At 40.7% G+C, this 248,089-nt stretch overlaps 9 protein-coding genes and 3 long non-coding RNA genes across 49 annotated transcripts; 6 read left to right on the top strand and 6 right to left on the bottom strand.

Annotated features, from left to right (window-relative positions):
* The first annotated feature begins 2,902 nt into the window (after positions 1–2,902).
* Positions 2,903–6,641, top strand: LOC310881233. 2 transcript variants are annotated; one of them, XR_014572255.1, is made up of 4 exons: positions 2,903–3,257; positions 3,518–3,771; positions 3,839–3,951; positions 4,776–6,641. It is a non-coding gene; the product is annotated as an uncharacterized lncRNA (long non-coding RNA). The 2 variants fall into 2 exon arrangements; XR_014572256.1 differs by having other exon boundaries at positions 4,726–6,641.
* An 11,673-nt stretch (positions 6,642–18,314) lies between these two features.
* ADRA1B (adrenoceptor alpha 1B) lies at positions 18,315–37,221 on the top strand. The gene is made up of 2 exons (XM_083799008.1): positions 18,315–19,762; positions 36,088–37,221. Exons 1-2 carry the CDS (start codon positions 18,790–18,792, stop codon positions 36,648–36,650), a joined length of 1,536 nt encoding a protein of 511 aa, XP_083655134.1. The 5' UTR covers positions 18,315–18,789; the 3' UTR covers positions 36,651–37,221.
* LOC310881565 lies at positions 37,104–41,200 on the bottom strand. Its single transcript, XR_014572450.1, has 2 exons — positions 40,093–41,200; positions 37,104–39,488 (listed from the first exon to the last, which is right to left on the bottom strand). It is a non-coding gene; the product is annotated as an uncharacterized lncRNA (long non-coding RNA).
* Positions 41,201–50,906: 9,706 nt separating this feature from the next.
* On the top strand, positions 50,907–84,921 carry TTC1 (tetratricopeptide repeat domain 1). Of its 2 annotated transcripts, none has more exons than XM_083798130.1 (8): positions 50,907–51,055; positions 51,496–51,846; positions 63,366–63,426; positions 65,266–65,378; positions 67,729–67,765; positions 69,486–69,634; positions 75,680–75,734; positions 83,430–84,921. In XM_083798130.1, the coding sequence occupies exons 2-8, from the start codon at positions 51,505–51,507 to the stop codon at positions 83,561–83,563; spliced, it is 891 nt and encodes a 296-aa protein (XP_083654256.1). In that variant the 5' UTR covers positions 50,907–51,055; positions 51,496–51,504; the 3' UTR covers positions 83,564–84,921. The 2 variants fall into 2 exon arrangements, with proteins under 2 accessions (XP_083654256.1, XP_083654255.1); XM_083798129.1 differs by having other exon boundaries at positions 50,951–51,094.
* LOC310881196 (uncharacterized protein) lies at positions 75,747–88,153 on the bottom strand. The gene is made up of 4 exons (XM_083798158.1): positions 86,808–88,153; positions 86,042–86,152; positions 83,410–83,473; positions 75,747–83,195 (listed from the first exon to the last, which is right to left on the bottom strand). The coding sequence occupies exons 1-4, from the start codon at positions 87,032–87,034 to the stop codon at positions 83,181–83,183; spliced, it is 417 nt and encodes a 138-aa protein (XP_083654284.1). The 5' UTR covers positions 87,035–88,153; the 3' UTR covers positions 75,747–83,180.
* A 112-nt stretch (positions 88,154–88,265) lies between these two features.
* LOC310881197 lies at positions 88,266–95,405 on the top strand. Its single transcript, XR_014572197.1, has 2 exons — positions 88,266–91,681; positions 92,847–95,405. It is a non-coding gene; the product is annotated as an uncharacterized lncRNA (long non-coding RNA).
* Positions 93,709–124,300, bottom strand: PWWP2A (PWWP domain containing 2A). 6 transcript variants are annotated; one of them, XR_014572195.1, is made up of 5 exons: positions 123,386–124,300; positions 110,316–111,283; positions 99,314–99,394; positions 96,858–97,028; positions 93,709–96,426 (listed from the first exon to the last, which is right to left on the bottom strand). XR_014572195.1 is itself a non-coding variant. In XM_083798117.1 (3 exons), exons 1-2 carry the CDS (start codon positions 124,081–124,083, stop codon positions 109,606–109,608), a joined length of 2,376 nt encoding a protein of 791 aa, XP_083654243.1. In that variant the 5' UTR covers positions 124,084–124,300; the 3' UTR covers positions 93,709–96,426; positions 109,592–109,605. The 6 variants fall into 6 exon arrangements, 3 of the variants coding, with proteins under 3 accessions (XP_083654243.1, XP_083654244.1, XP_083654242.1); XR_014572193.1 differs by having other exon boundaries at positions 96,858–99,394; positions 109,592–111,283; XR_014572194.1 differs by having other exon boundaries at positions 96,858–99,394.
* Positions 124,301–124,365: 65 nt separating this feature from the next.
* Positions 124,366–205,277, top strand: FABP6 (fatty acid binding protein 6). Of its 23 annotated transcripts, none has more exons than XM_083798143.1 (11): positions 124,461–124,505; positions 125,804–125,891; positions 136,214–136,273; positions 144,240–144,327; positions 149,978–150,114; positions 157,657–157,816; positions 160,319–160,423; positions 161,294–161,469; positions 163,719–163,808; positions 166,766–166,890; positions 168,505–170,274. In XM_083798143.1, exons 6-11 carry the CDS (start codon positions 157,789–157,791, stop codon positions 168,521–168,523), a joined length of 543 nt encoding a protein of 180 aa, XP_083654269.1. In that variant the 5' UTR covers positions 124,461–124,505; positions 125,804–125,891; positions 136,214–136,273; positions 144,240–144,327; positions 149,978–150,114; positions 157,657–157,788; the 3' UTR covers positions 168,524–170,274. The 23 variants fall into 23 exon arrangements, 22 of the variants coding, with proteins under 22 accessions (XP_083654279.1, XP_083654275.1, XP_083654269.1 ...); XM_083798142.1 differs by lacking the exon at positions 124,461–124,505 and adding an exon at positions 124,664–124,716; XM_083798136.1 differs by lacking the exon at positions 124,461–124,505 and adding an exon at positions 124,723–125,084.
* Positions 168,997–197,315, bottom strand: CCNJL (cyclin J like). 6 transcript variants are annotated; one of them, XM_083798126.1, is made up of 5 exons: positions 196,924–197,315; positions 184,354–184,564; positions 173,342–173,479; positions 172,401–172,578; positions 168,997–171,305 (listed from the first exon to the last, which is right to left on the bottom strand). In XM_083798126.1, the coding sequence occupies exons 1-5, from the start codon at positions 196,999–197,001 to the stop codon at positions 170,867–170,869; spliced, it is 1,044 nt and encodes a 347-aa protein (XP_083654252.1). In that variant the 5' UTR covers positions 197,002–197,315; the 3' UTR covers positions 168,997–170,866. The 6 variants fall into 6 exon arrangements, with proteins under 6 accessions (XP_083654252.1, XP_083654247.1, XP_083654250.1 ...); XM_083798121.1 differs by having other exon boundaries at positions 173,342–173,641; positions 196,924–197,281; XM_083798124.1 differs by having other exon boundaries at positions 172,401–172,518; positions 173,342–173,641; positions 196,924–197,277.
* On the bottom strand, positions 204,736–212,750 carry C1QTNF2 (C1q and TNF related 2). Of its 2 annotated transcripts, none has more exons than XM_083798132.1 (3): positions 212,308–212,750; positions 207,599–207,847; positions 204,736–206,399 (listed from the first exon to the last, which is right to left on the bottom strand). In XM_083798132.1, exons 2-3 carry the CDS (start codon positions 207,837–207,839, stop codon positions 205,786–205,788), a joined length of 855 nt encoding a protein of 284 aa, XP_083654258.1. In that variant the 5' UTR covers positions 207,840–207,847; positions 212,308–212,750; the 3' UTR covers positions 204,736–205,785. The 2 variants fall into 2 exon arrangements, with proteins under 2 accessions (XP_083654258.1, XP_083654257.1); XM_083798131.1 differs by having other exon boundaries at positions 212,312–212,731.
* A 6,804-nt stretch (positions 212,751–219,554) lies between these two features.
* SLU7 (SLU7 homolog, splicing factor) lies at positions 219,555–231,772 on the bottom strand. 2 transcript variants are annotated; one of them, XM_083798119.1, is made up of 15 exons: positions 231,331–231,772; positions 230,521–230,674; positions 230,159–230,239; positions 229,390–229,554; positions 228,340–228,405; positions 226,807–226,854; positions 226,242–226,373; positions 225,857–225,954; positions 224,398–224,465; positions 224,053–224,192; positions 223,244–223,405; positions 222,676–222,780; positions 222,454–222,528; positions 222,073–222,177; positions 219,555–221,048 (listed from the first exon to the last, which is right to left on the bottom strand). In XM_083798119.1, exons 1-15 carry the CDS (start codon positions 231,492–231,494, stop codon positions 220,869–220,871), a joined length of 1,743 nt encoding a protein of 580 aa, XP_083654245.1. In that variant the 5' UTR covers positions 231,495–231,772; the 3' UTR covers positions 219,555–220,868. The 2 variants fall into 2 exon arrangements, with proteins under 2 accessions (XP_083654245.1, XP_083654246.1); XM_083798120.1 differs by lacking the exon at positions 226,807–226,854.
* A 112-nt stretch (positions 231,773–231,884) lies between these two features.
* On the top strand, positions 231,885–235,178 carry PTTG1 (PTTG1 regulator of sister chromatid separation, securin). 2 transcript variants are annotated; one of them, XM_083798156.1, is made up of 6 exons: positions 231,885–232,023; positions 232,597–232,699; positions 232,982–233,160; positions 233,583–233,676; positions 234,505–234,654; positions 235,025–235,178. In XM_083798156.1, the coding sequence occupies exons 2-6, from the start codon at positions 232,618–232,620 to the stop codon at positions 235,096–235,098; spliced, it is 579 nt and encodes a 192-aa protein (XP_083654282.1). In that variant the 5' UTR covers positions 231,885–232,023; positions 232,597–232,617; the 3' UTR covers positions 235,099–235,178. The 2 variants fall into 2 exon arrangements, with proteins under 2 accessions (XP_083654282.1, XP_083654283.1); XM_083798157.1 differs by lacking the exon at positions 231,885–232,023 and adding an exon at positions 232,399–232,479.
* Positions 235,179–248,089: the final 12,911 nt, after the last annotated feature.

Genomic DNA, 248,089 nt, shown 5'->3' with positions numbered 1-248,089 from the left:
AGCAGCAGTCTTCTCATCAAATGTAAATCACCGCTGTGTTAAACCAACTTGATGTAGCCATGATTTGACTGAAATAATAGGACAGGAAACAGTAGTCATTACAGCACAGAATGGGTAAAACACACAAATGAAACAATGTCTGGAGAAGTTCAACCTCAGGGGGGTAATAAACTTGAACTAATTTCATTTAAAAGAGTTAGAAGCTTTCGGAAAGGAAGCAAGACACAGTTTATAAGTACAAGAACAGAGGGTTGAAATGACATGGTCATTTTTTTTTATTTTTTTTTTCTGGCACCACTTCTTAAATAAGCTCAGTTTCTGCCATCCTTTCCACATGAGCTCAGAAAGCTGTCATTGCCTCACAGCCCCATATTCTGACAGCAGCGCTCCTAGTTCTCCCAGTTCTGTGATGTGCCGAGCCTCTCGGATGATTTCATTCAAAGTGCTTCTGATTTTGTTGGCTGCCCCTACGTCAGTGTGCCCACAGGCTTGGGCTGAGAGACCCAGGACTCAGGTTTTTCCTCAGCACCTGTAGAATTTCGCACACCCTGATCTGGCCTAGACAGATGCAGGCAGGTCGCAGGAATGGGGGTTACACAAAATGAGACAAAGGTAACACTTTCAGAGGATTGTGGCCTTCGGGGCACTGACTTACGCAGATAACAAGCTCTTCTCTGTCCAGATTGTCTGTATCAGAAGTGCTACATTTATATCCTAGAAGCCTGTGTCTCAGAAAGCCGAACGCTTTTGCAGGGCATCTCCTCCCAGCAACGTTGGCAAAGCTCTTGAAAATATTTCTCGTTTTTGGCTGGCCTTTCTCAGCAGCTCCATGGGTCAATCAGCCAAAATCCCCAACTGGGTTCAAGTAGCATGCTTAGCAAAAACCTCTGAAATGTGGGAAGGTTCATAAACTGTTAAAACAAGCAAAAAAATATCCTGCATCATATCTTTTGGATGAACACAAATGAAACAGACCATTTTGGAGATATCCAGTCTAGTATAAATTCTGTTTCTGTCAAATCAAGTAGGTCAACAGCATGCCTACAGATGACACAGCATGTTGTCCTTGCTTAAACCTCTATAAAACATGGGACAGCTGGCATAAGGTTTAACAAAAATAAATATTATGACATGAAACGCTAATGTTGCTCCTTATCTAAGAACATTAATAATGGTTTGCACATATTCATCCAAGTCTAGGAGTCAGGAAATACGTGTGTATGTCTCTTAGAGGATGAAAGGTTAAACTGAGTAACAAAAACGTAGCAGGGATGATGGAATAGAGCGACAGGACAGGGAATGAACTTTCAGTGTTCATTAAGTACTGCACTACAAAATTAAATTGATTTTTGGAAAGCACCCTGAGATACAGAAAAAAAGCTACTATATATATGGTGCAGTGTTAATGTTACATCTGAACGTTTCTTGCAATTCTTTACGCTTATTATCATATCTATTTTAACAGAGTAATGCCATTTCCTTGATGTCCATAATAATAGGAGCACTGAGGAGCAATGATGTTTTATTTATACAGATGCTTTTTTTTTTTCTTGTATCCTAATTAAGCAGTATTTCAAAGCCTTATTGAACTCATCAAATACAAAAGAAACACTACATCTGCTTACAGATGGGCCCAAAGAGATGAACAACCCAGGTAACAAAGCCATTCTCTGATTAAGGATGCTTCCTATTTACGAAGCTTTAAAAAAGATGACTCTAGTCAGAACACGAGGTTTGTGCATAATAAAAATTAGACCATTGTGTTCTTTAGTTTTTTGGTTTTGTTTTTGTTTTGAGGTTTTTATTGGTAAGACCTTTACCTGCAATATTTAATAAACACTATTCCAGCTAGCCCACAGCACTCCCATATGTGGCAAAACAGAATGAAGGAAAAAATCAGGCTTCAGTATGATACGAATAATAATTGTAAGTAAATAGCATTGTTACTTACTACCAGTTGATCAAAGACTCTGTCTTTTCAGATTATTAATTTTGTGAGGCTTACCATCATTCTACTATCTGAACTTGTTTTTTCTAGATAAGGCAATAAGAAAAGCAGCTAACATAACAACCACACCTTTCTCCTTAAAATGCATTTTACCTGAATCAGTTATAGTAATGTATTTTTAGTGTGTGGAGAGATAACATAAGTGGAACAGTAACAAATGCAGGTCAATTATTTATTTGAAGGTAATGTGCTCAACTCATTACATATATACAGGAGTGAAAACATTATTTTCAATAAATAGGCAAAATGCATTTACTGTAGAAAGCTATTTTCTTTCTGTGATACAAGTATACTAATAAGATCCGTTTTTTCCTACAAAGGCCTTTTCAGCTAACACACAAAAGATCAAAGATCTGTAAGAAGGTTTTGTGTCTTCTGAAATGAAGGTTGAGGTTTGATTTGTGGAAAATGTGGCTATATAAAAAAACAAATCCTCAAATAGGCATAATGACAACATCACAGCAAAAATGAAAATAGCTGGTAAAAAATGTTGTGCAGTGAAACATCTTATTTCTTCTTTACTTATTACTTCTTTTTGCTCAGTATATTAAGCCATTAATTAATTTTCTGTTTACTTACAGCACCAACGTGCTACCCAGAAAATTGGAGTTAGATTATGCAGTTAGAAAAGTCCTAAGGAAGACAAAGAATATATTTTATGATGAGAGCCCAAAACCCCAGGATTAAGGAACAGGCAGTCTCTGGCATAAATTACTCTAAATACAGCTATATCTCAAAGCAAAATGAACACTAGGGAATCATACTCCTGTTTGTCAGAATGCCAGCAACTGAAGCCCCCTTTTGTCATTTTCAGAAGATCACTTCAGGTCAGACTGCTCTAAATCACCATCACCACAGCTGTGGATCTCCATATCCACGCCAGCAGCAGCTAAACCAACAGCTGCAGCCTTTCAGCAAAACGCTCACTCGTTCACCAGCCAGGGAAGAGCAGCAACTTGTAACTAGCTGAGAACTCCAGCACTCAGCAGTCTCATCAGTCCAACTCTGAATAAATGCCAGCAAGGAGAATTTTACTGTAGTATTGTTAGCTTTTAGTCTATGTTCAGACATGGACCTGCCAAAAGAATAAAAGTTTCTGCTTTCTGCCCCTCATGCTTTCCCTCCATGCTTTCTGCCGTCCGGGACCTTGCCTCACTTGCAGCCAGTGTTTCTTTTCTGGAAGGGACCATCTCATGATGGAGCTTTATCTCTCTGATACTGAGCAGAACTTCCACCCTGCTGCTTAATAGTAAGTAAAGTTTTAGGAAAATCTGTATGTTCCCATGGGAAGTTTGGATTACAAAGAATTACAAGGAATTTGTAATGATTTCAAAGAATTTCTAGTGGAAATCTCTTTCCTTGGAAAATTCTGATCGGCATCTCTGTAAAATGTTTGCTTACCAGAGACACAGTTTTAGGCATATGGAAACTTCTTGTGGTACAGCTCAGCAATAACAGTGAAAAAACAGCTATTATTGCCTATTTGTGAGTTACCTGCATTTCTTTTAGTGGCAGTTTGCATTCACCACACAGCTGCTGTGAGCGAGACTTGCAGTTGGAGATGCATCATATATTCAGCAGCGCTGAGATCACAGTGACGTGCAAAACAAGGCGAGAGAATCACCCCTTCATCCATTCCAAAAATACTCCTCTTACAGCCAGCGAGAGCACGCGCTGCAGCCGATCCACCTTCCACCACAAAGACCCAAGTTACATTTCCAACTGCTCCATTTTTCCAAGACTGGAGGACGTCACAGAGACAGGTACCTCACTAAAGTTCTCAGTTGCTCGTTTATTTTTAAATGTTTATGTTATTTCTCTCTGTAATAGCCTCAGAGTCACACGAGAGACAAACAGGCACTCACCCTGTTAGTATGCGTAAAAGGCTCCACAGGCTTTGTGAAAGATTCACTCTAGCAGAAGCAGACACAGGAATCATGATTGTAAGTATAAACAGAAGGGAATCACACTTGCACTAAAGTGGGTCTGGGTATATATGTATGTGCATGTGCGAAGGGGGGAAAGCCTGGGTGTTCACTGAATTCTATTTCTCCCCCCGCTAGTAATAGTATCCTACTGTTGTATTGCTTTTAGCCAAAGATCTAAATGTATTTTACATAAAAGACAGGCAGCATCATTTTCTTGTGAAAGGATGAGAAACTGAGGCACTGGAAGAGAGCATGGCTTGTCTTTTATCCAGCTGTGGGCTCCCCGGTAAAAAAAGGGACAGGGATCTCCTGGAAAGAGTCCAGCAGAGGGCCACAAAGATGATACGGGGCCTGGAGCATCTTCCCTATGAGGAAAGGCTGAGAGACCTGGGTCTGTTCAGCCTGGAGAAAAGAAGACTGAGAGGGGATCTCATCAATGTTTGTAAATACCTGAGGTGTGGGAGACAGAGGGATTTAGCCAACCTCTTTTCGGTGGTTTGTGGGGACAGGACAAGGGGTAATGGCCACAAGATGGAGCCCAGGAAGTTCCGCACCAACATGCAAAAGAACTTCTTCACTCACAGTGAAGGTGACGGAGCACTGGAACAGGCTGCCCAGGGAGGTTGTGGAGTCTCCTTCTCTGGAGATATTCAAGGCCCGTCTGGATGCCTACCTGGGCAACCTGCTCTAGGGAACCTGCTTTGGCAGTGGGGTTGGACCTGATGATCTCTTGAGGTCCCTTCCAACCCCTACAATTCTGTCATTCTGTGATTCTGTAAACTCATTCAGCAATCCATTAGAAGAGCACAAACTACAACTGCTGTCTCCTCACACTCCAGCCAGTGCCCTACCCAGCAGCAACGCTACTTCTCTGCGCCAGACCCCAGAGGCGGGGTGTTGCAGAAATTGGTGTGGTGAGAAGAGACCGCAGCCCGAAAGCTGAGAACTGTGATGCGAAATCTGTGACATTCTTCATGTCCATGACACTTCTGCCAGCTTGGTAGGGCCTTGCCCTTGCATATATACACAGGCAAACATAACACAGACAAAAATAACACACGTGACAGGAACTTTTTTCTCCTGCGTCAGCTCTGGAGAAGTCCAAGATCTAACTCTGACTGCAGTTACTTCATACTCACAGTCCAGAGTGAAAGATGTTGCATCGAGGCAATCTGATTTCAGCCTTGTAAATACATCTGTCCCTGAATATATTTCAATACATTTGTAGTAGTATCAACACTCTGAGGCGGTAGGACTGGAGAAAAGATAGGCACAAGGATGGGATGCAGACTGCAGTATTATTCTGAATATTCAGAATGAAGGTAAAAGCAACAAGTGAAATGCAACCTTTCATCCAATGTATATTCCAATAACTCTTGCAGGGCTCCACAGAATTAACCTTGTCTCAGCTCTTTAGCAGTTTCACTGCCATAGTGTGCTTGTTTAGTTTGTGATGGAAATAATGTCTTTCAGTTATCATTATTCATTACTTTAGCTTCTCCTACAGTTTTATTTGTCCTCCTAAAACTCTCCATTGAGTTTGGTCGGGATATAAATAAAGATCTCTTGGGATTCTGGATCTTGCTTTCTGAACAAAAATTTCAGTGACTCATTCTCATACATATTTTCTTCCATTATCTTCATCACGGGCGAATGTTCATTCTCATTCCAAAAGGTCAGAAGGAAAGAAGCTGCGACCAGCTCCTGTCAGAACTAGGTCAGAACACTCTTTCCTTAGATGTCCTTAAACAAAGGTGAGTTATTTTGTAACCAGAGACTCTTGGAGTAGTTTCTGGTTAAAACTAAATCTCCTGAAGCCGTGGAGTTGTGGGGAGATTCCTGTCCAAAAAAAGGCAAGTTGCTAATCAGAAGAGTGGTGCCAAACTGACTGACAAGTCTAATGACTTCATTTGGCATCTCTAACTTGTAAGCTAGTCGACGCCTTATTGTTTTTTGTAACGGATATGTATGGCTCTGGCGTCAAGAACTGTCATTCCTGATCACTACAAATATTAGTCTGAGTAATAGACTTGGAAAAGGACAAAGTCTGCAGAAGCACTGCCTGGTGGGGACACAAATTATCTGACATACACCCTGTATATCAGTTCATCAACAGATTATTTCTAAAGGATAATTTCCTATCTACTTGAAACAGGCATTTAGTATAACTATAAAAATCCAGGGCCGGACATCACTGGCAAAATCTCAAAACATGAATTTCTGAGGATGCTATCAAGTCCCTAGTCCTTTTTCATACATTTCAATGTACAGTAGACATTGGTGCATTCAGCTTTTCTAAAATATTCCCATTATATGTCCCTTCACATACTTCTGACAGATTCATTCAGTTTCATTCACAAAGCTCTCAGATACTTCTCCAATCTTTCCCCAAACACAAAGTCAGCCATATCTCTCCTCCATCACTTAGTTCTTTACACCAAACACTGGCAAGATAATCAGAAGTCTGGTGGTTGTGACTGGCTGTAGATCATGCACTGCCCAGTGCTGGTGGGGGACAACGTGTAGGATAATCTTGAGAAAACTCTCTGAAAGTGAAACTTTTCCTGATGGGTCAAAACTGTTGCCCTCAGCTCACTTTTCTTTCTGACTCAGTGACTTCAGACAACTTCATAAATATCACTTGCAATGTGTCTAAAAATGCAAATTTAATCAAAACCCAACTTTTTATCTCAGTTGAGCAATAGTTTGAAGCCACTGCATTTTGCAGAATCACACTGCTTTGCTTTTGGTAAATCAATCCAAGAGTAGATATTCGTGCGGTTATAGTCCTTTTCTGGAAAAGGGCTTTATCTCGTATGCCTGGTGTTACAGCTCTCATTGTTTATGTAACAAAATGACAAATCAATAGTTGTGTTTACATTTAATAAATTATTGATAGCTCTCTGAGGAATCTAAGGCAGAGTGGTACTGAACTATGCAATCTCTTCTCTGTACCAGCTCTACACTGCTGCCAGGAAACTTCAGGTTGCAGTCAAGGTGCTAGTTACAGACTGTAAAGTTCTTAATGGCTTGAATTCCATCAGCTTTCCTTCCCTGTCTTGCAGCATTTAGCACTGCAATAATTCAGCAAGCTTTCCCAATGCTGAAACTTCAGAGGGTCTGGTAGTTAGGGTCAGGCTGTCCCCAGAAACAAGCCTTCCTGCCTGGTGGCATTAGCAGGAGTTGGCCATTGGAGCATTGTTCGTGCTTCTCGATCAGATTTTATCTCCTGTTGGAGGGTATTTCTTGTTCTTGGCTTATGCTAGTTACAGATGTTAAAAAAGATTATAAAGCGTAAAGTCCGTGTAATGGTGAACTCTTCTAACTCCAGATTGTGTTACCAGGTTAGAGCAGTGCATCAGTGGGCACAACATACCTGTGCAATCTGTAACAAACAGTCAGACTCCTTAGGCATTGCAAAAGTATTTAAACAACCAAAGGGATACCTGAAAAGGAGCCTTGTACTTTTTTTTCTACCTCGTCTTTGCAATATAGAGAGGGGTGAGGTGATTTCCTTGGCTTGAACCCATCTCCACAACGATTCCCAAACCATCTGCCCTCTCCTGCGTTGCGTTGCCATAGGACACATGTGGATAAGCAGCAGCCAGATGTGGCGTGTCCCTCTGTGAAACCACAGGAATATGAAAGCAACAGAGATCATTTTAGTTCTCCGAAATAAAGCTGTTCTCATTGTTCTCTGACACTACTGTCAACAATGAGACAACACACACTGCAGTTCACTGTTGTATTTAATGCACGCTTAATTAGAATTAAATAGCATTAGGTCTTTCACATTGGCTTTAATAGTAGACATAATTCTTCCAAATCTTGACAGGAAAAAGACTAAGAAAATATGTTTCCTTTCACCTAATTTTTCTCTGGAGAATTGAAGAGTTGTTACAGATTTTTAAGGCCTCTCACAAGAACAAAATGTGGAAAAAGCAACAGGTCCATGAATATTTAACATTTATTCAAAAAAGAGCCCATTGTTCATTTTAGCCAAAAATACCAGCTAAACCCTGTCTAATTCTTTTCTTTGAAGTTCTCACAGTCCCATGTATGTGTTCTAGCTCCCAAGTACTTGACAGTCACTGATGCACTGGCTAATACTGATAAATGCATTTATAACTCCTCTTATATCAAAGGATGGAGTAGCACGTTCTTCTTTTATATACTGAGTTGGGTGAAAACACTACTGCTTATTTATAACTATTATGAGATGTTTATATGCATTCAAAATATTATCATGAAGGAAGAAGAGAATCTGTAACACTTGAATACCTGGCTATCATGCTGAGCCTTAGTGAAGTACTATGGAAGAGGGAATATCTCGATTCACTAATTAAATAGGATTTTCTAATTGTCCTTACAAAAAGGGAGACAAAAGAGACAGTCCTTCCTGGCAAGTTCCAGATTTTACACCAGGATAGTGCAAAACTTTCTTTAGACTAACAGACGAGTTAAGAGCAGCACATTTGCAGATGCAATAGAAGTCACTGTACCAATTCTGTTTACTAATACAGCAAATATACTTTTCTTTCTCTTTCTTTCATTCCCTCCTTGTATAGCAAGGATCCTCTTTGTCCTTACTACCTTCATGTTTTCAACGCTGCACCAAAGAAGCTGTCTATCTGGTTTCAATCTTTCTCTGAGCAATTCTGCCATTTCTTATTATCATTTCTACAGCAATGAGTTCAGCAAAGGAAAGGGTGGATAATTACTGAGATACGGAGGAGAAATACAAGTTTCTAGCTTCCCTAGGATTTCTAGTTGGAGTAGGGAACCAATAAGACAAGAAGTCTAGAATTGCTTCCTTTTCTCAGATATCTACATTTTAACAAAACTGTAAGTCAAAAATGCTTCCACAAGAATAAACAAATGGCTTGATTCCAATAAAGACACCCTGGAGTACACCTAATTACAGATTTCTGAAAAACAATACATGAAATTAGATGATAAATTGGTATCAGTTTATTTGAATGTAGATCTAGGGGCCATATTTTAAGACCTGTATTACTGCGCACATAAAACTCAGTCACTGCCCTTCCTAGGCATTTCTATCAAGGCAAAACGTCCGAGTGGGTTGGTATATCACCACAGCAGGATGAATTTCAGACTTTATCGGCAGTAGGTCCACATCCACTTACTGGCAATAAGATATTTATGATGCAATTGCAAATTCTCAATGCCATAAAGATGTTATGAAGTACTGTGTATACCATGACCAGAACTTAATGAAATGGAGATGAGAAATAAGATTATTTTTTTTAAAAACAAAAGGAAATAACTGACCTTTCACAAAAATCTCCCAAGCTGTAAAATTCAAGTTTAGATTTCAAATGCCCCAGTACTTTGGGACCCAAATTGCTACGACCTGCTAGAAGCAGAATAAACCATCTGGATATTTAAAAACAAAGGAAGGGCTATCAGCAGGTTCAGAAGTAGTCCCGGCTCTCATGCACAGTCCCAGAGGGAGGTTTTCAGAAGTTCCTAAGGGCCAATAAGGTGTTCTGGTGATAAAAAGCAAAGATTGAAAATACCAGGCCAGCACAAATTCCCACTCAGTGCAACTGCATCGTTGAGCCAGCAAAGTATTTTTGAATAATCTCTTTCTCTGTGACATTTCTGCTCTGCTAAAGAAGTTACTAAACACTCATCACCTAATTTTTAGAATGAATAAATGTTTCAGAGCAAGGCACAGAAACGAGACTAATTACTTATGACATAATCTGCCAGTGCGAGATGATTCTAGCCAGCCTGAATTTACCTTCAAGTTTATTTCTTGAGGCATGGAGATTTATAACTTGGCTGTCATCTTAGTTAGTTTATCAGTGATTGTTTCATTAGCCACATGAATGTCTAATCTGCTTCTAATCTTGCACAGCTGTTGGCACAGTTATTTTAAGAGAGTAACGCGAGTTATGTGTTGTGTTAAAAATGTTTTCCTGTTTTTCAGCATTTAATTTTTGTCCTTTTAATGTCACATTAAATATTTTAGATGAAGACTGGTTTATTTATTGTAAGTGAATATATCCAGCAATGTTCCTTTTGTTTAAAAAAAAAAAAAAAAAGACTGCAGTCTTTATTAATTTTAATTTTTACAATATAGAACAGACTATAATATGGAGACGGAAACCAAACGTTCATTTCATTGTAATTCTATTCTAAAAGATTCAAATAATGAAATTGCTTAAATGTACAGGAAAGGAAAGGATTCCTTTGGGAAAGCCTGGCATTCTCCTTCAGCCTCACTAGCACAATTCAACCACTTTACCTTGGCAGTGCAGGCCAGCATCCAAAGAGATGGGTGTGTAATTTTGCAATTTTTGCATATAGCCACTCGTAATTCATAATGAAACATTATTTATCTCTGTAACTCGGTCATTCTTGCTGAGGTTGGCAGCAAGATGTGGAAGAAGACTGGTTGCTAAGGGTGACCCCCAGGCAGGCATGGACAACCCGGCCTCACTGCACTCATATACCTCGGCCACACGTTGGCCAGCTCTGGTCAGCGAGCCACAGAGCTGTCTGCCAGAGGCCAGGTTAAAAAGACTTTCTGGGAGAAATAGAGACTGAGTGCAGCTCGGTCAGCCCCTGCAGAACATGGAGAAACTCACAGAAGCACAGAATCACTGAAAGGATTGGGTTGGAAGGGACCTTAAAGACAATCTAGTTCCACCCCCCTGTCATGGCAGGGACACCGCCCACCACACCAGGTTGCCCCAAACCCCATCCAACCTGGCCTTGAGCACTTCCAGGGATGGGACAGCCACAGCTTCTCTGGGCAGCCTGGGCCAGGGCCTTACCATCCTCTGAGGGAAGAATGTCTTCCATATATCTGAGCTAAATCCACCCTTTTTTAGTTTAAAGCCATTAATTGGATTAAAGTTCTCAAAGATTGCACATGTCAAATTTCACTAAGGCTTAGGACTCATCTCTAGCTGGGGTCAGGAAGAAATCCTCTTTCCTTGGGGCTGTTTGGAACAGCACCACAAGGGATTTATCTTTTGTTTCGGACAGCCTCTGTGCAGGTTATCATTGCAGAAGGGATACAAGCCAGCCGAGACCAACCACCACACTTTCACTACAGGTCTATCTTCTTACACCCTACAAAGGCAGACTCATTCGCTTTGTAATAACTTTGTAATTCTGCTGTGTTTCATTTCAAGTGTGAGTCCTTCAAACGGCCCGAGCTGTTCAGCTCCTTGGATGCCAGGTGATTCCTGGCAGGAGCTGTCAATTGACCAAGAGTCAGGGCTTCTTGCAGGCAACTGAGCCTTGCCAAACTGTAGTATATAATGTTCAGGCTGCTGGAGCTTAAATCAATTCTCAGCTAACAAATCGATAGGGTTATAAAATAATCTAAACAGTTTAAAAGGTCATAGCCAGGACTGAGGGAAAATCTGACCATTAAGAAAGGATGAAAGATGAGAAGAGAAGAAAATTAAATAGGACTTCTGATCAGCCAAAGCATCAATCATTATTAGAAATTCTTTACAGGCAGCACTTTAACCTGCATTGCCAGTTACCCAGGATTCGCCACTACAAGTCCATGGCCTTAAACAAAGCTGTTTAGTTTCTGTAAAGTTTGATCCTTGTGAAAACAGCTCCTAATGATGATGCTAACGCCCAACATCCACTGACCGGCTAAAATACCTAGATTATCTCAATAGTAAGATAAGGGGAATAAGCTGCTAAATAGTGGAGTCTCATGGAATTAGAGATGAATTCCTGAACCCAACACACATTTTCCTTCCATCACTTTTAATTTCAAGGTATAGTTAACAAGGGCTATCAACTATATTTCGGGGTGCAGATTGGTTTCCCTGCAAGGCCTACATATTGCAAGCACCAATTAAGGGAACACAAGAGTACTGTCTGAAAAATTGCCGCTTCTCCTCCTGCATTTATGGATTTAATTCATGTTGTTCTGGTCAGACACACTGCAGTGTGATAGCAATTAAGTGATCAAATTTTTAGATAGAGAAGAAAAGAAACCAAACAAGACACTGTACAATCAGACTAGCAGCACCTATGCTGCAGGGGCAGTTCCATCTTGTCAGCTCACTGAGCACAAGACATTTTTGCAAGCACCTCTGCATTGATATTCTATGACATATTTTCACTATTTTGCATTTAAAAAAAAAGGGGAGGTACAACACCATAGTCCTGCACACATCAAACACAGCTTCATTGCTTTTTCTTATTCTAGTAAGGATATCCTACACTTTATATCAGTAAGTTAGTAAGGTTTGATTTTTATTTGGTTGGTTCTTTTTACTGCATTACAGTTTGTCAATTAATACTATCTTCCAATAGCTCTGTGATCTCCCCATAGTTTACAATAGATCCTAGCCAGCAGGACTTCCTGGAAAAAGTCAAAAGAGACTCAATAAAATGAAATTCTCTTTCACCACAAAAATTGCTTTTGATGCTCCCAGAAATGTGCTGTTGCTCAATTCTACTCAATGTCAGTAGGTGGAAATACTTAAGAAAATACCTGCAATTTATAGAAGAACAAAATGAGTGATCGTTCCTGTAGAAATATTTTGATTTTTGTGTGTGTGTGTGTGAAAATAGAGGCAGTTATAGGACAGAACCATGTGTTTTGTTTCACTGATGGTCCCACTGCAACCACAAGCAGAAAAGAAGTTGTCTGCACAAATTGATAAGAGGGTCATAAATAAGGAAATTCTATTCTCTGTGCCAGCTTCCCAGCAGACCATGAAGAAAAGTCCAGACTTCACAAGTTCTCACTTTCTTCTTCATACTCGGGTGATATTTCTCTGTAGTCACTTTTCCAGCAGTTTCAGTCCTCTCCTGGGAAGATGCTTTCAATATTACCTCAGAGCAGGGCAAAGCAGTGCGGGTGTTTTTGAAGGTCAGCAACCCCTACGACCTAGTTCAAACAGCTGGAAGGAGCCTGTTTATGGTGCTACTGGCCAAGTGCTTCTTTGTTTTTGTAGCAGGAGAGGGGAGGCCACAGCTGCTACTGGAGCAGCAGGAAGAAGATAGATACTCTCTTCCGAGTACTGCCCTCTTCCGAGCTCTGCCCTCTCCTTTCTCCCCAGCTCTAGGGAACAGAAGGCAGGTGCTAAAAGAAAGCAAGTGGTCAAGAAAGCATGTGACCAAAACATGGAGATAAACTGAAAAAAATGCATAGTTTAGATACATCATGATTTAGATACATCATGAAAGAAAAGGCAGAAGAGACTCAGCTGTAGCACCTCATTACTCTTGTTTCCTCTTGTTTTGGGAAGGATGAAACAGCTTGCAGACATCTGTGCTGACTGGATGCTATGGTGATATTATGTTGGGATACACAGAGAAAGAAAAAGGGATCCTGGAGCTTGCTGAGATTAACAGATCTCCCTGACTTTGCTCTTTGTGGGCCTACTTAGCACAGTGCTTGGTTTTAACCTGAAAGGCAGGTAAGACAGAGCAGAAGACACAAATCAGTATCTGTCTGTCTAAAGCTACTCCCTGCAGTGCACATGCGGGCTGCACAGGAGCGGAACCTGGGCACCAAACTGGCCCTACAATTTCTGATAAAGTACAGTTTGCATTGAAAGAGCAGCATCATCCAAACTGTCTCAGAGATGACCTGTAACACTTGGTTTGTCTTCAGAGAGGATGCAATTTGCAGTACTGTGAATTCCCCATTGGCATGTCTTTGTTGAGATTTTTGAAATTCTATTGCTCTGTGACATTTTTGTAAAGACTGACAGCATTAAGTGGGCCAATCAACTTCTCAAGCATTTTTAAGCTGAAAACTACACAGCAACAAGCATTTATTCCTCCTGTTGCTGGAGAGAGAGGCTGTGTTTATTTCTCTCTCTTGAAGACAGGGACATATTTTTTTCCAGGCTTCCAAATACTCATTTTTAACCAGACCTAAAGACATAGTCCCTTACCCTCTGCCCACAAAGGTTCAATTGGCATCATCCTCATGAAGCTTGTTTCTGACATAGGGCCTATATCCATAATTGGTAATGTTGGTGGTCTTCAGCACAGCTGTAGCAGCAATGCACAACTGAAGGAATGTGAGAGAAAATAAGCTTTAATGTGGGAAATGTGTCCACAAAACCTAAAACTGGAAGAGGAATTAAGAGCCACTGAAAACATAAAAAGTATAGTATTTTAGTTAACTGACTACATTTTAATTAGAAAATACTCTTTAGGGTTTTTTACATAAAAATGACAAGCATTGAATCATAGCAGGGAAAAAAAAAGATCATTTAAAATTGCAAATGTTGGCAATTTCCTTTTAGTGAGCTCAAGTTAATAAACTTAGCTTTTAATAAAATCCTATGATACATTTTTCTGACTCTGCAAATGCAAAGGACCAGAAGTTTTTAAGTAACATTACTGGACAACTGAAAAGTTAACATTTTAAATGCACGATTTTCTCCTTTTATCGTGGAAATTGATCCTTTCCTGAGGTTTGGGGTGTGTGCACATACAAATGAAACTAGCTTCTGTTTAGCCATGAAATGCAAGGAACTATATAATCTTGTGCATTTACAATGCCAGTGGAAATTTTGCACTACTCTGATTAAGCCAAAGAGCCTTATGATGGACAAAGATCTGCTAATCCACAGTAATAGAAAGGAAAGAAAGAAATCTTGTGGATCTCACTGTCTGTGGATTTTAAGGGTAGTCCAGGGGTCCTGACAGAAAGATAGAAGACTTCAGAAGGAGCACTTGTGCCAAAAGACTAGTAACATTTTGCAACACCTGCAATTAATACAGCAAGGAAACAAGTAAGTGGATCTATGTAACTAACAGTGGAGTTATTTAATGAAAACAGTCAAGAGGTTCACATTTCTATCAGTATATTTTTAATGACCAACATCATCTACAAAAACGCTGTACTATGTAGCAAATAATCTAGTGCCAATCAGCCAGACCAAATGCATCTGACACAAGTCTACATGCACACCCAAAATGAAAAAAAACAAAAACACAAAAAACTTCCCCCAAACCCACCATGCCCTCACTCCACTCCTCAGGAATTGTTTAATATCAGAGACAGTGGCAAGGAAGTGTGATATTTCTACAGCTGCATACAACACCCTCCTCACTGCTTCTTGTTTGTCATACCTCTTTGACGGGTGGAAGGTATTCTGGTTTGCGCTGGTATGGCAAGAACATTTGTATCAAATATGATAGCATATTCATGATACTACTCAAGTCAGAGTGAAAATATTTTTGACACTATAGCCTTGTTTTCTTCAATCACAGGTTTCTAATTAAATCAAAGAACTAAGGTAAATTATATGAAACTCTATGTAGATACACTCTTAAATTCTCTTTTGGCTCATATGGCTGGTTCCCAAGCACAATTAAGAGCAGGCTGCATTGTTATTCACTGCTGTTGCAAAGTGTTCTGGAAGTACTTCAGCTGTGTTTTTGAACTCAGATCAAAATGCCAATACACACTTTTAACAACACTTTATAAAGAAGAATAAAAAGAACATAGCTTATCAGAAAACTGAGCTATGACAATAGTATCATTTTAATGACACAACAAACTACATTTTAGAAGTTAAGCATATTTCAGATTTTGAACTAGCCTGAGAACATATGAAGATGTTCTCCATGTTTCTTCAAATATGTTCTGTATCCAGCTTTTTGCTGCTTCAGCAAGCTTTCAGCAGAAGTACATTAAACAGCTAAAGGGCATTCTGTCTTGGTGACATTATTGAAATAATATTGAGTAGAATCTCCAGGTTATTGAATTTACTTTTTCATTGAAAATTATGAATCATCTGAATGAAAGCAACTCTGCAATGAATATAATCTACGTTTTTCTGATCGGATGTTTTTGAACACGCTAGCTTGAAATGCTACCTTGAACCTGGCAGAAAAAGTAGACTATTCTTCATGGTACCTTTTCTGTTATCCATCCAAAGACAGCTAACTGGTTAATGTTCACGTCTGGGTTTCGGTACATGATGTTGTGTTATAGCACCTGTCACTAAAGATCTCAAAGCAATTTGCAAACGTTAATCAGCTGAGCCTCATGACTATTCAGCCAGTATGTTATTACACACGCTGGTAAACAGAGACGTGAAAGCATGGCAGACTTCTCACTAGCGTCATAAGAGATAAGCAGTATCTTTGTCTTCCACTTTGTCTCCTAGAAAAAGAATTTGTTGTTGTTGTTGATTCATCTAGGGAAGCACAGAAAGCTGCACTAGTAAGGGAAGCGAACTGGCCCCAGTACTCCTGCCAGCAAAAGACACAGCACAAAGAAATGTGCGTGATAGTCCAGGCACTACCAGTCAGAATCCCCATTCCCTTCTGTCTCCCTTTCCTGCCACAGCCATTGGCATGGTGTCCCAGTCGTTGCCAGCAAGCTGGAACCAGCTGGCTCCTGTAAGGCACTGCTGAAAGACCACTGAAATACCTGGCTCCCTGGGGCTACAAAATCCCAACATGGTGTGGCCAAAGCCAGGGAGGAGCTACAGGCCACTTCCTTATGCTTGGTAGGCTAGGTATTTCTCATGCTACCAGCTAAAAATCTGGAGTAAACCCATGTACTCCCTTGCTGATCTTTTCTTCTCCAACCCCCTCATTTTGCAGCCATAGCATCTTCTTACATGCCAAAGGCTGAAACATTGCTATGCCTGGAGAAATCAAAACGCTTCCTTTCAAACACACTGCTTACACACTTGGCCTGCACCTAATCTGTATTCAGAGGTAGCGTTAGTACCTGTGCAGACTGAATGAAACCAGCTTTAACCAAGTCCATAGAAGTATCACGAGCGGGAAGGTGCAGGCTGGGCGACCCCAGGGAGATGCTGAGGCTGCTGCTGCCCGAGAACGGTGCCACCAGCTGCGTCCCCACCTTCCCAAGGGAGTGAGCCCTAGACTGAGGAATTCACGCTTTGAACAGACAAGGCAGAGCAGCAAAATCAGCAATCACAAACAAAACTGAGAGAGGTTAGGTGGAGTCCAGAGAGAATGGGTAAGTGCGAATGATACATGTCCCAAATCAAGGGCTGCTAACTGCATTCATTAGCAGTGAAAGCTCTGTCTTGGAGAGAGCAGAGACAGAAAGCTGAGGCTAAGCTCATAAATCGAGTGTTTGTTCCTTTTCCCTTCAGTGACTCCGTGACATGTCATTCTTGTAAATGTTTCAAAGAAAATTTTTTGAGTGATGGTGCTTTGCTATAGTCACTGCTATTGGGAAGGGCTATACAAACATCTGCCACACACTCCTCAAATAAAATTCAGCCAGAGCTTTTGTTTACATGGTTTGTCCTTTAAAACCGGCACTCAGCTGCAACTTTCAGCCATAGCTGCCTTGTTAAGAATGAACTTTTTATTTTAAACACAGTACATTTTGTAACAGGAAAATCAATATACAGTAACCCAGAGCACTTCAGACAACAGCTGTAGGATATAACCTGATGTCAGAAAGTTGAGAACAGCATTTTGGCAGATGTGTGTTCAGTTAACCTTCCACTTTTTGTTTTCAGTAGTACCAGGCTATAAAGATCTGATATTTCTCCTTACCTGGTGACCAAATGCTACACAAAATGGAGAAACCACCAGTGCTACAAGATAAATCACTTGTTAGTGATCATTTTCTTTATAGGGTACTGTAGGTATTTCCAGAGCTGCAACAGCTTAACAACAGGCCCTGTCTCTGCAACCTCATAGCCCTTGCAAAGATATAAGACCCATTAGCGTATTGAGTACATTGAAAAACTCCTAAACACTTTTCACTACCTTCTCTTTAGCTGTGGGTAAGGATGCTCAGCTCTTTTCAGGGCTGGGATTCACAATCCACCTATGCTTGCAAAAGTTATCGAGCTGGAAAAGAGGAGATGAAGCCACAGATGTGGCTGGTATACACAAATATAGAACAAACATAAAGACCTTACTACAGATTTGGGTTCTGATCATCCATTAATGGAAAGCTTACCACTAGAAACAAACTACTCCATGTACCTTTCTATGTCATTGTTAAATACTGAATCTAGGAATAAAATAGGGATTTTTGGAACCTACATGTTTCTCCCTAGAAAGTGGGAGATGATTAGTCACGCCATCTCTAACATGGCATGCAATTCACTTTGATTACAAGATAAACCCAAAGACATTTAGTTGGTGAGTGAAAGGCAAAGGGTGCTAGATCATTTCGTACCGAAATTGCTTTTTTCACCATAACCCTCTGAGTGTATTTTCCTCAGATAATGAAACTTTTTTTAAAAAAAAAAAAAAAAAAAAAGGCTTCCAATCCAGATTTCTGTGTAGCAAACGCTTTAATTGGGGTTGATATATTCCATTTGTTTAGCTTTCAGATCTGGAAGTTTTAACTTGAACTGCATTGCCCTCTAGCGCTGCGCCGGGGCTGGCCCCGGTGATGTCAGCGGCAGAGGCAGCGAGAGCGCAGGCAGCCGGCTCATGCAGAGCTGCCTAAGTGCTGACAAACCCTTCCTGGAGACGCATGTCACAGCAGCTAGACAGGGGCATCCTTCCAGCAGGACCACGGATGAGCAAGGGAGAACAGTAATACCTGTCTTTTATTTCAGGGACGTCATGATCAAAGCAGCTACTTTGGAGCTCCAGCCAAGCCTTCTGCCTGCTAATTTCTGTTTCAACGAGTTGAGAGGAGAAATTAAGCAAGTTTGAACAGCCTATTATTTCTGACAGGCTTCAGAGGACTTCACACTGGGCAAGTTTTACGTGCTCAAAGCTGACAGCTTGCTGGAGAGATGAGTTCTCAATCCAAAGCTGGCCGGGGCATTGCAGTAACTTCTTGGGTAGAGAGATAACTTCCCACTGAACTCAACCATCTGTGTGTTGTGCACGGGACCCAACTATACCTTGCTATGGAGGATGATTTTAAAGATGAATACCTACTTTGATGAGAAATCCAATTCATCAATACCTGGCTACTTGAAAGTTTCTGCATCAAATAGCGGCAACCTTTCTGCGAACAACTCCGATGAGACAACCAGCAACCTGGATTCACCCACCCTGGATATCAGTAGGGCGATAATTGTGGGGCTTATCCTAGGTGCCTTTATACTCTTTGCTATTATAGGTAATATTTTGGTAATTCTTTCTGTTGCTTGCAATAGACATTTAAGAATCCCGACAAACTATTTCATAATTAACCTTGCAATAGCAGATTTGTTGCTGAGTTTTACTGTCCTTCCATTCTCTGCTACATTGGAAATCCTCGGCTACTGGGTTTTGGGGAGGATATTTTGTGATATCTGGGCAGCAGTTGATGTGCTGTGCTGTACAGCTTCTATTTTAAGTCTATGTGCAATTTCCATAGATAGATATATAGGAGTACGTTATTCTCTCCAGTATCCAACTTTGGTAACAAGAAGAAGAGCAATTCTAGCTCTCCTAGGTGTCTGGGTCCTTTCCATGGTAATTTCTATTGGGCCTCTTTTGGGCTGGAAAGAACCAGCACCCAAGGACGATAAGGAGTGCCGCATCACTGAAGAACCGTTCTACGCTTTGTTCTCTTCCTTGGGGTCCTTTTACATTCCCTTAATTGTCATTCTTGTGATGTACTGCCGGGTCTACATAGTGGCCAAAAGGACTACTAAAAACCTGGAAGCTGGGGTTATGAAAGAGATGTCCAACTCCAAGGAGCTGACTTTACGGATCCATTACAGGAACATTCATGAGGATACATTAAACAGCACCAAATCCAAGGGTCACAATCCCAGGAACTCCTTAGCTTTCAAACTTTTTAAATTCTCTAGAGAAAAGAAGGCAGCCAAGACGCTGGGAATTGTGGTCGGCATGTTTATCTTGTGTTGGCTACCTTTCTTCATTGTTCTGCCGCTAGGTAAGTCGGTATTCACAGGACTGTGGGGAGGGGGAGGAAGAAGGTTAGTTGTTTACTACAAAAATGTCACAGAGAAAAATCAGATGAATGATAAGTAGATATCATTTTGAGAACTGCAGTGAACAGATGAAAGGGAGGGAAGTGAAAGTAATTTAATGCTGATGTTGGCTTTTTTAAAGAAGCTGAAACCTTGCAACATGTGCAGCCTGCAGAAAGCCTGCTCATCTGTTAGCCCTCCTCATGGATGGAGCAGATGACATCAGGGGACGATACCTTCAAAGTTTATGTATTAAAACCCCCCTTATGGATTGAATTAGCTCTCATAAATATCTTTACAGGATGCTTTAACAAAAATTCTGGATAGGTTTGCAAAAAGTTTCAGCATTGGAGTGTTCTTGTTTTAGTTCACTGTTAGATGGTCCAAATGTACTACAGAAAGTCTTCTGGCATCATTAGGTGTTTTAGGTGAAAATGGGCCTGACCTAATGATGAGATGCAAAACTCCCCCGAGCTTTGGGAAGCTGAAAGAGCTCTAGTTCTCAGTTCAAACTTCACTGATCAAATTCCAAAAGCAAGTATGTGAAGCCCACTGATTCTCACAGAAAGGTTCCCTTTGGTTTCAGTAGGTCTTAGTTCAGGCATTTCAGGAGACTATCACGTGCGTTGTGGCAGCCACTCTGTTCACTTCAGCTTCAAAATATTATTAAAGCATTCAATGTAGCCTTAACAGTGCTCTGTGTTCTCAAGTCCTTGGGAAATTTGCTTGTATCATCTTTAATACAAGCGTCAGCTCTGAAATGGAACATTTCAAGACCCATTAATACTGAATTACTAGCTCTCAAAAATATCTGTCCAAAATTCACTTCTCTGAGACACAGACAATCTGGCAGCCTAAATATGGAAAGAGGTGGGGGGAAAAAAGGGAGAAGAAGCCCTTATTAATGTTCGGTATTCGTGTTTACTTAGTTACCCCACCAAAACATTTCTAATTGAGTGGTAAGTGAATACTTTTAGAGACTTGTAGAAAACTAAACTGAGTTCAACTGCATGGTCCTGGTGAAGTGTTTTAGAATTACAATTTCAGTAAATATGTAATGTCATCTAGACGAGAATCTCTGTTACAAGACAACTACTGAAGCTACTCCAGAGCAACTTTATCATCTCTAGCTTAGTGTAGCTAAAGCTGAAAAATCTTAGTAATTCAAGATCTGCAAAAAGTTAATGCTGAGAATGTGACAAATTCCAAGCAGAAGGAAAACTGTGAGCAAAGTTCTCTTTGGCTCCTGAAGTTTAAGTCCTTGCACTGCCTCTTAAAGAAAGTTTATGACAGAGAACAAGTTTCCAACTATTGCAAAAATACACACCTAAATGAACAGAAACATGTTTTCACCACATATGCTAGCAGCACAACCAGTGGTAGCAGCAGGTATGTATCGAGTAGATCATGATCTCCCAATAAAGTAGGTTAGCATCTCCTCCTTGATTTTGAATTATTGAGGGAACTCAGGAAAAAAAAAAAGAAAAAAAAAAGTCAGCATGAATGCAATGGAACCTATCCTTAGCTAGCAGAAACCAGTACTGTTCCTGGTGCTATTCAGCAAACACAGATGCAGACCAGTCCATTAAAAACATTTTGCACACAGGACAGAACCAACATGAGAAACAATTAAGTTTCTTGAAAGAGAGTCAGTTTCCCCTTAGAGGGAGAAAGTCCTGGGCTTTCCCAGGAGGTTTAATGGGTCACTGCTTAATACACACGAATGGAGAAGTTATTGCTTGTCAATTTGATTTTCTCTCTCATCTCACTTGTGTCCAAGGCTCCAGTGAGGTGACAGGATGCGAGCCTCCACTACAGCAGGCTGCACGCTGGCAGCAGTGCCTGGCAGGCTGAAGGGCTAACAGGCTGCTGTGGGCTCTGACCTGGCACTGCCTGCATGTCTGCAACCCCTAGCATGCTCACGCCAGAGCTGGGAACTCCTGGTGCCTCACCGAGCTGTGGTTCAGAAAGAGTAGCTATTGTTAGTTAGTATTAGAAGAGTGAAAAAATCAGCATCTCAGTACGGCAGTGTAAACTGCTGGCTCTCCTGTTCTCTGTTTAGAAATCATTTCAGGGGTCCAACTCTTTACTGACAGCCTTTTTTCTAAGAAAGGGAGGAAATGAAGGTATGCACAGTATCCAACATAACATCCACATGTATTTAAATAGCAGGTACATCCTCTTTGTTTTGCTGACTTGAAATAAGGCTGGTTTTGTTCTTTGTGACTGATTTCTTCTTCTAAACTCTCCAGAACCTTGTACTTTTTGTGTCTGTGTACCAGTGCAAAGCTCATTAATGGTGTTAGGGATGACTAAAGCACTACACACTAATGCAGTTGGAGAAAATACCTTTTCCCGACATGCATAATTCAGCTATTCTTAACTGGAGGACTGGGTCAATCAGTGGAGGAGGACTTTTTAAAGAGCTTAATACAGCTGTGTGCTGTATTTTTCATACCAGAAATCTTCTGCTGTGTGTCCTGAAGACAAAACCTTAATCAAGAAGCTATTAAGAACCCTTACGAAAAGCCCACAGTAGTATGGAATCACTTTCAGTGACAGGCAAACTGCAGAATCCAAAACATATCAACGATTTATGAAACTCTCCGTAGGCGCCCTGGGCTACTCTAATCACAGTCTTCCCACTTGTCAGTGCAGGACTGCGAACTACAATACCTTTTCTGCTTCTGAATCCAGACTATATATTTACCGTCACTGTACTGGAAGGCTTCTTCCTCAGTCTGTATTTTTCACACCTAATATCTGCAACTTTAACTTAAATCATACCATCATATCCACATCCTTACAACTTGTGCTCCTTGTTTCACTCAGTAATTCAATGATTCTGCACAGTGGTGTTAGCAGAGCAGCTCTGGACTTCTGAGGATTTAACCACAAAACATTTGACAAGTCAGTAATCCTTGTTTCTGCAGCACCCCAAAACCATGTCTTAATAAATCTGATTATATGTAGTTTTTTTCATGTCAAAAGTGTTCTCAGCTGTTCTAGTTTGCCAGCCAAAATTATAATTCTTCAGTTGTGACACTTTAATATACTCCACAGCTACTCATTTTGATATCCCAGACAAAGGATCACTGCATCAGGTGGCAGATATATACTGCGAACCGACGTGGTGTTGAAAGCAGGGATATTGCTTGAATAAATATTCCACAACAAAGGAAAAGAAATAATATTAGCACTGACAGTGGTTTTCAAGCAGAAATCAAAAGGCTCTGTGAGGAAAGCTCTCTGACAAAGTTCTGTATACAGCTACAGGGAGGAATTAGAGCACTGACACTATGATGTGTTGAGCATCATGAAACTATCAGAGCAAAGAATGACCCACGATCTCTTTTTGTCCAGAGTTGGATGACTGAACCACGCTTCCTTTAGTGTTAAGTACCTGATAATGCAGCAAAACTGGTATCAAAGAGAATTTGTTTTTATTCCAGTAGCTAACAGATATCATTTCCAGATAGAAATAGAGCTATGGAATGCCCTTGTTGTGCACATTCATAAATGCTCCATAGCTTTGTAAACTGTCATCTTGCCACCCAAAATTATTTGTGGTACAGCATAAAAAATAAAATGAAGACATATGTGTCTTCAAGACAACTGCTTGTGCCATAAATTCAGTGACTCAGCTTTGAAGAGTAAATATCTTCCTTCTTTAAAATAAATGTTTCTTTTCTTTCCCCTCATACAAATTTGGTTTTGGCTATCAGGGCTATATTAAATATGCATTGCTGAAAAATGGTAAGAAAAATTAAGGATTTTTATCCAAAGACTAGAGCTCATCAGATATAAGGTATCATTCAGTAAAACTTCCTCCTTTAAACAAAGATGCAATTTATGCCAATAACTTTATTTAAAAAATTAATCAAAAATGAAGGATCATATGTTTCCCCCTGGCTACTCGGTAAAAGTTTACTCTCATTCCTGTTAAATGAGGCATCAGACAGAGCTTGCCAGCTCCCAGCTGTAGACCTCACACAACACACAAATGAAAACACACAAAACCCACCACCTCCACTACTTTCACCAAAGCATATGAACATCCCCAGCCCATTGCTTAACTCTAGTGGAGATCAGCAGTACTACTCGCTTCCATGCTCAGAACCTAACTGCCCCTGCTCCCAGAAAACCTTTCAACTTCTCCACTAAAGTCAGAAATAAAATTGTCATATCTTAACTGGCAGTAGGATAAAGTCCCAAGAGCCTCATAATGAAGATACAACTGTTTTGACTATCCTTATATATTAAGTTTTTGAAACCTCTCTACAAAATAATAAAAAAGAACATAAAAATATTCTGCATGCTACAGGTCAGCCAATACAAAATGATTCTTAAAATAAAATGTTGTTCGAGTACAGTATGTAGATTTATGTTACACCAGGCCAACCTCTGCATCTCTGCACCAAGAATACCAAATTAGGCTGCTCAGTTTCCCATGGGAAACACTTCCAGGCATTAGGTCCACTGCTATCACTGCTTCTCCTTTCTGCAAGGCTTCAAGCCTGCTTTGTCTTCCACCTCACTTTTGTCTTGCCTCGCCTTCACCTCACAAAGTAGCCTAACTCTCTAGATTTCTTGTAATGGTCACACAGGACTGGGAGGACTTAATGATACGCGTTGCAATCTGACCCTCTGCCCTCTTGTAGGTCCATCTGGTACAAAGTCCAATCGCACAGGTGAGAGCAGGAACCTGCTCCTCCTATTTTCTAGCCAGAAGCCTAAATATGAGCACTTCTTGACCAGTACAGCATGTTTTGCCACAGGGAGAACTAGCTTATTTCAAGGTGATTCATTTTACTACTAAAATAAACTCCCTTAAGCCTTGGTTTGAGCCTTCTGTCCAAAAGTAAATCGCATTCCTGGGATCCCAGTTACCAATTACATACAAAGCTCTACTTTTTAGAACAAATATGTTTCATCAAAGCAGGTGAAACTCCACAAATTCCGAAGGCTTGGGCACTTCTTATGCAAACTTTCATTTGCAGGTCAGAGGATCAAAGGGAAATCTGAAAGCGTACAGCCTTAGGAAAGTAAATTTGCAAAGCAGTACAGAGAAACGTGAATACAGAGAAATCCACTTGTGATGACTGCTCAACGGCAGGGCTGGGAGCATCTTCCTATCTCAGGTGTGAAAGATGGGATTCTCAAGAACATGACTGCAAGATGACCATAACATAGGAGCATGAACCACACCAGCAGTGGTAATGAAGGAACAAAGCCCTGCTACTACTTTCATTAAACCATGTTTGCCCCTAGAAAAAAATGTTGTGGTTAAACACCAGGGACTCTTAGTGGAGATAGCAGAAAAAGATACTGCAGTTTCCAGGCCCACAAAGCAGACCCAATAGTGTTCTTTATTGAATCAGAAAGCTCCAAGGCAAAAAAAAAGTCAGGACAGAGCCACTGGACAGCAATATCTCAAAAGTATTGAAATCAAAGACAGGAGAGAAGTGATAATTTGAGAGGGAACACTGCTTTGAGCATCCAGCAAGGCAGTGGACACAAGGTTCTTGTGCCATGGGCTTTTGCAAACACATGCCATTGCTCAGGTTAGTAGTCATGAGAGTAAATAAATACATGTGCATACAGCGCTAAAGCATCAAGGCCATACCACAGGATATCAGCTGTATGCTCTTTAGTGCACCTATCTGTGAAATACAGACATGAACAAAAAAATTCATCTTTTTTTAGTAGCTTCACTAAAGCCCTGCTCCATCATCCACTGCAAGATTTAGAGCTATTTTGATGGGCTTTCAAGTGATACCTAGAAACTGAAAAGCAGTAACAATCAGTCTCTAAGTTACAAAGGAGAAAATATAATGGAAGTTCATACAGTATCTTTGTAGCAGTGTTATTCAATTCCCTGCTAGAGTCCTATTGTTTACCAGTGATGTCCAAGACAGATTGCCTCAGCTGTGTCAGAACTGAGAAGGGGAGAAAAAGACACCGAAGCATGCCCAGTAATTGAAGATATTTAAGTATAATAAATGAAATGTCAGCAGACTTAGATTAGTTTTTCTAGACTCCTTTAATCAGCTAATCCTTTGCAAAACAAGCATAAGCTCAGCCCATATTCTTTCTAGTTAGCAAGCCGCTGAAGTCTGTAACTCTTCAGGACAAAATAGTAAAAATATTCTATTTCTGTCCCTACCTACTGTCAGTTTTGGAGTGCTGAACAAGATTCTTCCTAAACTTGTTCTTGATTTTACCATACTTTTGTAATGGCAACACGGTTTACAGAAGTAAATTCTCTCTATGGTGTACACCATCATAGGCATTCTGGACAGAGAGGCGGTAGCTATACCTATATGCAAGGATGTACGGAGTTTGTGTCAAAACTCTAAGCACCTGATGGATTTTTCCATATCTCATTTATTTTCCATATCTCACTCATATCTCTGTATTTTGTTATTGAAGACACACTCAGAATTTTTGTTAACATAACAGCTAGAGATAGGGCATGAAACACCTCAGCTCTGTTGCTTTTTTATTTGATTTTTTCTTTTTTGAACTACAGCTTTCCTCTTTCTTTTTCTTTCTGGGCTGAGGAAAGAAAGCTCCTATTTTTCTTTTCTATTCCTCTAATACATACCAACCTGCAAATAGTCTGTTGTACTGTAAGTTTTTAAAAATCATTTTCAACTCTCAATACTTTAAGCATCAACAGCACCTTTTGAATGAGACTGTAGAAAGGAGAGTTGTGGACTTCAGGCCTGAAAAGGATCTCTGGACATCATCTTGTAAAATCTCCCAACCCAAGGCAATTTTGGCATGCCAACATCAGTAGCTCTGCGGTTAGGTATGTAGGCACTGCTGTTTCAAAAATGCAAATATAGCTACCCCGCTTTGCAACTGCTTATACAATAGGTGGAGCAACTTTAGGTTTTAGTAAAAAGATCTGATCCCTATCTGTACTACAGTTGCAATCAGCAAAGCTTCCAGGGATGTGAAGTCCTGGTTTGATTTTGGCCATTCTAACTAAATCTCTATTTTTGGAGCCTTTAAAAGCATCTCAATTTTGAGCTATTGTGAACAAGTTCATGCGGGTCTCATAGAAATGGTTTATTCATTTGAAATAAGAGGCAGCTTTTATCAGAGATAGATAGTGCAGATGGTAAGAAACCGTGGATTTTAATTAGGATAAGAAAACAAACTGTAACCTTTCCCAGTCTATAAAAAAGCAAGGAAAATGTTTTTCTGGGGCTTGTCTCTTATTTGTGAACTTATCTATACGGGAAGGTACTTTTTCTGATCATATTTTACATTAGTGCATTTCTGCTACTTTAATTTACCTGCTTAGGAACTCATCTACAAAGGATCAGGCCTTAGGTGGGCAGAAGTGAATGAATTTAGTTAATACGCATCCCAAGGCAATCCACAGACACACCAATGTACTCCAAAGCCACATACAAATTGCTCACCATCATAACTGGTTTGCAGTAGCTATAACTTAACTATCTTCTTTCTTTCATTTTCTTTATTGAATTTTATTCTATTGATTTTGGATGCACTTCCTAGTTCTCAAGATCTTTTTTTCAGTGTTACCCTGACCCTCTCCTCCAGAAGGCCTGCGGTCCCATTGGCTCTTAATTTTATAACCATTCCCTCTACTTCGTCCTCTGATGTTTGTAAACTGTGGGGTTTCTTTCCTATATCCAGTGGAATGTAAACAAACACTGAATGCTGGAAGGAAAGAAATCAGGAGCTTGAGAAATCCAATTAGCTTTAAAACCTTGGCATGCCGACTTGGCCAAGCATGTGGTAAAAAGGACCGCAGAAAGCTTAAATAAAAGACTAACATCGTTTCCGCATTCTATAAACTCATAACAAGCCTGGTCAGAGGCAGCTTACTAGTTTTATAGAGAGAGTTTTACTAGCTATATACATGTAGCACTCAAAGCTTCCCTGTTCATTAGGCAGCCATAACTCAGCTGCTACCAGCAGGTACGGCTACAGCAGGAATCACAGCAGGAGCTGCAGGGCAGAGGTGGAGGTTCCTGGCCAGGCCATCAGCAGCCATCTACTGCCTAGCACCAAGAAAAGGCTCTTTTCAGAGCAATGATGATTTCCAGCATAAAACAAATTTCTTGCATTTCATTTTTTGCAAAATGTTGTCTTCTTGAGAACAAGCTGAGAGACGGGGTTTGGTATCGCTGATGCTCCCTGCTTTCATGTTTCAGGACTCACTTGCTATCATTTTGCATTTTGCAATGCTTTCAACACTACAGAAATTTTTAAAACATTGGAATTTTCTCCTGTGGAGAACATTGAAAAGGTCAGATTTAACTCTGGTTGGAAAGTCTCCATGCTGTAATAAAATGTAATAGTCATCTCAGCTGAATGAAGGAGGATTATGTTTGTCTTCCCGGGATACCTTAACCATTTACATTTGACCAGATTCTACAAGAAAACTTCCAAATACTTATTAACAAATTCTCTGCCTACTTCTCCTTTATGGTACTCAGACAAGACGGTGGTGTTCTCTCCAGAATACCTCTATTCAGCATTGCAAGTTTTAGATTTTCTACTTGTTATGAATAGGGGCAAGTAGTTTCAAATTTTATGTCTTGTTTTAGAGATTAAGACAATGCTGAAAACCTGTGCAGTGAAGCTCTCTTTCGACACGGTTATTGTTTCACAACATATTTTATTGTAGCTGGTTTGCTATTACTGGAATATCAAGTGACACACAGCACAGCACTGAACTCCAGACCATTCTGTTTCAGTAAAAACAAATGCTGTATTTGTTCCAGTAAACAACAACATACACTCACCCTAGGCTGTCTCGCAGCTAAGCGGAACCAGATTTAAAGTTTTTGAAATATAAATTTTTGTAAGTGGTAGAAAACACAGCATGTGACAACCCAAAACTTATTCATAGAGATTTCTTCTCTTTAAATCTAGGAAATTCACGGTGGTACTCCTCCTCAAATGTTCAACCATTATCTAATCTAATTATCAAATACTTCATTCTGAATACAACTGATAATTCTGAGTAATTTATAGACTTAATTGCTATCAAATACACAACTTATATTAAAAATGGATGTTTAATTAATAGAAAGGCAATTATCACAATAGAAAGTGATTTGAAAATAGATGAGCAGTTGGAGTTAAGAACTGAACAAGACATGAGAGGAGCAGGAATTATTTAAAAGAGGAAGAAAGGAATAACTGGGAAGTGAACACACCAAGGTGGGAAAAGAAAAAACAGAGGTATTAAAGAGAAGGCAGACAGTAAAGAAGAATGTGCTTAATTTTGGACTAATTAACCATCAATAGTGTAAAATGTTGCTCCCACTAGGTGCAGATAATAAATACATGGCACTCTTGAAAATCCTCACTCAGAGAATACCCTCTCCCATGAAGATGACTCAGATGAACGTAACAAAGGACGTAAAATTATTCAGATGTCCCTATCAGATGCAAGCTGGCAGCATGTTGGGCTGTATCAGCAGGAACAGAGCCAGGAGATGGAGGGAGGTGATTGTGCCCTTTTAATTCAACACTCATCAGAGCATGTCTGCAACAGGGCATCCATGCGGAAAGCTGTATTACAGGGAAGACAATGATAACCTGAAGTGAGTCCAGTGGAGGTGACAAGGATGTTGGAGCCTGGATCACATTGTGTGAGGAGAGGCTGAAGGGACAGGGCTTCTTTGGCCTGGAGCAGGGAGGGCTTCAGGGGACCTAAGGCAGCATCAACTTCTTGATTTTCAGTCCCAAGTGTAAATATATGTATATATATTCCTTGCATGAAGGATGAAGGGAGGAGATATAACCACAACAGAACCCAGGGGTATTTCACAGATGACCGCCTGGTGTCACAAACAACTGTTGGTCATTTATCCACACTTATTTCTTCTGCGTGGCTGGAAATAGCTCACAGGGCACAATGATACAGAAAGATCAAAGGCAACTGCAAAAGTTTTGTTTAGCTCATAAACATTATCTTATATCTTACTTTTAAGGCTTAAACTCCAGCTAATTACTGTAATATGTGGTCACCTTGCACACAACTGGAGCACGTTTTGTCCCTTCTCCTGGAAGGAAGTGGAGGGGTGGGAGTGCCTGGTGGGTTGGTTGCATTGGCTGGCCTAATTTTGATGCTAAGCTCTTTCTTCCATAAAGTGGAAGTGGAAACTCAAACATGTCCTGTGTACTACTCTTTCATCAAGAACCTCGCCAACTATTACATTAAGGATCCTTAAATAGAAGGTCTTAACTTTCCCACCCTCCTTTCTGTACGAATATAGCGGTCAGCGGAGAGAGGTAGCAATGAAGCAGATATTTAGATAGAAGAAAAGTAACAGAGCAGGAAAAAATATGAGAGAGCAGTGTGTGTGGGTATTTATTTACATATGTGTATGTCTGTTTCATCTCTGTAGAGGGCAACATCAAAACTTCCTTCAGTGACGAGTTTTCCTTAATTAAGAGGATTGGGATTAAAGCAGTCCAGAAGATTTTCCTGCTGCTCACCCTGCTACTTTAGGGATTGTTCCAAAGTCCACTGAAGCCCTTACGAGCCTTTACAAAGGCTTTCAAGTACTCCCACTGACTCCAGTGGACTCTGAATGTTAATAGCTCAGTGATGTTCTGGCCAGTAACTCTGCAGAATGTGCGAATACCACTGACATGCCAAATTGTTTCCCACGACGTCCCCTAATCTCATTGAGGGTGCTTTACTTACCTTCAGCATAATAAAGCATTCATTATAAAAAACAGTCAGACCCTAAATGAAATTACCTTTTACTAAATGAAATATTTCTTAATTCCTTTTCGTGATACTTGCTGTTGCTCAGTGTGTTTCCAAACCAAATAGCTCTGTCAAGTATGGTGAGCACAGCCTGTTAAATTAACGGTCAAAATACAATAAAACCTGATCAAGTTGATTGAGTTTCTGAAATATTTCCTGTTCCGCAATTTTGCGCGACACAGGCTTTGCAAAAACTTCAGTGGTGTAAAAGGTGCAGTCAGAGGTTAGTTTGTGGTGCTATGTTTAATTTATCACAGGGTTTCGCTCAGCAAAATAAGAGGACAGAGAACACACATTCCTTTTGAGTGAAGCCGTTAAACATGAAGCATCAGGAAAGAGATCATTTTGAGCAAGGGAGTCACTCTGGCTACTCCCCTCACAAATAAATCACCCAGGAGATAATAATAGGCAACATTTTCCAGCCATTTTGAAAAGCAATCTAAATCAGTACAGGGAAATATTTAATCTGTTTATCAGGCTGTGATGGGAAAATAGTTGGAGATTAGGGGAGGAAATATTAGTTTGATGTTTCGAGAGTGTGTGTGGTAGGCTTAGCTTTATCATTTTATCAAGGTACCAAAATAGCCCCCAGTTGTTTGCTCCTGACAGGTGAATTATGAGGTAAAGCCAGGGTGTGCAGTTAAATAAAAGGTATTGTTGTTAATTCCAAGAACAACGTAGGGAAAAGGGTAACATTAAAAATATACAAGCTAATCAAAATATTTGTCATATCTTTATATGGTGAAAGGCAGTGGTGCTTTGTATAATAGTCACCAAATTAACCCATATTTAGAAGCACGTGGCATGTATAGTGACTTCCAACTAAACCACCTTCTGGATAATTCAGAACATCTTTTCTTCTCTCTCTGTAGAGAATTCAGGCTGGGATTCCAACCAGTAAGGAAGGACTGAATACAAAAAACTCAGAAACTTTCCGAAGCCTTGAAGAAAATAAGTGCCCAAATAAGTATTGGTCTTGGACATTCCATTTTTCTAACAGTTAATCCTCAACCTAAATAGTGGTTATATTTACCAACGGGATCTAAGACTACAGTGTCAGTGGGATTCCAGTACTGCAGATGTAAAACTCTGCTGGGTTGCCAAAACTTAAGCCATAAAGTTTTCTTGATGAACAAAGTTACAGCCTACAGAGCTAATCAGAGAAAGCAGGACTAGAAGGGATCTGAAGAGGTCATGCAGGGCATCCTCCAACCCAAAGGCTGGATCAGCCATACATAAATCAGGAGATGTGTGTCTGCTCTGTTTTTAAGAGCCTCCAGGGTTGGATTTTTACACCCTTCTAAGGCAGTATGTTCCAGAACTTTCCTGTCTTGGTAGACTGAAAGTGTTTCCCAAGCTGTACTCTTGATTTGCCTTGCTGCAATTTGAATCACTGTGCTCACTATATTAGCCACTGTGGACATGGAAAAAAAAATTCATTTAATTCCTCTTTGTATATAAGTTTTATGCTGTTACATACTAATTGTTGAGTCTCTTCTCAGCTCTTTTTATTCACCATGATGTATCACAAAACTATATTTCATAGCATTTGTAGGTTTCACTGGTGGTCCTCTTTGTTAGCCATGGATCCTTTCATAGGTGGGGCTTTACTAAGGTCATGTAGCAATTCCATACAGCCCCTGTACAGCCAGAGATGGGGATTAACTAGTTTCTGTTGATCTCAGGAAATGCTCCTGAATTCTGCGTTTTCTTTGGGTGGTGGCAAAGGTAGCAGGAGTCACCAACACACTGTTTGAATGCACTGTACTGCCAACTGTGTGTTCTAGCAGTTACGAGTTGTGCCAGACCCCATGGCTTCATTCCTGGTAAAACAAAAACTTTCTTCCTGGTGAAAATTATTTAGTACACGACCTTCAGCTGATTGCTTTTACCTTCCTCCAGCTCTTATTTCCCACTGGTAAAATCAGGAGGATGGTATAAAGGCAGGATGATTGACAGATGAAAAGTGTTACCTGACAGCAAGTGAGGCATGCTCCCATATGTGAACTTGTTCTCACTTGTATTACAGTGACCTTGCTTATTGCTACAGCCTTCTTGGAGTAATTGCCTACCACCTGGTTTTTGAAAACCTAGGAAGTAAAAGTGCATTATATGGTAGACAAAATTCATAGATGCAATTCATCTCCCTTCAGGGCAGTGTATATATATATATATATATATATATATATATACACATATACAAGGAAGGGTGGAAGAATTATGTAGAATTCTGCCAAGTTTTAATGTATCAGCCTGAAATACGAGAAATTAACAGAACAGTATATAAAACAACAGCTTTTTAATCAAATTAATATTCCTTGTTCAGAAAAGCATATTTCTTCCTTGCCTTCTTGTGAAAACAACGCAATAGCTTCCGTGTAATTTAAACAAGCAGCATTTACATTGTGCTGTTTGCAGAACCATGAAAAAAGCGGAGGACGAAGTAGTCATTAATGATCATTAACTCCTTGAAATTTTTTCCCAAATTTCTTAGTTTCAGAACTTTTCTATTATTGTAACTAAACTCTGATACATATTTTTAAATTATACCACCACACAACTTTCCTAACTAACGTATTTCCAAATTTTCTTGTTAATGACTCATCTAGGGTCATGATAGCTTTCAAACAATCAATCAAGGCTCAGTAATTTTTCTAGAATCAGGACAGAACACAAGGTGCCTCTGTCACTCAGGGTCATTATGAGGAAGTTCTCTACACTTTTGTGTTGCTGCCCTTTAATATAAAAGAGCTTTGTAAATTCTTGCTGCAGGTGCTGAAAATAGCCTGCTGTCATTTTTTTCAAATGACATTTGAAAAACGGATTATTGTAAAAGACAGACATAAGCTCCTTACTTTTTTTTATTAAGGAACACATATTTCTTCCAGCAGTTTACAAAGATTAAGCTTTTTACAGCACTCAGCTTTTTACATTTTTCCCTACTTGGTCTCTTAGTTTTTACAGTATGTGGTTTATATTTGGTTCATGTGAGATACTGATTACACAAGTATAACCCAGTTGTCTGCATTGGTTCCCAGTTTTCCTCTCTAACTTAGCTTATTTTATTTGCCCTTTAGGGAATTTCACAAAATTTTTCAGTAAATTTTCTTAAAAATATTTAATTTTATTGAAAGCTATACAACAGCATTTACTATGTCCATATTTAACCTGCCTAAAAAATACTTAAATCTGGTAGAGGAATGTCCCATAGATTTTCAATTATTATAGTATAAGAGAAAGGCAAACCAACTGACCTGGAAAAAGTCACCGCTGTCCATTCAAAATTTACACATAAGAAAAAATGGGAGCTCTTCAGCCACTTCATGAAGTTTACTGGGTTTTAAGAGTTAAAAAACATTTACATTTTAAGGGAGTTCCAGAAAACAATTTAAGAAATTTATCAGGATGAGCTCCATTAAGTTCCTTGGTGTACATAATTATATTTACTTGTTTTGTACAGTCACTAAGCTTTTTCCTAAATCGAAGATAAAACGTTAATAATTATTATTTACAAAATGAATCCTGAAAAAGTTTGCAACTGTGCATGTGGGAAATTTTGGAAGATCTTCCTTATCTTGGCCGCAGTTTTTAACTTGGATCAACTTTTTCTAAAGCTTTATAAGAATCTGATATTAATTTATTGGCTTATTCAGTGGAATCACATGAATTGTTTCTGGATCTTTCATCAAATAGTATTTAACACTAACAATACACAGTTTAAGTGCATGCAACACTTTGATTCATTGACTGGAAATTTATCAGCCACAACTCATAGTTTCTCCCGTATTTTTTATGTTCTACTTGTTACTTTCTGCAGTATCAATCAGAGCAGACATAGGATCTCAAACAAATGGAGAGAAAACGCACGTCAAACCTTGCAAATCATTAGCAGTAACAAAGCAAGAAGGGACGTGAATTTAACTTACAAAAATCTTGCACGTGATATAAAAATCAAGCATAGGAGTTATGAAAGAAGTACTACAAACCTTGCAATTTAAAACTTCCATTTTAACCTTAAGGGATGACATGATGCTTAGCTCCAAGGTAATAGCCAGAGATAGTGCTAAGCAGTAGCATCCCTGTACACAACCAGGGGAAAAAACTATTATTCTGGATCCACAGGATATCTCCTGGATCCTGTTACCCAAGGTGGGGGGAGAGAAACAGACTCTCCAGAGAATCAATGCCATTTTAGTACCTTATTTTCTGAGCCAGCTCAGGAACTACTTGACACACTGAGGTCAGTGGATGTGTGAGGAACAACGTGTACTTACCTGGCTTCCTTGTGAGCAGAGGAGACTCAGACCCCTACAGTCAGGACCTGGCCAGAATTGTCCTCTAGATAAACAGCAGTATCTGCAGTGACATGTAAGCGCTATTTACCCGAGTAGCTGGGAAATGCTTTTGCATAGTTTTCAGGCACAAGCCATGGCCTCTACATTGCTATGAGACATGGGAAACATGCCTAGAATCACACCCCTCCCCACTAAGGCATCCTGACAGTCACAACTGACTCAGCTGCTTTCACAGCCCAGGGAATCTGAAACTACTCCAGTGTACGTGTTGCACTTCTCAGAGATGTGACACTCGGGTTTGAGCATCACCTTCCACTTGAAAAACCTCTACAAATCAAATTCTACTTCTTGAAAGGAGGCTTCTCTCCTGCACCCCTGCTCTGTGATTTCTTTACCAGACACAAATGTATTTTCCCAGCTGGGTAACTGTTGAATGTCTGCTCTGCTTTAAAAAATCCGGACATTCTTTTATAGAGCTCCATTTGCTAAATTTAGTTGATCAATTACATGTTTTTAATGCTAGAAGTACATGAAATGGATTTCCCAGTATGAGTTTTTCATTTGGGCAGCTTCTGTAGCTAAGCTATTTGGTCGTGAACAGAAGAGGAAATAAAGTCATCTGTTTGTTTGGGTTACATCATTTTTATGATTGGCTGAGATATATGACCTACCACAATTAACTTCTGGTTTCAAGAGGTTTGTACCCCTCTAATAATCTAGATAAATGTGGTGATGTTTATGAGCTGCACAAGAATGTATAAGAATTGGTAAGTGTGTCTGTGCACAAATATTCCCAGAAGCCTGGGAATATTTAGATCTTTTTCTTCAAAAGGTGATAGTTAATAGCTCTTTGCAGAAGGCATGACCTTGTTCCATGTGTGCATCATAGAGCAGCTTGAACAATGAACATTTTGTCTTTCACTGGTATCCATACATGTTAGTGCAACAGCTATACATATAATGACAAAGAATGCTCTTTATTTTAATTCTACATTAAATACGTGCTCCTTTATATTTTGGATGGTGGATAAAGCAGTTCCTTGTTAGCTTTTAAAATAACACAAATAGCATGTAATTACTAAAAGACCAAAAATGAAAGCTGCATGCATTAAAGATGTTTAATAAATAGATTCTGAGAATGATCCGATGGGACATTTACCTTTCTTAAGAACAGACAAACCATTTATCTCACGTATTGTCTCTGCTTGTTTCTTCTGAACAGGATCTCTGTTTTCGGCTCTGAAGCCCCCTGAAACAGTCTTCAAGGTGATTTTTTGGCTTGGCTACTTTAACAGCTGCTTGAATCCAATCATCTACCCTTGCTCAAGCAAAGAGTTCAAGAGGGCTTTCATACAGATCCTAAAATGCCAGTGCCACCGTCGAAAGCAGTTGGGGTGGTGGGCCTACAGCTACAGAAACTGGAATCGGTGCTCCTTTGAACACCCTAGGAAGGACTCTCTGGAAGACAGTGGGAGTTTCCTAAGTGGCAGTCAAAGGACATTATCTTCAGCATCTCCCAGCCCTGGCTACCTGAGCAAAATCACTCACCCACATATGGAAATGTGCACATTCCAGGAATGGAAAAACTCCAGCTCTTACCTGAGCCCCTTACAAGAAAGCAGCAGGCAAAAGGACCCATACCAGTTCTTCACCTTCAATCTCTTACCAGAGCACAACGGACACATTGCTGCTAGCAGCCAAGCTTCCAGCAACAGGGACCCTGAGGCCATCTGTGACACACTGAATGGTAAAACTGACTGCAGAGCAAACAGGATGCTGGACTGATCAGATTCTAAACAGTCTGTGCAGTCTCAGGTCTCTTCATATGCTACCTGTTTGACATTTAGCCCAGGTGAAGAAAGAGACCTTTGCACAATTTTTCAGCATGGTATTAGAAGGAAGCCAGCAAGGAACAGGCAGATTAATGTCACGAGAGTGGCAAAGTCTAGGGGCTAACTGTATTCCCAGTTAATTGCCAAAGAGGCTACTGAAGCAAGCGCAGAATGCATGGAAGGGGCTGGATAAACCCAGGGAAGTGCACAGGCAATTATTTAGCTATTGTGGAAGTGCTGTAGAACAGCCGAACACACATGTATATAGAAAAAAAAACGTATAAATATGGGGTTGGGCAGGGGATATGTGTATGAAAGTGTGCGTGTATACATGTGCTAGCCGCATGTTTGGATGCCTGAGAGTGGAAGTGAGCAACGCAGCTGTGTAGTGTTGGTTGTACCTCTCCAGGGTACTAGTTGCCACTGATTTTGCCTGTAAAAATCTTGTTGTACTTCACTGTACATTTGCACTTTAGAAATGGAAGACAATGTCTTAATTAACGATTAAAGTAATTTCGCAACAATTTAAGCACTTGCACATATCACTACAGAACTGGAATTTGGCCAAGTTCCCTCACCACAATACTAAATCCAAAATAAAAGACTCGTGGCAGTTAAATTTGCCATTGTAACTCCTAGGATGTTCTTGAATCTCTCTACAGTTGCTTCCCTGCCATTCCCTTATATCAACAGTTGAGAACTCCTCTATCCTTCACCGTGTTCTTTTTTGAAAGTTTGAAAATACCACCAATGATAAGAGCCCAGAATCTACAGTTCAGCAGATCAGTAAGTGTCCTGAAAAACATACAGGCTACCAGATCTGATTTCTAAAAGCAACACTCGTAAATCCCTCCCTCGTAAACAGTGCGGTGAACTCAGCACAAGAGAGCACTGACCGCTGGAGGCCCAAAACCTGACTTCAAAACAGATGTGCTGAGCCCTTGGTTCTTTCAGCACACTTGGAAAATAGCACTGCACTCTTAGAGGCTTTTAATTTGCCACTTAGGTAAGAAGAGAAGGTATAAAAACAATGCAGTATTGTAAGAGTTTCACTGCCATTAACAGTTTTGTGCCCAATCATACAATACTGTAACATACTTCCCAAGAATATCGTCTATGACATTTTAGGTCATATGTGGAATTTATTTTTGTCTCTTGCAACTAAGTGTCAATCACGAACCTAATGACTGATTGTTTTTTTACTCGAAGTGGTATAAACCATGAAAATTGGCATTTACTCCTTCCTCCAACTGAGGCTTTCCTCCTTTGGAATTTTAGTGACATTTTTATTAAAGCCTGAAACAGAGAATGAACCATAAACAGATGTACTAAAAACACCCAGGGACAGTTTAACAATGCTAGGTCCCAAGGGAGAGCCATTTCCTTTTGTTTCCTTAAATGTGTATTCTCAAATTAAGTTGACAGGAATGGATGTGGCTTGTGGTTAGATGAAATATCTCCCAGTTCACTGAGCAAAGATAGGAAAGTCATGTTCCAAGGTCTTCCCATGGTCATATGTTATAGTGAGAACCATGTAAGTACATTTGGAGTCTTACCCTGATCCCATTGTAGTTATGGCAAATCTCCTATTTAAATAATGACATTTTGATTGTAGGGAAGGCTGTAATTTCTTCTTACGAAGATAATGCTTATAAAATTTTAAAGTATTATAAGACAGATAAACAGACTCTTGTTGCTCACATATGGAGGTTGCCACAAAGGATATTTTATCTACCTATGATATACTAGTATGGAGTTACCATCTTTGAGCCTCTAAATGGGAGAGAACTATATTTTTAACATCTGCTATAATTTTTGGAGGGAACCTACAGAAGTCCTTAAAAATTACTGTTAATTGAAAATAAATTTGTGTAACCACCTGACAGCACAATTCAGCTAAATTTATGTATCATCCCTGCACATTTTTACATATAATATTACAAAACCTACAAGGAAAGTTCCCATACTGTTTTTTTTTAATGTACAAAAAGCAAATCTCAGTTATTTTACTACTGGAAAAACAGCTTTCCCTGAATACTGCAACTGATCAGGAAGAAAAGATATGCATCAACATCATGCTTGTCCACACCATTTACAATAGCCAGTGCCCCTAACCCTATGAATCATAGGCCAAAACCCTCAGAGTGCAAAAAACCCCAAGACACATGTCCTATAAGACTTAGAGAGTGGAGGAGAGAAGGTGTTCACAGGCAGACCGCAGTATTTTTCCCAAAAGATCTACCGTTCTTCTGAAGGTTTGGGCTGGGAAGGCTACTGGGCTCTGCCGGGACAGCAATATGGACTCATCTATCCCTGCTACTATGCCTTTTCTCACAGTCAGCCACAGTACCACCGATCTTCACATCATAATGTTTTAGTTAGCATGGGAGGCATATTTGAACTGCATGCAAAATGAATGAGGCTCAAGAGCCAGAAGACCTCTCCCCTGCAGTGCTTCCCTTTCTCAAGCCCGAGCCCAGCAAGTATATTAAGGGCTTCCTTCCTGGGAACATGAGGAAGTTATGCTGCTTTGACAAGAAACAGGAAACTAAGGGAAGCTCTGCTTTGGGATCTCTAATACTAGGGAAAACAAGAAAGTGAAAAAAGTTTATTGAAGTTGGAAATAATCACAGGCAATCAAAACAAATATATTCTGTCATCTCTAAGACAGATATTTCCATCAGACTCACTTTTCTTAGCGTATTCATTAGGCCACATCCTAAGATGATCTTAAGGGATCATCTGATATCCCTGGCATCAGACAGATGAAGGAATGACGGACTGTAGGCTCCTGCACAGCAAACAGTGATAATAGAAGGAAGTGAGAATGAGTTCAGGCAACACACAATACATACTTCAGATACCATTTTAACAAACTGTCTTATTCTTCATCACTGCCCAATTAAATTTTAAGATTAGAGAGCCCACAACATATAACTGTAACAAATATAAGATGGATGGATTCCTAACATATCTCCAAAACACATTTCTGCAATATTTTTTCCAGATCATGAACATATCTTGCCATGCCAGGCTCTTCACAGCCATGCATAACATTACATGATATTTCCATAACAAATAGACCACTGCTCGTCTTCTAAGTTCTTTACCTTTTGTCTCATCAATTCCTATTTTTGTAAGGTTTCATACAGCCTGTTCTTTTACTAAGCAACACTACACCAGTGGGAACCAACCCATGCAAGTTTGCTAAAAGCACGTAAGACTTCAAAAGTGTCGTGTCACATCTGCTCATATACAGAGCTTACTTCATCTCCAGCCACAGCTTCAATGAAGTTACAGGCAACCATAGTGATTGTTAACACAGAAAAAAAGCAATACATGCATCTGGAGGTAGGACCACGAGGCTTACAGAAGAGAAAGTCTGCCATACTCACCTTAAAATATGAAACTCTTGCAAGGCCACCTGATTTCTCTAGAATTAATCCATTCTAAATGCCTTTATTTTTGCTACTGGAATCTTCTGTGACTGCCAAGCCAAATGAGACCGTACAAATTACCATCATCCATTAGTCCTTCACCTGTAGCAATGTTTGCCTTTAAAGGAAAAACTATTTGGGTCAGGGCATCATCATCAAACTGTGTGGGCCAAGCCCATATTAGCCCGATTTTTTAGTACAGCCAAAATTCACTTGACAATCAGAACATCCACAATCTAGTGAAATGGCAATTGGAACACCATGGCAGTCTATCAGATGCAACTACAGTCCATCATGCATGTTTTTTTCTGCATAATAACAGACCTGCTCACGAACCCATTTTGTGGGCAAATAGCTTTGCCTCCAAAGAGGAGTTGCTGCCATTTAGCACAGAAGTTGCTCGTAAAACACTGTGAATTTCTCCAGGTTAAGCTACTGTGTGGAGCTTAATCGCTAACTAGAGGTTTGTACAAAGCCATTCAGTTGAGAGGCACAGCTGTAATGGCTCACAGAGTATTGTTACAGCCCAGCTGCACATAAATTAAACCCATTAGGCTTCAATGCACTCAGCTATCATGAAAATGCTTATTTTTGAAAAGAGTTATGGTAAAATCAATCCAACTGAATGAGACTGAAACTCTAGAGCATTCTACACTCTTTAGTCTTTGGAAATGCAGTTTTCTATTATCTTTCCAAATGCGATAGGAAGAGAAGAGGGGACATTAATATTATAAAGTGCAGTTCTAGCCTGGAAAATGTAAAAATAGTAACTTTCTGTTGAGCAGATGTGCTCCTTGTTCTCAGTCAGTGCGCTTGACTGTCACCTGACACAAATGAGCATGAAAATGCACATCACAAGAGATGATTATCCACAGCAGATATGGTATGAAGGTATTGGTATACTAACAACTGCTTATTTCTGTCAGTGACCACAAACTAGCCAGCTCATTCCCAAGAGAATAAACTGGACTCTGTTTTGATACACTCTACAGCAGATACACTTACCTTTTTTCCAAATCAGGCTTGCAGTGCTATGGCTCACACACTTCATCAAGCAGAAGATGGTACTGTGGGGATGATGCATCATACAAAGAAATGTCATTTTCATCCTGAAGTAGTGAAAAGGAAATATTTCAGCTACAGCTAACATGAAGTCACATCGTGATAGTTTTAGTCACTTTAATGTAACCAAAAAACGTTTCTGCCCACCAGGACTTTTTTGGGTCTTGAAGGAGTACTAGTTACCTTCTATGTGAAGCATATTATAATGCAAAAGGTAAATCATGATTCCCAAGACCAGGAAAAACACCTGATTCAGTAACATAGTGGTCAGCATTTAGGAAAATTGCAGCCTCTGCTTTTTTTTTTTTAATGTTTCATCTGCAGGGTGTATAATATAGTCTGCACAGACACTGCACAGAGCAAAGAACAGTACTCCTCCCTTTCAGACATCTGTGCACAGCACTAATGACATATCCTCCTCTGGCACAATGCATCTTGAGGTCCCAGCTATACATGCTACAGAAGCATGGCTTCCACAGGAAACATCCACCAAAACTTTTTCTCTAGGGTTTAAGGCACTCTCCAGAGTGATGAGAAAATTGAAGCCAAGGGTCTCTCTTACAGAATGACTGCTATGCTAACTGCCATTCTGTTCCAGTTTGTTCTCTTCCGTTTTTTTAAAAAGGTTGAGCTTTACTCTCCCCTACAAAGAACAGTTGAAAGTGCTTACCCTCAGCAAAAGTATCTAGACTGTGGATCCTAAGCATTTGCAGATACCAAGGTCCTTGGACAAGGCAGGGTTTCGGGATGCCCCATCTCCTTCCAGCATGTCCTAGTGCATGCCAGCAGACATCTTTCAGCTTAGCGCATGTTTCAGGGAGCGTGTGTTAGATCCCACTGTCAAACAACTAACTCTCTCCATGCATTGCATAGGACCCATAGACAATAGTATTTTGTTCTCTTTTGTTAGCATCCTAGATAACCTTTATTTATGCATGGATATTTTTTATTAACAAATATTTTTCCATACACTTGTCCTGCAAAAGTATAATACTTTCTAGAAGACCTATGCATAGCATTCAGCAAATATATTAAGTATGAAGGAAAACCTTCAAAGGCTCACAGAAGAAAGGGGAGAAGCTATTTTACATATAAGTGCCTCACTGGAGCCATCTGCTCACTAACATTACAAACAGACAGAAATGATTTATTTTCTTAAGCTCTCTCTATCCATTACTTACTATTTTAGGTTTGTATACATATATATACAAACAACTCTAAATTCCTTCATGATTCTCTTGGGAAGTGTAATTATTGGTTTGTCTATGAAATGAGAGAGAAATTTCTCTCTGAATGCATAGTAATCAAAGCATCATTAACCATGCTATCTGTGGTTAAAGTGTACAGAAATCTTTTACTCTGTTCTCCTGTCTGTTTAGAAATATTTGTGCCAGCCAGCTGAGAACAAGCATGATGTTTGAAAGGCACCAACAAATTTCATATACATTGAACAGTATATAACATTTTCTGAGAAACACAGAATGAAATCTAGATATAAAAACAGATGTGGTTTAGCCCATTCATAGAAAATTCTGGATTCAGGAAGATGGTCCTTATTCCGATATCTTATGCAAAGCTGTTTTCACCTTGGTTATAGATGAAAACATGGATACATATATAAGTTTGCGAATAACATATGGCTCATTAACTTGCATGAAGCTTTGCCCTGGCATTTTAAAGAACTGAGGCTTACACAGTCACGTTGTCTGTCCATCCATCTGTCAGCTTCTTTTCCCATCCTCTTCTCATTAGCCTTTGAACCTCTTCATTGATTTCTACCAAATTGAACCAGAAAATAAAATAAGAAAGATAATCAATTCCATATTATGAAAATTGGTGGCAGAGTAGAAAGGACCCAAACTAGTGTCTCCTCTCAGATGAAGACCTTTCTAAGTCTGTCCCTTGATCACTTTCAAAGCCTGCTGGCTACTTAAGCTTGTACACGCTGACTAGCTAGTCAGCACATATACAGCCCTGAAGCAGCTAAGCCACATGCTCCCATTTGCCTGATAAAACAGGGCAACGTGCAAGAGGGCATGTTGACAACATGGAAGACAAATGAGGGTGCTGAAAACACTACGTGAAACAGAGAATAGCCCTTTTTCATCTTAGTGGTCACAGGACAACTTGTTATAACATGTTTATCTGACTGGTTTATAATTAAAATGAGCATAGTGTTCCTGTAGAGAAAAGCAAGACTATTATGTCCATTTTATGTCACTACAATGTTAACTAATGCATCAGCATTCCTCTGCTCTCTCATCTTAGTTGTAAAAGCATAAAGTTAGGTTCAATTTATACTCAGTTGCAATCTATGGTTTGGCTTTTTCCTCAAATATCCATAATTTTAGGAATATCATATTCAAAATTGAATGCACAGTTCTAAAAAGGTATGTATCAGAAACATTTTTTCCTACTTCTTTAATCATTCACAATGACATAGAATCATAGAATCATAGAATATCCTGAGTTGGAAGGGACCCTTAAGGATCATCAAGTCCAACTCTTGACACCGCACAGGTCTACCCAAAAGTTCAGACCATGTGACTAAGTGCACAGTCCAATCTCTTCTTAAATTCAGACAGGCTCGGTGCAGTGACCACTTCCCTGGGGAGCCTGTTCCAGTGTGCAACCACCCTCTCTGTGAAGAACCCCCTCCTGATGTCGAGCCTAAATTTCCCCTGCCTCAGCTTAACCCCGTTCCCGCGTGCTTATCACTGCTTTTAATCAAGCACTGGGATAATGGTAAAGCTGTATTTTTTATTTATTCCTGTAACCAGTGGACTCCATAGACATTACAAACATGTCTCAGTAACTTCATTTTTCCGTTAGCATCACTGAGGGTGTAAGTCTGAAACCAAGTGAAAAAGCAGCATGTCCCAAAGGAAAGTCATTATCTGCAAGATGAAATTATTTATCTGAAAACTATAAAACTTACTGTGGCATATCTTACCTGAGGGAAATATTTTATTACCATATGTTAATAATTAAAAATATAGACACATTTACAACTGTTCATAATCTTTGCAACAGGCAACCTAAAATAACAAGATTAGTCAGATTTCATGTATCAGGATAAAAAGGCTATCTGCTGGGCCTAGTAAAATTTTTCTCCCAATGTGGAACACTGAAATTCCACCTATGCTAGAAATCACTAATCCAAAATTTTCATATTGCAAAGAATATTTGCAAAGAGAGAATGGAGTGATGACTACAGCCATACATCATTCTGCCATCTTTTCTTTCAGGAAGGATCACGTAACATGCTTTTTGCAACTGTTTACATGGATAATCAATAGGAAAACATGCTCTGTTTTATCTGTTCTTAATGTAGTAAGCCTTTGAGATAGCCAGTCACATTGAGTACTTCTGCTTCTTCTCACTTCCACTCGCTTTTCTTTTAGGAGTGGTACTTGCCCAGCTAAATCTGCTGACCAGCTGTGAGAGCCACAGATTACAGTTTGGGAATTCCTGAATTAAATGTCCTCAGGGGATTGTTTATAGTAGTCTGAACCCCTCCATTTTTTAGTGTTTAGTATTGTCATTGTTGGCCATGCAATTCCACTAGATGAATCAGTGACTTCACTCACAATGGTAAATCCTGTTTTAGACACTCTAATGATGTGAATTGGCATAGTTTTGAGCTCTAATGAGACAAATTCATTAACACTGGCTGAATAACAAGCATCTTGCTCTACAAATCATGTAAACAATGATAAAGACAAAGAATAGTCTTAATTAACAGGCTGGGATTTTATTTTATACCCACTGAATTTGAGTCAAAATGAAAACAATAGGTATTGGCATAAGGTCTTTCAGGTAACTGGAAGATGACAGGGAAAGGAAATCTAGTGCTGTTACTGGAAATTTCTGATGTTAAAATATATTAGCTGGACCAGCGAAGAACAATATGCCTATTTATTGACTTCCATCCATTTTATAGGACTTCAGCCAAGGCATGGATAAAAAGAGAATGGACAGTCTAAATGAGTAAGCATCCTTCACGGTTTCTTGAATAAGTCAAACTAAAAAGCAGATGTAGTAGAACTTTAACTTATAGCAGATTAAAAACCCTTTAATTGCCTGTTTCAAAATTTCCTTTAAAATGTCCTATGGGAAGCACAATAATTTGATTCTACTGAGACTTGTGTGCAAATGTTTAATTCTAGCATAGAACCTGAACTCTATATGACCTCCAGAAAATGGTAATTATTTTTCCTTTGCTTGATTTGTTAAGGTTTGGTTTCTTCACTGTGAAGATCAAAAAAACTGTCCTCAAAACTAAATTTAGAATATGCTCTCCAGCCTGAGGTAATTATTACAGCTTATCCCCATTCTTTTAGTTAGCTTAGCGTCCAACCCTGAACTATTTTAATAAATGGGATCTTCAGCCTTGATTTCCATGAGAACTGCATCAGGTTTACAAAGAACAGGGAACCTCAGCATTGCAAATCCAACATCGCCACCTACTGGATTTCTATTCCAGTTGGGGTTCACAAATACTGTACAGCTCAGAATTTGCTGGAGTTTACACACTACTAATTCAGCCTCTTTAACAGTGAATCAGGAAGATCTTTTCTTAAGGCAGCAAGAGTGTCACCCAGAAGTGATGAGTTCACAAAGCTCAGCTGGTTTTGTCTAAGAAAAATGTTTCTTTTCCACAGTAAAATCCATGAATTAAAGCTAAGATTTGCAAGATTACAGATAAAATAGTCAGCTAGTTGAACTCTGCAAGTACCTTTAAAAAAACCCTCCTTAAAATTTAAGCACCTAAAGCCACAATTTGGTTTCCATAGAAATTCACATCTTAAATTTTTATTCTGTGTTTTTTTTTGGTTTTGTTTTGTTTTGTTTTGTTTTGTTTTAAACAGAAAATGCTGTACAGGCAACTCAGGACTAGAACCTATTAAAAAAAGTATGGCTGCTTCCAGAGATAACATGCATTCTTTTAGTAGAAACTCTCTTACTTAGCCTTCATTTCTAAAATAATTTGCTTCCTGTGTAAAATATACAGGTTTATTACCATTCTGAAAAAAAGAAAGAGAAGCTACGGTCCCAAATGATGAATTTCAGCAGCACATACTGTACTTTACTTCCACACATGCCCACCGGCCTACCTGCAGCCAAGCAGCGCCTCAGGCGGTCCGGTGCCAGCGCTGCTGCCACATGACTTGAAGCTCCTCAAGGCCTCGACACCCACACGATAAACTCTTGTACGCCCGTTCATTTATGTTATTCCTGTTTTAAGAAGCACCAATTTGATTTTTTTCCTCAAGTAATGCATGCTTTTAACATACATCAGGAATTACCACCAGCAGATATACTTTATAAAATTGGCTGTAAATTTGGCCATTTTCACCCAACAGTAAATGTTCCTGCTTTCATGACTGAGACCAGACCAGGATCCTACTGCAACACTTAAACTGAGAGGAGCTGCATGAGCAAGATGGGCAAAAGAACAAGCCTGGGTCAGGTTGCTGGGAAAAGGCCTTTTCAATAGGCAGAACTCAGAACCCCAAAATGCTCTGGTCCTGCAGAGCTCCTCCTGTAAAGCTCACACATTCTGTGACAAACAAGAGATACCAAGATGCATACACAGCACCCACTTTGTGGGCCTCACGCTGCCCCTACCCTGTGAATCTTCTGCTTTAAATGTTAGTATTTGAGAAAGTTTGAAGCCTGCAACATTCAAATGCATACCCTCATAGTCTCTGGCTGCTTGGGCCCAAAGGTTTGGTTCTGTCTACTGGAAAAATTCAAAGCTTCGTGCAGGCCCAGAGTTGAAATTCCTGAAGACCTTTTATAATTTATGAAACAAACAAGTTCAGGATCACCCCAAACTTACATGAGAAAATCCACATATTCCTGAGCTATATGAATATGAATTGTTCATCAGATAAGGGAGCTCAGAACTTGAATAAGTAACAGTTCATGGAAACTTTTAGAAAAACAACGTGGCTTTCTGGAATTAAATATTAGAAAATCGTCATCCGCAAAGAGAAATGTGTAATAGATTGGTATCAAGTCTGCAGGAGGGAGTGCAAGATTTAACAAGCAAAAAGCTGCTTTTATTTACCACAAAACAAACAAAATGCTTTAAGGATGATTTTTCAAAATGCAGGGATATCTGTTTTTTACGGTCAGCTTTCTTCCTTTCTCATATAAACCAGACAAATAAACAAATGAATTTCATCACTAAAGTGTCACCCAGTGGGTCCCTCAGATCACCGTAGTTGTTCATACAGATTAGATGCCTAGTTATGTACAGAGCTCTCTTGAAAATCTGGCCATAAATACTGGAGCTACAATCTCCCAATGTGAGATTTAGTGTCAGGTACTATTCTCAGGAGTTTGTTCAGCAGAAAATCATCTGGCCTTCAGTACTTAAAGCTATTTTATGTCTACTAATAGATTTTAGGAACATTTTACCCGTGGAAATAAACGAAATTCTGACCATCTTTGGTCTTGTTAGAAGATGTTTGAGTCAACTCAAGGGTATTGGGCCATGAATTTCCATAACTTTACTGAAAGAGCGGAGCCATTTCACCAAATGCCAACTAGGCATTGCTGCAAAATAGAGAGTAACTACTATCAACTGTAAAAATGGGATTTTTAACAATCTGAATAAAATGCTCTACACTTCCCTGCTGCCCTCTTGTCTTCTGTAATAGCATTGACAGTTGTAAAAGATAGGCAAAATTTAAGGTTATCTTGAAAGGAGTAAAGAGTAAAAAAATATATATATATACACAATCTAGTAGAAAACTTTCATGTTAGAAACAAAAGAATATAAATCTTACATATTCGTCCTCCCTTTTTTTCTTTCAGCACTACTGAGAAAGTTAAAGCCAACTCAACATTCTTCACTTCCTTCAGCTTGTCTTTTCACACACTACATTGCACTTGAGTCAGTTTATCATGCCAGATAACATCACCCTCCTCAGGCTGTGGGTTTGGGAAGAAACAGAGAAAGTTTGGAAAGACAAAGAAGGTCTTGGTGGAAGAAAGTATTGAGATATAAACTCTTTCTCTGACTTTTGTCTCTTCAGCTTATGTCTGGCTCAAGAAAAGTGTTGTAATATTAAAATGTTCCACCTGAGGTACTTAGTGACCCTGGATTTTGCTGCATGCTTACCCTGGGGAGGTAAGCCCATTTAAAACAGGGAATGAACCTCAACAATACAAGTTAAGGCTTCCATAGCTCAACTCTTATCCAAACACATCTACTTATGCAGGATTACATGTTCTTGATTTTTTCAACAGGTATTCACTTAAATAAACATCACTGCTCTGAAAAATCCCCTAGCACCAAGAAGATTAAATAAATGATACTCAGATTTCATTTTTTGTATATGTACAAGCTTCAGCTATTCATACACTTCTACTTAAAGCAATGAATTACAGATTCTAAAAGGTGGATTAAGGCAGTAACATGTTCTGTTTGAACAAATAATAGTTAGCAGCAAAAGCCGACAACTGCCCTATAACCTCCAGGGTAAGTGTTTCTTACTAAAATGTGTATATTTGAAGATACTGCAAGAGAATTTATTTCTTCGTTTTCCAAGCATAAAGCAACCTATGAAGACAACTCTTCTCTAAAGTTTCAAGTGCAGTGAAGAGAAAGTGAGACATACAGTTGTCAGCACTCAGGAACCTTAAGGACAAAAGTCACACACACTGACTACGTTGGTACGTCATGAGGAGTTGGAGTCTTTCTGCTCATTTGCCAGCTGGAGGACTGGCCCCCTGCAGAAGGCAGAGAGCCCCTCAGGTTCTTCTGGTGGCTTCATGCCCTGGACACCAGTGAACTCTCTGGACTTCTACTCCACAGTGGCATTGAGGGACACTTCTAGAGAAGGGATATTTGAAGACTTTCACAGAGCTGCATGTGCTCAGGGCTAACATCAACAATCATAAACTGCAGTCCTTTCTGCTAAAAAGGACTCCTGGGGACACCCCCATCTTTAATGTACTAGGACCCTGGGAAAGCTTGCCCTTCTTGCTAGATTTAGAGTAAAGATTCATGAGAGAATGAATTCGTGAGAAACCCTTGATGCCCAGTATTATTCTCACCAGTACAATTCTTTTGGGGGATGGAACCCTGTGTCTTTTTTCCCAAACCCCTGTGCTCTTTGCACAGCCAGGGGAGTTTTAAATAGCATTTTATCCAATTTAAAACTGCACAGCTTGATTTTGTACCACAACTGTAATTTCCTTCTCCCTTTTCAAATGAAACAATATTTAACAGGACAGTGTAAAGGTTCAGAAATATTTTCTGTAAACCAGAATAAATTACAGTGCTAGCAGAACAGCAAAAAGGCACATTTTTGTGGGTTAAATCACTGCAGCTGGGATGTTGCAGAATGCTGAATCTACTTTTTTATCCAGAGAGAGAGGGAAAAAAATCAGCCAAAGACATCCTGTTTGCTTTCACTGTAACTAGCCATGTTCTTGCCAACTTACTGCAAAGGACTTCAATATAATTTAATGCCCACATCCATTACTGATACCAACACACTCAGTTACTAGAAATGTTCATCTAGAAACCCAAATCAAACCAATTAAGACCAAAGATGAATCTAGCATCTAGATCTTCAATTTTTACTTTAACTTTGAAATGCTGAACAACCCACAGGCCCTTCAGACTTGCATCAAAGTATGGTGATATCATTTAGAAGTCTGGAGGACAGGACAGGTCTCAAAATATTTTTAAGGACCCATCTCCTCCCCAGGACGTTCACATGTGCTACATATGCTTCAGTCCACCAGTGGAGATCTGGAGATTTAATAATTTCTTGGTGTTTTTAACAACTGTGTGTGGTAACATAAAGAGCTGGCACAGCTTTAATAGTCTCAGCTTATTTTGCTGTGATATAAAGGCAAAGAAGAAAGGGAATCCCCTTCCTCATAAAAGACCAATTACTCTGTTTTTAAGAACCCATATTCACTGAGGATCATCCTCAATCACATCCTGCTGATCAGGACAAATTCTACCCAACATGAATCTGGAACATATCTCTCTATGTTGCAGAGATCTTTTAGTTGTTGAAAAGCTTGCTGAAAAACTGTTTAGAGCAATGAAAGCCTCATAAGAATACGTACTGACTGCCCCATGGCTTGGCACAGTGATTTTCCATAAAAAGACGCTGCCTCGCATACTTTCCACTAGGTCAAAACTTGTGGAAAATTCAGTTTTGTTTCTAAGTTCGAGGTGCAACATTTGTGTGGTATGGAATGACCGGATGCAAAGCAAAGTGACAGGTGACAGGGGGCTTTATTCCAGTACTTAAGTTACACAGAATTTGGTTTTCACATGCTACTGGAATACAAGATATATAAACCTGAAGTTCGTCACACAGCCAACCAGTTCAGGGTGCCCTGTAAGCGGTACAGCCGTGACAAGCCATATAGCTGTTGTCACTAAAGGAACAGGCAATAGGACCAGTATCCTTGGGTCCAGTACCCGGGCCCTCTTCCTGCTCACCCACCCGGCCATCCCTATTTCCCTCACCCTTATTTTTCAGGGGAGGGCGTCTCGACCCAACGTGCCTCCTCCAGCCCTCCCCCAGGCCTTATTTGTGGCCTCGCCACAGCCGGGGCCCTGATGGGGCTCCGACTCAGGCTCTACACGGCTCTGCCCTCAGGGCTATAACGCCCCCCCCTCCCCTCTCCCCTCCCCTCCGCTCCCGCAGGCGGGCCCGCGGGCCGGCACCGCCCTCTACGTCCCGAGAACTACAAATCCCAGCAACCGTCAGAAGCCGAAACCCCGGCAACGCGTAGCGACTACAAACCCCAGCAAGCCCCGCGCGCAACGCCCCCTTTCTATTGGCTGGCCCGGAGGCAAGAAGCGACCCGCGAGGTGAGGCGGGCGTGGAGGAAGGCGGAAGAGAAGGCGCAGGTCGGGGCCTGGGGGTGGCCGGGCCCGGTGGAGGCCGTACTGGGGGGGGCGGCGGGGGGTCCGCTGCACGCAGCTTGGGGGGGCCCGCGGGGACGGCAGGGCCCCCGGGCTGCAGGTGGACGCGGTGGGGCCCCGCTGCAGGACGGTCGGGGCCTGGGGGGGGCCTGGGCTTGACGGGGGCGTGGCGGCAGCGCGGTGCCCCCCTCAGCTGTGTGGCGGCTGGGAGGGGTGTCTGCTGGTGCCTTCCTCCCCTGGAGGGGCTATGGGTTCCTTCGGGTGATGTCATCTATTAATAGCTCGGTTATTTAGGTGTATCTATAAGCATTTTAGATACTTGTTTGCTGTATTGGGCTTATTTAGGGTGATTTCTTTCTCGTTTCTAAAAATCTAACCTTTCCAAGGACTCCAACATGGAAGAGTTTAAAGATGGAAGCCCACCTGAAGAATTACTTGGTCACTTAAAGCTTTCTGATCAGAAGGCATCGCAGAGCACCAGCTCGTTGGCTTCTGGCCCTAAAGATATCCACAATCCCCAAAATATGGGAAGTGGCTGTGCAGCATCTTCAGCCAAAGATCCCACGATAGCAGATGAGTGTTTCCATGACTGTCATGACTCCTTTGAGGTGAAAGAACCTATACTGGATGATGAAAGGAATATACAGAATGATGAGAATAGCACAAGGAAGCAGACAGAACTAGATGAAGAATACTTACTGGAACTAGAAAAAGATATGCCAGAGGAAGAAAAACAGGTAATTCAAAGTACCCACTTTCAGTGTCACTTCTCTGAATGGTTTGTGACCAGCATGAAAATGGACCTTTAAAACTCTTTTATGTGACTAATGTTACTGTTCCCAATTTCTTTTTGGTACCTGGTATTTTGTTAGTTTTGCTTACTGTTGCTAATCATCACACTCTGTCGCAGGTTTTTATCTGCTTTCTGCAGTGTGTAAGGTTGCTGTGACTTAAGACAGATTGTAAGAAACAAAATTTTCCCTGTTTCACGTTGCTGAGTTTGTGTGCATTATTTGTTTTCCCCAGATTATCTGCAGAATGCTTTCCAAACACTCGGGGGGGGGGGGTATTCAGGATACTTTTGATATCTGAAAGGCTAGCTGATGTATTAGTGTTTTGGGATTAACGTTGAAATTTATCCCTATAGATTACTGAGGCTTTAAACAAAATGCTTTAATGTTTGGTTTTTGTTTGTTTTCAATGTTGGGCAAAACGTTTGGGTAACAAGCTGTGTGAGCTTGTGAGGAATAATGAAATAGGCCTGAGGGTTTGTTCAGCAGCCTCTAAAAGTGTCTACGCCACAGTAAGTCTGTGTGAACCAGTTGTTGTGACACTTAGTCAGTGGTGTCACTTGACAGACATTAGCTTTCAAGGTTCTAGGGTATTATGGTCATCATATAATTTAAAAAAAAAAAAACTTTTTGCAACTTGAATTTGTGAACGGTGGGGAAGTAAAAATACTAAATCAAAACCTATGTGCTAACATACAAGTCCTGTAGAACACTTGTATATTGTGTTTCTCCCAGTTCTTGAGCACTCTACTGCTGATAAATTAGGAGGAACCAGGTTTTTATAGCTTGGCCTTTAGAACAAATAACGTTTCAAAGAGCTGATCCAGCCTCTTAAAACCTGATTGCATTACCCTGATGAGCAGTTAATTATACTAAAAACTGAAATATTGATGAATAATACTAGTATATTTATTGGCAATTGGGGAAAAGGTGGAGTTTTGACCTATCATAATTTCAGAGGGGAAGACTTCAGCAAACTTCATTTTATAGTCCTGTAGGCGTGAATGTTAACTCTCTAGGGAGAGAGTACCTAAAGGGGGCCTACAGGAAAGCTGGAGAGGAACTTTATCAGAGAACATAGGGATAGAACAAGGGGTAAAGGCTTAGAACTAAAAGAGGGTAGGTTTAGGCTAGACATGAGGAAGAAATTCTTTTCTGCGAGGGTGCTGAGGTCCTGATCCAGGCTGCCCAGAGAACCTGTGGCTGCCCCATTCCTGGCAGTGCTCTAGGCCAGGCTGGATGGGGCCTTGGGGCAACCTGGTGTGGTGGGAGGTGTCCCTGCCATGGCAGGGGGGTTGGAACTTGGTGCTCTTCAAGGTCACTTCCACCCCAAACTGTTCTGTGATCTTATCCCTATAAGGGGGATAGAGTCCTTACTGGAAGTAGGTGCACAGCTTGGATTGTAGGTAGCATTGCATAAGTGATTATAATGAGGGACAGAGAGAGTTGAGCAAGGAATGACAGCTGGTAATAGAAGGTGGGCTCCATCTCCAGAAAGCATTACTTCACAGGGGAAGATATCGTACTGAAGGGCTTATTTCAGAAACTCCTAAATCATCATTACCGATGGTAATGGACATGGGCTATCAAAATGAGGAAAAGAAGAAATGAAGTGTCATAACTCTGTTAAGTGCATAAAATATGAATGTGTCAGTGAATGCATAGGGGCTTGGTACTTTTTTTTTGTATAGGAAGGCTGGTCCTTTCTTATTCAACTCACTTGATAAAGCTGTGCCACTCTCTTAACTGTTGACTAGCCCTGTCTATGTTGTGTAAGTAAATAACAGATGTCTGTACGTTGCCCCAAAAAAGCTTGGAAAGAGGGAGGGGCTAGGCAGTAACTTGACTATACCATGGTCTTACTGTCAGCTAGTGTAAACAGAGAATGGTGAGCAGAAATATGCAGAGCTAAGATCACACAGGCAACCGAAAACTAAATTCTTTTTTACAAGCAAGTATAGAGAAACTTAATCGAGCTGTGGCTCAGATAGCTCCCTTGCTGATAGGGTGGGCTTTCTGACCCAAATACATTGGTGAAGATAAAAGGTAAGTTTTCATCGGTGGCACGGTTAGTAATGTCAATGTAAACATTCTGTGGGGTGGGAAAACTATGGAACTCGTGGAGGAGAGGAACATAGAACGCAATCTTTTTGAAATAAGAATGAAACTGAGAATAATACATGTCTTCTGGTTGACCTTGTGGAAATTACTTCATCTCTCTATGTCTCTCCCTCTGTTTTGACATCTGTAAAATGGGCATAATGATGCTCGCTGGGTGTAACACTTTGAGATTTAATAATGAAGAATTGAAAAAAATCTCAAGAAGTTTTCTGGTACATACTTTGCCTCAAAAGGGCCTGTGAAGATTATCTAGTGGAAACCCCTGCTGAAAGTTGGATCAGCCCGATCAGGCTGCCCGGAACTGTGCTGACATCTCCCAGCCTGGAGATTGCACAGGCTCTACAGGCCTCTGTTCCAGTGTTTAACAGCCCTCATGATGGTGGTTTTTTTCTTCTTTGTATCTAATTAGAATTTCCTTTTTTTGCAGCTTGTGACCCCTGGACGTGTTTTTTTCTGCATGCCTTCAGGAGGAGTCTGTCCCCATTTTCTCTAGTAGCCAGGTCTCCCTGCGACACCTTTTCCTAAGCCTGGATGGACTCAATTCTTATAGGCAGGCTGCTTTGGTCATGTCTCCAGTGTCCTGACTGTCCTGGGGGCCTTCTACTGGACTCCATCCAGGAAGTCAATGTCTTTTTTCTTGTATGGAGGATCAGGAAGGGAGAACACCATCAACAGACACTCTCCAGATGCAGTCTATCATGTTGCCCTTGCATCTCTTCCGGTTTAGATTAAAAAGTCCCTTTTTCATACCTGTATTTACTGCTGGTGCGGCAAGGGTTATTGTGAGTGTGAGTAACGATGAGGCTTGAAGGCAGTTTGAGAGATTCACAGACAAAATGCTAAACTTTCAGGGTGAAAATTATGTCTGAGTTTTAAGCACCAGAAAGAGAAACAGGCCTGGAAATGTGGTGTCATAGCTTTTGTGCTTCGCTTGTTTTTGTTGTATTGTTAGGTAGTCATTTAATTTCTCACAATAATTTTTGCCATCTGTAACATAAGCAAAAGAATGTTGGATACTTACATTCTGCTTTGTTACATTCTCCATTGAAAGATGCTGTGCAGGTACAAAATAATAATCGTTTAAAGCTGGAGAGATTTTCTTAGAGAAAGATATCTGCAGCTGCCAATTCTTTCTGCAAGATGAGATCTTTCTAATTTTTATTTTCAGTGGCATTGAGAGGTTATGCCCTTCAACTTGGTTTACAATTACACTTAATGAATTAGAATTCATCTTGTAGCATCACCACAGCTATTAGATTAGCAATGTTTGTAGTGTGAACATTAGGTTCCTTAGAGAGCTTTCTGAGTTAAGTATGTAAGCAGTCTTTAAAATACATCTTTTTTTTCTGCAACAATATATTGTTGGTATCTGTTACAAGTACAGCTTGAGAAATCCAGAAATGAGAGAGAAATTAGAAGCTTGCAGCAGGAGTTACAACTAATGAAGTAATCTCTTAGCACACTCTTACTTGACATCACTGTATATTTTCTGTTTAGAAAAAACATGGGGATGGATTATTTCCTGAATTTCCACTCTTAGTTTTCTTTATAATACTTAGAACTGTTGCTTAAATTTATTTTAGAAAGTGAAACCTTGTATATTTTCATTATAAGGAAAATCTGTTAAATGATGCCGGTTCTAAGAAAAAAATACTTCTGTTATGGTCTGCAGGCAGCTGCTGCACATCCATTTATTCAATTTTTTAAAATATTTTTAACCACAAGTTACTCAAAAGGATTTTCTTGAGGAGAAGGGCAATATGATTTTCTTGCAGCTGAAGAAAATGAGGCAGAAATATTCAGAACTTGTTTATTTGGTAGTATTACTAGGTCATGACTATACGCTGAGCAGCAGTTCTGTTTGCTGCTTCGGCAGTCCTTGATCAGTTATTCTGAACCCCTGCTGCCTCCCTCACTGTGCCAGCACACCTCTCTCTGTGAATGTGCAGTGAACCAGTTACGGGGACTGATTCAGATGGGGGGGGGGGGGGAAAAAGGCTGTATTTTTAGATCACAGGCAACGCTGCTGAGAGTAGGCATCAAACTGAAGTCTCATGATGGCATTTACGTACAGAGTAGATGGATTTTCTTTGATTAGACTACTTGCCCATCCAAGAGGAAGTTGTGTTAACTGTGGTTGCAACACCAACCATAAATTATATGCTCAAAATACTTGTAACAACAAGAGCTGGATGTTAGCCCTGCTCAAATCAAATTATGGAGTATATAAACCTTTGTAGTTTCTTAACTAAATACACTGTTTTTGAGTGGTTTTAATAAATTGGTACTTCTGAGCAATGTTGTCTTATAACTAGGCTGTAGAAAAAGACTAATTTATTCTGGAGATGCGGGAAGAGATTTTTAGTCCTTGCGCTGTGTTTATGCACATCTTTGTGTAGCACAGTAGCAGCTCTGAGTAAAAATTCTCACCTATGCAGAAGCTGCTGAGGAGATCAAAGGGAAGGAGCAAGTGGCTGTGTATTTTCTCTGAATTATGTTTCAGGAGCCCTTTATAGTGAGAATTCTGATTTTAAGTAATAAGAATTATTTCCAGGGAAGCAGTAGGATGACATAAGAAGTTTCTTCTGCACAATGAAGTAAAATAAAAACAGGAAGGAAAGAGTTTATTAAGACATGAACCTGCAAGAAAAATTCTTAAAAAGCAGAAATAGCTTAGAACAGAGTCGGGTTACTTGCTTGGACTTGGAAGTCTGAGCTTTTTAAGAATTATATAGCCTGAAACGAAATTCTGTTTTATAAGGTATTTTTTTAAGTATGCTTATTGCTATCTCAGCAGAGGCACTGAGCAGTAAATTGCTTTTGATGCATTACAGACAGATTTTCTGGTTAGTTGCCATTGACATTGATGGCTTTGACGTTGGTCTAGTCTGCAGAATTAATCAGAGGACACCCAGCAGCTGTTACTTGGTAATTTTTTCAGTCTGACCTGGTCCTCTTCTGGAGAGACACCCATTAATTATGAGTTTATCCAGCAGCAGCGTTCTAAATCCCTCACGCTCTTCCGTCATGACAGATGTTGCTTGTTCTTCGGGCCTTGTCTGGCAAAGACTTGAGCACCTGGCCTAGGAAGCTCTCATGGATATAGAACACTCCTTTCTAGCTGCTGTAAGGCCTGCAATAAATATGTAATATTCCTCAAAAGCACTTGCCTTCTTTGGGCTGTTGCGTGTGCATTAGAGCTACAGCTGTCTGTTACCATGCTCATCTGCTATTCAGGAAAAAGTCAGCAAGATGAGGAGCACAGCTCTAGTAGAGGAGTTTCTTCATTAATTTTGTTAGCAACTCTGTAAGAGTTAAGTAAAACTGACCTTTGAGAAATATTTTTTTGAGTTATACATGAGATATATTCAGTTCTGGTCTAAACAGTAAAACTTTTTTTTTCCCCAGAAATTCTAGGATGTGTTAGAGAAGATCTCTGTCCTCATCAAGAAATTTCCTTTAAACTGCTCACCTATTCACCCTTTCCTTCCCCATGCCTCAGGTTGATCCCATTGTTCTTCCATAAGTTATAGCTTCTGTATAGAATTTGCTTTTTCAGGGGCTGAAGAACTGATGTGGGATTTCTTCTGAGATAGCTTCTCGAGTAAAGTCATTCGTTTCAGTATTTGATGTTTTCCTAGTTCCAGGTATCTGCCCAATATGGAGTAGTAACCTTGGCTGTGAAAGTTTAGCTGTTTTCATCTGCAATAGTTACAAAATATAAGGTAAGGTACAAAGTGGAAGAGAAGATGCAAAGAAGTACGTCAAAATTTGGAGCAGACCTCAGGTGTTGGTCACTTAGAGGTGGTCTTAGAACTTTTCAGGAAGAATGAGCTGGTTGGACCAAAGCCAGATAATTAATACGAGACAATGCAACTGACTGTACAGCACTTCTAATCAGCATTCAAAATTATTTTGCACAGCAATAAAACTTGCAAGACAATTGGGTTTTGAAGGGGTCACAATGCAATTGTATGGAAATATAATATATAATATATTATAATATATAATTTAAAGGTGATTCCCCTATTAAAATGACCTACTTTAGTAATCTGAATCCTGTATGCAGTACAGCAGTAACACTAGATATGTTGTTGCTTTGGTCAAATCAGAGTAAAAGACAGATTGCTGGATTAAAACAGCCCTGTCTGATGGTTTTAAAAATAGAACAAAACATCCTGTTTTATTTTCTGAGTTAAAGCACATCTGAAAAGTCTATCTGTATCTGCTAGAGTAGCTAATTCCAAGTGCTGGTGAGAAGAACCTGGGTAAAGTCTGCAGTTATAGTCTCCCTATGAGATTCAGAGTTTCAGTTGCATTTATAAACTTTTTTAAAAAAGTCTTTGGCAATTTAATAGAGTGAAAAATTATACCTTTGGTTTTCTTGCAGTGCTGCTGTTTTTATGCTTATATTCCATTTTGCATTTCTCTGGAAGTTGCTGATCCTGTCGAATCGAGACCTTCAGTTTAGAAAACTGAGAGGCTTGTGCATGATTGAAGGTTTTCACTCGTGGTGATGGATTAAGTGGTCAGCTTCACTTTTCTGCTGGAGGCTGTTGCCTCCGGAGCAGGAATGACAGGCTGGCACTCAGGAATAGGCACAGGTTTCAGTCTGGCACACTGTGGATGTGCCCTATTGTTTCTGTAAGTGGATGTGCCCTATTGGTGGATGTGCCCTATTGTTTCTGTAAGTGCTGCTTACAGTTTTAGGAGAAGGTAGTGATTGGCAACAGAAAGACTAAATCCATCTTTACCGTGAAGTTACAATGAGCAGGAGTTGGGCGGTCTAGCAATACCAATTACTCTACCTCTTCAGCAGAGAGGACAGATTTGGCACAGTTTTCAAGTGACAACTCTAACCAGTTTTGAGAGATTTTGAGTGACTACAACCTTAAATTGAAGTTCCTTAAATGAACGTGATACAGCAATAACTTCACAAAACTGCAGGGGGAAGCAGATGACTGCTAGTAGGTGGCTTACAACTAGAAGTGGTATTTGAAGGTGTAAAATATATTCCTTATCTGTTTAAATTGCTTGCTTCCACAGACCCTTTGAACCCCAGTAATTTTAAATGACTGCTGCTGGATGCCGATATGTAAGGGTTTACGAGATGCAGATATGCATTGTCACCCTGTATAAATATCATGGGAGAGGAGAAAGTATGCTTGCTGCTCTTCATGAAACTGGAGCCAGGAACAGTTCCATTGCAAAGTTAAATCAATTAATCAAATAAAATTCATAGGAACAGCCAGAGGAAGCGTGCTAGAAAGCATTACAAACTGTGGGTATTCAACCTCCAGCTCTCACCAGCTATATTTAGGGATTTCATTGCCAGCACTGTTATTATATTGGTTCCTTCTGAAGTAAACAGCAAAAATGTGTAGGTTGCTCTCTCCCTAATACTTGAATAATGCTTTAATTTATTTAACTGAGCTTTTTGGCAGAGAAGCTGAAGCTAAAGGACTGTATTTGATGATGGTCTGTTCTTTTTTGTTCTTTTTTTTTTGAGTTGTTGTACTTTATTGTCAGAAGACCAAGCTGTCTTCTCTCTTTACTTCAGATCAGGCCTTAATTCTCTGCACCTCTTGCTTGCCAGGCAGGTTTAGGTTACGATCCTAATTTCTTCAGAATACGGATGATCGTAATTCAGCATCCAAATCTGTGAACCTTTATAATCAGATCATTTAAGAACTATGTTTTTAGTTAAATACAGTTATTTTTCCTTGTGGTTAAAAAAGAAAATGTACATCAAAAATTAATGCCTGCACTTGGAATTTGTCATCTTAGAATTTTCAAAAAGCAATACCAAAGGTTTCACATCTTTTGAATTGCAGAGCATCTTAAGGGAGTGTAAGTTGGGGAAGTTGTGACTGATGCCGTCATCATATGTGAGCAGCCTATGGGAATGTAGTGGGTCAAGATCTTTGTTCCTGAAGCAGAGCATTCAAGGAGTTCAGTCTGACCGACTTCCCTCACCAAGGAACGGGTAGCCTGCCCTGCAGCTATTTAAATCTTTTGCTGAAAAATGAGTGGGTCGGGACACGGAAATGACATCATGCAAAATTTGTCCCAAGGACAAGTCACTTGCAATCTGTTCCTCTCTGGGCTGATATGATCACAGTAAACTGATGACCAGTCCATCAAAGCTGGAAATGCAGCATACTGAGTGAAGAGGTTATATTTTCTAAAGGTGCTTTATTTCTTTAATTCTGGATTTGAATAGAAGATTCCAACAGCATTAATTTGAGCAGCACACACTCCAAGAATCCATTCAAATTAAATGTAAATTAATCCAGAATAGTTATCTTTCTGCTGCTTTTGTATTGTGACTTTCTGTTAAAGAAATGCATACATATGCAGGAACACATTATGTATTTCTCTCACAAATACATTGTGTGCTTTAGAGGCTAGTGCATTTAGGCTGTGACTTCTAATATGTATGCTTTGACATCCTGTGCATTTGCTTTTAGGGGATGATAGTCAGCTACTACGTCTCGCCAATGGGTCACGCTCCCAGTGCAAATACAGAACGATGCATGAGGTACTCTGCAGACTTCACCTTTTTTGAAAACACAGTGAAAACTTGTACAGTCTGGAAGCTAAGTAACAGCCTGAAACATGTAATACAGGAATATGAAGATGTTGGTGAAGCTGCAGCAGAAATGCTGGTTTTGAAGCAGGACTGCATTGCTTGCATAGCTGCTTTCCAGGGAGCTGAGTAAGCTGCAAAGCCAAATAAGGTTTTCTTGCCAGAGCTGCTGAGACACGCTTAGACAACACCTTTTCTGGGCAAATAGTCAAAGTGACTGCGAGACACTTGCTGACATTTGTATGGCTGTAACAGTTCTGTGGCTAATGGTCCCCTGCCCTTCCAGTTTGTGAAGCTGGATTTGCGAGCAAGAGGAGATATCAAAGAAGAGGCTTTCAGGCAAGGAGAGTTGAATGAATCTGCTTCCCAGTGTGACAGCCCTTAAACTCCTCAATTGCTCAGGACTTCTGTTTGCCTGTGTTTCCCCAGCAAATGTGGCCATACCTTGGTCGTCTGTGCTGTTGAGACTCCAGTTCACAATCTTCTTGACTGTCTGAGAAGGAATCCCATGATTCAAAACTTTTTTTTTAATTCCTATTTTTTAAGCTTAGTCTCTTGAAGCCTCCTTGCTTCAAAGCAGTTCTTAGAATTGAATACTTGACTGGGATAAACATAAACTTTTTTGTAGTATTTTTAATAAAATGAAAGAAAGTCATAGAATCATAGAATATTCCAAGTTGGAAGGGACCCGTAAGGATCATCTAGTCCAACTGATAATTATCTAAGTGATAATGCAGGTAAAGCTTTTCATCCAGTATCCCTTGATTTTTAGGGTTTCTGCATCAGGAGTACCACAACCATGCTGTAGTTCTCATAGGAAAAATTCTTCTGTTACATTGCATGCAACCCGACCTTATGCAACAGTGAATCAGTTAATAGCACTTAAAGGCCAGTTCTAAATAGGTCATGAGCAATGAAGTCAGTAGGGCTGGTGTTTCAAGCGTTTCTTATCTTGGGTGAGGATTGTCTTTGTAGATCTCTCAGCTTTTCCAGTAAGATCATCATCTCCAAACCTGCTCTGTGCTGTTCACTGGTGTGAAAATGACCTCTGTTGTGCAAATTTCCACTCAATGTGCATTCAGGATGTTTTAAAAATGTGTTTCTGTGGAGAGACAAATGAGTGCGTAGCAGTGACCTTGCTGGAGTGGTTCTGTCGAGCATTTCCCAAGTTTGGGTGCAGATTTCAAATGTAGCTGTGTATTCCCTGTGCTGAGCAGCCAAGTCCCACATATATACGAAGAACGTGCGCTTTTAATGCAGTTGGTGCTGTAAGTGCTCAGATTCGTTCCTATGCTCATAGTCAGAAAGCACTGACTGGCTCGGGTGTGCTGGTGCAAGTGACGTTGTGGAAGGACCAGCGTAGGTCTGGCATTGCACCCGGGAGGAAAGCAGATTGCTAAGTAGTGATGTGTGTTTTGTCCACTAGTGTTGTGCGAGGAGCAATGAGTATTAGAGAATGTTTTAATAGGAGATGGGGGAAAAAAATTACTGATCTAATCACGTATCAAAAGGGTCAGATGAGATTTTAGTGTGTAGTTGTGCTTGTGACCACCGAGTGCCACTTCTCTCAAGCCTAGCTTTCGGAGCACTGTGATCTGTTATTACAAAGATGGTAACAGTGGTCAAGTGAATTACTTTCCAAAAGCAATAAAAGTAAGAGGAGAGAACCTCTGATTTTGTATTGTTTGTCAGTTACTTGGCATAGCTGTGAGATGGTGCAGTGCTCCATGGTGCTATATTTAGCTGTTTCCAAGGAGATGTTCTGTGCGATATTGATAATTGCATTAATCCTTGATTTACAGAATCTGCAGGAAAGGAAACTGTTCCTTTTCCTAGTGTTGGCTTTTTAATTGCTCAGTGATCTGTGATTTATAGCCACCTTCATTTAAGTCCTTTGTGCATGCATGTTTTGGGGGCAAAGTCAGCGGTCAAATTAGTTTTTTTAACCGTAGAAATGACTCATGAACGTGAGCATTGCTGCTTGTTGATATTGTCTGTCTTACAGTGCTTTGTTTTTACTTCTGTGAGGTACGTCTGCATGTCGAAGGCTTCCTTTGTAAGAGATAGCTTATGACATCCTGTATTTTCAGTGTCAGAGGCTAAGAGCATTCATGTCAACTTTGCTTGTGCCAAGAGTACGGTTAAGATATTCATGGATGAGAACACAACTCTGCTTAGTGTGTGCAATTTTCACTGTGTAGCAGAACAATCTTCCTGTCTCAGGCTCTGATGGCTTATTCACTTTGCATAAGAAATCTTTCAGGGCACTATTATCCATGGACCTGCTTCTGATTCAGTAAGCTCAACATGCTTTGTACATCTCTGGAGGTAACTGAATTTCTGAGGTAGAATTACTTCAAACAAAAGTTTTTTTTTGAGACTTTACATCTAAAATGCATGCTACATAGTTGAGCTACACTGAATTCAGTTGAATTGGAAAGGAATTAAGAAGCAAGCAAACAGCTAAAAAGCTAGCATACTAGTTTAAACCATATAATTCACTATGAATGCTCTTTGTGCATAGTGTTGTTAATGAACTAGAGCTTTTTAACTGCCTCATTGGTATACTCCAGTATTTTATGGATCTATAAAGCATATCATGCCACAGTAAATGCAAGCAAGTGATCTTGGTACTAGTTAAAATTCTTCAGGTTATATTCTATTCTGATTTCCATTCATAGCTTATCTGGAACTACAGCTGACCTACTTGTTCATTTCAATTAAATATTTTGAGACATTGTCTCTTCTTTTGTAGAAAAGAAGAAAGGAGAGCACAACCCTGAAGGAGAAAGGAAATGAGCAGTTCAAGAAAGGAGGTGTGTTGATAATCTTTTAATATCATGTGCAAGTTAGAGAATCTCGAATTAATACTTCACCATTATGGTGATATTGCAGAAAACCTGTAGGAAGATCTCGCACCTATCATTGTTCAAAGTTATCATCTATATCATTTTTTCACCCAGCTCTAGGGAACAGAAAGAGAGAGACTTCCTTAAGAGTTAAGTTTAAATCACAAAAACTTGGATTGCTAAAGCAGGTTTCTCATGAAAGCTGTGTTTAAATCCAAGAACATGATACAGAATTGATTGCCTTCCAAGTGCCAGGGTTTTTTCTCCTAATCAAAAAAGGCTTCCACCAGATTGAGTTCTGCTAATGCAATTGCTTAGAATTGATGGAGGCTCAGTGGCTCAATAACTCATAGCTTTGTACCTTTGTATGTTTCTTTGTATCCACTGGCCCTTTTCTTTCTTTGTACATTGTGTACATCTCTATATATACACTATATATGGTGTGTGTATATATACATGCAAGCATCTCTATGCATATATGTGTATATCTTTATATATGTAGAGATATACACATATATCCATATATATGCATAGATATATAGATACATATTTTTAAAAAATCTAGAGGTGTGCAAACTTCTAGCTTACACTGGAACTCGATATGTTGTAAACATAGTTAATCTGTAACAATAGGTCTGCAGTAAATAACAATACCAATGATTTTAGTTAAAGCACATGAAGGGAGAAGGGATGTTGACCCCTACCATTCATGTAATGTTCCGATGGTTAGAGGATTTTCAAAGAAACAAGGAAATGTACATTAATGCTTCCCTCAGTCAACAGGGTTACACAAATGAGTAACTTCTGCTTCCCAGAAGCATATCCTGATAACCAGACAGTGGTCTTCCTGCTGGAGGTCTCTAAGAGAGCGAGATTGCTGGGGAATGGTTTACCAATTCAGGCAAGTGTCAGAGCAGGCAGGAAGGAGCTGCTGGGGCTGTGGAAGTAGCAAGCCTGTAATATTGGCTCAGTCGTCGTTTGAGATCTTATCCATAGCCTTTTCCTGAAAAATTCTTTGGCAGATGTGTTCAGTGTGCCTGTGCTGCTGATGCCTGTCAAACTGATCAGGAATGAACGACCTTTTAAGCACCTGTATGGTCGCTGGCTAACATGCAAAAAGAATTGCTCTGCTTTGAGGAGAATGCATTTGTCAGCTGGCAGGGCATTGTTCAGGGTCACTATAGGGCCTTTTTGTTCTTTGACTCTACCATTATTGGAAAACAACTTAATAATCTCATGTGCTTTATCACTGGTCTGTGCTTTAGATCAGACATGAAGATGGACGACCTTCAGGTGCCAATTGATAGGTTTGTGGTGACTGACCTTTAAGTCAATCGTTGAGGATACTCTGACAAATGAGATATTTCCCTAGCTGCTGTGAGCAGGTATTGGTGCAATAACATGTCCCAGCACGTGTTTCCTTTCAGATCAAGGATACATTTCAGCTGAAAAGATTCAACCCCTAAGGCTGGTGGTACCCTCTGAACAAAAAGGATGAAACAGATTCGGGTGTGAGAATTATATGCACTACATGCTGCAGTAGTTACGCTGAGCACAGGAACACTTTTCTGCTTCTGTGAGGGTGCTGATTTTAAAAAATAATTGGTTGTCATTGATACAAGTAGTAGTCAGTAGTGTACTTTGTCAGAAAGCAGCTACTGATTCTGACCACTGCTTTAAATACCGCACCATATATTGAGAAAGGTTTCCAAAGAAATTCTAGCCATATGATTCATTGACCATACTGGCATTTGAAATAAATGATCTGTGGTTTTTTGTTGTTTCTTTTCCCTATTGCATCTGCAGACTATGGAGAGGCAGAAGACTCATATACGAAGGCTTTGCGGATTTGTCCAGCCTGCTTCCAGAAAGATAGGGCTGTTTTGTTTTCAAACAGAGCTGCTGCAAAAATGAAGCAGGTGAATATCTTTGTTTTATGAAATGACGATTATTGTTTATATGTCAAATGAAATTATGAAGTCATTAGGGATGCATAAAGGAGGGGAAAGGAATTAAACTGTTTGCAGGCTTTGTTGCTTGTACATTCTCTCGTGCTCCCAGTAGAAATGCTGGTACACTTGATTTTACTGAGGATTAATTCAAAACTGAAAGTTGCAATTGGAGCAGCTGTTCAAAGTTGCTTAGCTGTATTATATTTAAAACAGATTGTTTTTTCATTTTCTTTCAAATAAATTCAAAGTTCATGTGGAACAGGTATGTTCAAGTGTGTTTAATGTATACAGACCCATGTATTAGATTGTCTAGAAGTGTAACTAGGTAGTATTTGTTTTTAAATCAGGTTTTTTATCCAGGTTTTTAAAACCTGGATAGTCAGACTTGTCTTCATATAATTGGTTCAGATGCTTTCAGGCATAAGTAGGGCTTCCTATGACTTAATTAATACAGTTAGCGTGCTTCCTTCACAGTTATTATATAGCAGCATGGACCCTATGTAATAGGGCACTGTCCCGAGAGAATGGCTACAGCTGTCTCTTATTTATTTTCTATTCTGTGTCCAGGGACAGATGCCCACATGCTTCCAGAATCTGAAATGTACTGTAAGCACAATGGAAAGCCAACAATTTAACTTATAAGCTAATAATTGATTTTAAAGAATTGAGGATCTCATCTTTACATATAAGTTGCCGGACTGCCATGTAACAGGAGGAGTGAGAGGAGAACCTTTATGCGTGTTTGATCTCATACAGTTGTATTAGTATACAGCTAGTATGTGTATTTCATACAGCTCACACATTCTACTAGTTGACCACAACAGGAGCTAGGAGGACCTATCAACAAGCATTCAGTAATATTTCTCTGGCTCACAGGCATTGTGTGTCTAAATTTAGTTGTCTGAGACACTTTTATGGCTTTTCTATCATGCTTATTATCATACTTTCAAAACTGTCTCTTCAGGCTATAAGCTATAAACATGGTGCTAAATTACCTCTTCTTTCTAAATAAGTGAAAATAAGAATTGAAGAGAAATTACTCCCTTATTTGTGCTTTGGTTTTTATATTATTATGGAAAAATAGCATAGTAGCTCCTATCCTTATTTTATCCTCCTGCAAAGTGAACTTCCTTGTGGTTTTCCTCCAGTATTGATGCAGATGCAGCTCTGTCTGTAAGTGTACTGTGCAGCCATATTTAGGTGTAAATAAATTCTTGCTCAGCTAGAATTCACTCTTGGGATACTGAATTGAACAGGCAAGGAAAAAATGAAATTCTGTAATAGCAGATGTTGGAACCTTCCAAATATGAAAGCTGAAACCTGAAAAAGCTCCTCATAATCCAGATGTTAGCTAGGAAACTAATCCAATATTTCCCAAATGAGCACAGGATAATAAAAACTGTGCACAAACTACTGTATCACCTGTATAGATAGTAGAACCTCACAGACCCAAACCTTACACTGAAAATAGATTCACATTATTAATAACTTCCCCCATTAAGTATTTTTTCTTTTAAACTTGCATCACCCATTTGCTTCGCACTACCATAAAAGCTTGTCAGGCATTCTTCTGTGAGGCAGCTTCCGTTTAATGGAGAAGAAAATAGTTCCTGGGGTATAGAAATGCAGGAACTACCCTTATGAAAACTACTGTGTCAATCAACAATACAGGCACAGAACAGCCAGCCTTTTTCTTGGTGTTTTTTTTTTTCTTGAAGCCTTTTTAGTTTAGATGAAAACAGGATCTCTGTCTCGGCATTCTTGCCTTTTTTTTTGTATCATTATAAGCAGATTGCCTGACTCATCCTCTAACTGTGGTTGTCTGGGCACACTAAAATCTTGTCACTACCACTCCTGGCAGTCTCAGCTTCCTCTGCAAGGGACAATGCCTATATTAGTGCTAAAGGCAGTATCTGCTTTCCAAATGTCTTTGCTCTTACAGACAGGAATTTATCTGGGAGTCCTGGGAACTGTCTATTCCAACCCCTTAATTAATTGACAAATGTAGGAAAGCTGTAGCTCGGTTAAGCCAAGGCCTGCAGATGTGACTCAGCCTTTTGATGGTCGCTTGCTGCCGGCTGTTCAGTGCAGACTGATTAGTGGGGCAGCCGTGCAATCTGAACACTGGCAGCCTTCAGAGAGAGGAAGCTAATCGCTGGTAAAGGGCTTTAAATCAGAAGCAATGGTATGAAAAGCCTTGATTACATGAATGTACCCATTCCTTGGAATGCCAGACAAACCTTTTTGCTTGCAATTGTAAGCAAGCTGTTTCCCAAGAAATATAATGTACATATAACAATGTTGTTCTCTGTTCTAGGACAAGACAGAAGCTGCCCTAAGTGACTGCAGCAAAGGTATGACTTTTGTTTCCTGTGCATCACTCTTGTGCCAGATCTTTCATGGATAAATTAAGCCAGTTAGTGCTTTACCACAGAGCTGTAATTTTGGGCATTTTTATATAAAGAATTTATAGAAAGGTTATAGTGAAAGACACCTGAATCTAAAACTATTTATTTTGTAAAATGTCTGTCTGAACTTACTGCCTGTAATAATTTACTTTCTGTTCTCCTGTGGCAATAAGACTGCTGTTGGTACTTTTTCCAAAAAAAAAGGAAGTATTTTAAGGAAGCTGTTTCCTTATACCTACTATTTCAAACGTAACTGCTATTCCCACCAAATCTTGGTTTAATTTGAGATTCCAAAGAAGTGTGGGGCCTCACAGAATTAAAAGCACTATCAAGTCCCTTTTATGCAAGGCTCTTGCTTGGTCACAAGGGATTATGCTCTCTTGTTTTTGTCCTGCATAGTTTTATCTTTGCAACTTCTTGTAAAATCATTTCAGCTGTGTATTGCTTTATTGCTTCTACCCACTCACCCATGCTCAAATACTTTTTAAACTCCCCATGACAGCTGGGGAAAAGTGTCCAAATTACCAACCAAAAAACTAATCCAATGGATGAATGCCAGTGGCACTTGTACAGTAAATTTCAGTTTGTATGTTCTAAAAGGAATCTTGAAGGTAACAAAATCTAGCTGACCTCTGTTACTGTTGGGTTTTGCCTTGTTTTGGTGGTGGTGCATTTTGAAAAATACTTCTGATAATTTCTTGGTGGCTAAAAGGGAGCAGGTCTGTTTTGCTGCAGTGAGATTTAAACTAACCATTGCTTGATGCTGCCCAGGGATTTTTTTTTTACAAACTGCAACGGAACACTTAGCACACAGCCGAGCAATTCACATTAACCTGCAACTTGCTGATTGTAGTGTTGTCTTTGTCCTTCCAGAATAAATAAACTAGAATATTTACCTAATCTGGGGTTTAGTTGTCCTGAGAACAATTTTAATGGGTTAGCAATTAAAAAATGGGCAGGTTTTTGTACTTCCTTTTCCTATGATGAAAAATGGATGAAGAAATCCTTGAGAAATTACCATGCACAGGCTATTGTTAAGTTCAGTATTCAGTCCTAACTGAACCAGTAAACATGCTCACAACTGCCAAGGGAATAAGGAGAAGAAAAGATTTAATTCAGTGTGAATGCCTCAGTGGTGACTTGTAGAGCTGGTATAACCTTTTGTGGCTTCCCAACACAATTTTAACTGTTTGATTTTTAGAGATATTCAGAAGAACACCAGTAGTTGTTCTGGAGTTTGTCTCAACTTGCACTGAGATAAGCAAGGAAATGCTTGGTCTCCCTACTACATATACCTTTAGGTACATTAACTTTAGGTGTAATCTAATAATATAGACTTATTTTTCAGTTTTTGCATATATAATGTTATGGATTCTTCATGTTTCTGAAGTGCCACATGATTTCTAATGCACAAATAGAGCTTGCTTCTATATAGTGATACTTCATTTAATGTCTGTGATCTACGGTCAATTGCATTAGACCTTTATAGGTGGGTGTAAAGGGTGCCTCTCTAAATTATGATTTATCTCTTAAACCATGACTCTGATTCTAAGCTGCATTATAAAACATCTATTAACATTAAGACTTTAATACAGGCTTAAGAATTCATTTGAGGGGGTATAGAAATGTTTGAAGTAAAATACTGTGTTTTGTTCTTGTTTTCCAGCAGTGGAATTAGATCCTAACTATATTAGAGCTTTGCTGAGGAGAGCAGAACTATATGAAAAAACAGAAAAACTAGATGAAGCTCTGGAGGATTATAAAGCAATCCTAGAAAAAGACCCATCAGTTCATCAGGCCAGAGAAGCTTGCATGGTAAGCCTTTTTAGTGTACTTTGGCACGACTTTAAAACAAGGTCTTTCTTTTCCTAGTCTAAATATTCAATGCTGTTTATGCAAGCTGCTTCATACACAGTGGTGATAACTTTGAGTCTAAAAGCGTACTGTTTCTTTCCTCTGTCTATACATAAGAAAGATTACACGAAATGCCATGACTTCAATGACAAGGCTCAGGTCCCTGAAGCATGGTCCTCTTTTAACCTTTATAAAATGAGTGGAAGTAAATATATGTTCTGTAAGCATATAACTACATCTTTACCTGTTGAATAACCTACCCCATGTCCCCCACAATACATGTGTGCATGCGCGGTCACCTCCCACACAATTTATCAATGAATATATTACGATTCTTCTAGTTTGATTCTCTACCAGGAATATCTTGGAACTGTTTAAATGCATTAACTTTTTTCAAACGAAGTTATTTTAATACATGCATTTTCAAATACAGCATTCTGATAAATTTCTACTAAACATTGAAATTTTGCTTGATTTTTAATTGTACTTATACATGCACTAGAAAAGGTTGTTTAGGTCAGAACCTGTACAGTGCTGACTGTGTTAGTGAGCCACTGCTGCATTTTAGTAGCCATCACTTCAGTAAGGATCAGCAATTTGGAAATCAGAATACAAGTACCCCATAATACAGTTCTTGCTAGGTATTTAATTAGTGGGAGTCAATTTTTCTTTTTGTAGAATTACTTTTCTGATTAGTGAATTTGTAGTTGAATAAAATAGATACTTTTTGATGACTTGATTAAGAGAATGATGGAGACAAGATCTGTCTGAATTATGTGACTGAAGTCTGCTATTAATTTTCAAGAACTTAGTCTTTCATGTGAAGAAGGTGGCACTTCGTAGTTGCAAACAGCACTCTTTTCTGATTAAATTACTTTTTTGTTCCCAAATACATGAGTTCTGCAGCTTAGTACTGTGCTCCAGTGTCCGTTTTCAATCGACATTACAAATACTTCTGTATTAAAGGCTTCTTGAAGAAACATTGTCATATTTCTAGAAGTATATTTTAAAAAATAAAGTTACCTTGGACTTTAGGATATGGCAGCTTGGATGAAAAAAGGTAAATCTCTAGAACATCTTGAAATTCTAGTCTATCATGTAAATAATCCTTACTCAGTGGGGATTTAAAGTTATTGCTGCAGCCTGCTCATTTGAGGTTTCAAATAATTTTGTGTAAAATACAAGCAGGAAGGGATTTTTCTAGTGATACTTAGTATGTTAATGCTTGCTCTGGAAAACAGCTGTGAATTTGACAAGTTCAAAGGGTCTTTCTGCAAGAGTTGGTATAGCAAGAAGGGCAATTTGTTTTTGTGTGCAAAGCTCTCTGTATATACTGCTTGCCATTCTTAATTTTGAAAAGAGGTACGAAGGCTGTGTTGAAATGTGGTAGGTATGCAGCTAGACAGCATGTGGTTCTGGAGGAACATCCTAATGGAAGGTAGCTGCTATCAAACGTACAGTAGCGGTCATTTTATGTCAAAGTGGGAGCCTCAGGTCACCGTGGGTGAATAGCTTGCAAGCACCAGAGAGCCTGGAAAGAGCTGACCATCTTCCGCAGTAAAAACAACTGAACTATCTTTTACTTCCCTTTTAAGATAAATAGATGCAATTTTAAAACATAATGCACAATTGAGCGCTCAAATCCATATGACAGTACTTGACTTCTTCTAATAGCTTGTTAAATTTTCAGAGGGCATCATTATTTTAAGTTCAGCTTCATGTCAGTGAACATGCAACCTATTCTGCCGCCTAAAATTAAAATAAAGTTTAAAAAAAAAAATACAAAATTATCTCTAAAACCACTTTGTGGTGTTAATGCAGAAATATATTTGCAAGGTTTGTTTAATTATTTTAATTTCCATGTGGGTAAATTATTAGTAGTGATTTCTGTTTTATTTTTTAATTTCTCTCCCCCTTGTCCCCCCCCTCATATGGTGTTGTACTGACATAATAGAAACTGCTTTAATAGCATATTAGACAAGAAGGCTTGCCTGAAATTACTTCCTTTGGGACTGGATCAATTGCACTTATGGCAGAAAAATATTCTGCTTAACCGTGTAACTCTTGTTAGTGTCAAGGGTAAGAACAGATAAACCCATGAACTGCCAGCTGCTTTAAAAGCTGTCCAGTCGCTTTCCTTGTGTTAGCGCTGATACAAGTTCATGATGGACCCTACATGGATGGCTGGTTATTTTTCTACATATAATATGCCAGAAGGAAAACCATCTATCTACAAGGAAAGAAAAGCCAGCAACCAATAACCCCCAGAGTGAATAGGTTTATATCGCCATGGCTTTCTGCTATCAGATGCAGACTCAGATCTACTGCAATTACTAGTGAGAAGGAAAGAAGATGTGGTCAAGGCAGTGCAGGAATTGGGGCCATCACTTTTGGCAGCACCCAGTGACAAGGTCAGTTTACCGTACTGTGAAACAACCCCCTGATGCTTGTTGCATGCACGGCAATGGTTTAATAAATGACGAGCTTGTCAAACATCATTACTGCATGGACAGTGAATGCGATGCATCCATCATAGTCTAGAAAAGATTATTTGTGTTGGCCTCATTTATAGTCTCCTAGCTGAGACTGTGGCTTATTTGATCCAGGAATTCAGCCAAGGAGTCTGCTGACATTTGTAAAGGAAACGATGGGATTTAGTTTTTGTAGCTTGTAGCCTTTTAGCATTAGCCTAGATCCAAAAAGAGGCCTAGCATAATCTAGTCAGTTATTTGGTAAAGTAGCCTTTGGTGCATTTCAGCAGCACGCTCACAAAGAGTGACTGTGAAGATTAGACAACTTGTTATGAACCACCAGTCAGGACTCCACAGATTAAGACTTGGGAACACTGTCAGTAGTTGGTTCGAAGTGTGAAGAATTTTAAATACTTATATTTTGGCTGATCGGAACCCCCTAAAAGTATAGGTACCGTCTCTTATGTCTCTTGCAAAACCACAATCTTCCTTAAGTGAGTTTGCCTCTAATAATCTCATAAAAGTGCCAGCGCTCAGTTACCACTGGAGATTTGTTCGAGGAAAGGATCATAAAAAATGCTGCTGTTCTTTCTGGCCATCTTTCAGGAATGTTTTAGAATGATCAGTAATTCTTAATTTTTGTAGCTAGGAAGTACAAGCGTTGACTGTTACACATGCCTTTTGCTCCTTGACCTCCTTTTACTAGGCAGAGACTTTAGGCTCACATGTGGTGCAGAACACTTTGTACAAAACGCCCTCAATTTACGCTGCAGTGGGATGTAGGGCATTCTGCTCTGAGTTGATTCCATTCTTTGTCAAGTTTCAGAGCAGAAGCAGTCTTATGAGATTGAGGCTTAAATCTCACCTCTTGAAAATTTTTTAATGAAATACTGACAAAGTTAGTCCTACACTTCTAAAAAATATCCATAATATCTAAATTTTATAACAAAAAACAATTCCAGACTCCACGTATGTAGTTAGCATATCTGTAATACGCAGGGGGACTAAGAGGCTCTGCTTTGTTGTAATGTAAAGTGCAGTGCTCTTTGCAGAAATAGTGCAGCACTTCTGTGCCCCCACTGGTAATGAAAACGATGCATCAAGAGAATCTGCAAATTAGCCTCATTCAGTGTTAGAGCCGATCTTTCTTCTCCCCATGTGTAGAAAATATTTCACATGCTGCTTTAGGGAATGTCATAATCTTATTAAATGATCTTTACTGTGTATTTAGTTCTTTTTTTATAGTTCTTTGATTCCTGATTTGTTAGCTGCTCTAAAATTTCAGTACTGTTTGTATTTCAGGAGTACAGCGCTAGTGTTTTGATTTTAAAGCCCCCTGTTACACACTTCAGTTACTTTTGACATCCTCAATGTCAAATTAAACAGTTGGAAAATATAGTGTTTTGTGGTCAAATAATCCCTATTGATCCTTTCCTGGAAAGTGTTTAATTATGTGGTATCAATCTTCAGGTTTTGTTTTAGCAGGTGCATAACAGTGTTGGGTGAATTTTAGCTTCAGCACAGTTTCTGAGGGACTGGCAGACCAGATAAACTTATTTACCAAAAGAAGCTGTACTTTGAGATAAGTATCGTAGACACCAGATAAAATAGCTGTTTATGGATACCTTTCTATAGATAGATAGCCTTGCAGGTATGTTTCTGGCGTGAGAAATGCTGAGTCAGTGGACTAAGACTATTCAGACCGACAAAACATGGAACATGTATTCCATATCAAGTTATTTGTGTCTTTATTTCCTGCTAAAGCACGATCTCCAAATGTGAGAGAGACTCTATGTATATCAAAGTGATCCAAGACTTAGCAAATGTCACAGCCACAGTGCAACCGAATTTGGAGCCTGGGGATATTCACACATGTCTTAATGCAGGCAGCTTGGGTCCTGATCTGCACCCAACTTAACTCCCTCTGGGTCAGCAGGAGTCAGATGAGGTCTGACTGGGCTAATTAGATCTGGTGATACTGGGCCTGGTCTGGTTTCAGACTTATCCATCTGTGTGTATGTGCATTGTACTCCTTAGTGTTCATTTTTCAGTTTTTATGGGGTATACCACCTCTCTTCCCCATCAGTGTAGAAAATGAATGTATTTACCTGTGTTCATCAGTGTATATACTGCTTTGAACAAGAATAGTCAGATAGTCTTGGCAGCACATGTTATTTTTGTTTTTTTTTTCCTTCCAGAGGAGAACACCTTATTTCTCTGTAGCAGTGATATCAGAATGACAAACCTGTGATGCTCTGTGAGGACTGGAGCTATAAAATACAGGAAGGAACAAGATTAGGAAATTAAATTCTTTAACTATGTTCAGAAGCCAATTATCACAAGCAAGATGTATAAGGAGTGAATTGCACACCTGTTACCATGGTTTGCGACAGTAATTAATTTACTGATAGCACCATTAGAGCAAGTCTGTCTTATCTGCAGTGACCTCCACGAGAAGAGACAGCATAGTTATGCATGTAACTGCATTCTGACCTGCCAGGATTGTATAGTAATAAGTATGGTATAAAAAGTTGAAATAGTTGCTTCTGAAAATATGAAAAAGAGGTATAAAAAGTAACGCTCATTCACAATATATTTTGTTTTAATATAATATTTAACTTATGAACAGTAAATACATGTATTTACTTAATTGTAGTAAATATAAAATTATAATTCTAAATGGTGATTACAATCATTGAGTAAAACACTGGTACTGTATAAAATGGAAGATGAGTCACAGTTGGTTTAGGTGTAAATGGGGATCTCAAATCATTGGAATACATAGAATACGGTGCAGTTATGTAATGCTCATTAGAAACATGAGAAGCTTTTATCTATGATGGTGCACAGATCTTAACTTCGTCAGTTTTGAGGAGAGGAAAAAAAAAAACACAAAATCAATGAACTGTTCCTTGGACTAGTACCTTGCTCAGGATGAACTTGTTGGGAGTTCCCTACCCATTTGTAATACTCTCTCCTCATTAGAAGTATGCCAACATTGCATAACAAAGTGCTGCTTATTAAACTACATCCTGAAATTCAGTGATCTTCTGATAAAATATTTGTATGTAGATCTTCATGTTTTTGTTATGGATTCACCTGAAGCGGCGTGCCAGTGAGAGCAGACATCATAGATGTTATTCTGTGTTTGATTAATTCCTCTGACCTCTCTTAAACATATTTAATGCATGCAGCAGAGGAAATAGGGCTAAAATGTATATTAATTATAAATCTCTTAAATTCAGTAACTTTTCAGTTAAAATACCAGGCAAACAGATCAGATTTGTTTTTCAGTAGTAAAAATTCATGCCTGTATGAAACTTGCACTTGCAAGTTATGACTTGCTGCTTATATGAATTGATGTCACAGAATGAATGACAGGTTTCCAAAATAAGATAAGTGTTGGTTTGACATAAGGATTTTTTTAAAGCTGTAAACTGTATATCCTTGGTATGTGTATGAAAATTACATAAGCTTAAACTACAGTATTATTGAAAGCGTGGATCTGATTCCAGTTTTTTCTTCCTCTCCACAGCGATTACCTAGACAAATTGAAGAACGGAATGAAAAATTAAAGAAAGAAATGTTAGGTAAGTAGCATATACATGTAACTTGCATAATAATCATTGTAGTCTACTAGGAAAATAAAAATTTGTGACTAGAATCTCTAATATAAAATTTAAAGAAGGTAAGTTTTAAAGGAAATACTTGTGTTAAACAAAATTCACGATTTCTTTCTAGTTCTCCATTGCTTAGTTCTACTAACAGTAAGTTCTAGCCAAATAATTTTCCCCTACAGAAAAGGCTATTAGTTAAATTTAAAAACAAAAATATTCAAGACCTTCTAAAACAACATGTAAAAGCAGGGGGAAATGGTTTGAAACAGACCAATTGCACTGTCCTTTCTTTCTGCAAGTAAACATTTAAAGGAGGCATTCCCATGAATGGGTTAAAACAGGTTTTTCACTAAACTGTACATAAAAAAAGTCAACCAGCTGTAATAACTGAGCATGTTTGATCTTGTGTCTGAAGAAATAAATTTGGTTCTTTTTGTAGCACTTTCCACCTATAGACCTCCAAGTCTTCATGTTTATCCTGGTTTATATACCGTGTTTCAGCTTTGTTTGTGTTAAGGCTGGATTAGGCCTACCCTAGTGTTACAGACAGGCCTCTGGCCTTGCTGAGATAAAAGTGGATTTCCTAACTACATAGCTCATTATATTTTGACTTTTACAATTTATACTAAACGATACTGTTGACTGAACTTCTTTGTGGAAAAGAGAATGTGATTTAATATAAGCCATTTGAATGTGTGGGCCTCCAGCGTTGTGTTGTGTGGTATCGCTATCGCTTGGATAGCACGGTAACTGGACTGCTCTATTTCAGAAGAGTAACTACTTCAGTAAAATCACCCAAGCATGATTGGTTTTCCTGTGTAATACTAATTTGCATAAAGCACTTCCTAGCATAACTCAGAGTTATAATTAAACTAATAATTTTAGGGTGACCCCCTTTCCCTCCCCCCCCCCCCCCCAAAAAAAAAGACTGCTGCCAACACTGTCTATTGCCTCCTAGTTAGAAGGATGTGTTAAGTTCTTATAGGTTCAAAACAGTGCAGAAGCTACTCTGACAGTCTGTTGCTTTTTAAAATGAGTTTCTATTTTTATCTTTTCATTTGTGCTGTTTAGAAAATCCACACAAAAGAGCAAGGACAAATGACAGTGTAAGATAAAAAAGAGAAACTGTCTGTACCTGACCTGTTTCAGAAATGGCTGTCAACGGTTACGTGTTTACTCATTCTAGGTGTGACAAGTAGATGAAATGCATTTTTTAAGATGAGTAGGCTTTGTGAGTTTGGGATAGTGTTTTGTTATTCTGTGGAGAATCAGGTTAAACAAACTCAGTTTGTCTTGCATACAATAGCATTAATTCCTAAAATACTTGGGAAGAAGAGACTCTTTCAAGAGCTTCTGTTGTAGTTGATATTTTCCTTTAATATTTGCTTCTTGCTGTGCAGGGAGTCTGGTTTGCTCTTGTTTTGTATCTGTCTTGACCTATTAAATTTAAATAAAGCTGCAGTAAGGCTTTCTAGAGCTGCTGTGCATCACATTTTGTTTCTATCATTGTGCTTAGGTGAAGTTATAAATAAATAAGGTTAAGTGTGGTAGTGGTATAAATGAGTGAAAAATGCAGAAAACCTTCAGAAGGATTATGACTATTTGTAGGGCGGGGATGGTTTTCAACAGAGTAGTAAGAAAACAGCTTCTGAAGAATTCTCCCTTTGTAACATCCTTAATGCTTGAAGGGCCTAACGAATCAGAAGGGCCTGCACTGACACAGTAAATCCAGCATTACAAACTGTCATTACAAACCTAATTCTATATTGGTAATTTTTGTCTAGATTTCAGACTAGATGTGAAATTACTTAAGTGTTAATCCAGTAGCAGTTAGGATTTGGGAACTGGACTGGCCTTTTGGGAACCAGTTCAGGCTGTGTATATTGGGATTCCCGAGATGGCAATCCCTTCTTGGTGATGTTAAATATGCGAAAGGGGATGTTCTGATGTTTACTGGTGGAAACAGCCAGGAAAAGCCACACTAAGAGTGGGTTTGTATAGCATATAACCCTATTTTCACTGACAAACTCTGTGTGACAGGATTCACATAAATCGTCACATTTGTTATAATTACATGGTGTAATTTGGGCATTTATTCTTGGCACTGGTCGTGATCACTAGTGTGTCATAAATTGGGGATATTTTTCTGTAATACATTCTCTTAACAGAAAACTTGAAATTAAATTTTGAATATGGGCAAGAACGAGACTCTTTTTTTGTTATTAAATGCCCTATATCTTGTATTTAACAGAGGCAGCAGTGATGTCATGGATCTACTGATGCAGGCCTGGGAAGGAGATACTTCTCAGGGTTTTTAAAATGCTGCTGCTCTATGTGAGGTTAAATAAAAACCCGACAACTGAAAAGGGGTTGGGGGGGCGAAGTGGGAGGTCTAGGAATATAAGATGACAAACTTGATGCAGCATGGTCGTTAAGGCATTTCTTTGGATTCTTCTTGTTGCATTTGTTTTAAGGTGCTTCAACTATTTTTCAAGAACTTCATTAATGCTCTTTGCCCATTGAATACTGTCAGAACAGACAATTGCTTGCTGTAATCCATTAGGGGATTATTGGTTAAACAGTAGCAGGTGCACAAGGATTCATTCAGCTGCTTGCTCACAGGAGAGCCAGCTGTGGTGTCTAGGTTTTACCCCAGATTTTGTGATTTCCAGGAGCAAGTCAGATCATCCAAATAGTTCCAGGGTCGGCCTGGTCCAGGAGCACTAGCACTAAAGTTAAATTAATGATTGACAACATATTCTAGAAAGGATGTCACACTTCATCATGCTTTGGCTCCTTTTGAAGTTTGGATATTGCCTTGAATTCCTGTTTTAGTCAGTGAATCAGTCAGTAACATTGTTTTTTCTAGGTCTTTATTCTTTCAACTGAAAGGAAGCGCTTGTACACCTACCCAGCTGAGTAATGCCATGAAAACTGGAGCTGTGTATAAACTAAAATACACACATACATATATGTATGTATACTAAAAAAAAAAGTGGAGTGTATCTTCCTCCTTCCCCAAGAGTTTCCTGTTTTCCAGTGCTATGGCTCATTACCACGTAGTTTGTCAGAAGCTGAAACCACTTCACAAGTGATTATATGTAAATAAATCAGGGTACACATCCTTGGCTGGATCTTCTTTTCCAGTCTAGCTAGCTATGAATTCTTGCGTGTAAATGGTAGCACATGTGATTAATGAAATTCTTGTTGTTAGAAAAAGCATGGTTTACTGTCTAGTTCAGTAGGTAAAGCAAAAGCTGCTTGCACAAGCAAAGCAAGGAATCCGTTCACCACTTCCAGTCAGCAGGCAGGTGCTCAGCCACTGCCAGGAAAGCAGGGCTCAGCATGCGTAATCTTTTTTTGGGAAGACAAATGCCATCACTCCCAATGTCTCCCCTTCCTCCGTCTTTATTCCAGCTTTTATTGCTGAGCATGATGTCCTGTGGTGTGGAATATCCCTCTGGGCAGCCTGGGCCAGCTGTCCTGGTCCTGTCCCCTCCCAGCTTCCTTGCGCACCCCCACCCTCCTTGCTGGCGCACGAGGAGCTGAAAAGCCCTTGGCTCTGTGTAACATGGCTCTGCAACAACTAAAACATTGGTGTGTTATCAGTATTTCCATCAAAAATCTAAAACAGCGTCGTGTGAGCCTCTACAAGAAAAATTAACTATTCCAGCCAAAACCTAGACTAGATGCTCTCTAAAGGTCCCTACCAACCCAAGCCGTTCTGCAGTTCTTTCCCTTTATGCTTTCATAACATGAGCATCCTCTGTTTCAGTCACTACCCAGGATTAGAACACATACTAACCATTTCCTGTGTTGTTTTTTTAGTTTCTCTTCAGATTTTAAAACAAAAGATCTCTAGCTGTTTGTGCAACGAGCTAGTCTTGTTTAGACTGAAATTATTGTGATAACTAGGACCAGCAGCTGTGGGGAGAGGGTGTGAGGTGAGAGGAGGCTTGGACCTGTTTCAGCAAAGTTTAACAGCTTGTGATCTGTGGTGGTGATGCAATTTTCTGCATAGCCGTAGGAAAGCCAGGTATATTGGATATAAAAAAAATTGGGATGGAACATGCCAATCTGTGTAACCCATTTTATACAAATAATGCATCAAACCTGATCAGCTTTCAGCTTAAGTTATAAAATGAGTGAGTTCCAGACAATAATGTACCTGTGATTAATGGAAAGGCCTATCAGAGCACATTACCTGGACTTTTTGATCAATAAGCTTTTTCCAACTACTTAAGGTTAGTGAAAATGTTTATTAGGCTTAATGCCTGAAGAATGAGTTTCTTCTTTGATACTGAAGGGTATAGTGTATTTGACAGTAAGCTGCTGAAGCCCAGTACTGTGTGTAGGGAGAACATGAGGTCACTTAAATAATTCAAACCAGAACTGATACGCAATTACTGTGGGTTCAGTCCTTCCCTTATTAGTTAGGGAAGGGAAGATGACTTGTCCTGATTATTTCAATTACTTCATAAATGTTGGTAATGCAAAAAGTTATACAAAGATGAGACCTTCCCACAGAACTTATTTAAAACAAAATATATATGGCTTTTCAGCTTCCAAACAACACATTTAACACTAGGAACTATATTCAAAGAATTGCCAGGAAGACTCAACAGCAGTCAATTCTGGCTGTTACATCAGGAATAAATAGTGAGAAATCTTTTTGTGCATCTGCCTTTTGCAGTAGGACATTAAATTTCAGTTTAGGTGAATCACAGACTTCTGAGCCCTAAATTGACTTTTACTAGTTAGTTTTCCTGTAATCTCTGAATATTGTTTTGCTGAATAAATTTGACATGCTGGAGTTCCAGGTGAGAAGTAGACATACGCTCTTTAAAACACAAAGAACAAGGTCTATGGAAATAGTGTCTCAGGAGAGAGTGACCCTGCTCCAGGACAAGTGAGTGTTCAACTGCTGAGAACTCTTTGCAGCTGAGTCACAGCTCCACAGGCTTTTTTGTCTCCTGCAAGCACAGTCTCTCTTTTAAGAGAACTTGTCTTTGGGGGAAAGGGGAGGTTGGACTTAACTACAGATCTAAATTTTGGGATGAAAGGAGAGTGGGGGAGGAGGAAATGGTGCTTTCCTACAATGATGGGTTTATGTGCTTCAAGCAGCAGGAACAGTGCTTGGGGCTTGAGTTCCCGGAAAAGGCAAGGCTTTCTTCTACTTTATTAACAATTCAATAAATGTGTCTGCACCAAAAGGCATTGCAGTATGTGGGTTTAAGTGATAGGCTGGTGACCTCTAACTGTATTGTTTAATACTCAGTCACAGCTTGCGTGAGACAAAGAATAAAGGATTAAATATATCATATAATCTTTAGCTTCTCCCAAAGAACTGGCCTGGCTACAAGTAAGAATGCCAAGGCGGTTGTTCTGTGTTTATTGGCTCTGGTATGACCGGAAAAGAGCCATCATACTCACTCCAATTAGAAAAGGCCTTTCAGTGTTTCCTGAAACAGGCAAACTTGTCTGCCTGCTCCTGAGCCAGCTGCAGTGCTGGGATAACTTGTAAACTGTTTACAACTGGCTGTAGGAATGCCAGACTATGCCAAATTCTTCCATCAGTAGACAAAGACACATCTCACCCCAAAACGTGGAGCTAAGTAATGACCAAGTGTTTGTCTAAAAGTACAATAGCAACTATTCATCCCCATCCTAGAGATGCTATGAACATCTGTAGAGCTTTATAACCAAAGTGCTTTTAGGATGCAGTGTAGAATTATGAACTTGACTTAGAAATTTATACCAAACAGTATAGCAATAAATAAATAAACAGTAGAAGGAAGCTAATCCTAGCTGAGATGCCCACTGGAGTAACCTTGGCCAGATCACTGTCACCTCATCTGTTAGGCCAAACAGGAGAAAAAAATCAAATTGAAGAAATTGTCCCACCAACTAGCTGCTTTTGTAGACAAAGATTGCCTTTTTTTTTTCCACTGTATAGGGCCACAGAATTTCCATTTTGACTCACAGACCAATCTTGCTTTAAAATAGTTACACAAATATCCGAAAGATACCCAGTTGTGAACCAGCACTTTGATGCAAAAGCTTAATGACATTGGCATGCTTGGGAGTACTGTAGTAACAACTGTTAAGTTTCTTTATGCAGGATTGAGTTGTTCCTTAAATTAAGATGTTTACGTTTTCCCCTGGCTTCTTTTTGTATTTTCTGTGAATGTACTTAGAAAAAGTTCCCCCTGCCCCCTGTTCAGTTTTGCAGATGTTGTTAAAAAACAGTCTATTTTGGTTTATTGGGGTGGTGATTAACCTGACTTGAACAGTTGCCAAATAGCTGCCCCTTATCTCTTACATCCACTGGGTAAGTTGAGACTGATAGAGTTTCAGTTTTGAGCAGTTACAGGGCTGCAGCATCATGCTAAGGCAAATAACTTGATCCATTTGTACCACGTAAATGCTGTTTGTCTCTTTGCAAAGGACTTGTGTAGGGCTTGGCTTCTTACATTCCTGTATTTGTTCATCATTCCTACAAGAGTGGAAGGCTTTTTAAAAGGTGGTGTGTAGCCTGTGGATGCAAACCTAGGGTAGGCTTCAGCTTGTCAAAACTTCTGATTGGTTTTTGGGAAGTTAGTCTACTATTGTGCATTGAAGCCAAGAGGAAAATAATGTTCTTAGTTGGGAACCAACCGTCTTTCTCCTTTGTCGTCTTATGCCAGGGATCAGCTAGCTTGTGTTTAGCCAACATAAAGTTGCTACCTCTGCTTTTTGTTTGATTTTATGCATTTTATCTATTTGATTTATTTATTCTACAATCGATATAATTATTATTTTTTAATGGTGTCCTTTGGTTGTCCTTCTTTTACAGGTGGTAGTAAGACTCATTTTCTAGAGTCAGAAACCTTGTGTAGTATATGTTAATCGAAGCCCTTAGATTTTATTAACTATCATGCTGTCTATATATTTATCAGTGCTAATTAAATAATGGGTACTTAGAACTCCTTCCAGTGATAAGTTAGCTACAGAGAGCTGTAGTTGTGAAGGTGAGTTCATGATAATACATCAGATGACACCCTGCCAAGTTTTTGCAAGCAAAATAGTTATAAAGTTGTATGCTTCAAAGGGAACTGCTTAGTTTGCAGGTACAGGCACATTTGTATGGATTGATTTATTTTAATGTTCTTCATATCAATGTACACATCTAGAAAGGGATCCGTAGCAATTACACGTGAGCAGAGTTTGAGCTTTGGTTTTCTCTGTTTCTTCTGGTAGTCTAGGAAACTGGGCAGATATAACATACTTGAATGTTTATAGAACTGTAGCTGCACCAAAAGTGGCACGAACTGAAAAACTTGTGTCAGAAAACTGAGCATTGGCAGCTATCAAAATTATATCCAAGTGTAAGTACAGGGGAGACCGGTCTTCTTCTGTGAGCTGTTCAACTCTCCTTAGTTAGGACCTTACGACCTGAGGAAATAAAGAACTTCTGGATAGCTGTAACCCCCAAAACTGACATCATAACTGCCCCCCCCTTTTTTTTTTAGTTTATGTAAGAGCCTAATATTCAACTAACTAGAGAGATTTCCACAGCATTTACCTTAAGTTAGTAGATAAACTAATAGAGCTGGACTGTGTATTTGGGCATAATTCAGTGGGAGTTTTCCCTCTGCTTACTACTCACATATTTCTTTTTCATTGTAGGCAAACTGAAAGATCTTGGGAATTTGGTTCTCCGCCCCTTTGGCCTGTCAACAGAAAATTTCCAGATAAAACAAGATTCATCAACTGGTTCATATTCCATCAATTTTGTTCAAAATCCAAACAACAATAGATAACGTGAATTCATTCTAGTTCTGCTGGCTTTCAGGCTTTGTGACCGTGCTTGCACGTACCACTAAAAGGAATCAGCAGACATTCTTCACGCTATCCAAGTGAAGATAGACTCAAGCATTTTCATTTCTCTGCTTGTAAAATTATTTACAACGTGGATGTACAGAAAGTAATTTGACTTCTTAGTGCTAACTATGTCCAGTGTGTGATTTTTCACTTGCAGTTTTTGGCATGTCCAACAGTCAGGTTCATTATTTTGGCCCATTCAATGCTGGCAACAACATTCTAGCAAGTAATTCAGTTGAATCAAAATGCCCGTGCACCTGTGGCTAAGAACAAAGCCTAACAGCGTCTTGGGGGATTAATGCAGCTAGCAGAAGCACTTCTCCACACTCAGCAGGTGGATATGACTGACAGCATGCATAGAACCAAGCTGACCTCTTCTGTGGAATATTTTTTCTTTGTAATAAAGGCTTGGTATTTCTGTTGGTTTGCATTGTGAAGTTCTTGCTTTGTATGATTCCTTCCCATGGGGGTAGTATTGATAAAAATGCTTATAAATAGCATATTTGCAAGACATTACTTTGAGCCATTTGAGTTTTTTCTCTTGCTTATAGCAGCATCAGAGACTACCCTTACCTCAGAGTTTGTTTACTTTTTATTTTGAAGATGACATGGACATTACATGCCAATATATATACACTTTGTAACAGTACCCTAAAGTTAGTGAAATTTGCTTGTCTGAGATACATTACAGCTATCCATAGTGGCCAACAAGTGATATTACAGTTGATTGCAAAAGATTCTTGTAGACTTTGAGAACTTTGAAGCATCTATAGATAGATGCATAAGAAGAAATACATGTATGTGGTTTTTCAAGGGTTTTCAGGTTTTGAAGGGGTGTCTTCTATTTACTACTTACTGGTTTTTATATCAATGCTGAAATGTTCACATTGCAGGCATTTTTCAGTTGTCTCCATGCAGCTTTCAGTACATGATTTAAATAATTAGTGGTAGCTGTCTGATAGCTATTAGTCATCATCTTACATTTCAAGAAATGGTTTTTTGGGTCCTTAAGGACTGAAATTGTAATAGTTGCATGTCTTGAGCTCCAGTCTTTACACTGATAAGCCTGAAAGGAATAGTGTCTCAAGCTAAGGTTTCTTGGTGCTTTTCTTCCATTTTGACAGTGCATGCTTAATGGTGTGGGGTGGTGGTGTGTTTTTTTTTTTTATTGTTGTTTAACTATATCCTGATGCATTTTTAGTTTTGACTTTAACTGTTTATAAACCATTTCATGTCTGCAAGGAGTATGTATTACATCTATGGGAAATAAAATGTCATCATTGTCAAAAGAAGAAAAGACCTAATTCACAGTGAGGCCTATGCTGCCTTTAACAACATCTGCATAATTAAAATGTCACTTAACTAAACAAAAAGAGCCTCTAGGATTTCCATGTGCTTAAACTGTAACTATGTCTTGTTTTACTGGAGTACTATTCCAATCATGCAAGGCTCAGTTGTCTTTGCTAAAACTGGGCAGACTGGTAGGTGTGTAAAGGGGAAGTTTTAAAGAAAGATTTTGCTCCTGGGAGCAGCCACAAGGTAGCAGGAGCTGGAGAGGTGGTTGCTAGCCAGATGCTGGGTGTGTTGGGCTCTGGTATCAAGGGAGAGGGGCTGAGCTTACCTGGGCTATGAGGGAATGTGCTGGGAGAGAAGTGTTCTCACACCTGGAGTGTCTGCAGGTCCAGAGTGGCTCATTAGCTGGCTTATTGCTGGCAGCTGTAAAACCATGCTGCTTTCAGAACTGAGCTCTTCAGGCTCAGGGAAGGTTTATTAGCTTGGACAGAATGTTGGGACTAGTGTAAGTCTTGCTAATTTTTCCTGAAACCTGGAGTACCATGGAGCAGAGGTGTCCAAGCTCCAAAGGAGCCCTGGGCAGAGGCAGTGCTGGGCTGGCTGGAACTCGTAAGCTTGGCCTGAGCCCAAACTGAGGAGGCACTGGGGAATGTGAATTGTGCTTCACCGGAGCTCCCAGTTGAGCACACATCAGGTAGAGATGCCAGTAGTTGCTGTTACAGGCTCCATATTGAAAAAGCAGCTGGCCCTGGAAGCAGTACAGTGTGGCCGGAGCTGGAGCAAGGCTCCACTGCCGAGCTTCACTAGGTGACGCCTGAAGGGTGGGGAAAGGAGCGCATCTAGGGTTTTGTCTGGTTTAGCAACATCAGCAGTAGTCCTGCATCACTGCATGAGGCAGCTTAGGTCTGCACTGTGGGTTTCACTCACCTGCAATATATGTGCTCTTAGACCACGCATAAATGGAACCATGTAGAAGCTACCGTGGATACTGTACATTTGTATCCTTTACTACCAATTAATGGCTACCTTTACTCAGCCTGTGTGTGTTTACCTATTATTTACCAGTATATGGCTATTGTGCAAAGTTACAGGCAGTGACTTAGCAAGCTGCTGCTTTGTCTTACAAAGGAGTTTGGTGACAAATATTCTTCCTTCCATTCTGGTCTGGCTTCACATCTTTGAAGGCCTGGAGGGCTGCAAATATACCTTCTTGGGGGGAGGCTGTTTCAATTATTCTGGAAAATAAAAGCACAACAAAACTTTTGATATTTCTACCTGCTGCACAAGCACCTAAAAAAGGTGTGCAACTTCCCTGCTGAATGCCTGATGTGTACCTCTAGTTTCCAACTGAAAGGAAGAACAAATGAAGCTGAAGGATTGCAGTTGATTTGCTTTTCACACTTGTGTTTGTAATTTAATTGCACTGTGTGAAAGAGGCAGCTTAATGTCACTGGAAATTGCACCCACCATTACAGAGGACTCAAATCTATAGGTCATATGTACTCAAAGTGCCACTCTAGGGCTAGAATAGAAACCTCTGGACTGTATTATCTGACATTACAGCAAGTTTTCCTCTAGGTAAAACTCCAATTAATTGCCTAATGGAAGCCCTTTTGCATTGTCCAAATCCTAAACAGCTGCTTTTTTTTTTTTTGGCTTTTTATTTTTAAAGGGATTTTTTTTATGTCTAAATTGGTCATCACAGCTGCCAAGAGAAAGGTAATTGGTACTTCCTCCTGTTGTAATTGGCCACAAATCCACTGCATTGCCAGGGTGTTTTGAGGCACATGCATTGGGTTTACAACCTCTAATAGGAAAAAATGTTTTATGAAACAATCTTTTAAACATAAATGCTCTAAACCAACAACTTCCCTTGCTTCCAATACTCACCTTGTGTTTCCAACAAACATTCCTTTTTTCCACTTGGTGTTGTCTGTCCTCGGCTCCCAGCCTTTGTTCCTTCTTATTCCTCTGCAAAAATAAATGCTTTTAGTACCTGGCATTTTCTCCCTGCGCATGTTTGCATAGTAATGAGGGGGCCTGCTGGTCTTCTCTGTGAGCTGAAGAGACAGGGCTTCAAGTCTCTCCCTACAAAGAACTTTCTCCAGGCTTTCCATAATGTTTGTGTCTCAGACCTTCATCTTTTTTGACATTGAAGAAAGGACATCAGAACCAATGCTGCGATTTGTCTCCCTTCTGCTCTATATGTTCTTGCTCACTTCTTCCTTGTTTAAGTGCTCAAACACTGTGGGTCCTTTTGGCAACAGCTGTGCCAAGTTTTAGACTTCTCCTAAGCCTTTTCTGAGCTAACTGGTTCCTGAGACACAGACCCCCCTTTCCTGCAGCTGCAGTGTTACTGCAGCTAAACACCGAATTAAGTCATGTTTTCTTTGGTAGGCCCGGCTTACTGAAAAATACAAGTTGTTTTGTATGATTTCCTACCACACTGTTGCTTACCACCATTTTCAGGAGTGACTTTTGGTTTGCCTCTCAGTCACAGACAAAAGAGTTGACTAGTAGAAGGCCTAGCAGGATCTCATGGGAAGCATCCCAAGTTGAAGGACAGTGGAAATTTTTTTGAGATTAAGATCCTTAATCTAAGTGTGCATCATTTATTTAATATTGTGGATGTTTATCTATGAATATTACATATATTGTTGAGTGCAATGCCAGGTAGAGCATCTCTATAATTAAATTTACTAAGCCTGGTTCAATGACAAGATCTACTTTTGATGAACTAACGCTATACTGTAGCCACCAACTTCCAGGACACGGATTTTTGTCTCTAGACATCATAATATGGTCCAAAGTAACATATCCAGGATGTCATGCTTCAGAAAATAACTTCAGAAAACTGAGTGTCCAGTCTGTCTCCATCACTTTAGCTTTTCATTACAAGGGCACTCAAAAAGTAGCTCATCCATTTTGTGGTGGGGCCGTTAGCACCATTTCCTGAGCTTTACAAGCACATCCAGTGATATGTGCTCAGTAGCCTCTTTTGTCCATGGTATCTAAAGGTGCCACTGCTTCTTCATTTCTATCCTTTCAGGATAGGTAATACCAAGTAATTGCCAGTTTAATCATTACAGTACATTACCATATGCTACAGCTTGTATCTTTTTTTGTCTTCATTTGTGAGACTGTGCCAACTTTCTTATTGTACAGGAAATATAAGGAGTAAGTGCTCTCTGATAATTCAATGCAGGTTATTTACATTAAATTTAGGATTATATCACTTCTGTTACCTCTACTTTTTCGTGTGTGATGGGAGTGGGATACCCAAGAGAGCTGTCTTCACCCTCTTTTTCTCTACCACCACTCAGTCCAGCTCCTGCATCAGACCTGGACACAGAGAAAGTTAACAGGGTGGGTGTTTGGGTTAGCACAAATTAAAACCTAAGTTACTTAAAATCCAGACAGTCCAGGCCACAAGCAGGTAAGCTGCCCCAGCAGAGCTTGCATGCTACGCTCAGCCCACTCAAGCTGACCTTCCCTCTGAGGGAGCTCTCTGTGTCCTAAATCCAAGACGTGCAGTGACATATGGCTGTTTCCAAAACCTGTCTTCACTTACTCAATCATTGAGGTTTTACAGCTTCACAGGATGTCTCAGAAGCTGTTCTCCCTCCGGTGTTCAGCACCAGCAGCAGACACTTGCTGGGTCTCTGTAACCCCCTGCCTTGTAGCTGTAGCTGGCATTTCGACGCTTGCACCAAGGCACACTGCAGGCACAAGTGGTGGCAGACATGCAAGGCTTCCAGAATCAGTGGTTCAGAAAGCTCTAGGCTGTACATTACAGGTTCCTGAGAAAGCAAAGGCTCTTACTTACTCCCCAGAAGAAGCCTTGTCTAACAGTCTCCTCAGCAAAGGGCAGCCAGCCAAACAGCCACCAAGGAGGTCTCCACAAACCTTGTGAAAATCCTGTTTTTAAAGCCCTTTGCCGTGGCTTACCGCAGCGGTGCGTGGGGCACCCCCAAGTTCTCATCCTGCCACCTCTTGTCACGTACCCTGGTGAGCAAACCCAAGGGAAGGCACCGCTGCCAAGCCACCCGAGAAACAAAACCGCTGCTCGCGTGTCCCTGGGCCGCCCACGCTCAGGGCTCAAACCCCGCTGGGCTCCCTCACTGAGGCCACTCAGGGCGCCCACAGAGGCTGACCCCAGAGCCTCTCCGGCAGCGTGCCACATCCATGCCTCGCTCCTCCTCCGGCTCCCAGGCCCACCGGCTGTGTCATTGCCCTTGTGGCAGAGTTGCTCACTGTGACCGTGCTGCTCAAAGCAGGGGAGTCCGGCCAGCTGCAAGTTGGAAGTGCCCAGCAAAGCCGCCTCCACCGTTTCCCCCCGGTAAAAGGATAAAAGCAGGGCCACGAGCTCAGCTCAGCTTGCACAGCACCCTCAGGGGGCATAAAGCCTCGGTACCCTGCCCAGAAGCTCAGCCGGAGCTGTGGGGGTGCAGTGCTTCTGGGAGAGGCTGCTTGGCCCAAAGCATGTTTTTTCCAGCTGATTTTGGGTTCTGACCATGAGAGGTGTATGTGCTAGGGGTGTCTTCTAGCAGCAGAGGCTCTGGGTAGCCTGATTGTCAGAGACACAGCCCGCACAGGAAATTGTCAGGCTCTCAGCTGCTGTGGCATTCAGCCAGAGCCATCACAGCCTACCCTGACAGACAGAGCGAAGTCCTTTATAGCTGCAATGCCCTAAAACAGCCGAAAGCCATTAACCATGTTTTTCTGACCCTGCATGTTCAGTGGTTAATCCTCCCAGTTGGGGCCTTCACTGTTTGCAGCTCCGGCTCCAGCCTGGAGGCAGGCAGGATTCCCCGTACCTGCCCGCTTCCCAGCGGCTGGCCCTCAAGAAGGCCTTTTCCAAAGCCACCTTCCCGACACGGACACGGCAGAAAGAAAAGAGGTTTGCCTTCCCTAACTCAAGCCAGACACACACTGTGGGGCAGGTGGATTTCTGTTCTGTTTCTCACTCCTGAATGTGAACCCAGCCCATCCCCCAGGCACAGCCCCGGGCGCAGTGGTGCGGGAGGCGTTGCTGAACAACAGCCCCGCTGCCGGCTGACGTCTTGGTGAGGTGAGATGTTAGCGAGAGGGGAAATGGTATTATCCAGCCTGGTCGGTGGATTTGAGCCTGGCTGCTGGAATAGCTTCCTGAACATATTCCTGGAGCAGTGATGGCAAGTACCAAGTGATAAAATAGGCCCCTGGGGAGGCAGCAGAGCTCTGCTGGGCTATTTGCATCCACGCACCGCTCCCAACAATTGCATCTTTCTTTATCTCGGTGAGACTGACACATTTCCATTAGCTCATTTGGCTGCAGCATTCCATCTTGGGGCATTTTTCTATCTGAGAAAGGAGCTGAGAATTGTAACATCTGGGAACCTGCGGAAAGAGGAGGCCGGGAGCGTGGGCACTTCGCTGCGTTCAGCCAAGGGCCTGCCCCTGCCCTTTAGGCAACAGCTCTCTGACCCAAGGTACCTGTGTCCCCCACATCAAACGCAGCAGAAGCAATGATACTTGCAGCCAGCAGCAAGTTTACTAAGCCAAGACGCAACCGAAAGCTCTGATATAATTTCACTGTATGAATGGAAACACGATGTACGTACATTAGTCCCTGTCCTCCCGGCTTTGAAAAGGCAAACAGAGCAAACAGTGACTCACGAGAAGGTTAGTCTTCTCTGTCTGTACAGAGGAAGTACTTCTGGGACCTCATCTTTAGCACAGTCCAATATTCCTCCTTTTGCACTCCGGAGCCCCAACCCCTTTCTCCGATGGCTCGGAGTACTTCAGTATTCGAGTGAGTCCTCAAGCAGGCACAGCCTTGGTTTAATATTTAATGACCAAGGTGACCACGTTTGGAAATTCCAGTCCCTAAGCTTTTAAGACTTGGAGCTCTTAGATGAAAATCTGGATTTCAAAGTTAGAACTACCTCTCCTTGGCTTTGAATACTTGCCCAAAATTCAGAACAGCCCAAAAGCTGATACACTGGTCACAGCCTGCCCAGCCCTGAGCGCCCAGCAAGTGAATAGAAACAAAGACCACACAAACACCCAAGGGAAAAACCTGAGCAGGACCATAAAAATAAACTGCAGGATGCAAACAAAAACAGCCAGCACTGTATGAACCAGGAAATAACCTGAGCTTTTTTCTAATGCCATCCAGTAGGTGCTGAGCCTTGCCACGCTCTGCCTTTCCCAGGCAGTGCCTCCACGCAGCCTTTCCTGCACAAAGAGGGAGAACGACACATCCACTTCCAACGACTTGAGCAAGGACAAGAGAACAAGAGAAAAATGGTGACAGCGAGGGGCAGTTGATACCAAAGCCACGTTCAGGCAGGCTGGTTCCCAGCCCTGCAGTTGCTCAGAGGGTCGCGCAACGCTGCTGCATCATCCTGCTGAGGCTCCTGGCACGCTCGTTAGCATTTGGCAGCTGGAGCATCACTGCGCCATCAACTGAGCCACGGGACGAGCACCCTTACAGCACGGTTCGCATCTCTACTGCGCTGCGAGCGCTCCATGCAAGACACTACCACACCGACCTCGTGCAGCAGAGAAGCATTCCAAGCTTCTTGCACTCCCAACTTTCTAGGAATTGCAAAAGCAGCAAAATGACTTTACCATGCAAATCTCACCAGCCCCTTACACTCTTAATAGCCTTGGAGGATGCTGTCCATCAGGGAAATGAGCCCAGCCCATCACCGGGGAGCACAAAGGTAACGCAGGAGAAGCCCCGTGTGTGATTTCCTTAACTACAGATGAGGCTTCGGGTAGGTAACTGGCTTCCCTCTCGCTGGGCTCCTCACCACATAATGCTTAAAAATAACGAGTATGTGATGGTGTCTGAGTTGACTACATCATCTCTCTGTTAGTGATTTATCTGATTTCCTAAAGAAGTCTTCCCATTGGTCTCACCCTAAAAGAAATCTAATTTCTGTGTGTCAATCCCCCACGTTTCAGCTGGCAAGTCATCGCCAACCCTCCTGCACCAGAAGCTGCATTAAGCAGCTGCTACCTGCACTTTTGCCCCCATTAAGTATCACCCTTTTGATGCTTCAGGGAAGCAGTAAACATTATTACTGAGTGGGATTGTGTGGGACTGGCTTCGCTGCTGAAGGTTGGATTACTTTTATACTTTCATCACCAAACCGCTGGAGTGAAGATTAATCAATGGGGTAATTGCAGAACTCTGAAAGCTGTGTGGCTAACCTCTCCTGTGGGTTTCACAGTCTTGCAGCAAATCCAGCAGGCTCCCACAGCGAGACGCTACCAACACAATGTCACAAAGGAAAAGCCATTAGTGAGCAATTACATTTCAGCAGGATTTCCCCTCTCCACCGAGCCCTAATGAGGATAACCAATTCAAGAGGAACTGCTGCAAGAATGAATGAATAATGAGAGAAAGAGGATGGGAGTTCCTGTAGTCCGGACAGAATAAGAAATCACCCTGTGCAGGCAAAGAAAAACGTATGCTGGAGCTCTGTTCCAAGCGACAGACAGACGTGGAGACTCGCTCACAGTTACAGGAGGAACCAACTGATTTCAAAAGCATCACAGAGGTCCTGGGCCAAGGTCTGAGTTGCTACAGACAGCATACGTGCATGTGCTCACTCCACTCCAAAGCTGAATCAATTCTGGGAAAGACTTTACTGCTGACAACAGCTCACTGCAATGAAATGCCTGACTTACAGGAGGGTTAATACCTCTGTCTTGCCCTCTAGTTCCAGGCATACTGTGCATCAAAAGAAAAGTAATACTACCTTGAAATAAGAACTTCCTTGAAATCAAATTTACCTGAGCAACTTTTTTTTTTTTTTTGCTTTTACCTAGGTGCTCAATTACAACTAGGATATCTTTTCTTCACAGTAATAAAAATACAAGTGGGAAAAAATCTATATACGTGCTATCTTATACATACATCATAATCTCCTACAGATTCTGCCACCTGAAGAAGCGTCTTCCAACCTGCCCTCCTCTGACCGCAGTGCCTGAGACGCAGAGCCCCGTTTCACAAGGCAGCTGGTACAGCACAACCTGCTCCCCTCCTTTAGGGCACCACGATGAGACAATGCAACTCAGCACAAAGCATTTCCTCCCCAAACGGAGAAACACCCTATTACACTTACCTGCGATGGACAACTTGTCTGAAACTGTTAGCGCTCGAGTGAAAAATGGTCAAAGGAGAGGTGAGCAGGCGGGGCGCAGGTATTCAGAGGCCAAGCACGTCCTGTGCTCCTGCTGCGTTGTGCCTCGCTGCAGCTGTGATGGCACGGCCCTCGTGTGCTTCTGGGGAGATTAGCTCTGCACAGCGGGGCCAGGGAAGCCCTGAGCTCACCCCCAGGTCTGCAGCTCGCTCGGCACTCACTGACTGCGCTGGAAGCACGGCCGAAGGGGCAGCAGCCTCTGAGCAGGACCTCCACCTTCCTCCTTCAACCGGGCTGGGTGCGTCTCAGTCGCAGCCATGAAATGGGGCCATCGGGATTTCTTTGTATCTGTGTCTACAAAGTATGGGTAATCTTGTCTCATTAATGACACAGCAAGAAAAAGAAGAGCTTTTCCCCGTTTCTTGTGGAAAGCATCCGGCTGGTTGAGCGTGACTTGGCATCTTTTAGCCACTGTGGTGAAATGTAACCTTGGATAGAGATTTGTCCAGGTGATTCACTTCCAGCAGTGGACTAGTAACCTCAGTTTAATCTTTGTTTAATTCAGGGAAAAAGAAGGAAAAAAAAAAATCAAAGGCTTTTGGGTCAAGGACTAATAAAACAAGGAAGCTAAGACATCAAAACATTATTCAACATTATTTCCCTTTAAAAGAGCACTGAAAAAAATCAAGGCTTTATTTGAATAAATGTTACACAACATTCTTTATCATTTACTTCTCAGCAAATCTTAAAGGATGAATCATATTCTCCTCATTCAAGTCTACAAAATGAAAGAGGCATAGTGACCATTCAATATACAGACAAGAAGGTAGCACGGAGCAAAGCTTAAATATTAAGCAACTAAAGCAAAAAAGTGAAAAGCAATACATTACTGTAATTCTCTATCATTAGAATATCCCTGACAATTTCATTTCAAAATGAAAATCTGGTTTCAAACAAAATGGCTGCAATACTTTCTGTGAAAACAAACGCAAGTACAATTAGCTACCTTGTCTATTTTTATGCTATTTGCTTATATACCCATATTATCCAATGCAGAGACCTGCATCACTCTTGAATGTTTTTGTTTTTCTCTGTATTTCAGCTGCTGTGCACAAGTGCTCATGATGATGAGGAAATAAGAGCACTGGTTAAGAGTCAGATGTCACACAGGCAGGCACTACTGGCTTCTACTTACAACATCAATCAGTTTTCAATCCAATGTGCAATAACCCTGCTATTACAGTCCTGGGCCTTTTTCCTGAGCAGAAACTGTTTTGTGCCATGTTGTTTGGTGGCTTCTCTTTTGTTCGGTTGTGGGTTTTTTTTTGTGTGTTTGTGTGTGTGTGTGTGTGTGTGTGTGTGTATTAAAATGTTATTTAATAGGCCAAGACCCTTGTACATTATGAATACAATTGGGATCTAGCGACTAGAGGGTGAAAGGCTAGCACATACTCTATACCAAACTGCTTCCCCTTTCACCAAATCAGACATCTTCATTTTTCTAAATTCTAGTTAAATCTCAGGCCACAAACAGGACCAAAGCACTGATCCTCTGACCGGTGAAAAGGAAGAGCACTGTAAAATATTAATCTAAAATTTTAAAAAGTCATATTTTATTATGAAAAACGGTACAATTTGAACCTACTGCATAGCATTATACAGCTATTTGTTAACAAGCAGGCAGTAAGTATTCAATTTCCAGCTTTATAAATAAATTACCTCTTAAAAAAAGGAATTGAGCAAACACTAAGCATGACCTGGCTCAGTGTGTGTGCATCATTGATACGCCTTTCCTGGATCTGGATGACTGTCCTCACCTCTCACTTCCCTCTTCCCCGACTGCTTAACAAGTTTAAACCCATTGCCAACACCAAAGCCAAGCAATGGAGTTGTCCTCACTTCGAATTCAGTGTTACTTAATTCAGGCGCCATACTTGAAGGCTGTGAAACTGTCTTTGTGCTGATACAGATGCCTCTCGGAAAGGTATCTCTCTTTTTAAATGATCTGGATAAAGACACTATTTTCTCCAATTGAATCAGGATGCTAAGGAAGAAGAGTTTAATACAAGTCTTTTCAGTTCTCTAGAAACAAAAATTTGTCTTTGAGTAGATTATGTGCACATTTTCACTTCTTCAAAACAAATATTTTCGCAGGTTATATAATAAATCCCCAGTTAAGAACATTGTAATAAATGACACTGCTGAGAAAGTGTGCACACAATGTCAAATAGTGACAAATAAATTAATATTTAATAACTCAGTATTTCAGCAGCGTGTCCAGCATTCACAAGCTCCACTGAAGTAAGTCTTAGCAAACACCTTTTTGGGGAGGGGAATAAAATGGATAAAACCCACTGGGTTTAGTTTTGTTTGTTTGTTTTTGATTTACAGCTATTCAAACAAGTCAATGTAACTGAGATCAACAACCATCAGAAACACTAATAAAACCTTTGCTCTACTGGTTACCTATCTGAAAAATATCTTTGTCAAAAGGAAAAATTAACCCATGATTAGAAATAGAAATGCCATTCAATTTAATCTCTCTCCATTCACGACTCCCATCTTCTTATAGTATCATAAGCAAAACGCTACTCTCTGTTGTAGCCCTTCTTAACATTTTTTGCAATCCTCAATTCCCTAAGTGTTACAATAGCATAAATAAAATGCAACCATATTCACACAGAAGGAGCTTTCCCATAATACAGAGATACATGGAGTTTGTGGTCACTGTCCTTTCCATCACCTCTACGGGAAACATTGGTCTCATATAGCAGGACTGTTCATATTTTACAATACAATTGGTTTTGGACATGCTTTTGATCACAGGTCACAGCTCTGCTAACACCTGCACTAAATACTAACTAAGCCTCATAGAATGGAAAATTGCAATGCTAAAGTTAAGAATTAAAATAAAAGTTCAAAAGTTACAGTCAACTTCCCAGGCAATTGGCTCCATCACTGGCACCTATCAAAACATACAAACGCGACTGTCACATTACAAAAAAAAACAGTTATTTGCAGTGATTCTTCATACTAATAATTCAAGTGGTTCCTTGCATGTAAGTGTCTTATAGTCTTCAATAATTTCATGCGTCATTTATTGCAAAAAAGTTTTATAAAATATTTCCTAACATCTTTTTAAATTTTAAAGAAAATGTACATTAGGTACAGGTGCCCTAACTGGGTGCAAGGGGGTGCTTTAACATATTTACCCGCCTTTCCCCTTCAAAAAATGTTTACTACTTGGTGAAGATTTCAGAGGAAAAATAGGACAATTCAGTCTCAGATTTCTTTCAGTCCTGATGAGCTGGTGCTCTTCGTGGCAGTGTAGTGAGGTTCCATAAAAACAGCAGTTGACTAGTGTCTCTGAGCTGAAAAGGGGAGAGAAAGGGAAAACAGTTAAAAGCCTTCCAGAATATATTGCAAAAGTAGGTAAATAAAATCTGAGGTGGCCAGAGAAGTTACCGGTTCGCCTGCTCAGTTTTGTGCCTTGTGTGCAGAAGACAAAAAAATATATTTACGTTATCATAAGACATACACAAGTGAACAAACTCCTCAGTTGACCGGAGTTTTAAGAGAAGCTACCGTACCAGTCTATTACGTCTCACCCCATTTCAGCATCAAGAGAGAACTTGTATTTTTAAAGACATTTCGAGGTTGTTAACAAGGGAAGGAAATTAATACACAAAAGCTATACAACGATGTATAGTTGACAGAATAAAACTAAAACTGACGCTGTAATGGCAGTCTGAATGTGAGACCTCAGGAATGCATGGGAGCACGAAAGAATAAAGCTGCTCACCGTGTTGCTTATGTTCTCCCACTTGCTCCACAGAACTCAAACGAAGTGATAAGGCAGGAGAAACAGTCCAAGTAACAGCTTCTGCATGAGACCACCGACTGTTCAGGGCAGTAGAGAATTAATACAGTCTGCACTGACTTGCCACTTTTGTAGTGTGGAGAAAACACATCTCTAAAATAATAATATTGAAGTTGAAAGAGGCCTCTTAGAGGTATTCTGGTCCAACCCCTTTGTTCAAAAAACCCACAGGAGAACAAAAGAGGTTCCAACAGGACCCAGCCCGCCGTGTTGGCTCCTTTTACCACTATGTTGAGCTTCAGACTGCTGGAGCTATTTTAGATGTATATGCACATTTTGCAGTACTGGCAATGGCATTCTGAATAATCCAGCTGAGACTCATACCATGGATGAGAAAATTCTAAGGTTCTTTCTGAATAAACAACTCTCCCAAATAATATCCAAAAGAAATACATATAAAATGAGAAGCAAAAGAGAAGAATTCATGAAAACAGACCTTACTCTAGAGGAGGCAGGGAAAATACAGGAGATAAATGTGGAATTTGTCAACTGCTCAGTTACTCCTTATGCCACAAAGGGACAACAGAGAACACATTGTATACAATGAGATAGAACTCAAATAGGAATAAAATTTTGGGAAAGCTGATACAGAAAAAACAAGGACTAATTACAAAATGTAACTGGGCCAGGCAAAGATGCACCTAGGTGCTATACTTTGACAGCAAACATGTAGGCATTCATTTTAATACCCAATAGATCCTCATTTGGGTATGATACTCAGAACTGATACAGAATTAAACCTATTTTAAGTGTGTTCCACTCCGAGATGCATGAAATAAACCTGCAGAGCCATTCTGTAAAGAGAAGGATGCCAGACAAAGTCCCCCCATATTCAACAGGACTTCTGCTGGTGCAGAGAACTAAACACCGCAGTGTCCCAGGCTGCAAAACAACCAATACTGAGCCTTAAAGCATACAGCCAATACGAAATTCTCCAAAATAAGATTAACGTTAAATTAGTACCATGTATCCATGAAGTCTTGAAAAAGAAGCTTTTACAGTATGTCAGAGAACCAAATGCTACTGAGAAATATCAAAAATCCTACAAAAAGTTGGATGACAGTCCAGCCAGTATGCCCAAGCGCCTGTGCTCCCCAGCTCCAGCCTAAGGGACGTAACTCCTAGCCCACAAATGTCTGTGATCTATGAAGGGACAAGGCAAGACAGGAATCTGGTTATCTGAGCGAGCATACAACTACAGCTACGTCTAAGGAAACAAACAGCTAACTTTACAGCGGTCTTTCCTCCTTCTGAGGACAGACAGTTTTGGTTTTGACACTTCATCTACCAACCTAGCGATCAATGTGGTTGCAATGCTTTTCAGATCCACACGTGACAAAGCCTCCTGTGTACTACCACCAAATCTCAGCTTACAGAAACCAAAATCATTGCATATCCACTATCTAATCCCAGATTAGATAGGTGCAATCCTAGATTGCACCTTTTTACATTACTATATTAAAGTAAAAATCATGACTTCTTCATGTAAACCGAGCTCTGTTTACAGCAACTGTAGATTCTCCTCACTGCCCCATTTTCTCTCCGTCTCAAGAGATACAAGGCACATGCACACGGCCACATCAAATCCAAGCAGTAAGTACATACTTGGACTAGAAGTCCCAACATTGTTGAGTATTTGCTTGGCTTTAAACACATGCTTTGTATTTCCTAATGGACTTAGGCACGCACTTCAAGTTAAGCATGCATGTTAAGTGTTTCCCTAAATACAGGTTCTCCCTCAGATCTGGGGTTGGAAAGAACAAGGGAAAAAAAGATAAAAGAAAACAGGCTTCATTTTCCTAGAACAGTGGCTCGCTAACTACAGTCCATATGTCAACCAAGTTTTCCACCAAGGTCTTCCTGCTCATGTTTTCAATTCTTTTCCTTGATTTAGCTATTAAACTTCCTTTTAAAGAGACTAAAAAGTTACTAACTTCTTTCCTAATATTACTTTTACACATCAGCAGTGCCTATAATCATAGACAGCAGATGAACTGCCACAAGGTAGTTCTTACTAAGATGTGATCCACATAACAACAGTGTTTGAGGATGGCTGGTTTTAGACAAAATCTTATTTTTTAATTAGTCTTTTTTACCTTTACATTATGCCTGCCGCATTATTTGATCTGATCACTTAATGCAAGTCTTAAGAGAAACAGCGTGGTTGTTTTCAAGAACATGCACGTACATCCTGACATCAGGGCAGGTCAGGGGGAACAGCTATATCAGAAGTGTTCAGATAGAAGAGGGAAATAAAATAACCAGCAGCTCACCACCTCTGGCCCAGCCAGTACCTCCTGGCAAACGTGCCCTTCCCTTAAGGAAGGGGAGGGAGCAGACAGCCCTGCCCCGGCCACCGACAGCTCCCAAGCCCCCACCTGAATCCACAGCAGGCTGTCAGACACCGCAAGGGAGCAGCAGGACTCAGGCTGATGTAAAACGCTGTCAGTCGTTGAGATCTATGGTAGACAAAATCTGGTCAATGGAAGTAGAGAATTTCTGATGTTTTAAAGAGGAAAAAATAAAGTAACCTCCTTGTCCGTCTGAATTCTTACTGAGTAGACTACTTTTGCTCTCCAGAAAACACCATACCATGAAAAGATGCTAAAAAAAATCTGATACTAACTTTATGTGCTTAAGCTAGACCTTACCAGCAGAGTTTACACCTTCACAGGAAATAACACATCATTTTGCAAACAAACTAGCAGACAGCAAAACAAAGTGTCAACACCAGCAATGTACGTGTGCAAACACTGTACTGCACATGGAGGACTTTGGTGCTCAAAGCTGGAGCAATACTCCGAAATTGTGCTGCACGAAGTAACTCCCTAAAGTTAAAATTGAAGCAATTGGTTATAGTTCATGGTGACTGTGACCTTTTCTATATTTTGGAGTTAAAAAAAAAAAAAAAAGCAAACTTAGGGCACTGTCTACTCAAAATCAATGGCATTTTACACCCAGTTTGTAATGAAGCCTGTGAAAAACCAGATTTACTGAAAAACTAAAAAACCACATTTACTGAAAACCACATTTACTGAAAAAGGAAAGCAAACGTGACAGCTAGGCAGACGACTTGCCATTGCAGCCATACAGCTGGTAGTCAAAGCCAATTAATAACCACTCTCTTCCATGTCTTAGATTTGTCTTGATTTCTAAAACGGGAAAAACAGCAGCTATTCCTCTCCCTTTTAGAACATGAAGCAGATGAGACACCAGTTTTCCTTTCCAGGTAAAAACCATAAAGATGAAATTGCATCTTCCTTTGGCTTTGTGTCTTCACGTAAAACTGTGCACAGTTGTGTACACCTCATTAGCAATGGTCAAACTACCCAGCATTTCTTTACTATAGTAATTAAAGTCACTTAACAGAAAAGCAGATGACTCTCAGTTGTAGAGTATATTGGAGTCTCTCTGTATGCTGCTTCACTTTATTATAAGTATTCTAACAACTATCCCCATTTGGCTCCTCACAGCCTATAAACTGAAATTCAGAGCCTTTCTGGCAGTAGCAATACAATCTTTGTGGAAAAGATTATAGTATGGAGGAAACCTGAGACAACAAAAGGTGAAAGAGCAATGGACCAGCTGCTCACAAGCCTATTATGATTAGGAACCAAAGATCCAGGGAAAAAAAGTTGATGAAATACTCTCTTGAAATCAATAAACCTAACTATTGCAGTCTGCTATTCTAATACATACTAAACATACACTTGTTACCTGCATGTTTAGGAAAATTCATGAATACAGAATATTTTGAGATGGAGCCTTTGTCTTGTTGCCGTTATGCGGGTGCTAAGAGTACTGCGTGTGGATTTCGCAGACCAGCGAGGAATAACTGTGGCTGGGATTGCTGTAAGGTACATAAACTGACTAGGGGATGTCTGGTCAAAGGGGCTGTCCAGTCAAAGCTACTTTTATCTGGATCAATAGCAGTGTTTTGTATACAAAAGGTTTCGGGCAGGAATGAATTAAATAAGTCTCCTTGGATTTAGTGACTGAAAAATGACCCCCCACACTTGCAGTTTCTTCTCTTAGTACCCCACCAGCTATATTGTAGAGGAACCTCTCTCGTCCTCAGGGTTTCCCTGTGGCACACCGTGCATGTGCTGGCAATGCAGGGAGCAAAGGTACAAAGAGCCAAGGTGCCACAGAGCACCAAGCAGCCCCAGCTCCTCAGAGCGAGCTGCCATGCAGGCCGCCTGCCGCAGCGTTCCCCGGCCCTGGTGGGTGCAGCAAGCCGCCCGTCCCATCAACCGCTCGGTCCCTGTGTTCATTCACTTCCCTGTATCAGCTGTGGCCTGTAGATCAGCAACAGAGTAACCCCATCCCCCCCGTGACAGGCGGCATGCCCAGCAGTCCGGCCTGAAGTCGCTTCATCCAGCTGCTGGAGTCTGCGGAGCCACCACGAAAACCACCGGCAGTGAGAAATGTGTGTCAGGACAAGCACGGGCACAGCTGGTGGCCTCGTGCTGCTGATGTTGCCCAAGTCTGCCCTGCTGCACCCCGTTTTACACAGTCGCTTTCCTGGGAGTTATGGCTGAAATACGGACTTTTAATATGAAATTTTTCACAAGGCCGATGCATTCACTAATGGCCAGAGAGCAGCACTGCTTTTGAAAGTGTTTGTTTTGCTCTTCAAAGGAAAAGCAGAGAAACAATAGGCCAGCCAGCAAGGAGAAAAGGCAGCCGGGAAGGACAAGGAGAATAAAAATAGCAGCATCTCCCATCAAAAACTTCAAAGGAAAAGATACTTAGTTCTTTAAGCAGATCGATCCAAATTTTAAATAGTTACAGTAACATAAACAAGTTCATCGGCTTGCTAGCACTGTCTACACACAAAACTCTGTAACAGAAGAAAGGGCAAAAGTTATTTAACTGCAACAAATTCAAACTTCGACTTACAAAGTCAAAGTTATGAAGGCATGAAGAGTAAAAATAGGCTTCTCTTCCAGGTAATGGATTACTAAAAGAAAGCAGAACTGTCATACTCCCATACGGGCTAAGATGATTTTCAGCAACTGGGCCTTAACTATAAGGCAAACCAAGAGCAACAACCCATTCTTCAGTTTATGTGCCTAATTCTCTGAAATAGCACAGTACCAAGAATTTCTAAAAACCTGCCAAAGCCAGCTTTTGTATGTAAACCGATCAGAAGAGATTAGGTCCCTAAAGCCCTCAACGCCTGAAAAATCTCAAGGTAAGTGTTGTTTTTTCCTTACAATAATCAAATATTGCTAATGCAATACTACAACCAAGAATATTCAATGCTCAAAACCTTCAGCTATGATTTTAACAGCAACATATACAGGAAAAAGCAAAACAAAAGAACAAAAAACTTCCCTTTTTCTCATAGAGAAATATAGGTAAACAGTTTGTGTGGGTGGAAAAGGTTATGGGAGGCAAAGGTCAGGGGGAGTGATTTTTCTTTTATACTTGCACCATGTGTTTTAAAATTCTGAACCACTGCAGCAGTGCAATTAAATATTAGTGTTTCTAAAGCCAAACAAAAAAATCCTAAATGATACTAAATAAATAAATAAAGGATGCAAAACTAGTATTTAAGTAAAAATTTGCCTGGAATTGTACCTGCTTGCTTTACTGACAAAGCAGGTACCTTCTTCCTCTTTGCGCACCTGCTAAAACACAGACAGGCAAGGCCATCAGGGCAGAGCCTGCCACCAGAATTATGCTACGTTTCCATCACTGAGTCTCTTGCTGATGGTAACAAGCTGGTGGGAACACAGCCTGCCTTCTAAATCTCAAAAGCATAGTACATGGCTGGCACATGTAAGAATATTTTTTATTCATATTGTATACCTGACATCAGAACCATTAGTAAGCAAACATGAAAGCTGACCTAGATGTTAAAAAAAAAAAAAACAACTCATTTAAGGTTGGCATATGATATAAATAATGTCATCCAAACACGATTTTGCATAGTAGAGTCCCCTTGGCAGCAATAGAGTGCAGTTCAGGAGCTTATACCAAGTGAGAGTCCTGCACAACTGAGAACAGGACACACAGGGCAGATAATTCCCTTATCCGCGTGTTTCTGCAAAGATTCTCTTTCTTAAATCCGAGTTGTTAATTACAAAACTACAGAAAACAAAGCTATGACAGGGCCACGATAGGTCATCGATTCTATCCCATACCCAAACACAGGATTAATTTAACTAACCCACTCCTGACAGAGGTTAGCCTAACCTATTGTTTCTAAAAGCTTGTAATAATGGAAGCTATGCAACTCTCCTGACAACATCCAGGATTTCACTGCCGTAACTGGAACAAATATTCTAGTGTCTAATCTTAACTCCCTGTCTTGTGATTTTAACTACTAGTTATTGTCCTAGTTGCAATTAAACAGAAATGTATTTCCCTTTTGTCTCTGCACCTGTCCATCAGGTATTCACAGACTTCCAATATCCTCAGTTCCATCAGCCCTTTATTCCTTCTCTGCCAAAATCGTTGGCATAGAAACTGCATTATGGTTGTTCAAAATGTGCATGGTCCTGGTTTTGAAAATAACTTCCCAAATGTAGCCCAGACAAATTCCATAGAGCCATTTGTCTTCATACAGTGGAAGAGCAGAGCCTGAATTTAAATTTGGAACAGGGGATCCTGATTTGTTCCCTGCTCCAACATACACCTGCAGCCTGTTTTGTCAATATTATTATCCCTTTGGACCACGGGTAGGTAGGTAAGAAGTTTTTAGCACTGTGCATATGAAAACTACCTGAGAGGGTGATGTAGAAGACCCTGTATTATCAATTACATTATTTTCCATGCTGCTGCTTACCCTACTCCACACCAAGAACACACTGATGCTTTTTCTTGAAAAAATACATACGTACATGGAGCCATGGATCCGAGTTCCCTTCCACAAGCAGTAACTGGCAGTGAGCCAGCCAGCGCTGCAGGTCCAACCCTGAGAGTTATCCCCAGCTGCTGGATCTGATGCCAACAAAACTGTGCAGGGAAAAAGCACAACACCATGGACAGCAAAGCGGTGTCTCCACAGCCAAGCCTGGGAATTGCTGTTTTTCCTTGCATTCACAGAAGGGCAAGTGTGTCACAATTTGATTTTATATAAATATACACGCATATATATATATATAATATTCAGATAAATATATATAAAGCTAACATATATATATAATGCTTATATATATATATAAAGCTAAATTACAGTATGGATCAGTATACATATATGAGGTATTACTGAAGAAAACCTGAAACATAAGAGTAACTCACAGGATAACTACGAGCTACCACTAGGATCTAACAACTAAAAAACGATCTCCAGAGAGATTTCTGATTTAGAGTATGGCAGTCACTCTTCCCTAAGAGTTTTGCAAAACCCCATCTAAATCACTATAAACAGTTCTTACCACCGATGTCAAAGAAAGATGAGTTCGAACAAGAACAGGTGCAAAAAAATGCTGGTAAAGATGAGCAGGGAACAAAAAAAACATCCTACAAGCGGATCTTATTTTGTCCAGTGACATGGCCACATTCTATAAATACACTTACAGCATAACACCACACTAAGGGAACTATTTAAACTAAAATACCAAGTTGTCACAGAGAACAGCAACTGAGGTATTATACCCATTGAGTAGGAACTTGGCATTCCGACTGTCAAGGCCATGAAGCAGAGGTTCTTCCCACTACAGATTAATAATTTGAAGCTGAATACTTGGATCCATATCTCACAAGCCTGGATCTAATGCCTTAGACACCTTGACAGCTACTACAAAAGCTGTGATACTGCAGGCCTCTACCCACCCTGCTGCTAAATGTGGCTGATCCCTCATCACCACAGCCATGACAGAAGCCTTAAGGCATTTATGCAAGTAGGCCTCTGTTGGTATTGATAGCTTACTTTTATCTATAGGGATAATTGTACCATATTATTGCCAAGTATAACCTGTGTATATCTCCAAAAGGTATCCTACTAGATCCTCTTTGAAAAAAAAAAAAATCCCCTCAGTAAACCAACTTCACATAAGCATAGCCTCACCTGACAAAATCTGGTAACAAGCCAATCCATTTCCCCAAGCTTTAATTAAATTCTAGATGAGGTTAAGTCTGAACAGTTGGCCAGTTGGCCATGGGGCAAGGACACACATCACTATTTTTTTTTTCCTGTAACTTCTCTCAAATGAGAACTATTCCCTCCTACTGCTCTTGCAGAGTAACATACTAGTCTCAATGCTATTCTCCTAGTTCTCCTTACAGTATCACATCTAACTCAATCTACCAAGTTCCTCTCTTTTCCTTCAGCTTCCCTATGACCTTTCTATTTATAGACTTAAAAAGTAAACTGAAAATAAGAACGGAAAGACAAATCATCTAAGCCTTTAACCGCTGTAAGTTCTGTGCTGTAAGACCCCTTTCAAGTTTGTTTCTGAATAATACACCAACACTTCTACCAAATGGCTTATGGCAAAAAATAGTCAACTACCCTTTTAGTCATAAAGCTCAGTGTACTTTTCTTCCAGTTCACACTCTTCACACATCTACAAATTAGCGTACAGTGATCCCATTGTACTGGCTGAATTTGCTTGTTTTTGTAGGAATTTATTAGAATACAATTACAAGAAAGAGAAGAACTGAAGCGGCCATCATCGATTGTTGGCTTCTTTCTTTGAGGAGCTCTTCAGCCAAGACGACTGCTCTGTTTGTGTACTTCACAGAACGTGCCTGAGGACAGATGATACTGCTACTGAGGACAAGCTACTTGGATTTAACTTTCAAAAACCATGTTTGCATTATACACTAACAACTTCAGCAAACACTTATAGATGACAGGAACTGCCATTAGCTTCAAGACTTGGGAAAGTTAACCAGTTAACTTCAGAAGAGTTAACGAGAAACAAGTCCAGAAGTGAAAAAAGCAACTCATCACTTCCATTGATAGTTTTTCAACCTAATCACACTTTGAAGCTTCTCTCTCACTCTCAAAAAAATATTTTACAACATGCTGAGAAAAAAAGTCTTCTCAACTTTGCACATTTGACTTAAATTAAACCCACCCTCAATGTCCCTGCTAGTGAGGTAGATGTCAGTTCTGTAGGTTTCAAACTAAAGATAACACTAAGAGGAAAAAAGTGGTATAATCAGAGATAATTATCTAATTTAAGTGTCAACATAAAATTACAACTCTGATTAGAAAAATAACAAATATTTGTTCAATTTCCTGTTGAACTCCAGAGAAACAAGCATTTCACATTTGCTCCCAGCTTTACTCTTGAAACGATCAAACTTCCAAACACCCCAAAGAAATCTTTGTGTTTTGACATAACTACTCTCTCGCAAAACATTTTATCTGAAACTAAAGATTTTCAAAGGAATAGTAGGCTTCTGTTAAAGACTCGTTACTACCTATCACATTTTTTCTCCAAATTGAAATACCATGCATATACAACAACTGTGCTGAGGATTTTCCTTAATTCTAAAAGGCATCATCTGCAATTCATTATATTAAGCTTATATAAAACTAACAGTCAGCCTTTATACGGCCGTTTGTGTTCGTAATGCACAGCCTGCTTGCAACAGTTGCACGGCTTAATTACACAGATGCACTATGCTGGCACCATACAGGCATGCTCCTGTCATTAGTTATTTGATAAGTCATTTAAACTGTCAAGCTAATTCAGAGATAGTAGAAAGAACAGCAGTCCACACTCAGATTGCAGGCATTGCTGGGATCAGGTAGGCATGTAAGAAAGCAGCTTTTTGCAGTTTAAAGCTAAGACAAAGCCTAGTGCTGTGTAAATCTTCAAAGCTAATCTATACGCAGCATACATGCTGCTATAATCAAGGTGACACTGTCAGAACCAGACTTTGCATTAAGCCCAACATTTTCTCCATTATTAACTATTATGTCTAGAGTTTTGGCTACTTCAGAGAGAAAAGAAAGATCATGGACCCATAAATAGGATATTTTCAACGTAAGGTAGCATGGTGTTGTGAAGAAAAAAATACTCTGGTGGTTTTGAAACCTGTTAAGTCTGAGGCAATGATGTACTGCACATTTAGTATACACTATAAAACTTAGGAAAGACTTCTTAAAAAGACTGACCGCCTACAAAACTCAAACTCATTAAACGCCTTTCATAAAGTTCATTTGAACATAAAGCAATCAAAAGAAACCCCCTCAAACTTCATGCTCTTCAATCTTAGCAGTGAACACCTGATCAAACTTCAACTACGTATGCTCTAGTACTACGCTAACTTTAAATCTAAGAATACAAAGCTTGCATACAAAGCTTCCAAGTATTTAAAAAAATACAGTGTAAATATTGATTTTACCACTACTTAACTCAGAACAACTCTAACTTATAACCAGTTTGCTTGAGATTCTAAACCTCAAGAAACCAGCATAGACATTTAAACCATGCTGTATGGGTTCTTGGCTTCAAAAAGCAGTCTGCTTTAGTAACAAAGTACGACTTATTTACTTAAATATTTGAGTAACTGTTTCTGTTTGCAGGAAAGAATACATAGAAGTGAAACAGGATTTTTTTTTCCGCATTATGAAATTTGTGTGTTTATCACATTCAAAAAGCATTGACCAGTTGGTTGATTTTTTTTTTTTTTTGTAACTGTTAGAATGCCAAGGAAAAGCTGATATATTTGGAAGCTGAACTAGCACCTAGTAGAGTTCACCAGAAGCTTCGGAGGAAATTTGAATGGCCATGTATTCAACACTTTGGACTTCAAGTAGTTCTGTGGGCACAACGGAATAATTTTAAAAGGTTAAAAGAAACCAAATGCTTTGGAAAGACCAGACAGTATCATGGATATATGAAATTTATCTCAAGTTTAAAAGATTTTTAAGGGTTTGATGATTAAATCCTTACCCCATTTTCATGTCTGTTTAAAATCTCAATTTTCAGTCTAAGCTTAAGTTTTTACATCTGTCATGATTGCCTACTTGGGCAATTATGGAAAAAACAGGATGAAAATTGCTTTGGGATGAACGTTGACAGATTCTTCACGAGACATTGCAAGACTCAAACAGGAGTGGGTTAAAGAAGAGAGAGCAATTCTTATGGTCAGATAAGGACCAAAACTAGAGCAAAAAACATACAATTGATTGCATGAAAATGCTCTGCATTGAGCAACAGACATGCAAGAAAAGCTGAAGTAACAGTGGAGAGTGGGTCTGCTTAGTTTTTGGTAGATGGAGAAAACTGAAAACATTTCCCCACTGTACAAGTGACAGTCTTTATTTGAATATATAGAACAATCTAATTACGGGGGGAAAAAAAGATAAACTTTACAGAAAGCCCTCTACAGAGCTAATTCTGAAACAAAAAGGGCGAGATAATTGCTTAATCTCAAAACTAAGACTGAAGTACAACAATAGTACTTTACATCAAGCAGTTATCTTTAAAAATGAGTGAAAAAGGACAATTTACTTTTTAAAAAAGGTGTCCTCTAAATACGGCATACATATACTCTAACATCCTAGACTTTTTCAAAGCTTTTTGAGAAACACACACAAATAATTCAGATTTAGTCAATTTTATTTACAGTTTGTTTTTTTTTACATTTCAGAGCATTACACAATTACATATTCTCATTTTCTGACCTGCAAACAGATACCTTAAACGGAAATATTAAAAAAAATGAAGTTAGATACATCCAAAATGAAACAATTACACATCTGACAATTCACAAAGTGTAATTAACTAGGACGTATCCTAAGAATTTAGGAACAACCAGTCAGGAGAAAATCTGACCAATTTCAGCAATCAATTATTTACACATTCAAAACAAAGCCTCTCTTAATCTAAAACTCCAGGCAAATGGCCTGAAAGACTTCTTCAGGAAGAAAGACCAGAAGTTATGATTCACACCTATGCAGCATTAACAGCCCTTGATCCCAAATACTGAGCAACTTCTCAGCTTTGTCTTAGAGCTACAGGCATCCCTCTCAGCTTCTGAGACCCTGAAGTGTCAATATTTGTGCCCCCACGCGCATAGAAAGGCTGAGTGTTTAAGAAGTGGTCACTAAGATTAAACCCCATTTAATCTGGTCTTTAGTTACGTGAATTTTTCTTCCTTAAAAATTTCAGCAAGTCTCCCAATGGCATTTAAACTGGCCTGTGTGGATTGGCATGTGCCTCTGAAATGTTTACGTATGCATCAAACCAATTTGCACTGGCCAGACTAAACACATTAGAGAGTATTTGAAATAATGTTTAAAGACCATTTAGACAAGGCTTACATTTCTACACTTCCCTGATGGGCCACCTAAAGAAAAAAATAAAATATCACAGCTACTACTTTCATCCCTTGTGTTAACCCTTTGCCACACAGCAACTAGGTACGTACTGGGTAGAAACTACTAAAAAATTCCCTGCAAATAAGCTGCCTTTCAGCTGAGGCTATGGCTCCTATGCATTGGGTGTTTGAGGAGTTTTTTCTTTAAAAAAAATCTCACTTGAAAAATACTGGAATTCTCACTTTCGGCTAATTTTGATTGCATGTTCAATTTGTTTAACTTTCAAGAAACTGCTACAAATGGAACAACTTCAGTATAAAAAGAGCATTCAACCGAGTGCAACTTCTGACTTGGCAAGTCCTTCATGGTAGTTCTCTAACTAGGCTATGAATTTTGTGGAGCCTCCGGATTTCTTGCCTACCTTACTCTCCATGTTCACGTTTCAAACTGTGTCAGCAGGGCCCGAACTTCGGGAGTCAGCTGCTTAGCAGCCTTAGCTGCCTCTGTGACGGCCTTGCGGTAAAGACCCTTTCTCTTCTTATTAAAGCGCGACTGGAAGTTTTCTAAAAAGGGGGATAGTTGTGAAAGAGCAAGAATAGATGTTGTTGGGGACCCAAACCATGATATACAAGCCTCCTGTCGAACTAAAAGGCCATTATCTTTCCGGCTCACAGTTATGGTCAGAATACGGGCTGGCCACCAAGGGAAGCCATAAATCTTGGCCCAAACAATGTCCCCTACACATATGGTCCTGCCATCTGGTGTAACACACTTAGAGACTTTTTTGGAAAAGACTTTCATTTTCAAGGAATTACTGAGCTTTTTCTCTTCCTTTGAAGAGGAGGAGGAGGAAGGTGCATGCATGCTGCCTGGAGGAAAATCAAAGCTTTCAGTAGAGCTACACTCAGAGTTGGTAGATTTCAAATCATCTGTGCTATCACTACTACAAACTGATGCACTGGAAGAGTCAGATTTCTTTTGATTAAGGGTCATGTAAACCGTTATATTGCTTTTGCTGCCTCTCTTGCCCAATGTCTGGTGTTCATCCTGATCAACAGTTACATGCACTTCACTTGTGTCCTGAACCTCACTGCTGGCCTCTTCAGGGCCTTTTGAGGGGCTCTGATTTTCTGAAGGGGCCTCACCTGCTGAGCGGGTGGAGGAGCAGCGAGACTGGGGCTTAGTTGCCATCTTGCCACTCCGTATTTTCTCAAGTCCTGTCTTGAGAGAAGAGTCATTTTCTTCATTCCGATATCTTTGTGGCTTTAAACGCAATCGAGGTGGGAGGGAACCTGAGCTGGTGTTCTGAAGACGCCGTGTGAAGTGGACCTTTGAGTGTGCATTTTTGGAAGAGGAGGTTGCACTCTGCTTCTTTTGTGCCTTTTCTTTGGCCATTTTCAAGACTTCCCGAGCTTTTGCATGATCCATGTTTTTGCTCTGGAGAACTTTTTTTGTATTTAACTGCGCTTTTGAAGTATTTGCTTGTGCAGAAACTTTAACTACTCTGCTTCTGCTGTGGGCAATATTTGAAACCTTGACCACAGCATTCCTTTTCTGGCTTTCATTTTGGCTTTTTCCATCCACCTTGTGGTCAGTCTTAAGTTTTTTATTCACAGTAGTCACACTCTCATTTCTTCGTTTTTTATTATCCTCATATTTTGAAGAGTCACTTGCATTGCCACCTTTTTTTATTTCCTTTTTTTCTGCAACAACACTGTTTTTGCACTTGTCACATAAGACCTGCCGGGGTCGTAGTTTGATAGCATTCATGATAGAAGTGGGTTCCTCCCTGTACATTTTACGCTTGGGCCGCTTAATTTTCCGGGGTGGAGGCTGAGGTATTGACTGGTTATATGTGTCCCTGATAAACAAAGGAGGAGGATATGGCGCTCCCTCATGAAAGAGAGGAGGTGGTTTAGAAGTCCATAGGCTTTTAGCTAAGCTTGGTTCTGATGGCTGCGTGAGAGAAGAGTCATCAGGGACTGCAGCATTAGATTCACACTTCACCTGTGCCTCGTCTTGGAATGGTTTACTTTGGAGCTGCATGGCTTCGGGTTTATCCTTGTATTCCCTTTTAGGAAATATGGTCACAGGGATTCCGTGGGGTCCAAACCTTGAAGAGAAAAAAAGAATATTAAAGGTTTTGAGAGATCTTTTGCTGCATTTACTAAAAAGCATTTGAAAGCCTGTCCACGTTACCTAACCACCATTTGAAATACATGAATTCTGGGCAAAAACTGAAGCATTACACCAAGCCTGATGGTAAATTTTGAAAAGGCAGAATACCAAAATGAAGTCAGCAGAGAACATGAAATATGTAACTTCACTTATATGCTTGTTTTATTTTCAGGGATTGTTGTTAATAAAAAGTATTACCTAGAAGATTAAATTAAAAAACCTAGAAGGTTGAATTAAAAAATTTAACCTTATATTTCTAGAAAACACAAGCATGCAAACACTCAGTAAGTCATCCCATCAACTCTAGATCTATACAAGATTAATTTCCATACTAAGTCAACTTATGTGAGGAAGGCATCTTCAGTAACTTTTACAGAGTTCTTCAATTTGTGGCACAGCACAAAAGGCTAAACTTATTCCAGATTTAAGCTGAACACACAATGCGTAAGTATTGGCATTTAAGAGAATGCTATCATTCTTTAGGTACAATAAATACCCACAGAAGATTAGTACTTGACCATCTGATGCACGACAGCCTAAAGCTTGCTAGCCCAGTAGATTGAGTTTCTTTCAGCAAAGCTACCCTCATAATTTCAGTACTGTATAAATCCTTTCCCTCTGTTCTGCACGCAAACAATATTTTAAGATATTGCCTACCTTTCTGCAGACAGCTCTAGGTATTCTATGATCTCTGCTGCCCTATTTGACAGACACATAGGACTTCTCACTGATTAAGACAATAGAAAAATCCCAGCAAGTCTTAGGCATTTCAACTTTCAAAAAGTTCAAAGTTCAACTTTCCTGTACTAACAGATATGGCCTGTTCAACAGGTAACCAGTACCTTCTGCAAAAGGTTATGCTAAAGGAAACATTTCATCAGCTTACAAAGCATTATATTCGCCTTCTCCAGAGAGAAAAGCCAACTGATAAATACGTTCATATTTCAACGTGTCTTTCAAATCCTAGAATGGGGAGAAAGGAATTAAAAAAAGCCTGTTCAACATTTCTTGTATCTTACACTAGGATCTGCCATCTGAAGTATCAACCTTAGCAGAGCTCTCACGAGGCTGTTCAGCACCCAAGCTCTGCCTGACTCCAGCTCCAATACACACAGAAGTGTTTGGCTTACATGAGGTTATATTTTAATGGTCTAGCTTGATGCAGTACGAACATGACAGATGAGGCTGCAATTTAAACATTAAATCATCCATTCCAAATCACCAAACAAACACCATTCACGTTTATCCCACCTCATATCCCACAAGACATGCGAATTAAGCCATTATCCAGGATTTGTCCTCAGATAAATGCTAGTTCACAGTGCTCTTCGGCTCTTTAACTGCAGCGGCATCTTAACTGATTGAACTGAAATTTATTTGCAATCTATGGTTGCCTCTCAACTGAAAATAAATACTGAATACTGCTCTAGTTTCCTGCAATAAACACGCAGGTTATACAAATGCCTACTTGCTCTCTTTTTCAAAACAAGTTTTGAAGAAATGTGTCATCTAGTGTTAGAAGATCTTTACACTGTCACCAGCAAGAGTCTTCACTTACCTGCCCTTCTGCATATCTGATAAGCTACTTTTCACGCTTAAAATTATTATTGAAGCAAGCAATCCATCCAAGATTAAGTTACCCATCCAGCTTGCGCTCCATTATACCTAATCAAAGGGCAATTCAACCATTTTCTTAATCACAAAAAGAGCAGCAGTTGTACCCATGACAATTTTCAGCTAACAAGTATCAGCACCAGTGCTATTGTTCCACTACCACTAGACGCTGTTCCTCTGCTACCTTTGAACTCTAGAGCCAGAGGCAAGAGCCAGGCTAGCCGTCCGAGCACTGTTCTGTCCTTATGCAGTTGCCCATGAGTGCTCTTTGCCACAAAATATCCTCCCGCCCCATAAAAGTTCATTTCTCAGGGGTGTGCCCCCTCCAGACGTCCCTCCTGACAGGACTGCTACAATTAAATGCAGTCTACTGCCACTGAGGGCTACAAAGAGTTACAAACATTTAGCAGCAGATACAGGCATTTCTCCAGCCTACAGTAAGCATTAATCCATCAAGGACTCACTCATAACTAAGTTTTAAGTTCCCTAAAGTCCCAAAGTCCACCAAGCATGAACAAGTTGCTTTGCCACAAACACTTTTCCTTCCACTAAGGATTACAAATAGGTTATTGAGCTCCAAGTGGGATTTAAAGCAACAAAAAAAAAAAATCAAACATACACCTGATCAGCTGATAATTAAATTAGCAACATTTTCAGTGTTACTTGCATCAAGAACTTCAGCTTCTTTTACAGCAAAAGGATCTCAATCCCATCTTTCGCCACCTGATAAAGATTACAGGAGTTGGGAAAACTGTTAACTTACTGTACGAACTGAGAACGAGAACTCCTAGAGGGAGAGAACTCTGCTGTGAAAATTTCAATCCCAGATGAACACCAGGAAAGTAGAACTAGATAGGACTGTGATATTTAAAGGGCAAACTCCATAAAGAAGTATACCACTTCTTTTTCTCTAAGGAACTGTATTTCCTAGTTGCTTACAAGACACATCCATAGGCCAATACACAAGCCTTTCTTCTAGAGGACAATTATACCGACTTGATGTTAGGACGTGAAGCATTATTAGCAAGGATCTGAGAAGAAATAGACAGAAGACTGCAAAAAGGTTCTTCAGAAGCATCCCATTCAAGTACTTCATCTCTTCTAGATTTTCCTTCTAGTGCCTCACAATCAAAGTCAGCATGATCAGCACTCAAAACACATAAAGGAGCCTAATGGAAAGTTCCACACATGACTGACACAATGAAGTCATTTAAGATCATTAATGTACCTCAGACTATCTTCTCCATCTAGAATCTCTAATATAGACCTTTTCCTTCAATGACTTCTGTAATATACAAGTGAAAAAGCTGAGGAACAGGACAGCTGAAGGGGAATTTTTGTATAAGACACAAACCTGCTTTAGTAAGACAAAACCAATCCATACCAAATCTTTGAGGCTATGGCCTGTCTCACAAAAGGTACTATTTTAATGAATGAGCTAGAATCTGCTGACCCTGTCTACCTAAAAAAGAAGTAAGACCTGCAAGATTACCAAATATTCACAACTACTGTCTGGTACCAGTTATGTAAGAGTAAAGGAAGACAATTTGTGTAAGTTGTACATCAATATGTAAAGACTTGATTAGCAAAGACATAGTTCATTTGAAACAAGACAAATTGGGCATGCCTAGAGACTGAATATTACTTCCAACAGCTGACTGCATCTTTGCTTTGGCCCCATCCAATAGCAGGTTACACCCCTAAACGTTCAGTTTTTACATGACTGTTGATTCCTCCTTGGTAAATTTCTCCAGCCATGCAACTTGGAAGAATTAAATGAAAATTAAAAAAAGAGAACAAAGGCAGAAAGACTTAGAGAAAAGAGAAAATGACACAGAATGGTGTACAGAGACAGAAAGAAGGAGGTAGTAAGCATGACAGAGAAAACAGACAATGGCTTATTTTCTTACCAGAAGAAGCAGAATGAATACGTGACCAAAACGAACATATTCAAGACAAGACATGACAGAGCACCTAATTAGTCTAATAATGAAGTTGAGTATTTATTGAATATACTATATGTAACGTGAATTTCAAGCCCTATTTTCATACCTCTGGACCTTGAAGACAAGTGCTTTCTATACAGTCACAATAATGATTTCTGTTACACCAGCTACACATTGGAAACATCCGTGAGTACCACACGTACATAGGTCAGACATAAAAGTTGCAAGAGCTAGCATTTGGGTCATCTACTAACAGAGACAAAGATGAACTAAACAACTACCATTTAAAAAAAGTTTAAAAAAATCAAAGCAGCATAATTCAGGTATATCACAACACAAATAACACATCGATCCACACATCAGTCGGTGCTGACTAGGGAGTAGTAGATCACCTCTTAAAAGAGATTGTTATAGTTATGCTACATCAGTGAGATTCTTATGTCATATGCTTGAATACTACAAGGAATTGCCTTGTCTTTGTTCTAACAAGTGAACATTTTTTGGAATATCACCTGTTCTTACTACACCATTATTTTTGTCCAGAAAAGATCGTTCTTGGAAAGACGTGCTACACTTACTATTTGCTTAAATCAATTTGTGCATATGCACCAGTCGCTCATTGTACAGGCAGATATTATATTTATAGCTCTACTTTAGAATATCACTTGATAGAATAAAGGGATTCTTTGATGGGGGCTCTGAAACTGAACTGTTAGGAAAAAAGAGTAAGAAACAGGTATTAAAACCAAAATTAAGACATTTCTAGAAAGCACTGCACTGCTGCTTCATACCTATTCAAAATTAGAAACAGTTTTCCATGGTGCCAAGCATCCTCCCTCATAAAACTGTCCTGGTTCTTTTTGCTCTGAAAAGGTACCTCTAGAAGAAAATACACATAGAGCCCATTGTAAGAAGAATACCTCCAAGGAGGTTTAAAAGTAACCAGAGTAATCAGTAGGATCTAATCACATTCCTACTATATATATACACACACACATATATATGCATTAAAGACATAATAAATAGCGACAGGAGAAGCAGGGACCATATTTAAATAATAAAAGTAATGGGGTAAAAAAGAGACCTCTTCTAACAGCCTGGGGATCTTTACACCAAGAAGAGCTATCAATTGGCTAGGATACGCAGAGATAGAAATATGGTTTTAAAAGTCAGGTTTTATTTCCAGAGTTTGTCAACTGCAGGTTAATTAATACGTAGCCATGGCATCTTTTGTAATTATTTAAAAGATGGTTTTGATATCAAACCTAGAAGTCTGTTACTTACAGCCATATAGATTTGGATGCTAGATATATAAATCTGAGTACTTAAGCAAGGTAAGAACACTTCTTTCATACCTAAATCCTACAGCAGAATTACTACAATATTACTACACAATTTGTATGCAAAGCAGAGGACTGTTGAAAAGCATTTTTAAATAAGCCTGAGATAAGGAACAAATCCCAGCTAAACTGACAACTACACATACATAAACATCTAATCAATACATCTTGAGGCAAAGAGTGTCTACTTCACTAAGTAAAGTCTTATGCTCTGATCTTTAATCTCCAATGAGTAAATTTCACTTCTCCGAAAGAAAAAGGAAAGAATTGTAAAAGCACATTGTTCTGCCAAGAAGAGCCACAGAAGGGGTTCAGAAGTATTTCACATTCGTCTGCAAGCACTGAGTCAATGTCAACAAAACACAGTAGCTTCCTGTGTTAAGTCAAGTCTGTTCGAAATGATAATGGTGAAGATGAGAGTTTTCATAAAGCCAGACTATGGTAATCTCTGTTTACCTTTTAATGTATTGCTCTTGTTTGCTCAGTATCATCCTTACAGAAAAAAATCGATTCAATTGTTTCTTATATCTCACGGATAAAGGCTCAAAGACTGAATGCTGGCAATATAATACTGTGCTCAAGTAAGGATAGGGCTAAGTATATTTGTTTCATGCGTATATCCAAACTGAGGGTTTAAATTATAATATCCAGTGTAATAAACAATTAGATCGTAGTTATTTCAACACGAAGTATTTCCTAACTCCTGAAAATAATCTTTATCCAAGATGCAGATTATGCAGTTACATATTTGTAATATAGGATTTAGTTGGTGTGATACAGCATGTTACAGAACACGTTGGTTTTAGTGGCAGGCACCTTATCGAAAAAAGCATACACGTAAGCCAAGTTATCAGCTGAAAGGCTTACTCACCTCCGAAGCAATATAAGACTAGGATAAAGACACTAGGAAATGCCAATTTCATTTAGAGCACTACAAGCATGGCAAAGAACCGCAGTGTAAACGACTCTCTTGGAAATAGCATGTCATCAAGAAAAGCTGTTGCCTCACCATCACAAAGTCTCAGCACCAAGAAAAAAATGGTTAAAGATATGACAGGTCAAACTAAGAAACCATACGTGTCAATCCATATCTAAGCAAACCCATAGGAAGCTTACGCGATGAAAAGACTTCACTGATCAATATTAAGCTTAGGGTTTTTCAAGCAGGAACACTTGTCTGACATCCAAGCTCTTGTTTTGGGCACTTTCAAAGCAGAGCAAGAGAGAAAAGCAGGGTATGCATAGAAATGCGTTTGAAAGAGCATCTCGAGATAGCCAGTTAGAAGTATTCAAGGTAGCAATGACTTAAATCAGATGCTAACTACTATCATCCTACTGCAATCACTACTAAAATGGAAACCAACTAATGATTACATACAATATGCAAATATACCAAAGGCTATATTAACTTACAGCACACCTCCCCATAAAGTTACAAGTCCTTTCAAAGACTTCAACTTCCATGAAACTGGATCACAGAAGTCCATGTAGTCCGGATGCTGATGCAGACTTTGAAGCACTAGCCTCTGTAGAGACAGAACAATCTCTAAGTTGACAAGCCCGAAGGGTATTCAAGTGGTTCTTAATTACTCCTTCCCTCCCCCCAGAAGTGGAAAGGCACCTTTCACTTTTTCACTGGAAAGAATCTACGTGTGAATTCTCAGAATTTCCTTAATTTTTCTGTAACTTCAAGAGTTCTATCAAGGATGCAAACGTAAACTTATTTTAAAGATAAAATGTGTTTTAAGTTTAGGCTTCCTACTAACTACTGCAATTGTACTGACATGATTGTAAGGCTGAAGGTCCACTGAAACTCAAGTTATCTTTTAATTTTTACATCTGTTGTCACTGTTAGTTACACACATGGTTTCCATTTTAAAGTGGATGCTTTACTGATATATTTGGATGTGTTACAAAATGACAAAGCTTTATGATAAGGTATCTTTAATATACACTTCCAGATTGCCCATATAACAGTCAAACCCAAGAAACTTGGGTGTATAATTTATTAATGACAGAACTTTAAATCAATTCAGTGTCAAGATGTACAAGTTTCATCAGTCCCACAGAAACATAAAGAAAATAAGTCATTTAAAGCATATTGACAACTTCACTGGCTCTCAATACTTTGAGCTCTCAAAATCCTCTGGCTCTCAATACTTCAAGCTAAGTCAAACTGCCCCCAGAAAACAATGTAACGCAGGCAGAAATACAGAATTTCAATACAGAAAAGCATATCCTGAGAAGAAATGACAGTTCAGCTTTTATCCAGTGCATCGGAGTCCAATAAAGACCAGTCATAGACTACAGCTACTTTAAGGAACGGAAGTTGGAGACACGATCCACAGACACTCTGCATACCAGGGAGAGTAGGGCTCACTGCTTTGAGAAGGGGCAGGGGACAGAAGAAGTCACACTTTTGTACTCACTCAAAGCCAGAAGGGGTTTGGAAAGTCTGTCTGTTCAGTTTAAGCAGCACTTGTAACATGTTTTATATCCATACTAACAACCCCCTAAAAGCTGGTCCAGTTCTGTCAGCCATTTTTACTTTCTACGTGGAAACCTGGAACGGGTAAGCCTTTCAAAAAGCATTTGAGAAGTGACCACAAATAAGACTCAGTAAAGTTTTGGATGTAGATAGAGATGCAAGAGAAGCTATATTCATATACAAAAGTTGAAGCATTACAGAATCATAGAAGAATTCAGGTTGGAAGGAATATTACAAGGTCCTCTGATCCAACCCTGTGTTCTGAGGCTAAATTTGACACTATACTATTCAACATAACCTGTCAATCAGAAAGTACGTGTAATTTATGCTCTTAACCACACACACTCACATCAGACCTCTGCTTCCAGTGTTCTAGGGACTAAGCAAATACCCGAGAAATGTTACGGCCATTCCTTAAATGCTCGCATTCCACTAAGCCCACTCACACCTCCAAGAAACAACAAAGGAGAATAGGGGATGATTTTTAGGAACATCTTGCAAACTGGGTATAAATTTACCAGGAAAAAAAAAGTAAAACCCACAACCCCAAGTAACACAGACATTTCTTCACTGCTGAGAATACCAGTACTTCCATAGAGCTCAAACTTTCCCTAGCCAAGAAAGAACAACAGTCCCTATTAATTAAGTTAGCAGGGAAAGAGAACTTAAAGCACAGAGAAACACACCACATCTTTTTCCAGGTAACACTTCTGCTACTTCTTCCTCACATCACATCCCGAATCTTTCACAACTCGGAGTACCTTTTTTCCCCCTCCACTTCTCTTGGCACATAGAGTTACAATACACTAGACTCACCCTGCAGAGTTAATGTCAACAAAGCGTCAGCATATGTAGACTGCAAGTTTCAAGAAGTATTAAATGTGATTTAAAAATATAACAGATGTTTTGCAGAGTGAGACAACACAAAGTAGGGAATGTATGCAACAGTTCACTTAACCTTATTATTTTGCAGTAGAAAGTCAAATGAATAAATTGGAAGAAGCACAGGATTTGAGACTCTCCAAGAAAGATTGCTATAAATGAAAAATACTACTAAGATCATCAGAATTTGAGCCTATCTATAACAGTTCATTTTCATCTTAGATTTCACGCATGCCTTGCTGCAAGAAGTCTTTCTTTCCCACAATCAAACCCCAATTAAGATGTAATTTTAAACACCTGTCTTCTAGCAATAAACTGAGCATCTTTTGGCTATCTACAGCTTTTAGGTCACAAAACAACCCTTTGCTCTTCTCCCACTGCCTCCTCCCCCAGGAGCTGCAACATTCACACACAAGTCAGAGGGAAAATAGCTTAGAGAAAAAGACAGTGGTTTGCATTTTTGGTAGACCTGTGTGGTGCCAGGAGTTGGACTCGATGATCCTTACGGGCCCCTTCCAACTTGGGATATTTTATGATTCTAGAAGTGTCAATCACAAGTATAGGATGAGAAGCAAACTTTTAATCAAATGATAAAGCCATATGAAGCCCAACTCCTGGCTGATGACTACAGAACAGAATAGAAATTTAATTCTCCTCACCTGTCCCCCAGCACTTAGTTTTTAGAAAGGCAAGAGGGGAACAGTGCAGAATTAGTTATCCTCTCTCCAGGAGAGCAAACTAAAACCAGGACTTTTTAATCCTGCGCTTTCAGATTTACAGATGCTGTTCACATTGGTTATTTCCTTCTGTGCATTTCCTCCAGGTGCAGAGCAAGATTTACAGTAATTCTAAGCCAGCAGGTGGCATTAACATCTCGTATACCCTAAGCAAACAGAGTTAGTCAAAGGCTGGATACAGCAAGCTTAAAAGCCCTATCTATACCTAACAAGTACTTTTCAATGAAAATTTGAACAATGGCATAGAAAATTAACCATGTTCTTGCACGAAGCCTTCCAGTATTTGCTTTGACAAACCAACTCGACTGCCTTCCCCTGCCTGATGGCTGGCTGCACTTCCTGCCTCTTGTATCAGCACAGCTCCATTGCATACCCACCACGGAACCCACATCAGAGCCTTATCCTAGAAGGCAATAAGGCACTTACATGTTATTGCTGCTGCTGTCATCTCTTAACAGTAGGATCACACTTTTAACTTGTACTGTAAGCCTTCAGAGTAAAAAAGGGAGATATGTCCCTACTGAAAGGATGATTTACTGTATAAGATATTGATTTAGGATTGACAGGCGTGGCTTCCTACTTTCAAAACTTCCAGTGCAGCAGCTGACAGGTTGATCTTCAGTACATCACACTGCCATCAGTAAAGGCGGAGAGAATACTTCCTTACCTCAAATAAAGGTGAGAAGAAAGTCCACTGAACACTGAGGTACCTGTATCCTTGTGTTACAGACTCCTAAATGAACATGCTATTCATGGTGGGCAGGGGGTAAAGGGGAACAGAAGGAAATCAAACCTTTAATACATACACCATTAACTTCACATCAAGGTCCACAATATTAAAATGCGAAGTCAAAACATCGTTTTAACAACAGAAACAGAATTGGGAAAAAAAAATTAAATGAACAACTTTAGAACCACAATTATATGGGGATAGTTTTGCTTTTCCTTCCCTCCAAAATTTAAGTAATTTAGAACATGCCTTGAGAAGGCAAAAGAATTCAGTAGACAGTATTTTTCTAAATATTCATTAAAAAGGTACTCTTCATGGTGCTGTATAGAACAAGCACCTTCATTGCCCTGAAGAAAAAAGCAGAAATTAAGATCCAAAAAGGACCAGGAATTATTTTCTTCTGAAAATATACCAAAAACAGTATTAGCTTGTGTAGTGAACACATCAGCCACTTTATGAAGTTATTAAATGAGTGTATTTCAATACTAAATTTCACTTTTACTCAACAAGAGCTCTCCTACAAAGGCCTTCCGATATTGCTCTACAGGAAACAGAATTTGCATTAGGAAAGTTTATAAGATGCACTTGGATGACCTAGGGGAGACATCTTTCCCTAACCACCCCTCTTGTATGCTAGAAATCCCACCGTTTTCATGTAAATTTATGCTGAAATTGAGGTGGTTTTGATTTAACCCCTAATTTCACCTTCTGGGTTCCCATATAACAAGTGCCCTTGAAGGAAGTCCAGGATCATACAGATAAAGAGGAAGAAATAAAAGAGTTTAACTGCATAAGAGTATCTGGGAGAAATAGCACAAGCCTTCACCTGCCACTTTTCCCAGTCCTTATGATGAAGGCTTTCCCCAGGGCCTGCACTTCAAAACAGCGGAAATTGAGAGCATGCTTCCACCAAAGCCCCAATGCAGAAGAAGCAGGGCGTTTGCCTGCCACAGGTGACCTTTAACGCACAGTGCTGCATTTGATCTGCTGCATGAGAAAAGGATCGTCAGTGCACAACAAAACCTCAGGCAAGGGATGTTTGTGGTCAATACATGTATAAAAAGATATAATCTCTTTTAGGAGTAAAGGAGCAGACATCTCATTTTGCTTCTTCACAAGCACGGATCCCTAGAAGTACAGAAGCACGTGCTCAATCACCTTCCTAACCAAGGTAATAATGTGATTTTGCTGTGTACCAGACCTTCAGACCTACAAAAGAACAGATGTTAACGAGCATTATAACCTAACTCCTCCTGGCCTTCTTTGGGGCATTCAGTATTTCACACTGCAAAAGAATACAGACTGCAGATCATATTTTAGTAATTGGCTTTGAAAAGACAAATTGTGATTTGAAATGCAAAGTTACCTACAACTTACACGTTTAAAACTTACTTCCATGATAGTATCCAGTACTTAGGTTTCAGAAAACACCTTCTGTTTCAAAAAGCAATCAAGATGCTAGGCCCAGGACAAAAGTGGTGGTCACTAATACCTTTCTTTTAGAAGACACTGTCAGTACTGTTATTACAGAAATTATTAAACAGATGATGGTAATAAGACACACACGTGCAGTCTAAATTTTGACAAAATCTAGATTTTCCACATTGCAATTCTTTTTAAAAATAACCCTGGTCAAAATTCACTTTTCTCCCATGTAGTTGCATAGCACTTATATGTTTATAAAACAAAATAGGAACAGAGATTTTCACCTGTAAATAGCAGTTAGAGTGTTTATAAATATAGACTCACAACGATGACTTGCAGCATCCCAAGAGCCCCCTGCTACAGGAAGGCAATACAAAACCAAAATGCAGACCTTGCAATGTGACGTTACTTTGTGAGAACACCAATTCCCAAATTGAAATAAAATAAAAATCCTAGTACTTAATAACCGCTAAACTTCACCCCATTCTCCGCACACAAGGAGCGATTAACATTAATACCCACACTTCAGGACCGTAACAGCCTGGCTTGGAAACCACCATTCTGGGAAATAGCAGGTAGTGCAATTAAGGTTACCTAGGCAATGGGAGACACGAGCCAAGGAGGGGAAGCACCGCGGATCTCCAGGTCTGGCACCCGGCGCGGACGCACGCCCACCTCCGCGGCTCAGGGCTTTCCCCCCCGGGCAGGAGCATGCCCCAGCGCTCGCCCCCCTCCCAGAGCCCCGGTGCCCAGCTCCCACCAGGGGACGGGGCCGAGGGCCCCTGCAGGGGGACTCCGCGTGGCTCCGGCCTCCCGGGGAGGAGGAGGAAGAGGATGAAGAGGCGGCTCGGGACGGCTCCCCCGGGAGATCTCACCTTTTCGAGAGGTCCATGAGGACCCCGGAGAAGAGCTTCTCCCCCAGCCGGAACGAGACCACCAGGGCGTCCTCGATGATGTGATCCAGGGTGACCCGCACCTCCGAGCCGGGCAGCAGCGGAGCCTCCGCCTCCCCTCCGCCGGGAGCCCCGGCCACCGGCGACTCGGGCCCGGCAGCGGCGGCAGCAGCAGCAGCAGCATCCGGCTCCTCCTCCTCCGGCCGGGACGGCTCCTCCCCGGGCTCCGGCTTCGCGGAGCCCCCAGTAGCCGGCGGGCAGGGCTGCGGCTCCTCCTTGGGAAGTTCGGGCTGCCCAGCAGGCGGCGGGCAGGGCTCGGGCTCGGGGCCGGGCGCTCCCCGCAGCTCGGCCCGGGCCGAAGCAGCCGCCACCAGCACCGCCTCCGGGGCGGCGGGCGGAGGAGGCGGCGGCTTCTCCGGCCTCTGCGCGTCCGCCTCCCGCCTCCCGGCCGGGCTCCGAGCGGGCTGCGGCTCCTCGGCCTCGCCGCGAGCAACCTTGCCGCCGCCGTCGGCCTCCTCCCCGTCGGGCGCCGCCGACTCCACGGCCTCGGTGACGGCGGGCAGAGGGTCCACTCCGGCCTCGCTGCCCGGGATGGGCTCCAGCTCGGGCTCCGCATCGCCGGCCCCACCATCGCCCGGCACCGCCGCAGTCGCCGCCGCCTCCGCAGCCGTGGCCGCCATTTTGTGTGCTGCCTCCCCGCCGCCTCCCTCCAGCAGCGGGATCGATAGCCGCGGCCTTCCCCCGCCCGCTTGGGAGGGAGGGCCCGCCCCCTAGGCTCGCATCCGGCGGCCTATTGGTGGGCGAGCCGCGGCTCCCCGCTCCTAATGGAGAGCGGAGCCGTCCGTCAAGCCCGCCGGGAACTTGCCGTTGGCCGGCGGGGACTTCATTCAATGGAAGGCCGGGAAGAGGAAGAAGGGGCGGGGCCAGGAGCTTCACAGGCCGCTACGGCCCGGAGGGGCTGGGCCGCTGGGGCCGTCCCGCCGCCCCATTGGCGGAGGGAGGAGCCGCTCCCGCGAGAGGCCGCTGATTGGCGGGGGCTGACATCCATCAGGGGGGCGCGAGGCTGGAGCCGCGCGGCGCTCGGCATGCGCCCTAACGGCGGGTGGGGAGGGGGGGAGAAAATGGCGGGGGCAGGGGGCGGCCGGGGGGGGGCGCGCGCGCTCTCTAGGGCTCCTTGAGGGGGCCCCCTGCTGCGGGGTCGAGCAGGGCCCTCGTCGGGTGAGGGGTTGTGGGGAAAACGCACAGGAAAAGAGAGAACGTGAGGGAAATGGGGGGCTTGGTGCCTGCCGTGAGGGAAATCTGGGCTTTAAAAGGTGAACAAGGGTGTGTTGGCGAAGGCGGAGAGCGGGGTGGCGAAAGGGGGAGGGAGAGCAGCGAGCGTTTGCCTACCTGGCGTGCTGGGCCTGGGGTTGTCTGCCTGTGGGGTCAGGAGTTGGTATCGGTGGGCGTTTTTTCCCCCCAGGTAGGAAATCTTGTATTTCCTGAAGAAAAGTTAGTTGTTTCATGTGTCGCTTTACATTTGGGGAAGCTGATAGCTTTTAGAAAGGAGGGAATCGTTAAAGAGGGAGGAATGAGGGAAAAAAAAAAAGAGACAAAAGGGTTTTATTTCTCCTGATGTTAGGGTGAGGGATACATTGCTCAGCAACAAATGGAACTTCCTGAAAAGTAACAAGTAAAACCTGTAAGATTCTCTTTAAAAATAAAATATTCCTATTCATTCAAGTTAGTGGCTTCTATTTTCAGGTTTTGAAGTTGCTACCAAGCACATACTTATGCTAGAAATAGAGTTACACCCCACTTTTTTCTATAGAAGCTTATAGGTAATGGATGCCAAGAACCAATGAAACTTTTGCAAGAGATGCAAGGAGAAATCCTTGGCCCAGTGTAAGGCCTGGTAGTATACTTGCCTTTTTTTCCACTGTAGGAAGACAAAATTATGTGCTGTTGAAGGATTACAGTAACAAAAGCAATTTTTAAAATAAATGAGGTCTTGGGGTATTCTTTAAAAGCAAAAAGCTATGTTTAACTGCTAGTAAAACGTGATCGTGCAAGCTACAGGATTTTAGTAGATAATATAACGTACTCTGTTGACCTGAACGTTGTGGTTTGACTTACATACATAAAGGCTCTGCCTGTTGTGTCTCGTAATGCTTTTCTTTGCATGGTGCTGTAACGTGTATAAGAAACATACAGGAACATCAGGAAGAACAGGCAGGCGTATTTCTGGAGACATAGATTAGAACTAGACTTAAATTTGCTAAAAATAAAACTGCTTAATACCTTTTTATGTCTTACCACTGTATTTATTAAATCAATGGTTTGGTAGTGTGAGTGGGTAGAATAGAATGTGTTTATTGGGGGAATGAGTAGTAGATACTGATTTTATTTTTTTTTTCCCAGCCTTGCTTGCAGCTTTGTCGATCTGTATCACAGGGAAACAGCAGATGGATTCAGCGTATGATCTGTGGTTTGAAAGAAATCAGATGTGGTAAGCTTTCCCCAAACTGCCTACCATTAATATTACTGCCTAAATCATTTTGAAACATTTTTGTTTGACCAAATTTGCAAAAGACCTGTTTTCTGTATCCTCAGGCTGTAACACTTCAAAAGATGGCAACTGTCCAAGAGCCCCTAAGGGGCTCTTTCTCAGAATTATGTTCTTTCTCAGATTTCCAGAGAATAGTGAGAAAGTTTGCGTTGCCACTGAATTACCTTAATTTCAGAGCTAGCCCTCAGCAAGGTTTTTGGTTTTAGCTCAGATCTGAGATTTTGTTTTTTTTTTTTTTTTCTGTTTATTCTGCCAAGGAGAATGCAACAGTGGCGCTGGAAGGTTTGCAGAAGCTGCAAATGATGCAGAAAGAATTCTTATCTTGAAGGAGCGTGTGATATCAAAGAAGTGATCTGCTGGTTCTTTCCTCTCATTATTTTGTTCTGTGTGATTGTGACAACAAGTGATACACAGGAGGAACTTTTTACCTTATTCAGCTGAGTCCTAGAGCAGATTAAAAAGCCATTAGTGAAGATAGCTCATATGTAATACCAGAACTGTTTTTATATTACTTTCCTACGCAGAGAACCTGACTGTGCTTGGAGGTACTCCAACTGTATTTCAACAGTAGACCAAACCATACTCTGCATACACAGGATCGTTCTGCTTGTCAGAGCTATGCTCAGCTGTTCTAAGGCTGGTTTCCCTACACTGTCTCACACTCACAGTAATCTATTTGTTCAACCCAAGTCTGACATTGTGAGGAAAAGGCATCGGGTTAGTTAGTAGGATTGGCAGGGTGCAGGGATGCTTATTGTAATGTGTTCTATCTTTTGCTCAGCTGTCCCTTACTCAAGAGAGGTAGCACTGTATTTCAAAAACTTCTGGTTATCAGGAGGCTCAGAGAAGTTTGCAAAAGCAAAGCTGCCAGACAGCTTTCATGAAGGAGAATCCAGAACTGGTGTGGTCCTTACTATAAAACAGCATGGCTTGTGTAGGCGCCTCATGTGGTTGGTGAATTTAATTGTGCTCTCTGGTCAGTTCAGTTAGCCACAGTTCATTTCTCTAGTGCTGCTCTGCTGTAGCAAAGAAGAACAGCAGTAAATTCTGAGCCTACAAGAAATTACCAACTAATATGAAAAGACTACTTAGTCCTTGAGCTAATGGGACATAGCTCTGCCCAGCAAGCTTTTTGTTGTGTTAAATTCAACTTCTGTAAAGGATGGACATAAAACGGAACATTTCCTCTTCCAAAACTTCAGGGAGATTAATGCTTACTGAAAGCCACTCTGCTTTTCATCAGGTGTAGCTTATGGCAGACAGTCACCATTAAAATGCTAAAACTAATCTTTTACTTCTACTGGAGTCCCCAGCAGTCCTTATGCAAAGCAGAGGAAACAAACTTGGGTGTATGGTTTTGTTAACACTGCTTGAATTGTTTCATTGTAATAACAAACAGGAGATAATGTGCCTGGCCCAGCAAGAGGGTCTTAAAAATGCTATGTAAACAGCTCTTTGGCAATATTATTTACATGTTCAAAGGTGCTATACGTGCTTTTAAAAAGAGGTAAATAAGGACATTTGTATGCCACTCTAATCTAGTGGCCAACAGAAATATGATACCATGGGTAGCCCTTAGATGGGAGTGTGCTAACAGTAGGCATGTAGATGCAGGATGAAACTTGTCCACTGAACAAAAAAGCGTTTGCTTTTTAACTTTTCTCCATCCCAAACTTCTTTGATCACCACTTAATTTCTGTTTATTTTAAATCTAGCCTTTAGTCTCTTGAGGATAGGGTTTGCCTTCCTGTGGCTGGTTTGCATAGTGATTAGCATAGCTGGGGCCTTGTTTCTATCCTGCAGCCTTTACAAACTGCCAAAATCATATGAATGAAGTTAATGAAACAAATTGTACTCGTGCACACTTGCTGTAGATTAAAATGAGTCTGTGTTTAGCAATTGGCAGACAGGCCATAAGTAAAAGAAACTATGAATTTAAGAGAGGAAGGAGCTCATAAAATTGGAGTAAATATCATGAATTTGAAAGCAGGAAAAATGCAAAGCTTTATGAAGATGTGCTAACTGCATTTTGGCAGACTGGGGGTGGCAGGAGAAGCTGTAGTAAGCTTGAGCTGAGTGACTGAACGGATGTGATGTGGTTGTGTGGTGCCTGTAAGAAGCAGATATGGTTGTATCTATATGTATGGGTATACAGCGCTGGAAGAATTGTTTGTGTGAGTAAGCTGGGAAGTGATAAGGATCAGCTCTGGCAGACTTGACTGTTTAAAGGCTTGTGCTGCCAGATACTAATTAATGATACTGATTTGTTCTGTCCTGACCAGAATTGGTCAGTATTGTTGCACTGAAGTAAATATGAATAGGAAATTTTGAAGTATGTGAACAGTCACAGCATGTATGTGTTTCAGCTGTGTGTGTTGTGGTGGTACGTATAGTTTTAAGATGTTGTGTAGTGGTAACGATGTCATTCTGTCTGCACCAAGTTCCATAAAATGCACTACCAGGAAGGGGACAACACAACGGGTAATCACATCTATGCTGCAAGGTTGCAACGGAACAATGTACATAAATGGAGTATAATTAGGATTACAGCGAAGCCAAAATGGATTTTTGCAGCATATGCAGAAATACTGGGCATCCTGTAAGTTGATTTAGCCACTGTTACCAGTGAAGCTGTGGTAGCAGACTCAAGAATGGGCTGCACCCTGGTAATTGCTTGGTAGCCAGAATTTGCGTTGTTACTGGTATCCAGGCTGGCTGGGTACACGTATGTTTTCTGTGTCCATTCACGCTGCGATTGCTCTGTCTTAATGTAGGCATATAAAAGACTGAAGTGGATATATGGCTTTATATATTTTATGGATTATTTATAGGGAGTGTTTATAGTGTCTTGGTTGGATAGCAGATTTTTTTTTTCTAGTATCTAGACTGTTACATAAGATGTTTAGGTTAGAGACTTAGACTTTGAAGCAGTAACAAACTTGCTGAGATTCTGTGGCTCCACACCTCAAGGGATTGTGCGTTGTGTACAACCAATAGCTCCAGTCTTTGCTGGTCCTTCAGCAGCAACACTGAGACATAGCATAGTGTGGGAAACACAAGGTTTCTCCCTTGGTCAGTTTGGATCATAGTGGCAACAGATTCCTGTGGCTGTCATAGCAGCAACAATTTCCCGTGACCCTGAGCAAGGTCTGAGGGTCTCAAAAACCTTCTGCAAGTCAGGGTTTAGGTACTACAGTTTCATACTGTGCTATTAAATCCATTGTAACATTATTCAGTGCTTCCAAGTCATGGTCCGCTATTGTGAAATATTCAAGGCTTTCGTATTTAAAAGAAAAAGTGTAAGCAATGAAAGCCCATGTATCTAAGCAAGGCAGAGGAGTGTAAGCAAGTAACAAAGTAAAAGTTGGGTCTCCATCATATGCTGCAGTCTTGGTGCGTCTATAACAAGTTGGGAAAGTACCGCTCTTAAGACAGTTATTTTCTGTACGTTTAAACTGTTTTCGAACTTCTTTATTGATTGTGGAGGAAAAAAAAAAGTCCCTCATTCCAATTATGTTTGGTAACTGATTTTAGTGGCTATATGAATGTTGAGCTATTTTTATGAGGTTTACGAATGGTTTTAAAGAATTCATAAAATCTCACTGTATGCATGCATGAAGTACCCCAGAAGTCTACCCTGGAACTTGAAAAGTTAATTACATTGCTACATTTCTTTGGGTTGCTTAAAAAAAATAGCAAATGTAAGTGAGCCCTTGGGACAAAGCACTAGCATTAGCTCGCTGCTGACATGTCTTGCACTTCTCTTATAATTTTAAAGAAGTGTGGGTCTGAAACTACTTCCTGCTTTATCTTGTAATCTGATTTCTGCCATCCTCTGAAATTTGTGCCTCTGTAGGTACTTGTGATATCTACGCTGTATCTCTGCATGTTCCATTCAAATAAAATAAAACAAATCTGAAGATGTAAAGTCGCTAATACTAATGTTTCATATTTCAGGATCAAAAGCCTTATGTCTAGTTTCTAAGGGTACATACATTATAACTGTCTTTTAACAAAAAAAAAAATCTTTCAGTAGTGTAAGCTAAAGAAAAAACCTACACTTAACATGTGCTAAAAGCAGGGTATGTACTGTCTCAAACCCTGATCAGTATTATTCAATGATTAACTTATTGATTATAACTTATTCTTAACAGATCAAGTGCCAGTTCTCTTCTCACACATATACGCTAGTCCTTTTCCACAGGTGCTTATTATCAGTATTAAAAGTTGTGGTGTGGAATGAATGAATTCATTTATGATTCAATTTTCTAGAGACCTGCTAGAGTGATCAATTTCACTGAGACTTGGAGAGTCAGGAAAGCAAAATTGTCTAAGGTGTAATCAAAAAATTGAAGAGCAGAGTTCACAGAGTTTCATAAGTCTTCTCAGGATGTGAGCCTTTGCGGTACTGTGGCCATGAGATGGATCAGTGTACCTAGAAGAAGCTGTTGGGCTAGGATGTCACTCTGCCAGCACATGAACTGCCTTGTGCCTGAGGTCGGTATGAAATACTCCAGTTCCTTCTTGCTGGAGGTGCAAACCTCATGGTGCCCTGGCAGCCCATCCGACTACTTGTTCATCGAGCCGGTCAGGCAGGAAAGTACTTCTGTTCTGCTGCTCTGATACACGGGGTAGCTTTGGTCTGGAATATGCTAATTGGTAAACATGGACCTAAATGACTAAGAAAGTTCATTTTTCAAGAGCAGCTTAGCCAAAATGGGAGGTATTTACATGACCTAGTTTTAGGTGCCTAAATTAAATGGCCATTTTAGGAGCTCTGTGTAGGTAGTGGAGAAACACTCTCAGGAGAGTGATTCAAAAAGGTACTCTAAGCTAGCTTTGAAATGATTTCCTCGGATGAACATCTGTCCTTCTGACTATCTAGGTACGCTCATTTCTCAATTTAAACATTAAAATTGTGATTATCGTGAGCACTGCTGTATTTGGAATAGATAAGGAAGGGTCTGCAAACATTAACGAGTGTCTGGTAGGGCAATTAGTGACCAATGGGGTGAGGCATCTAGCTGCGTTTGGTCTCAGTTTGAGCACTAAGGCCAAGTATTCTTGAAAGCATAAAGGCTTTCAGCTCTCTTATTGATTTTGTAACTAAATCAGTACTTAATGCAATTTCCAATTCTTTATTCAGAAATAAACTTTTTTTTTTAAATCTAAGTTCTTTAAACAGATTTAAGTATTACAGAATTGTTCTTCCTCGACAATTGTTTTTTTTTAATTTTCACCAGTGATTTTAGGAAAGCTTAGTTTTCCTGTTCTAAAACAATGCTGTGTGTTTTGTGTTCTCCATGTTTTGCAAATTGTAACCGGTATATTCTCTGGGTGACTGCGTTAGTGCCAAGAGCAACATGCTTGGGGACTGTTACTGAATTTAAGATTTAGGGAAATCAAGAACTTGTTTCTTTTAGATGTTAAATTCTTTTTTTCTTGCTTAAAGTCTTCCTTGTGTGATGAACACAATAGAATAAATTATTACTCAAGTTTTAGATGATCTTTTAGCATGAATTTCAATGTTTTAGCATAAATAAAAGGTGGTACTGAAAAAAAATCTAATACAAAGGGAAACATTTTGCTTCAAGTATTCTAAAACAGTGCTCTTCTCTCCTGTGGGAATGCAAACCTTTATATATTCTGCATTGGATATGGTCTTCTGTTCTAAGTTTGTGACTCAACTGTAATGTACACATAATTATTTTAAATGTTCTTAGCGTGAATACCTGTATATGCTCCTTTTTACCATGTCTAGCTGCTGCTTTTGTACCCTGATCACATGTCCATTCACATTTATAGGTTTTTACAAGTGAGAACTTACATCTCAGTTCCAAGATGATAAATTTATGGGAAAATCAAAGGAATGTTTTCAAACTCTGAAATATTTCTAATCAAACTTCCTAGGTTTGATGGGGAATGAAAGAGCTACTGTGTCTTGCCAAGAACATTGTGTAGACACTTAATTGTGAAATTCTCCTGTAGTTCTTCAGTGTCCTTTAACTGTAGTTATAATTAACTCTATAACTCTAAAACAGTTGTGGCTTTAAGAGTCCATAGGTTTGCAGGAAGCTTATTTTAGCAGAATGCTTGTTTAGGTTTGGCTCCTGTGTTTATTTAAGGATTTACCATGGTGATCTTTTCAGGATCTTCCCTTTGGTTGTTAGATTCTAGCTCCTTTCTTCTTTCTTGATGCCTGATGATACCATCTCCCTTGACATTCTACCAGTAATTAGTTGATAGATAACTACTCTGTATTCTCTGGAGTTTTACCCCTTCGATTTTTAAATTGGAGAGAAAACTTTGAGTGAAAACTAATCATTCCTTATTTTTTTTTTTTTTTCTTTTTCAGTGAGGTTTATGCCACAGTGTGTGTCAGTTACTCACTGAAATACGGCCCTGACATGGCAAACAGGTCTGGGCCTTACCTGGATTTGAGTAGCAGATCCCTACAGAACACTCAAATGATTTACTAAATGACTCAGTCTTTCCCTGAATCAGTGCTACATCAGCATCCTACCACTGAGTAATGGCTCATGCAGCAGAAGAGTTTGCTCATGGAAAGTATTACAGAACAATTCTTTTTATGGATGCTCTGTTCTGATGGAATAAGGCTCTCCAAAGTGAGGCCTTGCCATGCAGCTTTTATTTCTCATAGTGAGATTTTAACTGAAGCAATTGTTTGCAAGGTACCCTTGCAAGGGTTAGGTTCTAGCCCATCTGGGAGGGAGGTTTAGAAGCTTCCCTGTGGCTTTATCTCCCTGCCATCGTGTCCTCTTTCATCATAGGTACTGCATCAAGCCATGATTATGATGTTTTTTGAATCACCCAGAGATTTATTTGTATAAGTAGCAGTGTTCTGCCAGATATAGAACAGATATATATATTCTGCCAGAATATAGAACAGATTCTTAGATCTGTTTCCTCCTTCCTTGGCTCTGAAGTTCTAGTCAAGAATGTCTAATTTAATAAATTCTGTGCATTGTGCATGGCTATTAAGATATTTTTTACTATGACAGGAGCTGCTTGTAACTAAGGCTGTGTAAGTATTTACATTCTAAGCTCTAGTTCTTTGAGGCACCTATGGAAGAGAAAACTTCAAGTTTCGTTTGAAAAGTGTAAAGTGATTAAATGGAAATGAAAGGTTAATTTATCAAAAGCCAAGCACTCTGGCTCTAAGCCTCAACCATTCCAGTCAGCAAAACAAAATCGCATCACGATTAAATGATCACAAATTATATTTCATTCAATGCAATAGATCTTGTGATATTATATATGCAAGTTAGTTTCAGGATGTTTTCTCAGAAATAGACCAATCTGTGCGACTAAAGGTTTGAAAAATGAATGATACAATACTGAGAAGTGCAACCAGTTATTTAAAGGCTATCTAAACAAATATGTATCAGGGGACAAAAGATGTGTGCAATCTCACTTTTGGCATTGCCTGACTCTTCTGTTCTTACCCATGCAAATTCTCTCTTTTCTTGACTTGTTCTTTTTTCTAATTAGGGTGTAAATACAATTATTTCCTCTATGCATACATCATCTTACTCCATTAATTTTTGTTCTGTTTTGTTTTTTCCTTCAATCTCCCTTAATTATTTAAGAATGCAATTTGTGAGAAAGCTCCTTGGAATGTTTGATGCAAATAATCAAAGCAATAAGTATTTATTGAAGATTTTCTGGCCACATATTTCGCATGAGTTAAAGAATCTTAGAACTATGAAAGATGAAGGGATATTTATATATCCCTTATCCATGTGTTATCCATATAAAGATAACAGCAAGAGAAAATATTGTACAAATATTTGCTGTAAATCTGCAAGTATACCAAATCTTTCAAATTCCTTTGAGCCCATTAGCAGTTTTGTAACAGCTCGCGGGTTTCATTGTGTCTATCAGATCACATCCAACTAGATTTTCTAACAGGTTGAGCACAGCAACTTTCATTCTTTGTACCAGAAAAAGGGAGCTGCAAGAATTTGCATAGCATTTCTGAAAAAAATATGTTCGCTATTTACTGATGGCCACCTCTTTTTTGGCAAAAGAAATTTTATTGTATGTCAGGGTAACTGAAAATGCAATAATCAAATAATGGTGGGTATTTGGCTGAAACATTAGACTCTCAATTACAAGTACTTAATCGTATTACCTAACAGAGGATTCTGCACATTACTGTGTTACTCGTATTTTAAAATACCTGACATGAAATCTGTTGTTTAGGATTCTTTTAGTATTTTGGCTTAATATTAGTTATTTGCAGAGTGTTGCTTAGATGTTAAATAATTCTTTTCATTCTTGCTGAAGAATTCCTTGTTGCTGCAGGTAAAATACATACATACGTACATATGTGTGTGTGAGTGTGTATATATATATATATATATATATATGAGATGTACTGTCCTGAAATCTGAAATAGAGTGCACCTATATTCAAGTTTATGTTTAGTGAAGTGATAAAGAGGCAAAGATAGGGACAAAAACTTTCATATCTGAATAGGGTGGCCACAACTACTACTTACAAATTGGATTATGCTTGTTTTGTTTTGTTTCTACAAAAATAGGCAGTCAATTACTTTGTTTTGCATATGTGCTGGAAGGCGGGTTACTCATGGAAGTGGAAAGAATGTTTTCAGAAGGATATTGGCATCCCTCTGTTTTTCTTAGAAAATGTCAGCACTTAGTGTTACATCCAATTTTGTCTGACTGGACTGAGGGGGTAAAAAGCTTGATAAGCCATTTTAAAGGTAGATTGAGTATTTGACTTGCACATTTTGGTGTTCATGTCTTTCTTTTACTAAGCCCATATACTGCCTAACTCAACTGGGACTTGTAAACAAACTTGTAAATGATACGGGTGTGTAACTAAGGGATGCAAATTTAACACATGGCCCCGTGTAATCCAAGTTGCTCTAACAGCCTGTATGAATCCACTCCAACTACCCTGTAGACCTCACTAGTTTTAAACATTATTTCTCTTCTAGAAGAGAAAGCTCTTCTACAGGTCCTCACCAGGGGTATATTTTACTACTCTGTAAACTAGTGTTATTCATTTCACAACAAAAAAGAGAGAAAATGAGATCCACTGTCTCATACTGCGTCTCAGCCAACTAGCTGCAATCTGTTAAACTGCTGCAAGTTGTGTTTGATCATAACCACTTTAAAATGTTTTTGTTTGGAGTGGACCAAATTGCTCTAAGTGAAAGTACTCTTCAGATGTTTCTCTGCTATTCCTACACCTTCTTCCCCCAAAGTTATTATGAACACCTGCATTGCTATCTATATAGTATTATGTTGTTAGAGTAAAATATATGAATATTTACCTTTTAATATATATCTATTGAACAAGATCATCTTTTTCTAAATGAAAACAATTTGATGAAGGTGTCTCAAGTATATCTAGTTCTTTTGTGTAATTCCCAAGCTATTTATTCACACTTCCTTTTAAACAAATCCTTTTAATTTTTAGTGCTGTTAGTAATTATCTTTCCTCTTTTAAATATTGTGTTGAGCTGGCATTTAAAATGCTTGTTATGATCTCTGGTTCTTAAATTGTTTTGCAGAACTGACTTACATAGCCTATGTTCTTTGAAAGAGAAAAAAAGAAGGAAGAGAAGGATGATTCTCTTAAATGAGTACTTGTTATATAGTCTGTCACAGAGACCTGCCCGCTGGCCTACAGCGAAGAGCTAAGACCAAAGCAAAATGATGTAACTGCAGGATTAGTGGGCAGCTGCAGTAACATCAGTGTGGAAATATGTCTTACGATGGATCTAGAAACAGAGCTTTCTAAATTAGATGAGACATTTGACTGTAAACTGTACACTGCTCAGTGACGTTGTATGAGTGGTTTTAAAACGTTTTGAAGGAGAAATAGACCTGGCTGGAAGAATGGGTGAATTACACCTTTGGATAATAGAACTCATTCGTAGAATTCAACCTAGAACAGTTTATCAGCCACCAAAATCATGAGCATTATGTTGTTACATAAATTGAATTTAGATTGCCATCCGTTTCCTTTCAGATAACTGTCTGCATCTGAAAGATGCCTCTTCTTTATGACACGAGGCCAGTCAGGAGCTAACTTGACAGCATGTGTATGTGGACGTGTTCAGATGGTGTCAGGTTAGCTTAACCTATGAAGCTATGTGAATTAAGGGCCTTGCAGGGGAACAGGTCTCTTCCTGCTAAGGCAATTGTATACTTACGTGTTTAAAAGGCTGTGGATTAACAATGGTTTTATGTCTCACCTTTGTCCAGTTCGGGAAAGTAGAACAAACGTGCAGCTGCACCCACCTCAACATGTGGACAGCCCCACAGGTAAAAAAATCTTCTGGCAGGGGTGGAACATACTAGTGCTGTAAGGAGAGTCATTTTGTGGGCCTACAGATGATTTGCTGTACAGAACTTAGAATATTTTGTCAGATGTTATATGCACAAAAGATAACATTATAGATATGTCTGTGCTCTTTAGAATCAGATATCTGTTGCTATGAGTTGACTTACCAGAGCAGAGTTCGGTCTAAATAGATAACTGGATTTTCGTACTGTAAAGTTATTCTCAACAGTATTATGTCCTCAAGCCTGTTTGTTGTTCTGGAATTATTCTGCTGAATTGATAAAGGAATCTGGTTGCTGCAGCATCTTTGTCTGGAACAACTTCTGGGTAGTGCTTCAAAAGTCAAAAAGACAAAAAAAAAAAAAAAAAAGTGCCAGTCTTGCCTCAGGCCTTGAAGTAAAAAAGACTGTTGGGGCTTCTAAGTACTTCCTTTTTTTTTTTTTTATGACCCGTTCTCTTTTCCCCTTGTTTCCAGGAACACGCAAGCTTGTTAATACTACCACTCTTTGAATGAGAAGAAACTTAAGCACTGGTCTTCATTTTACCTGTAAAGTTGTTCCTGAGTCTTGTCTGGTCTTTCTCTGCAGCATTTCCTAAGTCCATGTGTATGAATTCCATGAGCCGTATTAGCTCTTCTACCTATATGTAACAAGTAACTATATGAACTGAGAGATTATGCAGCTTTTCCTGCAGTACCTGAAAGACTATTTGTATCACACATAAGTGTTGCATTTTTATCCTTGAATAGTAAGCCCAGATCCGACCTGAAATGTTGTTCCTCTCCTGATCTGTCCTTCTGTGTGAAAATACCTATTTCAAATTAATGGCTGCTCTGTTCAAGAATTAGTTGGTTTGACATACCTTGTGGGTTGAAATGCATCTGCTACTGACATCCAGACATGTAATGCATTATTGACATGGTGTGCACAAACTTAACTCATTTGTCATTGTTTGGCTATGTTATCCTAGCTCTAGTGATAAATAGGGGGCCTAACCTTAGCGATAGGTGAGTTAGCATGGCAATTAATTTAGTACTTCCTACACAGTTCTTCTGTATGGGACATGAAATTACAAAAGTCTGTTTTGCATTCAATAAAAATATATCAAAGCAATTCCTTGTTCTTTGGTTATGGAAATGCAGTAGTGTTTCTGAGGCTGTGCTCTATATCTACAGGTTCTGTTGATTCCAAGATTAACAGTACCTTCAGCTGTTGAGGTGTGGCTTTTCCTTAACTCTGGTCCCTGGAGATAAACTTCATGTCAAATATCAATAACAGGGATGGCAACGGACCTCAATTATGTATAGTAATATGAATCCTACATAGTCTATTGTCATTTAGGATTTTATGCTGGCACAGTGTAAGGAGACAGGACAGTAAAGGAAATAGCATTGAGTAGTAATCATTTGGAACCATTCTACTTCCCTAGCTGAAGCAGAGCTGAGCTGCCAACATGTATCTGACGCTGTGTCCTTTTTATCAGTTATTTGTAGCTTCAGGGTTGCTAACTGTGAAATACAGACAATAACTTTTCATTCACAGAGATATGATGTGGTTTAATTACAATGAATGTTTAAAAACAACTTGAGGATGAAAAGTGGTGTGTAACTGCTATTACCCTTGATGAAGACACAGTAACAAGATGATTAGTCTTTCAGATGTCTCTAGTTATTCCCTGAATTCCAAATTAATTTCTGTCCTTAAGAGTTATTGACACAATCAGATTTCTTCCTAATTGGTTTAGATGACCAATTGGATGCATTTCAATAAAACTGACAGTGAAGGTAAATGTGTTTTCTGGCTAGATGTTGCTTTATATGCAACAATTGCATATGAATTGGCTACAAGTCAGAGAGCTAAGCACCACAGTAACATCAAAAAAAAAAAGTATTGTGATTTTTCCAGATACTTTTCAAAAGTGCACGTATACTTGTCCCTCTTGAAGTCACACTTTACCCAAGTAAGAATGAATAACTTTTGTCTGACAGTCTTGTCTTATTGACTGCATGCCATTCATAACTGGTACCTTTTGTAATTGTATCTTTATTTACAAATTATTTTTAATGTTTTGAAAGTTGTAAAATGGAGACACTGTGGAGCCTAGGATTCCATGCTAACTTGATTCTTGCTTCCTCTTGTGATAAAGGTTTGGAAACTGTTGAAAGGGCAGAAGATTGTGGCATAAATGACAATGTATCCAAGATTTTCAGGCTTTTCCTCTTCACCTAGAAAGGCCAAACCAGTAATGAAAGCTGTAGAATACTGCTTAGCAATGTCATCCAGTTAAGCGCTCTGTTTTTTTTAAAAGAGGGAAAGGAAAAAAAAAAAAAAGGCAGCTGGTATTGAGGTCTGCAGTTCTCATGTGACAGAAACACCACGCTGAGCTGGAGTCTTCCCATACCATATAATCACATCAATACAAAGATATTCAGGGTAATATTCATTTCTGATGTAATTTCACTGACTTTTTAATCCGATTACACCAAGGATGAATTTGTCCCTCATGGTGTCTGCAAGCGTGCAAGCACACAAAGCACTGACAACAGTTGGAGGGGTCATGGCCCATTTGTGTATGCTAATGTCTGTGGCTGATGCACACATTCCATCCCTTTATCAGATGCTCGGTTCTTTGACCAAAATCAGAATAAAAACTTGCAGTTAACAATTTTTTATGCCAGATTTTTTTTTCCTGGATTTTTTTTGGTGATGATTTACTAGAGGATTGGTTCTCATTCTGCCTTTGTCTGTCTATCTTTTCTTTCTGTCCTTCCACAGAATTTCCTTTTATCTACCCTCTTACTTCCTCAGGCCTCATGTGACGTGCATGGTTTACCAAGCCAAGAAATGCTGTTGTCATAGACAAGTGTTTTCAGCTCTTCTGATGCTGAAGACATACCTCAGACTGTGCATGTCTCTGGCTACTCTGTGTATTTTTGTATTCTTGATTAAAAAATAAATAAATGAATGGACCCTATTGTTTAATAGAAACTTCAAGTTTATTATGGACTGTGAAATAGCACAGATATTGAGGGGAGAATATATAAGGAAATAATCTACAGAGATTGATCTTGATCAAGGTTTTTAGAGAGGGAGATTGTAGCAGGAAGAGAGGATCATTGTGTCCTTATGTCCTCACTTTCTTTGGATGATCATACAAATCCTTAGCTTTTCAAATTAAGGTCCTTCTCCCCCTTTCATTTCCTCCCACAAAATTAGGACTAGTTGAGGAGGTTGTTGTCTTGTCGGTTGCCTAAGGGGACGCATATAGTGTCAGCAGCTGAAGCTAAGTGCTGTCATCCCACCTCATCTTTAACAATGACGTTAATCTTGCAAAATCTCTTCATTTCTCTGCCATGTGCTGAGCAGTTTTTCATTTGAATTGAGGAATTGTGTGTTTCCTAGTTTCAGGTAGGAAATACCTTCCTTCCCTTAATAAAAAGGAGAGCTATGCTGTAATGCTTTGTTGTCACGTGCAGTAATTCCATCAGCAATTTTGTATTTGTGCCCCCTAATGAGGTTTAGGACCCTTACTAAATTTGTAGAGACCTTGCTTTGCTAAAACCCTGTGATCATTAAATATGCAAAGGAGAAAATGCTGTCCTGCTTTCAAATCACAAACAGTCCCTGCACATTGGCAGCACAATATGGTTGGTGTGCAGTGACTTTCAGTGTCCCCTGAAATAAGAGCACTTAAGATGCAGTCTGGCCACAAGTCTGCAGAGTTCAGTCATTAGCGCAATGAAGTAACCACACAGAAGTGGTGTCCTATATTTCTTGCCATCTGAACTTCTGAAAATGTTAATTCTTTTCTAGATCTTAAACCATTTTGCTTTTTGCAGTATACCACATTGTGTTCTCTTACAGATATTTATTCTCATCAACAAATCGTGTTGTGGTCTATTGTGGATGTGAAGTCGTAGAACCTTTTGTGCTAAGTGTATTTCAAGGAAAAGTCCCCCACCAGTATTACACATTTGATTTGCATGTTTTCTTACCTGATACCTAATCTAATTTCAGGTGGGATCAATTTATGGAGAATTCAAGCTCAGCCTGCCTTCCTGACAGTTCATCAGGATGGCCCATGGCAATCCACTTCCTTTGATGAAGTCAGGTCACCTTAATTGCTTTTACTGGATCATCTGTTGATAACATGTAACTCTGAAAAAAAGCTATTTGGAAATGTTTTGCAAATCAAGAGAGTGAATCCCTCAAGCCAAGGGATGCTCTGTTACCTTTTAAAGGTGTGCTTAGATGGCAATGGTTGGGAAATTGTTGTGTTGCTTTCATTCAGAGCGTCCCTTTAACTCAAGCCTTCAGCTATAGAAAAAAACATACAATTGTTCCCAAAATAAAGTAGGTTTTGATTCTGATACCATGGTCAGTAAGCCACAGGGGTTTGCTAGGCCAGGGTAAGTGCTTGGCAGCCGGTCCACAAAATCATGTCAGAGATTATTAATGTAATAGGCTTGATCTTTCACTGATGAGGACACATGGTGATTCCTGGTCAGGGAAGACTGAGGTTGGACTAGATGATCTTGGAGGTCTCTTCCAACCTAGACGATTCTGTGATTCAGTGGAAAAATTTGCGAGATAATAAATGCTGTCTGCTCAAAGGTTTGGGGAATGTGGAGTTAGTTTTCACTTTGACTGCATCACTCCAAGAAGGCCTTTTCCTTGCTCCTGTCACAGACTAGTCCATGAAATTACAAACACCAAGGCATAACATCACCTCTGTCGGTGTCATTCAGCATGTGGTTAGCCATGGCTTCTGCATATCTATCTGTTGCCAACTCTAAAGGCACACGATTAACGTAGCTGAAACTGATCTTGACAATTTAAAAATCATGGTGTGTGTTCCTTTTAACTGAAGTTCATAAGATATGAGTGGCTGGATCTCGTATTTCAGCTCCAGCGTTTGTTGTTATGATTATTGTCTGTGTTCTCTTTGACAGCTGAAGTCAGTGGAAGTTTTGCCAAAGTATAATGTGCAAAACTGGATTCTAGTTTGTATTCAGAGAGGGTTGTTTTGTTAGCAGGAATCGTGAAGAGTTTTGACAGGCTATTTTAGGACATTGAACAGAGTTTCAGAACACTTCAATGAAATTTGAACTGTTGCATTTTAGAGGTGGTCATTACCAGGACATGAGCAGGAAGATTGCACTGTCTCATGGGGTGCTTTCACTCATGTCAGGCTGTTCTCCAGAGCTGTGCAGGGCCTGTGGAGCCTGGCGGTAAGGGTGAAGTCAGGACTTTGTAAGTGTGTCTCTGTCAGAAAGCTGGAATGAGGTAGTTCAGATTTTTGCCATTCTTCCATTGGCCAAGTGACTTCTAAAGCTGCAGAAGCCCCATTTTTTCTATTGCAGAGATTATCAGAAACACTTGAATTTTTATTGTGTACTAATTAATGTCCTGTCCTTTCTGGCTGATCAAAGCAACTCTCAGTGTAGAGTTTACTGAGACTGTATAGTATTTTTTACAATGTATCTGTATGCCAGGAGTTTCAATGCTGTAATTGAAGCACATACCATTGTATTTTTCTAGGCATATTCTCAATTTCACCACTATTTTTTTTTTTTACTGCTTTTTTTAAATACTAGAAAATAAGTTGTGAAGTACTATGTCTGCCTTAGGGAAGGAACCTCGAATAGTGGTGCTCGGTAGGTACTGCAGATTCTTAAATGGTAGTAGAATGTATGAAAATAGTGCAGAATGTTTAAACGTTATTTCACTGGGGCAATAGCAGTATTATCTGATCTTGAATTACCTATAGAGGACAATGCAATATTAGCATCTTTTATAATACAAATTCTCTTGTTTCCAAAGTTGTCCAACTGAAACTCTCCCTTCACATGTACCCAACCGATAATAGAAAGAAAAATCCAAGTCTTCAACAATTGTTTCACTCTCTTTGTGTGTTGGTATAGCTATGCTGCATTTCTCTCTAGTTATGCTAATCTAATTCCCCATGTGGAAGCTTATCACAAAATAGGGGCCAAGTGTGCGGTACCTAGGATATGCTGATGTAGCTGTATATCTCAGTTTATTTTAACAGATGGAATTCCTTCCCACTATGGTTAAAACCACCATACCCAGTAACACATATTCTTCTAGGAAACAATACCTTTGCCAGCCTAAATTTATTTCTGTTCACTGGAACAGTTGGTTAGAAGTGTTTTTGTTTTATGCCATGCTTCTAATAGGCATAGGTAGGCTGCAAAACCAGAACTGGTTTAAAAATGCATTTTTCCCAGAATAGTTTATACTAATTTCAAAAATGTAAAAATTAAACAGCAAGAGTGATGCTTCGTTCTGAAAAGGAAGGGCATGTGCCTGCTTTTTTGCAAGATTATAGGGTTCCTTTATTTATGTTCAACCTAAACAAAAAGAGAGGGAAACTGTTAATAAATATAAAAAAATAAAATGTACCATGTCATTCTATTTATTATGGGGAAAAGATTGAGAACAATTTAAAACTGTAACTCTGCTTCCAAGCAATCTGCATTGCATACGAGGTTCATTCTTTGTGCTTTTTAGATCTGCAGTCTAGATAATTAATGTTTGGAGCACTACTGCAATTTTGGTATTACTTTCACCACCCCCCTGTCACTGAATACTGTGTCGGTTCAATGTTATGTTTACTGAATGTTCTGTCACCAGTCCCCCTTGTTCTTCAGTCTGGTGTACGTCTGGGTGATCTGTTTGTTCTGCTTTGGCATCCATTGGAATGACAAAAATGTTCTGAAATGCAGCTTCGCTTTCATGATGAGTCCTGTCAAGTGATACATTTCTGCAGCAAAAAGGGTATAGTGAATCATAAACACAGTGTAAGCATATGTCTGTGTCCCAAAACAATTAACAAAATGTCGGATGGAATGGAACTAGTCAGGGAGAAAAAAAGACTTATTTTTCCTATTTAAGCCTAGAGATTGTGCAAGTCTCACTAAATGCATAATCATAAGGATGTTAGATTTTAATATTGTAGCATTTTTGTACTTTTAATTAACCGTTTTATAACAAGCATTTGTTTGTTTACTTGTTTTTGAGTATTAAGTTCCTTGAGGTCTCTGGCCAGGCAAAACTCCCATAGATTTTGACTGGAGCTTGACAGACAAATAACTGAACAAGTACACAGTAAAAAGTAGTATTTTATAGTTCAAAATGCTGATGGCTATTTTAATACCTTGTAATTGGGGAAATTTGATGCTATTTCTCTGTGTTTTCATCGTGGATTCAAACTCCAAAGTACGTATGCATGAATGAATTTCTTAAATTTCATATCTCTGTGGTATAGTGATGTTTATGCAATTGTAAGTTTTTTCTTTCTCCATGGCATAATTGAGTATAAAAGAGCTTTATGATACTCGTTATGTTTTTCCCTTGGAATAAAACCAAAGTGGCTAATTGATGCAGGCTTGGACCAGTGGTAGACCAGGTAAACACTGGTTATATGTTCAGACTGGAGGCCAGGAATTCTTTGTCACATTAGTAAAGATGAAATTACATCTTTACTGTAGTTGCAATTTGACTATAGTTTTAGTTTTTCTACACTAATCTGAATTTGATTCTCATTTCTGAGGTCACCCAGGGTGAGTCAGATCTGGTCAAGCCAAAATAAGCTCTTGAATTGTTCCTAAAATGATGGAAAATATGAGTCAATTCAGAGAGTTGTTAAGCACGTAGAAGCAGTCATAGGCATAAAACAACCACAAAGCTGCAGACGGTGCAGTGGGAGAGAAGGTCCACCCAATGAGTCAAAGTTGAATGTAACTGGATTTCAGGGCTTGTCTTTTAGCAGAGCTGGTGGATAGCTAAAAGAGAGGTATGAGAGCCATGAACAGGGAGGAGAAATGGACAGATGTTTATGTTGTGTGATTGCTTTTGGATTAATGTAAAGTGAAACACCCAGAAGGGAATAGATTTGATCTGTGACTTGGACTTTCTTTTGCAGGAAGACTGAGATAATTAACAATATGGAAATAGGCAGGGGACTTCAAAACTCTGAAAGCAGGTGATGAGACCCTGACATATCTTACACGGTAAGAACACAATTTGGTACGCTCATTACCATTGTTGCCAATTGTATCAGCCTGGGTACACATATTGCAATTAATAACTCTGCTTTCTCAGTGGTTCTGGGAAAATCTGTGCTACTGTCATACATCACAGCGCGGTTACTATTTTGCACAAGCTGCTGTTGGCTGTGGGAAAATTTCCCATGCAGACTTAGAAAACATGAGGCCTTAATATAAGAAAGTAACCCACCAAACATCATGTTTCAATATACTTTGTTTTTTGATGGTAGTGGTTCACTGTTCATGATCACAGGCAAAATACAGCGCAGGTGCTGAGTCAAGAAGCGTTACTATATAATATAGAGCTGGCTCTGTCAGTGCGGTTACAAAATTTGGTGAAAATTTCTTATTAAAAATAGGACCTCAATGATCATTTTAATTTTTAGTTATGAACATGTGAAGACAAAATCCTTTTCTTTTAGATCTTTTCTCCTCGTTATAGCCTATTGCTGCTGCTTCATTGCTGCAGCGTTCTTTGCTAGTGCAGTAAATCTGGAGACCTAATGGTGCACAAGCCCCTTTGAGGACAGCACTGACTTTTAAAATATTCATTTCTATGCGGATCAGGGATATCCCAGTCTGGCTGTAATCAGAGGAAGAAGGAAGGAGACAAATAATCACTGAACATGACTGTTTAGGGAGCAATTTCTGTCAAAAAAACAATCAGCAGCAGAGGTGGTTATGAGCTGGCCTTGCACCCCCAAGCACAAGTAAGAGTGATGTGGGCTTGTTTGATACTCGTAATAGTATAATTGCTTCTTTCTATTCCTTCATCCTCTAGCCAGCTGCTTCTCCCCTACTATGCTGAAATGCCTGTTGTTTCTCTAACTGCTGAGTAACGTAGGGCTGGTGAAAGGTGCCAGACTGACAGCAGTGGGCTCTGCACTGCTTTGTTTAGATCCAGCCAGCAGGTAAAGCTCAAGCCCTGACAGTGCCCCTCGCTGCAGGACTGAGGTTCAACCCTGACCTGCAGGGACAAGTCGCAAGGCAGAGGCTCCTGCAGGGCAGCTCAGTTCTTGGTTATTTTTGTTTGTCAAAATGATGCCAGCTGTGGGAGTGAATTGCACGTTCTGGAAAAGCAGGATGGCTCTCTGTTTCCAGCCAGCAATCCAGACAGAGATCAGTTCAAAGCCTGAGTTATTCCAAATGGAATAGACCTTTGCGCTATGAAATCAGTTTGCAGCAAGTTTCCTGCCACTGGGAGTTCAACTGACTACCAAATTTATCTCACCCAGGCTTAATGAACAGTCATCAGGTAGTAATGATCCTACCAATCTTGATTTAAATAGCGGGGGTTGGATTCCGTATCCCTAGAGTAATTTTTTGTGCCATTCAAACCTCATCAAAGTGTCTCGGTGAAAATGATTTAGGTTAGCAGGTTGTACTGCATGTTGGCCAGCAGCTCAGGGAAGGTGCCTATCAGTTACTGGTGCTCAGTGGCAACGTGGGAGCTCACAGTAACTTCTTGTCTGCCTCAGTCCTGTTTTTTTGCAGAGGGATGCCTAACTCTGGGCTTTTTCTTTTAATACTTCAGGATAGCAACAGCAGCAAGGGTGTGTCCATCAATGACACCGCTAGCTAGTGTCTAAACCCTGTATTTCTTTGAGAGAGATTTGAATGTTCATTTTCACTGTGAAGAAAACAGAATATTATAAAAAATCATATCTGACCTTGTGTGAGAAAACAGAACAGAGGCCTCAGCAACTCCAGGGCTGGCTCAGCCAAGTGATGTCACATAAAAAATTAAAGAGAAAGAGGGCTTTATTTGTATCGTGTCTGTATGTAGGTCACAAGGACTTAAGAGAAGGCACCAACCAGACAAAAACCTTCCAAAAAAAAATACCATTATTGTAGGAGAAGGATTCTTTCTCAATCAGACAACTGAAAATCAGTACTGAAAGAATTTCAGTGTTCGATGCTATCAGTTAGTTGGGTTTCCAGTTCCCAGAGGCTGAGCAGAGGAGGACCTGCACTGTTTGTGTCCTCAGCCTGCCTGGCTCCTGCTTGCAAGCTTACCCAGTACACAGCAGCGAGACGCTAGGAAGCTGATTCAAGCCATTTTTCTTCCTGACTTTCTGTGCTGTGATGACCCCACATAAATCAAATCTAGCTTGATCATCCTTCCTGAGGAATAAAGGGATGTGAGTCAGCTTCACCTACCTCTGACTGCAGCTCCCCATACCAGTCTGTGTTTCTGGTTTCCCTCAGTCCCTAATTACAGGATCTGGACAAAAACCTCTCCTGCTGCTCCCATGCTTGTGAGCATCACTCAGGGTCAATAGCCGCTGTAGTGATTCTGTGCTGCTCTGCGAGAATGACTTCTTTCTGCAGGGATCTACACAGTCCATACATCTTTTCTGAGCAAACTACTTCTGAGCTTTGAGTAGCCTGAAGAGGGAAGGAAAGCAGATCTTCTGCCCAGCCCTGTGGTCAGCCTTTGTGCAAGTGCCAGAATACCGACATGGACCAGTAATCTAATAAGCATTTCTTTTAGGAGAGGAAGCTGGAAGCGGCGATGCAGCTGTTAAGAATCAGGGCACAGAAGGTCTAAATGCCTCCGGCTGCAGAGCTCTTAGTGACACGTGGGTTATAAATGGTAATGCAGTGTGGGAAAAAATAAAGGGATAAGCTGGGCCTAAAAGTACAAATTGCTTGTAGAAAAGCTGCGTTAGAAGTGCAGGTTTTTGTTTTTGAAATCAGCAAGGAAAATAATTTTTCCTTGGCTTTAAAATCCACTTAGGTTCCCAGATTCTGTATCACAGTCCATGCATGTTTGATTAGCAAAATTTATTTTTTTTTCTAAGACAGTATCTGGAGATAGCAATAACTTTAAGCCGGTGTTCAGCAGTGGAGGTATATCTTTATAGTGAATCATCTTTTCAAAAAAAATTAGGACTTTTGAGACAAATACTGTCTCAGAGGATGATGTTCCTTCTCAGAAAAACTTATTTTAAATGGGAAAGGTCTTTTTGGTATTTTTTTTATGACTTCATATATATATATGAAGTCATAAATATATATATATTATATATATATATGACTATATATATGACTCTATATATATATTTATGACTTCATATATATATATAATATATATCATATATATATAATATATATATCATATATATATATGAAGTCATAAATATATATATATGTAATATATATAATAATATATATATTATTATTTTTTCAGTGAAAGTTTGTGTTGATTTTGCCATACCAAATCACTGTTATAAAGCCATTATGTAATTGCTATATTTTCTGGTAAACCAAGAGTTTTGATAAATATTGTATTGCAAGGCAGACCTTTGGCAGAAGCCCTTATGTGTTCAGTGAGTAAACGAGAGCAAAGATATAGTGACTTGATTACAGAATCTCATCAGGTGCTTCCAGAAAAAGAAAAAAGAGCTATGTGTGCAGAAGACTTGCGATTTAACATGGGTAGTGCAGCATCTTCAATCTATATATTTAATAATTTGTCTGAATCTTGGTTTTGTAAGTAGTGTAAAAATCCCAATATTGTGCAAGAAGGGTTTAAATCTTGTAGTTCTTTGTCTCCTGTCTCTCAGGACACAAGCTGCATCTAACCTTGTAAGCCAGAGGTTTTTGTACAGAAATCCATCTGTAGCATAGTTGATTCAGCTGAGGAGCAGAATGAAGGCATTATCACTAGATGGCAGCATGGTTTATGACTCAGACTTCTCTACCTGATTGTCAGAGGCTGCTCTGAAAGGCCATGCCTTCCTTCTCTGGGGAAAAAAATCACAGAAATTCAGAGGTGGTGGATTTAGAACCACTTCGTCATGCTCACCAAGGGAGTCATCAGGATAATCTTGGGTGGTAGAATCCTGCCTTATTGGTACATGCAAGTGGTTTGTAAACTTCACCCAAATTTTGTCAGTTTCTGTCTGAGGAAGCAGAATATTGGCAAGCTGACACCTTCTCCAGTCACTGAACTAAGTGTCCAGATTTTTAAGCATCCTGAGAATAGTAGCTGATCTGTATGTGTTACCAAACTGAGCCGTTCAAAAATGCATATTTAGGTTGAAAATGAGGTTTTAAAAAATAAACAGTTGTCTTTCTATGTTCCCTGATGTTTTCTCGTCATTTAGGAGGAAAATGGGTTTTGTTTATAAGCTGTTGTATGGTATTATGAGATGAAGTTCAGATTTTCAATTCTTGTCCAGATTTTTCTCTTGATTCCAGAAGGAAACTTTAAGAGAAATATCTCTTATTCCAGGATTTAATATAAAATCACAGTTGTTAACAACATGGTCTCATTTTCTCAGTATTACATCAGCATTGTTTGAGTAATACCAGCATACTTCCTGCTGACCAAGAATAAATAAAACCAGGATAAAACCATTGGAAGAGGCACACCACAGGCTAGATGTAATATAAGCATCTAACAGAAAAAGCAGATGTAAAGAACTGCCTTCTTTGGAGATGGTGAAGAAGTAGCATGAGATATGTTCTCTGATACAAAAGCATATTTATTTCTTCTGTTAAACGTATCTAAACAAATATAAACAGTTTTAACTTTTTGTAAAATATTCAGTGCCATATTATGGTGTATCAGACACATCAAAGCAAAACTGAAGCCCAAAAAAGTACTTACAGGCAAAGAAAAATAGTTTTTTTGTTTGTTTGTTTGTTTTTGTATTTCTAGAAGAGAGATGTATCCTTCTCTGCATCACTTTTTCAAAATGTTCTGTTCTTGCACAGTTAACTTGCATCAGTTTTTTCATTGTGGCACACCCTAAGCACTATGCTAGCACAAGAAAAATATATCAAATATTGGTTTCCCTTGTCTGGCTTTGAGATTCTTTATTTTAAAACAAAATCCTTTTTTGCCTGGTTTATAGGGAAGTAACTTATCACCAGATAGCTGTCTGTGCCATCTAACTCATCTCTTCAGATGAGCCACAGGAATTCGGAATAGAGGAAAAGCTTGAGAGAGTGAAGGAGATGGGAGGGGACAAGTAAACATGGTTTTAAAATATAAGGAACATGAACTGCAAAGCAGATAAGTGCAATATGTGGAGGTTAATACATTTCAGGAAAATCAGTGGAGATACAGGGCAATGTGCTGGAGAACCCATTATACCTAAAAGATGGAGGGATGCCTAGTGTTTTAACAGACAGCAGAGAATCAGGATTTCTGGCTATTAATCCCATCTCATATGACCTGGGGCAAACTACATAATCTGTATTTAAAATATAGTACTATTGCTTTAATAATGAAGGGCTGAGGAACAGCAGTCTGGAAAGCAGGATGCTTAATAAAGTATGCTGTGTTTATTCCATGCATACTGAACTCTGAGTAACCCTTACAGTATGGAAGTTCCTCTGGCAGGCCAAGTGGGGAATTTGGCCTTTCTTTAGTTCAGCTGCTTTGTGTATTTGCTTCAGTAACCATTAGTGATCCAGATACAGAAATGCTAAAGTTACTGAAGTAGAGATGCACAAAAATAAGGAAGCTGTGAAACTGCAAAATCATAAGGAAGAAAAAAATAATCTTTTCCATGTCAGAAATATGAAAACATGTTGGTATTTTCCAAAGAAACACCGTGTTTCAAAGTCAAAAGATTTTTCTTTTCATTTATTTCCTCAGGACTTGCTCAGGACTCATTGATAGCCTGCATTTTTCACCATGCATATCATGAAACAAACTCTGCTATGTATGAAAGAAAATGCTCTGGATGTCCCAAGCTAGAGGAAGAAGATGAAGGGAGTGGGACTATTATCAAGGTACAATTATTAAAATGGCACTTGTATATAAATCACTAATGGATTTGAAATCAGACATTTCACACCTTTTCAAAATGGATTTGTTTTAAAGCAAAGACAAAATAAATGTTTTTTTTCCCAATATTAACTGTGATATTATATACATATAAATATTTTTCAGAAATTGCTTTGCTTGTAAAAAATAATTCCAACAAAAAACCTTCCAGCTTTATATAAGCTTTTACATACGTGATTTGTAGAAGTGTGCGTGAAATAATGCGGTTGAGCATCTACGCTTTGTTACAGGTATTTTCTAAGGCAGCAGCTTTAGCTGTGTGGTGTAAAACTAGGATGGCCAGGGATATGGCAGCAATTTACACTAGACAGCGCTGGTGTTATTTGAGACCCTTTCATGTCTCTCCGGATTGCTGTCACTCTCTCTCAACACATTGATCCTTTAAAATAGGGGAAAGACAAGGAAAAGACAGAAGCTCTTAGTGTCTTTGTTCTTCCTTGAAACACTACTTAAAATTAATGAGTGTTTCTATAAATGGTATAAAGTCAAAACAGATACAAATGGAAAAATCAAATGTACTTGTGCTTCAAAATACGGTCTTTTTTAAAACATCTCCTTACCAATGCAAATAAACATTTTGTATTAAGTAAATATGACATGAAGTGAAGCTAATAGAGACAAGGTTCTGCAAAATCCTGAGCATCTCCAGTTCTTGTCAGATTCTCAATTCACACAAGGAAATACCTTGTCTTGCAAGGCCAACTAGTAGTGTCCTTACATTAATTACATAACGTTTGTTGTTAAAAGTCCATCATTTACTTCCTTATTAGCCATAGCTGCATGCTAGTAGCCTATGGCTAATAAGCCAATAATGTGAGTACAATTGAGAAAGGCCAAATCATCATAATTTTCATTTTTTAAGAATTTTCAGTTCTTAGTGTTCATATATTATATTTTTAGATTTTGAAAATCAGTCCTCTATACAGCAGCTAGCATTTAAAAACTGATTCATTGTTTTATGATGTCTGTGAAGAACCAGAGAAGCTCTTAGCAGATTTCCTGTGGAAAGAAGAAATTAAAACATGCTGTTACATAGTGTTTTTTATTGATTTCAGTAAACTTGAGAAATGCTGCACAGAGCTTGCCTTCAAGAAAACCTAAACCAACGTCATATAGACTAAATCATCAGTTGCTTGGTTTCTTAGGTGGAGCATGCTTCCTACTGTAGGGAGCTGCAGAAGGGATGTGAGAGAAGGAATGACAGTAAAATAAGCAAATCGGTGCAGTGCCCTTGAAAATGAAGAAGTTCTAGGACTGATTTCAGAAAGTTGTCCAGCTATCATGAGAAACCCGCTGCCAACAGAGTCCAGGCAGAACTCCAGTGTATACTCTAGAAGCAGGGTAAATTTGTGAAACATCCGGGTCGTGGTTTCATCCCACATTTATCCCACTGCCTCCTAAGCCTCATTTGACAAAACTTGTACAATCACATTAGAAGTTCATTAGGTAACTGTAAGTCCAGAGAGGGATTCCAGGGCATTACTGATGCCTTTGAAACACGTTGTGACTAAGGAAGAAGTTATTTTGGGTGGTGTTGTATGGTGGTGACAGCCTATTTCAGAAACCTGCATCCAGATACCCTCCTGCCAGCAGTTCCTGCTAACGTTAACTGCAGGTACAGCGCGCCTTCGTTTTACAGGGGGATACAGCCGTTTTTTCCCCTTTTTGATGCTGACTGAGGATTGCTTAGAAGACCACAGCCATGTGACAAGTCTCCAAATTAGACTAGATTACCTTGAAGATAAGTTCCAATTTGAAGTTACGTTGTTCTGATATGTCAGCAAGTATTATCATATAGATACTATCAAGTAATAAAATCTTTACAACGCATCATATGAACTATGTAGATAAAGGGGATATGACTATTATTTTTTGGTCAGAAAAGTCAGAAGGGGTAGTTACAATGATTCCTGTCTTTAGGGATGTCAGATACTAATTTATTAGAACAATGCTTGCAGTCTGTTAGGGACTTTCAATATAAGTATGTCAAACAAATATATGGAGGTAGTATCTTTTAGCTCAGTTTGCTTTTATCAGAAGACTGCAGATAAGGCTGAATTATAATCTTGTTTTAGCAATTTTTAAAAACTTCTCTGTATTAGACCAAAACTGTTGAGGTACAAAATGTTCCATAGTGGCTTTTAGTCCAAAGGTGATATTTCAAAGAAAGCTTAACAGGTTTGTGTGACCCAACTTGATGGGAGCCAGTCATTTTTCTACTGTGCACTTCCAAATTTTATATGTCAAAAGTGGCATAACAAAAATCTTCAAGTCTTCTGTTGAAGTCTTTACTAAAACTTTAAAAAAAAAAAAAGATACCTTCCTGTTTCTGCTGTCAGTCCCCATTACCATTGTTTTGGATACAATTGATTAAATAAATGTAAGATAACTAATTAAAGGAAAGAATCCTGAAGAAAGAAAAGAACAATTAGATTCAAAAGAAGTCGCTAGTATCAGTCTTACTGTACGTTATGTAAGTTATGTTAGTATATCCATTAATGGCCTTTTATTAAAAGGTGAGTAGTGTACTAACGAAACTTGTTGAGCTGGAAAACATTTGAGATCCTAGTAAAACTGGGGTAAGCGGAGTACTAGGATGATAAGAATAAGTCTGTCACTTCAGAATTGTCTTAACAGAGTTTGGCGTGGCTTAGCCTGATTGCTTTAGTCTAACAAAAACAACAAAAAATGGTGCCCTCTAAAGAAATTTGGGATAAACTCAGAGAAAGAAAGGGCAGTTCTGGCGCAAGTACAAACAGATTTAGAACAACAATTCATTAATTTAAACTATAAATTAAAAGAAAATTTTTACATACCAGGGAGTAAACTGCCTGCCAAAATAACAAAGACAAGCACTTCATAGAGTGCTATCAGTTCTAAAAATCTGAAATGGTAACAGAGATATCCCTCCCAGTTCTTTGTTTGGGTGCTTTTGAGTTTAGGAGTGCAGATTTAATTTGCTTAGGTGTTGGATTCTGAAAAGCCAATGTGTAATACAAAGTACAGAGAATTTATAATTTATATAATATATATATTATATATATATATAATATTATATATATATAATTTTATAATTTATAATATATTTATACAGAGCCTTAAGCTTGCAGAAAAAATGTTCAGTTCACCCAAACCAGACACGTACCACTAGCTCAGTTAGCATGGCCTTCATTTTTCTCCTAATAGGCATAACGAAGTGTAACTCAGATCACAATTGCAATGAACATTTTTCGGTGGCTATATCCACATTGTGTGGATACTCCCCCAGCAGCTTGTTTCCTTCTCCATGCCAATACTTCCACTGTGCCATCACAGGTATTGGTGTGATCATCTGAGTAACTGGATCACAGCACTGATCCAGCTGAAAAATAGCTTTATATTTTGGGGTATTTTTAATTCAGATCAGGCCCTTGCTCTGGTTGCTGTGTTACTGCATAAACACTTGTGCCACCACAAAGCAAGAGGTGACTCTTGAACAATTTAAACAGTGCCTTCATATCCTCAGGCTGCTCTCAGTCACTGCATAGTTTGCAGAAACCTCTAGGCCAATGAAAGGGCTAAATGTTGTTGATTGTGCTGGTGCCATTGGTCTTCCCCTCCTCTCATACCTCCTGCTCTACTGGCAGGCTATGACCACCTACTGAGACAGTTCAGGGAACAAAATCAGCTGAAAAATGGTGAAACCACCTGAAAACTAATCAGTTCATTTTTTCTTACTTTTTTTTTGGGGGGGGGGGGGGGAGTTTAGTTTTCTATCTTTTTAGTTGTCCAAACCAGACCTCAGCAGTCCTGTTGAGATGACATTCAGAGATCAGGAGCACCTGCCAGGGGCAGCAGAACCAACCACTTCTTACAGAAGCTATGCCAGCTTGAACCAGTTAATTATCTTGCTCACTGGAGGTCTAAAGACTCAACAGACTAAAGGTTTTCCTGATAACAGTGCTTTGGCAGGAAATAACGCAAGTTTCCTTTATGGGAGTCCCCAAAATACTAGTTTTCTGAAGGATTTGAGCCTTCCTCCCCTGCAAATGTTCCCATCTCTCAGCTTCTGGTAGGATCCTTTCTTTCTGTGTTTTTTTTTTTTTGTTAGGCAGATTCAACCCTTCAGAATGTCACATGTGGGGCAAGAGCAGCATCTGTACTGAGTCACCTGTAGAGGTGTTGTACAGCTGGCCAGAGCATTTCTGTTAAATGTTTGGAGTCTGTACAAGCATTAGCTTTTCAATAATTCAGCCACATCTTGTTGGTAATTACTTTTCTACTGCTTGTGAGTTTAGAATAATAGCACCTAGTACTATGCTAAATGGATACTTAATAAGGCAAAATTACAATACAACTCCCATGGAATTACACATTACATTAATACCAAATGAGTTCATTCTGAATTCATTATGAATGATTACTCTGAATACCAAAGGAATTAATAATCATTAGCCATTTCTGTGGAGAGTTGTTGAATAATCACCAGATACAGCTGTGTTAAGAATTTACAAGCTTTCCTGATCAGCATTCATTCTGAAAGGATCGTTAAGGGTAACTTTCTTTTCAGGGGAGAGCTCCTACTTTTATTCTGAATCGGTATTCCTTGTTCAACTGCATTCCAGTTTTAAAAGCACTTCAAAGACAGTCACTCAACCTTGTTCATTCACTAATGGAATTACTTTCCTTATCTCCACTTTGTCTTTAAAGTATCTCAGTTGGCTTTATACTACACGTCTGAAAGGTTAATAAACTTTAAAGCATGTTGGGAGACATTCAAGGGCAGGGTGACTCCGACATGACAAAAAGAATGCAAAGGCGTTATATTTATGACTGTGGCAAGTAAATTCTGAAAGTAGAGGTATCCTCGGCCTTTGATTTGGTTCCTGAAAGTTCCTTCTGTTCCTACCAGCTTTTGAAGACTCAGCTGTTCTGCATATCAGAAGTAGCTGACTTGGGGGGCAGCGGGAATTAACTACTCCCTTTAGATGAATTTTTCCTTTGGGTATAAGCTTCAATGAGGGTTTTACTTCTCTGAAAACTTACTCGTGCTAAGTGTCTGCAACAGCCACACAATTTCAACTCACATGATCCTAATAAATTTAAATGCACTGTTGAGCCTTTCTGAATAACTTCTCATTGTAACTAGTGGCTTGAGTCCTTCCCATAGTATAGGAGGCTTGCTGTGTGCTGATGTTAGAGAGGTGCCTTAGAAAGCCATCAGTTAGATAAGCTTTACTGCGAGTGTTTTGTTGTGCCTTTTTTTTTTTTAATTCCATGAGACAAACTCAGTATAAAAAGCCTGTGTGCCTTAAGTCTCACAGAGCAAGGTTATACCACTTCCTTGCAGTCTGTCTGCTGACAGTGGGGCTCCATATCAGCACACAAACCCTTGTGTTTCTCTGTGCTGAATCCACTCAGTGGGGTTTGTAAATGCTAGTCTGCCACAAATAACATTTGCATATAAAGTTAGATTCATTAAGTTGTTTGTGTTGAAGCTGTAGCTTCGCTGTAGGTGAAGCTGAAGAATTCAGACTGAATTCAGGGAAGCAAGCATTTGGCCTATGTTCTGTAATGTTTAATTAAATCTATATGAAGCAACCCTGTGTATTATTGATTGCCCAGATAGCAATAAAATGTACTTAAGCAAAGACTAATAATATATGGTATTTCAGTGTTGCCATAATCCAATGTTTAGGAAATCATTATCATTTAGAAATATGTCCCAAAATGAAACATGAAGATAATTGCTTGTATAAATACTGATACACTTAACATGACTCTTACTGAGCTGATTGTCTGGCTCAGGCGGGAGATTTTTCGTTTCACACAGTCATAGAACAAGGAGATTGGAGACTGGTCTTGGAGCTTCAGCTGTGGCATTGCGCTAGATACAAACCCTGGCACGCTTTAACTGAAGCCAGGGGGTTTTATGGGGGAGGTAGGGACTTGCTGTAGGACATGCTGATTGGCGTACAGGCCTTGGCCACCAGATATTTGGCCACCAGATGGCACAGTCCCCTATAGAATAATGTAACTTTCTTTGACCTACGTAAAGGGCAGCTGCATCTTCCTCCTGAAAATGATTGATAGTGCCAGGTACCCTGAAGTTAATAACCTTTCTGAAAGCAGTTTTTAACTTTTACACCTGGAGTTTTTTATTCTTTTGTCTTTCTCTATTACAGCTCTTGCCTCATGCCTTCTTTTTACACCCTTGTATGTGTAAAGGGAACTGCCTCTCATTTTTCCACTGGTCTCAGTTATAGCTGTTAATTCAGTTGGATTTCAACTCAGTTGTGTTAAGCAGAAACATGACATAAACAAGGATGTTTGCAGCAGTGTGCAGCTACCCACATTGCTGTAGATGGAATGGATTATATATGTAATGATGTATAAGTGTATTTTGAAAAAAAATGTGGATAATTTTGGTTTAATTTATTGTGGTTTTTTGGGTTTTTTTTGTTTGTTTTTTAACTGAGTAATTCTGCACCATTTAGCTAAGTGCCCAGCCCACCGAGGTTGAAGCACTGCTGTAGAGGTATGCAAAAGCAACATCACAGGCTTACAGCTCTGAAGAGGCAGGAAAATCATGAGTATTGTAAATACAAAGTGTAAGGTCATTAAATGAGAATGCAGTTTTTAGCTGAAACTGAGAGGAACTTGGATGACTAACCTTAACAATTGTGCAAGTAATCATCACCTCAGTAAAGTCAGAGGGTCTCCATCCCTTTATTCTTGGAATAAATATTGTCCTGACTCAATATTTGAAAGACTATTTAATGAAATTCTTCATTCTCCAGTGCACTCTTGAATTTCATTACATTTTATAACAAAAAGGCAGGAACTAAAGCAGAGATTTATTCCAGAATGAGTGAGCAGAAAATGGATGCAAATACAAAATGCACATTAGAAATTCCTCTGCACAGATGGGTACAGACGGTATGTTTGCTCACAACTTGTTCTAAACTGGTTCGGGTCCCAAGCAGCCAGGCAGAGTAAGCATGGTTATTGACACTGTGCAGTCTTACCTTTATTTTTTATATGGATGTTTTTAATACATTCTGCAACTCTCACATACAGCGTAGCATTACAACTCCTTGGAGGTGAATAAACTCCTCCTTAGTGTAGCAAGAATGACCAACCCAGCCAAGTAACTATTCACCTGTAATTTACTGTACGACATGCCGGCGCTGTGCCCACCACATTCCCACTGCAGACAAGCTCTAAGTGTTGTATAGCTGTGTATATGTCAGCATTTTTATATCACATCACAAGATAATTATCAATATAATTTGATCTTTATAAAGAAAGGGAACATAAAAGCCCAAGTACTGTTCATATAATCTGATTATCTTTTTCCTGTTTCAGAGAGTTGTGCCGTTTTCTTTATCCAGTTTGATCTATCTTCCAAGGTCCGTGTGGTGTTATTGTGCCAATGGCATTGTCCCCTAATAAGTTCTGTGTAAACAGACGAGTTTATGGCTTGAGTTCATTTACCTTCTTCACAGGGTTATACACGTCTCTCTGAAACGTTGAGAGCCTGGTGCAAGACAGAGGCCTTCGATACTGAGCTAACCTGAGGATGGTCGCACTGGTCACCCACTCCCCAAAAGTACAGCAGTGGCGGGACCTTTCGGTACATGGAGCATACAGAGCCACATGAAGGAGGCAAGTCTCTTACCTAAAGACTTGCACAGCCAGTTGTGCTGAGCAGCAATAAAGATTCTCACAGCCCATCAGTGGAGCAACTGCAGAACTCCCTGGGTGACTGAAAGTAATTGGCTCTTCAGAGCTCTCACCCTTTGCTTCTAAGGGCTTGTTTATTATAAGAATGTTTAAATTAATGTGCCATGCTTGGACACAGGATTTATGCATGGACCTAGGATTTCTTACTGACTCCATCATTCTTTCACTATACTATAAGCACTGATAGGTCACTTTTTTTTCTGTTTTCAGCTTGCCCATGTATGGAAGGGGGTTGAAGATACCTTCCTGTAAATTGAATTTTCGAATTTATGTGAGTGAAATTACGAGGGTTTTTTGCCTCTGTAATGGCACAGAGTTTTACACTGTTGTAGCTTAACTGGTAACTACTTAGCTTTGCCCTGGCAATAAGAACAGAGGTCTCTGTGCATGTGCAGCCACTTCGTTGGGTTCCATGCTAATGCTGTTTTATTTTATGGAGACGAGGCCTAAGGACCTGGGTCTAGCTGATGAAGGAAGTTTCCCTTTCAGTTATCTGCTCCTGCACAAGCTTCAGATTAAGCTGAAACAGTTCTAATAAAAAAAAAACAAAAGAAAAGAAAAAAAGGAAAACAAAAGTGTCAAATATGGTGGCAGAAGGGTCAGAATCGTTTTACAGACACTTTAAAATCAGGTGCAAAGGTAATACTGACTGCAAAGCAAGTTTCTCTGTTCCTTCCCTGAATCTTATGAATTTGTAACTGATACAAAAACCAACTATTAAAACACGGGCATGAGAGAAAAGTACTTGAATGCTGATCACGGAACAGGGAGAATGTTCGCAGAAGTAAGGTATATGGCTTTCTGCTATTTCAAGTAAGGAGACATCCTTTTAATGGCAAGCAGACAGCAGATGGTATGGCTTTTGTGGCGTCACAAACTCTAGCACAATACAGTCAGCCGCTGCACAGCATGGGACAATTTAAAGCTGAGTAAATATGGGGGGAGTTGAAGGGATAGGGGTGGGAAGGCAGTAATTCCTGGGACATTTGTTCCATTTTTATTTTACAAATTGACCATGATTTTTTATGCTTCCCTTTTGTTCACTTTCTGCATCTGCATCTGTGCTAGAAAACTGCTTTCCTGCCATGAGCGCATACCAAAATCAGTAGTTTTAACAGGACTGCTGCCTCAAAAACACATCTTCATGATAAACTTTTATATCTTTTTACAAAGATGTAAGATTTTGAAATTGCTTTCTGTCAGACCTTAGAAGAGGAAGTAGGTGGAAAAAAAACAAACAACGTAAATTTCCAAGTAATAAACATGAGGCAAGATCCTTTCCAGTCCATAGGTATGATCTCTTACAAAACTGACTCAAGATATTCTGAAGCTTTTTGTGGTCAGAAAATTCTTTTCTATTAGAAGTCTCCTTCTTGCCTGATTCAGACTCTTAACCCACCAGTCAGTTTGTTGTTCTGGAATCCCTCTTATTTTGCCCCTGTAAGGAAAAGTTTCAGAACTGTGAAGATTTTTCTAAGATAGGTAACGTTTTCTTACTCAAACCTCAGATACTCTGTGTATTCCAATGTTATGACACTGTTAGCACATAAATCCTAGGAAGGTTTTTGTTCAGATTAAAAGCTGTTGGTCTATATCATCAGCCAGTGGAGCAATGCCAACACACTGTAGCTGGGAATTTCTTACCCTGCTCTTGTATGTGTTCTAAATTACCCCATGGACTCTCACTTTTAGCATATTACACAAATGAGAGTACTGATTCTACTTTTCCCAAATAAGTATATACTTCTGAAATGTTTGTACTTTGTGCAAAAGTTCACTAAGCAATTTGAAGCACGATTTGTCTCCTGATATTAAATAAGATATGGGAACATGGTGCCATGAGTGTTTCTAATGTACTTTACATCCAAGTACTGTAAAATATTTCACAATTCTTGTCTTCATATGGGGATAAGGAAGGATGTGCAGGTGCAGTAATTTACCCAGAACCTTGGCATTGCCCAGGTCCCAGCAGAATTACTTAGGAATCTGGGCAGCCTGTTTCCTATTTTCACATATTAACTAGTATAGGATATGCTTCCAAATACAGCGAGGTTGTGATCGAAGGACGCTGCTTTGAAGATGTTTTCTCCCTGTTTCATCATAAAATATTTTACCTTTATTCCATCATCTCTGCAAAATCAGTGGGATCTTTAAGGGAAATATATATCACTTTCTTCAAATATGCAAAAAAGAAAACCCAGCTTTTGCCCTTGATATCTGCTGATCTCCAGATTACTGTCAAGGATCTTTAATTGAATTATGGCCCTTTTCAGATAGGTCAATGGCATCCATGTTAGTGACTCACATAGATCATAAAAGTATATTTCACAGGGGCGTGAGTACAGGTGGGCTGAACAGCTTGGGCTGGCTTATAAAAATGAGGGCCTCAGGCCATCTGCACTTACCAATTCTTCTTTGTTTCAGCGGCTATCCTGCACTACCAGCCACATCACCAGGGCAACATGGCATTCACAGGCAAATACGAATTTGAAAGCGATGAGAACTACGATGACTTTGTGAAGGCAATTGGTAAGTATGTCTTGGCGTGTAAGTCTTGAAGGTTATAAATTAGAAATACTTTTTTAAAGGGGCTTTTTATTGAAATGTCAAGAGAGCAACAGGAAATACCAGTCTTGGTAGGAGTGCTCAGCACTTCAGCAAGAGGATTCAGTTTTCATTCTTATAAGAAGCACTATTAGCCACAGGAAATAGTCCCCTTGTACAGAAGCAGGTATTCGTGTTCTGTGGCAGCAGAATGAAGGGCAGAGATGTTTGCAGTATAATAATCATGAAGATCACTTTTTCTGTTCTAAGTATTCATTGGTGGAAGTAAAGTTTTAAGTATGAAAGTACTTGTCAAAATTTTTTACAGTAACAGGTTACTGTGAACCCTTTCAGAAGACTGCCTAAGCCCATTTCAGAGATTACCCCTGTAAAATCTCTTAGGAACACTATGATCTGTGTGCAAAAGTTCAGTGCTTGTGTTCATTTATTTACAAAGCAATAGTAAATAGGAATGCCCAGTTGTATAGCAGAGGCAGAAGTTCATAGACATTAAATTCCATGTATCTGGACATGTAGCCTAAGAAGAAAGATGTGAACATTTATATATTGCAGCTATATGTTTACTGTGTATCCTTTCTAAGGGAAAAGAAAGCCAGACTAAAACCTATTCTTTTAGCAAATGAATTGATGTCCCTGTATCTTCCTTTATATAAATAATTTAAACTCAGCTTTGATACTGCTGTAAAACAAACAGCAACAACAAAAAAAAATTAAAACACAAATCAGATGTTCAAACATCAATGTCTGACAACAAACACACTGTTAGTATGCTTCAATTCCAATACAGATAGTAGGATATTTGATTTGATAAACTGTATTTTTCTATTTCTTAAGGTCTCCCCAGTGAGAAGGTTGAGATGGGAAGGAATTGCAAAATAGTCACTGAGGTGGTGCAGAATGGAAATGACTTCACCTGGACACAGCATTTCCCAGGAGGTCGCACCACGACTAACACATTCACTATTGGCAAGGAAGCAGACATGGAGACAATGGGTGGTAAAAAGTTCAAGGTAAATTAATTTCTCCCTTGAGTTCTATGTTGTCCCAGTTGTTTTTTGTTTTGTTTTGTTTTTTTAATGTAGGGTGAAAATCAAATCTGTCTCAAGGATGCATATTTTTTCCCCATTTCTTGATGACCCTAGCAAAATATCTAAAGCTGATTTTAATGAGCACTAGAGCTTCAACACTGTATTTACTAGTAAAGAACAAGGGCAGAGTGATGAGCATCCTACTGGTGTTGTAGCTGAAGCAATCATAATGTTAATTAAAACTCTGACAAGGTGGTTGACAGCTGTCTGCGTTGTCCAGCACCATGCAGCAACTCGAGCACACTCTAAGAGGAGCGCTATGATCCTTAGCTCTGCCTGTGCCTGACAGCAGTGCTTGCCTTTTAAAGTCACCTGTGCTGAGCCTTAAACAAAGGACTGCATAAAGTGAAGGGGAAAAAAAAACTCTCTGTATTCTCCATACTATTGGAAGTATAGAGCAACTTGCAACTTGAACAGTCTTTAGTGATAAGGGAGACTGTGCAACCTTGAGCTGATCCTATCATGGACAAAATCTTGATACAGAACCTGCTGTAAAACAATTGCTTTATTGCCTTATTCACTTCTCTTCCATTAGAAGGGATAGGTTGGGGTAACTAAACTCAGCATTTGTGACGTGTCCAGAACCATACAACAGATTACTGGATAAATGCTTTGTATTGAAGAGACAGGAAAACCAGCAATTTTTTCAGGGAGCTGTGACAAAATGAGAACAGTAATAGTATTGCATGATTTCCAGAATGCTGTTTCAGTCATACCTTTCTGATTCTAAGAGAAATATAAGAAAGAATGTCATTGCCTTTGAGAAATCTTTATGAAGCCTAGTGTATGGAAGAAAACATAATTCTACTTGGTCAATTTATTGCAAACTTCACAATTTTGAAATATTGTTAATTCTGTCTTCTTTTTGAGCACTTCGGCAGTCCAAATCCTATTAAGTAGCCAAAGATGAGTGCAGGGTAAATGACTCAGCAGAGAAACCACTGCCTTTCAGCACAGAGTCACTAACCAATATATAAATTAGTAAGACTTTCCTTGTATATGGTAAAACATGTTTTTTTTTAAAGTCCCCTCTTCTCTTCACTTTGCACATTACTTTTTTGCTTTCTAAATATGACTGGCTGATCTGTCTTTATTATTAAAAGCACAGGCAAGGCTGACTAGTTATGGAGGCAAGACTAATTTTCTGATGGAACTGCATAGCTAGTTTTGTTAGTCAGCTGAAATTGTAGCATTTGTAATCTTCGTATTAGCATCCTGGCATGCTCCTCCCATATAGAAGTAACTCTTAGAATAGAGTAGTTCACTTGGAAGGGACCTTCAAAGATTATCAAGTGCAACTGCCTGAGCACTTCAGGGCTAACCAAAAGTTAAAGCATATTATCAAGGGCATTATCTAAATGCATCTTGATCATGGACAGGCATGGGGCATCAACCACCTTGCTAGGAAGCTTGTTTCAATGTTTGACCACCCTCATGGTAAATAATTTTTTCCTAATGTCCAGTCCAAACCTACTCTGTCACAGCTTTTGTGCCATTCCCTTGTGTTCTGCCATCAGTTACCAGGGAGAAGAGACCAGCACATCCTTCTCCATTTCCCTTCCTCAGGAACTTGCAGAAAGTATAGCAACTGACACGTTATAGTATAAAGGTGTGACTGCAGACTGTACAGTCATCTTCATCTATACTTAAATGATAGAGGTGAACTCTAGTGTAGTTAAAGGCATGAAACTCAGGATCTAGGGTGAAGATTAATATCACTAGCCCACAGTGACTTTTGAGCTGCTTGCAGGCAGGTTATCAGTATATGAGAACGCTACTTTAAAAATAACTCATACAATTTCACTTTTTACTGACAAAACAGAAGAACCACATAAAACGTTGAGGACTGAGAACACAGTCTGCAATAAGACCGTCTTTAGAGCTATGAGTGAACATTATTTATGATTTATTGTGTAAATATGGAACCGGGATGTATTGTTACTTGAATATTTTTCTATTTAATAAATTGTGGATGCTTATATTAGCTTTATTAGCTTATGCTTAGGAACTAAAGCACAAGGATTTTAGTCTTTATCATGAAGCTGTTTATATAATACACAAGTTTTACTTTTATTAAAGGAAAAACTTTAACCAGCAGGTGCACAGATGCTAGTGTTTACTTTAGTAAATGCCAATAGGCCCAGAGAATATTAAACCTCTCTCTATTACAGGCAACTGTTAAAATGGAAGGGGGAAAAGTAGTAGCTGATTTTCCCAACTATCATCACACTGCAGAGATTGCTGGAGGAAAACTAGTAGAGGTGAGTTCTCAACTTTTTTTTTTTTTAAACAAAATAATCTAGATAAGATCTATAGCATTAAAATTCTGAGTTTAGAAAAAAAAAAAGAAATACAGCAAAGCTGTTAATTAACTTTCCCTTTCAGTCTAGATCATCTAAAGTTTTACGCAGGTTTAATTGAAAATTAGATGAACAAAAATTACATATTTTTAATAAACTTGTAATGCGTTTTGTATCCTAGACACCGTTTTTTAGCTGTAAAAGATTGGAGTGTTGAACCTGAGCTATTCCTGAGTTACTGTGTCTTTGACCATATTCACTTAATAAAACTTCTAAAAGATAGATTTTTTGAGAATCAGAAATCATAATGCTTGATAACTCTTCCAGAATTGTGACTTGTATTTGTGTCAACTACGTATGCCTGAGTATGTTTTCAATAGATGCTACCCACAAGTAAATTACTGTCTGAGTCAGGAAAGGACTCTCACCATCCTTGAAAGAGATACTGTCAATCATTTACTGCTTTTGGAGAATAATCATCTGTCTTAAAGCCCGATACTAACTTGGAGTTGGTGATTGCTAAGTCTAGCAACACAATGTATTTCAGAGTAGACTAAACCATTCAGCTTATTTTTCAGATATGTTCTACTAAAGGGTACATGTGCTTCAGTAAAGGGTGGGTTCTAGGAGCCAGCTAACAGGGCTTTTCATTTGTTACACTGAAGCTTTAACTGCTCTGTTCAACCAAATTTTTGGTTTGTTCTTTATTCCAGCTCTCTACTGCTTCTGGTGTAACCTACAAGAGAACCAGCAAAAAGATTGCTTAAGGCATTAAAGCACATTTTCCAGTGTACTGAAAAATATGCAACAATACAATTAAATAAAATACACTTCTGATCTATTTCGCTCTCTCTTTTCTTTACAAAGATGAAGAATTGTTTTTCAGAGTAACATTATTCCCAGTAACATTATCCCATAATTCCTGAAGATCTGAGAAACATTCCTCATAAAAAGCACAAGACACAACAACACGGACTTAGCGATGCTGCTCCAGTATAAATATTTCAGGATGTAATACATACTTGGCATATTCAAATGTTGTCTATCACATAATAGAAGCTCTATTCTGCTGTCTAGAAAACAGGACAGTATTTTGCCCAAGGCTTACATCATGTTGTTGGTTGGAAGGCAGAAATATGGGAGATTTAAAAGAAAATTTATTGAAAGATGTGCTTTCATATTGTTCTCAGAGTTACTTCATTCTCATCAGTATCTCTTCTTTATCCACACTCCTGGAGAATGTTTAAGGCTTTCCAGACAGACTGTTGTAGGAAACTGTGGAGTCGTTCTTCTTCGATGCAATGCTGCTTATTTACAAAGAACACGTGAAAACCCATTTTCTTGACTGCAATAAGAATTAGATATAACAGGTTTTGGATTCACCATTCCAAATCACTTCTGGCCAACACCTGGTTCACAAAGATTTCTTTTTTTAGACTCCCACTATAAAGTCCTTTTTTGAGCTGTCTTGCCTTCTGGATCTATCTAGCTGCTTGTCTTCACCATTTGCTAATTAATAACTAGCCAGGGCTTGTAATTTGTGTACACAAGTTCATATTCTAATTTCTGTCTTGTACAAGACTGATGACCCCAATCAACTCGCATTAAAAAAGGCTCTTAGCTGCTTTTATTTTTGTCCCCTCGATAGAGACAACAAGGCTTTCCAGGCTCCATCAATTTACCCAAAATAGGCTGCACAGAGCTTAGGCATTGCTCAACATATTACTTATTCTGTATCCAAAGAAAAGGATAATGCTGAACTCTTGATTACAGAATCACATTAGCAAAACACAAGTATTAAACCTGCTCAGTCTTAGAACATTCTTTTGGTACATGCAGCAAACAGATCTACTGCTTTAACTTAAAAACAAACAAACAAAACAAAAACAAAAAACAAACAACAACAAAAACAGCCTCTTTGGTCATATTGTTGAACCACATAAGGGAGACCAATCATTTCTTCTTTCAACAAGAGGCATTCCTTTGGCTTTTACTTTCCCTACCCTGTAGCCTTGATGTGGTGGAAAGCAACACAAAGCATAAGTGTTGAAATAAATCACAATACCCAGGGCTGCAAAGCTGTCCCTTGCTGGGCCAACAGAGCCATTGTGCCAGCTGCACAAACTTTTCTTAATCACACAGCTGTCTGAAAACTTTACAATGCTGTAGATCCCATTGGAAAGTCCTTTGACAGACCATGAATAATAATTTCAGTTTTTATGCTTCACTGTCAGCTAATTTTGATTTTAAAGGGAACTAGAAGAGTCACCAGAACCACACAAAAAATATTTGCTAAGTGGAGCAACCGATTAAAGAGATGAGAAATGTCTCAATGGAAAGCTGGACTTGAGTGCTAGATTCTCTTGTACTCCCTGGGCAATCGGTATCATTTCATCAGAGAAAAATTCATCTCAATGAATATAAATACAGTTTTTTCGCTCAGTACTTACAGATTTGCAGGTTCCTGTGAAGGTTGGTGCAGGGGGTGAAGAGGCAAAATAATTACTTTGATAACTTGTTTATTAATCCAAAGAATTTCAGTTATTAGAAAGTTTTGTCCAAGGAAGCAGTGCTTCATTCTGGCCCATACCATATTCTAGTGTGATAAAGAACAACATCAGTAGGGATTTTAAAGAGAAGAAAAGTTAAAGTTTTATCTCTATAACAAATTAACAGGTCCCAGATAGTGGAACTGACAAGTAGCTGACAGAATAGAGTTAATTCTTACTGTATTATGCATAGCTTTCCTTACTCATTACCCTTACGGAATTGGCAATTGTGAAGAAATTAAGATGTCATTAAAAATGTCAACAGAAATATTTCTGCAGACAATGGTTCAAAGTCTATGCAGTATATGAAGGCTACCTCTAAGAAACAAGAAGTACAATAGGCATTATGTTTTTGTTTCCCCTGAATAGGGATGTTTTTTGCTGAATGTCTGTGTTGAAGGAGTTCAGACACTAGCAGCAATCAGAAGAGCAACAAGGAGCATTGCCAAAACTTCAACTTTGAAAACTATTGACTACCATTATGCAGATTTAGGGTAAGCTTGATGCAGCTTTGATATTTCTTTGAGACAATAACGTTGTTGTCATTTTATATGAGGAAGCTGAAACAATGCGAACTCAGTTGCATGATGTCATATTGAGAAGTAAAAAGGAATCTCTTCAGGCTAATTCATTTCAGTTCAACTCAGCTAGTACATTCCTCTTCAAATAATAACAGGATCTCAGAGCATCTGGATTTAGTATGTGCCACAGAAAAACCTGTAGAGGTTTTTGGGCATTATAGGAAACTAAAGCTCATACTAGAGCTAAGGGGTGGTGGTGTTTTGTCTGAACAAGTCACACCCATAAGAATCTGCTCTGAAGGCGCCAATGCTGGTACCTGGTCATTACCTGCTTTGAAAACAGAATGAAAGCAGACAACATTAACTTCAGTTCTAGAAGTGACTACACTTGGTGCTGCCCCACTGTCACATTTCGGTTTTGCATTCTGCACATGATCAGGTAACTCCCTATTAGACACCAGTGGTCTTGAGAGGAAGGGTGTGATTTTATCTAGGTTCTCTGTAAAGCACAGAGAGATGTTTTCTCAGGGGGAAGAAAGCATTGCTGCCTTTTCAACAGGACATTCTTTAAACCTGTTTTGAAATGGCAGCGCAGAAAGCAAAATAAACATGCCTTAGAAAAGAAAAAAAAATTGTCACTAAGAATCACTCTCTGCTTGGAACACACTTGCTAGCATCTCGACTTCTTAAAAAAATAACATGAAGCTAAATTATATTAAGCAACATCTGGCCACTTTACCAAGTAGCCAGTTATACTGTTCAGAGAGCATTATATCCCCTTTAAATTGTTCGCTACAGTCTGTAAAACTTGCCGTGGCTTTGACAGTTCTGCAAACGCAAAGTTGTGGCTTTCTTACAAAAATGGAAATTGTATATTTCATTCCTCATTTAAAACAGCAGAATAGCAGCAAGCTGCAGCTGTAAGATTCAAGTATGTTCATTTTAACCCTAGATGCCTGAATAAATATTAGCAGGCTTTTTTCCCCACCTGCATCATTGCAGAGGCCCTTGTCAGGACTCACAAATACATGATGAAAGATGTCATCTTTCTCATTTGCTTGGTTACATCTGCATCCTCCTCCCATGTAGGGAGGAGGTTACTAGTGCCATATCCCATTCTGGCAATTTAAGCTTAGCGCTTTCTATTCCCCAGCCATGTTTCTCTGTGAAGTAACTTGCAAAAGCAAAGTCTGCCTGCAAAGTTCGAGTTAATCAGATTGTAAAAATTCTGATCTATGACTACACAGCAACTGACAGCATCAAACAGCATAGTCACAGGGTGGGAATTTTTGTATCAATTTGTTTGAAAATGAATTCAGCTTTGCATGCACCTCTGCAGCTCCCTGCAAAAATAGTTGTTGCAAAAAAAGGCTTTAGAAAAGTGTCTTTAGGTTGTCTGAACTGTTCTACATTCTTTCTTAGTTTTCACAAAAGAAAACAAAAGTGATAGTCAGTTAAAAGAAAAATGTTATCTGGAAACTGAGTGAGTGGAACTCCCACCCACATTTAAAGCATTCTGGAGAGAACAGTCAATACGAACAGTATGAGGCCAACTCTAAATTCTGAAATATTTCCCATCCCTTTCAGAGTCTGCTGTTGGACTTAATCTGCCTCAACTCCACCCACAATACAAAGGCACAAACACAAACTGGGGAAGTCAGTGGACAATTCACATTTCAAATAGAGTCACCAGAAGAAAGACTGAATTTACAACCGTGTTTTATATGGCTTTTCAGTTTTCTTAGGTAAGATTGCACCTGGCCCCAAGAACTGATTATTCCAGCTCATATATCCTACCTTGTCTGTTTCTTCAGCCATCTCCTCAGCCCACTTGGTACTTCCTTACATACACTAACACTTCAGACTTGGAATAACACCTCACTTCCTGTGCAGAGATCAAGTTCCCGATCTATCCAATCCTTCCAACTTATTGTTTGACAAGGCCCTTCCACCACGTTTGTCCTACCACTGTTCTGTAAAACATTATGAGTGTTCAGATCAATTATTTTTAAGGTATAGACGTGTATTCTTTGTTAGCTCTTAAAAGCTCAAGAGAAAACACTAAAAAAATGGAGGGCATTTCAGGTATATGCTTGTTTATTGGAAGCTTTCACTGAAAACTTTGCAAGTATTTTCACAATTAGGCATGATGGCAGTCCAAAATATAACAGCACACATGACCTGAATTAGAAGGGTGATAAAGCAAAGAAAGCACATACAACAGTACTGCCACATATATGTTGTTCGTTAATGACAAATTGTAACAAAAAAATGCATTACAGTGTTCTAAAAATAAAGTTTAATATAAATACAAATCCAACAGAATGGAAGATGAACCAAGTTCTCAAAACTTCTAGAGCCATTTCTGAAGAGTACTGCTTCTCCATTTACGGTTGTTTTTTTAAAAAAAATATGTAACGATAATAAAATTCCTCTAGCCTGCTGAACGCAGGAAGTTATTAACTCGATACCAAACACTGCATTCTCAGAAGACAGTTAAACACACATTAGCATGCGGGCTAATCTTTTCCCCTCCACCCTAAAACACCCTTTAAAAACAATTCTCTAAAAATATAATTTAAAAGAACACTGACACGACTTTGAAAAATTCTTCCAAGTCAGTAAAAGCATATTGCACATTACCTGTACTGCTGTCCTGAGAGCCTTAAGAAAAAAAGACAAACCAACAGTACTGCCTTCAAAGAAATACACAACAGTGGTTCCACATCAAAACTGAAGTTTCACATTTGCAGAAGTCTTTTTCGTGTAAATATCTACATTACAGTTAAAGAAAAAGAAAAAGCCTATACAATCTTTGAGACGACATCTCTGGTCCCAACTGAAAAGGAAACCTTTGGATATTTGAGAGTAGATGTGTCTCATTGTAAAGAAACAACACGATCTGTAATTTACCAGCTACATTTTCAAGAGAATGCCAAGATGGTATTAAAAAAATAAAGTTAGCATTGTCTAGTACTGCAATTAAACTCTGATTTCATAGTAAAGTTAGCCAGTTCCCTATCTCTGTCCCCATTACCACCAGTTCCTCTGTCCTGAGCTTGAACTACTGCCACAAGTCATTGGCCCAAAAGATGAAATAACTGAAGGCAATGAAGCTTCTTCCAATAGTTTTTTCCAAGATTTCTTCAAGTAACATTAAATCCCTGATAAAGCTTGTAAACAATTTTACTAACAATCATCTCCAGTCTCAAAAAGCAGCAGCATGTTAAAGAGATTTTTTTTTTAATAAAGGCAGACAGAGCAGTGTTCTGTTCAGTAGCACCACATCTAGATTCCAAGAGAATTTTATGTCAAGAATTATTTGATAGTCTTCCAGCCTTTTTTTTTTTTTTTTTTCTCTCTCTATAAAGCCTCACTCCTGAACTATCACTCCAGGTCAAAGAAAATGGAAAGTGACACATCAATTTCTGCAGAAACAAAGAACATTCACATTTAAGTGATAACTGTTTCAGTATACTTTTAGTAGAAGCTTCCAGTAGTATTAGCTGCCACTGTTCAAAAGAGAGGTCCCTAGGAGAGGGAGAGAGAGAACACTCCGTGTTTTCAACAACATCCTCTAAGTACATTGCCAGAAATTCAACAAACACTCCAGCCTGAAATAACACTTCGACACGAGCTTTCAGCCAACTCTGAGTCACTAACTGAAGACTAGAAGGTAGTAACATCCACAGGGTTTCTATTCACATCCCTTTCAAAATGATTAAATGAGGTATGTTACTGCATTTCTGTTTCTCTCTCATTAAGAGCCAAAGGTACAATCCTTGGCAGGTTCCAGTGATCAGTGGATCCACACTGATGTCCTGTGGATGAGTGAGTCATAAAGATTCTGTTCCTTCATGGTTCTCATTCAGATACGCATCTTGGATCACACACAGGGTCTCTTCTTCAGCTTCTATTCATATCACCTTTTCCCCCCACCAATATATATTCATCCATCAAAACACCCAGCTGCATATGAGTGACAACCAGTGAAATAACTGCTACCACAAGCCATGGAACTGCAGTGGCTGGGCTCTGTTCCTAAGGTCACCTGCATAGCAAGAGGCGTTTGGATGTGCAGAGTCTGAGCAGACGGCTGAAGGCTGGCCTGAAGAGCAGTGTAGGAGTGCAACGAGCTGTCAGCACTCCCAGCAAGCAGACCACTAGGCCTGTGCACCTGTAAGGAGTCACGGTAAGTAGAGCACAAATCTTGCACTGGCAACTGGGCAAGAGTAGCTGAATGCTGAGCTAAAGGGTGGTAACTAGGTTGCTGAAATAGAATTTGAGTAGTGGCTTGATGGCTCAGATTTTCCATTCCTTCCTGTTGTTGATGTTGGATTGTTACTTGCTTCTTTATGTTATTGATTTCTTTGTCATTCTCATAATATCTGAAACAAATTGGAAGTTAGATTTATCAACAAGGTAAGTTCAGAGAGCTTGCCTATATCCCAAAGTTTTCACTGGTCAAGCAACATCAGCTTTTTGGCTATAGTTATATACAATAAATGAACTGTTCACAGTTCACTTCCAATAACCCTGGTGGGATCTTCACATCGTAACAACATGTGTTATGAATAATTTTGCATCCCAAGTATATTTTTACTGATGAATTGATTAGGGAAGATTACAGAACCTTAAGTCCGCAACCATCTTAACGCAGTTTATGTAGGTATTTATGGAGTATTAATGTGCGTAGCTAAGAGGAACAAGGGTAATTCCTGTGAGATGCTAAGAAGAAACATTCGCATTTTTGATAATCATTAGGATGATCAGTCACCGAAACAAGTTACCCAGAGAGACTGAGAAATCTCTGTCCTTAGATAGCCAACACTTGACTAGACAATGCCCCAGAGCAGTCTGGTTTAACTTAATTTGGCCCTGCTTTAAGTAGGAATTATGATGTTAGTCATAATTGCACAGTACACTATCATTTCCAACTTAAATCATTCTATGAATCTTATATGTTTTCTGTTGAGACTCGTATGTGCTCACATATATCAGACCAATATTGACATATTGCAGTCGCATCCTTTACTTGAGAAGCAGCAAAGAATAGTTCTGAAATGTTTCCCTACTGTATTCCCGATGTTAGGGATGCACTGGCGTCTCTCTGCAGCAATTACTTTATGAGTGCAATTAGAAAACAAAGGAAAAAAGCTTTCAGCAACTATCTGTTAAAGCTTCTATCCAATCACGTAGGTAACCAGTACAAGAAGATGTGAAGAGTATTGGACTGGGCACTCCATCCTTCCTTGCATGTATTATCTGTTAAAATACAGTATTTTGTAAAAATGAATGGATTTTTCCCTTTTATTCCTCTCCCCAAACTAGAGATTACCAATGTAATTTTAATTACAGCTCAACTTCATTAGCTATAATTAAGCATAACATTTTTTTCTGTGTAGTTTTTGTTTTGTTTTAATAAAACAAAGTATTAATATCTTCCTAGGAGCACTGAGAGGTTACTTTCATTCTGATCTTACATGAGCATCATTTCAATGCATTGGGCAAGATGCTCCCAGGAATAGCTGGTTAGCAATTCAAGCTGGGTTGTCCAGGCAGGAGAAATCTGCATACATATCCGTGAGGCACACACAGAAGCTGCAGCAATCAGAGATGGACGAAAATGGAGGAAAGTGTGATCTACAAAAAGAAAAAAAACTAAAAATGCATGGATTATACTCTTACTAATCACTGCAGTGAGCCTATTACATACAGACATGGCAAAACAGGACAAAATTAAATCCTCAACTTTGTTCCACATATCTGAGAGGAGTAACTTATGCCCATAAGAAGTCTCTCAAAATCGGATGAAGCTTTTCTGAAGATATCAGTACTAGTTTTTGCTATTATCACTTGTTGCTATTATTCATTTCAAAAAGAGACAAGGAATAGACTAACTATACTGGAATTTTTAGATGAACATAAGTCAGATATTGACAATCACAATTTACATTAGCACTGAAACTGGCTTACAATGATGCCACAACTCATTGCCTCTCACACGGGCAGATAATGGAAGTGGTGCTGCAAACCAAAATCGTTATAAAACATATTATTCTAAATATCTCATATTGCAGCACAGGACCCTCAGAAATATAATTAAATCTGTGTGAGATCACACCTGCCACTGACAGCAGTTTATGCTCTGTGCCAGATAACCCTTTCTGATAGTCTCCCCATTAAGAGTTCCAAGCTAAAGAAAAAAAATGGATGTTGCCTTAAGATCTCTGAAAAGAGACAAAGCTAATCTGAAAGGAAAGGACAACCATTTGGCATCGGAAATAACTGCCTAGCGAGATACCCTTCTGCATACACAACTCTGTAGAGTCCATTGTATAACAAGTTTTAAAGCCCTTGTATCTTTCAGATTTTTGTCTTCTGCCAAATGGAGGATCATTCTAGCATGAACTAAGCCTCTTACCTTGCACTGAGAAATCAAGGAAGTAATATGCATATTTCTCCATAAAAGTTTTGACTTTTGTCACCGAGTTGGTTGGCCAGCCGTCGCGAAGGTCATTCTCACCAATGGACACATGGAGGTAGTAGTCAATGTAGTGTGCTGGCGTGGGTAAACACAGATTCCAGTTGAAGTTTTCCAAAAGCAGCATTTCCATTCTAAGCAAATCTTTCTTATTCAACACCACGTTCACATTGCACATGTATGCTAGGTTATTTAAGTGCTCCAACTTTGGAACTTTATCTTCTTTTTCTTCAAATTTACCTATCAAAAGAGAGAGTTTTCTGAGAAGGCTTATTGTTATGATTGAGTACTCAAAAGCCAAAGAACACTCCCCCAGACAAAGTCTAACAGTAAAAGGTGCTCTTAATAGATTTTTAAAAATTTATTAAAAACAAGAGGGATAAAAAAACCACTTTTTTTAAAAAAAAAAAAACAAGAGGGATAGGAAAGTGAAGTGACACAAGTAGAAAAAGGCCAACAGTGGTCAATATCTTCCTATATCCTTTTTATATTTTATTTTTATATAGTTTATATAGTTTATATAGCTTATATAGTGTTGATGCCAAAACCAAGATTGATTAATTAGGATGAATAGCAGAGCTGAAACAGCACAAGAAATGTAAGATTCATAACTGTAATGTTATGGGTCTTAGTAAGTTTACAGACATTATTTCTTAGAAAACAGGTACAGTTTTGAAACTGAGTAGCCCAAACAATTTATTTCACATTAAAACGCTCATCTGCTTTTTGCTCATTAAAGATTGTGTGTTCCAACTGTATGTAGTTTCTGTGAATGTCCACTGTAAGAGGGAAACTCTTTAAGAAGTAGAAAGCATTTTAGTGTGGAAATCTTTGAGACTTAAGTTGTAATCTACTGATTTTCCTTATTCTTGACGGGTAAATTCATATTCATCCTTTCTGAGAAGGCTGCTGTGTCATTTCCGGTCACTTGCAAAGGAGACATTTTTCCTGCTATAACGTAACCTCATTTAACAATAAACTATTAAAACAACATATCAGGTTGATCGTGAGATGGCCAGAAGCAAGCCATTAGATTGACCCTGCCTTTCCCTTACGTTATCTCTAGAACAGAATTGACACTCCCCTGCCAAATGCCACTTTAGTGCACTAGAGTGGCGTGCAGCAACAGATTTTGCAGAATTAGTAATTTGGTGTTTCAACCAGCTCACAACAGCAAGGCCACCCATTCCCAGCAAAGCAGAGATACTGCTTGGCTTCTCTCAGCCTCTACATAAATTGCAATCCACAGCAGGAGAAGCCATTTCTGTCTTTTCACTGTAGGCACGAACAAGCTAAGGGACCTCTACTTACCCAAAGAGAGTACCAGACTCTGCTATGCTACAAGAAATTATAAAAATATGCCTGAAACAGAATGCAATGAGCAGCTTTCAATACTAGATTACAGAAGTACATTAGTTTCTACCCTTGTTTCACAACGCTGTTCAAGAGGCCTTCTTACCAAGGTAACCAGGATGCCACATTCCTCTTATTCATTCCTCCATCAAAATTACTTGGGGGACAAGGATGACATAAAAGTTACTGTCCCTTCTTCTCAAGCTGCCCACTGAATGCAGTTTTAAAACTAAAACAAGAACACCAGTAATCTCAAATCCCAGTTACTTGCTTACAATAGCAATTCTGTCAAAGCATCTCTCCTCCTCAAGTTGCTTTTGAAGCCAGTTTTTTTGACAATAACTGGAAGCGGTTTGCTGAAAGGCATTCAGTCAAGTACGAAGAAGGCAGTGTGGAGAAAATAGAGCAAGGAAGATCTAATATTGAGGAAAAAAAGCTCCTTTGGGTATGAATACTACCCGTTGGGTATGGAAGCTAAATGCACATGCTACAAAAAGGAAGACATTAAAAATCCTCGGGCAACACCACCTTTGCCCTTGCTGCTTCAGAATTTCTCTTTGTTCCTTCCTGTCTTGGAGGGCCTCATTAGCTAGGGTCACTGAAAGGCTAAGAGAAGTACACTCTAACTAAGTGATTAACATAAATAATTCCTATGGGATTAGCAGAGAGCATACATTTTCAGAGTCAAGATAGCTGAACAAAGCTGCACCCTTTTCTAAATTGCATTTAGCAGCCTATTGAGACCACAGCAGTCTCTAGAATGACTCAGTTTTTCACAAGCAGCTAAAGTATTGTCACTGTGTACAGAAAAACAGGATCTCACTCTATTTACCCTTCTTTAAAAAGAAGAATATATATTTATGTGTGTGTGTGTATCCATAGTAGATCTGATGCCCCCAGGATTGGACCTATCAGTAATAAAGCAAGCTGTTACTTTGCTGCTAAATTAAGAAAGCACACTTTTTAAAATTCTCACTGTTACCAAGCCAAAAATGACATATCTCCAGCCCTGCTTTGTTCAAAAACTAGCAAGAAGCAATTGCCGGTAATAATAATTGTCCAGTACTACTTAAGTAACATCCTTGCTGAAAAATCCAAACCCATTCACTTAGGTGCATTGCTATTTAAAAAGTATTTTGGAGTTATTTCTCTTTGTTCCTGGAAGCATGTATCCCACAAATGACTTTTGCTTCAGTGATCCTCCCATCACCTCTACAAGAGTCCTCTTTTACTAAGACAGATTAATTGACGAGATATTAGCATGTCATATGGCTTCAGAGTATTCTTGTCAAATCTAAAAACAATTAAAAACAGTATTGTACCAGAAAATTATGTTAAAAATCTTGATATCCATTTAGGATAGCAATTCTATCCAACAAAATGTCTCCAGTGTCTTAAAAGCCTGACAGAATTTTCTGTACTATTAGCAGCTTAACTATTTTTTCGACACATTTAAAAATGTATTTCTATCTTTGAGCCTGTTCAGATATCATAGATATGGAATGCATTAAAAGTGTAATAGACTCCACCACAGAAGACCTTAACAGTAAGAATGAAATATAAAATTCACCCATCATATGGAATAAACAGTCCTTTCCTGTTCTATCAGTGAAAAAAAAAAACTTTAAAATTTAGGAGTCTGTATACACACATTCATGAATCCCCTTGGTAAACCTGAATTTAGAACTGTCACCTGAATTTAGAACTGTTTAAGAAAAATGAAAATTGAGAAGTTAACCCTTTGGGTCCTTTTCCTACCCAAGGTGACGTCACAGTCTGATACAGAAGCTTAAGGATCGTGCTAGCAGAAATAGGAGAAACCGCTGTATGCCCAGGAAACCAAGGATCTGTTATTCTAACTTCTGTAAGTTACAGTTCCTTCTAACTTCCCACTAAACCTTGGAAATTTCAAGATGTCAGACTAGTCTGGAGAACAGAGAAAGCAGACTATCAGCATGGTAGCATTGGAAAGCTACCATACTGACACAGGGCAAAGCTGTTTAAAAGCTAAATGAACTTGGTCAAGTCAAAGTTAAAATTAATGGGCAACAGTTAAATTTAGTGATTTAGATCTTTTTTTTTTCCTCCTGCTTTTTAATACTAGTTCTTAATTTTAATGTTAGATAACAGCAGTCACTGCAGCAAATTGGAGACCGAGTATAAATGTAGCTAGATAAACTGAAGATCCCAGAACTGAGACAGGAATTGGTAAGTAAATCAATTGAGGAATGTCACTTTAACTAAACTGTAAAATTCAAACACAAGCTACTTTCCAAAGCAATATGCAGCCAAAGTAGTCACTTTTTCTTTCACAGTCCCACCTTAACCTGAAAACTTTACTTGCCAAGCACTGGCCATCTATTTTTAAATTGAAATCTGGAAATGACAGCAAAAGTTAGCTCATTGCACCAGACCAAATAGATCACAGGCACGCTGGGAAAGACTAAGTTTAGGATGATTTTGAAATGCCATGTGTCCTTCTCCAATACATTTTCTTCCATAAGTTAGAACATAAATACTACTGCTACTTTGGCTTCTTTAGCAGTACTACAGAAACTCAGATCCTTTGCGCAGGGTATTTATTATTTACCAGGATCTCCACTAAAAATGTTGCAAAAATATTCAAGGCTCAGGCAAGACAGTTGCAAGCCTAGGGTAGTCCAGGCAATATACTTTAGCTGGTTTAATCAACAACACCCTTAGGGAAGAAAAGCAAAACTGTTTCAGCAACATTATCACCTGGAGTCTGGAGTGCGAAGTTTCTTAGAATTGCTTATCTGAGTCATCTGCATGCTTCTGAAATGCCACTATAGACAACCTCAGTTTCAAGGTTTGCTGTTGTATTCAGGCTGTTAGTTACCTATAAAGCTATTTAGTTATCACTGTTGTCCTCAAAAAGAGTTTTTTATTTTGAGGTGACAGAGTCCTAAGCCTTTAAAGGAAGGTTTATTTTAAGTATGTCTAAAATTTACAACATCCACAAGGAGGCCTACTGAGGTCAATAGAATGAATAAAATAAGGTGAAAATATAATGGAAGTTTACATTTGTTTGTGACTAACTTGTTTGTAAATTCTAAATAAGTGGTCATGTGCCCCCATCCCCACACACGAAAATAAAAATAAGTGCTCTTTATAGTACATATCCATGCTTTTGATGAATGAAACACTGATTAAATCCTACTGTCAGGGGAACAGGTTTAAGTTATAAAGAGTACATTTCATTAATATATTTGTCACATTATCAAAACAGCCTATCCATCCATTCCAGCTTTTCCTTAGGAAAAAATAAAGGTCACAGGAGCATCACTGCTGTCAAACATACCCTGGAGTATTGATTCATCCACTGTAGGAGGTAAAAGTCACTAGGTACACCTACCTGCAGAGCACACAGTTCAGAGTGTTTGTGGCAGGTGGGTAAATGGTTTTCCTGGCATTTTGCACGGATACTAAAACAAAAGCAGAATGTGCAGGCAGGTTTTTTTTATTACATTTTCAGGGTCCTTGAGAAGACCAAGCAACAAAAAAAGGACTGCCAATTTAAAGAGAAATTAAAATGCAAGTATTTTTTGTCCCGTAAACAATCAAAATTGATCCAAATAAAGGATAGACCAGTCAAGCCCAACATAAAGTCCAGACCTGTGGCTACTGACACAGCTTTTTTTTTTAATTATTATTCCTATCTCGGTCCAGAAGGCACTACAACAAACTTCTGACACTCTCTCCCATGCCACTCCTAGACAAATACAGTTTCTAACGGTCCTCTAAGCAAGAGAGGAAAGAGACAGGCTGATTAGAGATACCATGTTGAATTCCTTTTTCTGTAGTGTCTTGCAAAGCCAGCAGTCAGGGATTTTTCAATGGTCTGTACAATACCTAGCACACATGCAAACCATGGTGCTTAATGCACCTGAGTTTCTAATAACTTCCTAGTAAAGTTTAATATATTAAAGAAAATATTCTGCCCATGTTATATCACCAGGTAAATGAAAAATGTATAACTTTATAAGCAAGTTTTATAAGCACAACTCCATATCTGGGACTGACACACACTATTGTCTTGCTCAGCTGCCTTTGTCAGAAGAGCTACCTGCTCGTGAAAGCGGGACAGTAAAAGAAGAATGGATCACAAAGCACAGGCCAGTGGGAAAACTGACTGCTGATGGTTTTACACAGGCAACAGGGAATTAGGTAATAAACAATTATCCATGCCCTAAATTCAGCCCAGTTAGGACTAACATCTTTTTGTGCTCTCATTTCTTTAGTGTCCTAACTCAGCTATTAAGAATCCACTGGCATATTAAGGAATTGGGCAAAATAAAGACAACCACAAGAAAATTAACATAGTGCTCTGTAAAGCAATGCAGCACTGGATGTGTTAAAGCTTTGCTTACAACAATACTCAAATGTAAAAACTGTTAGTGTGTCTCCATAGCAGCAGAACCCTCCAGAAAGAGGGGCCCATAAGAACTAGAATTGCTGGAACATTCAATGCAGCTGAATGGCTCAGGGAGAGCAAGCTGGTGCTTTTATCAGCTGCTGAAGCACCTGCTACTGAAGAGGGTTAGCTAATCAGGGAAGAAAGAAGCATCTGTAAGGTGCAGGTAGGATTTTACAGCAACAGGCAAAAGCTGTACTGCTTGAACTATAGTTATACACCGTAACATTGCAACAACCAAATACCACGGTTACAAAACTCACAGGAGAAACAGTTGTGGTGGTTTAAAACATACTGCCCAGGTGCTTGCTGTCTCCCCAGAGTTTACTTCTGCAGCTGGACCAGTTGAACAGTTTGTATCAGTGCATCTCATCTACTTTGGGGCAGCTGGTTTGGACAGCTTTTGGCAGGCAATTTAAGGCAAGCAGCACTATAGCAGATGGGATGTCCTTACATAATCTTTATCCAACAGAGCTAGAGCACCTTAAAAATATCACACCCATTTTCTGTAATAAATTGCCTGATTAAGATGCAGTCTATAGCATTACAACCTGCTGCTGCTCAGCAGTGCTCCTCTGCAAGGGGCTGCCTTCCCCCCAGCTGCTGAGGACATGGAGTGAAATGTGAGTTCCTCAATTCTCTCCAGCCAAAACGTTACTTAACATTTACTTACACGTGTAACTTACTTAAAATCAATCCACTTACAAAAACTATTTAAATTCCAGCTGATTTTGTCTGGAGAAAGCCAGAGATTACTCAAAACACTGGTGGGAGAGGTGGGGAGTACACTACAGGTAGACAAGGAAAGTAATAACACTTTTCAGCCATCTTATCTGTTTCCAAAGTGAGCATCTATCCATGGCTGAGTGCTGAGACAAGGATCCTGGCTTCTGTGCAGGTGAACTGGTTGGTAATCATCCTGCACCAAAGCCAGCTGTCTTGCCAGAAGACCACCAGTCCCAGCTGCACAGCACTGCCACCTACCAAAAGCCACCATCTCCCCGGTTTACCAGCAAAGCAGTCAACCTGGGTAGTCACTAGTCTGCATCAAGCAAGGGACACATGGAGTTTCTTGAGCAGTTTTAACTGCTGAATGTCACTGAGGATCTTCTTGCAGCAGCAGGAACCTACAACCTCTTCCATTAGCACAGCTGGACCAGGAAAGGAGGTCCTCTGTCTTCCAGCCATGTACCTAGCCAAAATGTCCATGCGGACTAGGTCTGACTGTGTTACAAAAGCACGTTTCGCTTGTGATTCTGGTTTGGAGCATAAAGTTTCCTTTAATGTAAGTGAAGGAAAAAAACATCTGTTCTGAACACATTCCTGAAGTACCTAAAATCAGTTTTTCCAGTGATATTTCCTTCCCTCCCCCAATAGCTTTCAGTTCACCTCTAGATTTCGGTGAACAAGTATCATTCATTTTCAGAACTGATTCAGAGGAAATAACTGTTGATGACGTAAGTAAACTTCAAAGCTTTTATAGCTGTTCTGAGGGGCTAAACTATCTGAGAGGAATTTCCAGAGGCCTTCTCCAATTATCACTCAGTGCATACATTGCAGAAGAAACATACATCTTCCGACTAGAGAATGACTGGGTGATTCAGGGGGACACACACCCACGTTCCTCTCAACTGCAGCAAGTCCAGGCTGAACATTATTTGGCTACCAGCACAATTTGTCTGGAACAGTGTTATCTTCCCACTCCCTCATCTCCTCTGCAGTTATTACTGTCGAGGGAAGCACTATCATCATCCGGTTTCCATGTCTGGGGAAACTGATGAGCCAGTCAAAATGCTTTTCTAGAACACAGCAGGAGAAAATAGCTCCAGCTAACTTACAGACAACCAGGGAAATGCTGCGATCCATGTCGCGAGAACACTGCTGTTGTATGCTCAAAGATGTGTGACAGTAAAGTTTGTAGGTGGAGGGTAAAAAAAAAAAAAAATTTTTTTTTGAGCTCCTTTAGATCTGAGATAGAAGCAAACTTCAACCTAAATACGAGTTGCCAACAATTTCTCTGAGCTTACCCAATTGTACTCAACTAACATTTAGCTTATAATTTTGTTGCTTCCATTTCAAAAGCTGTGTCCCCAAAAGCTTCCCTATTGACCCCTCCCAACCCTCTCAAAAAAAACATAAACCATCCCCGCACTTACATGTAAGAATTCTTACCTCTAACCAGACCTCGTCTTGCTTGTGGTCTGCACACTACCCTTAACCTCTTGCTTTTTTCTAAGGAAGTTTGTTTTTTCCTCCTGATTGCTTTCTCAAAACATGTTTGTAATGTTTAGTGAAAGATATTCTGTGTTAAACATTCATCTTGATGGAGTAAACAGCAGCATTTTGAAAAATTGCTAACTGAACTACTTCATAAAGCTGAAGTTTTTGTTTGTCTAAAGTTATACACGTATTTTTAATAAGTACAAAGTCTTGCTACGCAGACTGAAGAGCACTTTCGCTGCAATTCTTTGCTGAAAAACAATGCAACTTCCTACAGTAATACTTTGCAGGAAGTTCTAATTGCTGCATTTGCAATAACAGGCAAGGAACCAGTTTTATTCTTCTTTGCTAGAGAAAGACACTTCAGGTGACTTCAGGTCAATACTCCGAGACTTTTAGTACAAAGCTGAAGAGAAAAATCATATTACAAGATTTTTTCCATTTCATATCATTTTGAAAATTACAACCTAAATCCAGGAATCCCTGCTTAGTGTCAGATAACTTTTCCTGACTTGACTTGCATCAGCTCAAGCTACACATACCAGAAAAGAAGGTCCTTACTACACATTAAGATGGCCCTAACAGTAAACAACAGTGTTTGCTGTGCTCCCCAAAGTCTCCAGACTGAACACTAGAATATAAAACCTTATCTATAGAAATTATTTAGACATCGTTTTGTGCAAAGCTGCTTTGGTTCAACTTTCAGTATTTTACTTCTACACATTGGTAGGAAAGCTACCTTTACAATAACGGATCTTTTCCTATAAGGCATGATTCTATTCCAGATCCGGATGTACGAATGCTGCTGCATACGCTAGTGTCAATTTTAGAAAGATTCTCATATTCATTAGCTCACTAGACCCAGACCTGCTCTTTTAATCAAATTGCCTTAAAAAAATAATAAAGCAGAAGTTGCAAAACATTTCCCTCTAGTGCTATCGCAGGGCAGTTTGTGAGCTTTCCTTTGCTTCACAGTTGCTTAGAAGTGATATAGAGTTGCATTTGACTTTATTCATTTACATAAGGACAGCCTCAAAAGCTTTTTATTATTATTATTATTTCTTTTTAAATCCTAGAAGCTACAGGAGTCCAGCCCTCCCAATCTCATAAAGGAAACTTCTGCCCAAGATCCTACCATTATACCAACTCTGACAACTCCTACAAAGTTTGAGGGTACCACTTCCATCCTGTCTGCGTAGCACTGCAAATGTAAGTTACAGCTATAAATTCTTCCTCTAAACCAAAAGAAAAAAAAGTTTTTAATAAGAACCATTGAAGCATCAATTTTATGCTGGGAAAAATGGAAGAGGAGTATCCTTGAAATAGTCAGATTTAAAGAAAATCCTATTCTCTATTCCTGAAGGTCACATTCATCCATGTACTTGGGAGGAAAAAAAAAAAAACAAAAACAAAAACACAGCAATGCTATGAGGCTTCTTGCAGTTATGATGTTACACAAACACACACACATACTAAAAAAATAAATCCATCAGAAGGTCCAAAAGCTGAGGAGTGCATTTCTGAACAGACTTCAGTCTCCAGGCTACCTGAACCTGGTATTTCATTCTGCTGCATTTGAAATAAAGGGCGCAGTTTCCTAAAAATTTTAAGGTCAGCCTTAGTCCCTCTCCCCTCCTTTGCAAGGGCATGAAGCTTGTCTGACCCCTCAGGAGAGTGAAGAAAAATCTTTGGTAAACAGAAAGAAAATACTTCCTCAGCTGGGATAGTTTTCTGCCAATTTACTTTTCCAAAGGAGCTCACAAAATGTTCAGGTCAGCAGAACCGCAACAGCTCTACCCAGGGCTCATGTAGGCTGCAGCAAAACTACACCTACAGAAACCGTTTTGATTCTTTGTTCTGATTTTAATCTTGGCCTTTTTTGTAACATGAACCAGCAACTGCTCCATATAATTCACCACCTTTTTCTGATGAGTGAACAGTGCTTAAATATACCATATGTATGGTTTGTTAGTCTTTTACCATTATCTCTGCAGATTAAGCTCTTCAGAGCACACCCAGCAGGGAAAAGCAGTAGCAAACCCGCATCCTGAGGAATAAGCAAATAACATCACCTTGTTTCCTTGAGAAATGGTTTCTGGGTCTTCATAGCAATTTTTACCTTAATCAGTATGACTACTTGCACCTTCCAGCCACTAATGCTGCAGTTTGCGTAACTTTTGTTGTCCACAACAATAGCATGCTTCTCTGCCTGGCTCCTATATGGCAGGATGATTTCCCTGTAACCTAGAAACAGAGTTTGTAAGCCTGCAAGGGTAGTCTGCAATTCATTGAGGCACCAGCCCCACTGCCTTCCATTTGCACAGCACTGGCTGCAGAGACTTCAAGAAAATACTAATGACAAATATTCAAGATCTTTTTTCAAGTGGATGCCAACACCAGACCTTCAGTGTTACATAGCAATGACCAGCTATTTGATAGGAGCCCAGAACAAGCAACAGACATTCCAGCATCATCAATATATCCTCATGAAACAATTTTCCTTTTGCCCCTGTGCAAGAAAACTCTGATTTACAAGGAACCGATTATGCCCAGTGATAACAGAGGCACAGAGACAAGGACAGATCTCCAGGAGAGACTGTGTTACACATGCTATTCTCTACTACCGATTTTTCCCTAGAACCAAACTCTCCCAGTCTTGCCACCTCCTTTCCGTCACTCCCTGATCTTCGTCATCCCTTTCCACTGATCCAGCTTCAGCTACCCAAAATTCCCCTGCACGTTAACACCAGCATGCAGATGTGCAACACAAGTTGGGCAGAATTTAAGACTACTTTATGCCTTTCTGTGGACTTCATTAGGCACTTACCCTAAGTAGACAGAAGCTGCAGTCTTAACAGAGAAAACAGCACACGACGTTTAAGGAGAACAACCATCTGCTCAGAGAAAGTTAAAAAAAGGCCTTAGTAGACAGCAGCCAACTTACTTGCTAGGAGAAGACAGGCAAATGCAGTGATGTACAGTTGCTTGACACTGATATTGTAGCGATCCATGAAGAGGTCCAGTAAGTAGACAGCGAGATGCCGGGCTGTAGGGCAGAGGCTGCAACGGTTGCTGAGGATGGTCAAGAGATCAATGAAGTACCGGCGCATCCCAATCTGTGGTGAATGGGCCTTATACAAAGGTAGGTTAAGCTCCTACAGGGGGTAACAGAGAAGGAGAAAAAAAAAAAGGAGGAAAGAGGTAAGGAAATATCCCATTTATATACCATTTTGCTGTCTGGAATCCCAACCACCACCTGCTGCAGCAGCCACTTAGCAAATACAGCACTGATTGACACAGAAATCAGGGCTGGGTCAGGGCATGTTTTGACAGTCAATTAACTTCTAGTTCTTGGGTCATCCATGCACTTCCCTTACAAACATTTAACACGTGCTCAAATACTTTAAATTAGTTTAACCCAGGAGCTTGCAATTCTCAGGAACACCAAACTCCTTTGCCATGAAAGTTGTCCCTTAAGGACTGCTTTTTATTTTGTTCACCCAAACTGGACTGTTAAGTACTGTTTCATAGGCTATCACTGCAAGATATGCTTCTCCTATACTGTCCCTTCTTTCATTGCCCAACTTCCTACATCCTGTGCCAAAAAAAAAAAAATAGGTCTCTAGCATAAAGAACTATCTAATGTTAAAACACACGCACAGTGCATAGCTGCAGTAAGAAAAAATATAGACATTAACAAGAAAAAATCATGGGAGAATGATTAGACTTCTAATTACAGCAAAGTCAAGCACTTTCTGTACTAACCTATTTCAGCATTATAAAAGCTAACAATCTGACAGATTGTTTCATGTGGTATACAAATTTTCATTTTAAAGGCAGAATTATTGAAGTTTTTGGTCTACCTATGCTAGATCTTCACCTGCAAGGGTTTTCCACACAGGTTTGTAGCCACTATGCAAAGAGTAGGTTAAGGGAAGGAGTGAAGATCCTTGGGAACACCCAAAAAAAATCTAATGCCTACATTTAATACTTTCTTAGTTTAGAAATAATCATTTACTAATGCATTACCATGACCAGACTTTAATAAAAATAGGCTGAATACACGTCAGTAGGCATAGATAAGGAAAAAAAAAAATCAGGTACATCTCAGTAATTCAGATTCCACTTATACGTCATTTTTGTATTACATGTATTTGAAAAAGAGTTAGAAGTAGCATAGTGCTGCAAGATAAATGCGTATTATATTGGAATACAGAGTGGTACATAGAGCAGTTAATCCTACTAAACAAATCAAGACGAAGAGATCAGAGCTCCAAAGTATCTGCACTGGCTGCACCGTTTACAGAGGAGGCACCACCATGCAGAGCTGGTGCGGTGGCTGCCCCCCCTCTCTCGTCTCCCTGGAAGGAAGCACTCGGTGAGCAGGTTCAGCTTATCAGGAGAAAAGAGCGACACAATCGGGCTCAGAAGGACATGCAGAACTGGAAACCAGAGAGGATCCCTAACAAGAAGTAACTTAGGAAGACAGCAAGCCAAGTGCTGTTAGGGATGATTGCTTCCCAGGCCTTCAAAAAAAGAAAAAAGAAAAGTCAGTGAAAAGGCATTCTGGACTGAACGGGCACAGACTGGGGACAGGCACACAGCCCTCTTAGATCTGGGGCAGCCTTCACTGGGAGGGGATTATAAAAAAATCCCCCACCAGTAACAATTTATAAAGGAGAGAGACAATGGAAGATGTCCTCCCACATTGTTTTATGCCCAGAAATCCCTCATAAATTCAATTTTTTAATTGCCTTGCATACCCTTATGCACCCCTACTCACTGCACTCCACTGGAGAATTTATGAAGACCACTCAAAGCACTGAATTTAAACCAATCGGATTATTCTGCCACTAGTTTAACACAGACATTTTACTCCCATTTAAGACACCTACCTTTTTCCTTCCTCCCATCACCCCAATCAGTTGCTAGTAAAGACTGTGAGAGACATTCTGATTTTGTGCACCAAAATAAAACCATGGGGGCTTCCATATAACAAGAATTAAACTAGGCAAGATTCAATTACAGGGTTAAATTAGGAGATGCTACAGGCCGTGGTTCCTTACAAGCTCCCAGGTATTAACTGATCCAGGGTTATCATCTGTGCACAGGCAAGAGCCTTGCCGTGCAGCACATAGCACCAAGCAGCTAAGTACTTCAGTAGGGCTGCTTTTAGGATCAGCCTGAAACGCTGAGATGGCTTCCTATGAGAGAGAGGCAGATGGTGTAACAATGCAAGAGCTGGATAAGCAGGCTCACAGTTGTGTTTGGCAACCACCGAAGACCTATACAAAGTGAGAAGCCCTACAAACAAAGCCGTGGATATGCATCCCCTTCCATCAACTCCTCTTAGGTTTCTTTTGCATAAGTTCATCAAGGGAAAAAAAAAAAAAAAGAAGTTACTTCTTGAATGCAAAAAATGCCTAGCTACTTGGAGATACTGTTGAGGACTAGGAACTACAGCTCTGGAAAAAAAATATCGTATAACAAGAATAAAATCATTTCCAATGCTTAAACTTTTCCTCTATCTCCAGAAAAGCAGTAGAGAAGAAACTGTGAGTCCTGCCGCCTGCTGGAATTGCCCTTTCATATACTGCTTCTGCTTATCCCTGACCTGTTCTCTCCTCTCCACTCCAACCGCCCGGCTGTGGGCTGCTGCACCATCACCACATCAAAATGCTAAAAGCAGCAGGATTGTAAGAGGCTTACAGGTGTCTTGAAACTTACTCAACAAACTTTGCTCAACGTATTGATCAGCATCTCTCAGCAAAAAGCCTCCAGAAAAACAGGGCACAGCATTTAAAGCGATCACCACGATCTCCAAACACAAAAAGGTTTGTAAAATCGTGACTGCACATGGACAGCAAAAGAAGCTGCTTTAAGGCGAAGACAATTCATAAGCCACCTCCCACCAGCTTCAAGACCTGACCTAAGAGAAGGGAATCAGTGTAAACATGTTTAAGTGGTGTTAAGGACAGCATATCTCCCTCAGCAATCACATCCGAAAGACAGCCAGGCTCCTGACAGTGGCTCCCCATTCATCACACAGCCACAGCTCCGGAGGCAAGCTGACTGCCCAGCGGGCCCAAGGGACCAGGCTGCATCTGTGTATCGGATGGTTTTGTAACTGGGCTGAGCAAACTCTTCAGAACCCACCCCTAGAGGAGATACAAAGCAACAAGACTTAACAGAAGCAAAATAACCGAGCCAGATGAAGCTTACACCTTCACTGGCTGTTTGAACTAAATCAGCCAAACTACAGCTGAAGAGGAGAGGACAAAAACTTGACGGGATCAATTCCTCCAGCTCCCTTACAGCAGCAGTTGCCATAGTCCTGTCTGCCCAACATTTACTTTGGTTGGAGTACTACATCAGATAGCTTGGGTGTTCAGTATGGAAAGAAATTCCACACAGACTTTTTGCTGTCCGATTTCTTTTCAGCACAATTCTTCTCCCACTGATTTAAGCCAGTAATGAACTGACAAGCAGTGGGAAAGTTAACAAGTGATGTGACAGGATGGTAATAAGTCATACCAGTAATGCTCAGTTCTCAGAACAAAAGTGAAATTCATCAAGGTATTTTAGAACAGCTCAGAGGCTTCTTGACAGGAAGATGAAACTAACAAATATGCCTCAGATTCTGAAATTCATGGAGATGTTAAATGAATTTAGCTTTCTACCATGTCACTTGGACTTCAGTCTGGATCTGTTCTCCCCCACAGGCGAAGCAAGCAGCATCCTGACTTCCTGCAACAGCTCCAGTGTTTTTGCCATCTTCCTCTACCTCTCAGCACCATCCATCTCCTTTGCAAGACACCCAAGCTGCTGCACACAGGGATGTCCAGAGCACTGCATCTTCTGTGGAGAGCCAGGTAAATTACCTTCCCATTTCTGGAGCAGAATGAAGCACCTAAACCAGAGCTACTCAATGAAAGTAAAGTCCATTCATCTAAAAACAGCTGTTCAAATACTTCCCCTACATAGACACAAGTTCAATTTACAATGGTAAACCTGATCCTTATCTCACTATTATTCCTTTTTAACCCCATTAACTACTTCTGTTTCTGGACATGTGAACAGAATCCAGAAGATTGCCCCTGCTACCACAATTCACAGATCTTGATTACCAATCCTAAACCAAAATCAGAAAAAAAGGTTCCAACCAATTAACAAAAATGCCCAGCAAAGTACGTAAGCCTCAACAAGACCTCCACAATCCTTCTTAATCCAGGGGAACGCTATCTAAACCCAAGAAAGCACCACTTGTGTGTGATGTCAATATATGGCACTCCAACTTAAAATTAAAAAAAAAAAAAAAGAAAGGACATGGAAAAGGCTGCTAAGTATTTCAAGCCAGAAGACTAGTGAAAACAAGGGTGACTTAGGCAATCGCTTAACGGTCTGTATGTTGCATGTTCTGGAAAACAGCAAGTAGGTTCCTTCCACTAGATTCTTAGAATTCCAGTAGTAAGAACAACAGATACTGCAAAACTGTTGCCATTAAAACAGGAAGGAAATGCCTGCAGATTAAAAATAAAGGGAAAATTATCTAGCATGCTATTAAGAGTAGGTCTGTGAAAGAGAAAAGCTCCTTCCTGGTTTGTGTTCTAACCAGTCCTCCAGCTGGGGAAGAAAGGTATCAAACTGATCTCCCAGATATAGTTATTGCACCAAGTATGAGAAATCATGAAAAGCTAACACCACTATACCATTATTTAGGCAGGTGAGAAGATTATATACAAGGAATTTAAAAACAAGGCTTGAGAGAGGGTTAAAAATTTAGTTTATTATTATTATTATTTTTTAATTATAGTGACTTGAAAATTCAGAGCCCTCTGCATGCTTTTTCACAGTTAAGACTAGATAGCATCCTATCGATTTAATTCTGCACCTATTGGCATGCTACTCACTCTTCCCCACAAAAACAGTCCTTCAGCAGCACAAATTGCAGTGCTAGCCCTTCCAGTAACAAAATCATTTGTAGAAAGCTTGTTGGCAAGTCTCTCTGTGCTGGGGCAGCTGACTGCAATTTAATGAATAGGTCAGAAAGGTTACGAATTTGTATGTTTGTGAACAGTCTGACAGTAGAGTTGATGAATTTAGCATTTGCTAATCTCCAGGGTGCCCGGGCAAACTCAACCTCAAAGAGAAAGGCAAAGATAACAGAATCACAGAATCGTCTAGGTTGGAAGAGACCTCCAAGATCATCTAGTCCAACCTCTGCCCTAACAGTAACAAGTCCTCCACTAAACCATATCACTAAGGGCTACATCTAAACATCTTTTAAAGACCTCCAGGGATGGCGACTCAACCACCTCCCTGGGCAGCCCATTCCAATGCCTAACAACCCTTTCAGTAAAGAAGTTCTTCCTAACATCCAACCTAAACCTCCCCTGGCGCAACTTTAGCCCATTCCCCCTCGTCCTGTCACCAGGCACGTGGGAGAATAGACCAACCCCCACCTCTCTACAGCCTCCTTTAAGGTACCTATAGAGAGCGATGAGGTCTCCCCTGAGCCTCCTCTTCTCCAGGCTGAACAACCCCAGCTCCCTCAGCCGCTCCTCGTAAGACTTGTTCTCCAGACCCCTCACCAGCTTCGTTGCCCTTCTCTGGACTCTCTCAAGCACCTCCATGTCCTTCTTGTAGCGAGGGGCCCAAAACTGAACACAGTACTCGAGGTGAAGCCTCACCAGAGCCGAGTACAGGGGGACAATCACCTCCTTAGACCTGCTGGCCACACTGCTTCTTATGCAAGCCAGGATGCTGTTGGCCTTCTTGGCCACCTGAGCACACTGCTGGCTCATATTCAGCCGACTATCAACCGATACTCCCAGGTCCTTCTCTGCCAGGCAGCTTTCCAGCCACTCATCTCCCAGCCTGTAGTGCTGCTTGGGGTTGTTACGCCCCAGATGCAGGACCCGGCACTTGGCCTTGTTGAACTTCATGCAGTTGACCTCAGCCCATCAGTCCAGCCTATCCAGATCCTCCTGCAGAGCCTTCCTTCCCTCGAGCAGATCGACACACGCACCTAACTTGGTGTCATCTGCAAACTTACTGAGGGTGCACTCGATCCCCTCATCCAGGTCATCGATAAAGATATTAAAGAGGACCGGCCCCAGCACTGAGCCCTGGGGGACACCACTAGTGACCGGCCTCCAACTGGATTTGGCTCCATTCACCACAACTCTTTGGGCCCGGCCATCCAGCCAGTTTTTAACCCAACAAAGCGTATGTCAGTCCAAGCCACGAGCAGCCAGTTTCTCGAGGAGAATGGTGTGGGGAACGGTGTCAAAAGCCTTACTGAAGTCAAGGTAAACCACATCCACAGCCTTTCCCTCATCCACCAAGCGCGTCACTTGGTCATAGAAGGAGATCAGGTTCGTCAAGCAGGACCTGCCTTTCATAAACCCATGCTGACTGGGCCTGATCGCCTGGTTGCCCTGCAAGTGCCGCGTGATGACACTTAAGATAATCTGCTCCATGAGCTTCCCTGGCACTGAGGTCAAACTAACAGGCCTATAGTTTCCCGGGTCTACCCTCCAGCCCTTCTTGTAGATGGGCGTCACGTTTGCTAGCCGCCAGTCGACTGGGACCTCCCCTGATAGCCAGGACTGCCGATAAATAATGGAAAGCGGCTTGGCCAGCTCCTCCGCCAGTTTGCTCAGTACCCTCGGGTGGATCCCATCCGGCCCCATCGACTTGCGTACATCCAAGTGTCGTAGCAGGTCACCAACCATTTCCTCATGGATAGCGAGGGCCACACCTTGCTCCCCATCCCCTTCCACCAGCTCAGGGTACCAGGTATCCAGAGAACAACCGGTCTTGCTGCTAAAGACTGAGGCAAAGAAGGCATTGAGCACCTCAGCCTTTTCCTCATCTTTTGTAACTAAGTTTCCCCCCGCATCCAGTAAAGGATGGAGATTCTCCTTAGTCCTTTTTGCGTTGATGTATTTGTAAAAACGTTTTTTGTTATCTTTAACGGCAGTAGCCAGATTGAGCTCCAGATGAGCTTTGGCCTTTCTAATTTTGTCCCTGCACAGCCTCGCAACATCCTTATAGTCCTCCTGAGTAGCCCGCCCTCTTTTCCAAAGATTATAAACCCTCCTTTTTCTCCTAAGCTCGAGCCACAACTCTCTGCTCAGCCAGGCCGGTCTAGTTCCGCGTCGGCTCGTCTTTGGGCATGTGGGGACAGACCGCTCCTGAGCCGTTAAGATTTTCCTTCTTGAGAAGTGCCCAGCCTTCCTGGACTCCTTTGCCCTTCAGAACCTAAGTGACAGGGCAGTGCTCTTTGGGTATAACCAGCAGGATGCATTTCCTCTCAGAGTTGAAACACATGGTAAAAGTCCTCAAGCATCCACACTAGATTCGGCTGTGCAAGCACAAGCCATGCTGTCCAGTAACACACACAGAGCAATCACAACTGTTAGATGTTAAAATGATAAGGGACAGCCTAGGATTCACTGCGTGATCTGTTACTCTTATTCTCAGCCCTGCTGCGACCTCCTTTCAGTCAAGCCTGGAAGCTACTGAGCTACTGTTTCCTTTTATTTAAGGGCTCTTCACTTCTTTCAGACAAATCTTAATCAGACTGTCAGAGAAGTGCCAGTCTTGCACAGCATCTGGATTCACAATGGAGGAAGTAAGAGACCAACCTGGCAGAACCACATTAAAAAAAAAGTCAGACAATTCCTCTTACTATTTCTAGTGAAAATTTAAAACCCAGAGATTTTCTAATAATGGCACATAGACAACATATCCTTTATTTTTCTCTTGCTCAGCAGCGACCAATCAGGTGGATGGAGCAACAGCTTAAACACACACTTAAACCACATAGATCAGTGCTACCAGCTGCTACCCTTACTGATTTATGATGCATTCCATAGATGCACAAATGAAAAACACCATAAATTAAGATTTTCTTCTGTTACCATTGCTCCTGTACACTCAAATGAAGCACGAAACTCACATGCACCTCCTACCAGAACTCCAGCCACGTAAAGGAACCACAAGTGCCAACCTACTCAATGACTTCAGCTTACACTGGGCTATTTCACTTGCATTTTCAAAAAACAACCCCGTTTTTCAGAATACCCAGAAAGAAAAGCAGGCTCCATTCCTTAAAATCTGAGCTTTGTTTAAACTCTTAAATTAAGCTTCAGTCATACTACCAAGATGTCATACAAAAAAACCCTCCAAACACATGGCAGACCGGGCCAGTCCTTCAACTGCACTTACGAACTTTTCGAGCTTACACATACTGCCCTTCAGCATCCTCCCAACAGTCCCAAACATTTGAACTCTAAGAGCAAGTTGAACTACTATGGTGCTTGAAAATCCACTACTTCATGTGTTTCACTGTGGTATTTCATCAGACATTTCATTAAGTCCTTCTTACACAGTTCAAAGCAGTCAGAAGTTCAGCAGCTAATCTGAGAAGGATCAGAGAAAGGAGTGTGAAAATTGAAATTCTACTTTAAGGAGAAAGAGATCATGAGTAACCATGTACTTTACCAGGACACCTGTTTCTTTCAGCTTCATGCATATGCTGCTATCTATAACATAACCAAGTTACAGCTAGCAGCCAGCAATGCTATTGTTACCGCTTTTCAAAAGCTAGATTCCTCCCCCCCACACCAAGTGAACAGATTATGCTGTTGTTGCTGGACTGCCACTTTTGGAAAAAGCCTAATATTAATAAACCTCAATGCCTCTAACACCTACTCTCTTCTTACCGCTCATTCAAACTGGAGAAGCTCATCAGAATAAAAGGTTAATGTTTTATCTTTTTGATTAATCGTAATGGCAGAGAGTCCAAACTCTTTTGCATGTCTACAGGTATCTGGGACCCCTGAAGTTCTCATCTAGAATTCATTTTAAAATCAAAAACAGAAGCATCACCTACACAATGCCATAGTGCCTTCCCTCTTCTTAAACTGCATGTGCAGTTGTCTGGTCTGCACCAATCCAGATTTCAGACTGTGCCAGGCAGATTTGAATGTATCAAACTTACCATCAGTACTAGGTAAGCATTGAAAGGATGACAAGTTTTTAAAATAACAAGGATAAGAGTGGACTTACTGGCTAAAAATAGTACGTGTTACATTAAAATCTTCATGCTATCAACAGGTCAAGTAAACCAGGTGCTTCAGCAGAACTAGAGAAAACACAAGGACATAATCTACTATAGAAATACAGGCACATACACTGGATGCAGGGAGAAGAAGAAAAGATTGTATTTTTACAGAATAAACTTAATAACATGATACTGCACTACTTCTAACAAGAAGATTTAGAACTGTAAGAAATGTGCATATGGCCGGTGAAGATAAGGGCCCCTCACAACAAGCTCTGTGTGCCTTGCGGTCCTGCTTCAGGGACTGCAGTCCAAACTGAAACTGTGGATTCAAGCTGAGGGAAAAGTTGCATGTCAAAACAGAACGAAACACTTCACTGTGGTAAACAGCATTTCTCATGAGATCTTTAAACCCCAAGAGGAGGTGGGAGACAGGAGCTTTCTCCTAGAGGAACTCACTCAGACCTTCTTACCACTTAGAGGCACATTTTTACAACTTAAAGGACTGTTTGGTTTCAGCAGAAAGAAGATCAGCTCTCCTGACCTGGCTGAAAGTAACTGCAGACTGCAATTTAGACTCCCATAAAAAAGATCAAGTTACAATATTAACCTTTTCAATTCACAAACAACAAGTCCTGTAAAATTTGGCCCTCCTCTGAGATGCTATGCAACAGATGAATAAAAAGGGAAATGCAGGCAGATCTAGTAATTCTCATTAATTGCAGGAAATGAACATATCCTGGAAGGAAACAGCCCAGCAGAAGTACAGAAACAGGAGAGAAATAGCCACCAGACATCACTCGGTTTGCTGGGACACTAAGACTGCCGTCTAAAGTAAAGAATTTCCTCAAACAGAACAAAAACCAACCAAACAAAAAAAACAAACAACCACACACTGACTTGTTACTTAGCTTTCCACACTTCTGGAGTATTCAAGTGGGGAGAGTTTTGTAGAGATGTCGCAGTAGTTCCACTTCCATTTAGAAAGCTCTCTGATTTCTGATGGAGAAGTCAGCTGCCTGGAACAACCAGTACCTTTCCATTATCACCTATTTCTACAATGGCCCTATGTTACTGAAGAATCAGAAAACATCAGCACACTCAGCACCTTTTATGGCTTGGCGTATGTCAACTTTCCTAATACAAACATACACAGTATGCTTTGTTTTTTATTTTTCCTCCTGGCTCAGGCTTGCAACAGGTTTAATGTTCTGGTCTAACCCAGAGAAACAAACTCTCATTTAAAGTCTAAGGATGAGCGCAGCGCTTTTGAAACGTAAGTGTTGTACTCTGATAGACCAGCACTCCCAATACCTTACAGAATACAGCCCTGCAAAGCTATCACTGCATCCCAATAACCACAGCACAGGTATTTCACTAGTCAGACAATTCAGGAGCTATTAATTTCCTCCACATTGAACTAGAGCCTTTGGGAAGTCACAAAGTCTTGCGGTATCTTTCAGCCCTCTCTGAAGTAGAAGCCAGGTGCATTTGGTGTCTGCTCTCATGTAGAACACATCCATCAGACAGAGCACACAACATCTGGCACAAAACCTCCAGCTTCCAAGTTGGTTAACAAGAACTTCCAATCCATGTGCGTGTAACATTTTTTGCAGTTAACATAAAACATCGGATTGTTTCAACTTATGTCTTAATTGCTTCTAGTTGTCCATCAGCTGTTCTAGCAAAAAGAGCGGTGTGAAATTTTATTTCTTACCTTAAACACAGACTTTAAGGTACATTCTTCAAAGAAGTTGAATAGCCCGCAACATGCATTTCAACATCCTCGACAAGCATCTTTTATTAAGTTACTTTCCTATCAGACTCACGTACTTCAAACTGAGACCTGTTTGTTCTCACCCAAGACACACCGGTCCAGACTAAGACTCCTCAGCAAGCATCTTAAAACAGAGAAGTCGTGTAGGCTTGAGAGCACCATTGCCTGAATTTTCTGTATCCCAGTATTAACGAGCTAATATACTAATAATGCACTAACACGGTAGTGGGGATGCAACGACTTCAGTTTATTTTGTTCTATGCAGTTTTGCTACAGGCATCCCTAAAACTGGTCTAGGCTTACAAAACTGGCTTCAGTCCCTCAAAATTGATCTTCCCAAACTTTGCTGCAGGACCCTTTTGAGCAGTTTCACAACATTTTATGATAAATTGTGATGTTTTGAACAAAAACAAAACAGAGAACCTCAGCAATACACTTAAGAGCCGTTTCTGCAGAATATTACTTGAAAAAAAAAATCACAGAAAGTGAACCAAAGAAGTCTTAACACCTGCCATTATTTTTCCTTGATACATGAGCACTCTGGATTGTCATGTTGTACTTCCTTCAAAAAGAAAAGCAACCTCACAAGGTGGGTTGAATTAGTATATGAAAGCATTGTAAACCTTCCTCACAGCAGAGAAAGGGCAGCCCAGAGACTCTCTCCCTCTTTGAAGGTTTTTTCAATTCAAGCAGTTCTTGTCATTTCAGCTAGCCTAGGTTTAGTATCCATCAACAAAGGAGTGGTTTTTAGGAATTTAGAGCAGTGAGATGCATCCAGAATAAAGACTGAAGAATTAAGTTGTTGATTAAAAGGTAGCAGATACACTGAACTTAAAAAAGACACCAACCACCAAAAAAATACCCCCAGCCTCTTCTTCCCCTGTCAGTTGGCTTCCCCCAGTTCTCCCTGCCCCGTGGAAGGCCGAGGAGCCCAGCCTCAGCTGGCAGACAAGAGAACAAACCAACCCGATTGCGAGAGACCTGGTAGCAATTGCATCACCTGGCACAAGTTATTGCTAGACGACAGTAAAGAAGACAAAGGGTGCAGAACATCCAAAGCGTTCACTTTGTTAGCAGTAACTTTATGAGCTTAAAGCTGTGTCAACTACAGGTAGGCAATGTTTGCTGTGGGCTTGCTCCCACGTTCCCCATGTTAACAAGCTGCATTTAGAGCTTCTTCAGAGCTGGGGATCTACCAAAGGAAACAAAGAGCAAACAAGTAACTTTAGTTTTACCTGCCCGCAGTGCAAGTACAGGAATTCACTATTTTGTGTATTGCAAGCCATTTTTTTGGCTTTCTAATCTGCCTGTAACGACACCCTAACTTCTAGAAAAGTCATTACAAGCCCTGTTGGTGCATCTTTCAGTTCCTTTACAACTTGCCAGGGAACAAGGTCCCATATTTTCCTCGAATCTTAGCATTTATCTTGGTGAAAAGAAGCAAAACCATTTCTTGGCTTCCTGCGATGCGCTGATTTTTCTTTGCCTCCGTGCTCTCTTGGCATCTAACCTAAGGAGCGACCAGCAGGCCGCCTAAGTTAAAGCTGCCGACCAGTCGGGGCAGGTGGCGGGTCGTGCGGCTTCGGCTTGGGGCAGGTCCCGGCCAGGAGCACACCGCAGGGGAGGGGAGAAGGAGGAGGGAGAGGAACAGAGCGGGGACAAACCTTCGTCCTCAGGGCCTGATGGATGTCTGCCGCCAGCTCCCCTTTCCACCACCGCTCCTCCATCCTCGTTCTTCCCATCCAACCAAAGGTCCGGAGGAGGCTCGGGGGCGCTCTGCCGCCAGGGGGAACAAACCGGCCGAGGCTCTTGCCGCCGGCTCTTTGCCCTCCCCGGGGCCCCGAGTCCCCCCTCGGTGCTGCTGCGGCTCCCCCAAGCCCCCCGCGGGCCGGGAGCAGCCGCTGCCAGCCGCCGCCGGGGGGGCGGAAGCCCCGCGGCCGGGGAGGGGGAGGGGGGGGAGGAGGAGGAGGAGGAGGAAGAAAAGGCGGTGGGGGTGCCGCTGCCCCCCCCCGACGGTGCGGCGCTGGGGTTAATTGGCTGTAATTAAGAGGCGGCCGCCGAGGGGGAAGCCGAGCCTCTGGGAGCCTTGGGGCTGGGTGAGGAGGGCTGCCTGGGAAGCGGGACACGGAGCTTCTCCCGTTTCAAGCCTGTGAATGCTCAATAGTACTCTCGGTGTTAACATAAGAAATGGGTTTTGTTCTCGTTTTATGAGTCTGTGTTCAGCTGCCAGAAACTTGTAGACCGCACGTTTGCTTGGGGCTGAAAGTGAGCTCTTCAGACCAGATCTGACAGGAGCACAGCTCCCTGTCGGGCCACGCAGCAAGGTTTGCCTCTCCCGGTGACCAGCAAGCAACTCCGACCTGTTCTGATGCCGAGCTGGGACCTGCCAAGGGATGCACTTCCCTCCTGTCCCCATACCTAAGCCATAACTTGCATCTCCTGTTTGTGACAGGTCCCGTCCTTGACACACAGACAGAAGGACGCTGACAGTAGCTGCAGATTTGTCGTTTGCCTTCAGCCCAGCCTGGCTAAAATTTCAGACTGATAACCACTGCTTTGCTCTGGGGGCTCGTGGCCCACCATCCCTCCCAACCTATTCTATACCAAAGTCTCTCTATTGATCTGTTCAGGATAAAGAATTTCCTGAGAAATTTCACCAGGCCTAGCAGCAGCTTTCCCATTTAAGGAAATGAACTCCAGTTTCAGAATTATTATTATTTAAAATAAAATACGCAAATTGCCTGTCATTCTACACAGGATTTTGCAAAAAGAACCTCACAAAATATTTTCTTCATTGCTTTCCAAAAGAGAAGAAACAGAAGAAACCTGCATGCTTCATTTAAAGTAAATATTTGTGTTGATTTTAATGTTCCTGGGAAAGTATTTTTGTGATCAACAAATTTGTTGACCAATTCTTCTGGTGAAAACATACCGTGGTTGTTTATGGTCTATTTTCTGGCTTGTCCCCTGCTGTAAAGGAGGAGCAATGAAGTTAAGTGGCAACAGCTATTAAACCTACAGATAAAAGCTGCCACCAAGTGTCCATCAGAAATAATTTTCCCCTATTTTCTTTCTAGTACATCAAATTGTCCTGGTATCCCTTAAACAAAGTACTTGAGTCCCTTAATTTAAGCAAGGACACTATTTTTTTCTCTTTTTACTTGAAACTGAACACATGCTTAAGAAATGTGTTGCATAACACTGAGCATTTCCTTACAAGTAATCCATTCATAATTCATACAATGTATTCATTTCCTATAACTTTTTCACATCTGTATTATCTCAACATAATTCTCAAGTTTATTCATGTTAAATAATTAATTGATATAAATTCTTCAAAATAAAGTTTCAATAATATGAACATAGTATGGATTTTCAAATATTCTTTACGTCCCTATCATCTATTGCTTTAAAACATTTTAAATCTAAATTATTTAAGAAAATCTTTAGAGATTCCATTTAAAAAAGAAAATTGATCCCTATAATGCTGGTTTTAATTTACCAGCCAAAAGATTTTATTTTTCAAGATTATGGCCCACATACTTCACCTGTTCCAATTGAAAATTAATTATCATGCATCAAAAGTGTTCTTCAGTAACTGCATTGATAATGAAAATTGAAACAAATAATGAATCGAGTTGGTTCTCCTTTCTCTAGCATAGCAATGTTAGTAGTGCTCAAATAGACTGCCTTGCTGATTTAAAAAAAAAAACACAACAAGTTTATTTGGTATCATAAACTATGCACAGTAACAAACTCAACAGAACAGTAGTTCTAGGATTGATAAGAGCTCAGGCATAGCCTTGAACCTTGGAATTGCTTTATTTTGAAGGAGGGAGTGCCAGCAAGGCCACGTACATAAAACAGGGAATCCAGTACTATTCCATTTGATAGTCAAACAATCTGCAGACATTATACCATAACTTGACTTGTTGATATTCTAAAAATTGGCTGCAGTTACAGTATACTTTTTCAATCCAAGCAGGATCATTCAAGTCATCAAAAAGTTCTGATATAACGGTACAGTTTGGGTTAAAGTACAAGCTATAGCCACATCAGAACTGTGTTTATTAAACTTTCAAGTGTTTTAAAAGACAGACTGAGCAAGATCAAAGCAAAATCCATGAGGGCTCCTAAAGTAAATAGGCTTACATAGAATTTATATTAATTTAGAGAAAGTTTATGTTAATTCATCATCATTAATAAGTCAAGGCTAAGTAAAGCACGGGTACAAAGACAGTAAGGCTTCATTGATGTAAGCCTAGTTTCAAATCAATGACATTGAGTATTGAAGACTTTTTCTCTAAAAAAATAAACAGTTTAACTCGAGCAGGTCAGTATCTTCACCACTCTTCCATTGTTCTGAACGCTAAGACAATGAAATTTGTATAAAGCTGAACAAAGCTATCTGAAAATAGTTAAGGACACAACCTTGAGTTTGCCAGAGTGTCTCAGGCCACCTGCATTTTACCTGCCAGCACAATAAGCTCAGAATAGCCAGAGGCTCAGTTAGGGAAGCAACACCATGGAAATGCTGCTGCATTGCAGAGAAAGTGCTGAGAGATGCTAAGCCTGCATCAGTAAGGAGCTGGGGTGCTCTTAGTTGAGCCTATGTAGAAAAAAGGTGCTTCTTAGTCAAGTCTTACATGCAATACAAACAGTACCAGCTCACGACTGTACCCGTATCAGGGAGGCTATGTGTGCCCAAAGGACATCTAGAAGCAACTCAGGCCAGTTAGCTCACCCCCCCACCTGCTACCAGAAGCAAAGACAAGCTCCTCTAGTGCCTATTGAGGGGACCAATGCCAGCAGGGATGACCTTGTACCTGTCTAGGGCCCAACACCCCCACTACATATTTCCTTTCCCAGGTGAGCAGCCCAGGTGGTTACTACCCAGGTGCCTCCCATTTCAACAGGATCCCAAAGCCAAGTTGGCTCATCAACAGCTTGAGCACTAATTTAAGTCAATTTAAGTGCTCTCAGTGGAAGTATATTCTTGATGTTGAAAAAAAGGGATCTTCCTTCTCTCTGATTCTCCATGTCTCTCTATCTTTTCCTATCCTGGTTCCCTTGTTCCTTTGTACTAGTCCTGTCACTCATCACATGTTTTCACTCCCTAACGTACTTTATTAAGTCTGTTTTTTCTGTTAGGCTAATCTTTTGTAATTTTAGTGTTATATGTTCTATGAGAAGGATCTGAAGCCAGTACTAAATAAGCAGCAAGAAGGCACAGCCAGGAGCAGTGAGATAAGCAGGGCTTCTTCTTTCAGCAGCATTAAACTGTTGTGGTGGGACTTACAGAGAGGGGCCCAAATCCACTCTGTCCTGTCCCTTCCCAGTATGAGCACTCACGGGGCTCAGCAGAGAGGGGCTCATCTAGCAAAAGACACACAGAAACAAACAAACAAACAAACAAAAAAACAGTGAGCTGCTGCCGGGTGTGTGTCCATGCCAGGCTATTGAGCCTGTGACAAGACAAGGAAAGAACAGCCCTTTGGGTTCTATTCTGATACTTGAGGAAAATACTGCTGCTCTTTCAGACAGTTTTATTGACCAGCCTTTAAATGGCTGCTGAGTTTTCCTTCCTGCTGGCACAGAGCGGGACAGTGGCTTGCTTGCAGCTCTCCTGAGGGTGCTGAGATCCATGACTTCATGGGCATGATGCCGGCCGTGGGTAGAGGCTTGTGGGCCCTCTGCTTCCCAGCGGCCTGCTGTACCTCAGTGCTGTGCCCAACAACTGAGGCAGAACCAGGCCCCCTGGATTTCCCCTGGGACATGCTAACTGGAGCACCGGGATTTCCTCATTCCTCTTCCCAGCCACTGGTTTATGTGGCGACAGGAAACTCAGAATTTACCCTCTCTTGCAGAAGTCTTCCGCTTCCTGACCTGCCTGTCAAGCGCCCAAGGACACTGCCTCTGCACCACAGGTTTGCTGAAAAATGCCATGAGGAATCTCAAGCTAACTACAGGGTTATAATAGGATGGGACAAGAGAACCATTATCATTTCCCCACAGTAAAATCCCTGGTGCCACATTTGGGGGCCAGGCCAGGGCCTGGGGGCAGCTGAGGCAGGAGCGCTGGGGGCTCAGGGCCCTGCAGTCACAGGCCTGTGATGTCCAGATGTAATTTGGCAGCTTCTGCTGAGGGACCTGGGTCACTTCAAGTGCAGAAATGTTCCTTTGGCAGGGGCTGGTGTTACTTAGCAAGGCAGCATTGACACAATCTGGAAGAAAAATGCCTTTTCTGTCTTTTGCACCGGGGATGCTCACTGTTGGGTTAACTGGTCTAAATGGGCACGGCAAACCCATGTGCTAATAAACCTCATGATCCTGTTGTGTAGACAACCCCACAAGGGGAAAACAGGCTCTGGGAGACCGAGTTAAGGGATCAGAAGCAGCATCAGACAGTGGGGTTTATCCTGGGACTTGAGCTCTCCCAGTGCTGAGTGCTTCCCAATTTTCCAATATTTGTGCAGAGTGCTGCAAAATAACAGCTTTGTCTGAGCTGAAAGCAAGCCTGACCCTGCAAGGTACACCACTGCATGGTGTTGGGATGGACATGGGAAGGGGAAAGCCCTGTGGTAGCAGATACGAGCTCCTCTGGCAGGAAACTTTTTGCCACCATGGAGGGGACCTGGGCAGGTGTGTCACAGCCACGTCTGTGCTTGTCTCTAATGAGCCACAAGATGAACCTGCTGAGCCTTTATTGCTGAATGAACACAAAAGGTAGATGCTGCAGCTACCTTTCCTCACCTCCTCCTGGCATGCTGAATGCCCAGAGGGACTCACCTGTGACAAAACTTGGAGTAGAAGGCAGCAAATGGCAGTGCTGGTGCTCACAGTGCAGGAGGCTATTGCAGTGTAAGAGGTCTTGCATGAGGGTGGTAGATGCAGATGGCATCCTGCCTTGGTCAGCGTGTTCCTCCCTCCCTCCCTTCCTCCCTCCTTCCTGACAGTATCTGCCCATGTGTTTGCTTGGCCAGGATGTTCCCAGCTCTGCTTCCCCTGGGATGGAGGTGCTGGGAACTGCCTGGGCTGGAGCAAGCAGCCTGTGTGGGAGTGGTTCTCTCCTGCGAGAGCTTGGCTGTGAAAGCCAGAGCTCTTTATGTGGTGTTTTTTTCCAGAAACTCCTGGAATATTTTATTCCTGGAATAAAATTTTGTTAATCCCAGCCTTAAAAATAAATAAATACAGTTGCCTGGCTGGAGGAAAATGGAAGCACAAACCGAAATGCAGCCTGAAGATGCCGAAGCAAGCCAGAATGTGTTATTTTTGAAAATCTCTGAAGCCTGAGCCAGTCACTTTAGGAGAGGGGGGGAAAAAGCCCCACATTCAGTGTTCCAGTGGTCCGCCTTGTGATGACCCAGTCACTTGCTGCCTCGCCAGCTGCTCTTCCCTCCCTCTTCTCCTGGGGAAACAGGAGGAGGGAAGCCTGCAGCTGCTTAGAATGATTCTAGTGCAGGATTGGGCTGAGTGGAGACATTTTGTTCAGCATGCAAGTTGCTTTGTTTGCTTTTAAGGCATGCTAAGAGGAAATTAATCTCTTTCACAGAAACCTGCGCAAGAGTGTATCACTTCAAACACTCATGCTTCTTTCACAGAAATAATTGATGCATGGTATCTGTAAGTGATTGCAGCCCAATGGGAGGTTAAATAATCAGAGCAAAATTAATACAGAGGAAGCTGTTCCTCTCCCTTTTGCCTGCAGTATATGAAAGGGCTGAGTTTTCCCTCGTGAGTCCTTGATGACAGCAGATCTGCAAGGGCTGGGGCTAAGCCCTGCAGCACAGAAGCCACACTGTGACCTGGTGTGGTGGCAGGGGCAGTTCCCAAGGGTCGGTGTGAGCATGGTGGAGCCAGTGTTCCTGGTCGGCAGGGAGGACCTCAGCCCCAGACTGAAAGCAAGCTGTATTTTACTGAGCACTTAGCGGGGGTCAGGGGGTTTCTCTGTCATTTGCATTTTAATCTTCCAGACATAGAGACTCATTTGCAAATTTTCTTTTTCACTAGACAAAAAAGATGCTTTGCCAGTTAATAACTCCCATTGCTTCTCATCAGGGGAAGCCAGCTAGGGGAAGCCCTCAGAGGACTGATAAGGGGAAATGCTCCCTGCTGGGGCCTTCTGAGATAACAGAGGACAACTGGGAGTTTAGCCATATAGGATGGTTGATGGTTCAGCTGAGCTAACTCCTGACTGCTGCTTTCCTTCCATGTTCCTCTTCTCAGTCTAGGTCCCCACAATGCTCTCCCATCCCCTCCCAGCTCTGGCACCTGCATTGCACCAAGTGGAGTCACCTCAAACCCGCTGAAAAACTAACCTGCCTATACATCAGAAAAACAAAATCCTTTTGGGAATAGGTGACATATTGAATTGGGGGGGGACAGGACTGCGGAGGGGAGCACTCTCTTGGCAGCAGTCCCGCCACCTCCCTCAGGCTGCCTTTAACATGGTGCTGGGGAGCTGTGTCAGGGCAGAGACTTGCGGGCACGTTGGCTCTGCCCAAAATCTGTCCTGGCCCCAGCTGGGCTCCTGGGCTGTGAGGGTGGGAGTGCAGGGCTTGGCGCTGGGAGAGAAAGGCAGTGCTTGAACTGCTGCTGCCTTCAGGAAGCTGCCTGCAAAATGCACCCCAGGACATCCTAAATGACAGTCTATAAAGTGAAATGTTATCTGAGCAGCCACTGCCAGGGAAGGGACACCTGCCAGCGAGGTGAGCAGCTTCAGGGGAATGGACAGATCCTATTCTTCCACCTTGCAGATAGTCTTGGATAGAGAGCAGAAAAGTGGGGTCCTTGGCTTATTGGCTTTGGAGGGAAGAGATATTCTGTTGGCACCTGGCCCTATGAAATCCATCTCTAAAACTAAAAGTGTCTATGGAATGTGTAGCAGTTCTGAAATAACTTCTAGAACACTGCTTTATTAGTATCAAGGGTATTCCAGTATTTTTGTTCAGCTTTATTTTTATAAAATGTATTTGAAATTATTTTCATAAGATGTAACACAATTACTGTAGTTCACGAAAATCATGCAACTATTTTAATTTGTAAAAGTAAGATTTAAAAAAAAAAAAATCTTAATTTTTTCTTATGGACTACCCCTTCAGTGCCTGAATATGAAGATTAGAGGAGCTGGAAATTCGTATGAAGTTTAGCGAAGTGATAAAGGAGCCAAGAAATATGAATGTGGAAACCAAGAAGATGCATCTGATAGTGAGGAAGTGACTCCTTCCATCTGGCTGCTGAGATAGCCCTCTGTTACAGGGTGGATTTGACATCCTGGGGCAAGGCAGCCGAATGGGCAGCTTGATAGCAGGAGAACTCTTCTTGCTATGGTAATAGCAAATCCTTTTGGAGCACATCCCTGTATTAGCTGATGTTTGGGTTGGAAAGGAAAGCAAAGGTCAACATAGCAAAAGCAAAAAGCTCAGCTTTTGACTTTTCTGCCTCTTATTTTTTAAATACCATTTAGCACCAAGACATTGATTTTAGAGTATCTGTAATATTGACATACAAAACCAAAAAAACAAAGCATATCGGTAAGACCAGAGTCTGTGTGTAGCCTTAAGCCCTTGAGGAAGATCTCAGCAGCACCACAAGTATCTCCTTCCAGCAGAAGCTGCCAGGGATGAAGGAAAAACTGGCAGGAATCAAGAAATGGGTGTATTACTGAAGCTGTTTCTGTAGTGAAGGTTCATGCTGTCTCAGAAAATTCAGTCCTATCTGCGAAGTTCCCTCTCTGCCAAGGGAAGGAGGCTGGCAAGTATTTGGCTTGCACAGCCAAAGTCTGTCTCTGGTCATATCTTATCAGTGCTCGCCTGAAAGCCAGCGCAGGACCCCAGCACCACTACGAGCAGCTGAAATCTGAGAAATGCCAGCAGTGCTCGATGCAACAAGATGTATCTTACCAGGAGTTTTACCTTCAGCCTTAAATGAGCTCTCTCCTGTGTGGCACGTCCTGTTTAGACTGGATGCCTTTGCTTATTAGTTTTGATGAGGCTGAGAGTTACTGGCACTTTTGTAACAGTAGCTGATAACTTCCTGACTTTTAGGAAGCTGGTAAAGTGTAACAAGGCTTATTGTTGTTATTATTATTATGATTATTATGATTATTGGGGGTGGGGGGCAGAGAGGCACTGATACAATCTCCAACATCAATGGCACTTAGGAGCTCAGCTTTCAGGAAATGATTTTTGATCTCCACGCTTTATAATAATACAATAATGAAAAAGTTCTGCACCAGTACTTGAGTTACACGTCCTTGGCACGTTTGGATGGTGGTGGGAAAACATAACGGGTAGCTTCAAGGTTTAGAGACTCATGAGGTTACTTAAAGGTTGTTCCTACTAATCCTGGCACACCCTGTGGACTAGTTGGTGACATCAAGTAAATATCTAAGGAGCCAATACAGGCTGTTAGCGCGAAAAATGTGGAATGATATAACACCACACATGTCCATGTACAGGCTACACTTTGCTGGACTGAGGTTGCATCCATTTCCTATTTTTTTCCCGATGGATTTGTTTCTCGCTCTATATTTCATTGAGATAATCTTGATCAGGATAGATCAGGAAGCCAGTGAATAAGCTGTCTGTCCAGTAGGGGTCATAAAAGAGCCCGTTTTGTTCAGAGTAAAAGATCTGCAGCCATACTTCATCCTCCCGCTTCAGAGAAAGGATGGTTGATCCAGAGGCAACGTCGTGGTTCCCAGTGTTGGCGTCGAAGGTCTTGATCCGGTACTGCCCGTTGTGGACCAAGCCAATGGCCAAATGTTTGTTGGCCAAGGTGATATCATAAGTGAAGTAGTAAATACCTGGGATGCTGCATATAAATTTCCCACTGGAAGCGTTGTAATGTCCTCCTTCGTTCATAAGGATCCTGTCAAATTTGATGGGCAGCCTTTCCCTTGGGTAGCTTTTGGAGACAGCCACAGAAAAGGCAGATTTGGCTTTGTTGGCATTACAGGTGCAGGGTCCTGGCATGCCAGTCTCACCCTTGTTCCCTTTGGGTCCTTTCTTTCCCGGTGCTCCATTTTTTCCAGGATTGCCCTTTAAACCCTTTGGTCCTCGTGGGCCTGCCTTGCCGATAGCTCCCGCTTTCCCCTTTGGTCCTGGCTTGCCTGGGTTTCCTGTTCTGCCCTGTGGACCTGGAAGACAAATAACCTTATAAACTTTTTAGTTAAATATGGCGAGTGGAAAGGGATTATATCAATTTAGCAGTATGTTTTCATTTGGGAGGAAAACCTTGCTAGTGAGAATCCCGATGAAATACCACCTGGGGCGGGACGTGTCAGGACTGATTAACCACATTAAGTAGCTGGCATGATAACAGGACTCGGGAGCAGGAAAGCCTGTCCTCTTTAAGGACCGAAAGGCTGGTTCAGTTATCTGACTCACTTGAGAAAAAGGAGTAATAAATTATAAAGCTAGCCGGGAGAAAGCTTTAAATCTTTGGGTTTTGAAGGAGCTGGATGGGTTTGTGAAGCTTTTGGAAACTAGCTTTGAGCAGATGGGTACATTTAATCTTCTGCCTATTTTTTTTTACATTTAACATGAAACTGTGTTGTAAAAAAATGGATTCTAGGTGTAGAAAAATGCCCAGTTTAGCTGGGATCTGGGCCAGTTGTGAACCAGAAGACACCTGGTGCAGGGACTGCCTTGAGATGGGGAGCAAGCTGGGCTCTGTCACAGTGGTGCTGAAACTGCTGGTGAGCCCTGAGCGTGGTAGTATCTGATACAAGAAAATTTCAGGGGGATTTATTTTGTGTCTCTTGATCTGCTGTAGCGACAAGATTCAAATGCAGCTGCGGCTGGAAACTTGTTCTCCAGAGTCTGTTTTGGGGGTGAGAGAAGATGCAGCATTGGTATGGTGGTGTTCTGCTGAGCCAGGAGGGCACTCTGGGGTGGCAGCGGGAGATCAGCGGGTTCTGACTCCTGCGGGTCCTGATGCTCACAGTAAGGTCTGAGCTAAATGGGAATCCCACCTCAGGATTAAACTAGGGTTGACATTTGCTTTGATTTAGGTGGAGCAAGGTCAGAGCAGTGTCTGCTACCCTGTTAGAGCGCTCTAGGGAGCCAGTACTAAATTTTTGCTTCTGAATTTGTTTCCCTTGAAAGCAGCAATCCAAGACCAGCCCTGTGTCTCTTGGCTAGGGCGCATGTGTCAAAACAGGGAAAATCTCCCTCTGGGGGAAAACGTGCAATATTAAAATGAAGATGGTAAGAATTACATGCAGCATTAAGACTCTATCAGCAAAAATATATATTTTGGAAGGTTTTGTCATGGTGTTTGGGATGATGCTTTTGTATTTTATTCTTATTTCCCAAAGAATTTCTTCCCTCTTACCTTCATCACCGTGCTCGCCTTTGTCCCCGTCCTTGCCATCCTTGCCATCTTTCCCCGGGAAACCCATCCTGCCGACCGTCCCCGGAGCACCGGGAGCACCGGGAGGACCGGGGGGCCCGGGGGGGCCTGGCAGGCTGCACGCCAGCTGGGGACCCTCCTGCAGCGCTGCCTTGGCAAAGCCCCCGAGGATGTGGTTTGCCACGCAGGGCACGGTCCAGAGGAGGAGGACAGCAGAGATCATGGCGCAGCCTGTAGAAATGAGATGGGGGCGGAGATGTGCGGGGAGCAGTGGGTGAGGGCACGGCAGTGTCCCCTCTGCCAGGCCTGCGTGTTGTGGAGGCTCATAAAAATGGAATGTTTTTTGGCAGGGCAAGGAAGCTGTTTGTTTTGGAGGGATGCAAATTCAAGGCTTTTGCTCAGGGAATTTTCCAGGTCTGAGCAATATTTTCTTTTCAAACTTGCTCTTCTCTAAACTCCTATCCATGACCACCCATCCTTTTTCCTGCTCTCCCACCTTTCTCATGCTAATGTACCTGGCAGCTCCAGCTCCTCTCTGAAGTCTGTCTGTGACTGTTTATCTATGCGCAAGGAAGGACTGGGTCAAGGTCAGAGTCAGAAATGATGTCTTTGGCCTCTCACACAACCTCCCCAACCCCTTCACTGCTCTCCTCCTTTACCATTCCCCTCCTCTTTGCCCTTCCCTTCTCTGAAAAATAAGCCATTGTTTTAAACATAGAATATAGCAAGGGGGGATTTTCTGGAGCATCCTGGGCTCTGCCTTCATTCACAGGAGGGTGCTGGGCCCCCTGAGCTTGTCTGACTCCACTCGCGGACGGGAGGAGGGTGTTCTGACAGGAACTGATTTCTGAACACAGCTATTCCCATGGAACTCCCGGTGATGCAGAGCAGTTATCCTGCAGTATAATCTCCCTCTGGACGTCTGTGTGTGGAGCTGTTTGCAAGGAGCTGTGCACAGAGCAAGCCCTCTGCATCTTGAAGCAGCACTCAGGTGCACTGCCAGCTGAGAGAAGATTCTCAAAATCAGGCTGATTGACACGAGCTCATCTTCGTGCACAGCCTACCTGAGACCAAACGCTAGAAGAGTTTAAACTAGAATTTGTGTTGGTTCTGCACATGGTTACAGCTGTAGTTAAGAAGAGGATTTCCCCTGTGTCATCAGTTTCTGGCTACCCGTGGGTGCAGTGCTCGTGCTGTTCCCTTCCCAGTTCTGAAGGATGCCGTGCACCTGGGGGTGCCCCAGCTGGGGGTTTTCCCCCTCCCTTTGCCAGCAGGGGAAGTGACAGCCATGAGCTGTGGGTGCTGACCGCGGGCTGCGGCAGAGGCTGATGGGGTTGGGCTGTTTCCAGTGGCCTGGGTGTAGAAACGAGCTGGTGGCGGGTGAAAGGCTTCCCCTGACCCAAGCTCTTTCTTTGCGCTTCCATAGTTGGAGTAACCCTTGAAATGAAGCCCAGAGCCTAAAGCTGCCCCTTACAACTCTGGCCAGTTCATTGTTTGCTCAGTAGCTCTGTGATCAGTCAAGGTGAAGCCAGAGGAATGTTTTAAAGGTGTTAGCCACCTGTCACTTTGGTACAACTCCTGTCCCCCAGGCTAAGAGATACACATGCTTATACGATGGCAAAGACTCCTGTGAAATGCAGTCTGTCCCTTACTGCAGCCACCCTGTACTGTAGGAGGCTCTGAAAGCCATCCACTTGTGTGGGCATTCTTATCACATCCTCAAGTCCTAAACGAGCTGAACACAGAAGCAAGGCTTATAAAGCAAGAAAACTGCCTTTCATATATTTCTTTGTACTCTGGTGCTGGAGTAAATTTACAGCTAAACATAAAAGTGACAGATGGAGGAGTTGTGACATCCCAAACCTCTCATGGGCCGTTTGGTCGGGCAGGGTCCTGCTTGGTGTCAAGGCAAACAGTGGCGGGCTTTGGCTTCTCTCCAGCGTGTTCTGCTTAACTCTGGCACTGGGAAGGAGGTGTTCAAAGCACCGTACGCATTGCACGTTGCCTTAGTGCTCTCCCTCGCTATCGGCTCCTGAAGGGGTGGAAATGCACATTACATGCTCCAAATCCAGCCAGCAATATGCGACACGTTAACGCTGAGTGGGAGCCCCCCGTCCTGCGATCCGTGGAATTAGGACCCTGCGGAGGAGTGGGAAATGCAGAACAGATCTCCGGGCTGGGGCTGCCTGCTGAGCCGGTCTGTTCTTCTGGTCTCTTCCGCTTTTCTTATACCCAAGTTTATTTGCTGGTGAAAAGTGTTGGTTTAATGGCCTTGTGAGACCCAAACAACAAACCGGTATTGATGTGGACAGCTATATAAAGACTTCTTGCTCACAGAAAGGGGAACAAAGTGCTAAAATGCCTGCGGAGCAGGGAGATCCTAAGGGAAGCTCCATCCCCACTTCCCAGTAACCACCTCAAATGGGGCAGAAGAGAAGGGAGAGGCGTTTGGAGATGGATGACACTAATTAGTTGTGGCAAGGAGATATTTTGTTGTGGGGCATAACCAAGGGGGTGGGAAAAAAAAAAGGTGGGACTGCTTCATGTAGAGGAGAAATGAGTACGAGTGAGCACAAGGCAGAGGGCAGGGCACCTTCTCTTAACCTTTCTTAGCGCAAGTACTTCTGTTTACCCTCAAATAACCCCAGTAGTTAACCCAATGGGATAAAACACAAAATACCCCGAGGCTAAGAGGTTTGTAGAAACAATACTCGAGCGGACGGGGAATATTTGGCTACCTGGAGCAGTGCTCTGGTGCAGCTCCCGAGTCAATGGTAATTTTTGGCTCTGCAAGACCTCTTCATCCCACACCACAGCAGTGTGTGTGGGGTGGGAGCATGGTCACATTCACAAGAGAATCTATAAATAATCTTTTAAAGAAATCTCTTTGAAAGAAAACAAACCCCATGCTGTTCCACCTTAAAAGGAAAATTGCTCTTCAATGCAGAACATATGATGAGCTCCAAGAAGCAAATTGGAAACAGATCAGCATCTTTCCTCTCCTCGGCACAAGCAGTAGATCTGGCACTGAAGACCAAGCAGCACAGTTTCAGCTGAGATCTTGCTGTTATAGTAACATTTTAATTAATGCCTTTTGTAATAGGGTCTTGGAGACTTAATGGCCATGACAAATACATGGTGTGTGGGTCACAACCCCCCACCATGCCCTGGAGGCTATGAGAGCTGGTGGTGGAGCGCTGCTTGGGTTGGAGACAAGTCAGGGGTGGATGTGGTGGAGATGGTGGAGCTGAGTTGTTCAGAGGTAGAGCTCTTGGAGGAAAGACCCTCTGGGCTCCCAGGTGCTGGGCAGGCTCCAGGCTGAGGCCCCAGGTCCTTATCCCAGCTGGGTCGTTTGTCTTCCAGCCTCTGGGCTCTGAGAGAGGCTCCAAAATGTACTGTGAATGCAGGAAGCCTGAGCTGGAAGGATGCAGCACAGGCAGGGGGAGTGACAGGTGTCCATCAACTGGGATTTAGATACAAGGATTCCCTGTGTCCTTCAGCTGAATCCACAGAAATTGTTGCTGTGGCACCCAGGGCATCCCCTGGGGCCAGTGCAGTCCCTAAAATAGTGCTGTGGAACCCCACGGGATAATTTTGGGGGATGTTTGTGAAGAAGCAAACTGGGAAGGAGATGGCTTTAGAAAGTGTTCACTCGTGAGTCTTAAAGCTGGAGCATGGCTCTACAGAAAATGTGTCAGGCTTCTGTGGCCCGTGGAGCATTTCTGCGAGGGGACTGCTGTCTAATGGCTTTTCTGTGCATGCTGCTTGTCCCCAGAGCATCTCTGTCACGTGGGAGCCCCCTCCCCAGGAGCTCTGTCCCCACAGGGCTCCTTGCAGACCCTGCTCCTGATTGCTGGCTTGCAGCAGCTGGAGGTGGCTCACAGAAAGGAGCTGGGGGGGACACATCTCTCGCCGTGTCCCCCTTTGGCTGCTGCAGCATCCCTGCCCTGAGTGCCTGCTGGAAGCCCCCGTGCAACCACTTCTATTGCCTGAGCTGTTTCTGGAGATGTATGTGCATTTAAAAAGGGCATCTGCAAGAAACAATTTTGCCTATAGGAGTGAGCCCCAGGTGCAAAGGAGCAGCTGTAGCTCCTGGTGTTTGTGGGGCGGCTGGGCTGAAAGCACACCGGAGGGAAAGCCCCAAGGGTTTGCCAGGCGTGGTGGCCAGACGGTGGATTTTGGCCAGGGAAGCCACCTTGTGCAGTTCCATGCACCTCTGCATGGGGAGCAAAAGCTGGAATACATGCATTTAATTTCTGATACAAGCTGATGAAGTAGCTATAGCAGATACAAATTTGATTTTTTCCACAAAGTAATGTCAAAGGAGATAAAGGGAAGTAATGAATCTCCTGCACCCAAAATAGCATCACCTCCTCCGCTGCAAGCAGCTGCAGTGCCTGTGCCAAGCCTTCCCCAGCCCCAGGACAGACCCGTGGCACAGCAGCTGCTGCCTGGTACCGCAGCGAAGGGGGAGGCTGTGGTTTCGGCTGGGCGAGGTGGGTGCTCCTGCTGGAAACCCGAGGAATGTTTCCTTCCCAGATGGTTTCTTTTAACTTCCCGCTGCTGTCTTTATGGATTCCTGTGCAGGCACTGGAAACCTGAGTGCTTCATCAGTTAGACCTTATTTGGTAATTTTCCCAAGTTAAGGTTAAGAGGAGGAGGGAAAAGAAAAAAAGGAAAAGTGAACTTACTCACCCAGGCTGATCTCTTCAGCGAGATCTCGACAGGCGCTGGAAGCCCGCACAGTTTTGCTGCTGTTTTGCTGCAGATCGCTGTCACACAGCAGAGCACAGAGCCCGTCCTGCCACGACAGCGTCCTTCTGAGGGTGCTCTGCAGTCCTCACTTCTTGGCTCTTTTGTCTTTATTAATGTTTTACCCCGTTTTGCATGTATCACTAGCTTCCTGCAGCAGCTCTAGGCTTTGGCTCCACTTTGCCAAAGGCATAGTTTTATTATTGTGTAATGGGTCCGAGCCTCTTCCTCTGTCACGTGGTGTGGGCAGAAAGCTTTACGCACACATGGCTGGAAAGCTCTCGGTGCCTGGGGAGCCTCTCTCCTCTCTCCTGTGCAGTCTGGGAGGAAGGCTCAGGAGTTTGCCTGGGCCGTTTCTGGGAGGTTCTGCCTCTGCCATAGCCACTGGCCATACAGGCAGAATTTGTAAGGGTACAGGGACTGAACCAGGGAATAACGTAGAAGCTTGGTCCTAGAGCACTTGCAAGGGAAGCAGATCTTATCCTGAGGGTGGAAGCTCACTTGTTGTGTCTAAAGTAATTTAGACAAATCAGTAAGGGCAGATCATTCCAGGCTTGAAGTAAAAGACATCACCATGAAGCAGCAGCTTTGTAAATATGAGTTTTGAGAGAAGACAGCAGATGCTTCACAAGTGCCCCAGGTGGATGTGGGAGACAAGACGTGGAGACCTCGACACCAAGATGTTGGGGCAGGACCGTTCCTGCCTTTGGAAAGGGTGAGGGCTTTGTTTTAAGCTTGCAGAGTAATTGTGAAGCCCTACCAGTTGTTGAAGATAGGCAGTAACGCTGGAAGTGGTGCCTGAAATGGGCGTTGGGCCACCGTGGGGTGCCCAGCGAGTGGTGCCAGGAGGGCAGCGGTGTCCTGGGGCCGTCCTGTCCCACCGGTGCTTCTGGCTGCAGGCTCCTGCCCTGCCCAGTGCCTGGGACAGGCGTGTGCTGGTGGCTGGGCTGCAAGGTCAGCCAGCAAATGTCTTCTGCTCAGTGCAAGTCCTCTGAAGTACTCCACAAGCTTCGCTCCTTCTTATGCCAGAATTCATCCTTAGCAGAGCTCTTTTTTTTTTTTTTTTTTAAAGCTTTGCCCTGAACTTGCTCTCAGAACACGGTTAGAAAGGTTTTAGCTGCATTTATCTGCATTAGAGACATAACATAAAAATGAAGTGTGTCTGCACTTCGCTTGGTGAGCTGCAGTCAGTGAAGCTGCCCTGGAGGGGCGGGGATGTCTCACTGACGGAGCCCAGGGCTGCTGCCGTGATGTGCTGGCAGCTCAGGCACCAACACACAGCACAGCAGTGTTGCACAGCATCATTCAAATATTATAAATATATTATAAATATATTGTCCTTGATGGGGCCCTCTCCCCCACACACAGGACCAGCTTTTCCCACCCTGAGTGGCTTTGCGCTGGGAAGTCCCTGGTGCAGGAGCAGCCACGTGCAGAGGAGCCGTCAGCACAGCCAGCACCAGGAACGAACTGAGGTGGAGAAACCCAGCAGCCCTGCTGGGAAACGCGAGGCAGGACTGAGGCAGCTGCAGCTGCTGGGGGTTTGAGGCAGCGAGGGCCTGACCTGCTTCGGTGGCGTGGGGACGCTGCGTGGGGATGCTGCGCCCGCCGACACCGAGCCCGGGCCTCAGGCGGCTCTGCTGGCGAACGTGCTCGGCAGCGCTTCAAGGAATAACTGCACTGCCCGTCCGCAGGGAAACACAGCAGCCCCGGCACGTGGGCCTTGGCTCTTCTTTGGTTAGCTGGACACTGCAGGGAAGCGTTACAAGAGATGGTGTCATGTCTGTGCTGCTTCTTAACGACGGGCTCCCTGCAGGGACTGGCAGGTGGGGGTGTCTAGCACAGGGAACGGGGCTCGCTGCCTGCCTCTGCACATCCCTGGTGCGGGATGTGCGTGGGGCCGGGGCTGCCCAGCCCCTGCGGAACAAGAACTGCAGTTTTAAGCTCCGCCATCTCCTGTGGACATATATGGGGTGGGAAATGTAAGCGCCTAAACGTGAGTGACTGCTGGTTCTCTTCTGAGATAGAGGCCAGGTCTGTGTCTCAGCAAAAAAGGCTTTTCCCATGCTGGTTTGGGGAGTGCTGCTGCATTGGACTCCTACAGATACTGACCTTGCACCAGTGACTTCGGAACCAAATAAAATGAGTCAGCAAAGGCAAAAATAGCTGCAGTTAACACGGAGGCTGGAGACAGCCTGAAATTCAGCCTTCAAGGCGAAGATGGGAAACGGCAATGCAAGTGTGCCTCTCTTCAAAGATGTGTCGGTCCTTTGATTTTTTTTTTCATCACTGTTTGGAAGATACTAAGGGGAGGGAAAAGTATTTTCTACCCAACAGGTCTGCTGGCTTAGCATGGAATAGTGATTTGGGTAATTTTTATTGCCCTGCCTGAAAGGAGCTTGGAAGTCTCTGAGCAGTCTTCAGAGAGTGATTGTCCCTCTCCAAAAGCCCCCATAAAAAGAGTCAAATCTCTGTTTAAATTTCAAGGATACCCTTGAGACCATTAGCTTTGCTTAGGAACTGCAGCCCTAACCCATTAAGATAAAAATAAATAGAACTTATTTTGGGAAGAGGGAAGCGGGAACCAGCCCAAACACCAGTGAGCCGCTGCCAGCACACTGCAGATGTGCTTTTTTTTTTTTTTTTAATTTCTGTTTCTTTTGTCTCATGCATCTTCTAGTTCAAAGTGAAATTTCACAGTCTCTTTGACTCGCTGAATTTGAGGTATCATCTGATCACTTATTTAGACAAGAAAAGACTCTTCTGAAAATGTCTTGTGTTTCCCAGGAAGGCTTAAAAAAGAAAAACAAAAAGCATGGAAAATTATAGAGGTCTCTAGGAGACAAATCTCATAGGCAGAACATTGAGTGACAGGGAAATGCAGTTACTTTGGTTTCTCCAGGAGCAGGTTAAACAGAGCCAGTGACCGCCTGAAAGCAGCCCAGAGAAGAGGTGGATAGCAGATGACTTACGTAGTAAAGTGGGCAAAAAGCAAAATGAGCTCCTTAAACTGCCAGCCGGGTACAGACATCAGCAAGAAACAATGCCCAAAAGCCAGAGTTGGTCCAGAAACCTTGCAGATTCTCCATAAAGGTGTAGGGTCCTAAAGGCCCTTGGGGGCTGGACCTGGGGTTAGCCACATCTCCAGCCCCACTGCTGGGGGCTGAGCATCACCAACAGCGATCCCAGCACCGGGGGATGAGGGCAGCATTGCTCAGGCCAGGAAAGCCAGTGCCACCCGTGCCACAGCACAGTGCCTCTGCCTTCAGGGCAAAGCTGCATCCCCCAGAGACGGGAAAAATGTCTTACATGGCATGTGAGCAGTGACAGGCTGCACAGAGAGTAATAGCTACAGACAAATCCCCTCTCCCTCTGGTGCTTTCCAAGTGGGGAATTTTGCATTAGAGCTGCCCTTTTTGTTCTCAGACAATAATTAATTTGCTAAAAATGGACTTCCCCCAGTTCCTAAAATATTGAGAAAACACCGGTGTATCAGCGGCACGTGCCGTGGGGCTGTGCTGGCTCTGGCCTTGAAAGCTGCGGCCAGGGGCTTTTGCTTCTGCAGACGCCCAGCGTGCGGCTCTCTTCCAGCAAGGAGGGGCAGCCGAGCCAAACCAGCAGGCAGCCGACCCACCGTCCCCTCCCTCCCCTTTCCCACCCAGGGTGTGCAGAACCAGGACAAGTGCTTGGGCTGGGAAATGCCTCAAAGTGTATGGGTGTGCGGCAGCCTGAGCCGGAGGGAGCCAGGCTGGGTGTGTGTTACAGCAGGTGTGCGTTATGGTGTTAGCATGTTCTGTAGCAGCTTTTGGATGAAAAGCAGCCCTGGGTGTACTGGGTCTGGCTGGGATGTTAACTTTCCCTGCAGCAGCCCATACAGTGCTGTGCTCTGCACGTGGAGCTAGAACAGCAGTGGTATCACACTGGCGTTGTGTCTGCTGCTGAGCAGGGCTGGCACAGCATCAGGACTCTCTCTAACCCTCCTAGGGGGTGGGCAAAAAAGTGAGAAAGGAACATGAGCGGGGCAGCTGACCTAAACCAACCAAAGGGCTATTCCATACCATAGGATGTCACACTGGAAAAAGGAAGCAGAGGGGAGGGGCGGGCTCGCGTTGTGAAAACGTCTGTCCTCCTCCCAAACACCGGCTATGTGCGTTGAGGCCCTGCTTCAAAGACGTGGTCAAGCATCGCTCATTTGTGGGAAGTAGAGAGCAATTTCTTTCCTCTGCACTTCCATACAGCCTTTGCTTTTTTTTTTTCCCTCCCTCCCTTTTCCCCTTTCCCTTTTCCCCTATAGTTAAATTGTTTAATTAATAATAATCTTTCCTAAATAATTATTTCTTCCCCTTTAAATTATCCTTATCTCAACCCATGAGTTGTTCTTTCCTTTACGTCTTCCCCTCCTCTTCTAAGGAGGGGGAGTGAGAGCGGTTGTGGTGGAGTTCAGCTGCCTAGCACGGTAAAACCACCACACTGGGATAAAACTGCGAGGGAGGTGTTGTTGGAGCCAAAGTTGTAGTTGTTGGCTTTACATTAAAAGCCTGGAACAAATGCGTGTGCAAATGTGATAAGGAAGGAAAAGCAGCTGGAAAAAAGTCCCACTCTTAAGAGATGTGTGGAAGACAGGGCAACAGGCCAAGGGCTGCGCTTAGATCCCACTGCAGTGAGTGGCTGGGTGGTGGTGCCTTTTCAAAAATGTGTTGGAGTTACTGGAATATCCTTTTAAGACTGCTGCTAGGAAATTTTGGGTTTGCTTATTTGTCCATGGAGCAGCTTCCTTAGATTTTTTTTTTCCTGTTCCACTGAGGCCTGAAATGTGCTAGTATTTTGCAGACGCAAACCCATTACTGCCTGCCCTCTCTGGCTGTCTCTGGTTGGGTCACCTAAGAGATGTGAACAAACTTGTTTCATGTAAAATAACCAGTTTAAGTCAGAATGATATTTCTGTCTATTTCTTTGGTGCATCCACCACAACTAATGCCAACAGGAGAACGAGTACAACAATGAGGAGTTGCCTGGACATAGTGTTTTGGCCTGCGTGGAGTAATTAAAGTTATACCCCAAAATGGCATGGAAAACTGCAGCTGTTGGGGGGGCTGGGCACAGACAGTGGTTTAGTGGGCACAGAAAATGCTGTGCAAGATATAGGACCAGTTCCATTTCATTTGTAACTAATGCTACCATTCCTGCTTTTTTCTGATCCCCAAACAACTGCGCACCTAGAACAGCACATCTCTTTCATTAGCCCAGGCAGGGAAGCCATAAAGATCCAATTACAAAGAAACATGGAGAGAGCGAAAGAGTGAGCTTCTGGTGTGCCTCGAAGGCTTTGGAAGATAACACAGGATGCTAAACTTTCCAAGAAAAAATAAAGGATTCTCCTTTAACTTGTGTGCTAAAAATGTGATAGTCTTCGAATCAACGGGCTCATTCACAGTTTGCAGATCGAGTATGCCTCAGACAACCAGAACTCAACAGGGTAAAAAATGAGGTAACTGAAGCAATTACTGAAAACAATTGGGAGTTGGGGAAAATAAATGGTGAGCTTTGCCAAAGGCGAGATTCAGAGAAAGCTGCCCTGAGTGTGCTGGGTGGGTCTGTTTTGTGTTGGGAGAATTTGACTAATTTAACAGGCTACAGAATTTCCTCTCACTTCTGTGCGCACGGAAGAAACACGGTAGTTCTGAATTTCTGTTGCCTCCACTAGAGTAGACTCATTTTCATTTTAGGTTCAGGCCAAGCTCATTGACAAACTTGTTTCAAACTCATTTTAGAAAAAAAAAAAATTCAGCTTGTGCAATAGGAAATAATCATTGAATATGCAGTCATATTGCATGCCAAATCCAAGGGGAAGCAAATGGAGGAAAAATTGATCCTCATGATTAGATTCACAATGTTCTTTAATATTTAACCTCTATCCTATAAATAGAACACCACAGTTTAATCTTTTTGTCCTTTAACTGTGTAGACTGATCCAGAAGAGATCTACTTTGTGTCATTCATGTATTTTGAGTAAGATGCTACTAACTGCTTTTTTCCCTGGAACTGCTCTAGGATAGAGGCTACTGGTCCCTCTTCCCTGCAGCTTCTCTCTTGGCAGGGCAAGACAAGGCATGCTGAAAAGTAAGTTACTGTCATGTCTTCAGGTACTGAAAAGATAAACCAACCACACAAGCATGCTTAAGGTAGGATTTGGTTAATTTTTCTAATAAACGCATGGTCCTAGAGCATCTAGCATGTTACATCAGCCTCTAAAATACACGTGCCTTTAACTCTCCTCTTTTTCCCCATGTCCATAAAAAATATACACATTAACCACAAGTTTAAAGGCTGCCTAGACCAGTGACTTATTTTTTCTTCATTCTGAATTGACTCCTTTATAAAGGATCAAATCTCTAGCTACTTTTAGAGAGGTATCCAAATGGCTGAAGTAACTGGTAACATGGACCACCCTTTTGACATGTCCTTGTGCCCCAAACTGAACGTGACTCTGAACAGCCATAGGTATCTGGGCACCTAGAGGTATTGCTGGCCAGTACTTCAAACATTACGGGCCTCAGAAGAAGAGTTTACAGTTCAAACCAACTAATTCAGAAAAATCATTCAAGGTCAATTTGCGTTCAGATCATAGCAGAAGATCTCTGGAACACAGTAAAATAAAATTTTGATCATCAGTGACAATATCAGAGAACTTGTAATATAGAGCTGCATTGCAGACTAACGCAAGATTTCCATTATTAGCATTTCTGTATATTAAATTAAAATACTTACTCCTCAGAAGGTGGCTGTGAAATCAAAAACATGGCAAGACATTTAAATTTACACTTACTGTATGTAATTCCTTGTGGAAAAAAAAGAGAGTAATATTCGCTTTGAAATCATCCATAAGGTAGGAAGGTCAAGACCCGAGCTGATGTGAAAACTCAGAAAGTGAGTCACTGGTATAGCAGAAGGGAAATAATGTCCCTAATAGTTTTCCCTTTGACTTTCTAAGTCCATGTTTTTTTTGTGAAAATATAAAAGCAACCTCTGGAAAAACTAATTTCCACTCTTTAGTTTTTCCTTTCTAGTACTTGGCTATATTAACAATTCCACCTTGAACGAAGATCCTCGGTGTCACTAGTTCGGTATATTCCTTCTGCAAGTGCTAAAAGTGCTTTATATAAGATTTATTAACCTGACTGTGGACTTTTATTTTAATAAAGCTTTATTTTAAAGTCTGCATTCAGAATTAGTATTTCTGTAACAAAAATAAAGGGGAAGCAGATTTGGAGAAAAAAATAGCTTAAAAAAAGAAACCAGCCTTACAGGTGAGAGTAGGTGAAACATACTATATATATATTTTTTTTAATCATTTGCTTCTACTAACTGTAGAATATAATTCATTATTTACAAAGTTGAAATTATAATCAGGTTCTTCATTAGAAGAGCTAGAATTACAAAGTTTTCCCTGTCCTACCATTAATATAACCATACTTAATTTGGTTGTATGTAAGCCACATTTAATGAGACTGTTTAAGCTTCAGTAGAACAAATTGTCAAATCCTTCTGCTTCTAAAGCTATGGCATCAAGTTTTTCTCCCATTTTTTCAACTTTTAATAGCTACATTGGAGAATTCCCAGTTTAAGGAGGAATACTGCCAAACATATAGCAAACGCTGCATGACATCACAAGGTATTAGTCTAACACTTAGCATCCCACCATGTAACAGGATTCTGGAAGCTGTAGAAGTAAGATGTATGTTGTTTTAAAACAGAAAACCAAAAAAACTTAGATCTTCACAGCTGAAATATATGTTAACATCTGCAGAAACAATCAGAATTTAAAAGCTCTATACAGTTTCTTCTAGCCTTTTAGTTACAACAGATACATAGCATTTAAGACCTTTATATTAATTTAACCAAAACTGTACAATCAATTTTACATTTCCAAAATTCTTACTATAAAGTGATCAAATTAACTATTTTTCCTTTTAAAGCCATATGACAGGAAAGTCCATTTACAAATAAAAGTTAGACTTCAGTAGGTGTACAAATTTATCTTTGACAATTTTTGCTTTATATTAACAGCGACACCTGCCGATCACTTCTTCTGGGTAGTCAGTTTTACTGAATTTATTAAAGTCTTCATTCATTGCCAAATAAATCTGGAATTTCTGGAATTACAGCCAGCATCAGATCATTTCCCTTCCAATCGAGAGTTTAGAGTGGATGTATTCTTTTTCTTTATCATCTATATGTACACACACACACGCATATATATGTGTGTATATATCTATACACACACAGTCACAGATTATGTGCATACATACACACACATACAAAATTGCTCCAAGTACTGGACTGCTTACATCTGCTGAAAGAAGTTTTTACCAACATCTGTGTTGCAAAGAAAATCTCTGCCATTTCTGGCATTTATTAGCCACATGGAAGGTAAGCGTCTATAGACTCGTAAACAAGTATGGAAAAAAATTCCCGTGTACTGGAATGATTTTCTTCAAGGCTACTGTCCAAGAAAAGAGGCCATGGGATCATCAGGTCTCTGACGTTTCATTCTATAGGCTTCCATTTCCTCTTCTGTTGGCTCTCTGGTTTCATATACACTGTTGTATGGTCTCTTCCTCTCATCTAACTGCATAATTTCTTTAACTTGGAGGAGTCGAGCCTCTTCTGCATTTAATGCCTGAAATGGAAGAGGGAAATGGGGGGGAAATCCAAAGAAAGTTAAGCAAAAAAAAAAAAAAAAGGCAAACAAACCCAAAACCAACAACAAAAGTTTACATTATATTCTAGTATAACAAACAATTAGCAGGCAGAATGGTGGGCTAAGCAATGCACATCATGCCCACCTACAGCACACTTCACATGTGCTATTTAATGCTTATTTTTGAGCATTTAGCATAATATGATAGTAAATTAGCATTTTGCAAACAAGATAATTTAATGCCCTTCCAATTGCCAAAATCCAGTAAGAAACTCATGGGTTTTAGCTAAAATGTAATCATGATCCATAAAGTACAAAAGCAGATAAGAAAGCATGTCATCTTTGTGTTTTGTTCCCCTGTTTCAGAATGATTTTAAAATGAAAATATGCTTTTTGAAATACAAATTATCCCATTTTTCAAACCACTACTGTTGCTCCGTCTTGCTGTTGAAAAGAAATTACTCTTCTACAATGTTTTGATTAATCACAGTCTAACATTAATATCCCCTGCATACCCAAGGCAGGGTGTTGTGCTTGCACAGGGTCCATCCAGCAACAGTCAATAGATTGTGGACGGACTTACTGCATCAGCTATGAGACTGGGCCCAAGTATGGGATAAAAAGTTCTAAGTCGAGCTTTGACAATGCCTTTGTTCTTTGATCTCAAGTTGCTGTGTTCTGCAATGTCTTTGTATCTATTGCTGTAATAGGCGACTAGGAAAGAAGTATTCTGTATCTTCTAAACTAAGTCTTCCAAAACTAGACTATTTACTGCATGTTTGCCTGACAAATAGAGTCGAAGCTTTAGAACATCTAACAGCACTTTAAATTTGCTTCAGCTCAAAATTAGCATCAAAGAACAGTCCACAGAATTCCACAAGAAATGTTACAGGCTTCATAAAACTAATGTTGTAAAACATATCTGAAGTTCTTTTTGCAACAGTGCAAACTTTTTTTGCAACAGTGCAAACTCTTTTTTGCAACACTGAAGAGTATAGCGCACCTTTTTAAGTTTTTCTTGCTTCTTTTTCTCTTCACCCTCGCTGTCTGAATTTGAGCTCTTCTTATGTTTCTTCTTTTTCTTCTCTTTCTGTTTCTCTTGGTGGATCTTTAAGGCCGAAAAACAGCAGCAGTTAAGATTCTGCTAGTAAACAGTAGCAATATTCTACGATTCTATGAACTAATTTCAAGCCCTCATAGCGTTAGTAGACAGTAGGGATTTTTGAGAGTTTAGTTTTGAACAAAGATGTAAATGACACAGTAATTCAGTTTGATGGTTTTTAGACTCCTTAGAATGACTTGCATAAACTTGTAGTTATACATATGTTCGGGTCATGCAAAATGCTGAGGAAAAATATGTCCCTTCAAAAGGTAAACAACTCACCTCCATCAGTGTTTTGGGTTTTGTCATGTGTTCTTCCTCTCTGGGTTGCTCTTCTAGTAAGCTTGCTTCAGTATTCTATACAACAGAAAAGGGAGAGGATATCCATTTACAAAGCATGTTTGAAAGGGGAAGGACAAGTTAAAAAAAAGCAAAACCACCTAAAGCTTATGCAGATGAATGCCTTCCAGCTCTACTCAAGTAATTAAAAAAGACAATACTTACAGCAATTTCTTTCCCAGCTTCTCCTGTACAGTACGAGTACTTGACAAACGAGTGGCAGCATTTGTAACCCCACTTGCCTTCTTTCCAGTAAGAACCCCAAATGCACTGCAAGAAAAGACACCACAGCAGTTACATCTATAATAATACTCCCATAAGAAGCAGGCTGCAAATTATTCCTGACATCATTTCCTCACTTCCTGATAAGCAACCTATTCAAACAGTCCAGAAGGGGAAGTTATGAGAAACACTTTTGCAATTTTACCTTAGTCTTACAGGTATGGTTTCAAAAAAAAAAAAAAAAGGAACAAAAAACACAGCAACTTCCTCAAATTCATTCACATTGCAATCATGAGAAGTTAAAATTCCTCCTTAGTAGTAGATGAGTGTGTCACATTTAGGGAAGGAGAAGTTTATCTACTTGGTGTTTTAACTATATTGCACTGCATCTACTACACCTCTTTCCCTTCCAAAGGAAGATTTTTTTGATATATATGTGTGTGTGTATATCTATCTATCTATCCATACATAGATATAGATATATATCTATTTACTTCAAGTAAGTACTTACTGTATGGTTGTTGATCTTCACATCTTCTTCATATTTAGAGCACGCAATAGCTTTCTCTTGTCCTTTGATAACTGTCCCATGTCTAGAATACTCCACGTAATCTTCTGTTTGAGCTAACAGCAATTCAGCTGGTGGGGTATCTAGATGTTCTTGTCCTCCATACTATAATACAAAAGAAATGACATATGATAATTTAGCTTAAAAAAAAGTCTATGTAGTTAAGCACACATGTAAAAAATTTCATCTTTGGTGCCTTCTCTGTCCACACCTCTAGAACAAAATACAACAAAAGAAGTAGGTAGAGACAATTTAATCTTTAGTGAATAGCTAAGAGAACTATGTATCCTCTCACAGCCACTGACGTTTTCTTCTATTCCTGGAGAATTACACCGGTAATATTTCTTACTTTAGAGATTATTTCTAAGCGGGAAAACTTTTCAGACCAAACCAAAAGGTGGAAAAATACAACCTTGGTATAACCAGAGCAGTATGTTCCTCCCCCCGCCAAACTTGCATCTAAGATTTGGATTCCTCCTCCATACCGGTGTCGGATTTTTCACTAGAGAAATTCTGACAGTTAAGGGAAGAGCTCCCAGTAATCCAAAGAAACACTAACAGATCTTCAAAGGTTCCTATGTTAAATAATATAATGAATCCAATAGATGAGATTATATATATACACACAATAAAGCTCATCAGAACAGCTGATGCATTTTCACATAGCAGTAGTAGTAGTATGTATTTCTTCCCTAAGAACCAGAATTCAAACTCGACAGAATTCTTATTAAATAAAACCAAACATCTATTACCTTCTCTAAGATGCTTTCTTTCTGCTGTGCCTTGAAATCTTCTTTTTTCACTTTGAAGGATTTATAGAGTAGCTCTAGTTTTGTAGGGTCCGCTTGAAGATGCACTTCTGAGCCTTTGTCATAAGCCTCCCAAGCAAACACTGTGTTCACAAGAAGCAATGTTTATTCTCAAAATACATTCAAATTATTATCTTTAATTTTTTAATAGTTTGAAAGACAATTTCAATCTAGAAAGATTTCTCTTTTGCAAAAAAAAGTGTTGCTAACTTAAGTCTTTAAAACCCATTCTTTAAAAACAGAACAAAAAAACAAACCCCATGAAACCACAGAAAAATAAACACTTACACTGAGTCTGTGCCATTGAAATGGTATCTCCAGTGTAACGAACAAAGTTGTCACCTGCATAACCAACTCTGCAGGAAAGAACAATATTATTTTTGGCATGCAAATAACATGATTTTCTTTTAAGCAAATCATATAACACCAATAGGAAAGTAAAAATTTTCTTTTATGTCCTGAGTTACAAACGGAGGGAGAGAAGCATTCGTTCAATACATGAAATTAAAGTCTAGGCTCACAATAGAGTCATGACAGTATTAGACAGCACTTTAGAGTACTCATGCTACAGAGTCTTGGAGCTGTGTGGGATACCATGAGTCAGGCCTGGACCTAATTGCACAATAATTGCACAAGTGGTACGTGATACTGTAGCACTGACCCCTGCTTTTGGATTTGTGAATCTCTCCTTCTGCTCAGGCAATTTCAAGCTACGAAATACCTTTACTGCCCTGTTACCTTTTGCACACCCCTTGTAGAGGTTGACAAAGAGCAGATGGAACGCAGGCTGAAAATGAAAACAGTGGGAAACTGAATTGTCAACATTATTTCATCTCCCAAAGCCACTCTGAAAAGCTTAGTCTGCAGTGCTGTTGCAGAAACACAGACTGAACAAAGGTCAAATTACGACTCTGGAGAGAAATGAAAGCATCTTCATCTGAAAATAAAATTGACTGGCATTATTCTTGCTGGAGACAGGGAGAGGTGGAAAGAGCATTATTTGCTAGCATTTAGCCACTGCCATTCTATTTCAGGCAGCAAGCTAATCCAATTACAGTACCCTGAAAAACATTTCTACTCATAGCCTGTCTACTCTGTATGTCCACAGAGCAACATGGGTCAAGGCAGGGTCACAGCTCAAGTGCTTGACTTGGGTTTTAAGCGAGACAGCCTTATGTGCAACCCAAAGCCTGCCTGTGGCACTCTGTAATCGTCTATCTAGACAATGCCAAAGTTTTCAGACTTTTTCTGTGCAGACTCCATTAATACACGGGGAGCTTTTGATCCTAGTTCAGGCATTTAGTCAGATACCACAAATACTCCAGGACAGTCTCCAGGGCTGAATGCATCCCAACAAAAAAGGCGTTGAAATTTTAGATCCATTACTGAAAATACTTTACGTGTACAACATTACTGTTTACCGATATCTCTTCTACATACAACAGTGTTCTAATCCTTGATCTATGTCAGATTAGTACACAAAATGGTAGTTCCTGCATCCCTGAGGATTAAAGCCCACTATCACTAACACACTAATTTTACATACTAAAACAAAAAAAGTGTTAATAAATAAAACATTTTTTCCATGTTTACTATAAAGCATTATTGAAAGACTCTTCTATCCGTAACTGACTAGGGATTCATTAATAAAAAGACACACAGATATGAAATAAAATACAAAACTTTTAGAGCAGTCTCCTTTTTAAGACTTTGTTGGGTACACAAGCATGACCCTGTTTTAACTTACTCATCTGGATTCTTGCCTGTATTGGCATATGGGTTCTCTCTCATCGCTCTTGTTTTGGGATCGTAATAAGCTGAGTTTGGATCTAGATTCCTTAGGTACTAGGGAAAAAAAAGAAAAACACAAACATACAACATAAAAGATATTCGATTAAAATTTATGATTTTTAAAGAATTGAAATTACTGCTATATCCCCCAGCTTAGACATTTTAAAATAACGGAATATCTGTGCAAGAGATAGACCTTGAAGAAGTTATAACATGAGCAGGAAGAGAACTGTTGACAGACTTTAACCTCTAAGCCCTCAAAACACACTAATAATTGAGGGTATGAGTTTTAAAATTAACTAATATGAATATAAAAGGAAAAAATAAAGTTCTTTACTCACTTTTGCAATATCTTCCCGAATACGTAAATTTCGGACTGTGATACGTCTTTTAGAGTCAAAGTTCTGCCCAGGCATATCAATGTCATCTGCATATTTATCTTCGTCTTCATCTTCACTGTTACGCTCTCTTTCCTGAGGAGAGAAACAGAAAACTTCCCAGAGACAAGTACAAGAATCTGATTTTAGTGGTTTCATTAAAAAATGGGCCTAAGCATGCAAATCTATCATGCAGATACACTCAGCATTTCAGAAATACTGATTAAGGGACTTCCATTTCCTCCAGTTACAAAAATGTAACTGTGACAATATTAAACCAATAGTTATCTAGGGCAAAATATACCATGCAAATAACAATGTTATTTGCTCGCACCCCTATGGTTTGACAACACATATGACTTAAACAAAAAACCCTCGATGAAATCCAACAACCTCTTCCAAAAGGGAACAGACAACCAGTGGCATGAACCCAACATTGAAACCCTTATGCCACCCTTGTTTTGCTATTCCACTAACTACGGGTCTTTTTTTCCTGCCCATGGTGTGATGCAGTGGGTAATCATCTTACTGTCTGGGAATTTGGTTCCTCTTCTCCCCACTGGTGTCTTGGGGAGTTCTGCAGCAAACAAAGAGCACATCAGCAGAGAAGAAGAGAAGACAAGACAGTGCAGATAGGAAAAACGGCAGAGAGATAAAGACCAATCAAAGCAGAGCTTTGAGGCTGGTTGCGAAAATACAATTTACTTGTAGCACAAAATGCACAAAGATCACTCCATTTTGAATATTCTAAAATAGAGTTGGTAAGTATCACTATTACAGACACAAGCTGGAGACCTTTTCACTGGATTACAAACCAAATTTCTAGAATTTGCTTTTCTTGCAAAGGCTTTGAACTGTCACTTTGATCTAAAGCTTGTTATACCTCTGAACACTAATGGTTTAGACTAGAATATTTCGTATCATGTAAATATAACTAAGATTCACCTCTAAAAGCTTAAAAAAATCTATATTAAAGAGATATGTATGCAAGTATTTTGTTATGACTGACATGAATAAATTATGGCTTCTGATTCACGCTTGGTAATCTAGCGAAACACAGCCAGATTTTTTATTAACCTTTTTAGCCCTTAACCTGAGAGTAATTGCCATGGCAAAGCTGTCCAAAAAAAAAAGTATATGGAAACTAAAAATGTTTGTGGTGAATACAGGCATCAAAAACAAACAAAAAAACACTTTTCTACCCGTAAGATCAGTAGTCTGTATTTTGTGTTGGGTCAGAAATTTAGTTCATTCTGCCATCTAGTGACAAAATGAAAGGTGATAATCATGGAAAATGGAGACCCAATCACATGTGGTCTATTAGTTGATGGTGGTTTTAAATTTTATTTTTTTTTTTTTAAGAATACCAATTAAAAAAATACTTCTGACCAGTAACAATCTCTGCTTTTTCACTACTTCATAAACTTAGAATATTATCATGAATGACTTTAAAAATCTGAATTTTGTATCAAAGATTATCAAAAGTGGTGCCTATAACCTAAGGGGAGCTTGTAGAAGTTAACAGAAGATGCGTACTCTTCAGTTACATGCCAGAGGGAAGTAGATATGTATGTTCAGCCTTCAAATAATCAGACACACTGCAAGTAGTCAAAGCAATGACTGAAGAAGAAACAAGTTTGGGTTTAAGATAAAATACCTTCCTATTCCTATTTATACTAAGCATTACTAAAACAATCTGCATAACAATCAGTGCTCCAATATCAGTCAGACAAAACAGTCCTTAAATACTTAAAACATGTCTCTGTGTGAACTGAATTACATGAAAAACAAGCTTTCTGAGCCAAAATTCCACATCATTAATTTTAGAAGATTAATAATCAAAAGGAATTTTTGCCCAAAAGGCAAGTACTGTCATTTAGAAGAAGGTATTCTGAATTCTTGTATGTGACAAAATAAGCTGGTGCTAGGAAGAGCTTTAAATTACTGAAGAGTATAAAAAGCAGTAGAAAAACAAGTACAGAGAATAAAAGCATCAGAGAAGTAACCTGTTCTATTTTCACTCAGCCTAAACAAAAATAAATTAGGAGTTTGATTTACTTACCACTTGCTCCAACTTTCCTGATGCTAACTCTTCCTGAAGCTTCTGCGCTTTCAGTGTACGTTTGGCCTGCATATCATGCAAATGCATTTATTTTGTCTTTTAATAGCAAGTACGTAGTAACTTCATAAGCATTTCTCGTGATCGCTGCCATTTAAAATCTATTCATTATTATAAGAAAACAGAAATTTAATTCTTTGGGTGCTCGTAAAAAAAAAAAAACAGCAGCCTAGAGGTAGTCTCCTCTACACCTATGCTTAACCACACTACTTTTAAAGCCTCAAGGAAACTACATATACTAACCATTTTACTGTTTTATATTACGTTGGTAAATAAACCAATTTACCAGAGCTTATGCAGCTATACCATTACTATGTCCATCATAATTAAAGAAAATACAGCTTATTTTAGTTCAGTAGTTTTTAACAACAACTATGCTTTGTTATTGTGTCCTCATAATCTAGTTAAGAATTTCAGTGCTTAAGGTAGTTCATGACAGATGCTGCAAGCATTTATGATTCACACAGGAACCATCAAATTCTATCATCTAAAATGATGTTTTAAAGCAGCATGAAGTTATTTTTTACATGTATTTGACATCACTGAACCACAGAGACATGTACAAATAGTTTCCTGCTCCACAATGGGAAGAAAAAGGATTCTTCAGTAAAAAAAAAAATACGAATGATCTTACAAATACAGCTTTATTGACTCTAGGTAGTAAAGACAGCTTAAAAATTCCTTTCTTGCCTGCAATTTAATGTGCATCTTGGTTAATAAACTCTAGAACTTGTCTAGTAAAAGGTAAGCAATCCGGAGAGACACTTCATTTACTGCAGACCCATACTCAGTTGTCTGTTCTGATTTCAACTTTCAGTTCAAGTGAAGTTTGCTATCAAACACAGAATCCACCCCGCTTTCCATTATGAATACCGCACAAGGTCCAACATTAACAGTGCACGTAGCAAGCACTCCTCCACCTAGTGAAGCCAAACGCTGAACTTTTCCCAGTAAACTATAAGCTATAAACTATAAACTATATAACCTACGCACCAGATCAACCTTGGCATATTCCTCTACAATCTTCATGTGCTCTTCTGGGTTATAGCCATTCCAACGATCTCGCTTTCCATCGTAATCAAACATCAGTTCAGGTTGCACATGTTCATCTGGTGCAATATTCATGCCTGTGTATTTTGCTCCAACTTTCCTGGGTCTCTGAATAAATAAATAAATAAATGCATTGGTCAATTAGATTGGAATATGCTGCTTGCTAAGATACACACCTTTAAAAACAATATCAATTTATATAAAATTTATTAAAAAAATCAAGCTAAATTCAACACAGTAAGCCTCCAAATTCTAAGTAAATGTGAGCAGTTCAATTCTGTATTTTAAAGTAATACAACCAACTCAAAAATACCAATTACTGACTCAATTTTCAACAGTTAAAGAAGCGATTAGTTTCTGCAGACTGCTTCTAGCTGACGTGAAACAGACAGCCACAACAGCATCTGAGTTAAAATAAATTAACATGAAGAACTAAAAGCCAAACACTTTTACCTTTTATTTTAGTGCTTATCACAAACAGAAATGATGAACACCACCCTGAACAGTAGTTATTTTTTTCTTCACTTTTCTCTTGTTTCTCCTACAGAACTATTGTTTTAGAATCTTTCAAACAGAATTTTGATACTTGTAACCTTTTTTAAAGTAACTTTTTCAAAATAGTAGTTTTTTACTTTAGCTAGCTATTTTTCATTAAGATTAGAACTCATGTTGTTTTCAAAGCCATTAAAACATCAACAGTGGTCAAGTTTACCTCCATGCAGTCTTTCTTTTTGTGTGTCAACGCACCACAGTTCTCACAAGCTCCTTTACGGTATCTGGTAGCTATTGCATGCTAAACAACAGAAAAGACAAGTATTGTACAAGCTTGCGGCAACATTCATATATGTGTTTCTATCAACTAATTCATTTTTTTCAATACCACTAAAGCACATATGCTCTAGCCAAACCCAAAATGCTTATTTTTGTTATCACCAAACACAGGAACATGTCTGCTGAATACAAATTCCCAGCTCTTGCCCCCCTCAGAAACACAGACCTAGAAATTGCAGGATGTCAATGACTCTTATTTCCTCAAACAAAACCTTTATTTCAGGACAAAAACATTCTGCACACCTCTTGAACTCCTCGTTTGTACCAATCTCCAGAAGAGCTGTACTGTTTCTGCTTCTCTGGCTGGGGTCTCTGATGCTTTAGCGTAGGCCTTTTAGAAGGATCTATGTACCATGGCACTGAAGAAATGTACTGAGGAATATGAGGATTGATATCTCTGTAAAAGATGTCATGAAATAAATACGTGGCACAGGAAAAAATAAAAAACACACCTCGCAATTTAGCCTAACAAATAACTCTTACATTAAGTTCAATGCTTTAAAAGTGATAATAATCACTGAAACTATAATGCTGTAAGTAAGGTCATCTCAAGTATGCAAACAGACTTCCTTGAGATTTTGTTACCATTAATTCACCTAAACTCCTGACTCCAAACTAAATACTTCATTCTATGCAGTTACTGAGAACGAGAACATTAATGCTTCTCTTTCCGGAGGCCATGGGATGGTGAGCAGGGGCCTTGTAGATGCCACAAAGAAAAGGAATAAACAACCTGTAAAGTCCCCCAGTACTGTGTATACCCCTTGTAAAACACCCCTTGTAGGGGTTCGCATAAGGGGGGCAGCACCCAACAGATCAGGTAAACATAGATTTATTGGGCTAGCACCCCAACAGACCGGGTAAACAGCGAACGCTTCGTTTTGGAAGCAGAAACGCCGGTTTTCTGAGGAAGGCCGGAACGTTCAAAGTAAATTCATGAACCCGCGCAGCTTCCTCCCGCAGCGCAGTGCGCCCCCCAGAGCGCTGCCATCCCGCGCCAAACAAGACCGCTTTGTGGCCTGCCCCTTTAACCAGCACGCTAACAAAACTTACTTCCCTTCTTCGTCCACTTCAGCAGGCGCGTTCCCCAGCTTTCTCTGTTCCTCCAGCTCCTTCTTCTTCCTCCAGTCTTCCCTCGTCATCTTCTTGGGCTCCTCCAGGCCCACCTCGCCCGGGCCCCCCGCGGCACTGCCGCTGGCTGCCGCCCCAGCCGCCATTTTGTGTGCCTCCAACCGAGACCCCCGCACGGAGCCGGCCCGACGCCGCCGGGCAGCACGCCTCGCGCAGCTTTACTTCGTCGCTTTTCCACCCTTCCCCTCCTCCAGCGACGCCACGGGCCCCTCCACACCACCGAGGTGACGGAGCGGTGACTGAGAGGTGACGCAGCGACACTGCACCCCTACCGCCCCCAGCCTTCCCTGTCGCCCGTCTCCCAGCTAGGCCTCAGCACCGCGCCGCCACCCCACCATGCACCGCGGCTCCTCCTCGAGCCCCGCCCCTTAAAGGCACCGCCCCCCGAGGCGGCCTCACGCCGGTACCGCAGCAACGCGGCGGCGTCGGGGGCGGGCTCGCTCCTGCCCGGTCCTGCCCTGCCCACTAGCGCCGCTGAGCCAATCGGGTGCCTGAGCGTTAGTCGAAGCAGCCAATGGGAGAGGCAGAGGCGATTTAAAAGCTGGTGGCGGGACGGCGGCGCCTCAGAGCCAGCGCCGCTGCTGCAGCTGGGGGTTCTGCTGCTGCCTGCCCCAGGTGAGTGGGGCTGGGGCGCAGTGAGAGCGGCTCGGGCAGGCCCTGGGAGGGGGCAGCGAGGGAGCGCTGGGCGCTCCCCCATGGGCAGGGACGCCTCCCACTGGGTCGGGTTGCTCAGGGCCCCACCCAGCCTGGCCGTGAGCACCTCCAGGGCTGGGGCACCCGCAGCTTCTCTGGGCAGCCCGTGCCAGGGCCTCGCTACCCTCCCGGTATTGCTCTCCTTGGTGGGGTAAGCAGCAATAAACACCATAGAAAAGCGAGGCAGTGACCCAAAGATATCGGGCCTTGCTGTGTAGGATTGTTAGGGAGACTTTGCAACTTTCTCAAATCCATGGGGGATGTGAGCTTGCTATCTGCTTGGTTACTTTCAGCCATAAGTCTCTAGTCAAGCTCCTATGACTTGAAGCATGTCGTTCTCCACTCAGAAACCTCAGTGCTGTCTATGACAAAAGCCAGGTGATTTTCTCATCTTCCTCTTCTTGGAACTAGCTCTGTTGCCTGTAGTGCTGCTTAAAAACTGTGCTGAAAGAAATAATAAGAACTTATTTCTTCTCTCTCTGTATGCCTTTCTAGAGTGGTCTCACCAGCCTGAAGATGACAACGCTAATCTTCTTAGATAAGGAGAATGGTGAAGTTGGTGCTGCTAAGAATCAGTTAAGACGCCCTTCAGGATCATGTGCGTATATGCCCTGCTAAAGTAGTGGGGAACAGAGTAAGATGCATGAGTTGGGTTTCATTATTCACCAATTTGAATAGAGAGCAGAACTGGTTAATTAGATATAAAAATAAAACTAAGCTTATCAATTGTTATGAAAGTGAAAATTACTTGCCTTTCATAGAGAGGGCTTATGCTTCTGAATTATAAGTAGAGAATGACAATTTGCTTTCTAGCATGTGCACCTAATGAAGCAGGCTTTAGGGTTGACATGGTGCTAAAGCTTGCTCTTTCCTCCCCCAGCAAAAGTCTTGTCTGAAAGAACTCAAGTCAGTACGCCACTTCCTAAAAAAACAATTAAAACATCTCCAGCCACATCACACTCTGTCAGAAAGGCTCTTGGAAACGTGAACAGGACTGTAGGAGTCACAAGCAAGAAAGAGCAGATGAGACAGAAAAATCTACCTTGCACTGCAAAGAAAGTAAGTACAACTGCCTTCCATAAGGGTGGGTGGGAAGGAAGGAAGGGGTGCAGGGCTTACCTACATAGATACAAGGCATACAACAGCTTAGCGAATATGTAAAGGTAAAGAAGTGGCTCTAAAGAAAATGTTGCCTGAGTTACTGTCTTGTTCACATTTTAATTAGTAGGGCTTTAATATAATGAGCCTAAATGTTGTACAGCAGAGATTTGTTGCCAGTGCATATGGTACAGTTACAAAAGCGAAGCAGCATAAGGGCAAATGCTTCAGCTACTTTGCATAGAAGGTGTTAGAATTTAGATGTAACTGAGGACTGTATGACAGTATTCTTGTCTATAAAGCTGTCCAGCACAGAAAAGACAAAAAGGATACTACATTGAAAAAACAGATTAGCTCAAGTAATGTATCTTTTCCTTGTTAAGGTTGCTGAAAAGACTGCTGGATTAGAGAGCCAGGATGTGATACTTGAAGAACCCTTCCCTGAAATAGAAAAAATATTTTGCTATGATCCTGGAGGTAAGAACTCTTGGGGTAATTATTAAAACAAAGAATCAGGCTTTAAGGGTTGACGCTGTAAGAATGGCCAAGCTGCAGTGGTAAACAACCTGATGATGTGCTTCTCCAGAGTCCATTCTTAAGCATAAGGGTATTTACCATTTTTTGAAGCACCACCTCATTTGTGTTTGAATGTTTTAACTGCAATAGTTGTGCTCCAAACATGTAGTAGTCTCCATGTCTGTTATAGTGGCAGGAAGCTAGTTCCAAATAACCAAGTTATAGTTCTTAATTCATTAAATGGCATCTAGCAGGCAACTATATAAAGGGCTACTTGAATGTAGACTTCTCCTAAGAGTGTATGCCAAGATGGTACTCTGTAACTGAAGAGAAATCCCTACTCTGTAGGATAAAATAGTTGAAACTTCTAAAACTGGTCATCTCTGTGGTGGGGAGAGCTATCTCAGTCCTTTACAATGTGCCTTCAAACAGTCCAGGTTATGTTGAAGTAAATGTGCAAAAGCTATTGTACTGAAGACTGTTTTAGTGTTGGTTTACACATGTGCTGCTTGATGTAGTTGACAGTGTAGTGATTGAAAAGAAATTCCTAAAAGCTCCTGCTTTACACTAGCAGTTACATACACTTTGATAAGTGTTAGCATAGAAGATTTTGTGGGCAGCTAAGGCGTAGCTGCAAATGAGCACCCTCATTTACCTCACCCTCAGTTACAAGATGTAACTAACAGACTGAGTCGTTCTGGAACTACTTTCACTTCATTTAATCTAGGATGACTTGCAGCTTCCCATGCTACTGTACACTGTTACTATACTAGTGTCTCTCCCAAACAGACTTTGAGAATTTTGATCTTCCTGAAGAGTACAGAGTAAGCGATATCAACCTGTATGGTGCTCCTCTCCAGATATTTACAAGCACCTCTGAAAAACCTCTGAACATGGTTCCTTCACCTGTGAAGACTGAAGAGATATCATGGGAGTCTAGTAAGTGGAAAACCAGCATGAGTTTCAGTGCATACAGTGCTCATTAGTGGTCTGGGAGGGAAGCTAGTTGGCTGCAAGAGTGAACTGTCATCACTTTCATAAGCGCCAGAATAGGACACTCATATCAAGCAACTCTTGGTGTATAGCCAAGCTGAATTTAACTGGTCAACTCCACTGATAGTGGTCTCAAAGCCATATTGCTGTGTAGCTTTCTGCAGTGTATTGCTAAATGACTAGTTTGGACGAATTGTCCAACAGTATTTCCCATAGTCATTTGAGTGGCTTATGCGAACTCACTAGGAGCTAGCTTGTATGAGACTAAAATTCTGGGCTTCATGAGAAACTGATTTGCTCTATTTCTAACTTTCAGACTTGCTACAATCAACTACTGACTTCATTTCTACACTGGATGAGATCATTGATATGCCACCTATGAACCTATGAGCTTTAAAAACATTCTGAAGCTTCTGTTGAATTCTATACTTTTAATTATACTTTTAATAAAGGCTAGTTTAATGTGTGTATTACAGGACTTCTCTCTTTTCAGTAGAGCTAATATACCAAGTGTATAAGATGCAGGTAGTAAAATACTGCTTTGAAAACAAGGCTATCTGACAAGCTATGAAAGCTGCACATGTAAAATCATTTTTGATATAATGCAAATTACTAGAACTAGTACTGCTCTGACACTCTTACTTCTTGCACATGTTTGCTCTTCTCAGTGGTTGTCTAGGAGGGCATCTTAGATCCTTATGTAGATGTGTACTTCCACTTAGTCTTCTATTTGTCGCTGCATTATGTGGCTTTCACTGTTGGTATTGTCTATGCTGTGTGAGGCAAGGATGGAAGAACCCTCATCCTTCATGTCACAAGTGCAAATTCAATAGTTTCTTCTTTCACACTTGTAATGGTCTCAGTTCCTTTTCATAATGGTTTAAGACACGTCCACCTTTTGGAGGTGGTATGACTTACAGTTGGCTGCTATCCAGCATTGGATAAAACTTGGTTTGGGGTGACTTTACTTCATTAGGGTTGCAATAGGCTACTCCATCGTAGTGCAAGTTTTATGAAGGTTGTACAGGCGATTCCTGATATCTTCTATAAACAGCTGCTCGAAGTTCAGGGGAAAAGAAGCAGTATGATCACTTGCAATGTCTGTGCAAGTTAGTGTGCCAGAGACAAGGCTAAATTAATAGCAAATGAAGTTACTTAATGCATACAGCTGGACTTCTGATCTTTATTTTTCCTCTAGGCAGCAAGAAGTCAGTTCAGGAGCAGAGTTCCTAGTGAAAGTCAGGAATCCTACCCACTACTAAATTTCTTATGCTTCCAGTTTTGCAGATGAAACTAGCAGTTGGCCTTAAGATTTAACTTGCATTTATAGTTTCTGGGGAATACTCTGATCTACTTGAATTTCAGCAGCCTGAGCTGCTTTCAACTCATCTTTACCACGAGTCAATGGTGTGACTTTCTGGTGATTTGCTAAGATGGGAGGTCTTTCTGCTCTTGCATGAGGCACCTGAGCTCTAGTATCCTGAACAGGAACAACCATGTCAAACTTAATGTAATTGTGACTGGCAAATAAGGGATGGAAACTTCTCCACAGCTTTGTTTTTGTGGTTGGTAGGTATGTACTTCAGATGACTTATTCCAGGGCTGGAGGCAAGTAGGTGTAAGAGAAGCAGTTTAATGAGACCAGGTTATTGGCTTTTGAGACTTTGACATCTTTCTGGCATAATACTGGGTAGGATTGCTAACTTTTCAAACCTTAGCCCTTCCTTCCCATCTCCTGTGCACAGAAGTCAACTTTCTAAGAAAGTGCTGCCCATTCCTATGGTGGTACTTTGCAAACACCAGGATGACTGCTGTAGTAGGTAAGACACTAGCATGCCAGGCTTTATGCCAGCATTATACAAAGATGTCTCATTAAGTGGTGTGCAACAGTTTGCTTCTACATAAAGGTGAACTAAAAAAAGTACATCCAATACTAGTGGTATGCCTTCTACAAGCACTCGTATATTCTGTTCACTGCCTCAGAATCCCTTGAAGGCAGGTATTGAAAAAATGCTAGAATTTGCTGTGGTCTGTAGGTTCTACTGATGTGTCAAAATCTGCATTTCTGTTCTTTTCCCTCCTTGTGCCTATCACTAATCTAGTACCTAGACAGGCATTCTACAGCTTGCTCCCAGTTTGGAGAATATTAAGTAGCTAAACATTCTATTTTTTTACTGTGCAGCTCAAAGGGCACAATGACACAGTGCTAATGTTTGTAATTAGGGCCCTTATGTTCTGTAGGCTGTTGTTTTTATTAAATTTTGTTAAGGAGTGATGCTGCTATTGCCACTCAACACACATGGAGATTCTGAGCAGGTTGTCAGGAATGTGAGACTACAGATAGATTTCCAGAATGTAGTTTTTACAACTGCATAGAGTTGGAGGGAAAGTGACCGATAGATCCCATCCAAAAAAAAAGGAGGAAATATGACATAGTGAAGACTGTTCAGAGAACAGCTCTTACAGTATTTCTCACATGCAGGTCTCTGACTTCTTTTATGCTTTAGTGAATCTTTAAAATGAGCTTAGGTGCCAACAGCTTGTAGCATGTTCAGAACTGTTAGGCAGCTTGTTATGCTCCTGTAGAGCACAGCGCTGCTGGGTTTTGCAGAGAGAGCCTGCGAACACTACCTGACTGTCTGGAGTGAAGGAACCCCTGTGTGTTCAATGTCTGGCGTGTAGGTGCTGAGGGGAATGGGTTTGCCCTGCTACACAGTAACAGGTAGTGAAAACCCTTTTCAGTCTTTGGAAGTGTAACAGGCAGAGCAAAGAATCTGTTTTAACTGTTCCCTAGCTTTAGATGTTTCCTCAAGTTTCATCTCCTTACTGCTTTTTACTCATCAGGAGGCAGGTGAACCTCTAGGAATTTCTAACTAGACAATTTCCAACCTTTAATCTGGTAGGCATAGAAATTTTCTATTTCTGAATTATCAGACCTGAAATAAAAGTAGATAATTATTGTTTTTTCCTCAAATTTGTTTGGTATCAGGCAGTATTAAATACCAATGAAGTATATAACAGCTATTCTTTCTCTAGTTTCAAGCCAAGGGCAAGAAATTTTTTAAAAAATCAGAAGGACATCTAACAAAAAAAGGACATGATTAAAGGTAATTCTGTACAGAGACTTCAGGTTTCTGCAGATCTTTTCTTTAGTGGTAAGCATTAAAATTAGCTGGGCCATCTTGGCTGAGATCAAAGTTTGGGTATATTCTGCCAGCCATGGGTGTTGAGACCTAACTATAAAGTTAGGGTTAACAATTAAAGTGAGGGAGCAACTTAATTTAACTTCCTGTATCTACCAGTTCAAATGAGCTGAGAGAGTTCAAACCGAACTTTACATAAGTTCCTGTAACTAAGGCACTGAAACTGATTACACAGTGCCATCGTGTGGTCTCTTATGCAGACACACAGGTAAAAATGCTTGTGTGGTATAATGCAAGACACAAAATAACATTACAATATCTCAAACCAAATTAGGACAATAAATCAATATAAATGTAGGCTGTAACTGCATGTCCAGACACTACATCTGGAAAGACACTAGTGCTTTATGGGAAACTTTTTGTAGTAACAATAACTTATTTTAGAGGAACTTAGAGTTCAGCGATCAAGCACATAACTATTCTTCACCTCCAGAAATTTTTTATGCCATGTTCACAGCATATGCGCATGCACACATCCAAATACATTTAGAGCATGATTGCTAGCTGCAAGATTTCATCAGTGTGGATAAGCATTTGTATAATGATCATAAATGATAATTCAATGATTCAGATAAGCCTCCTGATACTGGTAGACTTCAGGCCTGAAGGCTCCAAAGTTGTTACTCTTGAAACAGTGGAATGTGTGTGCAGAAAGCATAGTCTGTGTCAGAGCTTCAGGAATACTACTGGTCTGTCTGCATGAGAATGAATGCTGCTGCGGTTTAGAACATAAGGTAACAACAGTAGGACAAACTAATAAATTCATGCCAGTGTTATTTTACTTTGCTTAAGAAATGATTAAATCTTTCAAAGTCTAGGAAAAAATAAACAGTCCTAGGTTTTGAGTCCTTTTTTCCCCACTCACCTCTCCAGTTTTTAGGGAACTTTCCAAAAATTATGAAGGAAAGGTATTTTGGGTATGGAGGAATACTTTCTGTAGGATTTCTTTTACAGTATTTCATCTGATTTTTTTCTACACATACTTTTGCAGCTGCTGGCAAGTAACACAAGCCAGTCAAAGTTAGACCTGAATAAGAAGCAAGCAGTTCTTTCAAGGCTTTATCTGTAAATAGTTGAGATCAAAAAGGTATACATCATCATGCAGCCGATCTGAGCCAAAATGGGAGTGCTGCTAAGAATGTCATGATGGGTATAAATTTGTATTTAGCCACACAATGCAAAAATAAGATTTCTTTGTTACCACTGTAGCTAATTAATATTTAGTACTTAAAGATTAACTTTTTAAAAAAAGATTAACTTTTTAAAGTGTTAGTCATGATCTTTTTTTGTCTAAAAGATCAAATAAAAAATCTGTTGTCCAATACTAGACATGTCAATGACAAAACCTGGAGTTAAGTTTCTAGTAGATGAATGAAGAAGTTGACTTCAATTTTCTTCAGATGCTAAAGTTCAGCACTGAATTTTAGGTGACTGGACTTGTTTTCTACAGTACTGTACCTCCTTTGAGGCTTCTTGTTCTCACAGGGTTCTCTGGCTAATGCAGGTCAAAGCTTATGTGAAGCTTTGTTTTGTAACCATTTGTCAGAAAGATCTATTTGTTTCACCTGGCTTTTATTTTCCCATTTCATGTGCTTTTCAACTCAGTTGGCTGGGATTAAAGGGAAATGCGTGTCCTTGTGACTTGCATGAGAACAAAGCTCTGATGACGCTTGATCACTTTGGACTGAACATCCTGCTTTCAGCAACTCAATGAGATCACAGTTGTGAAGACATAGTCTTTTGTATCTAGAAAATATAAACTTAGCCTCAGCTGCAAAACTTGACTATTAAGCCCACAAAGTGCTGTGTTTCTGAGGTGCAGGCAGCCTGACCTCTGGGAATTTTGCACTGCTTTCTATCATTTTAATTAGGTATAAACACTGACTTCTAGTGGTGATTTAATTTTTTTCCTTAACTATTTTACTATATATATATTTATATTTTATATATATATATATAATTGTTTATGTTGTAAGGTTTTATTTCTCTGTTGGGGTGTTGTCAGGAATAGATGCAACTCGAGTTCAGAATGGTGTCAGAGCATTATGATATGTAACAGAAGGCCTCCTGAAAATTGCTTGTAATGTTCTGGCTTACTTGATAAGATTTATACTTCCTGCCAGCATTTGAGTTATCTGGGATTTTAAATCCACAGCTTGGAAAATGAGTACTTGTTTGGTGAGTTATTCTTAGTTTGAATGATCCTTAATAGGCCAGTTTAACTGTGTAATGGGATTGGGAAATCTGGACTGTAGCAAAGTACACAGAACAGGTACTTTTCTAGTTGCTATCAGTCTGTCAAGTGTCGTCTTTTCAGTATTCTGATAGTGAGAATCACTTTAAGTCCTCACCTGAATTTCTCCAAGGAGAACTTGGAGGCTCCCATAAAAATAATCTCTAAGCAGGCTCTGTAAAATTACTTAAGTGCACATCAGATAATTCATCCTATTTGTAATGTTCTGGCAGCAGGAGGCACCGTGGTAACATCATGCATTACTACGTCTCGCTCCTGCAACCTGACAGCTGTGGTGTGATGTTTGCCTTTGGTGCATCATGCACAGTACAGGCATCTGTAATGGGTTTCATTGTGCCATTAATGTGAAATGGAGGGTAAGAGTCAGCACTAAAGAATTCAGTGCGCCTTTACCCTGTGGCTACAGGGAACAGTGTATCAGCCAAGGGCATTTTTATCTTCCATTGTTTAAAAAGAACACAAATTAGAAGCCTGGAGGCAATTGGTCTCTCTAGGGCTAGCAAAGCCATGAATCTTGTAACTTTTATTTTCACTGTAGTTTTAGTGTTAGCAAAGTACTGTATAGAAATACAATCATGTCCCTCTAACTGTCCCCAAAGTGGTACTCACCATGAAACGAGAGACACTGGCACTTGGTGATGCTACATCCCTCATGGTACCATAAGCTCAACTTCCATAAGCTTCAGTAGATCTTAAAACAGCCAACAGAACATCCCAGAAAACACCAATTTCTAACCTGAGCATATTTAAGCTTTATTACCCTTGTAACATTGAGATGTGTTCTGGCAGCACTGCCCAGTTCAGAAAGCACTTGCTTCAATTCACAGCCCTGGTATTTAGGGGTTGAATGTTTTCCTCAGGAATCCAACTTCTGGAAAAAATCCCAGACAAATAGCTGATTTTGGGCTGTTTAGACACTTAGGAAAGAACCTGTTACATCCATGCATTTGGTTTGGTGTCAGGAATGTGCATTTGGTTTCAGTTTCACAATCAACCCTGGGCCTCCTCAACAAAAGGTTTCTTTAGCTGTACTGTCAGCCTCTTTGTGTCAAGAGAGTTTTCCCAACTTGAGACAAGGTCCTGCAGAAGTAAAAGCATGGGTGGGGCAGTCTCTGAAGATAAATTGACCTCATTTCCTCTGCCCAGCAATCCAGAGGTAAATCACCAGCATGATTAAAAAATACACTTTGGGTGCAGGCTCTGACAGCGCTGCAGCCTCAGCTGAGTGCTGCCTTCATGTGGATGCTCAGCAGCCCTGTGGAATCTGCTCCAGTGCTTCCTAGAGACCAGATCCTGAGTCTTCTGTTTCTTCCTAATTCAGGCAAAACTTTGAGAGTAAAATCCCCTGGGTAAAAGCAGTCAGGAGTATCAAAAGTGCCTGGGCTACAGCTGTGCTGCTGTCAGGAGAGGATAACTGCAGCTTTTGCAGGCGTGTCCAAGCATCCAGGCTTTAGACCTGTTGAGCCTCATCTGTTACATGTAATGTTCCTTTGGCTGTTCTTTCTTGCTCTGGAGCCTGTACTGTCTGCCTTTTTTATCCCTCAGTGACTGAGTGCTGGAGGAGAGCACTACTGGTGCCTGCCAGGTCTCTGAGGTGCAACTAAGCAGTACTTGTAGAAACTGCAATTTTCCTTGCGCCTCCACCCTTTAACTGCTGCAGGTTGAAAATAATCAATTCTCTATTTTGGTACTCTGTGTGTGGTGGGATAGTTGGGTATGCGTGAACTTCATGCTCTGGAGGCAAAGCTGGGCATTGCCATGCTGACAGTGAGGGGCTGTGCCAGGGCTGGTGTGGGCAACCCCTTGCCCTATCTGAAAGTGGCTGAACTGGGCAGGAAGGACTGGGAGAACTGGGCTGTCCCTGCCACAACTATGAGAGCGCAGTACCCCGTGCTGGTAGGAGAGACAGACCTCAGCCCTTCTGCTTGGGCAGCCCTTGGCTGTGGTGGTACTGAGGGCCTTTCTGGAGGAAGGCCCTTTCCCACCAGACCCTGCTTCCTGGAAGTGGGGCCCTCTTTATTGCAGCAGTGATCATGAGCTTGGTGCTGTGCAAGACCAGTCTTTGCCCATGAATACAGAAATAGATATGAATTTAAATATGAACATATCTGCATGTACATGTTGCAAAGTACACACTAGCTACAATGCCATGAAGATGCGCGTTGATACAGGAGTCAGGAGGCAGGGCATTTGCTGTCTGCAGTGGTGCTGAGCATTGCTATTGGAACAAGTCTCCAGTGAAGGGCAGAGCCTGACCTGGGGTAAAACAGGAAAAGTCAGGGCGGAATCTTTGAAGGACGAGGACAAAAGACTGATAATGTGCTGTGGGTTAGTTGAGAATAACACATTTCACCAGTGAGAGAGAATGTTATCACTGAATACGGAATGAGCTCACAGGATGGCTGCAGAAGGATTTGGAGGCTTCGAGGGGCTTCAGAGCTGGTGCTGTGAAAAAACGAGAGGGGTAAGGATGTGGCCGACAGCTCTTGATGGGAAGAGGGGGTGAAGGGAGCTCAAGGAGTCACTGGTAAGAAGGGGCACCCCTGTAACTAACTAGGGTGGGGCACACAGCAAGGAACTTCATAAATCTTTTTGCAGCTGTTCCTTTTTCGACTTTGGCAAGCTGAGCCACTAGAGGGAGTCTGTGTTGCCAGATGTCAGAAAATTAGGGTTTTAAGTAAACTTTTCTTAAATTCCTGTTGTGGTAGGGCTGTATCGCTGAGGTGTCAGCCCCCAGCTCCACTGCAGGATGCAGCTGTACCACAGGGATTGGTGCTGAGACGGGCAGAGCCTCTGCCTTATGGCTCCTGTGTACCTTGCTGCTCAGCATGCTTTACCAGCTACGCAGGGAGAGATCTCAGCAAGGCTTTCCAGTGTGATTTCTTTCTATGACTGCAACAGTCTGTGCATGTGACATAGATCCTGATGAGAAGTCTCCTTGATCCTAAATTACAGACCCTCCTCTTCCCAGAGGGCAGAGGCTGACCCTTTCTTCAAAAGAAAACCATCTTTCTTTGTGAACTGTACCAGTGTGGTTGCTGTGCAGCACCGAGGGTGCCTTTTAATATTTGTGACTTTTCTCTCTGCTGCTGCTCAATTTTTTTCTGGCACCCAGGCACAATGCTGCTGTTAATCTGTAAATGGCCAGATGAGATACTGAATGCTAGTGGGATTTAGCAAGAATCCCTGGAAATGTTCATGTTCCCCGCAGTGGGTCTTTCCAGCTCTGCGGTCTGAGTGTGCGCCTCAGAACATGGAGAGAAGAGGAGCTGTGCCTCAGGGAGAGTAAGCAGAGCTCTTGGGGAGCTGAACTACAAGTCATCCTATTCTTCCTTCTCTGGTAAATTCCTGGCTGTCCACAGAGATACAAAACCATTGTGTGCCTGTCCCTGCAGTGAGGGATGTCCCTGGGACTGTTGGAGGGAAGTTCTGGCCGTGGGGCCCCGGAGGCCCTTGCTGCTCTCCAGAGCAATATGCAGTTCTCCCCCCTGTGGGGTGAATAACGTGGCCAGCCTTCCTTCTGAGGCACTGTGGGGAGGTGTGAAAAGTCCATGGAGTAAACAGGTCCCTGCTAGGGTCTGAAGAGCAGCACCAAATACTTCTGTGGGACAGCAGTGAAGCTGCTGCTCCGTGTGCTGGTGAATTGAGTGGCTTGAGAGGGACAGGCTGTGGCTTGCGGCAAATCTCAGCAAGCACAAGCACCTTCTGTACTGGGACGTCCCCAACTGTGGATGCCAGCTTTCAGCTGAACCGCTTTCTCACCAGGAGTATTTTTTTTTGCCTGTTGTTCCAGTTTGGGTTTTGCAAACTCTCTTTGATTCAGTGTTGCAGTGAGGGGGGGGAAAAATACAGCTTGAATCGGTTATTGTTTGGCTTCAGTTTTCTGTAAGCCAGGTGAGGAAAAGCATTCCAGCTTCGGGACTCAAGCTAACATCATGTTAAGCTAACCCATCACCTTGTTCCTTAATCAAATACAAGGTGCTGCCAGAATTTACTAGTTCAGAGGGTTTTCCACTTCATTGAACTTGATAGCAACCTCCTTGCAAACATCTGATTAGCCAGAAATGGGGTTCTTTATACCGGCTGCTTGGAAACTTCTGGCAGGAGAAATAAGTTGTGATTCTCTGATGGCTTGTTTATTTTCAGGGGGTTCTGTTGGCCTAAACATACCAAGCATCGAAGAGTGAGTGGCAGTTTCCTTGCTCTCCATACCTTTTCAGCTTGAAAGTTTTGTCCATACAGTTTCCTTCCTATGTCTGTTTAGGTATTGTCTAGTCCTTGCCCATCACCTTCTTTCTTAGAAATACACTATCCTTGACAAAACAACCAGCATAGCTCTTCTATATGTATGTGGCCACATATCTTTGCTTTCAGCCACTGCACGATCCTTTGCTTGGTAGAGCCTCTTATGTTTCACCTCCTGGATTTTGTGAATTCCTGTGGGAAATATTTTATTTCAACAACACAGCACTTTTCTATGAATAATTATTCCACTGGAAAATGTTCAAAACCTGCAAGTTGTAACCAGGTGCTGGATTTAAATTTTTTTTTTTTTAAACCTTCTACCCAGTCTTGCCCCAGCTTATTTTCTCCTTCCAGGTAAGGAGTTCTCAGCAGTGTCTTTCAGTGTTAGTAAACTTTCTTCTGAAGTGCTTTTCTTCCATGCCCATCTTCCCATGTCTTATTCTAAGATTCCTTTGTAACTATGAAGGGCATGGAGATGCTTGGCACTGAAGTCTGATTACCTCAAGGATGGCTCATTGTACTTGGGCTGTGTCCTGGTTCCGCAGCCTGGTGTATGTGACCATGCTGTGACCTGAAGTCTCTTGTTACAGTGGCTTGCTGCTTTATAGAAGATTACTCTTGGGAGGAAGCAGCAGAGGGGCAAGGGACTTCTCTAGCACTGGAACTCAGCCAGTTTTATATTTTTCTCCAGATGTTTATTTTTTGAGCTGGAATTAGCATCCTATCTTTCTGATAGATATATGGAGGAAAAAAATGTTCTCCTGAAAGCTTCAACACTGTGCTTGATGCAAAGAGCATGATATTAGGAACTTAATGTACTACCTATGACAACAGCTAATTCTATCTATTTTGTCCTGTTTAGGAGCCTGCAAAAGCTGGTGGGAATTTGTTACTAATCTAGGGTCTTGGTGCTTGTGTGACTGCTCAAGCATAAGAGCCGTGTGTTATTTCCTGATGCTGTAATTGGGAATGCAACGTTTTTGTGTGATAGGCAATACTGTCAGGTATCTGGAGTATAATTTTCAAAGCTGTGTGTGACTTCAAGTTCTGTTTCTAAGTGTAGTTTGCATGCCTGCATGTATATCTGCAAAAGGACTTGGGCCTCTTCAGTGCCTATCCTCAAACTGCAGCTCCCCAGATCTCCTGTCGTAACACTGCTGAGCTGTGTTCACAGTGATGGCTTGCGGCTCTTCTGATTATTCCAGATGAATTCTGTGATAAACATCTGTTTCTAGGCAAGCAGCTAGAGTCTAGTTTATGCCGAAGCCTGCTGAGGTGTTCTGTGGCCTCCTTGTTCTGTGGAGGCTGATGTGACAATGTTTTCAGAGAAATTTCTTCTCATCTTGGGACTCAGGCAGAGAAGGATGGCAGCTGAGGAGGAGGTGTTGGCATTTCTATTTCCAATTGCACAGTACTCATCTGAATGTGTGAGAAGCCTGCGTTCAAATCTCAAGATGCTTGATGGGCCCTTGAAATCTCAGTCCCAGCTGAGTTACTCTGCAGGACTTTGAGCTGCTTCTCCCCAGTGGAACTGCACAGGAGTTTGGAGGAGCCCTGGTGGTCCTGTGGTCAGGCTGCTTGTACAAGAAGGAAAGCTGTCTGGTTAGGTAACAGTCCTCTGCATGGATAAAATACATCCTGTGGCTGGTGAAGAAGTGGCCCTTCCCCTCCCTGTTCCTGCCCTGCTGGTGCTCCCTGGTCCCAGGCCCATTTACCTGGTTCTGGATATCCGAGTGCCTGGTGCCTGTAGTAGAGGGTTTTGCTGTTGGCTGTCCCTCCTGCTCAGGGCTGACTCACATCCTGCCTTCATAACTCATTTGAAACCTTCCTGTTTTTAATTTCTGACTGCAAAGCATCTAGCAAAGCCATGTATGAAGCTGGTTAGAGAAACTACTCTGCTGCCTCATCCTGCTTTGCATCACTTCTTCACTCAAGCTAGCTGGTAGGGCGGCAGTAGATATTTTATCCATTGAGTTGTGGCCTTCACATTGGTGTGAGCTGTCTGAAGGAGCTGGGTGCACGCAGTCCCTGTGCTTGGTGGTGCTGTGGCCAGGGCTGGGGCAGAAGCAGCACTGTGGGTGCGCTGGAGTACATGGGGCCTCTGACTGTGTGGTGCCTGGCTTTCATGGCCTTGCTTTCCTAGGTGTAAAAGCCACTCGCTGCAAAATAATTAAGAGTGATAAACCTGAGTGGAATCCCTCTGGCAAGGTTCAAGACACTAGGACCGATATGCTGCCCTTTGTGGGGGACCCTGAGCAAAGAAAGCTGTAGGGCCTGCAGGCTGTTCTGGTAACATCTGAGCCCTCTGTGCAGCTACAGAGCAAAATGCTTCCTTTAGGACAAGAAATATGGGTATGTACATGCACTCACGTACACAAGCAAACTCAGGGTGGGCGGTGAGGGTTAATGGTGCTTCTGTATGAATCTCTGCAGGCATTTCCTACTGGGAACGCTTTCCAGTTCAGAAAAGTATGTCGTGGAAGGTAGTTGCAGCTCTGCTGTCTTGGCACGTTCCCCCCTTCTTTTGTGAGCTCTGTCTGCCAGCAGAGTCCTGTGACTTCTGGAGGCTGCACAGGCCATCAGGAGCATGTGGAAGGGCTGCTCCCACCATCCCCTCTCTTCTCTGCTCCCCAGGCAAGCCTGATGGAGCTCTTTGCTGCTCACACAAGAATAAGGAGCACCATCTACTAGTCTATACATCTGTCACAGTGCAAAATAAGATTTTGTTAATCAAATTGTATCTGGTTTGTGTTATGCCTTTGCAAATGTGCGAAGTTTTCTATGAAAGGTGTGTGGTTTATAAAGAATTTCCTAGGTTTCCTTGTCAGCCTACTCTCTTGAGCCCATAATCTCTGATTTGGATTTTAAAGTAATGATACAGAAATCAGCAGGAGAACTCAAAATCTGTAACTTCTTTCAACTTAAAGAAAGTTGGCACAAAAGAGTTTTTTTTTTAAAAAAAAAAAGTAATATATATATGTATATATTTTTTTAAGGCTGTATCACAGAACAAGACCCACAGAATTCATCACCTCTCAAGGGAAACGAAGTGAAAACTTGCTTTCTCAGTGTTGAGAGAGTTTCTCAATTCCAGTTTCTTCAAAGGTAATATAGATTTTCCACAGCAAGCTTCAGCTCCTCTTGGAATTCATAACTTAGTTTTATCTCACTATTTGCCACAAAAATACTATAAGCAGGAATGGAAGATTTATGAAATCGTGCAAGAAGTGAATATATGTCTACTGTGCTTTCTGAAGGCTGTTTTTGTGAAAGATTTTATATACGGGACCTGATTTATCTCTGCCTGTATGTTTCATACTGCTGTAAAGCTTTTGCTTAAATAGCTTTACTCGTGAGAGACCCTCCTTTCTGAGAGGGCCTTCCTCCCTGGTAAAAGAAGGAAATCAGCACTCTCTGTTTAAGCTGAATACAGTGAACAGCAATAAATAAAGCAGAGAAGCTGGAACTGCTGGGTGGTGATGACAGCAGCACCTGAGCTTTGATGAGTTTACAAAGCGCTGCCTCTCCGCATATTGGGTTTCTGAGAGTGCTGCACCCAGGGCTGTATTGTTATCTTGTTTGGTTTAACATAATATTGCCTCAAGAAATTCCAGCCACTGAATTAGAGTGAGGTCTAGACTTCCTGTCAAAAAATAAATTCTGCTAGTCAAAACTTTCC

Source organism: Anser anser (assembly GCF_964211835.1).
Source record: "Anser anser genome assembly, chromosome: 14".
Lineage (NCBI taxonomy): Eukaryota > Metazoa > Chordata > Aves > Anseriformes > Anatidae > Anser > Anser anser.
Note: the sequence above shows the minus strand (reverse complement) of the source record. Positions and strands in the feature narration are given on the sequence as shown.

What these genes read in the sequence shown, in the direction of transcription:
- FABP6 (XM_083798133.1), top strand. Translation starts at nt 125,231, where the DNA reads ATGCCAAGAACCAATGAAACTTTTGCAAGAGATGCAAGGAGAAATCCT. An exon ending in GGAGAAATCCTTGGCCCAGT is followed by an intron (nt 125,288 to 125,803) that starts GTAAGGCCTGGT and finishes TTTTTTTCCCAG; the next exon opens with CCTTGCTTGCAGCTTTGTCG. An exon ending in TGGGTGGTAAAAAGTTCAAG is followed by an intron (nt 161,470 to 163,718) that starts GTAAATTAATTT and finishes TCTCTATTACAG; the next exon opens with GCAACTGTTAAAATGGAAGG.
- PTTG1 (XM_083798156.1), top strand. Translation starts at nt 232,618, where the DNA reads ATGACAACGCTAATCTTCTTAGATAAGGAGAATGGTGAAGTTGGTGCT. An exon ending in AAGACGCCCTTCAGGATCAT is followed by an intron (nt 232,700 to 232,981) that starts GTGCGTATATGC and finishes TTCCTCCCCCAG; the next exon opens with CAAAAGTCTTGTCTGAAAGA. An exon ending in ATTTTGCTATGATCCTGGAG is followed by an intron (nt 233,677 to 234,504) that starts GTAAGAACTCTT and finishes TCTCCCAAACAG; the next exon opens with ACTTTGAGAATTTTGATCTT.
- TTC1 (XM_083798130.1), top strand. Translation starts at nt 51,505, where the DNA reads ATGGAAGAGTTTAAAGATGGAAGCCCACCTGAAGAATTACTTGGTCAC. An exon ending in TGAGCAGTTCAAGAAAGGAG is followed by an intron (nt 63,427 to 65,265) that starts GTGTGTTGATAA and finishes TTGCATCTGCAG; the next exon opens with ACTATGGAGAGGCAGAAGAC. An exon ending in CCTAAGTGACTGCAGCAAAG is followed by an intron (nt 67,766 to 69,485) that starts GTATGACTTTTG and finishes CTTGTTTTCCAG; the next exon opens with CAGTGGAATTAGATCCTAAC.
- SLU7 (XM_083798119.1), bottom strand. Translation starts at nt 231,494, where the DNA reads ATGGCGGCTGGGGCGGCAGCCAGCGGCAGTGCCGCGGGGGGCCCGGGC. An exon ending in ACAAACGAGGAGTTCAAGAG is followed by an intron (nt 230,240 to 230,520) that starts GTGTGCAGAATG and finishes TCTGTTGTTTAG; the next exon opens with CATGCAATAGCTACCAGATA. An exon ending in AGGAACCAAATTCCCAGACA is followed by an intron (nt 226,374 to 226,806) that starts GTAAGATGATTA and finishes TTCTCTCCTCAG; the next exon opens with GAAAGAGAGCGTAACAGTGA.
- PWWP2A (XM_083798117.1), bottom strand. Translation starts at nt 124,083, where the DNA reads ATGGCGGCCACGGCTGCGGAGGCGGCGGCGACTGCGGCGGTGCCGGGC. An exon ending in CTCATGGACCTCTCGAAAAG is followed by an intron (nt 111,284 to 123,385) that starts GTGAGATCTCCC and finishes TTTCTCTTCAAG; the next exon opens with GTTTGGACCCCACGGAATCC.
- CCNJL (XM_083798121.1), bottom strand. Translation starts at nt 197,001, where the DNA reads ATGGGAAGAACGAGGATGGAGGAGCGGTGGTGGAAAGGGGAGCTGGCG. An exon ending in ATCAGGCCCTGAGGACGAAG is followed by an intron (nt 184,565 to 196,923) that starts GTTTGTCCCCGC and finishes TACCCCCTGTAG; the next exon opens with GAGCTTAACCTACCTTTGTA. An exon ending in TGCATTGAAATGATGCTCAT is followed by an intron (nt 171,306 to 172,400) that starts GTAAGATCAGAA and finishes AATTTGTTTCAG; the next exon opens with ATATTATGAGAATGACAAAG.
- LOC310881196 (XM_083798158.1), bottom strand. Translation starts at nt 87,034, where the DNA reads ATGGAAAGCCTGGAGAAAGTTCTTTGTAGGGAGAGACTTGAAGCCCTG. An exon ending in ATGTTTGTTGGAAACACAAG is followed by an intron (nt 86,153 to 86,807) that starts GTGAGTATTGGA and finishes TTTATTTTCCAG; the next exon opens with AATAATTGAAACAGCCTCCC. An exon ending in ATTTGTCACCAAACTCCTTT is followed by an intron (nt 83,474 to 86,041) that starts GTAAGACAAAGC and finishes TTCTGTTGACAG; the next exon opens with GCCAAAGGGGCGGAGAACCA.
- ADRA1B (XM_083799008.1), top strand. Translation starts at nt 18,790, where the DNA reads ATGATTTTAAAGATGAATACCTACTTTGATGAGAAATCCAATTCATCA. An exon ending in CTTCATTGTTCTGCCGCTAG is followed by an intron (nt 19,763 to 36,087) that starts GTAAGTCGGTAT and finishes TCTTCTGAACAG; the next exon opens with GATCTCTGTTTTCGGCTCTG.
- C1QTNF2 (XM_083798132.1), bottom strand. Translation starts at nt 207,839, where the DNA reads ATGATCTCTGCTGTCCTCCTCCTCTGGACCGTGCCCTGCGTGGCAAAC. An exon ending in AGGCGAGCACGGTGATGAAG is followed by an intron (nt 206,400 to 207,598) that starts GTAAGAGGGAAG and finishes TTTGTCTTCCAG; the next exon opens with GTCCACAGGGCAGAACAGGA.